The sequence below is a fragment of the Spermophilus citellus genome (genome assembly GCF_964194105.1).
Source record: "Spermophilus citellus genome assembly, chromosome: 2".
NCBI classification, from domain to species: domain Eukaryota; kingdom Metazoa; phylum Chordata; class Mammalia; order Rodentia; family Sciuridae; genus Spermophilus; species Spermophilus citellus.
The window spans coordinates 147,150,546-147,438,903 of record NC_138183.1 but is presented as its reverse complement, the minus strand read 5'-3'; the positions used below and the strand labels follow the sequence as shown (position 1 = coordinate 147,438,903).

The 288,358-nt window shown below is 42.3% G+C and overlaps 1 protein-coding gene and 2 long non-coding RNA genes across 3 annotated transcripts; 1 reads left to right on the top strand and 2 right to left on the bottom strand.

The window, feature by feature from the left end:
- The first annotated feature begins 100,462 nt into the window (after positions 1-100,462).
- Positions 100,463-263,396, top strand: SORL1 (sortilin related receptor 1). Its single transcript, XM_081281228.1, has 48 exons — positions 100,463-101,341; positions 117,687-117,803; positions 125,869-125,994; positions 132,737-132,898; positions 135,154-135,221; positions 141,028-141,208; positions 153,007-153,108; positions 154,162-154,331; positions 159,357-159,549; positions 162,710-162,827; positions 163,045-163,118; positions 170,554-170,642; positions 179,804-179,982; positions 181,504-181,690; positions 185,088-185,216; positions 185,706-185,791; positions 190,086-190,258; positions 190,937-191,068; positions 193,441-193,532; positions 195,089-195,335; positions 196,369-196,507; positions 202,009-202,182; positions 204,459-204,572; positions 208,233-208,355; positions 211,046-211,165; positions 216,394-216,519; positions 218,985-219,092; positions 220,780-220,911; positions 221,919-222,050; positions 222,899-223,033; positions 223,853-224,008; positions 226,543-226,692; positions 234,709-234,840; positions 235,508-235,634; positions 235,768-235,937; positions 239,274-239,386; positions 239,587-239,691; positions 240,446-240,518; positions 243,225-243,307; positions 244,530-244,626; positions 247,010-247,194; positions 249,440-249,559; positions 250,353-250,517; positions 251,885-252,059; positions 252,950-253,056; positions 255,445-255,637; positions 257,747-257,959; positions 259,334-263,396. Exons 1-48 carry the CDS (start codon positions 101,057-101,059, stop codon positions 259,399-259,401), a joined length of 6,645 nt encoding a protein of 2,214 aa, XP_081137354.1. The 5' UTR covers positions 100,463-101,056; the 3' UTR covers positions 259,402-263,396.
- Positions 130,136-132,859, bottom strand: LOC308642354. Its single transcript, XR_014020546.1, has 3 exons — positions 132,721-132,859; positions 130,823-131,035; positions 130,136-130,577 (listed from the first exon to the last, which is right to left on the bottom strand). It is a non-coding gene; the product is annotated as an uncharacterized lncRNA (long non-coding RNA).
- LOC308642355 lies at positions 211,758-220,165 on the bottom strand. The gene is made up of 3 exons (XR_014020547.1): positions 220,037-220,165; positions 215,304-215,404; positions 211,758-212,148 (listed from the first exon to the last, which is right to left on the bottom strand). It is a non-coding gene; the product is annotated as an uncharacterized lncRNA (long non-coding RNA).
- Positions 263,397-288,358: the final 24,962 nt, after the last annotated feature.

Genomic DNA, 288,358 nt, shown 5'->3' with positions numbered 1-288,358 from the left:
GGTTTTAGACCCGATTTACCTAACTACACTGACTACCTAACTTTAAATCTGGCTTCAATACTAAAGATCTAGATATCAGTCCTGCTATGGCTTGAAGGTATACAAAATATTCATGGGTTGGAAATCTAATCTCCAAATTCACATGTTAATGGTATGCCGGGTGGGGCCTGTGGGAGGTAATTAGGGTTAGATGAAGTCCTGAGAATGGAAATGTTATGATGGCATTAACGGCTTTACAAGTAGAAGAGGAGAGACCCAGGTTAGCATGCTGGCACTCTCAGCATGTGATGCCTTCTGCCACCTCATGGAGCAATAAGAAGACCCACACCCCAGGATGCCAGCAACATCACCTTGGACTTTCTGCCTCCAGAATACTGAGCCAAATAAATTTCTATTCTTTATAAATTACCCAGTCTCACATATTTTCTTACAAACACAGAAAATGGAGGAAGACAAATTCCTGGGAAATTTTCAAAGTGTATTATTAAACAAGTGGGTCTGACTCCTTTGAAAAGTAAGTGCAGTAGTGATGAACCATATAAAATCAACATCATTTCCCAGGTTTTTACAATGCTCATTAGGCCTCTCACAATCCAGCACCTGACTGGACTGACTTCATAAGTCCTGTTTGCTTACTTCCCCACCCCAGCCTCAGCCCAACTCCCCTGGACATGCGCATGCACAAACATACATATACACACACTCACTCTGCTAAAACCACACTGACCTTCATTCTGTTCCTGAATTTTCCCAAATTCATTCTTACTACAGGGTTTGTCTCACTTTTCCTGTGGCCTAGAACCTTCTTCCATCCCAGTTTTGCCTTGAAAGCTAAAAACTACTTCTTATCTATTAATTCTCAAATCAATATGACCTTCTCTAGGGATTGGGGTTGCACCGTAGTGGTAGAATGCTTGCCTAGCTCGTGTGAGGCATTAGGTTCAATTCTCAGTACATAAAAAAAAAAAAAAATACATAAAATAAAGATATGGCGTCCATCTACAAATAAAAATATTTTTTTCAAAATATGACCTCTAAGAGGTCATATTTTTAATTTTTAAAAAATAGTCCTCTAAAAGGACTGTTATGATTCAGCCTTGAAAAAATAAGGAAGCCTTGCAATATGTGACACCAAGAACAAAACTTGAGCTCATTATGCTGAGCGAAATCAGTCAGCCACAGAAAGACTAACACTGCACAAATCCACTGGTACGTGGCATCTAAAATAGTCAGCTCCATAGAATAAGAGTGGAATCGGGGTTCCCAGGGCCTGGAAGGAAGGGGAAGCAGGGCATTACTAAACAATGGCACAAACCTTCAGTTAGAAAGACAAGTTCTATGGATCCCTTGTCCAACATTGTACCTACAATAATGTGTTGTAACCTTGAAACTTTGTTAAGAGGGTAAATTTCATGTTAAGGGTATTCACTACAATGAAGTAAAATTTATTTAAATGAAATAAAGACTTCTTATTAAAATAATTTCTGTTCTCTCTATTGCTCCATGATCTTATGGTATTCTTCATAGATCACATTCCTATCTAAAATTATATTATTGGTTTGTTTGTTTCTTTTTGTTTTTAGAATTATTCTATTTCACTTAGCATGATAGTCATCAGTTCCATCCATTTACCAGCAAATGCCATAATTTCCTTCTTCTTTATGGCTGAGTAATAATCCATTTGATATATATGTATGTGTGTGTGTGTGTGTGTGTGTGTGTGTGTGTGTATATATATATATCACATTTTCTTTATCCATTCATAAAGTGATATTATCATTGGGTATAATGGCACATGTCTGTAATCCCTGAAATTTGGGAAGCTGAGGCAGGAGGATTGTAAGCTTGAGGTAAGCCTCAGCAACTTAATGAGCACCCTGAGCAACTTAGTCCCTATCTCAAAACAAAAAATAAAAAAGGCTTGAGATTTAGCTCAGTGGAAAAGCACCCCTGGGCTCAATCACCAGTACCAGAAAAATAAAATGATGTTCTTGCTTACTTCTTGATGACCTTGTTCTACCCTCTGGAACTGTGCTGCCCCATTGAGAAGCCACTAAACACATGTGGCTATTGAGCACTTGATATGTGGCTAGTCCTAACTGAGATGTGTGATTGGTGAAAATGCATATAGGATTTTCAAGACTATATAATGAAAAAAAATGCAAAATGTCTCATTCATAAATATTTTGATGTATTCAGCAAAATGCAATATAATATTAAAATTACCATTGTTCCCCTTTATACTTGGTTTCATTTTCTGGATTTCAGTTACCTGAAGTCAATTACAGTCTAAAAATATTAAATGGAAAAGTCCACAAATAAAAAGTTCAAAAGTTATAAATAACTTTTATTAGAGTAGATTATTATAATTGTCCTATTTTATTGCTAGTTATTGTTGTTAACTTCTTACTTAAGACTATTTCATAAATTAAACTGTATCGTATATATATGTGTGTGTGTGTGTGTGTGTGTGTGTTTATAAAAATATGAAGTTTATATAGGGCTCAATACTATTCACATCCAAGGAATGTCTTAGAATGTATCCCCTGTGGTCAAGGGGGAACACTGTATATATTTACATTTAGAACTATGGTTAGGATTCATACTAGATATTCAATTCCAAAGTTGCTAATTGAGTTAATAAAATGTCTTTAAAAATAGAGTCATTAGCTTGGTTGGTCTTAGAAAAACTAATTCTTATCTTTCCTCAAGGCATACAGGAAAGCTGCCATTTGTTCAGAGCAAATTCAGAGAAAATTGAAAGGTCATGCCCATGGATTTTGATTTGTGATCATTGAGATAAACCACTTTCAGATAGGGGAAAAGCCAGTTCAAATTACTAAGTCTCCATCTTATTGGAAATGCACCACTATTCTATATAGAAGGAAGAAATAACCTGCCAAATAAACTGAGACACACCATTGATGGTCAGCTGTCATCCAGGCTCAGAGATGTTGAAATGTGAAGGAAATATGTGTCGTAGAATGAGAATGGAAGGTAATGACCAGCCCGGACCCGTGTGGGCCATGCATGTGGAGACGAGGTTTTCACCTCTCGCGTCCTCCTCATCACTCCCTTCACTTCATCTTGGTTGGAAGAGGGTCTTTTCTAAGACATGATCCAAAGCCGAGACTGTTATCATAGTAGCTCTGAGAGGCATTAGGATTGTTCCATTCTGAAGAATCTGAAACAGGTCATTGTAGTCCTGTGACAGAAAGTGAGGAATCTCATGCATCCTTCCAGGGAAAATCCAAGACATGTCAGGCATGGAACCAAGAGGTAGGGACATCAGAGAGAGAAGGGACTCCCTGAGGCCCTTCAGGGAATGAAGCAATGGAAGCTTCTGCCAGAGGAAGCAATGTCTAGGGACATGGTTGGGGCTCCTGTGTGCTTGTGGCAAAATGGTAAGAAATTGTTTTCTTGCAATAAGTTACACCTGTATCCTTCCAGAGGTTGAGTATGAACCACTTTATTTCCTACAGATTAAGAGAGATGTTGGCAAACGGGAGAAGATCTAGATCAACAATTTTTAAGCGTCGTTTGCAAACCATGAGCACTACACAGTTCTTCACCACTGGGAGCACAGGGGGCAGGGACATTAGAGCAAGAAGACCTTGGAGCTCCATCGCAGCTCCTCTTCTATCAGTTTTCTCTATTTGGCTTCCACAGAGGTTTTTCTATGAACCAGTGATGCCTGGACCATATTCAAATTGTGATACCCCCTCACTCACTCATAGGCCTATTTTCCTATCATTTGAGTTAGTCATTAGAAGTTGATAGGCTGCAGTTGGACGTAGTGGCAAATGCCCATAATCCCAGCTGCTTTGGAGCTGAGACAGGAGGATCACAAATTTGAGGTTAGCAATTTAGCAAAGCCCTGCACCCCGCCCCCCACAAAAATGGTTGGGAATGTAGCTCAGTGGTAGAGTGCTTGCCTAGCCTGTGCCAGACCCTGGATTCAATCTCTAGCACCATACACACTTGAGTGTGTGTGTGCCCCCCCCACACACACACACACACTGGATAGGCTATAGTAGGAACTGACATTTAAGACTGCGGATGTGGCTCAGGGATAGAGTGCTTGCCTAGCAAATGTGAGACAATGGGTTTGATCCTCAGCACCACATAAAAATAAAGAAATAAAGGAATTGTGTCCATTTATAACTAAAATTTTTTTTAAAAAACACATTTATGACTAGATCGCACCCTCATCACTAGACAATTGTCTACTTTGAGGATTCCGTGAATTCAGAGCGGCCTAATGACTCTCCTACTCTCTGATCTCTCCCGAACATTCTGCTTCTGTGTAAGATTTAGTTTCTATCTATAGTCTACTTGGCTGGAATAATTTTGAAAACCACCAGTCTGAAACAGTGGTTTCAAAACATGGTCAACCATTGTTAGAACTTGATAACACAACATCATCGGCATGACAATACACGTTCTTGGTTCCCAGACCTGTTCTGTCAGACTCTCAATCTGTTGGCCAATGGTAAAGCTGACCCACGGATGAGGCGACCATTACTGAAAGTTCTAGTGGTAGCTACATGGTCAGATCTCTGCAAAGTCAATGGAAGTCCCTTTATTGGGAGTTACTTTGAATTGGAAAAAAAAAAAAAAAAACCTTTAATATTACTTCCAAAGCTATGACTAGAATTGATGTTCGAATTTCTCCACCTAATTTTCTGCCTTTGCACTCGTGGGCTCTGACAGTGGGGGTCTAGGCACTCAGTGGAGTATTAACTATCCCAGGAATATTTCTAGTACTTTAACGGGAATGAGATTTCTTCATGGTAATTATGCATTCGTTCTGATATATTTCCCAGACAGAAGAAATCAATATAACCAATTAAGGGAAGAAAAGAAACAATGACAGCATGATTCAAATTCATCTTTCAGTTGAGAAGATAATAAATTCTTACATTTGAATATGGAATACCTATTGATATATTATCAACCTGATAATGAAACTTAATTAGCAGGAGCTCACCCAGTGGGAGTCTGTGCTGTGCAGCTTCCTCCCTCTCTACTACATTTGCTGCCTCCTCACTCAGCACCAGGGATAGAATGCAGAACTCTAGGATTGAACACCTCAGTCCCTGGCCCCCTGCCTCTCCCAACTGTGGAATCTAATTACACAGCCTTAGTCTCGCCCTATTGCTGAGCCCATCCTGACCAATGTGGGCCGGCATCTCATCATTCCTCCAAAAGATATTCACTCCAGCCCTTGATTTAAAAACCTGCCCTGTGTTATGTGATAGAAACAGAAATGTGAAGGAGACAGCTCTACCCCTTCAGGTAGAGGGGCAAATAGGGCATTCTAGCAATCATGTTTCTATAAATCCAGTATCTAATTATGAGTTATCCTTGGCATCAATCTTTCCATAATTCCAACCACACATGCCCAAGCCATTCAATGGAACTTCTGCCTCCATTCCTCAATGGTCCCCTAGTTTCTATGCTGGTATTATAGACCTGTTTGAGCCCTATCTCCCTTTGTTGAACTCCTACTAAAAGATCCCACTTTATTTTCCTGGTGCCAAACTTTATATGAGGATGGAACTTTCTCATGTAAAGAGAAAGGGCTTCTTGCTTTCTCTTCCTCCATAACCTCCTTGCTGTTTCCTGTCTGGTTTTGATAAAAGCGGGGTTTCCCAAATCTCACCAACATATGGGTATAGATGGAATCATAGTCACCTTGATAACATACTTTTGGCATCACTTACTGCTATCCATGGGGTTCCAACATGTGTTACAGAGTTTGAATCAGTTTCATTTTCTGTTCTATAACAAAATACCTGAGGCTGGGTACTTTATAAGGAAAAAAAGTTTGTTTAGCTCATAGTCCGAAAGTCCAAGATCAGGCACCCTCTTCTAGTTGGCCTCTGATGTGGGTCCCTCTGGCTGTGATAGAGAAATGGAAATGGAAAGGCCATGTGCAGAAAGGGACAGGTGCCTGAGGTAGCTTCACTTTATAACAACCAGCTCAAATGTGAACTAACTCCACTTCACAAGACCTCTCACCATTAACCCTTTCTAAGGGTGAGGCCCCATTGACCTAATAACAGCACCGGGCCCACCTCTTGAAGATTCTACCACCTCAGTATGAGCACACTGGGAACCAAGCCTCGAGTCCATGAACCTATGGGGGACACTCTCAAACCATGTGCAAACCAGAGCAGAGCTTTTAACATTTTCCCATACGTGCTAATAATTGCTACATCTGGAGGCGATAGAGGAAGCGGACTCAATTCCATCCTCACAATTGCCCCTTCTATTTTCAGCAAAAGTTTTCCCCAGAAATTATATCCCATCTCATTCAAATGTATATGTCAAAATCATTGTACTGTCATGTGTAACTAATTAAAACAAATTAAAAAGTTATTTTAAAAAATAAATAAATGATATGGGCAGAGAAAGAGAGATTAAGATTGCATATATATTTAAAAAAAAAAAGTTTTCCCCAGGGTCACATGCCTGCCTATTTCCTCCTCACGGCTTCAGGCTCCTCAGAACATTGACACTGCTTCAAGTCAAGTTCTGAGGGTTTGAACTTTGCCCCCACCCCCTGAAAAAAATGTTGAAGCCCTAACCCTTGGTATCTCAGAATGTGACCTTATCTGGAAATGGAGTTGTCACAAGTGTAAATGGTTAGGATGAAGTCATGCTGTGGTAGGGTGGGTGCCTCATCCAATAGAACTGGGGTCACTATAAGAACAGGGAACCACGGACACAAATGCACAGGTGGAAGAGGACGTGAAGACACACAGGGAGAATGTCACGTGGTGACAAAGTTATAACAGCGGTCCAACTCAAGGAGGCCCTGCAACTACTGGGAGCAAGAAGACCCCAAGGCAGGATTTTCCCCTGTGGGTTTCACTGGGATCGTGGCCCTGAGAACACGTTAATTTTGGACTGCTCACTCCCAGGGCTATAAGAAAAAAACATTTCTGTTGTTTTAAACCACCCAGCTTGTGGCTGCAGCAGCCATATTGCCCTCCTGGCTGTCTCTCAGGGGACACTGAGGAAGGAGTGTGGAGACGGTAGCCCTGCCGTGCTCTGAAACTTTGCAACAGCCTGCAGTCCTTCTGACCCTACATCTATCCCCAGAGCCTCCTGACCCTCACCCCTGCTCATTCCCTTTCCCATTCGATTTGACAACAGCAAAGACTTTCAGTCTTCCTGGCTGGTATCTTTCTGAGGACATAAAGTAAAGCAACTGCTTCTGTGTACAAGATTTGTTCTTAACAACCTCGGGTTGTAGGCTGCTTGGAGAAAAAAAAAAAAAAACAGATAAGGTGCCATCAATCATATTCCAAGATAATAGATGTTCACTCTCTAAAGTACATTTACTTTTCAGCTGTTAATCTACCAGTAGTGCTGATCCATGCCTCCTTCCTCACCTTGTGAAAATAGATAAGGAGATAGACGATTGCTTCAGGACTGAACAAAATTAATTTACCTACAGGGGAAAAGGACCTAACACCACAGCTTCAGTGAACAGATTACAATGGAGTATTAAGTCCAAAAGCTCAAAAAAGTTAAAATTCTCTGTTGCAAGTTTAGAAACTATCTCAAGATGGCTTTAAAAAAAATTATCATGAAAACAAAAATAGGGTGTGTCCAGAGGCAAGGACCAGAGGAAGGGGACCGGATGCAGAGGTGAGAAACACTGGTTTTCTTGGGGAAAATGACTCTCAGGTGCACACATTGCAGGCTCAGCCATTAACCTTCTCTCAGCCAATTCCCAAGTCCTGGGAAGGGATTCCGATTGGCCCAAAGGGTCCAGCTCTGCACCAGAGGCTACAGAGAGTGGGTTGAGGAGAGCAGCGGGCAGCAGCACAAAGCTGAAATGGAACTGTACGTGGCAGCATCAGGGAAAATAGGCCAGCCAGGCCGACAGCACTGAAGGTCGATTCCACCACAAAGCTCTCACAAGCTCCTCTAATGAGCCACGTGGACAGGATAGTAGTGTCAAGAGGACACTGGAAACAGGCCAGGTAATCAGCTCCTCCCCTGCTCTCTGGAGGACTCCGGCATAGAATTAGGGCCCAGATCCCAGAGACCAACACCATGTTTACCTGGAATTGCCCTCTTCTGGCCGCTCTCGCCTTTGGCATCAGTTCTCTGTCAGGGACCCCTCGGTCCTTTAAATTTTAAGCAGGTTCTATTAAAGCCAAAAGGCTCAGAGCAAAAGAAAAAGGAGAGTGGGCCCTGCAACTAGAGCTGACAGAGTTGTGTTAAAGGGAGGAAATGGTTCTTCTAACAAAGAGGACCATTTCTCAAAGGAGTGGATTAATTGCCAAATGCTTCCTCTCCACTTTCTTCTAGAGAACACAGTGTTGGGTTTGAGAATGCAAGTTAGTGTGTGAAATGATCTGGGTTCAAGTCCTGGCCCCGTGTTAACGTGAAGACCTGGGCAGGTCTCCCTGAACCACAGTTTCCCACCTGTGACAGGGCCATACAGTACCCTCCCCACAGAGCTCTTAAGAAAAAAATGAGATCATGTTGACAACTGTCTGGCACGGTGTCTGCTCAGTACTGAGTGTCACAGCCATCTTTGCCGTGGTATCCTGTGTCTTACCAGCTCCTCCTCCATGCTTTTCTTCTATGGTTTCATTTTCTGAGGGTGCAGAAGACATCCCAGAACACAAATCCTCATGGTCAGGTGTCAACATGATAGAAGATGCTCCCCGACTCCATCAGGGTGAGGAGATACTGGGAATGCTGAGTGGTCCTACAGTCTGTGACTCCAGCCTCTTTGCAGCTGAGCTAGGTATGTATACAGGGCTGGGGACAAAGTTTGGGATGCTTTGGAGACAAAACAGAGGAAAGTAAAATATTATTAGCACTCTAGTAAATCAATCACAGATGGCCTACAAAAATTAACCCAAAAGCAGAATGCTCATTTTCAGAAAATGCCTGCCTTCTTAAAATAATCTGGAAGAGTCCCAAGAACATCTCCCATGTAAGTGATCCAATATACACTGCTTCAGCTGGAGATTTGAAGACAAAAATAAAAAGAAGGAGTCTTTGTTCTTTCTGCTTTCGCTGCTCCCATTCTGACAGTCGATAGGAGAACAGCATACAACGACTCCATTGGAGATGGACCAGGGGCTTTGTCTCCCACCCTGGAAAAGGGGCCAGGCCACACAGAGCTGAGCTTCTCTACAAGAAGGTGTAGACAAGAGGACTCGTCTCGTGGGTCCAGGATGCCAGCACCAGCCACAGGCACCTGCTCTGCCTTCCTGATCCTGCCTCCCGTAACCAGCGGCCATTTTCCACTGAAGCGTTGTTTATGGTGTAATTAATGAAAGGTAATGGCCCTTGCAGATACTTTATCAGGGAGCCCCAAATTTAAACTCAAGCTGTTGATTAAGATGGGCTCTTCTCTTCCACTCTTAATCACCCAGCTCTGTAAAACATTTTTAAAGCTCACGGGGCCTCCAAGAATATCCTGGGTTATTAATCCCAGCATCAGCACAGTCTTCTAACCAGGATTCCTACAAACACACACACACACACAGACTCACACACAAATAGACACACAGACACACACACAGAGGTACACATAGACACAGATACACAGATACACACATGGAGACACACAGACACACATACATAGGCACACATACACACATAGACACACATACATACACAGGCACACACACACACACACAGAGACATGCACAGACACCCACACAGACACACACACACTGGTAAGGGAAGCTATGAATTTTCCTCTTTAGACTTATTACTGCTTTCTCTTAAAGGAAAAATCTCATCCAAGAGATCCTGGCTGGGTAATCAGAGCCCCAAGCACTGCTTCTGCTCAGAACCTTCAATACGTGGTTAAAAATCACGGCTAATGCTTCACGGACATAAATATTTCAAAGCCACTTGCTTTCTGGCCTGCCAGATGGTTGCACTTCACACTTCCAACTGTGTCAGACTCCAAAAAACTCAGTGACTCGAATTTTGTGGTGGGGTTTATGATCCTGGAATGGGGGCTAGGGAGGCGGGTGGGTAATATTGCAAGGGTTTTTCCAAATTAAAAAACATATTTTTTAATGGAGTGAGTCCCACCTGCTTTGCTTGAGGAGCACAGCCCAGTTCTATGAATATTGTTCACAGGTAATCCTGCAGCAGAAATTCCTATTTGCCAACATAGCAGCCACTGTTCTTCTACTTCACCCCACCCACGCAGCCTCCACGGCCTCCAGTCCTGTATCAGTTTAGTCAGCCCTGTCTTGCCTTGCCTGTTGCAGGGAGAGACTCAAGACGGGGTCCTCACACTTAGAACCCGTCCCCGCCCACAGGTAGACTCAGATTTACTCGAAGGCCCATCAGAATGGAGAGGCCGAGTCCTCTGCATCCACCTGGATGCATGATCTTCACTTCTCTTAGGTTCTTTCTGTTTTTCAGGCCTTAAGCCAAAAAGGGCATCAGGATAGTAGTAAGTGAAGTCTCTGTTGCCTCATGTTTATCAGCAGTAGTATTGTTAATATTCCATAAGTGATTTCTAGTCTTTAAGGAAGAATTCAAAAACTAATAAAGAAGCCAAAAGTCAACACACATGTGCGTGCACACACCACTTTGAATCATACAATACTGAACAGACCTCTTCTAACCTTTCTGTGCCTATTCTTCTGGGCTTTCTCCCTGTGTAACTACATACATACAGTCAGTTCTGCATCTGTGGATTCAACCAATTATCCAAATATTTGAGGGGAAAAAAGCCCACCTCTGTACTGAGCAAGTACAGACTATTTTCTTGTCATTATTATCTACACAATACAGTATAATAACTATTTACATAGCTATTTTCATTGTTTTAGGTTTTATAAGTAATCTGGGGATGATCTAAAGCATAGGAGAGGTTGTGGGTAGGTGGGTGAGTTCTATATAAATACTTCACCATCCTATGAGGATTTTGGTGTCCTCGGGGTCCTAGAGTCAATCCATATGGAAATCAAGGGTCAGTTCTATATGTATTAATAATGCGTTTCATGACACCTGGTTCATATTATACCTACAGTCTTGATTTAGCAATATATTGTGGGCACATCTTTCCAAGACTTACAGTCCCTTCTGAACTCATGTGCAAACACACAGAGCATTGGGATGATGTGCAAATAGAAGGAACTTCTTCCCCCAAAGATGCCCACAGATGTCATGAAGTTTGGTGTCATGTGTCAGTTTAACTAACAAGAACAAGCAGATGATTTTCTTCCCTGGACTTTGTGGGTGCCTCAGTTATGAGAATCTGCTAGGAAGGGAAGACTGGCAACCCCCACCACAGGCAGCATGAGAAAAGGCTGAGCTCAGGCACTGCACCCTCATGAGAACAGGGAAGATGGATACTAATGCTCCAGGAGGGTCAATTATGGTCATGATTCCAGAGCTCAGATCCTTGTTCTTACCTATCCTTAGATAAAGCCTGATGTTCAGCACAAAAACATAAAAACATCATAAAACTTAAAAACATCAGTGGCATTGAGGACGCTGCCTCTTTCTAATTAGCATGAGAAATGTCATGTCCTTGGCAGCCTCACGGCCCCTCCACGAAACCAGGGAGGGAATTTCAGCAGCTGGGAGCCTCCTGCAACCCCAACAACCAGGCTTTTCCCTAATCCATGGGAGTTGCCACTCTCCTTGTATTCTCTGCCAACAAGCCTGGCAAGCAAGTTGCTCTCAGAAATCACTGCCTCTACACAGACTTCTCCAGGACAACTCCCTGCCTGTCAGGCAACCTGAGCCACAGGGGTTCCCTCAATGCACCAACAAGTCCCCTAAACTCTAGTGACCTGCAGTAGCCTTGTACAGCAACTGCAATGTCCACAAGCTACACAGGCAACCTAACACAGCACACTAGCTGTTCCCCACAAGCAGGGGACACAAACAAGAGGAGCTGGACATCCTCGGCCATGCATTATTCATCCAGTGTTTATTAGTACCCGGGTACTGCAGTGAACAGGGCTCCCTCCAGTCTGCTTGCCACTGAACGGGTGACTGAGACAGCTGTCACTCCTGAGGAGGGGCTCCCGGTTAGTTTACCCTCAGGTCTTAATTTAGCCCCTATCTCCCTCCTCCTAATCATTCCACTTAATCCTTAGCCAACCCCAAAGCAAATCACCTTCTGCGCACACATCACAGCCCAGGGAAGCATCTGTATGAACTCACCATCTGCAACTGCCCTGCCCAGCCGGCTCCCACCTACATACCTTCCTCTAGTTCTTTTTATCTGATTAAATTCTCCGCCCCAACTCACTGGTACAGGGGAGAAACCTAGGATTTCATGATGCCCTCCATTCACTCTTCTCTTTTGTGTTTTTAATCTGCCACCAAATCTGGTTTGTATAACTCTTTAGAAGTTGCTATTTTTAAAAGTTAGATGAGTCTGCCTCTTCTTCCTAAGCCCAGCTCTTCTCTGGTTTTGACCTAAATGCAGTTGATTGTGACAGATGGAGTTTATCTGTCTTGTACAGCCTCTGTTCCTTCTTTTGGTAACTGTACCAGCTTGTGTTGTCCAAAAATGTCTTTTGCCATTACATGTGATCCTAGGGAAACTATTGGTCAAGGTGTGTCCAGTGCCCACTCCACAGGGGCCTGGACAATGCTGATGCCCAACATCCTGGTCCACAGGGAGATACATTCATGCAGAGCCAATCAGAGTGCTGCTATGAAATTTAATATAAGGATTCTGAGACACAGACTCCCTTTTACTTCTGAAGCACAAGCTATAAGGACAGAGGCGTGACATGATCTGTCTACCATGAGAGGGAATGTAAAACATAAAGGAAATAGAAAACCCTCAGTCAGGAGATGGAGAGACACCCGAGGATCTTGTTCAAACTTCTGGATCCAGCTGTGCCTGAAAACTTTGCCCTCTTTTTTTTTCATGACTTTGTCTCTGTTTCTACCTGCATCTTCATCTCTCTATCTATAAATTTAGCTGAAGCTACTTTGAGTTGATTTTTGTGAATTTTAAGTGGTGTGTTTTGAGTGGTATACCTCTAGATGGTTTCTGTGTTTCTGGTCTCACTCTTACTTCTTTCAATCTGTTCTCCTCAACTATACACAGTGAACTTTACAAAACACATTAAGATGAAGGAAATACAAATATGACCATTATTTCCCTGTCTACAAAACATCAGTGACTCAACATGATCTATGAGATGAGGCATGAATTCCTTACTATGATACGTTGAGCTTCCGTTGGTCTGATCGCTATTTCACCATTCTTACTTTTAACTGGTACCTCTCTTGTCCCTTTTATACTCCTAAACACATTATACTCTACATTTCAGCTTTATAAAAATACTTGTCATTTCTTTACCTCATGATTTACACACGATTTTTCCGTGTCCTTGCTTCTCATCTGCCAGGTAAAGTCATACCCATCCTTCACAACACAGTCAAGAGATAAAGTGGTCAAGGTGGAGTTGACTGGCCTCTCTTTTAAGCCCCCCTTCATCTTGCACATACCTGTGTTATAGTCTATACAATTGGTTATTTACATGACAATCTCCACTATAGGACTAAAAGCTTTTTGGGAATGAGGCTCAAAGTCAACTCTGAGTTTATAGTGCTTAGCACAGTGCCAGGCATATAATAAGTATACTGTGAATGTTTGATAAGTGAATAATTTAAAAAAACAAATCAAAGCCAGCTAGTGAGCACACCCTAAAGACAGCATTGTTCAGGGGGTTATATCAACAATCTCATTTAAACACACCGGGCACAAGCAGGCCCTGATATTTTCCTGCTTATCCTTCTTTCTCCATCCCTCTCTCCATCTTGTCCCTGTGCCGTCTTCAACTGGAAGGCATTGGAGAGAAATAACCAATAAAGCAAAATTAAAGTGTATCTTCCAGATACTCAGAACACTTCCTAAAATCACTTTTCTCAGTTAGGGAAGACTGGCACCGAGACAGTGTCCACTGAACCCTGGCTCCATGAAGACCAGGACTGTTTATGTCTTCTTCATGATGGTGTACCCAGGCATTTAGAAGACAAGACACCTATCAAACATTTACTACATGACTGAAAGACTGACTGTCCACCCACAGCTTGACTGTACCAATTTGTCATCACAGAACAGCCAGGTGTGGAAATGATCAACAAAGAACAGCAACAGTTTGACTGTACCAATACATCATCCAAGCCTGCCCAGACACAAAAGACTGTTTCTAAAACCTGTTGACAACAATTGATTAATGACAGGACTTTGCCATTTCTCAGGCACAGCTGAGCTGAGTACCCAGCCATGAACTGCAGCCTTATCTACCACAATCTTATGGGTCAGGTCATCCATGAGACCTAACTTCTTTTATATTTTCAGGTGACAACACTTAAAGATTGATTAAGGAGGTTGTTGGCATTCAGAGTCATCTGAAACTAGGGAGGCTAGGGGCTGGGGTTGTGACTCAGTGGCAGAGCGCTTGCCTCACACATGTGAGGCACTGGGTTCCATCCTCAGCACCACATAAAAAAAAATTAAACAAAATAAATATATTTGTGTCCATGTATAACTAAAAAATATTTTTTTAAAAAAGTGGGGGTGGGGGGAGTCCAGTTGTCCATTCTAACCAGACACCAGTGGAAAAGGTCAATTTTGAGACGAGTATTATATTATTCACTGACCTTGAAGGTCCCGAAGGAACTTATACAAAGTTGGAGCAGGTCAAAAGAGAAAGAGCAAGTAAATGAAATGATTAGAAACTAACTTCACAAAATCACTAAATTGAGGATTAATAATAAAGGTTAAACTTAGTGAGAGGATGGCTCCTTTCTCTTCTCTGTCACCAAGGGATAGTGCCTATGGCATGAGGGAGAACCAAGGCCCTCAGGGGTGCAGGAGAAGAATGAAACAATGAGGCAATTCATGATTGAGTCATTATTAAAGCTCACTCCATCAACACCTCTTCAAGACCACGAAGCAGGGAGGAGGCGGCACACCAGGAACCCAAGGAGGAAGGAGACGCACTAGAAGGTAGAGGGGTGGGGGGACACAGTGCTGAGAGTCCAGGGATATCATGCTGGTGAGGGCACCAAGCTGGACCCACAATGACTGGGAAAGGTACTGGAAAGGATGGCTCCCGTAGACAGTTCTGGAGAAAGTTACAGTGAGTGGGATTATGCAGACCAAAATAGCCTCTCGCAAGGAAGGAGGGAGACGAGAAAGAGCCTTTGCAACCATTTGAACTTGGTGGTTGAGTCTGAGCTCTTCCACTTACAAGCTTTTACATTGTGCAAGACCATTCTTGGACTTCTTCATCCGTGACACTAATAGTGCCTTCCTCCTATTGGGAGGATTAGGTGAGATGATTCATAAGAAGCATTGAGCTCTGAGTCTGACAGATAGCAAAAATTTACTAATTTTTAATATCACTTTTCTCTTTATTTGTACTAGCAACTTGGAATTGACACTGAGTAGGCTCAATATTTTAGCAGAGACCATAGCCCAAAATAAGGAACACCTACCTATTTTTTGTTCAGTGAAACTTGCTGAGTATTTTCCAAGCAAATTGCCAGGAACTTGGACAAACGGTTGGTTACACACCCAGTCACACCCTCCCATGGGAATCAATTCAGAGGGCCTGATGAGGCACCTGATTCAAAGAACAACTCGGGATTATGAGCAGTGACACACAGGTCTCGGGGAGCTGAGCTCAGCTCTGCCATGCACCTGTCACTCAGAGGTGTAACCACAGATCAGCATGCTGGAGGGACTGCTGACTGCATCCTAAAGACACATGCTGGAGTCGGATTCTACTGAGTTCCTGTTGGGGTTTTACATTCTACTGACATAAGGACCATTATGTCATTACTAGGGGGAGCTCATCTAAGAGAAGCTAACAAGATTTTGGAATATATGGAGCTTTATTGAAACTCCTCTGGAAAAAAAAAAAATGCAAGAGACATTTAGATTGCTTCCCTTTGCAGATGCCAAGGTCTGTGCAGAGGGAATGATCTGACTCCATAGCTGGGAAATATGGTCCACACATGAGCCTGGGTTGAAAGAGGAACATGTGGGGGAGGGCATGCATGTACGACCAGTGGTTGCTAAGATATAGGGCAGTTCCCAGGGTAGAGACATGGGATCCACATGTGGCTAGGAAGTTCTTTCCTCTCTGCTGTACAATATTCCTTAACAGAAGTTTTTATGCACCTCATCATCGTTTCCACACCTGGCTGACCAGGACTATCATCTGGGGAGCTTTTTGAAGATGTAAATTTCTGTGTCCACCTCCAGACTTGCTGATTAAACAGGCTTGTGGGTGTGTATTATCAAAAAGCTCCTTGGCTATTCCATTGCACAGCTAGGCTGGGTGACATTGGTAGACAATTATGCAGACAGAAGGTGAGGAGGCGACAGCCAGCCGTACAGAAGAGAGAGGAAGCAGAGGCCCACAGGCAAGGGCAGAACCAAACCTATTTGTGCAGGGTGTCATCTCTTCATCTCCAGCAAGAGTGAAACCCATTGACTATTGCTCTTACCATGGACTCCCCTTGACAGCGATATTACAGAGGAAATTCAACTGTCTGAGATTCTAAAATTCAAAGATGGGATTGATAAAGTTGGGATTGCTCAAACAATCTACCATCTTTTATTTTAAGAAAATTTCTCAGCTACCAGAAAATTAGTGGAATAAGGACATGTATCCTTTTTTCTTTTTGTCACATCCTCACTCAGAAAAAGGATCAATGCTGAACATCACTAACCAGGGCTCTGGCTGCTACATTCTGAAACCCTGTAGTCCTTCCTATGGACTGCTCACAGCTAGTGACTAAGCAGGACAACAAGATAGACCCCTCCTGGGAGACACAGCCCTCTGACAGTGTTGGTTAAGGACTCCTCGGGGCTCCTCCCAGGCCTTCCATAGACTGCACGGACGTCTGAAATGTAGTCTCCAGCTTCCTACCACTGGTCAGATTTACCTCTAGATCTCAGCAGTCCATCCTGCATCCTCCTCCACTTTCTTTCCTACAGTCATTTCTCTTAATAAAGTCCTGGCATGTTTCATCTTGTCCGGGCACCTGCTTCTTGGGAGGCGTGGACCAGCACAGGCACTTTGCAATGGCAGCAGTTCTGAGACCTCAGTGGTCTCCCGGAGGTTCTCGGGAGCTTTCAGACCTGTGGCCTTTGAAGGTTGAGGCCTTGGGTTTTCGGGAAACTTCTGGCAAAAGGGGCCCAGGTGAGGTCCAGAAGAAAGAAGCTGAGATCAGATACTGAGGGCTGAATCTGCACAGCCAACTCAAGAGTTAGGGATACGAAAGTCTTTGCTTTCTTCTTATTTATTCATTATGATGGAGTCGGGATGACACCTCTTTTACAGATAATGAAATGGAGGCTCAGAGAAGTTGAATAACTTGCTCAATTTCATTCAGTTCACATGGGGCAAAGCCAGGATATTTCCAAGCTGATATTTCCTTCACCTATTCCATAATGATTGTTAAGAAAAGCTAACAGCATGATAGCTAAGAGCATGAAATTGGATTCAGACCACCTCAGTTTCCCCATGTTTAAAGTAAGGAGACTGTACCTACCCCAGAAAGTGGTTATGAAGATTAAGTCAGTTAATATTGTTAAGAGCTTGCAGTAGAAGTGGCAGAGGTAGTTTGAACATCTGGATTCCCTTTGTGTGTATCAATTAGGAAGTTGAGAATGCAGGAAGGTGTTAGAAGAGTCATAGATTCCAACTGTAAGCATATACAATATAAGCATCCTATTTGGCTGAAGTGCAGGCTACCTGGTGGAGAAGCAAGGAGAGGAAGATAATATTGGGTACCAGGTTTTGACTTCACCTACCTAAGACCATCTCTCCTGAAGGGCTGGTAAGGCATGGGGTGGGGTGGGGGGCAAAATAGCATGCAAATAACATCCTAATGTTTGCTGAAGCCAGGGGATCTCTTATCCATGGTTCAGGGGGAAAGGGATCACCCAGTGTGGGGAGTCTAGAAGAAGTCAAAGGAGCCAAAGCTTAATTTGGACCATCTAAACCTTCTCCTGATGTAGTAATATGGGGCAACCTAATGGACCAAATATAGCCTTTCTTCAAATTTCCTTAGAACCAAGGTTTTCCTTACAGGGAAAGAGATGTTTAGAAGTTAGTTATTAAGCATGTAGTTTTATTTTTTCCTTTTTTTTTTTTTTTTTTTTTTTTTTTGGTACCTGGGATTGAACTCAGGGGCACTCAACCACTGAGCCATATCCCCAGTCCTATTTTGTATTTTATTTAGAGACAGGGTCTCACTGAATTGCTTAGTGCCTTGCTTTTGCTGAGGCTGGATTTGAACTCACAATCCTCCTGCCTCAGTCTTCCAAGCCACTGGGATTACAGGCATGCACAACTGTACCCAGCCAAGCCATGTGGTTTTCTTAATATGACTTGACTGAAAATAAAGACTAGAAAACAATTAGAATGCAAATTATGCTTGTAGGAAACAGGACCTTGGGAACCAGGGACTTCCACAATCCTTTCTATCAATAAGAAAAGAGGGCAGGTTTTACAGTGAGGACATTCCCACCCTGTCTTAAGAATTTTACAGCAATGAGCTTTTGAGCTACAAACATCTGAATTAGTGGTGTATCAAAATACTCGGAGGTATTCTCATTCTGAGTCTCAGATGCTGCTGCCTTCTGGAGTAGGAAGAATACTGCTACAACTCAAGTAAATTCAGGCACATGAGCTGAGAATGAGTGTGCTGGGAAAGGGAGAGTCACCAGACAAGGTCAAGACTGGGGCCACCAGCTCCACTCAGTTCAGTGCAGAAAGAATTTAATGAACACTCGTTCCTGGACTGACCTCCATATGAGAATATAAAGAAAAAGATAGACATAGCCTTCACCGAGCCCATAGGCTTGCGCAGAGAGGCAGCCAGATATCCACATGTGGGTACGATGCATGCCATAATAAAAGCAATACATCGCTCGAGCTCAACACTCCAGCCCTACCCAAACTCTTCTGATATTTTCAGTAAGTCATCCCACATCTTACTCCCAGTCATCCCACATACTCATCTCTATGCCTGCTGTCCTCTTTGTCTTAGTTTGTCCAGCTAAACCCTCCTTCAGATCCCATGTTAAAAACGCACAGAGACTTCCCTGATCCATGGCACTAGGTGTCTCTGCTGTCATAAAGGAGTTAATACTCAGTAATGGATGTGGGACTGTTTTATTCACCACTGCATTCCCGGATCCCAACCAACTGCTAGATATAAGAAAGAGCTCAGTAAATGTGTAAACAAATGAACGAGGAACTGAACAGAATATAGGTCTCTCTCTCTCTCTCTCTCTCTCTCTCTCTCTCTCTCTCTCTCTCAATGGTCCACAGTCCTGTCTATCTATTACAGAAGTCCAATAAACCCTAGGTTGACTTGGCCAGATTGGTATCTCGAGAGATCAACTCCAGTGGGTAGGGGACAGCAGCAGAAAAGCTCAAGGAACCCTAAGTTTAAAGTTGAAAGAGCAGTGATACTACATCTGCAAGTCTATCACAGCAGCAGCATTACTGGGAACTGAGCCCAGCTTCTAAGAGGGGAGAGCCCACGAGAACAGGGTACAGCATCAAAGTTCAAGATGGGCACCAGTACCATGGGCAACTGGCACAAGGACAGGGATTGGGTAGGGAGAGTTCATGGAATTCACCTCAGTGCTGACTGCATCCAGCTCCTAGGAGTGATGTGCTGAAATGAGTTCTGAAGCAGATGGCGATCCTTCCTGGTCGAGTAGCATGTAGCAACTTGGTGGACTTGTGGACAAGGGACTCTTATGCAAGGGACTCTTATAGCAATGTCTTTCCACCAAAAACCCAATAAAGCTACTCTCCAAATGTGTTTGCTATCTCGGCTGGTTGGGAGCTCAGAGGACAGTATTTTGTTAGCTCCCCGCTCTGGCAATCTCTGAATACAGGCTTAGCATATGGTAACTCAGTTGGGGTTCATTCCCTCCCAACAATCTTAGGAACAGGATGATCTGAACCTGCTTGCTGCCAAATGGGTCTGGGAAAACAAGGGACTGAATGTGACAGGAGGCTCAATCACCAAGGTCTTTTCCAAAGATGCTTGCTCTGTCCTTCTCACCCGAGTTCACCTTAACTCCATAAGACCCAGGGCTACAATGCCACCAGTGTGCCTCATTGGACAAGGAAATTCAACCCCCTCATTTGTAAGATAGTAACAACAATGTGTGTGTTCCTGGATCAGTTGATGGTAAAATACTAGGTACAGTGCCTTTCATCCAGTAGGGACTCTGTTGACGGTAGTTAAGGCTGAACATAGCTGGCTAAAAAGGTACTTTGTCCTTGGGCTCCTGGTTCCTTTCATTGTGGGCCATCTTCCACCCCCTGGTGAACTCCCTTTCCCTGTTTCTCAAACGGCCTCTCCTTTCATGTTGCCAGAAGTTCCTTCTTCTCCAGTCCTGACCAGGTCTGCTGTTCCCACATCACCCTGTCCCCAGATCACCTCTTGCCCTTCTCCCTCTTCAGAATTCTGTACCTCATTGAATGATCTTAAGTGCTAGGACTCTGTGACTTCCCATCAAGGCCCAAGAGCATTTTAAATGAGGATTCTTGTTAATCCAAACAAAAGTCTGTTTCGTGGAATTGCAGGACTGACAACCTCTGGCAATAAATCAGAGCAAGTGAGCAAGCCGAGGCAGAGGCCTCTGCATGACCCCCTTTAATTGTACTGAGAGAGGAAGGCGCCATGGTTCCCAAACCTGCCTAAGCAGCTAATCGTCTGGAGAACTCTTAGAGAAGCAGATCCCTGGCTCCACCCCAGACCTTCTTACCCTGTCCCCAGGGTGGATGAAGAAGACAAGGACCCAGTGACAACTTCCCTTGAGAGCAAGGTTAAGCAGATCTGGGACTGCACCGCCTGGAATTAAGAGGTGCCCTCCCTCCTTCCCAAGTGCTAGGGCTGCCAAGGTCCAGTGAGCACACACCTTGATTTTGAGAGAAGTCTGTGGGCACCAGCTTGTGTCCTGGCCATCATCTCTCCCTCCTGCTTCCTTGGAGATTTCCCACTGCTCTGGGATGGGGAAACATTGCCCCACAGCTCCCCAGCACAGACTCTGTAGGCAGGTCTTACTAAATGCAGTATAGCAAGTGTTACTGCCATAGTTTCACTGAATCATCAGAACTGTAAGAGGGTGTTATGACCATTACCTTCATTTACCCATAAGGATACTGAAACCAAAGGAACTAAGTAACACACCTGAGGGTGTGCAGCTAGGAAGAGGCAGGAAGGGAATGGAGGATAATGGTTGTTAAGCCCAGTGTTTGCAGACCTGCAAAAAAGACTCATGGAGGCCTTTGTATCCTAGACAACCGCCCCATTGTGCTTTGGAAATTCTACTCATCCTGCCTGCTCAGGGCTGGCAATGGATCAATAGCTTATAATCAGCAGCTTGGAGACTCTGATCCTAGAAATAGGATCACAGCTCCATTTGCTGTAGGGACCCTTCAAGACAACCCAGTGAACCCGAGTTCCGGTCCTCCCAGGTTCCTGAACCGTGCCGGCTGAAGGGGCTCCTTTGGGGCTCACAGGCAGCCAGGAGCCACTTGCTCTCACCATACAGTGGCTGGGGCTCTAATCCTCCAACACAGCCAGTGACTGAGAACCAAACAGTCTATATGAGCAGACAGTTATATTCCCTCCCATACCCTAGCCAACTCTGAACTATGAGTATAGGGTATTGATTTAACATCTGAGCAGAGCAGCCGTCTCAAATGTTAACCACCATCTTATAAGTTCCTGTACTTCCTCTTACCCAAACTCCCACTCCCATTAGTGATCTACCCCATGGTACCATAACCCTAAGCCAATCCCAGAAGGACACAACCCCTTTGCTCTGGAAAGCCCCATGGTACCACCAACCTCAGCCAGTCCTATGCTGTTCCCACCCGCTTGGCTCTGATGCAAGTACCTGAGCCTATCCCACAAGGCCACAGCTACACCTCCCCACAAGAGGTTAACACCTGAACATCTTGGGGCCTCTCTCTCCTCTCTATAGAGCTCTTCTTTGTCAGCTCTGACAAATAAACTCTCGTGTGTATCTCTTCCTGGTCTCTGTTTTTCATTTCCTGCTTACCCATCTCTCATTCCTCGCTTTCCCTTCAATGAGAAAGATGGCAAGAAGGATGGAACATACCAGCTATACTACTTAGATGGTGCTTCTTGGCCTTGGATGCACTTTTGAATGTCAAAAGACAAAATGACAACAAATTTAGTTATAGATCTAATTGGCTTTTATTTGTGCTTCAGGAGTTGAGGCAGCCTCTATGCTAAGAAATAGAAGAGTGCTCCATCTGGGCAATAGAATAACAGTGAATTTTGTTTATTTATTTATTTTTGGTACTGGGAGTTGAATCCAAGGGTGGTTTACCACTGAAATACATCCCAGTATTTTTATTTTATTTTAGTTTTTATTTTGAGACAGCGTCTCTCTAAGTTGCTAAGGCTGGCCTCAAACTTACAATCCTCCTGTCTCAATCTTTCAAGTCACTGGGATTACAGGCATGAGCCACTGAACCAAGTTATAATTGTAGATTTTGTAAGGTGGCACTATGAAGACAGCAATAGGGGGAAAAGCCAATTGGTTAACATCAGGTTAGTTTATCCATAAGGGTTAAACAGAGGGGACTTGCTTATCTCATTGGCTAAAGCAGGCTTGTTTGAGGATTTGGCGATTAGTTTTTTGCTCCATTTCTCAGAAGGTAAAATAAACAACTTGGTTTTAGCTTGGTGTCATGGAATTTCAGTATTCACAGCTCCATTTGGTTTGGTCTGTTGGACCTAATTTAGGAGCTCAGTACAAACCAAGTTTCCATACCAGAGATAATCAACTTTCAAAGAGAAAAGGTTAATTTTAGCTCACATTTTTAGAGGTTTTGGTCCATGATCAGTTAGCCCATTGTTTAGGGGCCTGTGGTGAGATAGCATATCATGATAAAGAGCATCTGGCAGAGCAAAATCACTCACCTGATCATGAGCCAGGTAATAGAGGAGAGCTAGCAGGGAACAGGGTCCATAATCCTCCTCAAGGCCACACCCCCCAAAGACCTACAGACCTCCCAATAGGCCCCACCTTTTAAAGGTTCCCCCCCCAATAGTACCACCCTCAGGATGATGCCTCTAACATATGAGGCTTTGGGGACATTCAAGGCCCAAACTATGGTTCCTATTATACATTTATTTAGCATGAATCACCTGCGAAGCAGTTTCAAAATATCAATGCCTGGGTCTTACCGCCCACACTTTCTGATTTAACTGGATTGGACTAGGCCCAAAGACCCCAGGGATTCTATGGTGCAGCCAGGTCTGAACACCCAGGTTTAGAACACTGCTGCTGGTCTGATACTAAGAATATCTTCTAAACTTTTGAAGGAGGTTTTCTGGCCCCCTGAGAAACCTAAGTAGCTTTTTCCAAATGAGGGAGTGAGAACCACTTATTGTGAAAGAAGGCCGTTTGTCTTTCCCTTCCCCAGGGGGATCACAGAATCCCTGTGGGTTGGAGTCTCATGAGAGCAGACACACTCCAGTGGAGACAAAAACTGTCTCTGCCTCAGCAGACATGGCTGAAAAGCCTGCATCAGAGGCCATTTCGATTAGACAGAAGAGTGAGTACAGAAAGGGTTGACACCAAGGACTGGATCATATCATTTCTCCACCTGGAAGAATTAGCTTCGGACATCCCTGGAAGGGTGCTATCTCTAAAATCCTTAGGTTGAAGACTCTGTCACTCTCCCTGTCACTCACTCCTCGGTCTCACAATATTGGAGTCCAACAAATCTTTCTCACATCACACCAAATCCCCCCTACTGCAATTAAACTTCACTTTTCTAGTCCTTGTCGGAAACAAAAGACAGCTGTTCTTACTTATGCAAAGCTCCTAGGGCCAATGGAGAAGCTGGTAGTAGGGGGTAAATAGAATTGTCTGACCTTGGTTTTCAGTAAACCCTCAGGTAAAATTCTCTTCCTGCAGGATCCTGATGAGCTAAACAGACGGGCATTTGAGGTGAAGGTCTTAGATTTAATTCCTGGAATGAATAATAGTGACCTGAGGTTGTTATTGCTGTTCATCCCTAGTGTTTTCATTTATAAAGTCAGACAAAATTGTGTTGAGGAAAGCCCACTTTTAATGAGCAAACCCTCCTGATTTGCGTTCATTTCCACTGTTCCCCCTCCCACCCCCACCACTAACATCTGCACCTGAACTTCATGAGCCAAAAGGAAGGAAAAATAAAACCAGTGTCTGGCCTGGCTGTTTGCTGGAACCTACAGAATCCTGGACAATGTGAGCCACACAAGGCTGTTGTTTAATATCTGTGAACCTGTTCTAAAGGACAAGTTTGGATTGTGTATGAGTTGTCGGCTGAGTACCTTTGGGGACCTACTTCCAGGGTCATGTTTCTGTTTGTGACTGTGGTCTATGTTCACGATTTGTAATCACTCCAAGGACATGGGGTGAGGGAAACACACACACACACACACACACACACACACACACTCACATCCCCTGCTGCTTTGGTGACTAAACAGTGGAAGGGAAGTCTGAAATCTATTGGGCAGAGTGTCTCACCCCTTTCCCCCTTGTCTGACTGCCGTGCTGTTTGGTTATGAGTGTCTCTTTCCAGTTTTCCCCATCAGGATAGCAATGTTCTCAATGTTGTCTTCGGCAAACTACCAAAATAGAATTTATGATTCATTGACCCAAATTATGTTCCCACTGACAATATCTGCAGAAATTCTGTTCAACTATGGCTTGCTGACTTTACAGAAAACATACATCACTCCCTGGAATTCACCCTCCCCAACAAGGCCAACAGAAGAGCAAATTAAATCTTATCTCCTCGGAAGTCCTTGATGAAGAACATTCTAGTCTTGGCAATTGACTGCATATTTTCAACAAGTTTCAAGAAAGCAAGATTGTGAGGCTTTTTCTGTGAGGCCACTCTGAGCAGCACTCTGTTGACTTACTGTCCTGAGCCACAGTTCTGAGATGCAGGTCCCAGGAGAGCTTACTTTGCACTCTGAGCTCCATAAGTGATCACAAACATCTTCTCAGCAGGTAAGACAAAGTGCACAGTAGCCAGGTTCTGTCTTTGATTTCTCTTGCCCAAATCTTAAGAGGAAGCAAAATCACCTAAAAAGCTAAGAAACTAAGAGAGAAACTTTTCCCTAGTGATTTCTGCTTTCGTAAATTTGTCTCAAAATAAAGGAAAGTAAAAGTTAAAAACCTAGTCCATTGGTTTACAATCTGGCAGAACTAGATGAAATCCTTGTAGAGGAAAATACAGATGCTGCTTGACTTATGATGGGTTTGTGTCCCAATAAACTCATTGCGAATAAAAAATATTGTCAGTCAAAAATGCATTTAAAACACCTAACATACCAAGCATCTTAGCTTAGCAGTTCATTGCTGCTGCCCAGTATCACAAGAAAGTAATGTGTCCCCTAATGCAAGCCTAGAAAAAAGTCAAAATTCAAAGTGCAGTTTCTATCAAATGCATATAGCTTTGGCACCATCATCAAATCTAGAAATTATCAGTTAAACTATCTTAAGTTCAGGATCATACAAGTATAAAAGATGGAATGAGAACATACTCCCTTCTCCCCCAGTGCATTCAGCAGTAAAAAACTGAAAAGAATGCATGCAGCAGCGAGTTGAGGACTCTGAACAGTAAGGATGGCGGGTAGACTGGGAAAGAGAACCAGAATTCAAAGTACCAAACAATCAGCCGTGAGTTCTCCCTGTTTTTCACCCTTGGTATTCCCCCCTGGTGTGAACTCAAGGTGGCCTCCATGCTGGAAGTGACAAGCAGACATAGGAACACTGAGTCCCAGAGTCCTCTCTTCCGGCTCAAGGAACAGAAATGAAGACATCTAACACTAAGGGAAGAGGGGGCAACGGTCCATTTTCCTCTTTTCCTGAATTTTGTTGTAATCTAGATAATCCTAAGTGGTTGGTGGCAGTGGCAGCAGTGGACCCCGCAGATTCCTAATATTCTGGGGAAAGGGATTCTCCCTCTTGGTTCCAAGAGTGAGGAGGGTGTACCTGCCCTGGATGGTTTTCTGCCTATGTGTCCTCTTCCTGCCACTTGGTCCCAGATGCAGGTGCACTCATGGAAATAAGCAGCTGAGGGGACAACTAAAGCCCCCACTTTCTGCTGGGAGGGGCAAATAGCAGAACCCCAGGGAGCCAAAAAGTACTAGAAAGATCACAGAGAAGAAGGCACTCTGGAAAGTTGTTTCTGAATTCCTGAGTTTGCTCAGAAGCTGCACATGCATGGATCTGGTAATAAAAAAAATACCCCAGAGACTCGAAAAAACTAATCTATAAGACCATTTCACTGATCTGTCTCAGACTGGCTCCTGGGTGATATACGCATGGGGTCAGATCTGAATAGCACTGCAAAGGCTTTGAAAATTGGGCTGATGTTAAACTGCATGAACAGAAGTGTGGTTGGAACATACAACTTGACCCAACCAGGTTGACTGCCTATTAAAACAAAAATATTGACATCATACATAAGGTTCAAATGAGATCTGGATTCATAACAATATGAAAATGTCCAAAATGTAATTTGAAATTATTTGTTGTACATAAACCAGGAAAATCTCAACTTGCACAAGAAAATCAGCTGATGTCAACAACTAGCAAGACAGAGATTATCAGGCGGATACTTTATAGCAGCTCTCATAAACATTCTTCAAGAGGTAAGACTGATCACTCTTGGACTGAATAGAAAGATTTTAAATCCTAGAAAAGAAATAGAAAACAAAATGAACAAAATGTAAATTTTATAATTAAATAATATAATAACTAAATTTTAAAAATACATGGGATGGGCTCAATAGCAGATTGGAGATGACAGAAAAGAATCAAAGAATTTGAAAATAGATCAATATAAAATATACAGTCTCAACAACAGATAAGAAAAATATAGGGAAAAAAATAAACAGAACCATAGAGACATATGGAATAATATCAAAAGTCTAATATTCATGTTGTTGGAGTCCCAGAAAAAAACAGAGAATGGAGTACAGAAAAAAAATTGAAAAAATAATGTCCTAAATTTGGTAAAAGACATTAATGTATAGATTCAAGAAGTTCAGCAAATTCCAACAGCATAAAACCAAAGAAATCCAGCTGGTGTGGTAGCACAGGCTGGTAATCCCAGCTACTCAGGAAGCACAGGCAGGAGGATCTCAAGTTCAAGGCCAACTGGATAAATCAGTGAGACCCCCATCTCAAAATAAGATAAAATGTGCTGGGGATGTAGCTCAGGCAAAATACTCCTGGGTTCAATCTCTAGTTTTAAGGAAAAAAAGAAGAAAGAAAAAAGGAGAAGAAAGAAAAAAATTCATACCAAGATACATTATAATTAAATTCCTGAAAACTTAAAAAGAAAAAAAAAAACTTGGAAGAAAAAAAGAGGGGGGGGGAGGAAGAGGGTTAGAGCACAACAGAAAATAATCAAGGCAAGAGCAGAATCAATAAAATTTAAAACAGAAGTCAATAGAGAAAACTACAAATTTTTTTTTTTTTTAAAAGAGCAATAAAAGGGCTGGGGCTGTAGCTCAGTGGCAGAGCGCCTGCTTTGCATGTGTGAGGCACTGGGTTCGATCAGCACCACATAAAAATGGATAAATAAAGATTGTGTCCATCTACAGCTAAATATATATATAAAAAAGAAAAGAGCAATAAAATTGAAAATTTTTAATAAGACTAGTAAAGTAAAAACAGCAAAGACACAAGTTATTAATATCAGGAAAGAGGAGATATCCATACAGACCCAAACATCAAAAGGATAAAAAAGAAATACTATAAAAAAACATTAAGAACATGTAAACTATAAACAAGTCAGCAAAACTTACCCCAAATGTAAAGGACCTTTCTAGAACAACTGGTTTTGTTTCTTCAACACAGCTTCATGACAAAAAACTAAAGACTTCCAGGTTAAAAAAAATTTAAGAGGGCTGGGGATGTGGCTCTATCGGTATCGTGCCCGCCTGGCTTGCGTGCGGCCCGAGTTCAATCCTCAACACCACATACAAACAAAGATGTTGTGTCCGCCGAAAACTAAAAAATAAATATTAAAAAAAAATACTTAAGAAGAATAATTGCTAATGCAATCACTGCAAGTGGATTACAATTAAATAATGAAATAACAACAATTTTAAAGACACATGCTCATTTCTGGGGGAAATCAGTTGTAAAATGTTTTGAAGTAAAAATAGCTTGATTACAGACTAGTTATTATATGACATAAAAGAATTATTATTAATTTTGTTTCATGTGATAGTAGTGTTTTGGGTAATAGAGGAAAATTTCCTTGATTTTTTAAGATGTATACTAACATGCTTAATGGTGAAATGTTGGTATGTTTATCATTTCTTTAAAAATATCAGCAAAAGTGAAAGATTAGAATAGATATTTCTCTGAAAAAGATATGAAATGGCATCAAATGTATGGTTAGATGTTCAACATCACTATTCCTGAGAGAAATACAAATCAAAACCACAAAATATCATCTCACACATAAGAATGACACATACATATGTCATATATATGTCATATGTCTGTGGTATATTTATAAATACACATGTAAATATAAAAGCTAAGTAATAAAAATAATAAGAACATAAAACAAAACAGAAACCTAGAAATTAATAAGTATTGTCAAAGATGTAGAGAAATTGAAACTCTGGGGCTGGGGTCGTGGCTCAGTGGTAGAACACTTGCCCAGCACATGTGAGGCAATGGGTTCGATCTTCGGCACTGCATAAAAATAATAAAATAAAGGCATTGTGTCCATCCACAACTAAAAAATATATTTTAAAAAAAGAGAGAGAAACTGGAACCCTTGTGCACTGGTGATGAAAATGTAAAATGGCACAGCTATTAAAAAGTGGTGCAGCCTGATGGGGTGGTGCATGCCTACAATCCCAGCAGATCAGGAGTCTGAGACAGAAGGATCAAGAGTTCAAAGCGAGCCTCAGCAAAGGCCAGGCACTAAGCAACTCAGTGAGACTCTGTCTCTAAGAAAAAATGTTCAACAGGGTTGGGGTTTGGGCTCTGTGGTCAAGTGCCTCCAAATTCAATCCCCAGCACCAAAAAAAAAAAAAAAAAAAAAAAAAAAAAGTGCATCTATGGAAAACAGTATGGAGGAGAAATTTAAAAATAGAATTACCATATGATTCAGCTCTCCTGCTTCTGGGTGTGTACATATGCACACAAAAACATCACAACCCATGTTCATAGCAGCACTATTTCTAGTAAACAAATAGACATGTGATACATCCATACATTCCTTGTTCAGCCTCAAGAAGGAAGAAAATTATGCTAAGTGAAATAAACCAGACACCACACACACACACACACACACATACACAGAGCAAATACCATGTGACTCCCCTTACCTAGAGAAGTCAGTATCAGAAACAGAAAGTAGAATGGTGATGGCCAGGGCCCAGGGGACAGAGGTTCAAGAAAGGGAGCTGTTCAATGGGTATAGAGTTTTGGTTTTAAAAGATGACAATGTTTTAGAGATCTGTAGTACAACAATGTGGATATACATGACACTACTGAACTATACACTTAAATTAGTTAAGATGATAAATTTTGTTATATGTATTTCACCACAAGTTAAAAAATTAAAAACTCAGCAAAAGGGGAAAGAAAGCAAATCTGGGAAATATTAGCAATTGTTCCACCCAGATGATGATTTTTATAATTGTTTGCTTGAGACAGGGTCTTGCTATGTTGCACAGGCTGGTCTTAAATTCCAGGGCTCCAGAGATTATCCTAGCTTAGCCTCCCAAGTAGCTGGGACTATAGGCATGCACTGATTTTTTTAAATTATAAGTATGAACATATAGTAGGGATGGGGAATGTAGCTTGGTGGCAAAACACTTGCCCAGCATATGTGAAGCCCAGGGTTCTATCTCAGTACAAAAAATAAGGAAAAAATAAGCATACAACCTGGTACAGTGGCACATGCCTGCAATCCCAGTGGCTCAGCAGGCTGGGGTAGGAAGATTGTGAGTTCAAAGCCAGCCTCAACAACTTAATGGGGCTGTAAGCAAGTTAGTGAGACCCTGTCTCTAAATAAAATATAAAAGGGGCTGGGGAGGTGGCTTAATGGTTAAGCACCCTGGATTCAATCCTCAATACAAAAAAAAAAAAAAAAAAAAAAAACCCATACAGTAAGGTCTGATATATTTTGTAAATGAACATCTGTAAGTGGGTGTTCTTGGGCTTGTTATTCTCGTACCCTGTATTTATCTAAAGTCTCACACTATAAACACCTCTCTCATTCTCATGGCAAAGATACAAAGTTCGACTCTGGCAGCACTGAGGAATGATAGGGATCTACTGAAGGTTTTGAATGAAGACTGAGAGGGTAATTTCTTGAAATCTCTCTCCCTTCCTGCCCCTCCCCACCCCCCCACCCCCGTTCTACTGCCAACCCTTCAAAGCTCCCTTCCCAATGGCAGTTACTGCAGACCCCTCCCCTCCCTCTCCCTGTATATAGATAGGGTCTCTCTTCTCTCTGGGCTGCCTTTGGTTTTCCTCTCCACTCCCCCTCTTCCCTATCTCCCCTAATCCTGTTGTGATTCATTCCCAACTCTGTAAGAAAAAAGCCGGTCCTTAGTCTGCTCAGGCTCTGCTCGGGAGCCTCAGTTCATGTAGCTCTAGGTACAAATTCTAAGGAACTACCGGGTAAAGTTGCATTGTGTGCCCTTGGGTGTACTTAGAGAAAGAGGATTTCAAGCAATGTTCTCGTGTCCTCTCTGAAGTTTTTATCTAAAATGCCTTAATCTGTGAAGACATTTTTAGGTATTGGGGCTCAGAAAATAACAACCCAAAGCATGGTGCTTGGGCACGCTGAGTACTTTCAACCGGTGCACATTGGAAGGACCTTAGAACACAGTCTCTTTCTGACCTTCTCCTGCTCACCTCTCTTTTTTCCTTTTTCCTTCCTGGAAGGCAGGTCTTAGAAATTAGAACCCCTCTTCCCAAAGCCAGCCGTAAAACCTAGAGTTGCCCACTCTGACCTTCCCTTGCCTTTCTGTGCAAGATCTGGCCATAAAATAATTCTCTGACCTACCTTTCCTAACAGTAGATCACAATACCCTCAATCTAGAGGGGGTGGTGTCCCATACCTCAAAGGAAAGAATGTCACACAGAGAGGCCAAAAAGAATCAGGATAGGACTTATAGAATCCCCTTCGGTCTATTAGCCTCAAGTCATGCAGTTTGTGGTCAAAGTCTGCATGACTTTCCATCCTTCATCAAGTCTAAGCATATAATGGACAGTTTTCCTGGGTCTTTGGGTCTTTACTTCTGAAGTTTTCCATGTTGCATAAAACTTTGATTAAAGAAATTTACTATACTTCTTTCTGGTTGTCCCGTCTTTTGTTGTAGGGGTGCCAGTCATGACCTTTACGGTGGAGTGAGGAAAGTTACCTCACCTTTCCATCCCTGTGCATATAGGTTTTCTATCCTTTTGTTCCTTCACAGAAGTGGCACGCTTTCAAAGCACCAAGGATTTCAGGTCTGATGGCACACACCTGTAATCTCAGCTATTCCAGAGGCTGAGGCAGGAGATGCAAGATCAAAGCCAACCTGGGCAACATAGGGCGACGCAGTCTCAAAATAAAATAAAAAGGACTGGTGTACACTTGCCTAGCACGCACAACACCCTGGTTCAACCCCCAGTACTGCACAAAAAAAAAAAAAAAAAAAAAAGCAGGATTATTGCAAGTCACGATGGGGTAATATTCTGGTTTAGATTCAGAACACTGAAACATACGAGAACATTACTACATCCCCATGTCTTAAGGCAGACTATCGTTTTATATCTAGTTATCATTTACTTTCAGAATGATAATTGATCTATTGTCATTGACTGGCCACACAGCTACGGAGAACCAGCTCTGTGCAAAAACACTGTTAGGACTTTGAGAAACTGCCTCTGACTTATAAAAGAGGATTTATTTGCACAGCTCCATCCTAAAATAGCAAAGTGTTATTGCCTGCTTCACTGGAATCCTGGTTGGAGTTGGGAAATTAAATCTTTTGTGATGTGCATGGAAGTGGGAAAATGTTTCTCCCCTATGTGGGGGGACAAGCTAAGCCTGAAAGACAATAGAGTTCCCTGATGATCTACTTCCATAGTCAACAGCTCCATTTGGTTGGGACCTGTGTCCTCCTGAGCCCCCTAGGACTTTGGGTGAAGAGACCTAGTTCCCCCAGGGAAAACAGAGCTCCCAAAACTGACTCTGGACTCTAAGACCAGTCAGTTCTCTCTGAGTCCCACCCTCTCCCAGTGGCTAAGTCTGTAGGACTTCCTGGAGAAAGCAGCGCTCTGCCTCAGGCCAGCTCCCTCACAGGACTGACTGATCCTTGCCTGCCTTGGCACCATGGCCCAGCCTTAGACCCAGTGTCCCTCTCAGGCCAGCTTCCTTGCCAGCTGGACGGATCTCAATGTCTAAGCTAAACCCCCACCTACCATGAGTTGCTTACCCTGAAGGACTCGTGTCTAGTAACGTGCAGTAGAGGGGGGAGGTTTAGGCTGGTCCGGTCAGCATTTCCCTACCACATGTTTCTCTGTATAGCAGCATTTCAGAGTCCCATGCAGGGGCCCCGTCAGAAACCTGACTAATGAGAAGCTGAGAGGATCCAGAGCTTCATATTTGAACCCTTTGAAGCCAGAGAGAATAGCAAGTCTTTCTATGTGTTAGCATCAGGCTGGTAGAGATGGGAACATTTGGTGTGTCCCATATATAGAGTTTATAATGTCTGAGCTTCCTGGGATCTAAATGCAGTCATGTTTATCTGCACTGTTGCCTTGGTAGAGTTCCCAGAGCTGAGGACGCTTCCCAGTTACCTAGGGAGCTTATTATAGATTCTAAAAAAGGCTTATTTCATTGGTCTAATGCGGCAGGGCCCAGGAATCTGTTTCTGAACAACGCACGTGGGGCGATTCTGAGGCAGCAGGTGCATGAGCCACCATTAAGAAGCAATTGGTGTACACTGTGTCTCTGGATAAATTAAGAGGCAAGTTGGGGTTGGGGGTGTATCTCAGTGGCATGCTTACCTAGCCTGCCTGAGGCCCTAGGTTTGATCCCCAGCACTGAAGAAAAAAAAAAAAAAAAAGCTAAGTTGATTTGGCCTCCCTGAATCTTAGATGGTGATTTTCATTTAGGCTATTCTGAGTTGACCTAAGAGCCCCAGGAATCCACTTATCACAGCCATAACAGCTTTTCCAGGGCACCAGTTCTGCACCTCTAATTCACCCTCTTGAACAGAAAGTGCCAACAGGAGTAGAGCAGAGGTGGCTAATGTGGAAAAGCTCTTATGCAAGAAGACATGCTTGAACAAATGGGGGCATTTTCCCTAAACAGTGCTCAGTAGTCTTTTAAAAATGCAGCACCGCTGATTGTGGGTTGGTTTTTTGTTTTGTTTTGTTTTGTTTTGTTTTGTTTGATGCTGGAGATTGGACCCAGGGCTTTGCTCATGCCAAGCATGAGTTTTACTACTGAACTTTATTCCCAGTCCTGATTGCATTTTTAATCATATCATTCTGTTCCCTTCCCACCACCCTGCTATCCCATACAGCTACTTCTCAAGGCCACTTAGAGCATAAAATTCCAAAAATGCTGGACATAAGCCGAAACCAGTGTCTTCATGGAATTTTCTGTTTGTTTTAATGTTTTGAGGTTACAAACTAAGACAAAGACTCCAATCAGAAGATAATAGAGCAGTCATTGTCAGCAAAACATTCATAAGGCCAAATTTGGGGATTCATCACTGTGTTCCCACGAACCCTCTCTAGATTTAATTATACAAGAGCAAAAGAACGGAAACAAATTAGATGGCTGCCAATGGGGACGGATTAAATGAGTTGTGATACATCCACACAATGGAAAACCATGCAGCCCTAAAAAAGAATTTAAAATTATTTTATGACCTGATTTGGAAAGATCTTTAGATATATCATGTTAATTGAAAAAATAAATGCAAAATTTATAATTAAGGACAGAACATACGTATTTGTTTATATCACATTATATGTTTATTTCTGAAAGGACATGTTTTAAAGTAACATTATTTGCCTCTGAGAACTAAGTGGCTGAGGGAGAGGGCATAAGGGAGGATTTACATGCCATCATTTAAACTTTAGTTAATGTATTACCCATTCAAACAGTAAACTAAGAACACGTGTATACATGAACAACTCACGAATCTACATTGATTTTGGGGACACAGATAATCTAAATGGAACTTAAAATATTTCTATTTAGTTTTTATTTGGTTTCATTTTTTATTTTTGAAACAGATTTGCCACCCTGATCATGTTTTGTTCTCCCTAATTTTAGAACAAGTCTGAAGTACAGGAACATACACCAGTTGGACAGTGGGAGGGAGCAGCTAAGAAGCCAGACTTGGAAAGAACATTTGCTTGGGGTGATTAATGTGCAAATATTGATGAGTGACCAGGGTTTGCAGCCCAGGTGCCTCCTGAAGGTGACGGCATTCAAGTCAAGACCATTACAAGATTGCTGTAGCATATGAATACTCTCTTAGTCACAGCCAACGAATCACATGCAATGTAAAATTATAGCAGCTGATTACTGAAATGACCCTGATTGTTCCCCTCCTTGCAGTCATGCTTGGTAACCTGGTTACAATTTAATTTGCAGCTCTTCTTACCAAACAGTAGAATCTGTTTCCCTACCTCCTGGCCTCTGGGCTGTCCTTTTGATTTGCTTTGACCAATAAAATGAAGCAAAATTAGTTGTGTGCCATGTCCACTCATAGGTATCAGAGAAGGTTTGCACACTTCACTCTCTTGGACCCCTGCTCTGGACATGAGTACAAACCTGGACTAACCTGCCCTGATGAGAGACTATGAGGTCCTGGAACTATGAGAGGGCATTCACATGCAAAGATGTCAACTGCGTGCAGACTCCTGAGAGAGTCTAGCTGGATCAGAGCTGCCCAGCAGACCCATTCTCTCTCAACTTCAGCAAATGCATAGTGTTTTACAGTGTTCCATGGTTGTATCTTAAATGATATTATTGTGACCCCAGACAACTGACAGAGAGCTCCTTTACTGTCTTTCCTTCCCATCTCTAGTATTAGATGGCTGCCTTCTTACTACCCATCAAAGGGGTTCAGACACACCATTCCAAAACATGCTGCTCTGGCATATTGACTATTTTGAGTTAGAGGGACTTTGAAAAAGCAGAAGGTGCAAGATTGTCCTGACCTCCCTTCTGTTTCTTGAAAGCAGGAGATAAGATTCCCAAATGAAAGATGCCCTGTCTGCACCAGAAGTATCTCTCATCTCAGCAAGAACAGAATGCTGAAGCGGAGGGGAGTCTGCTCAAATGAACCTTGTTAGACTAAGCTTGCCTTGCTAGCCACTTCTCCCCACCATGGGCCACCCCAGCCCAAGCCACTTGGTCATGCCACATTTTCATGATTTACTCCTCTTTGTCCATGCTCAATTGTTTCCTTGGATCTTCAATTCTTTATGAAGACTCCTATGCCATGGAAAGCTTATATTAAAATAAACATGTATGCTTTTATCCTTTGGATCTGTTTTATGTCAATTGAATTCTCAGACCCAGTCAAAACACCATGAGAGTTGTAGAGGTCAGATTTGGCTTCCCTTACGTGACCTCTCAGTCTCAGTTATCAGCTCAGCTTATTAAAGGGCACACACCATGTGTCAGATCATTCGTACATAGTCCCTGACCTCAAGGAACACACATTTGGGGAAACAGAGACAGAACTGCAGTGTGCACTGGTTGTCATGCTTAGGTAGGAGAGAAGCACTTAAACAACCTGGAGGTTCAGCACAGCTTACTGGCCATGATCTCAGAGCTGCCTTAAAGACTGAATAATAGCTTATTGGGCAAAAGAATGGGCAAGGGATTTCCAAGCAAAGAATACAAGAGGGGAAAGACATAGTGGCCTAAGTGTGAGAGACCAGCAAGGAATGAAATGGGCTCCCTAACTTTCTCCCATAACTGATCCCCCTGGCTTCTAACCTCCATGGTCCCCCTTCTGATTCCTTACATTCCAGGTTGCCCCACATATGCAGTTTGTAGTGCAGTCCCTTATGGCCTTGCTACTCAGAGTGGCCAGCAGTTATAACATTACCTGGAGCTTATTAGAAATACAGATTAAACTCACCCCAGACCTATAGCAGACTCTCCATTCTAACAAGGTCCCAGGATGGATCAATGCACAGTCGAGTCTGAGAAGTGCTTCATTATAGCACTGGTATTAGTGAGAGGGCTAGCGACTTACCCTATAACCTAGTCAGGCTTTATGAACCTTTTAGTAGCAACTTTTGCAGAAGGTTGAGTTTACCAGAAAGTATGGTCTTTGTACCAACTTTTAAACTTCCTTTTAATATAGCTGTTTTTCTTGACAACATGACTTATATACCTAATTAGATTGTGATCAAGGGCTACATTTCTTGGATTCATTCCTTTTAAGCATCAAAGGCAGAAAGACAGGCAGAATCTTTCCTTTAAAAAACTACAATATAACAAAAGAATGAGGCCTACTATGAACCTTAACTCAGGACTTCAAGCCTTTTTCTGCTTCTTGCCAAAGGGTTTCCTCAAATGAGTTTCAGCCTCAGTTTTCTCACCTACAAAATGGAGAGAACTGCTAAGGTGTAGCTTATAGATGATGAATATAAAATGCACTGCATGGGTACTAAGTGAACACTCCCCAGTGGTAGCCATAATGGCAAATACCAATAATAGGTAGTATGACATTGCAGAAAAGGGAGTATCTACATTGAATTGAGGAATCAGAGCGGCCTTATGAAAAAGCAGGTACTGGAAATGGCAGCTGAGAATAAAAAGACAGAAATTTGGAAGAAAATTAAGGAAGTAAACGTATTTTCAGAAAAGATTGCATAAGGCAAACTTGGGAGACCGAGACTTCATCTGATTTCCCCTCCTTGTTTATGAATTTATTGCTAGGAATATTGTTTCAAAAGGAAAAAAACAATTAGATCACTTCTAAAGAAATATTTACGCATTTTATGCATTTAACAAGTTGCCTTTACTGTAAAGATGAAAATGACGGGAAATAAGATCTCCCAGAAAATCTGGGCCATATGTTACTTTGCCTTGTGGTTGTACATGCAAATTCAGCCGTTGTGTTGGCTGTGTTGGCTGCCTGCTGCCCAGACATAGCGGGGTGAGCTCAGGACAGAGCCCTGCTTCAGCATGAATGCCTCTGCCTTCTCTTGCTAACACATTCCCTCCGCCACTCAAGAATGCACAGAGCATTTGCCAGGTCGGGAATGCCTGGCTATGACAGCACCATTTGCAAAGTAAAGAGTCTATTTATGAAGATAATGGCAATACCCAGGCCAAGCCCACCGTGGGAGAGCCTTGGCTTCTAATTAGCAAGAGCAGTGCATTTTAATGAGGCAGCCTCGGTAGGCAGTTGGCTCCTGCTTTGACTGCCAACGAATCTGGGGCAGAGGGAGTGTTGGCAGGGAGAACGCAGAGCAGGTGAGGAGAACAAAACAGAGAAAATGTGCTCATCCCTTGGAAACTTCAAGTCTTAGAATTATTTCATTCCCCCATTATCCTGGCTGTCATCCCATAGGCTGTTTCTCTGAGAGCCAATGGTCCTTAGAAGAACCAGTAAATCTCTGGTAAACCAGCAACCCTGAAACTATTGCTGATATGAGAAGCAGAGGTTGGGGGTTGGGGAGGAGTGGTGCCTCAGAAATGTGACCATTGGATCCCTTTTGAAAGGCAATTAGACCATTGCTAAGAAGCCTATAGAGGAATCTGAATTCTTTGGATTTTTCTGGAAGGACAAGAAAGAACAGTCATAGTCCCTGCCTCTGTGAATCCTCTGGAGGTGATCTGTACCATCAAAGCCAGAACTTCAAATTCCGTTGCTGGATGGTGATGGATTACTGCTGCTGGATGTCATAAAGAAAGTAGAACTCCTTGGCATCTATGCTGAGTCTGGATTCTGGTTCAAGGAGAATGATCTTTCTACCGAAAACGGTGAATGACCATTCATAGGTGGGGATAGCTACTCCAAGACGCATGAGGAACAGGGAGCACACCTTAATGCTTTAATGACCTCAGTTTTTGAGTCATGCAACTTGCATCCCTTAATACCAAGAGGATGCTGTGAAAGGACAGAATCCTAATTAAGCATTTCTCTTTTATTGCCCCTATAATCTAACTCTTCCATACAATGTGGGTGCAAAAGGGGAGGATCTGATTTCACATAACCCAGATGGTTGAAACCTTTGAAGAATTTAGTGACACCCCAAGACGTGCTAGAGGACTGTGTTATTTTGTAAGTAGAAGGACTCTTAGAACTATAGACATTGAGTCTGGCCATACCCTCAAGCAAGATAAACCTTGGAATTTTTTTTAATATTTACTTTTTAGTTGTAGGTGGACACACAATATCTTCATTTCAATTTGATGTGGTGCTGAGGATCAAACCCAGTGCCTCGCGCGTGCTAGGCGAGTGCTCTACCACTGAGCCACAACCCCAGCCCCAAACCTTGGAATTTTTAAAAGCATGTTTATGGGCAAATTGACAAGAAAGAAAGAGGTGGCCTTTAGGAGTAGGCATATGAATCATCACCAAAAAAACAAAAACAAAACAAAACAAAAAACAGGACAAGGGAGAAACTTCTAATTATCTCCCAGTGTCTAGTCTCTTATTTCCCCATAGTAACAGAAATTTCAGCAGAACAAAGAGATGCTCTATTAGTTTCCAATTGCTGCTGTAACAAATCACCACAAACTTAGTGGCTTAAATCAACACAGATTTACCATTTTATAGCTCTAGAGGCCAGAAATCTAAAATAGATGAGCAGGGCTATATTTCTTCAAGAAACAGGAGCTGGGACCATCTGTTTTCTCATTTCTTCTAGCTTCTAAAGGCCACCTGCCTTATGACCTCTTCCTGTGTCTTCACAGGCAGCAGCGTGGCATCTCCAGCTCACACTCCTCCCCCCACCTGCTTTCATCCTCTGTCCTCACTCATGCTGAGTCTCTAGTATCCCTCTTAGAATGACCCTGTGATTGCTTTGGGCCCACCCAGATAACCCATGGTAATCTCTCTGCCTCAAGATCCTAATTTAACCACATCTGCAAAGTTCCTTTATGGAAATATATAACGCAACTTATTTACAGGGACATTGGGTATCTTTAGGGAACCAGGAATCAGCGTCTACCTCTGTTACCCAAAATAAAATCTGAATTTCCCAACCCCACCTGCAGCTAGGTTTAGAACATGTGACCAAGTTCTGGTCATGGATACAAACTGTGAAGACTATCAGAATCAAAATGGAGTTGCTGTGTCGAGCCCTAAAAAAAATAAATGAATAAAACCAGGAGATTAGGAGATCTGGTGCACACACCTGTTAAGATAAAGGATTCTACAAGAACCACAATGTTGCGCGCGTGCGCGCGCACACACACACACACACACACACATACCCCCCCAAAAAATACTTCTGCACAGACATCTACCTAAGAACTATTTAAGCCCAGCATGGTGGCACACTCCTGTAATCCCAGTGGCTTGGGAGGCTGAGGCAGGCAGATAGCAAGTTCAATGCCAGCCTCAGTAATAGTGAGGTGCAAAGCAACTCAGTAAGACCCTTTCTCTAAATAAAATACAAAAAAAGAGCTGGGGATGTGGCTCAGTGGTTGAGTGCAATCCCCAGTACCCCTCTGTGAAATAAAACTGCCTATTTAATCTTGGACTGACAGCACTCTCATTATTGATACTTGTAACCAAGGATTATCATTTCAGAATATGTGATGTAATCCTCTTCATTTTGCCTTTAAAAATCACCCTTACCTCAACCTCTTTGAGAATGCTCCATTTACTAAGACAGGTGTATTCCCATTGCAATGCTACTCCCAAATAAACTTATTTGTCTTCGGAGAATCTCTCTCAGTCTGTTATTCAGGTTGACAGAGCAAAGTGAAGTATTCTCCTCCTGAGTCATGCCCTTCAAGGAAAGTGCATGTTATTTGCTAAAAATTGGCAGATTGAGCCTTCAGGAACTGGTGGATGAGACCAGTATCTGAGTGTTTTTCAACTGCAAGCACCTATGCCCCTGAACCTCTCTTCAAGCCACCATACCAGCTTGCAATTTTACATGAGAGAATAATACACTTCTAAGCTATGCAGACAGAATCATATTCTGCTTAGTACATATTCAGGTAGGCTAAGGACCTATAATTGGCAAGGCATTTGGGGACTTGAGCAGCATTTATCAAGATCTCTTATTACATCTGTGTGCTCAAGATGGAGAAATACCAGTTAAAGCCAAGAAAACTCATGTGGGTTTATTAGTGTTTGAGTGACCTTAAGGGTACAGATTAATGAGTTAGACTTAATCTCTATGGAGAAATTTTAATGTTATGGCTCTGTTACAGTCCATGCTCCTGACTGGTGAGACCACAGCTGAAATATTTAATTTCCTTCCCTGGGCTCCACTAGAAGAGGCTTACAGACATGGGAGAAAATGATGATGAAGGGACTTAAAACCACTTCGCCTAAGGAAGGGTTGAAGAAGCACAGTGGGCAGAGGGGTCAGAGGCTTATGGAGCACTTATCAGGTGTGAGGCACAATATTAAGTGACATGGGATAGAAAAGAAGAGGACACACTTCCTAGACCTCATAGGAGATAGGAGGCAGGAGGCATTCATATAAATGTAAATTTATAAATTTATGTAAATGTACTTAAGGTCACCTTCCTGGGCTTAGCTTGTAGGGTAGCACAGTAAGAGACGACTGATGCTGGTGCCAACTCTCACGAATACAAACAACAGTTAACGCTGGAGAGGATGTGGAGAAAAAGGAACGCTTTTACACTGTTGGTGAAATTGTAAATTAGTGCGACCACTATGGAAATCAGTATGGAGCTCCCTCAAAAGTCTAGGAAAGAATGGGAAAGACAGTAGAGTGGATTGGACATAACGTTCCTATGTTCATATATGAAGACATGACCAGTGAAATGCCACATCATGTTCAACCACAAAAATGAGAAGTTATACTCTTGTTGAATAAAATAACAAGTTTGAGGCAAGTCTGGGCAATGTAGGGTGATACAGACAGGGGATATAGCTCAGTGGTAAAGCACTTTGAAATGTATAACATGTCAAAATATATTGTACTGTTGTGTATAACTAAAAATAATAACAACAAAGACTAGGTATGGAACCACCCTATAACCCAGCTATCCCACTCCTTAGTATTTACCCCCCAAAATTAAAATCATCATGTTACAGCGATACCTGCATACCCATGTTTATAGCAGCATAGTTCACAATAGCCAAACTATGGAATCAGCCTAGGCGTCCATCAGTGGATGAATGAATAAAGAAAATATGGTATGTATACACCATGGAGTTTTATTCAACCATGAAGAGGAAGAACTTATGTTATTTGCAGGAAAATGGATGGAATTTGAGACCATTATGTTATGTGAAATAAGCCAAACTCAGACACTAAAGTGTCATATGTTTTCTCTTATATGTGGAAGCTAGAGAAGAAAAAGGAAAATAAAGGTAGTGGGGGGAAATCTCCTGAAAACGGAAGAGAGGTCTGTAGGAGTAAAAGACAGGGGAAGGGAGGAGGAAAGGGAAAGTGGAAATATTGGGGAATGATATTGGCCAAATTATATCATTGTATCACGTTCATGTATGGATATGTAACAATAAGTCCAATCACCATGTATAATTATAATACATCAATAAAAAATATGGGGGAATAAAAAGTATCTATTCGTCCCAGTTATAGTGGCACACACCTGTATTCCCAGGTACTCAGGAGGCTGAGGCAGGAGGATCACAAATTTGAGGCCAGTCTGGGCAACTTAGGGAGATCCAGACAGGGGATATAGTTCAGTGGTAGAGCACTTGCTAGATTCAGGGTTCAACCTCCAGTACCCAAAAAGAATTTGTGGAGGTTTTCTCATTTCGTTTATATTTCCTTGCCCTAGGGGAAAAAAAATCTTTCTGTCCATCTACAAGTCAACTTTCTATTGCTATAACAAATAGCTGAAATAATAAAATTATAAAGATAAAAAGTTTATTTGGCTCACAGTTGTAGAGGTTTTTGTTCATAATCTATATCAGCCTCATTGCTTTGGGCCTCTAGTCACCATCATGGTGGATGGGAGCATGTGGTAGAGCACAACTGCTCAGATCCTGGTCAAGAACCAGGGCAGTGGGAGAATGATAACAGATCCCAATATCAACAATATACCACCTAGGAACAATTTGTTGCTATTAAGACATTTACAGTTTTGTCACAGTGTACAGACTGTTGGATTCAATTATTATCTATAATATAGTAAGTAGGTTTGTAAAAGGTTTACTGTTTCTGACGGTGGACAATGAACTGGGGTGAGGTGAAGGATGATATGCTGAGGAGGTAGGATGTGAGGGTACAAAGATAATATATTTTAGGAAGTATGAAAGGGAAATCTTATGAAGAGGGTTAGTAGCAAGAGAATAGACAAGAGGTAGTTTGGGGTAGACAAATACATGAGAAGACAGTAGAGTACATAAAACAAACATAAATATGTATTTAAAAAAATAAAGGATGTTAAAATAGTAAAGATTGGAGGAGAAAAATAAAAGAAGCAAAAAGGGGGGGGCATATACAACATCTCTATATTATATTATTCAGATGTCCCAGTTCTCAAAATCCTAATTCATGCAAAGTCCTTGGTTTCACATATGTTGGGGATGTGAGGGTGGTAAGATAGAGGGAGAGAAGAAAAAAGAGAAAAAACATTCTTGAAGGAAGAAACCAGGATTGTTGCTAGTTTTAGAGATCTTATCTTTCCTGCTTCCCTTCTCATCCAATAGGTGGAGTTGTCTGTTGTTAGCTAGTGTCTCTGTCCTCAGGATTGTAGAGGTAACCAGGGTGGGAATGCTGGTCCTGGTGCAGGGTGTCTGGAAGCAAGAAGCGGCACTCACCAGTCTCTGCAGGGAGACTGCACTTCAAGGGTCTCTTTTTGGGTCCACTTGTAGGACTTGAGCACCTGGTCCTATCTCCCTATCTTGCCCACAAAGGAGAGGTCTGGGAACCCTACAAAAGCACTACAAACCTATAGGGTAAAAACAATAACACCCCAGACCCACAGAGCTGGAAGGGAAGACACACAAGCAACATGAAAAGCCAAGGGAAGAAAGTGCCCCAAACAAATCAAGATACTGCATTATTAGAATCCATGGCAACCACAGCAGAATAAAAGACAGAAAAGAAGATCAGGATGTACATGATTAAAATGTTCTGTGAACTGAAGGAAGATATAAGAGAGCAAATACAGGCAGCAAGAGATCATTTCGACAAAGAGGTACATAAGCAAATACAGGAAACAAAAGATCACCTCAACAGGGAGATAGAGGTTCTAAAAAAAACCCCACAGAAATCCTTGAAATGAAAGAAACAATAGACCAAATTAAAAGCTCAATTGAAAGCATCACCAAGAGAGTAGACCACTTGGAAGACAGAACATCAGAAAATGAAAATATATAATTTTGAAAAGAATATATATAACATAGTGAAAATGGTAAGAAACCATGAACAGAACATTCAAGAAATGTGGGATAGCATAAAAAGACCAAATTTAAGAGTTATTGGGATAGAGGAAGGCATAGAGTTTCAAACCAAAAGAGTGAACAATGTATTTAATGAAATAATATCAGAAAATTTTCCAAACATGAAAATAAATTGGAAAATCAAATTCAAGAAGCCTACAGGACCCCAAATGTACAAAATCACAACAGATCCACACCAAGGCAAATTATAATGAAAATGCCCAACATACAGGATAAGGAGAGAATATTAAAAGCCACGAGAGAAAGGAATCAGTTTACATATAGGGGAAAACCAATTAGGATAACGGCAGATTTTTCAACACAGGCCCTAAAAGCTAGAAGATCCTTGAACAACATATATCAAGCTCTGAAAGATAATGGGTGCCAACCAAGAATCTTGTATCCAACAAATTTAAGCTTTAGATTTAATGATATAATAAAAACCTTCCATGATAAACAAAAGTTAAAAGAATTTACAGCTAGAAAACCGGCACTACAAAACATGCTTGGGAAAATAGTCCATGAAGAGAAAAAGGAAAACAGTAATGAAAATCAGCAGAGGGAGGTAGTACCCTAAAGGGAAAACTAATCAAAGAAGAAAATCAAGTCAAGTTAAGAAACAAAAATAAACAAATATGGCTGGGAATACAAACCATGTCTCAATACTAACTCTGAATGTTAATGGCCTAAGTTACCAATCAAAAGACATAGGCCAGCAGATTGGATTTAAAAAAAGAGCCAACAATATGCTGCGTCTAGGAGACTCATCTGATAGGAAAGATATTCACAGACTAAAGGTAAAAGGTTCAGAAAAATCATACCAGTCACAGGGACTGCGGAAGCAAGCAGGGGTTTCCATCCTCATATCAAAGAAAGTAGACATCAAGCCAAAGTTAATCAAAAGTGATAAAGAAGGACATTTCATACTGCTCATACACCATATGCCAACCATACACCAATAAAAAAAGGAAACTATACACCAACAAAAACAGTTATAAATATGTATGCCCCAAACAATGGAGCATCTAAGTTCATCAAACAAATTCTTCTCAAGTTCAAGAGCCAAATTGACCACAACATAATAATCTTGGGTGACTTTAACACACCGCTCACAACACTGGATAGAACTTCTAAACAAAAGTTGAATAAATAAACTATAGATTTAAAAAAATACAATCAACAACTTTGACTTAACTGATAAATATAGAATATTTCATTCTTCATCAAGCAAATACACTTTCTTCTCAGCAGCACGTGGATCCTTCTCTAAAATAAACCATATAATATGCCACAAAGCAACTCTTAGCAAATACAAAAAAGTAAAGCTGCTACCCTTCATTTTATCAGATCATAATGGAAAGAAATTAGAAATCAATGACAAAATAAAAAATAAAAATTACTCCAACACCTGGAGACTAAACAATATGCTACTGAATAAACAATGGGTTGCAAAAGACATCAAAGAGATTAAAAAATTCTTAGAGGTAAATGAGAACATAGACACAACATATTGAAATCTTTGGGACACTATGAAAGCAGTACTAAGATGAAAGTTTATTGCATGGAGTTCATTTCTTAAAAGAAGAGAAAGTCAACAAATAAATGACCCTAACACTACATCTCAAAGCCCTAGAAAAAGAATAAACACCGAAAGCAGTAGAAGGCAGGAAATAACTAAAATTAGTGCTGAAATCAATGAATTGAAACAAAAGAAACAATTGATAAAATTGACAAAACAAAAAGTTGTTTCTTTGAAAAAAAATAAACAAAATTGACAGATCCTTAGCTATGCTAATGAAGAGAAGGAGAGAGAAATCTCAAATTACTAACATACAAGATGAAAAAGCTAATATCACAACAGACACTACAGAAATACAGAGGATTATAAATTGTTTTGAAAACTTGTACTCCAATAAAATAGGAGACATTGAAGTTTCTTAAGTTATATGATGTGCCCAAATTGAATCAGAATGATATACACAATTTAAACAGACCAATATCAAGCAATGAAACAGAAGACACCATCAGAAGTCTTCCAACCAAGAAAAGCCCAGGACCAGAAGAATACACAGCTGAGTTCTACAAGACCTTTAAAGAAGAACTAATATCAATACTCTTCAAATTATTTCAGGAAATAGAAAAAGAGTGAGCACTTCCAAACTCATTCTATGAGGCCAATATCACCCTAATACCAAAACCAGGCAAAGACACACCAAAGAAAGAAAACTTCAGACCAACATCTCTAATGAATATAAATGCAAAAATTCTCAATAAAATTCTGGCAAATTGAATACAAAAAACATAACAAAAAGTTAGTATACCACGATAAAGTAGGATTCATCCCAGGGATGCAAGGTTGGTTCAACATTTGGAAATCAATAAATGTAATTCATCACATCAATAGACTCGAAGATAAGAATCATATGATCATTTCAATAGATGCAGAAAAAGCATTTGACAAAAGACAGCACCCCTTCTTGTTCAAAACACTAGAAAAACTAGGGATAACAGAAACATATCTCCACATTGTAAAGACTATCTACACTAAGCCCCAGGCCAACATCATTTTAAATGGAGAAAAATTGAAGGCATTCCCTCTAAAAACTGGAACAAGTCAGGGATGCCCTCTTTCCCCACTTCTATTTAACATATTTCTTGAAACACTGGCCAGAGCAATTAGACAAAAAAAATAAAAATAAAGGGATACAGATAGGAAAAGAACTTAAATTAGCACTACTTGCTGATAATATGATTCTATGCCTAGAAGACCCTAAAAGTTCCACCAGAAAACTTCTAGAATTAGTAAAAGAATTCAGCAAAGTAGCAGGATATAAAATCAACAGCCATAAATCAAAGGCATTTCTATATATCAGTGACAAATCCTCTGAAAGAGAAATGAGGAAAACTACCCCATTTACAAGAGCCCCCCCCCAAAAAAAATAAAATACTTGGGAATCAACTTAATGAAAGAGGTGAAAGATCTATACAATGAAAACTACAAAACCCTAAATAAAGAAATCAAAGAAAAGCTTAGAAGATGGAAAGATCTATCTTGCTCTTAGATAGGCAGAATTAATATTATCAAAATAACCATACTTCCAAAAGCACTATACAGATTTATAAATTATATAATTCTGATCATAATCCCAATGGCATTCCTCATAGAAATATAAAAAGCAATCATGAAATTCATCTGGAAAAATAAGAGTCCCAAAAGAACTAAAGCAATCCTTAGCAGGAAGAGTGAAGCAGGGTGACATTACTGTACCAGACCTTAAACTGTACTACAGAGCAATAGTAACAAAAACAGCATGGTATTAGCACCAAAACAGAGTGGTAGACCAATCGTACAGAATAGAGGACACAGAGACTAACCCACTAAATTACAATTATCTTATATTAGACAAAGGTGCCAAAACATGCATTGGAGAAAAAAAAATCTCCTCTTCAACAAATGGTGCTGGAAAAACTGGAAATCCATATGCAACAAAATGAAATTAAACCCCTATTCCTCACCATGCACAAAAGTCAACTCAAAGTGGATCAAGCACCTAGAAATTAAACCAGAGACACTGTGTCTAATAGAAGAAAAAGTAGGACCAAATCTCCATCATGTCGGATTAGGCCCCAACTTTCTTAATAAGACTCTTGTGGTGCAAGAATTAAAATCAAGAATCAATAAATGGGATAGATTCAAACTAAAAAGTTTCTTCTCAGCAAAGAAACAATCTGTTAGGTGTATAGAGAGCCTACATCTTGGGAGCAAATTTTTACCCCTCACATACAAGATAGAGCACTAATCTCTAGGCTATGTAACGAACTCAAAAAGCTAAACACCAAATAATAATAATAATAATAACCCAATCAATAAATGGGCCAAGGAACTGAACAGACAATTCTCAGAAGAGGATATACAATCAACCAACAAATATATGAAAAAATGTTCAACATCTGTAGCAATTAGAGAAATGCAAATCAAAACTAGCCTAAGATTTCATCTCACTCCAGTCAGAATGACAGCTATTATGAAGACTAACAACAATAAGTGCTGATGAGGATGTGGGGAAAAAGGTACACTCATACATTGCTGGTGGGACTGCAAATTGGTGCAGCCAATTTGGAAAGCAGTATGAGATTCCTTGGAAAACTGGGAATGGAACCACCATTTGACTCAGCTATCCCACTCCCCGGTCTATACCCAAAGGACTTAAAAACAGCATACTACAGGGACACAGCCACATCAATGTTTATAGCAACACAATTCACACTAGCTAAACTGTGGAGCCAAACTAGATGCCCTTCAGTGGATGAATGGATAAAGAAAATATGTCATATATACACAATGTAATATACTCAGCAATAAAAGAGAATAAAATCATGGCATTTGCAGGTAAATGGATGGAGTTGTTGAATATAATGCTGAGTGAAATTAGCCAATCCCAAAAAACAAATGCCAAATGTTTTCTTTGATATAAGGAGGCTGATTCATAGTGGGGTAGGGAGTGGGAGCATGGGAGGAATAGATGAATTCTAGATAGGGAAGAGGGGTGGGAGGGTAAGGGATGGGTATGGGGTTAGAAATGATGGTGGAATGTGATGATCATTATTATTCAAAGTACATGTATGAAGACACAAATTGGTGTGAATATACTTTATATCAACCAGAGATATGAAAAACTGTGCTCTATATGTGTAATATGAATTACAATGCATTCCGCTGTCATATATTTTAAAAAATCGATTAAAAAAAAAGAACCAGGGTAGTGGGGAGGGAGAAGAAGGAAGGAAGAAAGGAATGAATGAATTAATGAACAAACTGGAGTCTCACAGTTCCTTTAAGGGCAATGACCTAAAGACCTCTTACTAGGCCTCACCTTCAAAAAGTTCCACCAACTTCTAATAACACCACCCTGGAGAGCACCCATGGACCTTTGGGGGATAATTAAGATCTAACCACAGCACCATCCTTGGAGGATGACAACTCATCAGAAAGGGCTGGAAACATGGTTCTTCTCTGGTAAGACATCAGCTTGTGCTGAGCATGGTGGAACTTGCCTGTAATCCCAGCGGCTTGGGAGACTGAGGCAGGAGGATCATAAGTTCAAAGCCAACCTCAGCAACTTAGTGAAGCTCTAAGCATCTTAACAAGGCCCTGTCTCAAAATTAAAATAAAATAAAAAGGGCCGAGATGTGGCTCAGTGGTTAAGTGCCTCTGGGTTCAATCTCAGCTTGTGCTTTTAATAATTGTGGGAAAGACCCAATTTGTTATACACAGGTATGAGGACAAACAAGTTTGAGGGAGTTTCTAATGTTGTACAAATTTCCCAAGCCACCATTAACCATTAAGGTCTTTAGAGGGACCATCCATGGTTAAAAACACATGAAATAAACTGTCAGTCAGAAGAATAAAGACTTTTGAGAGAGGCCACAAAAGGACCTGGGTAGGAAGCTGAGGAGGAGAAAGGAAAAGGTGTCCTAAGCCTGGGGATGTCCATTCCTGAGCACTGAACCCATGTCAGGTGCCTGTTTGAGAGGGAGGTTCTGAGCTATCCACCAATCTGGTTTAGAATAAATACCAATTAAAGACAATCCAAAGTCCTTCACAGGCAGGAAGAATATTGACCCCTCTTGGTTTCCAGCTCATGCAAGTATTTACTTGTGTAGAGGATGGAATTCTGGGGACTGATGACAAAATGAGACATGATGGCTGATTGATAATGGTGGATTAGAGGCCTCTTCCCAGGAACCTGGACTAAGTCTGCAAATTGCTCAGGAGTCTGCAGTTTTCCGACAGAGTTTGAAAAATGTTCATTCCTTCATTAAAAAAAAAATTCCTAGTCTACCTGTCTTAGCAAACACAGCTTAATAATCTTAATGACTGGATGCTCTTTGTGTTTTACCAGCTTCACATGCACCATGTTAGGTAGACAGCATCTCTGCTTCATCGAAGGGGAAACAACTGTTCAGAGCTCTTGAGTAATTTGTGTAGTGTCATTTGGGTTAAGATGAGAAGCTGGGGTTGGAACCCAGTTTTGTCTGGTTCCAAAGCAATACATTCATTCCATGATGCTTCCCTAGTATCGTGGTAATCAAAGCATAAAGGTAGAAGTCTGAAAAGGAGTCCTTTCAATTTTCCACATTACCCAACACATTATTGTCCATGTAATCACTTTGACCTCCTTTTGCCACTCCACACTATAAAGCCCAGGAGGTTTTACATCAAGCAGTTGACCCCAATCCTTTTGCAGTCACACACAGAGAGCTACAAAGATTCCAAGGGCACAGACACACATTTGCCTTCCTATGTCTGATACATTGTGAAATATCTTAACTGTTCCCACACAAGCTCCAGTAACCTTGCTTTGAATGAAGAGGAGTCCATCTGGGGACAAATGATCATTCTTCCTTGGAGGGCCTGGAGGGCAGGTTCTGATGGCCATGAAAACCTCAGACTTTTCCTGAGCACACTGAGTATTTGTAGACACTGCAAAGGGCAGCAAAGGAGTAAATAGTGTCAGTTCTTATACCCTACATTCTCTTTCTCCAAATGGGAAATTGGGCTCTCTATTCAATCCAGTGTCTTACACTAGAGAAGCCAAGTAAATATTTGTTGAATAAACAAATGCTAATTACCCACGCACCCATAGCATGTGAAACAAAGCAAAGAACAGGTTCTAGATTTTCTTACAATCAGAACCAAAATCCAAAGCACCAACATAGGATAAGGTCACGGAAGGAACTGGTTACTTCGCTATAGCATCATTGTTCTACTGGTCGAATTCTAACCTTTCTCACTGCCTCAGTTTACTTGGGTGCCAAATGGAGAGTCTTGATTGGGTGATTTACTAACATTTCCACCACCTGGGTTTTAGAAAGTTATAATATCACGTTTTAGGAGAAATAAATGATCATTCATTCTCTCACTGAGAAAAGCCTTTTTCTCCCCTGAACTAAAACAATTTAGGGAATTACATCTGAACTTCTCGTTCGAATTGCTGATTTTTTTTTTAAAGCAAACTGGCAGAAATGATGATTTTAAAACCAAGAACAAAAATTAAGTCATTTCACAAAATTAGAGCCTTATTCTGAGTGACACATTAATAATGGAATGAGAGTACTGAATAAATTGCATTAACTTTGTCACTCCATAACAATAGGACACCAAAAGGGTGATTAAATTTATCTCCCTGACACAAGTGATAATGCCATCGCAAATGCAGTGCTACACTGTGTGGAAAACAACATCCTTCCCCTTCCTGTTTTAAAATGTTAGGTAATGACACATAGGAAGTAATTAATTGACTTCCAAACCGGGGCTTATGGATCAGCTCAAAATAATGGAGTTTTAGAGAGAGGATGGGAGGGGAGGGGAGGGGGGATAGTTGAGGATAGGAAAGGTAGCAGAATACAACAGTCACTAATATGGCATTATGTAAAAATGTGGATGTGTAACCGATGTGATTCTGCAATTTGTATTTGGGGTAAAATTGGGAGTTCATAACCCACTTGAATCTAATGTATGAAATATGATATGTCAAGAGCTTTGTAATGTTTTGAACAACCAATAAAAAAAATAACGGAGTTTTTAAAAAGTCATGTTTATTTTTAAAAAGTAATAAATGTACATAGTGAAAAGGGACAAAAAGTCAACCCGTACTGAAAAGACAAACAAAAAGCTACTGTGGACTCCTATTCCTAACACAACTCCTCAGACACATTTACTTTCAATTTTTTAAGCCGTGTCTTCCATTATTTCCTTCTGTACTTATAAATAATTTGTTTAGACTATTATATATTTGTTCATCAATTTTAAACACCTATTCATTTTTCAATTTTGGAGGATGAGGAATTTGTGCTCCTGTGCCCTTCTTTTAATCTCTTTCATTATTGCTTATCTTGATCTCTGTTAATTCGTACTCAGTGCTTTCCTATATTATAGCAATACAAGTAGCATTCAGTACTATTCATTACGTGAATTAAGAGTAATATATCTTAGGTAGGATTAAGAAGTATACTCATTTACAAGTAAATTAAGAATAACAGTATGCCATTATTTCCTTTGTTTAACAACATTTTGTTTTTCCTAGAGTTAACAATTATTTGGGCTTTAATTTGTCGTTTTTTAATGTTTTCTAGAAGTTTTAATAGACTAGGTATTGACATTCTGGAAACTTAGGCTAAGAGTAGTAAGATGAAATGTGGTAAAGATAAATGTACATGTGCTGCATTTAACCTGATGAGACGGGTTGCGTAAATATCAGATGGAAAGCTAACCTGACCTAGGTCTGGGAGACTGAGAGCTGCTCTTTCACTAACCTCAAACTCCACATGGATCAATGGTGTAAATCGGGCATTAACATACAATCTTGGGCTATATTAATTGAAGTATACTCTCCAGAACAGAAAAGATGGATCCTGTTCTAGTCATGTTGCCTCATGTATCCTATTGTGATTCCACATTCTTAGAAAGAAAAACAGACTGGACAGAATACTGAATATGTTGGCCACAGCCATGAGAGTTTGAAAAACATGTCATATGAGAATTAGTTGAAGCAAATTGAATTGTTTTGCCTGGAAAAGTCTTAGGGGGAAGTCACAGCTGCCTTCAAATACTTTAAGGGTCACTGTTTATGAAAAGACGGATTTGTGCTATCTGGTTCCAAGGGGTGAGCATTAGAGGCAGGCTCCATTCAGTCAGTGCAGACCTTTCACAACTGGATCCACAGCAGTTGTGGGAGACATGGCTCTTCCCCCTCCGGCATCCATTCTCCTATTGCTTTTGATAACACAAGTCTAATCTGGGCCTCTGGCTGTCCATCTGAAGATGACATGGGTCATGTATGGAAACGATGTTCAAGCCCTTAGAAGGAAAGGAGTGGGCCGTCTTTCTCTGTCTCTGCCCTCTCTCCAACCTGGAATGTGGTCATGATGAGTTTTCTTGATCTTTTAAAGGCAACCTAAAAACCACTGAGCAATATGAAGGAAGGAGCTTGACTTTCCAACAGCAAGGATTCACCTTCTCAGTCAGAGAAAATTTCTAACTGATCAAACTCTGCTCTGGTTAAAATTTCCCTCAGGTTAAGTAAGTCACATATTTGGGTCTTCCTTACCCAAATCAAACCAATGCATGAAATGAGAGTGATATCTCCAAATAGTGGTCTTCAGGACCTCACTAAGGCCTCCTTTACCCTGATGCTTAATCAGCTGCTGCCCTAGTCCACCATCCTCTCTTGCCTGGATTTCTGGAGAAACTTCCTAAGCTGTACTTAGTCTCCAGTCCTGTCCCACACCCTCTCTATCTCATTTACCATATCTGAAATAGTGAAATATCTTTCCATAGACCCAGTCTTGAATTCTTCCCATAGCTTCTTATTATATTTAAGACAATGAATAAATTCCTAGAAATGGTGTTGAAAACATGATTCTCCCTACCTATTACCAAAGATGTCCACCTCCTAATTCCCGGAACCTATGAATATGTCACCTTACTTGGCAGAAGAGTCCTTTTAGATGTTGACTAAATTAAGGATCTTGAACTGATAAGATTACCCTGGATTATCTAGATGGATTCATCACTAGGTTCCTCTGAAAAGGGAGGCAGGAAAGTAAGAATCTGTAAAAGAGACAGAAGCAGAGGGTATTATGTGCTTTGAAGATGGAAGAGGGTGCCATAAGCCAAGAAATGTGAATAGCCCCTCAAACTTGGAGGAAGCAAGAAAAGAGATTCTCTCCTGGAGCCCCCCAGAAAAGAACACAGCCTTGCCAACACCTTCATTTTAATTTCCTAAAGTTTTTATTTTAGTCTCATTTTGGACTTTTGACCTCCAGAACTATAGTGTAATAAATCTGTGTTATTTTAAGTGACGTCCTTTGTGGTAAGTTGTTATAGCAGCCATAGAAAACTAATACAGCTGGCTTTGCTCATCTAACCTTTGCTCATTTCTCTCTACCTGTATTTCATGAATCTCCTGCTTCCACCCTCTGTGTTCTAGCCTCTTCGAATGATTTGTAGCACCCAGGAAGCAGGGCTTTTGTTTATGCCTTTTAGCTATGATAATTTCTCCTGTTCCCTTGCCTCTTTATTACTGTTTGGCTAATGTTTAAGTGTAGGCTTTGGTAATGAGTTCCTCTAGGAAGGCTTCGCTGCTAACCCAGTGGCTTCGGTGCCCTTCCTCTGTCTCCTTGGCCCTTCCTGTGTCTCACATGTAACACTATCACAGCACTTAGCTCATTGCATTTCTGAATTTCTTTGTTTATAGTTACTCCAGAGACTAGCATATATAACAGTATGTATTTGTAGAATGATTCATTGGAAGCAGTCAAGTGGAAGTGAGCTGACTAGTAAAAATACTCAAAAATGGACCTCTGCAGCAGTTGGGGAAGGGACTCTTTCATTCAAAATGTCTTAAATGGAATACTACCCATCCTTTCCTCACAGTCTGATCAGCTCCTTCCCATCTTCCAAGTCTTTTTTTTAAAAAACAAGTAACAGCTTTATTGAAATAGAATTATCATATCATATAACTCACTCATTTAAAATGTGAAATTCAAAGATTTACAGTATATTTACAGAGCTGTGCAAACATCATCACAAGAAATTTTAGAGCATTTTCATCATCCCTAAAAGAACTTCATATCTAACAGTAGTCATGTTCCATTTCCTCCCAAGCCCTTCCCCAGCCCTACTTAACATTAATCTACCTTCTGTCCCTATAGATTTTTCTATTCTGGAATTTTATATAAACTGAATCATATAATCTTTATCTTTTGCAACTGGTTTTTTTCATTTAGCATAATGTTTTCTGCATTTACCTGTGATATAGCATGCGTCAGTACTCCATTCCTCTTTATTGCCAAAAAATGTTCCGTTGTATGGATAAACCACACTTTCAAATGCATTCATCAGCTGATAGTCATTCCGATTTTTGAACTCTTGAGCTATTTTAAATAATGCTATTATGAGCATTTGTGTAGACAATTTTGCATGGATATATGTTTTGATTTCCCCTGAGTATATACCTAGGAGTAGAATTGCTGGGTCATAGGATAACTCAAGGTTTAACTTTTTATGGCGCTTCTAGACTGTTTACCAAAGTGGCTGCACCATTTTACCATCCCATCAATAGCGCATGAGAGTTCCCATTTCTTCACATCTTCATCAAAACTTGTAATCATCTGTCTTTTTTATCATAAATATCCAGGGCATATGGAGTGGTATCTCATTGTGTTTTGTTTTTTTTTTTTGCAATGTCCTGATGGGTAATGACGTGAACATCTTTTTGTGTGTTTATAGGGTACTTGTATATCTTTATAGAGACATAACTATTCAAATCCTTTGTTCACATAATAATTATATTATTTGTCTTTTGTTATACATTTGTGAGATTTTTCAAATATATTCTAGGACTGGGAATGTGAGTCAGTAGTAGTGATCCTTATTAACATGCATGAGACCCTGGGTTTGATCTCCAGTGCTACAAATAAAAAGAGAGAGAGAGAGAGAGAGAGAGAGAGAGAGAGAGAGAGAGAGAGGGAAGGGAGAGAGATTGTACAATATCTTTAGCAGATGTATGACATACAAGTTTTTCTCCCATTCTGTGGAGTTCTTTTTACTTCTTTGCAACAGTTATAGAGGCAGGAGAGTTTTTTTCTTTTGAAGATGTCCTATTTTTCTGTTTCTTCTTTTGTTGCTTGTTCATTTGCTATCATATTTTCAAAGGTTTTGCATGATCCAAAGTGAAGAAGATTTATGCCTATATTTTCTTCTAGGAGATTTATAGTTTTAGCTCTTATAATTAAGTACATGATACAGTTTGAGTTCATATTTGTTTCCAATGTGAGGAAGGAGAATGACTTCATTATTTTGCATATGGATATCTAGTTTTCCCAGTAATATTTGTTGAAAAGATTGTTCTTCCTTAACTGAATTATGTGATGATTTATTTCTGGACCCTCAATTCTGTTCTACTGATCTCTACAACTATCCTTATTTCAATACCACATAGTCTTGGTTAACTTTTAAAATGAAAAGTGAAAGTCCTCTTATTTTTATTTTTTGATGGTGCTGAAGACTAAACCCAGGGCCTTGCATAGGCTAACAAGTGTTCTACCACTGCGCTAGAACCCAGCCCTATGTTTCTATTTTTGAAGTTCATATTAGTTGTCTGGGGTTCTTTGCATTTCCATATGTATTTTAGGTTGTCAATTTCTTTTTTTTTTTTAAAGAGAGAGTGAGAGAGGAGAGAGAGAGAGAGAGAGAGAGAGAGAGAGAGAGAGAGAGAGAGAAAGAATTTTTAATATTTAATTTTTAGTTCTCGGCGGACACAACATCTTTGTTTGTATGTAGTGCTGAGGATCGAACCCGGGCCGCACGCATGCCAGGCGAGCGCGCTACCGCTTGAGCCACATCCCCAGCCCCGGTTGTCAATTTCTTAAAAAAAAAATCCAGCTAGGATTATGATGTGGATTGTGTTGAATCTGTAGATCAATCAGGGAAATAGTACCATCTCAATAACATTAAATTTTCCAGCTCATAAAATGAAATATCTTTTCATTCATGTCGGTCTTTAATTTTTTTCAATGATATTTTGCAGCTTTTAATATAGCTTTCAATATATAAAAAAGTGTTGCATTTCTTTTGTTAAATTTATTCCCCAATGGGCTTGTTATTTTTGATGCTATTGTAAATGGAATAATTTTCTTAATTTCATTTTTTATTGCTCTTTGCTTTTGTATAGAAACACAATTAATTTTTCATATGTTGATTCTGTATCCTGCAACATTGCTGAAATGCTTTTTTAGTAGTTTTTTTTCTTTGTGTGTGTGTGTGTGTGTGTGAGTGTGTTGTGATCAGATTTTCTACATAAAAGATCACATCACCTGTTCAGTGAGAGAGTTTAGCATCTCCCTTTCCAATGTGAATGCTTTCAAATTTTCTTTCTTTTTATTTTTTCCCAACTGCCTTGTCTGGAACCTCAAATGAAAAGCTGAAAAGAAGACTAGAGAGCAGTCCACCTTGTTTTGCACCTGATCTGAGAGGGTAATCTTTTAATCTTCCATCATTAAATCTTGTGCTAGGGCTGGGGATGTGGCTCAAGCAGTAGCGCGCTTGCCTGTCATGCGTGCAGCTGGGGTTCGACTCTCAGCACCACATACAAACAAAGATGTTGTGTCTGCTGAAAACTAAAAAATAAAACATTAAAAAAAAATTCTCTCTCTCTCTCTCTCACTCTCTCTTAAAAAAAATAAATCTTATGCTAATTTAGATTTTTCATAGAAGCTTTTATTTGGTCAAGAATGCACCCTTTGGTTCTCGTTTATTGATTGTTTTTATCATGAAATGATGCCACATTTTATGAAAGTTTTTAAGTGTCAACTAGATAAATGTGGGCTTTTCTTCTTTAGTCCACTGACACAATGTAGCACATTAATAAATCTGAAAATGCTAAACCAACCTTAAACCAAGCTTCCTTCCAAAACCAAGTTTAGAGATGTTATGTTTTTGTTTTCATTCACTTTAAAGCATTTTCTAATTTCCTTTGAGATTTCTTCTTTGATCCATTGGTTATCGAGAATCTATAGTTCAATTTCTACATATTTGTGATTTCCCCAAATATCTCTCTGTAATTGACTTCTGATTTCAATCCATTATGGTCAAAGAATATATTTCATATGATTATGATTTCAATTCCTTAAAATTTATTGATGTTTATCTTTGGCCTTACATATGATCTATCCTGGATTGTGTTTTAGGTGCTTTAAGAAGAGTGTGGATTTGTTGTTGCTGGAGGGTTTATAGATACCTCCTAAGTCTCTTTGACTGATAGTATTGCTCACATCTTCTATTTTCTTGTTGCTGTTCTGCTTTGCCATTCTATCCATTTTTGAAAGTGAGATATTGACGTCTCAAGCTAGTATTACTGAATTGCCTTTTTCTCCTTCATGTACTTTGGGGCTCTGTTGTCAGGTACATATGTGACTATTTATTATTTAACAAGTTATTAGCCCATTGAATTCAGCAATATATAGGATAATGCACCATAATTGAGTAGGTTGCATATAGAAATGCCAAGTTGGTTCAACAATAAAAATCAGTCAATGCAGTTTACCACATTAATGGAATAAAGGAAAAATTCCTAAAATATAACTTAATAGATGCAAAAAAAGTAATCATACTTTGATAAAATTTAAGACTTTGATAAAACTTAAGACTCTCAGCAAACCAGCAAAGGAAGAGAACATCCTCAGTCTGATCAAGGGCATTTCCAAGACCCACAGCTAGCATCATACTTATTGGTAAAGGACTGCATACTCTCCACTGGGATTGGAAATAAAGCAAGAAGGTGTGCTTTTCCATTTCTATTAGCCCTAGCCCATGAAATAAGGCCATGCAAAGCAAAGGAACCTTACTGAATAGAAAGAAAAATGTATAAGTACTTCATTCACAGGCAACAAGATACTGTATGTGGAAAATAAATCATAAAAATCTGTACCTCAAACATCTGTCTACTAGAAATAAACGAATAAAGCAAAGTCATGGGCTAAAATTTTACATTAAAAATCAATTTAATTTCTATATGCTACCAGGAATCACTCTGGCATGATGTTTTAAAGTAATTTTTATAATAGTAAAAATAAAAATCCTTGGGAATGAAATTAATGAATGATGTGCAAGATCTCCATACTGAGAAATTAAGGAAGACCCAAAGAAATGGAGAAATAAACCATGAGAATTGATAATTCACATTGGAGGTGCAATTGAAAATAGCACTGTTGTGTGATGTTTTTTACTTTTTATAAATAAACAATGTTTAAACTATTACATAATAATAACAGTTATCAATTATTAGTGCAAAGTGTGACTGACAAATTCCTAAAAGGGCAGCTCTGATCTTGACACTTTTCTGCTCAAGAATACCTTCTTGTTCGTAGGATCAAGGACAAACTCTGGCATTAACAGGGTTTTTATCACTGGCTCCAAGCTCCCTTTCCATATTCCCTTCCCACTATTCCCCCATTTGTTCTACACTCCAACCATCTCCTTGCCATGTCCTAGCCAGATTTGGATCTGCATTGTGCCTTGGCTGGGATACTCCCTTCCTTTAGCTGACTCTTCCCCTGCCCCCACCTTCACCATCTTCAGCTGAGGTCAGGCTCCCAGGGCCTTGCAGTACTTAGCACAGTGAGTGACATTTAACAAGCATGAAGAAGGTGTGGTCAATAGTTGCTGAAGAGAATGGTTCACTGATATCAATCCCCGAGGAGAGGGTAAATGGATACACTTGGTTCTAAATAAAGACAAATACGGGTAAAATGTAAGTCTAAACAGTCCAGGCAATCTCCTTCACCGGCAGGTCACAGATTGTCGTCATGAGCCAAACCCACAATCACTACAATTTTGCAGGATTTTAAAAAATTTATTCATTATTGGTCATTTGTTTCTTCTATTGTTTACTTATAGAATTACAAAGTTTTAGTATCTAGAGGATCAGTGAATGTTTAAATTTTATTTATTTATTTGTTTGTTTATTTATTTTTGTGGCACTGGGAATCAAACCCAGGGCCTCATGCATACTAGGCAAGCACTCTGCCACTGAGCTACATCACCAGCCCTTTTATTTCATCTTATTCTATTTTATTTTGAGACAGTTAAATTGCTCAAGTTGGTCTCCAACTTGTGATCCTCCTGCCTCGACCTCCCAGGTAGCTGAGATTACAGGCATGTGCCACTGTGCCCAGTGTTAATTTATTTTTTTAATTTATTTTAAGAAAGAGAGACGAGAGAGAGAGAGAGAGAGAGAGAGAGAGAGAGAGAATTTTTTAATATTTATTTTTCAGTTTTCAGTGAACACAACATCTTTATTTTATTTTTATGTGGTGCTGAAGATTGAATCCAGCGTCCTATGCATGCCAGGCGAGCGTGTTACCGCTTGAGCCACATCCCCAGCCCAGTGTTAATTTATTTTTGTGGTGCTGGGGATGAAATCCTGGACTTGGTACATGCCAGACAGGTACTCCATCACTGAGTTATACCTGGACCCCTTAAAGTATCTTCTACTGTAACCAAAAGAGAGTTTTGAAATAATCTAGATAACAACGTCCAATCCACTGGTGTTGTTTTGGCTTTTGTTTGTTTGGCTCCAAGCTCCCTTTCCATATTCCCTTCCCACATATTCCCCCATGCGGTTTCCCAGAGCCCCACACTTAGGACTCAAGCTTGGCCCAGGATTCCACTGCTGTTGTCTTGACATCTTATTAATTTTGAGCATGAAATCCTGCATTTTCACTATGCACTGGGCCTCATAAGTATGCGAGCCATCCAACATATATTCTCTCAGGCTCCATCATGTCCTACCTCTGTGCACCTCTTCTGCCATAAGACAATTCCACTGGCTGGAGACGCTAGAAGGCATAGTATATGGAACACTAGAAATCACAGTTTCTCACTTCTCCATCTTTAGAATTCCTCCTCAGTCTTCCCAATATGATCTCTGCAAGGAAAGTCTGGAGATCTGAGATTGTTTAAGATTCCCATTTTACATGTAAAAAATAAGTAAATAAATAACAACCCCGCCCCCCACCAAGATCCAGAGAGGTAAATTCCTCCAGCTACCACTTAAATAATTTAAGCATCTGTTTCTAGGTATCTTATCTTTCTATTAGACCAAATAAAAATTATTACAGGCAGCAGTGAATGAGCATAAACTCAAGGCAGCTAATGACCAGTCTCTTGGCATGGCAGGATGCAGGATGTGGACCTGTTTCTATTCAGATGGAGCCTGGTTCCCAGCCTGGGCAGAGCTCCTTGTTCCTGAGCAATAATACCCATTTTCATCTCCATTTCGGCATCATAGATGCCAAGGAATGCAAAGGGCCTTAGGTTGTATCCCTCAGAGTCGTGAAAAGATAATCTCCAAGTCCCTTGAAATCCTACTTTTCAGGGGAGGCCTTTTTCATTTTTGGTCCACCTTGGCTATTAGAAAATATTTTCTTTTAATGAAGAACAGAAATAAGCCTCTCTACAAATTCCGACCAGGGGAATTGCTTCCCTGATAAGATGACAAATAACAACTCTATTTTGCTACCTAATCGCTTTTCAAATAATTTCAAATAATTCCACATCCACCTCCATTTTCCCAGGGATGTTCCCCTTTAGTTGAATACTCCATTGTCTGTAATGTTCCATAGGGATGCAGTTTCTAAACATCTTCCTATCCTCATCTCTTCTCTCTGGTGACCCTCAAAGTCAGTAAGAGATCAAATCATTTAAAAGGAAAGAAATAAGGCAAAGCAAAAGATCATGGTATTTTTATAATTTGCTAATTAAAAAATCAGTAATAAAACTAGGACCAGAAAAACTGTGGGCAAGATAATAGGGCCAAAGTAGATATATGTCAAAACTTTTTGTTGAAAGTGGCAAAACCTATCTAGGACTTGCTTTAGCAAGTAAAAGAACATAGTAATCAGAGAGCAGTGGGAAAATTTACCTGAAAGGGCTCTGATTGGCCAAATTGGGTCATTGCCTATCCCTGGACCAAGAAGTCATAATTGGGTAAGAAGAGGAAAGTGCCATTTAGATTACAAAAATTCAAAGAAAGACACTGAGGATTATTATTCAAAGGGAAAGGAAAGTACAGAGCACTATAGTTCTGTAAGAATAGAGTTGATGGGACAGCCACAATGCCAGATACAGACATTTACTGGACTAATGAGTAGCATATATACTGTTGCCCCCATAACCCATGAGGGATGTGGTCCAAGCCCCTAGTGGATACTTGAAACTGTGGCTAGTACCCAACCCGACCTACTGTTCTTTCCTCTACACACACATTTTCCATAAAGATGAATTCATAAATTAGGCACAGCAAGAGATTAACCACGATGACTAATAACAAAATAGTATACTGTAATAAAAGTTATATGAATGTGATTTCTTTTTCTTTCAGAAAATCTTTTTGACAATGGGATGATTTACACCCCGGTGGGATATAGAAAGACGGTTGGGAGAGCTCATCCTGCTACTCAGAACAACACGCAATTTAAAACTTACAAATTATTTTATTTCTGAAATTTTCCATGTAGTTTTTTTCAAACTACAATTGATCATAGGTAATCAACACGGTGGAAAGGGAAAGTAAGAATAGAGGGGACAGTGTTGAGTGTATTGACTTTTTAATTGACATCTACTAAGAATGAAATTGAATGTTTTGTGGAAAAGAATTACATTTTACAATAGATTCTGAAACCTGCATTAATAGCATGAGTTAATATATGCATGAATATGTGCTTTGAAAACTAAAACAGAATCTACTTGTGGCTACTTGGTTGTTGAGGTGGTAGGCCTGGCTGCAAGGCCCTGTGGTTCCCGCCCTGGGTCGCAGTCCCAGGGAAGAGGTCAGGAGAGACACTGAGCATGCGCTGTGGGCGGACACCAGGGCTGCGTTTCTGCTGCGTTGTTTCCTTAAGCACTGGGGAAAACTGAAAGAGGACCCTTTATTTGCCCAATTAAAGATGGGCTCTCATTGAGGGCTGCCCCAGAGCCCGCAGACCACAGCATGGAGGCATTAGTGGCTGCCCAGAGCCCATATGTTGGCGAAGATGTCAGCAAGCCGGGCCACAGAACGGGTCTGGTTTCCTTGTGGCTGCAGTCCTTTAAGTTAAGGCAGGGCTTGCCAGGAGAAGCTGGGGGGGGGGGCATAACTGCTTCTCAGGAAGGCATAATGCAGGGCCACCAAGTGCCGCAACTGGTCCACCACAATGCTTCCTGCACCCCAAGCCTCCAGGCAATTGCTTTGACTTGTGCCTCCTGAGCTAAAGGGAGATAGAAAGGCACCCAATAGGTAATTTTGACCTGGGGCCTTTTGGATGGCTCCTCATGTTCTCTCAGAGGACTTCAGCTATTTACACAAAATGAAAAAAAAAAAAATCTGTTGAACATTGAACCTTTTGGTATTTTATTTTCCAAAAGGAACCTCAGTGGACATTTTAAAAATCAATCAGCAAGTGTTTATCAAGCAGTTAACTACCTGCAAGGCATTGGCTATTGTGGATTCCAGGAGTGGTGTAATTTAAGATGAACTGCACATATAAGATGAACTATTTTACATCCAGCATACCTGGGTGTATGTGTGGGTGGGTATTTCTTTGTGCCTAAGGAATATTGTCTTCTTCAGAGCACTTACATTGGGAGACAGTATTCTTAATTCAATGGTGTAATCTGTGTAGAAAGTATTTATAAAAAAGCTTTTTTGGGGGGGCTTAACCTTCAGAGCCTAAGCTACATTCTTTTGAATATGCTTGATGTGTAAAGCTATTACAAGATAGAATTGAGGAATACATTTTCTGAAAGAAATGCAGTCCACACAAAATCTTCTATGTGACTGGTAGAAACAACTTTATCATCATAATCCCAAACTGGAAACAACCCCAGTGTTCTTCATCTGATGAATGGATATACAAAATGTGGTCTAGACATATAAAGGAATATTATTCAGCCATAATAAGTAATGAAGTATTGATACATATCATCATGTACATGAACTTTAAAAACATGCTAGCAGAGGATGTAGCTCAGTGGTAGAGTTCTTGCCTACCTTGCCAAGGCCCTGGGTTCAATCTCCAGCACTGCAAAAGCAAACAAACAAAATTATGCTAAGTGGAAGAAGCCAGACACAAAAGATCGTATATTACAGGATTCCATTTATGTGAAACATCCAGAAAAAGCAAATCTTTAGAGACAAAGTAGATTGGTCATTTCCTGGGGTGAAAAGTGGGAAAAAGTCCTGGAGATGTTCTAAAATTGGACAGTGGTGATGGCTGCATAATTCTGTATCTTTCCTCAAAATTGTTAATAAATTGGGTATGTACACTTAATATGCATGAATTTTATTATATGTAAATTATGCCTCATTACTGAGGCCTTTTTTAAAAAAAAGAAAGAAGAAAGTATCCAAACTGACTTTGGAGTGATTCATGAAACATTTCTATAGTAAATATAGTTAATGGAAAGAGCTAGAAAATTCTCCCTACCAAAGTCCCAAAATCAGCCAAGAAATGGCAGCACCTTGGGAAAGAGTGCATATCAGCCCCAGGTGACTGACAGCCACTTCTCATTTGCATACTGTCTGATGGGCATTACTCCAGGAGAGCTGTCACTATCATAAGCTACTGCCTTTTCTCACACTTACAACCCACTGGGGAGATAAGACATATATGAAGGTACTGACATCTATGAATAAGTAAAGTAAAATAAATTAGTTAATGTCAAACTAGTTAAAGCACTGTTTCTTTTCTCAGAGTGTGAGTTGACGGCAGAGTAAAACAAAATGAGGCTTTCTTCCTCAGCCAGTTTGCAAAATCCCTACAAACAGGATTTTGAAAGATCGGTTATGGGGAAGAGAAAACGCCTCCATATGGGGAACATATTGTTGTGCCTCCTCCCTCCCTCAAATATTGCTGTAATAATGGACAATCTTTCATTTGAATCCCTTTGCCCCAAGTCCAAGTCTGACTGATATTGCATTTTCAAAGTCTCAGGTACATAAAAATAATTTTCACACTAGTGTCCAAATGGATGCTTGCATTTGAGATTTTAGCTGACACGGGATTGAAATCCCCCTCTCTCTGCTTTCAGCCCATTTTCCTTTAGAGCTGACATTGGCAGCCTCCGGTCTTTCTTTAGTGGATGTGCCAAAGGCAGTTGTCTCTCCCCCACCTGTTTCTTTTTCCTCCCTGAAATCCAGAATGACCACCATACCAAACTCCATGCCAGGGGGTGGAAGTAGGATTAGCAATTTCTAGGTCCCAGCTTTGTGTGATTTTGAAAGGCTTAGCACAGCAGGGAGGTAGGTTTGTTAATTGCGAACATAAATGCTAGTTGACCTGTAAAATGCAGGATTAAGTTGTTTAAATCCATTCCCACTGGCAATATGGAAAGATGGAGGGACTCAGGTTGTGGTTACAGTTCTCCTGAGAGATGGACAGATGTGTGCAGGTACCAACTGCAAACTAGATTGCCTTTTGGCATCATGGGGGAGCTTCCTCAGGGATATCTGAAGAGTAAGCCTGGGCTCTATGAATGCATGCTGTGAAAAAGCTGAAGTTGCATAACACATTGTAGCCAGTTGAAACCTAATATTGAATGAAAGCATCAAGCTATCCTTAACTAAGGAGGGGAGTCCAAAGTAAAATGTGTTGGAGAACTAAGAAGCAGCCACTGAATGTTCTCACTTTTACTGGGACCAGTGACTGAGCACCTGGACATTTCAACGTATTTCTTTGGTCTGGGAGAAGGGGAGGCTGAACACTTAGTTTCTAAAACTTTAGTTAGGAAGCAATTGTGCATTAGTCATTATAACTCATGCACATATTTCATGTTTTATGTTAAACGTGTTTTGTGATTGTCAGCTTTGGAATATAAATATTCAGAAGACACAGATTGTATCCACGTGGACTTGATTGGTAGTGTTTAACATAGATTCTATGAGGATGCTTAAACAATGCTATCAAATTTTTCTGACTTTATACAGGTCAGTAAGCTCAATGGAAAATTTTTTAAAAATAACCTCTCACCTCCATAAAATAAATTATTCTAGTCAACAGTGCCTCCCAGATTTGCCATATAAATTAGCAGGGAAAAAAAATCTCTCCAACAACTAAGCCAGGGAATAAAATCCCCATGTCGGTCACCTCTTTTCTAATTATCACTAAAGCCTGACTTAGCTGGATGAAACATAGCTCAGGAGGGAACATTAAAGCTCAGACATTAACCATGATAACTAGAGTGGAAATGTATCTCTAAGAGATTGGGCAATGGTCTGAAGATAGTCTAGGTTTTACTTGAGGATTACCCGGAGTACGGAGAATTGAATCCGTGCCCAATGGCAGCTGAAGTGGGGGTGGGGCCTTCTGCCTAGTAAGGATGGTGCCAAGGAGCAATGAACTTCAAGTCAAACAAACAGCTCTACCAAGAATCAACCAGTCTCCATTCTTAAGGTCTCAGAGGCCAGAGAAACATGGATCAGAACTGCTTGAGCATAGCAACCCTATTTTAAGCACAGCACAGAGAAAATTATGTTAAGAACAAAGGGAAGGAAGAGGTGGTTTATTTCAGCACTGGGGATTCAACCCACTTGCTAGGCAAGTTTTTCTTCCACTGAACTACATCTCCAGGCCATCTATTTTTGATTTTGAAACAGGGTCTCTCCAAGCTTCCCAGGCTGGCCTCGAATTTGAAATCCTCCTGCCTTAGTCTCCTGAGTAACTGGAATTACAAGCATGCGCCACATATCCAGTTAGGAAGAGATGGGTTTTTTTCTTTTTCTTTTTTAACCCAGAGAGGGAGGAGAGGAAGAAGTATCTTGGGGGTGTCTTGGTTGGATGGATAGATAAGATTTTTCATAGTTGAGAAATCTTGAGAGATATATTCTGCACCCCCTTGCAATAGCAGAATTTGCCAAATGTAGACACTAAATTCCCTGTGCTAGGTTGTGAAATGTCTTGGTAAGAGGTTTTTCTCCTCTTCCTCCTCCTCCTCCCCCTCCCCTTTCACTCCCCCTCCCCCTTTCCCTACCCTCCCCCTTCCCCTCCCCTCTCCTTTCCCTACTCTCCCTCTTCCCCTCCCCTCTCCTTTCCCTCCCCCTCCCTCTCCCTTTCCCCCTCTCCTTTCCCTCTCCCTCCCTCTTTTCCCTCCCCCTTCCCCTCCCCATCCCCTCCCCCTCCCCTCCCTCTCCCCCCTTTCCCTTCCTCTCCCCCTCCCCTCCCCCTCCTCTCCCTCTTCCCCCTTTCCCTCCCTCTCCCCCTTCCCTTCCCTCTCCCCCTTTTCTTCCCCCACTCCCTCCTCCCCTTCCTCCTCCTCCCCCTCCTCCTCCTCCTCCTCCTCTGCACTGAGGATTGAACCAGGAATTCACACATGCTAGGCAAGCACTTTATCACTGAGCTGCATCCTAGCCAGAGATATCTATATATTTTTTGGTTCGGGCAGTTTTTGTATGTTTGACAAGTACATACACTAATGTCATCATCTTAACCTTGATCTGTTTCCTTTTTTCTCCCACTAACTAGCATTTGAAATACATGCTGTTGAGAGGATCTTGATTTAAGCACATCAAGAGTTGCAAGTAGGATTGGGGTTGTGGCTCAGTGGTAGAGCACTTGCCTAGCATGTGTGAGGCACTGGGTTCAAGTCTCAGCACCACCTATAAGTAAATGAATAAATAGAGGCCCATTAACATCTAAAAGATATTAAAACAAACAGAAAAAGAGTTGTAAACAACAAGATTTATTTTATTGTGATAAAATACACACAACATAAATCCTACCACCTAAGCACGTTCAGTTCAGCAATGTTAAGTGTAATGTACACTGCTATGCCATCAGTCTCCAGAACTTTTTCATCTCACAAAACAGAAACCATCTACCCACTGAACAATTCCCCATTCCTTCCTCCCCAAAGCCTCTGGAAACCACTATTCATTCTATTTCTCTTTCCATGAACTTGAATACTTTTAAATATCCAACTTAAGTGGAATCATAGAGTATTTTTGTTTTTGTGTGACTTATTTCAGATAGCATGACCTAAAGGTTTATCAAGTTGGTAGCTTGTGAAGGAATTTCCTTTCTTTTTAAGGCTAAGTAATAGTCCATTGTTTGTAGGAGTCACACTTTGCTTATCCATGCATCCATCAGTCATGATTTGGGTTGCTTCCACCCCTTGACTATTATGAATAATGCTACCATGAACATGGAAATGCACTTATCTCTTTAAGACTTTACTTTCAATATTTTTTGGAACATATACCCAGATGTGGAATTCCTGGATTATGTAAGATTTTATTTTCAATTTTTTGAGGCACCTCCATCTTGTTTTCTACAGCAGTTGCACTATTTTACATTCCCACACACAGTGCACAAAGTTTCCAGTTTCTTCTCATCCTCTGCAACACGTATCTGCTCATTTTATGGATTTTTTTTTAAATGGCAGTCATCCTCATAGGTGTGAGGTGCTGATCTGTTTATTATATTTGCAGCAAACTGGCTAAGGATGAAACCTGTCCTCATTTAACAGGAATAGAGAATCCAAATGGAACTCTCTGGTAGGGAGACACAATCCAGTGGCTTCCATCGCTGTCTTGGTCAGATTCAAATTTCCTACAAGGACCATATAAGGGTCTATGATACTTGATCCTCTCTGCCCTAGCACAGTGATAATTTTATGTAATAGCCTTAATTATTTTATACATAAAGCAGAGTTTTATGATGTGGCATTTTTTACTCATGGTGTCACTGTAGTACTCAAAAAGTTTCAGATTTTGGGCTGGGGATGTGGCTCAAGCAGTGGCGCGCTCGCCTGGCATGCGTGCGGCCCGGGTTCGATCCTCAGCACCACATACCAACAAAGATGTTGTGTCCGCCGAGAAATTAAAAAAAAAAAAATATTAAAAATTCTCTCTCTCTCTCTCACTCTCTCCCCTCTCTCACTCTCTCTTTTTAAAAAAAAAAAGTTTCAGATTTTGGAGCATATCAGATTTCAGATTTTCTGAGTAAAAGTGTTAATTATGGTGAGAAGAGCACCTCTTGAATCTGGCAAGAACCAGGCAAAACTGTTCTAGCTCCCAAACTCTGCTTCTCCTAGCTCCAAAGCCCTACACTGCTCTCTACTAATAGTCTCTCCGATGTTTCCAAAGAAGCATGGAATGTAAGAACCAGCAGAGGCCCTGGAGTTTACCCATAATACTTCAGTCCTCCTTTTTGGTTAGAGTAGAAAACCAAAGTTCATAAAAGAGAATTGATAAGCTTAGAAATCCAGTTTGGCTTTAGTGTGTTATAATTATAATAAAAGATTATACTAACTTTAGGCACTAATAAGTGACTTTTAGTTGACCTCAATGTATTTGACTATCACTTTGTGAATGGCCTTGTGCAGGCTTATAAGTGTCAAGATAAAACAGCGAACCTTACAATTCCAGCTTATGTTTAATCCCATCATTGACTTGACTGTATCTAGTGACAGGAGTCTATGCAATCAGGTAAGATGACAATTCAAGACTTGCCAATAATTGTGTCATTATTAGGGAACCTGACTGTGGATGTGTCAACCCAGAAGTTGAGGGTTGAATGAAGAAGAAAAACTTAGTCAGGAACATGGAATCAAGGGTCTGGAGTCATAGTTGACCTTAAACATAACCTAATCCCTATTTCCTGTCAAAAATAGGGGAATTAGACACATGGATTTTGGAACAAAGAAATGGATCAAAGTCGACAAAGAAAGGAAGACAATGAAGATAAGAAAATGGAACTAGGTCAACAAGAAACATGTCCATGAGGCAATCCTTTCAGTTCAGTCCTGGAGGAATACATTTGTGCATAATGGTTGCAGCTTAGAAAATGTATCAGCCTAGAGAAGTTGCATCTTTTCTCTCCTGGTGCCCTTTCTCATCTCCTCACCCAGAAATAATTGCTCTCTTATTGTTTTCCTCTAATGTACCTCTTACCCTTAAATCAAATCCTGCTCTTTGAAAAGTAACCAGTGTCCATGTTGAATGTCTTAACATAGGTGGAACAATAAGGGCTTAATATCACCTCTCACACTACGATTGGTAATGTCTGTCAAGCATCCTGTGCAGAGAGCTCTGAGGCACATCACAGGCTGAGGGGGGGGATAACAAATAAAGCTGTCAGTCGCAGGTAAGGGATGGCCAATTACCATTCTCAATCACAGGCAAAGGAAGGAAACTTGATGGGGTGCTGGGCCAGGTATTTAATGTATGTGGCAGAGTGAACATATTTAAGTTCATTATTACTTGCCTCAAGATTATTGGCAACTTTAATCTTACTTCTAATTTGCATAACAAGTTTTGTCTTCTGGAAAAGAATTTTAGATATCAACAACAAGTGAGAAAGATATTCCATGGACTCAGTATCTTCTATGATCATATCACTAAGCAAAAAAGGGCTTTCCAAAAGATCTATAAACATCTTTACATGCTTTTGAACACATCTTATTTAACTCTCAGACAAAGCCTCAAGAATCTTCTTTATGTCAGAAATCAAGCTTTTAACTAACTCCCATGCAGTCAGTAAATAAAGCTGGACTTTCACCTAGGCTCTGGCAATTTCTGGAGCTCAGGATATCCTCACTACACCAATAAATAAGTTTCTCTTTTGTCTTTTCTTAAAGCAAAGAAATGAGGGGCAAGGAAAGGGAAGATTCTATAGAAAAAGAAGATGCCTGCCTAAGAAATTGGGGGTGCAAAGGATACATTCAAATCCCAAGACTCATGAAATTTCAAATCCACTTAGGAACTCAGAAAAGGTGAACATAATACACTGCTGTTATTTATATGATGAGAAAAATAAGTCATCAGACCTGGGAGTAATTAATCAATGAAGACTTCCTGGAAGGAATAATTTTAGATTAGGGTTTTGAAAGATGCATAAGGTGGAGGAGAAGACTCTGAAAATAAGAAAATGAGAATGTCATTTCATTAGTTCTAGCTTTTCAGATGGACCACATAGGCAAATGTGTTTAAATGTGAGAAGCTATATTAAAAAATCATCTTTTATTTCTTGAGAAAATTCTATTATGTTCTATTTCAATGACCAAAACTCCAGGGGGCCTGCAAAGGTTATTAAAAAGAAATTGGTCATTAAATTGAAACTATCTAGTAGACGACTTTTAAAAGCCAGCTGTCAAAAAAAAAAAAAAAAGCTTCACTGAAATATAAGAGGTCATCATCAAGTTTTCACAGAGGAATTATATGACTAATATGGCATGATCTCTTTTCTGTCTGTCTTCTTGGTTTGACCCCAGTGGAGTCAAAAACAGATTGGTGAAGTGAGAGTATGAAAGAATACATGTGGTTAGTGTACTGATATAATCTGTGCCAGATGCTTTCTTTTCCTGTGTCACAGGTGTGGCCTTAGTGACCAGCTAGGGAGGTAGGAAGGAAAGTTGGGGCAGTGGTGCAGCCCAGTAACCTTCCAAGGTTTTAAATCTCGATTTCAATATCTAGGCAAAGCATCACCCGCTGATCCACCATGGGGGAAAGAGTTCTGAGAGGATGATCCCTGGCCTGTCCTTGATGCCTGAGGTGGCATCAAATACACCATGGGAGTAAAAATAAGTTCATTTCATAGTTTAGAGAAGTATTCTAATCAGAATTACAGAATTGAGATTGCCTTGGATAACTGGGAAAGGCCTCTCCCCATACCATGTGGTTATTGTAGGCATAAATCTCAAGTTGACTAGTCAAAATATCTCACCCTCTTGGATCCAGAGAGATGGACACAGTCTCATCAGGGTCCTCTGCAGAGACTGATATCAACTGAATGACATGCTGGGGAGAAAAGGTTCTCTGTTTTCTCTTTATCTTGAAGGATGGCACAAGCTAGGGATATCTAGTGATTATCTTTGATATCACATGGAGGAATTCTGGCGGAAATCAACATAATTAGCTGTCTGTAGAACTAAGAGATGTCAGAGAAAACAAAGTCCTAATGTTGTAATTCAAACCCCTGGATCCAGCTCACCTGAAATCAGTTCACCTCTTAGTCTTCCTGTTTATTGAAACCTACAATTTCCCTTTAACACTTTGGCTAGTTTTCATCTCTATCATTTACATCCAAAAGACTCCTTGCTAATGTAGAGGGAAGAGCCTGGGAGAAATCAAGCAAGGTGCCTGTTCTAGAATTTGTTTATATGTACCATAGATAAGGAGCTGGATCTTTTCACCGAGGCTTTTAGAGAGCATCCCTCATGGACATTCCCTTGGTACCAGCTTCTTCTCTCTCATTTTTATTAGCTTTCTCCTCTAACCCCCATCCCCACCAAACACCTTTTCTCTTAGAATCTACCCTTTTCTCGAAAGAAATAGTCAAATTTCAGACCCCTTGAGTTTTTTTTCTTGTATAAGTAACATTTACATCCTCAGACTTCACAGGGTATCAGCAGATTTACTCACATATTCAGAATTTCTGCTCTCAGCTATGACTAAAAGGCTCTGGTGTTGGGGTCTGTTGGCTCCTGTATGAAAAGAGGCACTTTAAGCTTCTATCCAGAGGACAGGGGAAGGGAGCGGTAAGACAGCAATATCTACTCTGGGCCTCAGGCACCTTCGTCTGTGTACCGGAACACAAGCCACAAAATCAAAGATGAGTTTAGTCATGAAAACACTTGCCTTGTCTAAATAAGGAATTTCATATTCCCCATTATCATAAATTTGACACCTGGAGAGCAGGAACTCTGGATCATTGTTTTAAAGAAAGCATTTATCCCTTCACTATTCTGAGTTATCTCCAAATTTAATGCACATAAATCCCTAAATTAATGGAGAATCAACTGCTCCAGTTCCAGTCATTTCTTTCCAATCACTTGTTTTCCAGATTTATGTCACTGGGGTGGGGGTCAAGGTGAGAAGTTGGCTTGGAAAGCAGGTCCAATTGTTCTACCATAGTGGTAGAAAGATATATGGGGGGATAGGGCTTGAAATCAAATTCCTTGCATGTATGATTTTGTCAAAATTAACCCAACGGCTATGTATAATTAACATGCTCTAAAAAAGATATATATGATCTCATTTAGGAGTGTGGGTATTGTGGTTTGGATTTGGAATGTCCCCCAAAGGCTAATGTGTTAAGGCTTAATCTTCAGTGCAGTAATTATCAGAGCAGGCTTTAGGGAACTGATGAGGGACATTGATGAGGGACCTGACCTCATCAATGGATGTATCCTGTGATGTGTTCAAAATTGAATGAATTATTGGGAGGTGGTGGAAATTGTAGGAGGTAGGGCCTATTGGAAAAAGTCAGTCACTGGGGGTGTGCCTGGAAGGGTATATCTGGTCCCCAGCCCCTTCCTCCCTCTGTCTCTCTTGCTTTGCTTCCTGACCACCACAGCGAGCACCTTCGCTCTACCACATTCTGCCTCACTAAAGGCCCAAGGCAGCAGGGCCAAGTGACCATGGACTGAAATCTCTGAAAGTTTAAGTGAAAATAAGTCTTTCCTCCTTTACGTTGATTTTCTTGGATATTTTGTTATAGTGAAGAAATGTTGGCTAACATAGTGAGGAATAAAATATTCAAGAAAACTTGAAATAACTTTTGACCGTAAACTGACCTGATGCAAAAAGTCAGAACTTAATTATGTATGTGCTTAGGAAGGTCTATAAACCTAGGAAAAAAATTTCAGGATGAAATCATATAATAAACAGATATGGAGAAAGAAAGTGAATTGTTCCTAGGTATTTGTACTTAAATAATACTTGTGTATTAATTAACACTCACATAATTTTTGACTATAGTAGTTTCCTAAGTATTTTGGAAATATTAACTCATGTAATCCCCACAACAACTGTATGAGATAATTCACTAGAATGTGTCATGATTTTAATTTTTTTAGAGTTTATTTTATTGGTTCTTCTTAGTATATATCCCTCATTTTAATAATACTTTAGTATCGAAATAGCAATAATATTAAAAAAATGAGAAAATAAGGCACAGACTATTAGCAAATATCTGTAAATGACATATCTGATAAAGGACCATTATCCACAAGCTACCAAGAATTCTTAAAACTCAGGGATAAGAAAATTAACAACCCAACTGAAAAATGGGCAAAAGATCTGAATGGATACCTCACCGAAGTAGACAGATAGCTAATAAGCACATGAAAAGATGTTCATCGTCATGTCATTGGAGGATTTCAAATTAAAACTAATAGCAATGATGACAGTTAACATTTTTCAAGTCCTTACTGTATTCCTATTTTATAAATAAACCTCATTTAGCTTTCACAACACACTAAAGTAGTTATGGTTATCAGGTTAAGTTGTCTGTTAGATGTACTCAATTGAAGTATTTGCCCCTGAAAGGTTATACTAAAATCCAAAGTCAAAATATCATATTAGTTACCAGAAATGTGTTTTGAGATATGCATTAAAAAAGAATTGAAGCATTATTTCCATATTAATTGCACCATATAAACTCAGTCAAAAATGAGTTTAATATATCTGGATAAACTCTTCCCATGGTCTTGGACCTTGCTTTACATTTGCTCTAATATGACTCAATGTAAGAAGTGACATGAATTGCTAAACTGAGTATGTTGAAAATTAAAAAGAGGCTGAGAATTATTATACATAGATCATAAATTGGAAAGAATGTACAGCAAGTCTGAATTACGCATTGCAAAATAGGCAGTAAATTTTGGGCAGAACGGTTGCTAACAATTTCCAAATAACTAATAGCTAGCTGATGAGTGGTATCTATGATACCAAAACCCCATATTTCCCTCTTGGGAGAACAGCTGCAACGATACTTGATTTTGTGGCTAAAACAGGACTTGTGGATTTGCAAGTAATAACCTGGACCACCAAGCTGTATCCGATGCAGTTTGTAGTAATGCTTGCATACCTTTTGACATGAATTGTACATATTAACTATAATAGAGTAGAAATTCTAGTAATAGCTGTATATAGCTGCTTTCTCTCTGACTTCTGTAGACCATAAGACAAGAATATAGACTAGTAGAATAATCAATTGAAAAAATTTGACCTCCAGGGACAAATTTTTCGATTGATCCCAATTATACAACTATTCATGGAAGAGAAAAACCAAGGCTTGGAGAGATTAAGTAACTTTTCAAAGCCCACAGTTAAGATTTCAGTGCCTATCTGTCTGACAGCAAGCTTGTACTCTGAATTACTGCACTATAATCTATTAATATTTAGTTACTCTTAATAATTTACGGCTTCAATACAGTTTTAGTTTTACATCTTTGCGCAATTGAGTGAAAAAGCAAGCATATATCTAACACCTATACATATTTAACAAGGGTATTACCCAGGTATTACTATTCATCTGAAGGGAACTTATTCAAACTGGAAGTATAGGACACAGAAAAAATTAAGGGTTGATGATGTGGCTCGGTGGTAGAATACTTGCTTAGCACATGAGAAGTCTTGGGTTCAATCTCCAGTACCACCAAAGGGGGAGAGGGGACTTTTGAAAGTCCCCTTTGTAAAAATTCAAACTAATAAAATTATAGGACAAAGTCTGGGTCAGTACTTAAACTTGTCTTGGGGGCAGTTTTTATGATCTTAATTATCATGCTGTCAGTTTGATGGATGTTGATTGACTATCAGAAGTGGTCTTAGATGGCACATGCAACTGGATATTTCAAGAAGAGCTTAATAAAATTGGGATTTTCAAGTGGGGGACATTTACAGAGGTAATACAGAATTCTGAGCTAGTTACTGGAACCCAGAGAGGGTAGCTGTATTGAGGAGTGAGGACGGCCCATAAGAAGCTGGGACCTTCAGTAGAGGGACATGGCTGACCAGTAGCTACTTGTAAGGCAGAGAACTAGAGGAAGAATTACCCTGACTTCCTTTCTGTGTCACACTATGATCTCCTGCCAGCACTTCCAATTGGCCACAGGCAATAGGAAGCCGGAGTATTAGGGATCCTGGTGATGCAGTTGGCATTGCAGCCTCCTAAAACACATACAATAAGGAGAAAGAATAAAGACATCTTACGGGAAAACAGACAATATGCATGAAATTAGCAATGACCCACATCAGTGCAGGTGCTTTGACACAGCTCCTGAATCTAGCACTGATTGGGAATACCAGCACCATCCTGAGCAGCCCGCCGGCCTGACTACTGTAATCCTCTCAATCTCAATTCCCATCCTTTATATTCCCATCAACCTCCCACAGCTTTGGTCCTTTTCTGCTCTTCCTCCATCAGCTAGCACAACTGCGGAAGTACACAGAGCTGAAAGCTCCTCCCAGCTCAAAGTTTAGCTCTACATTTACACCTGGCCCTGATTTCTTGGGTGGCCCTGTTTAAACCAACAACTTCCTCTTCTCCGGAAATTTCACAATCCTATCTGCTCAGTAGACATCTGCTACAAGGTAGGTTCACAGTGGTTACAGACATAAACAAAGGCCAGAACCCCAGAATCTTCCCCTCTTCTGCAAAAAAAAGGTCAGAACTACTTTGTTCCTATTTCTTCGCTTGTGCAAAGAGCATGTGATTATTGCATAAGCAACATGAAGAAATGCTGGAGCCTTAGTGTTTGTTCAGGGCACTGGGTGGGGCATGAAAGTATCAATATGTGGGCCCAGTTCACAATTTTCTTACTTCATCCTTCCTTCTAAACCACTTGAGGCACTGATGGCCTAGTTTTCCTTTACTTGTACATGATTTTATGGCTTACCTTAGCCAGGATGCTCCACGGTAATAATGTTGTGCTCAGTTCTGCTCTTCTAGGTAATGCTCTGTGTTCAGGTTCTTTGCTCTGGTATACTTGTTCTGGGTCTCATTTTGCACCTTTAGTTGAAAACAAGAGGAAGAAACTAAAAGATAAAACAGATCAATTTTATTACTGTTTACTTGGTCACTGTGTGCTCTGAAGAACCCTAGGAAACTGCAAAGTTATTCCAGAATCTACCTTGATGAGAGGAGAGAGCCAAGAGAAAAGGACAAGTAAGAGAGCTTGGGATCTCCTACTTACACTTGAACACCACACATCTTCTTTCATTGTTTTATATACTGAGACTCCACGTAAGATTTTAATTATAAAAGATGTAGCTCTGCTATTTAAAAGAGAGAAAAAAATGGTTGCATACCACTGGTAAAAGCATTGGTCTTCACAGGATTCCTCTGTTTTGAAAGGGGATTAGGAATGTGGGTGGGGATTACAAATCAACTGGGGAACAACAAAGCTTTCCAGGTAAGAGTGTGCACACTGGGTCTCAACTGCTGGGATCATATTCAAGTTCTGCCCTTTACCAAGCTTCCTACCAGAGCTTTAAAACCTCACCCTCCCCAAGTTTATGGTTCTTGGGTTGCAACTCTGAGGATCAGGGTCAGGCTTTTGAGCCAAAGGACCCCTATGCTGGGTTCCCACAATACTGCTTTTGAACACAAGTGTTGTCTAGTAAGACTGTCACATGCACAGAAGAGGAAGAAGACAGGAAAGAGAAAACAGGGCCCAGTAGGTGCTAAATATACTAGACATGGTTTTAGTTTAGTTAGACAAAGTGATGGGGGTGGGGTGGGGGAAGACCACTGCAAAACTTCAGCATCTCATTACTACAGTTTTCAGCTCCTATTTCCCATGTCTATCAGACATGTGCCTTGCATTTGCCTTAGATGGACCATAGCTCCATGCTATCCTACACTCTTAGTTTGCTATAATGGAAGCTTAAAGAGAATGAGCCAATTTTCCACTCTTTTAATGAGCATTTGCTTCTTGTGCTATCATATTCCCTCATTGATCTCCCTTCATATGGTTCCAGATTACAGAAACCCGACAGACCTCAGAAAAACAGAAGGTGCACCCAAATATCTCAAGTTTTCACTGCAGCAGTTTCTGTATCCTCCTACCTCCCCTAAAAGTATAAGTATAAATGGAGTCTTAAGTTAATGCAAAATGAAGTGAGGAGAACACAGATTAAACACAAAAAAGAACATACTTGCTGAAGATGTGAGAGACAGCGCAATAGAATGTCATCAACCCCACTTCCCAGAAAACCTAAAAATAATAGCAAAGGGGACTGCCAGTTTGGGCTGGTTGAAGTACCAGGAGCCAAGAGACAGGGTTAAATGACTTTGGCAATTCCTTTCTAGGACACAGGAGAGACTGGTGATTAAACAAACAGACTTCTGAGTTAAACAGACCTGGAAACGAGACCCAGTTCTATCATTCACTAGCTGTGAAATCTTGGGCACCCTACTTAACCTCTCTCCTGAGAGTCATATGCAGACTAAATAAGATTAATGGGCACTGAGTGTTTAGCACAGAATCTGACACCATAGAATGTTCTTAGTAAATATTAGCTTCAGCATTTGGCCTTGAGTTTTATTCGTCCTTTTCTTTCAAACCCCATGTCCCTGGCATCCATAGAGATCTGTTCTCATGTAACTGCTGAACTTAAGTTTCTTTGCAACCCACCCCAAAATTGCAAGACTCCAACTCTACCCAAGTTCCACAGTCTCAACTGGTTCTTTTAGCTGGAAGTACTACTTCCAACCAAACTCTAAGTGATGTGGTTTCCAATGAAACAAAGGTCATGTTTTATCATTTGATGTGACACCTGTAGGACATGATGAAGATCTTACTGCTGACAGCTTGTCTACATCTCTTCATTCTTCAAGCCTGGAATCACACGTTCAAAGAGCTATGGTCCTTGAGCTGGAGGGAATCTTGGCATCCTTTAGCCTGGGATAAATGCTCTGCCACAGGTAAACCTAGTATGAGCACAGAGCACCAACGTGGGCAATGGTGTCTATACAGAAGTCTTACTCATGCTGTTGACTTCCTCATAGAGTCTTCAAGAAAGGGAAGAAATTGATGAATTGGTGTGTTAGGAGGGAAGTAGTTAGAGAAAATATTCTCTAACTGAAGTTCTCTAATTAGGAGAACTTCAGGAAAGAAAAAGAAACAAATTTTAGATGGTTTTCAGTTTGGGGTAGCATCCATTTCTCAATCCATATAGAATTTCCAAAATAGAAAATGAAAGTAGATTTTGCTTTTTATCAAATATATGATTAGTTCAGGATCATGTATATTAAAGTCCTAAAAATATGAGTTGGTTTGGTTTGGTTTGGTTTGGTTTGGTGGGTGGGCGGGGATGGGGGGTGGGGACAGTACCAGGGATTGAACCCAGAGGTACTTAACCAGTGAGCTGCATCCCTAGCCATTCTTTATATTATTTAGAGACAGGGTTTTGCTGAGCTCCTTAGGGCCTCACTAAGTTGCTGAGGCTGGTTTTGAACTCAGAATCTCCTTGCCTCAGACGCCCAAGCTGCTGGGATTACAGGCAGGCGCCACCAAGCCCCGCCAATTTTTGAGTTTTTAAAATTACTTAATCTAAACTTTCAACCTGAACCCTCTACAGTATCTCTGATAAGCGTTCGTCTAACTTGAATACTTACAATGCCAAGGAGCATAATACTGGGAGATGCAACTCATAAGCAAATTTTACTTATTTTTGAAACATAATTAAATAAAGGAAAATGAACAAATGTGAAATATATAGTTTGATGAGGTTTTTTTTTTTAATTGGTTGTTCAAAACATTACAAAGCTCTTGACATAGCATATTTCTTACATAAGCTTTGAGTGAGTTATGAGCTCCCATTTTTACCCCCAACGCAGATTTCAAATTCATATCAGTTACATATCCCCATTTTTACAAAATGCCATATTAGTAACTGTTGTATTCTGCTACCTTTCCTATCCTATACTATCCCCCCTCCCCTCCCCTCCCCTCCCATCCTCTCTATCTACCCCATCCACTGTAATTTATTTCTCTCCTTATTTATTTTCCCATTCCCCTCACAGCCTCTTATATGTATTTTTGTATAACAATGCGGCTCTCCCTCCATTTCCATGTAATTCCCATTTTCTTTCCCTTTCCCTCCCCCTTCATGACTCTGTTTATTGCTAGTCTTTTCTTCCTGCTCTTCCTCCCTTCTCTAATCTTAATTGCTCTCATTATATCAAAGGAGTCATTTTGTATTTGTTTTTTAGGGATTGGCTAGCTTCACTAAGCATAATCTGCTCTAGTGCCATCCATTTCCCTGCGAATTCCATGATTTTGTCATTTTTTAGTGCTGCGTAAAACTCCATGGTGTATAGATGCCACATTTTTTTAATCCATTCATCCATTGAAGGGCATCTGGGTTGTTTCCACAGTCTAGCTATTGTGAATTGTGCTGCTATGAACATTGATGTGGCAGTATCCCTGTAGTACGCTCCTTTTAGGTCTTCAGGGAATAGTCCGAGAAGGGCAATAGCAGGGTCAAATGGTGGTTTACCTGTGTATCCAATGGCTGAATCAAAATGCAGAAAATTTCATCACCCAGAAAGTTTCTCCATGCTGTTTCCCAGTTATCCATCCCTTCTCTTCTGTTTTTATTCCCGGAGATTAGACTGGCATGATCCTGGACTTCATGAAAGTGGACCACATTCCTGTGTGCGTGGATTTTTTTTTCACTTTACATAATAATTTTGAGGTTCATCTATGTTGTATGTTTAAATAGTCTGTTCCTTTTTGTGGCTGGACAATGTCTTACTGTATGAAAATACCTCAATTTGTTTACCCATTCTCCTTTAGTGGACATTTGCATTGTTTCCATAGTCAGAATTTTAGAAATAAAGTCACAGTGAGCATTCTTATACAGATTTGTTTTTGTTTCCTATAGAGAGATAATTTCATTTCTTTTGAAATTCCTGGATCATGAAGTAGAGAAACATTTATATGAAAAACGTCAGTTTTCCAAACGGCTAAAGCATTTTATATTTTTCCCCAGCATTACATAAAAGATCCAGTTGCTCTGCGGCTTCTCCAACATTTGGTATTGTGAGAATTTTTAAATTTTTCCCCTCCCAGGGGGTAAACTTTGTGGTTTTAATTTGGTTCCCCTGATGATCAAAAATGCTGAGCCTTTTTTATGTGCTTGTTGGTTCTGAATGTATTATCTCTTGTAAAGTGTTTGCCTTTTAAAAAATTGTCTTTTATTATTGTTTGCAAGAGCTCTTCATATGTTCTGTTTATGAGTATCATTGCCCTATGGAAAAAATTTCTAGTTTGAAGTTAGATACCCAGGGTTTAAATCTTGACTCTCTCTCTCTCTCTCTCTCTCTCTCTCTCTCTCTCTATATATATATATATATATATATAATGCCAAGGAGCATAATACTGATGCTCACAGTATGGACACAATACATTTATTTTATTTATTTATTTTTATGTGGTGCTGAGTATCGAAGCCAGTGCCTTACATGTGTTAGGCAAATGTTCCACCACTGATCTATAACCCCAGCCCTTCTGTATGTCTTTTACAAGGAACTCAATGTCTGTGAACTTCAGCTACTTTTTGGGTAATATGAAAATCATTTCCAGCACACAGGGTTCCTTTGAGAGCTTGGAGAGCACATATAAAGCACTGAACCCTGTTCAGGTCTTGGCACATTATAGGCACTTAAAATAAAACTTAAAGGTAGTATTGCAAATGTTTAAAAGTGTTAGCCAAGCTGCCCATCCCCAAAACTTTTCTATATTAGGTTAAGTATCATCAACTTTTTCATAAAATATGATTTGCAGATATTGTTGCCATAAGTTGTATTTGACACATTTTACAAGTTCAGTAAGACAGTCATGTGTGGTAGCACACACCTGTAATCCCAGCTACTCAGGAGGCTGAGACAGAAGTATCACAAGTTCAAAGCCAATCTCAGCAAGTCTTAGTAAGTCTCTGTCTCAGAATCAAAATAGAAAGGACTGGAGGTGTGGCTCAGTGATAGAGCACCCCTGGGTTTAATCTCCAGTACCAAATAAGTAAATAAATAAATATTCAGTAAGACTTGAGTACCAACCAAACAGAGAAGAGAGGCCACTAGGCTGGATCAGTCTGGGAGGCCCTGGTGGGGCAGTAATTCGTGTTTCCTGATCCTAGGGGAAGCCCACAGCATCCTGAGGAATGGCATATTGGCTGAGATGGTAAGGGGGTGGTGTTGCAGAAATAACTATTTAACAAAGAGTATAATAAGCATTTCAATGTTTTTAGAACCATAACACAACTATTAAAAACTTGCCTACTGATTCTCACTACTGTTTTCTTTATGATCTTGGAAGGAACCATTGACTGTTTTTCCAATATTACTTTTCACTTCTAATGGGAAGAGAACTCTTCCATATGAGTGCTCAACATTAATTCTCTATCTTTCAGCATCCTTTGCAAGTAGGTGGCCCTGTGACTAAGTTTTGACCAATGGTCTGTGGGCAAAAGTGATGTATACATATGAATTTGTGCATTTCCCCTCTCACTGGATGAATTCAGAATGTGCTGGTAGAACCATTGTGGATTATACAGACAAAGGAGGCACGCTGGGATAGCAGAGCAGGGAGACAGAAGAAGCCTGAACTTCTGACAGCTGCCTGGAGCATGGCATAGATCTAGCTGATGTGTGAGAGAAAATGGACTTCCGTCTCATATAAGCCACCATCTTTTTGAGTTTCTGTGATAAGCAGCTGAAGTTTTATTGCAGCTAATACACTGATCCTAAAACTTGTCTCCTGCTACCCCAGCCTCACTCTGGTTTTCTAACATGATCACATGTTGAAATTGACCTAATTGAGTTTGGTCATGCCTATCATTAGTTATTTGAAAGATAAAGATAGCTGCCGAGTTACAGCCTGTGAGGGTTTGTTACTCTCATAACCTCACTGCCAGATTTTAATGATAGCAAAGATCACATCAAATTCTACCACACATACAGATGCTTATTAAATAAACAATTGTTACCAACAGAGCATATGACGGCCCTCCCTCTCTGTTAGGTGCCTTTGTCCTTACTTGGTGGGTCCTTTAGCTTATGCATGATAGAAATCAAACATGGCTCACAAAAAGACTGTTGGTAAGAATTACTTTATTGCATTGATTCACATATTCTACTCTATAGACAGAATAGGAAGGAAATCCAAGGGTGAACAACATATTACCTGGTCTTTTCTCCTTCTGCATAATGGGAAACTGTCACCTGATGTGATCAGGAATTTATTGTATCCTTGTCTCTGAACACTGCTACATCTGCCTGGGAACCAGACTTTCCAGGGTAGAAATCAACATGTTTCTAAGCTCTATTGCAATGCTATTACTGTGCCTGCACCATGTTTGCACATAGTTCAAAATGTGCCCAGCATTGTGTTTTTCTCTCTCCCAAGTGTATCTTTTAGCATGTACATGGATTTAACCTAGGGTCTTACTTTCTGGCAAGCAGTTTTGGTCAGATCTGCTTGTACTGTTTGTACCAGTTGGATGCTTACTTCTTGTCTGTCTTAAACAATGAATGTTTCTGCCTTACCTTGGCCTCACTTTCATCACACCTTACCTGAATGTGCTTTATTAGATGCAAGTATAATATTCCAGAGCTGGTCTTCAGTTAGGGTTGTAACTGACAACAAGAATCTTCAGACCCAAGGACACAGGAGGAGTTAGTGATCAAGATTCCATTGCTGCCTCTGAGGCTAGAGGAACTTAATATATTCCTAAGGGGTCCATGCGATGGAAGGGTATGTCTATTAAACACCTTTGACAAGTCATATGTCTTGAATACTTCTGAATTTACTAATGAAAACCCATTGCTAGTGCTCACTTAGCTAATTAACTAGCCACTAATGAAAATCCATTCTCTATAGCTGTTATGCTAATTAGTAAATAAAATCACTTGTATCGATTGAGATTAGGATATTCAAATACTTGTAATAGCTACTTTGGAGTGTGGGCTTTCTAATATGAGGCATGAATTCCTGACTGGGACAAATGACTGCCCTAGGGTAGTGCCCAAATCAGTGCAATAATACCTGGCTGTAGCTTACATAAATCCTAGGCATCACAAGGCCACATCAAACATGTAAGAACCCAAGGCACAAATATTCCCACAAAAAAGAATTTATCTTTATACCTCCTTCTTTTACCATGGATGCTAGCAGCTTTTCCTTATTTATAATTGCTTCATTGCCTATAATTGGCTGTGTGTGTGTGTGTGTGGTGCTGGGGATTAGAACCCAGGGCCTTGTGCATGCAAGACAAGCACTCTACCAACTGAGCTATATCTCCAGCCCTATAATTTACTTTTAAATATTTTAACATAAACAGTGTCAGGTACATGTGCATAAATGAACTTTATGCTGGGGGTGAACAACTAGTATTTGAAGGGTCCTTATCAAGAATCTGTGCTCTTAAGTGTGATCAGCATTTAAGCATCCTGAATTCAAGTTAGATAGGTGGCTCCACCAAGAATGTCAGATACAGTGATCAAAATCTGAATCTAATGATAATTTAATTAATATGGCCAGGCACGGTATGCATGTCTGCAGGAGGATCAAAGCCAGCCTCAGCAATTTAGTGAGGCCCTAAGCAACATAGCGAGACTTTGTCTCAAATTATAATATAAAAAAGGACTGGGGATGTGGTTCAGTGGTAAAGCACCCTTGAGTTTAATTCCTAGTACAAAAAAAAAAAAGTAAACGATAGTAGAAATATCCCTTTTTTATTGGCAAAATTAGTGCTGCTCTAGAAACATGGCTAGCAGGAGTAGGTTTGCAAGGAGGAGACATAAAAATCTAGCAAACCAGACAGGCTAACTCCTCCTCCAGAGCTGTGCTCAAGGTGGTCTGGTTTTTGGTCCCACTCCTTAATGGGAAACTGTTGGCCAGGAATCTGATGTATCCTGGCCTTAGAACACTGATACATTTATTTGGGATCCAGGGTTTCCTAAAGGTACTCAGGAAAGATAGCAAAACCTGAGAGCTGAGCTTGCCCTGCGCCCCCTAACAGGCTGGGTGACTTCCTCATGCCTATTTATTAAGAAATGTCTTTTTTTTTTTTCTAAGACTAGTGTTTTGTTTTGTTTTTCTTTCGGGGGGGGGGGGGCTGAAAGGGAGTGAGGGTGTCCTGGGGATTAGACCCTGAGCTTTGTACATGCTAGGCATACCACTGGGCTATATACCAACCCTGAGACTAGTTTGTACAGCAACATACTACCTGGTTGTGAGTTTGAAGGGACACGTACAAATCCAAATAGAAACCTGACAATTGCCAAATAGCTAAACAGCAGCAATATCTAACCTGCACTTTCCAAAATAACAACGGGTATTGTTTGTTGAGCAAGTTTTCTGTGCCGGGATTTGCTTTAAAGATTGACATGTATAATCTCATGAAATCTTTTAAATGTGCAAAGGTGAGTAATTCATTTGAAAGATGAAGAAAACTAGGCTCTGGGAAGGTACCTGAGATGCTGAAGCTCATCCACAACAGAACTGAGATACAAACCCGGGTGAGCTGGCTCCTGGATATCAAGCCTACCGCGTTTCTCCACACCATTCCTTGGTACAGGTTAAGTCCTTTTCAACCACTTGTTCTCTCTTAAGTGATCTTGGCAAGATTAAATGATGAGGAGGAAGAGGGAATGAGGAGTGGGTTGGATCTGACTTTAGTGGGCAGAAAAAAAAATCCTAGGATAAGGACACAGTGGGTGTCCCCCTGCTGAGAGGCTTATAAAGCAGATGGGGGGAGCAGCAACCACACAAGGAGCTTGGCAGACTATGAAGTATTCTGTGGCGTCATTATCACAGAATAGCAGCCTTTTAGAATTAAGAATAGTCTTAATTTGCACTTCGTTGGGTTTTTCATTTACATAATGTTAGAATGCAAAGAAAATTCATACACAAAACCCACTGCTAATTTAGCACTGAAATTCTTGTTTAAGTAACCACTGAAAGGAAAATGGATATTTCACTTCACCCTCAACTTAGGTGGTTTTTTAACCCTGGTATAGAGTCAAACCCCAAATGAGACTGCATGTGCCTCTGAGTAAGTCTGTTGGTATGATCCAAACCCTAATTGCTGTTTCAATAATTTATTTGGTGTGGAGGATTTAATAAAATTTGTTTAAGGGCTTGGAGAAAATGTATTTTTATGCAGGGCCTCATTAAAATCGCTTGCAGGCTTGAGTCTAGTGGGAATGATGATTTTTAACAGGTGTTAATTCTGCTGATGACACCCTGTAACATTTCCGGTGTGATGGATTTAGAGACAGCAGACAGTGAGAGGGACGATCAATCTGTGGTGCCCTGCGGAAGACTATCTGCATGATGAACAGGTGCCACCCAGTGCTGTAGCAGGAGATGGACTAAAGTGGCATTGTGCAGCATGATTGTCATTCTGATGAATGGATCCTTGAAGAAGTGCTTCTCAAGACAAACTGGCTTCAGAGTGTCCACGATGCCCCTGGGTCACAGCTCTGAAATGAATTAAATGAGGTGCTCCATTCCAGGTTCTGCTATTCCCATACCTCTCCTCTGGTTTTTCTTATCCTTGACCTTCCCAGCCTCCTGCAACTTGAAACATCCTCCTTATTTGCTCCTATACCTTCCCTTGCTGCCATCCCTTCCCTTGAAGTCTTTTCTCATTCTCCTCAGACATCTAAAATAACCTCCTGCCTCTTCCTGGCTGGAGCATCATGGATTTCCCCACTCTCCCTTCCCCTCTGACCGTGCACATACCCGAAAGCAGAATTCCAGTCGTCTTGTTCTCTACAAAGTTTGCCCAGGCACCTTTCCCAAAGCCATTTATCATCCTCTTTTCAAAGCAGAACTCTTTCTGAATTGACATATTTCTGCTAGTTTTATATTTATCTGACTTCTCTTTCTTCAAGTCCCTTGCAGGTACTGTATCCTTTATGGACACTTATGTCCCATTTTTAGACAGGGGATAATGAGTAGGACATTCAGGAAAGTATCTTGCAACAAAAGGTCACATTTTTTGGCCTGGCTGACTTACCTGGTACTGACAGCCCCCTCAGCTGTCTTTCTAACATCCTTTGGAATGGAAATAAGGATGGGAGAATCAATCTACCAAGAGCATTGAATTCAATTTTTTTTCTTCTTTACAGAACTAAAGGGTAGGAGGTGCCAAGGTAAAGGTGTCCCCGCCTCCCGGCACATGCCCCTCACTGTTACAGGCCAGACAGGGGAATAGGTCCAAAGCCATTTAGAAAAGGTGGTGAATACCAAAATAGATGCTACAATGGAAGGCAGACCATGTCAATATCTCAATGGGGACACAAAGCAGGATTTAGGGCTTCTAGAGGTCAAGAAGTGGTCTTTTAGTTGATGAGTCGACAAAAATCAGAGACAGGAGCATGTTGGTCTGTTTAGACAGGTACAGAATGGAAAGAGGGGCTTGGAGAATCCTAGGTGTATAGAATGCAGGCAGGAGAGGAAAGGCTAGGAACTGGTCTAAGGATTTACTTTCCCTGTCTTGCTAACCCTGAAAGAGCATCCAGGCATCGGTTGAAATAAACACCCTAAATTTAAATAGAGTTGCATCCAAGTTGATTGGTGGCCTCCTATGGCACTTTTGTGCCTAACGCAACGTTCCTCCAGGTAAGGTATTGCAAAGGTCCCTGAGGGAAGAACATCTAAATTTTTGAATTATAGTTATTCAGGAGTTTTCAAAGAGTCTTCAGCTTAAGATCTTCCCATTTATTGTAGACCCAGGAGGGAGAGCTCTAGTCTTCCTCCTTCAGAGAAGGAGGAACTTCCCAGCGACCCTCAGCAGATCATCATCTTATATCAGGAGGTTTTTGTCCTTATTTGTACCTAACAATAATAGACATTTCTGTCTTCACTTCACACACTCTGTGAGGAAGTTCCAAAGGCTTCCTTGTTCAAGAAGTTGAGTTTCCACGGGATCAGGGTAAACAGTGAAACCATAGCTTGAGACAGCCTTTAAGGCCTGTGCTCCTTTGCAGAGTTTGAATCACATTGGAAACCAAATCCCTCATCAAATTTATCTCCGAGAGCAGTACAGAAAACAAGATTGGACGTGTGAGCTCTAACAGTAACACTACTGTCCAGTGGCCCAATCTGGGCGTGAGGAGACAGTCAGGAGATGGAGCATCACACCGAGGGAGGTGCCTGTAGGAAGGACAGCAGTGATTTGCAGAGGGTAAAGCAGAGCTGAACAATGAAAATAGGTGACCACTCTCTTTTCTCCTTCCTGCTTTGGTCTCACTGTTCTAAGGACTTGAAACTCCAGCTCTTCTATTTGGAAGGGGGATCACAGATGTGGTAAAAAAAATCACAAAACCTGGGTTTAAATATCCTTTGTATGTGTAGGTTAATTAGCCTGTGTAGTTTTGGGGAAATCAAGTAATATTTCCTCCTGAGCCTCAATTCTCTCTCTTTTCCAGTACTAGGGGTTGAATCCAGGGGTGCTCTACCACAGAACTATACCCCCAGTACTTTCTATTTTATTTTGAGACAGTGTCTCCCTAAATTGCCAAAGCTGGCCTTGAACTTGAGATCCTCCTGCCTCAGCCTCCTGAGTAGCTGGGATTATAAGTATGAGGGACTGTGCCTGGCTCAGACTCAGTTCTGAGTAGCACTAGCTGCTCTTTTGAGAGTTGTTCTTCTCAGTTAAACTTCCCCTCCCTTTGCGGGTCTAGAAGTTTGCTTCCCCTCATTATGCGTTTTGCAATGATATGTACCCTCCCTTTTGCTTTGCATTCTAAATTCTAAAGGAAGCTGCATCTAAATGATTAAGATGTTGGTTGCTAAATAACCTTTTTTTAGATTTACAGAATCTAATGACCTCAGGAAGGATAACACCCTTCTTTAGCCTTTAGTTCTGTGTATCAACTAATGCAAAGCATGTGAATTGCTGTGAGGTTTAACTTACAGAAGTGTACCATGTCTGTTTTAAGAAAATATAGGGTGTAGTTCCAGGAGGTTGAGGTAGACTTTGATATTCTGGCCAGGGAGGGGAAGGGGAAGGAGACACATGCCCAAGATGACAAAGACCCCACTCAGTATGTAGCCTTCCTGGTCACTGTCTCACTGCACCTCCTTTCCCTCCCTATAAAAGCCCTTTGTACCCCTGCATTCTCCAAAAAAGGAGCTTTGAGGACTACAGTCTCTCTATCTGCTTAAGGCCAGCCCTTGAGTAAACCTGATTCTTTCCCACCAACTCTTGTCTCCTGAGTATTGGCTTCAGAGTGGCGAGTAGCCCAGAACTGGGTCTGGTAAGTGTAGCCGCAATAATTCCTGCTTGGGCTCACTTCAAAGGGTTGCTATGAGATGATATAAGATAGATAATGCTGTTATAATGATATGCAAATGTAAATCCTGATATGCAAAAGTTATGTTATTTCTATTTCTAAAACCTCCTTTTAGAATTTATTTAAAAGTGAGAATAAAAATTATTTGTTCTGCGCTCTGAGTCCATCTGTAGTTTTCAACTTAAAAATTCTTATGAACTGTGCCTTAACTAAAGTAGTTTTTGGCATCTGCAAGAGGAAGAGTTATTTCTTTGGGAGCAGAAGGGTATTTTTATTTTGCCCTGGCTGTTGAGATAAATGGTAATTATTTGGCTAAGGTTATATAGAAGAGGGAGTAACGTTTACTACCCCAAGTTCAGGAGGATCTCTTTTCTTCTTTAATAACTGTGGACTGGCTGGGACTCAGAAGCCAGATTTGGGAGAAAGAAATGGTGGGGAGCAGGTAGTGGTAAGAAAAGATTTTTAACAAGGGAGTGTACACTGACCATTTAGCCAACTCTCACCCTGAGGGAAAAGAAGGTGTCACCTCTCCCTTCATTCATATATGTGCATTATCATTTGGGTGATCAGAAAATGATGCCCCTAAATGTGGTGACTTGACATGCTAAGTACTTCCAGCTAAAGAGACTAAAGGGCCACAGAAAACAGCCTGGAAACCAAGGTCTCTTTGACTTTCTCTGCCCTGTCTTCCACACCTTCTTTCCAAAAGCACAGGGTTGGGTTTTCTCTAAAATGTCCTCTTCTGACTAAGGAGAGTTCCTCCCATAGAAAGGCAAGTTATCTTAAACCCCCTCCCTATCATCTCACCAAACAGAGCTTAGGAAAGGCAAAGGTCAACATCATCCCTTCTTTGGAGGAATGTTTTATCTAAGAGACTATATCTGCATAACATAACAACAATTATTTGCCATTCATTTCCTCCCCCCATTCTCCCATAACCTGTGATTACTTCCTCTCAGAAACCCCAAGTCCCTATTCTTCTCTGAAGTTTTGGCTGCTGTGTAAACTTCAACCGTTTGTTCTTTGTTGGAGTCATCTATTATATATGGCTCTTTTGCACAAGTGCACATAATAAATTTGTATATTTCTTTTCCTGTTAATCTGACTATTGTCAGTATATTTCATAGGCTCCAATATCAAACCTTCAAAGAGAAGGACAGTTCTTCGCTCCTACATATTCTATAAATATCACTGAGCACCAACAGTGTGCTAGGAATGTGTTGGACCCTAGGAACAAATAGGATTAAGACAGACGGGTTTCACCCTTCTGCTGCTTGCAGTTTGAGAGGAAGACGGAGTTAAGTAATGTGACCAGAGAGGAAGTATCAAAGGCTGTGTACAGAGGACTAGAGTCTTAGAGCAAGGGATGTAACCTAGCCTAGGTACCGAGGGAGATCTGAAGGATGATGTTGGGGTAAACACTGGTCAGTGCCTAGGAAAGCTTGTTGTTCCTGGCAGTGAGATAAGAAGGACTCTAAAGAATGTGATAACGAAGGAAAGGAAGAGAGAGGAAACTGGTCACTTCCCTTGTCTCCAATCTTCAGGTCAGGATCAAATAGAGTGACCGTGGTTGTGAAGTAAGAGAATATACTCATAAAACGTCTGAAGAAATTGGTGCATGCAGTGGTTGGTCATGCACTTTCTCCCGCCTGAAGGTGCAAGGTGGCCCTTCATTTTATCCTAGCTTGTCACTGCCAAGAAGTACATGGTCAACAAAATGTCCACGATCTCTCCGTTGCATCCTCCAAGTTCTTTCTTTGGGATTGAAAACCAGTATGCTGGGGACTTTGCAGCTCTAGGGTGGAACAGATGAATAGAGGTTGGCCAATAGGGGACTGGGGGAGGGGGTGAGCATGTGGGAAGATGACTGGATGAGAAGGAAGTAGCATTAGGCTTTTGGCATTTTATTTTCCCTTTTTCTTTGTGGCTATCCTTAATGTTCTTTTAAATGTGACTCCATCTGGATAAAAAGTGGCACACTATGACCTGTTGTCTAGCCCCATTTCTTGCCCTAGTTTAGAATGGCCTGAGATGGGCAGGGCAGAGGCAATTTGAAGTCTGACCGTAGGCTCAGGAGTTTTTTTAATACAGAGATATGAGTCTGTCATTGAATCACTGCACAAATTGGACTAGAGATGTGGTTCACTGGAGGAGGGCTTGCCTGGAGCATTCACAGGGTCCTAGGTTTAATTCCCAGAACCCCCCACCCCCTGCCCACATAAACACAAACAGGCTCACATACAATACTGTGCATGTTGACTTTTGTCATGATGTTGGGCAGCATCAGAGCAAGGCCGTGCAAGTTGGGGTAGAGGGGATTTGAGTGCTGCCTTGCCCTCTGTTTATATCCCCACCCCAACTTCGGTGTTATTTCAGAGGGATGGAGGAAGTGCTGGCTTGTTTACAAACCAGAGCTGGTTTTAAAAATTGCACAATTCAGTTCTAATTCCCATCCAGGGTGACTTTGCCTACAGCTGTTCCTGTCTTGTGGTCCTCTGGGGTCCAGAAGGAGTGGGGGATGGTCAGGACTGCCAGGTCTTTTTGATCAAAACAAAAATCACACAGTAACCTGGTTACACACCCAGGATTAGAATTGATGTCTCTAATATGACCTGCAAGCAATGCTTTTATGTGGGGGGTTGGGGGACTTTATAATTTGTACAGCTATTTTATATCCATGTTTTCATCCTAGCTGCCCAACCTATGAGACAGGTAGGGATTAAGATCCTTATTTTACAGATGGAAAACTGAAGGTCCTGGGAGGTTACTTATCCCAGTCCCCACAGTTGAACCTTCAGACTTAACATTCAATGTACTTTCCTCTGTGCCCTGTGGTTGTACAGCACATAGTCTGGTGGGTTGTTGATTATCCACCTGAGAATGGCTTGGAAAGTAGATAATGATTAGAGAGGAGGGCTGGCAAGGAGTAAATTAACCATGTTTGAGCATTTTTGCCAGTTTTCCTTTGAAATTGCCAATCAAAATCAAAATGAGCAAGTAGCTGGCCCTACTCTACTAATCGTTCCATGCAAATTGTCACCTCAAGTCAGCAGTTTGTGTGGGCAAACCAGTGCACTATCTTTAAATCCACACTTCACCATGTATCTCTGTTTTCTGTGGGGTCTTCAACACTTGCAGTCTTCATTTCTGCTCTTGTAGAAAAGTTTTATGTTGGGGGAAAAAAAAAACCCAGAAAAATTAAATCATCTGCAGGGTATGCTGAATCTAGGCATTTCCCTTCATTTCCCCTTGGGGGCTATACAGTGCTAGAGATATTTTTGCATTGGTCTCAAGAGACTTCTGGGTGATCCACTTCTGGTAAGGTGATACTGACCACAGAGGGCTGGTCTAGATGGGCAGTTGGAGGTAGCAATGGTTCAGTGGCCGGGTGAGGAGAATTAGATGGTTCTATAATTACATCAAAAGGACATAAAGACATCATTTGCTTTGGGGGAAAGAAGCAGATGTAGGAGGAGGTGGGAAACTGCATAATCTGTGGCTGAGGTTTCTTCAAAGTCTGGCATGGGTGTAGCAGGGTGGTAGAATGCTGGATTTAGGAAGATGAGGAAAGGTTGACCCTCTGTCTTAGACCATTTTCTTTTGCCATAATAGAATACCTGAAACTGGGGGTTTATAAAGAGGAGGTTTTGGTCCACAGTTCTAGAAGCTGGGAAATCCAACAGTATGGCCCTGGCATTTGTTCAGCTTCCAGTGAGGGCCTCATGCTTCTTCAACTCATGGCAGAAAGTAGAAGGAAAAGCAGGTGCTTTGGAAGAGACAAAACATGAGATGTGGCCTTGCTTTATAATGACCTACTCTTGGGAGAACAGACCTTTTTCAGTGAAAAAGGTATTAACCTCCCTTTGTCAGGAACTGGTCTGGAAATACACACCCTAAAGTCCTGAGCAAGAGATACTGAACAATTACACTGCAGGCCCCCCGCCCCCCCCCATGACTTGGGCTTTACCTCCACTGGGATAATGAGGTGTGGTTCCAGGAGTAGGTGTTACCCAGTGGGATTGAGTTACACTCACCTGTTCCTTTGTAATCCTACCCCTTACCTCACTTGAATGGCTTCTCCCCAATAAACCTGGGTTCGAGGTGTGCTCAGAGGAGCCATCACAGAACCCAAAGAAAAAGGTATCTGTCTGTCTCTTTGTGATTATTTCATGCCAACCTAGTTCACCTGGAGTGACCCTGACTGGTTTAGTCATGTCTCATGCAAATGGTGGCCCATACAGGGACTCCAGCGTGAATTTTAGAAATTTAGTGGGTTTAAGTGTGCTTAGGATTTCAGGGTATTATGGGTTAAGTTGTAGAAAGTAAGTGAATTAGACACAAGAAATATTTGTGACGTTAAACTTATAGCACCTGGGAATCTGTCATCTTTAGAAAGACCAAAAAATTTCTCTTTTTTTTTGCCATTCTAGAGACTGTAATTAAGTATAGAGAATCCTCTCCCATGGGAAAAGTGCTTTGATGGATCTTTTTTTTGGATTCTTTTTTGTGAATTTTTGTATTTTTAAAAATTAGGTAAAGATTTTTGGGCTATATGCCAAAAATCTGCGCTTGGAGAGTAAAAGAAAGGAAAGAAAGAAATATTTGTGGTTAAGACTTGATACAGGAATCCTTTACCTGTAGGGAAGTGAATTTTATTTTTTTATTGTTTTTTGTAAGTACTCAGTCTGTACTGAACCCCTTTACTACATTCTTGTACAGCCGAGATCAGGAGTAGCTGTAACTCAGCTGCTGTTTGGGAGGGGTGCAAGCCTTTAGCAGTGGTTACTGTTCCCTATGCAACCACTCATAATCCTATGCCTCCCACCATTTGGAGAGCACTAACGTTGGCGTGGGAATGGAATGAAAGTACACAGGTCCAGGGCCCAGGATTCCTGCCTGTGGACCAGGCACAGTGCACCCGGGGCTCATGGATGGAAAAACCAAGGCATGTTGGCCTGGCCACCCAGGGGTAAGCCCACTGGCACCTGCGTAAACCTTTGAAATTGCCCAGGGGAGAGCACACATTGTTAAGGGAAGGTGCACGGAAATGGTCCATTGACTGAGAAAGTGCTACCTGCTTACCCTGACCCTGGAACTCCCCCAGACCCCAGGGGACTGGCAAAATGCCCACAAGATGCAGACACCCAGTGGGACTCCAGGCAGGAGAAGGTGGACAAATCTAACCAAGTGCCACAGACTCACTGGCGCTTGCCCAAAAGGGACCCTGCTTTGGGCAACAAGCCCCACCCTGGTGGGTCCAAGGCAGCTGCAAAGCCTGCCTGCTGTGGATGCTGGCAGTGGCCATGCCCACAGGCTCAACACTGTTTCATCACCATGATAACTGCCCGCAAAAGCACAGACTGAATGGCGCCAAGCCGTGGACTCATATTGACAAGCCACAGGAAGGTATTACCAAAACTGCTAGTAATCAGACATGTGAAATGCCCAGGACCCCAGGCAAAACTTTGGGCTGCACTTTGGGTCCACGTTTGTGCATGGCGAAATCCTTCAGCCATGTGGCTGCTGGACAAAATGATGGGAAATTTCCCGCCTTTTGTGTTTTCATTGGCTTTCCTTCGGTCCTTCCCTCTGTCAGTGAAGCAGGGCTTCAATTACTAACCCCGTACTTTGCCTTACGCAGGCAGACACACAGAGCTACAAAACCTGCCTATTCGCAGCTCCCTTAAGGATGCCCACCTGTCAGAATCCTACCCGCCCCCCTTGGTTTTTCATTACTAACAAAATAATTCCTTTTTCAGGCAATATCTAATTTGACAAAACTCTTTATTATACCCCTCCACCTGATTTGTTCGTAAAGCTAAACAACCTAATTTGTTCTCTCTATGGTAATATTACTGAATGATACTGCATTAATGAAGGATTTCATGCATATGCTTCCTTACATGATTTTTAAAAGCTATGGGAAACAAAAATAAAAAATAAAAAAAAAAAATAAAAGCTATGGGGACACGTTTGATCACCATGAGATTGAAAAAAAGCCGGCAATCTGAGATAATTTTCTCATAACCTCTCATGGCAATCAAATATCCTTATTCTTCTTGGTTTCTAATTATGTAAATACAGAATATAGACAGATATGTTCACAGGAATTTTGTGACATCACATAGAGATAAGAGTGTACTCCTAGTTAACAATAAGTTAAAATGGATCCAAATATTTTTAAGACCCACATGGTTTCCATAAGATAATTATAACTGTACCTTTTATTCTTAATGCATATTTTTCCAGTTATTTAAATAATCTATATTCTTTAATCCATAGGATAATTAAAATATGTCTATTTGTTTAGTTAATATGTCTATTTGTTTCCAATCATTTTTCTTCATTAGAAAACACATAATTTATACCTTTTATACATGCATTTATCTGATGCTCTGCTTTTTATAGTTATAAATATTTAAGATAAATGTATTTTACTATAAATTTTTTTCTTTCAAAAGATAATATAACAATCAAGTAATCTCTATTCTCAAATTATAGTACAAACTTTTATAAGATGATAAACATGATTCTGTCAACAAAAATGTCTAAGGGCTTTAACTATATTTTCATTGAGATATTTCTTCTTATCAAGGTATAAGAATTTGTTTAGATTCTAAGATTTACAGAATTGTTCCAAAGTATAATCAAGAAAAATTCTAAACGAAGAAGAAGATACTTCTACAGAGAGGAGGTGCATATTGGAGGTCCTAAGAAGGAAATCGTCTTTGAGTAAAACAAAGGTCTTTATATTCTAGATTTTAATGTTAAAAGGATTTTTCTAAATAGGGAAATCTTTATATCACTATCTAGATAGATAATATAGAAAGTTAAAACAATTGAAAAACAGATTTATGTATAACTGGACTGACTATAAGAATTTGAACTGATTAATTCTAGGGTATTTCAGGCGTTTTCCCATGATTTTATTATGCTGATGTAAGCTAAGATTTTTGTCCACATTCTGACATGACAGAGCTTATTAAAATATTAAGTTTACATCTAATAATTCTTGCTGTTTGAACAAAGACAAATTTTTAATGAATCAAATTCATACATCCTTGATCAAACAATAAATGTTTTAAAATACTGAATTGAATTCCAATTTTGACACTTCTCCTCAATTTAACTTAATTTGGAGACTTAATTTGATTGATTCAAAGACATCAGTAATGATTACTGCTGATTCTTGCATATTACTTCTGTTTGTTGGATATTTGTGGGATTTGGGAAAACATTTTATTGGGACTGATGTTCTCCAAATTAAAGTAATATGTTAGTTTTAAGCAATAAAAGTTACACACTTTGTTGGAAATTCATTAGTATTATAAAAGTTCTCTGACAGGACCTATTATCCATAAAACATATGGTGAGACTTATATATTAATCCCTACAATGGGATGTAACCCTAATCATATTTTCTAAAATACAATTAAGAGACACCTATCTAAAGAATAATATTCTGAGATATAGGGATATTTTGAGAACTTCTCTCAGGAAGAGAGTGACGGTTCTTTTTAAATTGTCCATTTACATGTAACATCGAAATGGATCACCTAGTCAATATACTGGGAAATTACAATGATCAGCAAAAGGTATTTATCTTATTTTCATATCTAGTCTCAATTACTATTAACAGGGAAGGCCTTAAAAATTACCTACTAGAAAGAAAGATCAAAGGGGATCTCTCAAACTTAACATAGACCAGAACAAATATTACAATACATGAATTTGGAGTTTCAAGAGATCCAAATTCATGTATTGTAATATTTCAAAATTTATGCCAAAATGTCTAACCTTATCTAGAGAGAGATTATGCTATTACTTAGCTAAACTTTAAAATAGAGGCCATCTTAAAAACAGTTTTCAAGGAAATTTATCTTAACCATGCCCCAATAACACAGAATAGGAACAAACCTAATAATCTGTTTGGAGCACAGACAACTCCCCAAAACAGATATCTAACAAGTAAACAGAATGCCTAAAAAATAATTTTAGTAAGCCTTTACAAAAATCCTACTGTTTTCATAGACTCAAAAGACAGTATAGCACCTTGGATTAATAGGGGGCCACCCATTTTCCAAAGATGAGTTTATCATCCAGTTAGCCTCAGACATTCCAAGGGATTTACAAAGGTTTACATAGTCCTAACCAAGTTTGGATGTTACCCCATAGTTGAACAGAGACCAAAAATGAAGAAAAGGAAAGGCAAACATACAGACAGAAAGAGATTAAAACGCTAATCTTACCCCAAGAAAAATAAACTTCCTGGTTGAAAGTTTTACTCCTCTTCTAAGTTATAAACACAGTTTGGAAGCCTCTAAACATTGAAACGGTGTTACTTTGAGCCCCTGTCAACAGTTTGTCACTGAGGAAAATAACCCTGAAAATATTACCCCTAAAATATTAGACAGCCATAAATAAATCAGTTCAACAGCCGATAACTTATTTCAATAAGAAATTTAACATAATAGACCTTTTCTCAACTTTAATAATGTGAGATGATGCCCTACATACATTGATATTTTTGAAATTAGTAAAGCCATAAATTATACATAATTATTAAAGCTAGTTTTACTACATTAAGTTATTAAGGATACTCACACAACTGTTTCTTTATACATAAAGATTGTCTTGACATGGATCCCTCAAAATGTCCTAACTCAATGTCATATAAAATTCTAAATTAGATCACTATCTTAAAAAATACTGTTGACTTATTCTTACCACTAATATTTGAGATACTAATTCCCCAAAGTCAACATTGAGCTTGATAACAATAATAACAACTTTTCATAGATTGGTAAATAAAGGCTATTCATTTTTCTATTTCATTTTTTGTTAATGATAGAAAACAAAATGTCTTTCCTACGCTTATTAAACATGTATACTTTCTATTCTGGAAAGATGTCTCTACATACATATTTCTTATGCCCTTAGTAAAGGCCAGAGCTCCTAAATTAAGAACTCTGTCTCTTGCTTCTTTCCAAATTAAGATAATTACTTAAAATTCATCTAGAGCTAATTTAAAAGTAAAAATTTTTATATATAACTTATTATATTCTTCATTATTGGTAATTCTGTTAAAGTAAAAAATCAAGTCATACATTTAGTGAAGGCTAAGATTCTATTTAACATGGTCCCTTTCCAATTCATTAATGTTGAACTCAACTAACAAATGACTTGTCAAATTTCATGAACAACTAAAGATGGTAAATCTTTTTTTATTTTTTAAATACTTGTACTATTGTCTATAACTCAAACTTGATCTCATGATCCTTGAAGTAACTACTTCAAATATTATTCATTGCTACTATGACTTATAGGCCTCTACTCAATTTTACTGAATAAATAAAGGAGGAAAACAGGACCCTATATGCACATACTAGATCTTACAAATATTTCAAAAATTTTTTTCTTAAATTGTAATATTGAGAGTCTTACTGTCACTGAATATGATTCAGTAAACTAAGTCAGATTTCATAGGAGCGTTTAAACCTGTCATTGTGAAAGTGACTGAAAAACCTTGCACAGGAAGGTAAATCTCCCAGCTATAGAGTTTACAGCCACGTAAACACCACGAGCTTGTCAGGTAAGTCAAAATTATGAAGAAACTCCTGTGGACTCATTTCTCAAGTCCAATTTTAATGTACATTACAATGTGGACTGGAAAATCCATCCATGTGACTAGATTAATTATACTGACTATAATGGTCACTTACCTATATGTTGATCCTATGGTAAACAGGCTGTTTGGGAATATCTTTTGAGAAAAAGACAGCATATGAGAAACCTAAACCAGCCAATTATGCTGGTCCTTATAAATTAAAACTGTTTTTATATATCTGGACAATTGTCAAAATAGAAAGATTGTTAAAATAGAATTTTCCTATATAGGCCAGTTATTTACAGACTGGTCTCCTAGAATTGACAAGGACAATTGCAGAAGCCTTAACCTTTAGTGAGATGGCATCCAAAAGGATGTCTGGTGCTTAACTTCTGTCTCCAGAACTTCTGCATTACTGACAGACCTAAGAGACTCCTTAAATGTGAAAATTAAGAGAAAGGATAATAAATATCCTGAAGCCTATAAAAATGCAACTTGTCTAATTTTTATCACTAGTTATTGTAGAGAAAAAGGACATTGATCCTTCATCAACATTCCTTTGTCCTATGGCCAAAGTTAAGATTCAGGCTTGGAAACAGGTGCATACCATTAACCAGATCTAGGCAAGCTCTTGATCTCATGATCCTTGAAGTAACTACTTCAAATATTATTCATTGCTTCTACAATTACAGCCTTTATGGCTATGTTTTAAAACTTACAACATGTGAATTTTCTTAATAATTTGACTTAAATTACTTCCAAGATCCTTCATAGTCAGATAAGTGCTGACGGAAGGATTAGAACTAAGTTAAATGCTCTAAAAGCCACTATAATGAATAATACAAATGAGCCCTCTGTTCTATGGTTTGAGGAAAGGCTTAAATGCCATCCCAATTAAATATGTCTGTGTTACTGTGGCCAAACACAATGCTTCCCAATAAAATTGGGAAAAGATTAAGAATATTCTGATGAGTGTTTGGCAGAGTAATAATAACAACCTGGATCTTTCAAAGTTAATTAAATGACTTTAATTTTAAAAAATGTTAAAACATTCTATATGATATGTTATTAGAATAATATGTGTTCTACTAATTCCTTTTGTGTCTCAATAGTAGGTCATGATGACCTCGGACCAAGAATCCAGTGACTGGAAGATATAATTCCCTAATTGCCTTTTTATATTAAGAAAGGGGGAATATGTCAGGAGCCACTCTGGAAATACAAGCCCTTAAGTCCTGAGCAAGAGATACTGAATTATTGCGCCTGGCAGTAACTTGGGCTTTACCTCCACTGGGTAATGAATGAGGTGTGGCTCCAGGAGTAGGCATTACCTGGTGGGGTTGAGTTACACTCACCTGTTCCTTTGTAATCCTACCGCTTGCCTCATTTGAATGGCTCCTCCCCAATAAACCTGGGTTCCAGGTGTGCTCTTTGTCTTTCTTGCTTGCCTTGCCTCCTTTGTGGGAGCTGGGTCAGAGGAGCTATCACAGAACCCAAAGTAAAAGGTATCTCTCTGTCTCTGTGTGATTATTTCATGCCAGCCCAGTTCACCCAGAGTGACCCTGAATGGTTTAGTTGTGTCTCATGACACCCCTTAATCACCAAATCACCTCCCAATATCACCACAATGGCAATCAAATCCAACATGGTTTCTGGTGTGCACAGGCAAACCATATTCAAACCATAACACTGTCTTTTCACAAGTTGTTAGTGGGTACTGTTGGGTATGGGAAGGGGGCTCTCTGCTAAGATAACTGGAAAAAACTCATGGACAAGGGACAAAATCTTGCTACTGTGGCTTGTTGAGAAGAAGGAATATTTTTTGGAGAATTGTACTGGCCATTCCTTCCTCTAAACCAATGTTTTTAAGCAACTATAGAAACAGTCTTGCCTTCAGCAGTGCTTTCTTTGGGCTCGGACCAATAACCAGGATATAAGCCCACAGCAGGGAGAAACAGAGGAGGCTGTATGTAGTACATAAACCATAGCTGTTCCCACCAACCTGCAAAACAAAACAACTAAACAAGCAAATAGAAAAAAAAAATTGTACCTCAGCAGCTCCAAGCACAGGACTTTTATCTCCTCTGGTTCAGAGAGTCTGGCTCTTCTAGCAGAATTTAGGTTTTATTTAAATTGTATTTCTCCTTCTCTTTAGGCGTCTGTTTCCTCCTGCTACTGGCCACAGTCAGAGAGTTGGGACTGGCAGCAGTGTTGGCTTTGGGCTTGGGACTGGTAAATATGCATTTTACTGCTGGGGTGGAGTGGCTCAGTGCTTGGTCACCTTGGAAGGATCACAGTAAGCCACTGTGCTGGGGTCCTGAGCCATGCATAGGTATTCATGCGTGCAAGGACATATTGTATAACCGTGCAATTGTCCAGGTGTGGTGGAGTTACTTGTTAGAAGTGCTCTTGTTTTTACTGCCTCTGCCAGGGGTGTACGTTTACTATGCTAGAAGCAGGGGCAGTTTGGCTTTTTGGCTACGGCCACATTTGATACGTTTTAGTGCCATGAGTAGTTCAAACTATGTGAATTTCACAATGGGGCGGGTTCATCCAGATTCTTAATTGTCGGTGGTGTTCCCAGAGGTAATTCTTTGGCTTTCAGCTCTCCCTTGGAGGTAGGCGTGAGGCCAGGGGCGGGGAAGGTGGTCGTGCAGAGGAAAGGGGGACTACGCAATCTGGAGAGGAAACTGGCCAGTTTAAGACGTCCTGGATGCGACCCAGTAGCGGAGGCAACTAACTCCAGCAGAGCAAATGTGGGAGCCGCGCACAAACTCTTAATTCACGCAAGGAGAACGACGAGGTGTGCGCGCCGACAACCAGACGCACGCTCGAGGCGCTTGCTGCCTTGACTTCCCCATCCTTGCGGGGGAGGGGCCGGAGTCGCAGCAGAGGCCGCAGAGCCGAGAAAGTGCGCGAAGGGGACGCGCTGCGAGCGCACACGTGACGGCGCGGCGCCGAGCCGAGCGGGACCCGGCGGCGACGGCGGCGGCGGCGGCGGGCGCAGCGGGGTGGCCCGGAGCGGCGCGGGCGGCCTGGAGCCCCGGGAGCGGCGCGCGCGGCCCCGGCCCCGGCCCAGCCGCTGTCCCGGCCTCGCGCTGCACATTCTCTCCTGGCGGCGGCGCCACCTGCAGTAGCGTTCGCCCGAACATGGCGACACGGAGCAGCAGGAGGGAGTCGCGACTCCCCTTCCTATTCACCCTGGTCGCGTTGCTGCCGCCCGGGGCTCTCTGCGAGGTCTGGACGCAGAGACTGCAAGGTGGCCGCGCGCCCTTGCCCCAGGACCGGGGTTTCCGCGTGGTGCAGGGCGACCCGCGCGAGCTGCGGCTGTGGGCGCGCGGGGATGCCAGGGGGGCGAGCCCCGCGGGCGAGAAGCCGCTCCGGACGCGACGGAGCGCTGCCCTGCAGCCTGAGCCCATCAAGGTGTACGGACAGGTGAGCAGTTTTGCAGCCCTCTTCCTTCCAGCTCTTTCCTCTCTCTGCACTTCCTCACCCCCGCATCCATCCTTTGCAGTCGCCTCCCAGGTGCAGGCACTATTGGGGACTTCCCGGCTTGCATTTGTTTTTTTCCTCCTCATATGAGTATAACCGTCAGCCCTTGAATCGCATTGATCTTTCTTCTTCTCGTCGATTTTAGCAAACGTATTCCAGGTAACTCTCTCGGGGTGCAGTGCACATTTCCCCTGGGTATGTGTAGACCGGTTTAGTTTCCGGCAGGTACAGGAGGGGTGCAGCTTCATTTTCACATCTGGATAAAAAACGGGCTTTCTTTAGTGTATTCTCAGTTGAAGGCGAGTACCCTGCAGTTGCAGTGCACTTAACACAGGGGCGGGCGGAGGGGGTTTCCACACTTAACCATCCTGAACCCCAGTGAAGGTGGGGAAAACTGAAATCTCAGCCCCTGTCCTTGTACAGTCAAAAAAGAGGGTGTGTGTGCGTGTGTATGCACACATGTGTGCACGCACGCAATGGCTGAATTTTTTGTTTATTTTTGTGGGGGTGTGAGGTTCGATCCATCCCCTGTTTCAAGATAAAGACTTTATTTTGGTCAGGAATATTCCTCATGGCACTTGGGAATTTGAAAAGACTGCAAGACATTTGGTGGACATTATTATTCAGTAAGTGATATATTTCTATCCAGGCATTGGGTTTATTAGATCATAAGTAACATGAATTTCACTTTTGTGGCCAGACTTATGGCTAGGAAATGCAAACCAAGTTTGTAGGTTAGTATCAGCACTGGCAATATTGATTTGCCCATGTTATTGCCTCGTGAGACTCCCAGTTCTGCAGTGAAGGTCGGTGGGGGAGAAAAGGTGGGACCCATGGAGGTGGTAAACGTTCAGAGTCAAACTGTTCCCTTTTAAAGTGGAAATTAAAAGATTAGCCTGAGTTCTGTCTTTCTTCACTTATTTTGCCAAAGCCAGTTCCTCCTTCAGGAAATATGTAGAGTTAAATGTTCAACCCTTGGAGCCAGGAAGAACCTTATAAACCATGTCATCCTATTGTGTCTATTTCTTGGTGAAGAAACCCAAGTGCCAGAAGATGAAGTGACTAGTCCAAGGTCATTCCAGGAAGGGTTGCTTGCTCTTTTTTGTTTTTGTCTGCAGTTTCACTGATCTTTGGGTGCTGGGAGTCAACCTGTCTTTATACAGGGCTTCTTAAATAATTCCTTTCTAAAATCAGATGTATGTGGTTCTAAAGGGAGAGAGTGGTGGTGAGTGGGCAGAAGCATTTAATTTTCGCCATCAGCCCCGGGACAGGAGGAGTGTGTGTCAGGGGTCTGTTGGAGCCCATCTGCTCCATTCCTCTTGGGCGCAGATCCTTGTCCCTCTTCTCACCCCCATCTGAAACTTGTATTTTGTATTGTTGGAAAGATGTCAGCAAGGTCCTTGCTTTCCACAGGGAGCTTGGGGCTGGTGAGTGAGTGTGAGTGTGTTGTGTGTGTGTGTGTGTGTGGGGGGGTAGTGGGTAGGGATAGACACTCCCTTTTTCACTGAGTCTTCCCAACTGGCCCAGTTCTAGGGGCTTAGAGTGGGAGGGATGGTGGACAGTCCCTTCCAGAGCTCCATTCTCCTTAAGACGTAGTTTTGGTTGAAGGAGGAGCTTTCTGGTTTCAAAAATACGTAGGCAGGTACCATTTCTTCTTTGGGTTTGGTTTGTGAGTCTCCTGGGGATTTGAGACAGGTTAGAGATGAACTCTGTTTTCACTGGGAGTAACTCCAAAACTCTTGGCTTTTGTGTTTCTGGGCCGGCCTGACTGGGTTTAGTTCAGCTGAAGGACGCAGAGGTATCAGTGGAGCTTAATGAGGAATTCGCACCGAAGAGTGAAAACCCAAGACAGTGTTTTTCCTGTTCTGTTGCTGCCTTCCTGGGCCCTTATTCTCTGTCACCTTGAGGTTCATGAAAAATGGCATTGACTTTACTCTTTAGTGATGTGAGTCAGATAGAAGGAAGAACTTCCTGGTATGGGCTTTCTGCCACAGGTCATATATGTGTGGACCTTTTAGACTGCAAGATTGGAATCAGTGACTAAAGGGGTTTAGGGCTCTTTTGGGAGCTCCAGATTCACATCTATTATGGCCTTTCTAGCAAGGGGAAACATTTGTCTCTTTTTCCTGGGACAGACACAGTTATGAATAATATCCCTTTCACTCAAAAGTGTCAGGATGCAACTATAAATCATATGGTCATCTTCCTCTGGCCTCATGCCAAGTTCCACTTTATAATCCCCTTTCAAGTTTTAAACCTAAGCAACTGAAGTATTTTCTGTTAGTGTTGCTTGGAGTTTGGTTCTGTCAGGGTACAGATGAGATGAGTACAATTTTATCCCTGTTTTCTGGAAACTTACAGTGGTTTTTTTTTTGTTTGTTTGTTTACCGGGGATTGAACTCAGGGGCGCTTGACCCCTGAGCCACATCCCCAGCCCTATTTTGTATTTTATTTAGAGACAAGGGTCTTACTGAGCTGCCTAGCACCTTGCTTTTGCTGAGGCTGGCTTTGAACTCACAATCTTCCTGCCTCAGCCTCCCGAACTGCTAGGATTATAGGCATGCACCACTGCAACCTGCAGGAAACTTTACAAAGTTAAACTTAGTTTAAGGAGGAGATAAAGCAGATGCAGATAGGGCAGGTAAATGTCCTGGAAGTGAACAAGTACACATGGACACACTAAATCAGCCCCACCTCCACTGTGATACATTAGTAGTCAGGGCTCAGAATGTTAAGGGGTGGATGGGATCAGATGTGCAGCTCCTTGTCTTCTGATCTTGGTGAGGCTAAGGGAACACCAAGAGCTGCAGGCAGAAGCTACTCAAAAGAAGAGGGCTGAGAGGTAATGGGAAGGCCACCCACCAGCTTCAGGGAGAAGAGAATGGAAGGCTTTTTCAGGAGAACATACGTGTCTGAGGAAGAGCCTGTGTTGGCATTGATGTTGTTTTTTTTCCCCCCACCCTGCTCATCAATGGAGTAAATTTAGCTTTGTTATTTTGTGCATATTTCTCCTTGGATTCTCTCATGTGGGAGACTGGTTTTTGATGCCATTACTTAGAGGCATGTTTGTAATAATCAAAACCAATGTGCTATCAAGTATTAGGACTTCTCTGCCCAAGTTCAAAAGTTTAGAAGATAAGCCTTTTGTTAGAAGGCCAAGTTCAAGAAGGGATACCATCCTTCTTGCCACATTGATTTCCTCCCATCCCATGCTTCTGTGCCATTATGCCTGCTTTGTCCTCTGCCTGAAAGGTCTTCCCCACTCTTGTCCTTGCCTGGAAAACACCTGTTTCATTCTAAAATATCCAAGGAATTCCTCTGGTTACTCCCAGGCTCCAATGGGAGTCTTGTGTTATAATTACCTAAGTGTCCCATCCCTCTGTGTGCTCCATAGGGCATAGAGTTAGCTTTTCCATGTTTCCCCAGCTGTGGGAATATCTGTGGACCAACTGCATACCTGGAAGAAGAGAGGCCTGGAGGGTGGGGCACACATTCAAGTCATATAAAAGGTATTTGTAAGGAGGACCCTTGTGAACCCACCAATGAATAGTCAAAGTGCATTGGCTCAGCCCCTGGTGAGGAAGTAAATGGCATGGCCCTGGGGTCGTGGAGCCCTGATTTTCCTGTGCTGTCTGGGAGGACTGTCATTGGTTTGTGCTAATGGCATTGTTTTGGGGGAAAAATCCTTCGGAACAATGCGCAAAACCTAACAGGATTTACAGGTTTATTTTGCTTCCAACGAGCTCTTACTTCATAATTTCTATATCTTACAGGACAGGGCATATTCAGTGTCCTGATTTGAGACTGAAAATAAAGTGTCTGTTACAGCACAAGGCCCTGGGACAAAGGATGTCCTTTGGGAGTGGCGTACTGCTTGGCTTTAGATCTCTTTTTGAGTAGATTGCATGACACACTGGCTCTGGAAAGAATTGGCTAGTTGATTCTGAAGTCAGGATGTTTGACCTGTGTGCTTCCAAATGAAGATGAGAAGGCAAAGCGTTTGCTGTTTTGAGTTGGCTTCTACCTCGGAGAAGACTTGCTTGGCTTCTTGGGTTGGCTCAGTAAGGGATGTGACCTTGAAAAACTTCCTGGTGGCACTTGGCATCTCTTATTGAATTCTATGCAGTCTCTGGCCACTGTTTTAGTTCATTTGGAGTTTGCCTGTCATGGGGTTGGAGAGTGGATGAGGCTTTGAAGGGTGAAAGTGGGCCAGGACAGGAGTGAGATTGAAAAAAAAGGGATAAAATAAAAAAATTATCTAACTTGTTTATTTAACCTTCAACAGGTAATGTGTGTTTATAAAAGCAATTTGTGCTAAGGAGTATGTAGTGACAAGTAAATTTCCTCCCATTTCCTGCCCTCATTTATCTCAGGCCCCTTCTCAGTTGGCAACCAATGTCATCAGGTTTTTGTATAACCTTCTAGAGTTATTCTATGGATATATAATACAGATGCATGTAAAATTACAAACTTGAATTACCAGTGGCTTTCTGTGACCTGTAATCCTGGCATCATGTGTAATGAGATTAACTTTAGTTGTAAAATATGTTTTGACACTATGACTGTGAATAGTCTGGGTGTTACCTGAAGACTCATAGCATAAAACAGACGGTTGGTTCTTCTCCAGGCCAGGTGAAAGAAAGTGTCTTTCCATTTCCCTTAGAGGGTTCCTGTGGGCCAGGAGAGCATCATTCTGGAGTCTTCTCCTAACTTGGAGAAATGTTGGCAAGCAGCTCTGTAGAATGTAGGGCCCAGGTTTGTGAGAATATCAGAATGTGGAGATCATAGATCTTGCTCTTAACTTGCGTTCTTTTCTAGAATGTTTTCATTATATTCTGTAAAATGAAGTTAATAGTATGCTTAATAAATTGCTTTGAGACCTGGGATCCATGAGGCAGATCCTAGCAGCAATGAACATCCCAAAGCAAAGGATAGATGTTGTAGGAATATTTTACCATCAGAGTTTAGTCTGTTAGAGATCTCAGCCATCTTTGTAGTGTCATTGTTTAATCCCAGGGCAGAGATAGATGGAGCCAGCCTTGTCCTGTCCACTGTAACAGAGGGACACAGGGGAATTCTAATAATCTCCAGAGCAGGTAATCCCCAAAATAATTTATTCGCTTTTGCTATGTACTTTTTTTTTTTAAAAGCATCAGTTTATACTCTTAATTAAATTTTGCATAGGTGAATATTAAATGAGTTTTCATCCTTCAAGTGCCAATATAGGAAATGGTGGCATAGTGTGTTTAGGGAAAGCCAATTTAGAGTTTAAAATATTCAACAATAATTCAGTTGTAGATAACACATAGAAATGTATTAAAACTGGGGTATTGTGATGACCTTTTCTTCATTTATTTAGATTTAAATAAATGTTATGGAAAGTCAAGGAGAGCTCACTATCTTTTGGACTGAATATTTGGGGATTAGCATCCTCCCCTCCAGTGATCTGGTCTAGAGGGAGGAGATAGTCTCTTTGTTAATGAGAATGGGCTCTTCCTGTTCATTCTCTGGGTATGCCAGAATCTACTGAATGGCATATTCAGTCCAGCCACGTACATGCAAAAATCAATTTCCCTCCGTTTAAAATGAGCCACAGTTAATTTCGACCTAATTTATTGGCTTATCGACCTGTGAACCTTGGGCCTTCGAAGAAGTAGCCTGGCCGGTCTGCTCCCATCAAAGTGGCTGATGATGCTAAAAACTGGAAAAGGCAGGGTGGGCTGCTGGTCATGATTAAGATTTGGGTTTCATCCTATGTTACTATGTGATGCTTAGTTTTTAAATTAAAAATGAGGAATGCTTTATGCATATTGAGGTGGGTTTCATGAAAAAAGGACTTCATAGCAATCACAACCAGAATAGTGAATTAAAAAGCAAATACAAAATCATGTTATCTACTGGGTGTTTGTATATATATGTGTATATATGTATATTATTATATGCTTATAATTATATACATATAAAATCTATTATATACATATAAAATAATTATGTAATTACATGCATATAAAATCTGTATCTGTATCTTTGTGCTAGGGATTGAACCCATGGCCTGTGCATGCTGAGCACTTGCTGTATCACTGAGCTGCACCTCCAGCCCCGGGTGATGGCTAATTATAATGGTGACAGCAGTGCCCATGTTACTGATACTAGTTAGGAGCCAGATGATCCTACTTTTCTGGCCTTATGACAGATCCTCAATAGAACGCCGTTTGATAGATGTTTCTGCAGTGATGATGTTCAGTAGCTGTGTGTTCAGTATGTCTAGTGGACAGCCATAGGTGGCCATTGAGCACTTGAAATGTGGTTTAGTGTGACTGAAGAATTTTCTTTAATTTTAATGAATTTAAAGTTGTGCCATAGCTGCATGTGGCTCTCAGCTGGCTGCTGGATAGACACTGTGGTTCTGATGGGTTGCAAGGGGGGCTCCTTTCCCCTACTGTAGGCGACCTTTGCTTCACCCAAGAGAGGTTAGAGCCCAGGCCTGCGTTTCTGAGCATCACAAACAGGGGGAGTGGGAGCAAGTGCTGAAGGCTTCATCGAAACCCAGGGATTTGGAGGCTGCTGACTAGCCCATTGAGTGTTAGGAGATGGTGTTAGGATGTAGGGATGTGTCAGGGGACCTTGGAGAGCAGGTAGGCACAGTGGTCATCTTTGGGGGATGCTGCACAGTTGTTTCCTTGAATCAGTCACTTAGGCCTCAAGGGGTGACTTTTCACAAGGGCCACCCAAACCTCTGTGCCTTCGCTTGTGATTTGGCCTTGTGCAGACAGCCCACTCGTGTCGGGGCTGAGCTGAGGTGCCGTGCAGATCCCGTGCATTCTGTGTAGCAGTGAAAGATGTAAACAGTGCCTTAACAGCAGGGCCATCTCCCCGCCCCTGGCCTCCACTTCCTGCGCTCTTGTTGACTTACCTCACTGTAGCTGGGTCTGTCTTTCATCCCTTCAACCTTTCAGGCTGGCACAAAGACAAACAATGGAGGCGTGTGGTCTTCATCATTGCATGTAAACCTCCCCCCTCCTCGCTGGCTGGCCCTTTAACTTAGCATGCCATTGCTGTTGCTGCTGCTGCAGGCTCTTGGCTTGGAAAATCGGGACCCTTCATGATGATTTATCTCCAGTCCCCTGAATTAGATTAAAAACACAGCTAAGAATGCTCAGAGAGGCAGGCTGATGTGATCATATCCCAAGTCTGAGTGGCAGACAAGGGCAATAAAAAGATGTACGTATATCAAATGTGTTTTGTGTCGTGTAGGGGCCAAGGTACTGCTTATTACCCCCCCCCCCCCTTTGTTTTTCCCCTGATGAAGGTAATTGAAAGAGCTTCAATTATGTAGAAAGGAAGGCTAGCCTGGTGAGTGAAGATGTTTTCCCCAATAATTGTGGATTGGAGAGAGGCCTGGGGAAGATGGCCAGGGTGATACTGAGGTGGAATAAATGTGTGTGTGAACAATGACTGGGTCCTCAGTAGGGATTTTAATATGATGGGGGACTGAGATGAAGAGCATCCTACTTTGATGGGCAAGTGAGCTGAGAGGTAGGGTCCAGATCTTTAACTCTTGGGAACCTTTGTTTTCGGAAGTGCATGTGCTGATTTCATAGGTCCTGGGGGGAGGTAGTAAAAGCCACCTGGGGAGAGAGGCTAGTTCAAGGAGTCACTGGGGAGACTCAAGTGGGTGCCTGTGAGGTGTCAAGCTGCGGAGTGAGGGGCACAGATAGCCAAGGACCTCATTTCTCTCATCCTCAGAGGATGCTTAAGAGGCAGTAAGTACCGTGTAGGCCTGCCCTGGGAACTGAGAAGAAAGGCTGTAGCTCATCAGTTGTGCTGCCCCAGGGGCTCTGCAGAGGAACCACTGAAGGCAGGGACAATAGAGTTGGGTGAAGGCCTGGGGAAGCTGGGAGTTTTCACAAGCACTTGAATATTTTAACCCTGTGTTCAGCCAGTGCAGCGGTGCACACCTGTAATCCCAAAGACTCAGTAGGCTAAGCAACTTAGCGGAGACCCTGTCTCAAAATAAAAAATAAAAAGGGCTGGGGATGTGGCTCAGTGGTTAGGTGCCCCTGGGTTCAATCCTTGGTACAAAAAACCTGTGCTCAATTAATTGCATAACATGAGACTCTGTACCTGTGACTTACCTTCCCCAAAATTCTCTTGAGTAGTTAAAAACAGCCTTTCAGTTCACTGTGCACAGGGATTTGCTGCATTTGGCAGGGTGTGCTGGGTGAGCAGGGGTGGTAGTAGTGGCGATGGCAATACGTAGTTGATTGCAGAAACCAGCCTGGAGTAACTGGAGGAGAAGCATTAGGAGTGGATGTGGGAAGCTGGGGAGAGGTAAAAGAGCTATCAGAACCAAGCTAGAGAGTTCAGCAAGCTGAGGAGTGCTCTGCCAGTGCTTCCTGTTGCTGAGCCCTCTTGCTAGCTCAGAGGCCACCTCTGGTACTGAGAAATTGGCCATGTTTTGGGGGTTAACATGCTGGTCTTTCTCCCTTAGTCTTGTTTAGAGCTTCTCTCCCAGTGTGGGAAAGGAGCCTTGGGTAGGTCTCATGTCTTTGGCTCTGGGATGTCATGTTTAATTGCTTTCCCTTTGGTGAGGGAAATCTGGAAAACGGAGTCATCTGGGTGCTGTACCCTCAGGACTTGGATGGAGATAGGGCTCCCCCCAGGTTTCTGAGCCCTGTTGTGGAAGATTTCCCGAAAGTGTTAGTTGGCCACAAGGTCTGAGCTTGACTCAAGCATGTGGTGTTTTGTCATTTTCCTTGGGTTACTGCTTGCTCTTAGGTCCCCATGTTCTGACCCCGGTGCTGTGAATGTTGATTTTTTTTTCTTTTTCTTAAATGTGGAGCCATTTTATGAAGAACCACTTATTTCAGTGGAGAGCCATTTGGACTTGAAATGATATTTATGGACTTTGAAGTTTATGAAAATACATTCATGGTTTACATCTCATTTGCTTCTTTTACAACAGTCTTGCAAACTTGGGAAGAATTATTAGTCATCTCATTTTACAGACGAGTTTCTTATAGTTCAGAAAGAGAAGTGATTTGCCCCAAGTTAGACAGCTGGTAAATTGTAAAAACCAAGACTTAGACCAAGACTCAAACCGAGCCACTGATGCATTTGCCCCTCACACATGATCTAGTGAAATTTTTGCTCTCAGGCAGGATCCATGGCTTTTTCACTGTGCACTCCCTTTTTTCCCTTTTAAAACCCAGAGGACCCAGCGGCTCTGGAGGCTGAGGCAGGAGGATGGAGAGTTCAAAGCCAGCCTCAGCAATGGTGAGGTGCTAAGCAACTCAATGAGACCCTGTCTCTAAATAAACTACACATAGGGCTGGGGATGTGGCTCAGTGGTGGAGTGCCCCATTTCAATCCCTGGTACCAAAACAACAACAACAACAACAACAACAACAACAACAACAACAACGAGCCCAGAGGACTCCCGTAACCCTCCCTCTTCCTGGGCTCTCCTTGCTGCACTGGTCTTGTAACTCTTAAAATGCAGCAAGTTCCAGGTCCTTCCCAGCCCAGCCCTGGCTCTCCTCTAGGTCTGGGTCACTCTTCTCTGCCCCACCTTCTCTACCCCTACCTCCTCCCTGCTCCCTGTCACCCTTAAGTGATAACATCACCCAGAGGTCCTCTCCCCCTTGCATTGTCACTCCTCTGCAACAATCAGGTCTCTTGCTTAACAACTGGAGTTTAATCTTATTCATTGAATTTCTTGTTTAATGCTTGTTTCTTCGACTAATTTAAGGGCCATGAGGCAGGATTTAGAAGTCGGCTGTTTTCCAGGCACCTAGCATAGCATCTGGTTTATAGTAAGTGCTCAATAAATATTTATTGAATGAATGAAATAAGAAGCTATTTATAGTGAAGCTGCAGAGCCAAACAGGAGAGAAAGTGGGTGGTCTGGAACCCTCTTAAGGGCCCCTAGAAATGGCTTTGGACTCCTGGGGAAGCCTTGACTTATCTGTGTATCTGTGTGCCCTGCATGGGGCCCACATTTTAAGGCATCTGGAATACCACCTCCAAATCTCTGTCTGAGCTGAACCTTGTCAGTGGCAGTTTAGATGATCTCTAAGGTTCTCTCTGGTGCTGGGGTTTCCTTCCTATTCTTACCCATTGGTAAATGGAGGGGTGATCCTGCTCATGACAGATTTTTTTTTTTGGCTTCTTTTATTAGGGACCACTCCTAGAAGAACACATGTCATCATGTCATCACTGACTGACAAAGTGGTTCACCTGGAGGGAGAGGCACATGGCAGATAGGGTGCCCCTGCCAAGGATCAGTCAGGAGTGACTAAGTCAGTGAGAACATGGTAAAGAGGAAGGAAAAGGTGTGTGTGTGTGTGTGTGTGTGTTCAGTATTTTTTTTTTTTCATCTAGTGGAATGCTAAGAATGACTCCAAGGTCACTGTCCCTTTGTTTCCTGGTCTGTAAAGTGGACAGTGTGAATTTGTCAGGCTTGTTGAGTTCCTCTGGTGAAGACAGCATCTTGAGGTACACCAAAGTCGAGGGAGTGCACTGAGATTCCAGGCACAGAGCTGTCTTTAGGGAGTGTCCCGGAAACTAGATTCCAGCTCTCCTTCGGTGGAGAGTCCAGGGATGGTAATGAGCTTTCTAAATATAGTGAGAACAGGGTCTTGAAAGGGGACACTGGGAGGCGATTTGCATGCCTCGCATTTGGGTCTCATGGTTTGAGAAAACCTTGTTGTTCTTGGACCTCCGGAGTCTGTCTTTGGTTTCTGCAGGCCCTGTCGTATCCTCCAGTTCAGGGGACTGAGCGGCTGCCTCTGTCCTCAGACTTGAAGGACAGGATATTTGTTTTAGACTTCATTGTAGAATTGTAAAAATACTTCTTTGTATTTTGCTGCTAGTGAAGCTGAGAAATGAGCCAGACTGCCTTGTTTGTAGGGCTTCATACTGTGTTCTAGAAGAAAGCTGCGTAGGAGTGAGGACAAGCTGTGGGTGTCTAGGACATCCTGAGCTTTGGGTTTGACCAATGTGAAGGAGGTAATGACAGAAGAAGTGAATGGGCAGAACATATGTGACCCATTCCAGGAAGGGCCCCATCTTCCTGAGTAGCTTAGACCACCATACAGACTCTGGTAGTTTTATTGGCAGCTTCTCAGGGCCGGTTCAGACTTGGCAACCCTAATTTTCCCTGGAAGTACTCTGTGCATTCTTGCAGGTAAGAAATGATTAAAGAGCCTACAGGGTGCCTGTCACCCTTAGACCTCCGTGCATACATCATTGGTAGGTGAATGCATGACTAATCAGTACCTTCATACAACAAGCAATTTATTTCTTCCCTGCTATTTATAACCACCCAGAGCAGGAGGATTGGGTGGCAGCAGATTGTTCCTCCTACTCTGAATAATATGAGGCACATCGTTTCACCTCTTTGGATCATCAGGGCATGCTGGGGACCAAGAGATAGCCCTGGGGGTGGAGGTGATGTTTGATGAAGACACTGAGATGTGTCAGGGTGTGGGTGCTGACGATTGTTGTGAGCTGGCAGTGGACACTAGCCCCAAGTCTGCAGCCATCGCTCCAGCCGGGGACAGGAAGACTTGTGTGGCTGCTCTGGCTCTGCAGATGATGCTGACAGCACTTTGAAGGATTGCCTTGGCCAGGGACCCAGTCCCCAGCCTGCCTTCTCTATGACTCATTCTAGCTGCATATTTTGGTAGCATGAGGGCTCGAGATGAGATGAAATGAAAGAAGTACGTATTGAGAGTGGGAGCTCCTAGGTATTGGATCCACACTGGAGAAGTATAATGTTGTATAGGTCAGAGAGGTTTTTTTTGTGTGTTTTTTTTCAATTTAGCTTATATTTACATAATATTAACAATTTTGAAGAGAACAATTCCATAGCATTTAGTACATTCACTGTTGTGCAACCACTAGCTCTCTCTAGTTCCAAAATGTTTTCATCATTTTGCAAGAAAGGTCTCCTCTCTTCCCCTAACCCCTGCTTTCTCTCTCTGTGGATTTACTGCCCTGGATATTTCATATAAAGAGAATCATGCCATATGTGTGTATTTTTGACTTGGCATATTGTTTTCAAGGTTCATAAAGTCTTAACTGTAAAATCCCCAAAGACAACCACTCCCCTGAAAAAGAGTGACTCTCTAGCCCCTCTCATTTAGTCTCAGGTCCTGACTGAAGGCAAGGGACTGGATTAGATTCATTATTTCCCAAATAGGCTGCTTTGGAGACACTGGGCATCTGTCAAAAATACCAATTCCTGGGCTCCGTTTAGGGGGCTTCCCAATCAGTAATAGGTCTGGGTTGGGGCCTGTCCTGGTGATTCAGATCCTGGGCCAGGTCACCTCTGGGGGTTATCCTAACCACCTGCCTGTGAACCTGGCAGAGTCCTGCCCTCCTTCCAGACGTTTGTGGTTCCTGGCTGCGGGTTCTGTTCAGAGAGTCCCCTGGCATGCGGTTTTTCTGTTTGCCTTCTGAGGGGAGGCACTGGGTTCCTTCCCTGCTGGCTTTACAGCTCCAATTAACTGTGTCTCATTTATCAGGCTCCAGCTATGCCTTGTGAGCCTGAGACGGAGAGGGAAGGTTGTTCACGCCCTGGGGTTGTCCTTATGACTGACTGCTCCTCAAGGTTATGTTCCTGCAAAAGCCACACTCCCACCTCCTCCCAGGCCCAGTCTTCTGGGTCAGTGTGTGGGACCTGAGTGGGAGAGGCTGGTTGGAGCATTTTGGAAGCCTGCAGCTGCCCCCAGGAGGCTGGTGACTCTGGGGGAGGACAGGGAGAGATCCCCCAGGAAGGAAAATCATCCAAACAAACTGGGAAGCATCGCTGACCTAACTAAAGGGCTCTTGCTATGGGGACCTGGTTTGTTCTTGTTTGGTTTGTTCAGGCTGCTGGGGGTGGGCCGGGCTGCTGGCTCCCTGGTCACATTGCGTGGACAGGTCACTGCTGCCCGGAGAAGCCTGCTTTGACTTCTGCCTGCTTATCCCTGTGGGGGTGAGGGATAAAGAGGAGGAAGGTGAGGCCAGAGTAGAATGTATCTTTTGGCCTTAATCACATTGATAGCCTGCCCACCTCCCTGCTGGCTCCCCTGTCCTCTGGGTGCATCCATTCCAGCCTCTGAGTTTGGTCCTGAGCTTTTGGGGGATGGGCACCTGGGCTGCCTCAGGGATCAACCCTGACTCACCAGGGAGTTATTCTCATAACCAGGATGTGCCTGACATCTTGGCAAGGGGGGAGCAGAACTGTTTGTGTGCGTGCCTGGTGGCCATTTCTTGCCAGGGATTTGTTTTCTTTTCCTCCACTGGGCTGCCTTATACAGCCTGCTCTTAGGGACATCTGATAGAAGAGGATTTTTTTTTTTTTTTTTTAAATAGGTGTCTCACCAAGCTTGCCTGCTTAAGGCTTTCTTCATAAAACAGCCCTTGGGTATTTTGATGCTTGTTTCTTGTGTTCAGTCTCACCCTTCACCCTTAGGACCAGTTGGGGGGATCCCATAAATCTCATGTCCTCTGCATCGAAAGCCCACAGTAAGTTGTTTTAGCCCTCTTGCCCACTCTGATCCCTGAGAGCTTTGTAGCCTGTTCAAAGAGTTGTCTGATGGTTACCTGCTAGAAGGGGCACTTTGGCCATCTTCTTTGAGGATGCCTGGACCAAACATTGGAGAGCTTTTCATCCCAGACCCAGGGTGAACTTGGGTGGTTCAAGTAGGTCTCCGATCCTTTATCATATTGACATTTGCATAGTTCTCTATTCCCCTCTGGTTCCATGGGTGAGGGTGGATTTGTATGGGAGAGGACTGGTGAGCCTGAATTCCCGGGGTCACAGATGCTTCCAGATTCTTTCCAGAAATGTGGACTGGAAGTAGAGCAAGAGGAAGAGGGGAGGTTGGAGGGAGACTTTAGTGGTTTGGGGAGATTCCCTTAGCTGCTTTTGCCTGTAGCATCCTAGGTTAAATAATTTATTTCTGTTTCTTATTTGCACTCTTCTGTTGATGCTTGCCTGGACTTATCTATAGGGAATGGGAAGTGACAGTTTGGACTAACCTATTTTCCTAAAAATATATCAAGGGTCTTTTTCTTTAAAGAGGTCTCATTTCAAATGTTTTTCAAAAGAATTTGGATCCTAGATCAAATTAAATGCAGGTGCTTAAAACCCAAAGCAGAGCTGTTAGGGATTAGCTCCTTGGTGTATGGGGCTGCCAAGTTTGTGGCCCAGGTGTTTCTCTTTTCCCTGGTGACATCTGAGAGCACCCCATGGAGTGGGTGTGGCAAGTTAGGGTGTGGTGGGGAGGAGGGGAAGGAAGGAGAAAGGAGGTGTGGGGAGGGGAGGGTTTTCCACTGCAGAGTCCTGATAAAGTGGCTTCAAGAGCAGGTCGAGCCAGACTTGAACTTTCATTAGTCCAAGAGTTGGTGGTGGGGGTGGTGCTGCGTGCCACCCAGGCTAGACCCTGCAAGGCACCATGAGTCCCCAAGCAGCCAGGATGGCTGATGGAACAGTCATATCTCAGATGTCCTGATTCGGACGACCTTGTTCTGCTTCTAGATATTGCACCAGCTGCCAGAAGATCTGTTTGTGTCTTCATCAGTTTACTCCCCACACAGGTTTTGTGAAACAAAATGCCAGCCCTCAAATTGGTGTCCATCAGTGAACAGTGACACAAGATAAGATCCTGTGTGCTCAGGGTAGTATGGCCTCTGGGTGGTAAAATAAGAAGAAGAAAAGTAAGGCAGTTAGTGTTAGGTAAAGTAAACATGACCAAAGAGAAGTAGCCTTTTTTCTGAGGCTATCTTTCCTCAGTTTTAACAGATGGGTCCCAAAAGTCCGGTGGTGTAAACATATCTTCCAGTTACGAGAAGTTCAAGGTGAGTGTCTCTCCTCCATGGAGGGCCTTCTCCCAGAGACCCAGGCTCCTCTGTCCTGTGGCTCCGCCCTCCTCCAGGACTCTAGTCCTTTGAATGCAGCCTGCAGATTGGGAAAGAAAACAGGACTGTGTGTGGGCCTGTAGTGGCTCTGAGAACCCCCTCTCACAGACCATTGCCTGGAACATGGTCCTAGGGCCACACTTGATGCCAGGCAGCCCGGGCAAGGGTCTGCAGTGTCATCAGGAAGCAAAGGAAGCAGATTGAGAGGGTGGCTCAGCTCTGACACCATGGCTGTTTTTGTCATTATCCTTACCTAGCAAAATAGAAGGTGCCACCCAGTCCTCTGTTGGCCTTTCTACCTATTTTTATTTTATTGGTTTACAGAATCAAAAGCTTGGGAACGTCTGTTAGCAATAATCCAAAGGTCATTTCTGTTGGGTTCTGGTAAACATTTCCTTACTTGCGACACTTTAAAAATAAATTTAAAGATACCTCACAATGATGACTTCCTCTTGTTTCCCATCATGAATCGAAAGTGAATAATGGTGACCCCCAGGCCAGGGGAAAACATTTCCAGAATTGGAAAAGCATGCGGTCTTTCTGGCCTGTGGATTTTTAAAACGTATATTTTAATTTTTATTGACACAGTTACATATTTCTCAGGTACACACTGTAATATTTCAATACATGTACACAATGGAATGATCAGGTAATTGGCATATCCAGGTAATGGTTCTGATCACTGGTGGATCTATGACCTCAAACATTGAACATTTCTTTGTCTTGAGAACATTCAAAATCTTCTCTATTAGCTCTTTTGAAATATAGAATTAATTGTGGTTAGCCTTCGTTATCTCACAGTGCTGTATAACATTGGAAGTTATTCCTTCCAGCTGCTCTCCTGTGCCATTAGCCATTCTTTCTCCGTCCCAGCTTCTTTTCCATTTTTTTTTGAATGGGAGAGATATTTCTTTTTTTTTTTATTATTTATTTTTTAGTTCGAACCCAGGGCCTCATGCATGCTAGGCGAGCACTCTACCACTCAGCCACAATCTCAGCCCTGGGAGAGAGTTTTCAATATTTTGGTTTATGTGCCACCCATATGGACTAAGGATCAGAGGAACAGGGGATTGATGTGACAAAGGACAAAAGTGAAGCAAAAAAATTGGTTAGGTCAATGAGACCCTGAGAAGATTTCTGCAATCTAATGATACTCACAATTTCATGGAATGTAATCAGGGCACTAGTATTTCTTCTGAGGGAAGTTAAGTCTGGAAGAGCGTGTGTAGCAGGGAGAATAGACCCTGCTGGCTCAGTGACTCACATCTCATCTCAGAATTCTGTCCTTTCTGAGTGACCAAGGAGGAAAAAGTCTAGGTTTTCCATGGGTGTGGCCGTTTCTCATGGGGGTCCTGATTCCTGTATTGGTCTCTTTCAGGTCAGTCTGAATGATTCCCACAATCAGATGGTGGTGCACTGGGCTGGAGAGAAAAGCAACGTGATCGTGGCCTTAGCTCGGGACAGCCTGGCCTTGGCGAGGCCCAAGAGCAGTGATGTGAGTATTTGTGTTACTCTGGGCACTTCTCAGTGCTGTCAACGTGCCCTTTCTGATCCCCTGGGATTAATGTGCCAGAAAACATACTGGGTAATTGGACTTATATGAGAGGGAGGAGAATCTGGAGTTAATACATATATCCCTTGTTTACTAAATATGGAGAGGTGCAGTCAGTGTCACAGGCAGCGGGGAAGGTGTGATTACCTTCCTGAAGTGATGAGTGGTCTGAATCTTTCCATCTGCTCAACAAAGTGCCAGAAGAGTGTTCCTGAGCAGAGCTGCCTGCCTGGAGCTGTGCCAAATGGAATCAAATTGGTCTTTTCCATGTGCTGATGTCTTCTAACCTATCACTGATGGGGGAGCTGTTGAAAATGGATTTTCTCACATTCTTAAGGGCATGTAATAGATTGGGTGCTTTGAAGACAGGAGATCAAACTCAAAGGCCTTCCAGAGGCCAGGCAGATAAAGGGCAGGAGGGAAGAAGCCACCTGGCATTTACAACACTCTTTACATCTCTAAAGGAAAAAGGTCTCTCCCATTTTTTTGAAGTCTGTGGCCCACTTGGCCAATAGGCCATTTCTTCATATCTTAGTTCAGATGTGGTGACTGGGACTTGGTTGCTGTTGGAGAGGTACTAGTGTTACTGCTGTTGACCAGTGACGAGTCCTTGCTTCCCCAGTGTTGAAGAATAACACCAGAGAAGCCCGCTGAGGCAAGGTCAGAGTAGAAATTAGAAGTTTATTAAAGGACACCAGAAAAGACTTCTCCTGGAGGAAGAAGGGGACCCAAGAGGTGGAATCCGTGGAAGTGCGGTTGTTTCCCCTTTTTATAGTTTTGGTGATGGAATGTAGGTGGGAAGGCCCAGGGGTGGGACACTGGTGGGCCAAAGAAGTAATCTGGGCAGGAAGGACTCCAGAGGCAGCATCTTCAAGTTTGCTGTTCATTAACATTTCTTTGGGATGAGCTATCTTCAAATCTGCTGGGGCTGTTCATTAACATTTCTTTGGGATGGGCTATCTTCAAATCTGTTGGGGGCTGTTTCCTGGACTTCATTAACATTTCAAGAGTTGCTCAACGGGAATTCATTCTCCTGGCCTCCATTTTAGATTTCACTCAATATTAGACCCGATTTACCTAACTAAACTGACTACCTAACTTTAAATCTGGCTTCACTAGTAAAAAGAGAAGTACTTCTGAGGGGCATTGCTGATTGGCTCTGTGCTCTGGGTGCCACACCGGAGGCAGAGTCCAAAATGTCCAGATCTGACTGTTCAGGAGAAGCCCAGAGGTCTGAATTTTTATGTGAAACTGCTGAGTCTTACCAGTTGGCAGCTGATGTATAGTTTTACAAACACCATGCGGGCCAAGTAAAATTTATGAAAGGGTCAGGACTGGCCCGTGCATCCCCAGTCTGTAGCCTGTGTTCCAGACTTCTTGAGGGCAGGAGGAACAGCCCTGCCCCAGATCAGGGTCTGCCATGGTAAAGAAGAGTGAGTCTGTGGACACATCAAACACCACAGAGCTTCCGTCACCCGTTGTCCTGGCCAGAGGAAACCTGATGAATTTACTAGCACTCACACCAGGCTTTACGTAGTTTTGTAATTTTTGAGTACAGATTTGGTCTTTGTGAGGTACCTTCTTGAATATCTGCTGTTTGGGTTGGATGTGTTCAGAGGTAGGTGACTGGAGGGAGCCCCGGGAGCTATTTTCTAGTGAGTTGAATTAGGGCAACCACAGGCAGGGAGGGCCAGAGAAGGACTGGCCATCATGATGCATTGTGTTTGGAGCCATGGTGCGTGGGAAAGCTCTGTAGCTCGCGGCCAGTCTGGGTATAGAGCTTTGGAGCAGACCTAGACTTGTTTGGGGCCCTGACTCTGACCCATTTATAAATGAGGTCAGAGTTTGTGAGCAGCAGCTCTGGCCACAGATGGCTGTGAATGGCTGCCTGCTGGCTCCCGAGTACTCTGTAGGTACTACCTGTGTGTGTCAACTCCATCATTGCTCCGTGGTGTCCCTTTTGGGCACAGGAGCCAATTCTGGATTCTACTGTGTTGAGAAATCTTCCTTAGGGTTTTTATACACTTTTTTTGGTCTAAAAAATATTTTTTTGCAAGGTAGGGAAAAGAACAACATTGTTTTATATTTTTCCTGCACAGATGGGAGCTTAGAGGCATAAAGGGATTTGCATGAGGTCACTCAGCATATCAGTGGGGGACTTTGGGGCTGATGAGAATTAAACCCAATTGTGTATGCCATGTGTGAGCCTGTGGTTTCACTGCAATGACCAACCTCCGCACTGACAGCTGCACATGCTGGGACTCCCCTTAGTCCTGGGTGAACCAGGAGGGTTGGTCTCCCTCAGCAATGCCAGTCTATCTAGCCCGGCTCTTACTCTGTGTAAATATTTGGGTGTGTCTTACTAAGGGCTCATTGAACATTTGAAGTGATTAACTATTCTAGAATGAAATATGAGATAAAATGAAATGGAAAGGAGACTTAATGCCCAGAGTTAATAAACAGGGATGGCAGAAATTTCCTGCATCGTATACAAACTGCATTAAAGAATTGATAGATGAAACTAAGATGTTCTGATGTGAAAAGTTAATGCAAAAATAAACTATGACTCAGAGGCAGAGTTGTTGGTGTTGAGGGAGTGGTAGCGATCCAAGTTGTCTTTAAAGAAGACTGAAAGCATGGTTCATAAGACTGGGTCAGAAGCCTGAGGAAAAAGAACTTACACTGATAAGAACCTGCAGGAGAGGTGGGACTTGGCCAACATCATCATGCATATTCAGTATGTAAAGTGGGGTGGATCTGGATGCTGGAATCCCAGAGGATTTGCTCTTAAGCAGGAAAAAAGAGAAGTCATCACCTGTTGAACTTGTAGCCTGGTGATTCTGTGAAGAATGGAGCCCATGGGACTGATTTTTTTTCTGTGATGAGGTGATGAAGTGAAACAACAGATGTGGCTTATCTTGACCCTTCCTTAATCTTGATTCCTTCTCTCTCATGATATGTATTACAAAGTACTCAGGTGTGACATAATTGGCCAAAGAGCATCCAAGAGCATCCCGAGATAGTGTCTACCAGAAGATCAGAATCGACCAGGAAAGATGCCATGAATGATTGGTTTTACCACCCTTATTAGCCCCGGAGTCTGTGTAGCCTGCGGGAGGCTGGTGTCTGGCTTAGCACAGACTCTGAAATCAGAACTTCTGGGTTGGAATCTTGGCTCTGCCATTCATTAGCAGTCTGCCCTTAGGCCAGGTTGTTTACCATCTCTTGGTCTTTGTTCTACTAAACTTTCTGTTACCATAATAAAATACTTGATATTATCAACTTATAAAGAGAAAAGATTTATTTTGGCTCAGTTTTGGAGGTTCCAGTCCATAACTGTTGGACCCATTGGTTTTAGACCTCTGGTGGGGGTATTGGATGGCAATAGTGGGGAAGCCTATGGCAGAGCCATATCAATGACATCATGTGCCAGGGGACAGAGGGAACAAGGAGGGGACCCAGCCCCTATAGTTCCCTTCAGGGCCACATTCTCAAGAACCTAAAGACATCCCATTAGGCTCCACTTCTTAAAGGTTCCACCATCTTCCAATGTACCCCTGCCTGGGGACCAAGCCTTTCATTCATGGGCCTTTGAGGGAGATTTAAGATCTAAACCATAGCAATGTTTTCATTTGTCACTGAGATGGTGCTTGTAAAACCTTGCTACCCAAAATGCAGTATCTGGGTTGGCCACATGGGTGTTTTCTGGGAGCTGGTTAGAAATGTAGAATTTGGGTACTGGCGATGTAGCTCAGTGGAAGACTAGCAGGCACAATGTCCTGGGTTTGATTCCCCAATACCACACACATAACAAAAGTGCAGAGTTAAATGTCGAATTTCAGGTTCCACCCCAGACTTGAATTAGGTCCTGCTGAATTAGTGTCCTGCTGGGTGATTTGTAAGCATATTAAAATTTGAGAAGCACTGCTATAAAGGACTTGAGCAGTGCCAAATGTGAGGTTTTTTTTTTTTTTTTTTTTTGGTACATTACAGTTGTCTTCTTCCTCCTCATTATTATTGTAGTTTTAAAATACAGGGAAAAGAATTTTGAGCTGTTCACTTTGAAGGACCATATTTATAGGAAAGAAAATGGTCTAACTGGCAGCTTGGTAGTTTAGTAACTCTTCTGGTGCTGAATTTTGTTCTTTAGGGAATAGTGTCGTGTTGAGGTCAGAGAGGACTAATTAGTGCAAAGCCCTATCTGGATGAAAACAGCGATTGCAGCATAAGACAGGGAGAGCAGGGCGTCTGCCCCAGTTTGCTTGGAGGTCACGGTGGACAGTGTGTGAGCCACGTCATATTGCCGGGAATAGAAGACAGCAAATTCTGGTTGCTCCTGGGGGTGCTGTATGAGGACCAGGAAGCCATCAGTCTGTCAGAGGCCTTTAGTATGCTGTTCAGTGTGTGCAAGTGGGTAACTTGCCTTATGGTCTTTTGTCAATTAAACACAAATAAGAATTGTGAGAATTATGGTTTGTGTCTGGAATGTACCCCAGAAGCTCATGTGTTGAAGGCTTGGTCCTCAGTGCAGCCATGCCCAGAGGTCAGAAGTGATCTGATAATGAGGGCTGTGACCTCATCAGTGGATCCATAGCTGAGAGGATCCCAAGGAGGAGGTGGCAACTGTAGGCAGGTGGGGCATGGTTGGAGGAAGCAGGTCACTGGAGGTGTGCCCTGGGGCTCTGTTTTGTTCCTAGTCCCTTCTTTGATTTCTGCTTCCTGGCTGCTGAGAGCTGAGCAGCTTTCTCCTGCCACCACACCCTTTCGCCTTGACTTTCTGCCTCACCTAGGGCCCAAGGCCATGGAGCCTGCTGACTAAGGTCTGAAACCCCTGAAACTGTCAGCCAAAATAAACTTCTCTTTCTTCAAATTGTTTTTGTCAGGTTTTTGGTCACAGTGACAAAAAAAGCTGACGGACACAAAAGGATAAAAAAGATTATGTTGGAATTGTTCAACCTATAGAGGGCCAGGAATGTCAATGAACAATCTTCCATAATGTTCAGGCATAGGGTGAACACTTACATATCTACTCTTTACTTCTATTAAGTATAAGACCCGAGAGATTTTTATTTTTAACTTCTTTTGTGGTGCTGGGGATTGAACCCAGGGCTTAATGCATGGTAGGCAGCGCTCTGCACTGAGCTGCTCCCTCAGCCCTAAGAGATGGGGGTCATTTGCTGGTGGGAAATGAGGAGGGGCTTTTTGGTAGTGAGGATGTTTTTTCCTGGAAGTGTGAGAATCTCAGAAAGGCTTTTCCTGCTGGCCAGCACACCTTCTTGTGCGTGGCCTATGGATTTGGTGTGTGGCCTTTCTTTTTAACAGAGAAACATAAAGTATGGAGAAGAGAACGTTCTCCAAAATGGTAACTTGTGGAGTGGAAAGACAAACGGATTTAGAAGAAACTAACCTAATTGTGTCATTTACTAGTGGTAGTCATTCACTTCTCTGAGTCTTACTTTTTGTTCTCTCTTAATGGACATAATTATAGTCAACCCTCCTTGATCCACAGGTTTTGCATCCATGATTCAGCCAGCTGCAAATTGGAAATGTTGGGAGAAACAAGTGCATCTGTACTGAACATGTGCAGACTTTTTTTGTTTTTTCTTGTCTTGTTCCTTAAAACAATGCAGTATAACCAGTCTGCAGAGCATATATGTTGTCTTAGGTATTGTAAGTGATCTAGAGATGATTAGAGTAAAGGAGGATGTGAGTAGGCTGAGCATCCACAGGTTGAGTATCTCTGGGGGTCCTGAAACCACTTCCCCACAGATATTGAGGGAGCATGATGTTCTCTCAGCCACTCACTAATTCATTCCATTCACTCTCTTTTTTTGTTCATTTATTCAGCATATTCAGCGATTCTTTGGTTTATAATCATATCTATTTGTTGTAGAAGTCTTTGTTGACTACCTAATGTGTTCTTGGTGCTCTGAAGACTAACTTATAGGGTTTTCAAAGATGAAGAGAGATAATACACACAAAGGAGTATTGTGTCCTGAAAAACGCTCCCCTGATATAAACACGATCACATTTGTGCATCTCAAGAAATTCATCCTAGTGGATCATCAAGTCATGGGATATTGGAGCTGAAGGGGGCCTCCCTGATTGTGAAGCCATGCATTTGCTCTGAGCAACTTAGGAACCTACCTGGACTCCCAGTGTCCATTCTTGGCCAGCGGAATGGAAGTGAGAATAGTTCCACTTTGACTTTTTCGCCACTCAGATTATCTGTGAGCTCTCAACCTGCTGGTTTTCTAGAGCTGCTTTCGTGGCAGCACCTTCCTGTGCGCTTGATAGTTGGGAACACGTGCTGTGTGTTTCTACTAGTTCCTTTCATGGTGACCCAGATAAAGGCAGAGGCTCTGTCTTTGCTTCTTTTAACCTTGATGTCTCTGAAATGTTAATGGCCCATCCTTGTGTGTTCAGTCCCTGATGGACAGCCTCCCGTCCTCATTGTTTGCACTGGGCCTTGTTAGCAAACATTTCCATGTTTATATGCCCATCCTCTCTAGTGGCCATGTCTGATTTGTCTTTGTATGTCTGGTGCCTGGCCTAGCACTTGGCTTTGGTAAAACCCTCCAGACATGTTGCTGTTGAATTTAAGGGGCAGGTATGGCAGTAAATTTGCTGGGATTAGTTCAGTTGTCCGTGTTTTTTTTGGAATTTACCTTCCATTTTTCTTTAATGCTTCCCTTGATTCTCTTTCTCATAAATCATTTGAAAACCAACTAACTTATTATCTTCATTGTTATAGTCATCTATCAGATGTGTTTCCTTGATCTTATCTCTTATCTGACAACTTCCATTCCACCTCTATAGTCTTGAGTTGTCAGTAGCTTTGAGATCCCTGGCTTGGAAGGCAGGCAGCCTCCTCTAGGTTCTACTCTGCTACTTGTTTGCTGTGTTAGTACAGTGGCAAGTAACTAATCTCATAAGCACCTGTTATCTTCTCTGTAAAAGGATTTTAACAATTGTGTTTGCCACGTGGGATTGTTGTGAGAGTTACCTAAGCTCATTCATTTGAAGAGGTTAGTACCATCTCTGCATATAGTGAGCACTTGATGAATGACAGCTCTTACCTTTTATCACCGTGGTTACTGCATCATCAGAAACCAGGAAGCAGTTGGCACAGACCTGGATCTTGTTGCTGTTCTCATCTCCCATGCAATGCGACGGAATCACAAAACGTGCAGGAGCGGGATTCTTCTGCTCCTAATTGATTCCTTCCTTCCTTCCTTCCTTCCTTTCTCTTTTCTTTGGATTGAGTCCAGGGCCTTGTGCATACTAGGCAAGCACTCTACCACTGTGCTATGCCCCCAGCCTACTGATATCTTCACCTGTGGAAATTTAATCATTTGCACTTTTTCATCTCTTGGCCTGTAGGGTGCAGACGCATGAAGGTTTTCTTTCTTTGAGTATGAAATTCTCTAAGCAGCAAACTTCTCTGAAGAGGGATGAAGGATTGGATTACCTTTTGGGGACATTTCAATAGATGGCAAAACATATTTTCAGCCCTTACCTCCTCAGACAGGCACATTTCTCTGTTTCTGGATGATATCTGTTAGACACTTAACCCTTGATGAGGATGTTACCAGTATTTCAGTATTTTTCTCCTACTGCAAGGACTTGACTTTGCCTTAGAAAAGAGGGAGAGTGGGGCTAGGAATATAGCTCAGGATGGTAGAGTCCTTGCCTCACATGCATGAGTCCCTGGGTTCGATCCCCAGCAACACACACACACACACACACACAGGCAGAGTACTCCAAGCAGGGGTGGCTGCAGTACTCCCTAGCCTGTCCGTGACAAGCCTGGGGCCAGACATAGAAGTGCCTTGCTTTCCTTGCTTTGTGAGTTATCTGGGAGCATCAGTACTTTCATGATGTCAAGGACCCAGTGGGAGCGATGTTCAGGGTCCAGGGTGGATGCTGGAAGGTGGAGGCAGGTGAGAGATCGCTGCCTGAATCCTCACCAACTCTTTTCTTCTTCTTCCCCTTCTCTGTCTTCCAGGTGTATGTGTCTTATGACTACGGAAAATCATTCAACAAGATTTCAGAGAAACTCAACTTTGGTGTGGGAAATAGCAGTGAAGCTGTGATCGCCCAGTTCTACCACAGTCCTGCAGACAACAAGCGGGTAAGGAAGCCGTCCACCCCAGGCTCCTGATTTCAGGGACTGTGTTTTGGAAAGATTGCTGCTCTGAGTGGGGCTGGGCAGCGGAGCCCTTTGTGATCCTTTCAGCATGACTTGTAGCTAGCCACTGTGTTTCTGCTAACCTGGGAATTTGTGACAGAGTACAGGTGGGTCTGTGTATAATCAGGCAGGCCAAGTACTGGTCAGGCAGGATTTCCAGACAAACAAGGCCAACTTAAACCACAGAAAATCTGCCAACCAATGAACTGCTTGATTCCCCCGTGGCAAAAATGTTTCCCAGGTACATTTGCCATCTACTCCCAGGCTTCCGAGAGCAGCTGCTGAACTTTTGCTTTTGTTGGCACCATTAGTATGCATGCAGGTATGTGTGTGTGTGTGTGTGTGTGTGTGTGTGTGTGTGTGTGCCCGTGCATGCGCATGGGGCATGGGCTTGCACGTGCCTGGGTGCCTGTATGTGTGTGTGCACTTCCCCCACCCCAACCTACAGGAATATAGAGAAGGAAAGCACTGGGCAGCCCTCCTGTGCCGCCCTTTGTTTTCCCAGCTGGAATGCCTGGGGCTGTGTGTCTTGGGTCAGAACCCGAAGGCGACTGGATTTGGAGGAGGCTTGACCCTGGGCCCCAGGCAGGTGGAGGGGAAGCCCAGCAGCCTGCCTGGCATTCCTGCTGGTTTGGTGACTCTTAGCTCAGGAGAGTTGTATTTGTTTGCTCTCTTTCCCGCTCTCCCCAGGGCCAGTGGCTTCTCCTGGGGAAAGACCCTTTGTAGAGAAACTCCTTAGGAGGAAAAGCATTCTGTGGGAGGGGAAGCTGCAGTTTTCTGCTCATCCAGAAAGGAATGAGCAAGCAAGATCTACAGGGTCCTCACTCCTTGGCCCTTGTGCCTGCTTCTCAGGTTGCCCTTGGTCTCCTAGCAGGGCTGCATTCAGACTATTTAGCAACTGTGTGTGTTCTTCTGATTCCCTACCCTGGTGTGGCAACTGGTGTGGCTTGGCCCCTGACCTGGCCAGAGGGAGCTGGGTCCAGGAGGCTCCCCACTAGGCCAGACATTAACCTTTTAATTGCTGGTCTCTGTGGAAGTCCTGGGGGCAGGGCCCCCACCTTTGGGGCTTTAGGTAGAGCCAGTTCGGGGTTTCCTGGCAGTGACTATTTACCAGCTGATTACAGAACATTTAAAAAAAAAAAAGCTTGAATTGTCATTACTGGTGATAAGGGTTAAATATCAGCCCTGCCTGATGATCTCAGAGGGAAGCACTGTTAGGTGCAGACTTCCTCCTCTTATCCAACTCTAGGGTGACAGAGCAGTTTTCCCCTGAGATGAAAAGCAAGGACACGGTATTGGGGGGACCTGGCTATGTCAACCAGATGACTGGCCTTTTTGTGCCTTCCCCCATGGCCTGTGGCCAGTGAAGCCTTGTCTTGGTGGTGGGGGAGCCACCCACCTGGGCTTATGAGAGGTGAGGAGCTTATCTAGGGCCTGGTTACTGGCTGTGCTGCCTGTCTCTGGATGGAGCTGTGTTCCTTCTGCCTCTCAAAAAGCAGATGATACTTGGATTGGTCACTTTATCAGGCTGTCTTATGTGATTATTGTTATTACCGTTATATTTCCACATCATCTCAGAGCTACCTCTGGCTGGAGTCATGGCCTTGAAATCGCCCTGTTGTTCCTTTGGACGCCCTTTTCAGATTCGCCGGGTGCCCCTCCCACAGGGCACAGATGTCTACAGGCAGGGCTGTCTTCCTTCCTGCCTCTTGTAGGTTGTGGTGAGCGGCTGCTAAGACCACAAGTCAGAGGAGTTGGGAAACCGGAAAGATGATGTTTTCGGCCTGCACGAAGAGCTTTAGTACAGGCAGAGGAGAGGATCAGGGCCTTTGGGAGCATCAGGTCTGCAGAAGGGGTAGAGCAGGGCCCCGGAGTTGGAACAGGAGGGGGAGAAACCTAGGGATGATTGCAATAAAAGAGGTTCAGGTGGTGCATGGTGAGATGTGGTGGGGGGGGCATGTGTGTAGGCCATGTTCTGTCAGCCATGCAAGGTGAAGCATCTTAGATTTCTTCTGGGGGAGCTGGAAACTACTTTCTTGGAGAATTTAATGGTAGTTGGTTGGACCTGAGGCCTGGAGCCTGTAGAGGAGGGAGGCAGCCCCCCCTGCAGTTTCTAATTCCCCAGAGAAGGCTGTTACCCTCACCAGACATCTCAGGAAGGAAGTGATGACTCTTATTGTGCTGATTGCTTTTGTTACTTTTACCTTTGTCCCCTGGAAGGCAAATCACCCCACTAGACCTACCATTTCCTGAGAAAAATCACACAGACAGGGTGCCTCCCCATTGACAGCAGGGTGCTAGGCCCAGGCAAATCACCTGTGTAAAAAACGTTCCTTGGGTTGTCAGTGCTTGAAGCTGTCAGAGCTGCTCTGGGAGGTTTAGATGTCAAGAGAGGACCTCCTGGAAGTCTGAGGGGATGTGTGCCTGTGGAGGGGACAGAAGGGGTGAGGAGGCCACAGGCTGTGGTCTGTGGCTCCGCCTGGTAATGGAGATGGGATGGTTGTGGGGACCTATGAGTGTTGTGGTCTATTTTTGCTCTAGCCTGCCATCCGATTTCCCTCTGTTGGTCCCCTGTGTGCTGTTCCCTGAACCAGTGTGCAGCTCCAGCCACCTGGCAGTTCCACCAGCCTCCCAGGCTCCACTGATCTGCCAGGCAATATCTAGCTGTATCTAGCGCCTTTTGAAGCCCCACTGAATGCAGTGGGCTTCAGAGCCTCAGTCTCCACACAGGCGAGATGTGATCATGCTTTTCTCCAGGCAGAGGTTGGTCCTGGGCAAGTTTAACCAATACTGTTTCGCTTTCTTCCTAGTCGCTTCTCTGCCCTTCCCCCTCTCATTGGACTCTCCAGCTTTCTTCACTCAAAGCTGGAGAAAGTCACTTGTGCTGATATCACGTAGATACACTTTGTAGCTAATTTATTATTTTTTCCAAAAGTATTTGTATTTTTCAGTGGAAACGTAGCTGTAGCCAAAGGATGGCGCTTCTGTGGAATATTATGCAATTGCAAACAGGGCCAGAGGAGTCAGAGTAGGAGAAGATGCTCCTGAGATTACCTAGTTCTGAAAGCAACACTCAGGGCACCTTTGAGGGGTTGGCCACCAAGGAGCTTGACAGCCAGGCAGTAGGAGACGTGAGAGCAGGGTAGGGCATTTTGAGTTTTCCTACCATGTGCATATGTGACAGTACATAGTTACAGGGTGCACCAGTGGGCGTGGTGAATGGACTTTGCTGTTGAGTGGAGGTAGGGGGTTCTGTGAGGTTGGGTCAGAGGAGTAAGTCTTCTTGGCATACATAGGATTAGGAATGGAACTTCAAGGATAGGCACACAGATATCTTTAGGTATAGCAGAACAGGTAGGAGCCTTCTGGCAGGTGGAAGGTGTGTGCAGAGGCTTCAAGGTGCCTGCATGTGGTTTCTGTGCAGGATACTCAGGAGATTTGCTTCTTAGGAGTTGAGTGTTTGCATTGAAATGCTTTGTAATGTCATCTAAAGATGGAGGGGATTTTTCTTTGCCTTGAGAACAGTGGGGAGCCATGGAAGAGTCTGAGTAGAGGAGCAACTGAGTAGTATCTGAGGGACATACACCTGCCAGCAGTATGCATGTAGGATCGGAAGCCAAAGATTCAAGAGTCTAGAAGGAGAACCATTGTGGCCACGAGGTTACTCAATCACTCAACCAAACTCATACCTTCCTCCAAGTGTTTCACACCCTGCTAGTCCTGGGAGACACAGGATGAATAGAACCCGGTGTCTGCCTCCAGTTTGCTCACAGTCTTAAATAGGGCCACAGGCCATGCTAGTAGAACTAGGTATAAAAAGGAAGGCATGCACACATTTTGAAAAAGACTTTAGAGGAAAATAATGGACTTCCAATGGCTGTTTGAAAATGAGGACTGAAGGGAGGGAATAGAGTAAAAACTTAATGCCTGGGGTTGGGATGTAGCACAGAAGGATCTTGGGGCATAGGGAGTGAGAATTAGGTTTTGTTGGGAAGGTGTTGAAGAATTCAGTTCTGGACACAGTGAAATATCTTGGTCCATCCAAGAGTAGAAGCTAAGAAGATCAAGAAAGTAATGAAAGTAGAACCTCAGTGAGAAGTCAGACTGTATATGTGAAAGTCACTTTATTAATCTGTTTTTCTTTTCTAAAACAAAATGCTTGAGGCTGGGTACTTTATAAAGAAATGAAGTTTTACTTAGCTCACAGTTTTAGAGCTGAAAATCGAAGAGGAGCCCCATCAGTTTGGCCTCTTGACTACTTCACATCATGATAGATAGCCTTATTGTAGGAGCAAGTGTGAGAGGGATATAGAGCATGTGGTGTGACAGGAAACCAGACTGTGAGGTGAAAACTACCTCAGTGCCCCTAGGGGCAGCATCCAAGTACCCTTCATGAGGTTCTGCCTCTTGAAGGCCCCACTGCCTCTTAACATCAGCACACTTCCAATTCATGGATCCTTGGGGGTCGCACTGCAAACAACCACAGCAGTCACATGATGTGTGTTTTCCAGGCAGCAGTCAAAGCCCTGTGGAAGGATGAGCCAGGTTAGCAAAGGATGGAAGAGTCATGAGGTGGCAAGAGTGCAGAGGGCTGGAGGTGAAGGGACCTGCAAAGGAGAACCAGGTCTGAGATGGTCAGGGGTGGGGCAGAGAGAGTTGAGTTGGAAGAGGGTGGTGGAAGGTGAGGGAAGAGAATTTGCAGTAAAAACAGGAGGACTGAGTTAGGAGAGGAGGCAGGCAAATGCGTCAGATAGTATAATGGGAGACTGACCATTGAATTCAGGAGATGATGACACCTTTTGGTTGGAAGAAGACAGAAGGATTGATGAACTGTTGAGATGGGCTCTGCACTGGTCAGGTGTGGGTGTAAGGGCTGTCCGCCCCTGTGTCATCTTGGGCAGCTAGCCACTGTCACGCGAAGCTTCTGAGTCCTCGTTATTAAAAGGGATGTAACAGCACTACCCCAGGCCCTGAGCTATGGGTGCTAAGGGGAGTAAATGAGGTGAAACATGCAAAACCTTTAGCTCATTTCTTGGCACATACAAAATGCTCTCGAAAAATTTTAGCTATTATCATGAGCAGCAATAAGTTCTGTGACTGGGAACATGATGTTTTTCTTTTTTTTTTTTTTTCCTCAAGATTCACAAATGTGATACTGCTGGAAACCACGGCATAGATTTCTGGAGAACTCTTTTCAAACCGAGAACACTCCCTTCCCCGGGAACCCAGATGGTTTGGGAACTGGAAGATAGGCTATTTCTAGGGAATGCTTTTCATGGCGAAAATTATGATGATCCTCCTAGATCATAATTGTTTTTATTACATTGCATTTGCTTAGAGTAGTTTTTTTGCTTTGAAAACATTTACTACCTTTCCGTTAGATTTAATTAGGCTTCTGTAGAATGTGGGGATTTACATTAGATGCTGGGGAGGAAACCAGAGGAGGACACACAGTGAGCTCTTGGGAGGCATCTGGTCAGGATTTGGGGAGAGTGTGGGAATGAGGAAGGAATGAGAGCATGTGAAAGCCACGTGGGAAGGAGCGCCAAGTGGTTAGTGCAGCCCAGCTGATGGCATGCAGAGGCGGACCTTGACCTGGATCAGGTATTCTCAGAGACTGTGTGTCCACTGGTGGAGTCCTTCAGATTGGTTGACTTCTAGAATGACAGGTTTTGGGTGGAGCTGGGCCCTGTGGCTCTGGTTTCTGGTTCATAGCCTGTCTCCTGGACCACCGTCCTCCTGGGGGGCTGGCCCCCAGGTCTTTCATGTGCCCTTCAGGCTTATTTCCAGTTATTTCCTCAGGTCCTCAAGGCTGTCATCAAACCCATGTGATAAATTTTTTTCCCCTCCTTTGTGCCCAAACGCAAACTGCGTCAGACATGGAAGTTCCTTCCCTGTGGAAGTCTTGCCTTGTCACCTCTTCTGTGGAGTCATTTCCAACGTGAATAGGTTCTTCTAGGACCCTGCCTTTGGTTTCTCTCTTAATCTTGAATTATGAACTATGTGAACTGGCTTGTGTCTGCTAGGTTGCAGTGAGGAAGGAAAGGATCCGGGCTTTTCATGTGGTACCCCATCATCTAGTCCATGGTGGGTCCCCAGTACACCTGTGAATTGACTCTCTCTCATTCTGCCCCCCCCCCCCCCCCCCACAGCTCTGAGGCTGTATCCGCTCTCTGCACAAACTTGTTCAAAGTCACAGAAGCAAAATAAGGCAAGGTCCTGCTCATCAGAGCCACTTCCTGCCCTGATCCTCAGAGCTGCCCGGTAACCTGGTATAGTAACAAGAAGGGGCACTTTCTCTTCTTAGAAGGATGTGATCTTAGTGATTTTCTTGGAAAGACATCCCATAGGTGCTCAGAGCATGCAGGGAGAGACAGCAGTCTCATTTGTGTTCAGCCAACAGATAGTTACCCTCTGATTGTGACCGAGTGACCTGCCAGGAAAGGCTTGCTCAGCTTCATTACCTGGTTAAATAAGCTCCCTGGGGCTTCCCCCGGCCCACCACCACCCTTCTCCACTGAGTCTGCCCTGGTGTGGACAGCATTCTTTCATTGCCAGGAGAGGCTGGGAGATGGGGAGATGTGAAAGCCAGTCCCCCGTGACCTGCATGTGTCAGCACATGGGTTGGGGAGGTGCTGGGCGGCTCTGGCCGGGTGCTGCTCTGAGTACCTGTTTTCTCTTGCAGTACATCTTTGCAGATGCTTATGCCCAGTACCTCTGGATCACTTTTGACTTCTGCAACACTATCCATGGCTTTTCTATCCCATTCCGGGCAGCTGATCTCCTCCTCCACAGTAAGGCCTCCAACCTCCTCCTGGGCTTCGACAGGTCTCACCCCAACAAGCAGGTAAGACAGCTTCCGGAGCTCAGTCGTCTGGGGTTCCTGGGATTTTCTCCTGGGCCTGGGTGGATGGTGTGTCCTTTGAGTGACCTCGCCTCCTGCCCCTCCCTCCTCCTCTCTGAGGCTTAGCCTTTGGAGCTACTGTTTCACTTCCCACAGCTCAGGAAAGGGATACCCCCGGGCACTCTCCTCCAGCACTTGGCACCCAGCACTTGGCACCCAGCCCTTGGCAGGCCCTGGGACTTAAACACCATGCCCCTTTGTTAGCCCTCGGGGTAAATCGAGGCCCTGGAATTTAATCAGAGAGGGCTACCTGGGGAGGTCTGGAGTCTAAGCCCTCTGGGACCTCTTGTCACATTTCTTCCGTTCTCTACCTCATTTGTTTGTTCAGGTTTTCCAGAGGTGGGGATCAGACCCAGGGCCTGGCACATGCTAGGCTAGTGCTCCGACCCTACGCCCCACCCCGAGCCCCACCTTAAACACACTGCTTTTGCCTGCCACCTGTTTGAAGTCACCTTTAACTTTGATATTCTTCCTTTGTGTTGTGGGCAGGCACATGGGTAGAACATAAATGTGTATATTTTCCTCTTGGCATCTAGGTTTTTGAAGGAAAGCTAGCAGGTAAGGAGAGAGGCTGAGTAGATTTATACCTCTAGGCAAAGCTTGCCAAGTCAAGACTGTTGGTCAGGCATGAAACTCTGAAACCTGTAGAGCTTGTATGAGGGGACTGATGAGGAGCCTCAAATGTTTTTGTTCAGAAGAAACTTGGAACATTTCTTTTGCTTTGTGGGATGTTTAACCAAAACACAGATCTGTTTGCCTTTGCTTGCCTTCAGGAGTAACCCAAACTGGGCTGGGTCAGTTTACCAGGGGAGGTGGATCATTGTTATTTTTGGTCTCATGGTTCCTAATACACATTTGCTGGGGCCAGAGAAACCCTTGGGTCACATTAGTAGAAGTCAAGGGACTTTGGCAAAGACACAGGTCTTGTCTGTGTGTTCAGTTGATTCCTTTTGGTTTTCTGTACTTGGCTGATGTCGTCTGCTGTCAGCTTTGATTTTTGATGACCAAGGCTCATTTAGGGTTTTTATTTCTGGTGCTAGGGCCTTGTGCATACCAGGCAAGACTCTACCCACTAGTTACATCCCTAGCCCAGAGGTTTTCTTTTTTCTTTCTCCCTCCCCCCCCTTAAATTGAGGTAAAATACATGTAACATATATTTTACTATCTTAATCATATTTTCTGTTAATTGATATTAAGTATATTCATATTGTTGGACAGTGTTGCCACCATCCAGGTACAGAATTCTTTTTATCTTGTGAGCTGGAACTCTGTCTCCATTAAACGTTGACTCCCTAGCCCTCTCTCTCCTGAGCCCCTGGCAACCACCATTCTAATTTCTGTCTCTGTTTTTGACAATTCTAAGTACCTCACATAAGTGGAATCATACTCAGTTTGTCTTTTTTTTTTTTTTTTAAAGAGAGAGTGAGAGAGAGAGAGGGGGACAGAGAGAGAGAGAGAGAGAATTTTAACATTTATTTATTCTTTCTTAGTTCTCGGCGGACACTACATCTTTGTATGTGGTGCTGAGGATCGAACCCTGGCCACACGCACGCCAGGCGAGCGCGCTACCACTTGAGCCACATCCCCAGCCCATCCCAGTTTGTCTTTTTGTGACTGACTTATCTCACTAAGCATATGGTTCTCAAGGTTTATCCATATTTCTTTTCAAGGCTGAGTGATAGCCCATTGTATGGATATACCACAGTTTGCTCCTCTGTTTGTCCCTTGATGAACACTTGCATTGCTTCTATATTTTGGATATTGTAAATAATGCTGCTATCCATTACAAGTTTCTTTCTTTCTTTCTTTTTCCCTGTCACAGTGTTGGGGGAAATGTTTGCACTTGCTAGACGAGTGCTCTACCTCTGAGCCATATCCCTAGTTTGGCATTACACACTGTTTAAGGATACTATTTCCTGGTCAAGAAATACCATTAACTATGGGCTGGTCTTGAGTAGAATAAGTTTCTGGTAATCCATAAATGGAAGGCAAGTCACATTCATTTTTTTTCTTCCAGTGCCTACCAATGAAGAGTGCAAAGCTGCACATCTGTCCTTCCCTCTCTGTCTGTTGGCTCTGGAGTGCCCTTGCAGAGTGTGTGCTGTTGAGGTGGGGTTTTAGGGGGCTTTGCCCAGTGGTTCTGTTCAGATTGTATGCAGTTCTCATCTCATGGCCTCTTGTCATTTTGGTCTTTGCAGCTATGGAAGTCTGATGATTTTGGCCAGACCTGGATCATGATTCAGGAACACGTGAAGTCCTTCTCTTGGTAAGTTGTGTCCTCTCAGAAGTCCTGACTTCTATACATCCTTTCTGCACTTCCGGCTACCTCGTGATAGACAGACCTTTTATCCTCACCTGTAGTGTGAGGCATTTAGCTCAAGGAATAAAATTTCCAGGCCCAAGAATTAGCACTGCAAGTGTAATGAACTCATTAGTGGGGATGAGGAAGGAAAGTCGCTCGTGAGAGGAAGGGGAGAGCTCTTGCATTTTTCATCTTCTCCGGGGACTCAGGGGAAGCTTGAGGCTCTTGCGTGTCATGTCATAGAGCTCTTAAAAACTTTCATTTTTAGAGCATCATCTCAGGAGTGGGGATTTTCCTCTCTATAAAATTCAGGCATTTGTTCACTTATAACATTTAAAAAAAAACTCTGCTAAATATAAAACCTAGATACTTTAGGGTATAGGAAGTTGAATAATGTATGGATATGGTTATTAAGGAGAATATAGTTTAGGAGGTAAGAAAAGACATATTTCAGATATATAACTTGAATTATGAAAGAAGCACAGAAGTACCAGATAGAAAGAGAAGCCATAGAGGGATCGTGCCTTCCAGAAGGGATGGCTTCATAAAGGTAGTTGCCCTCCATCCAGGATGCACAACAGGTAGGGGGTAGCATGGCAGGAGTGGAGGAAGGAATTTCAGACAGGAGCAGGGTGGCATGGGCAGATGTGAGGCCATGGTACTTGGGTGCAGAACACTGGCTCTTCTATTGGGACTGGGTATTGGGGAAGTTTGAAAAGGGGAATTGGTATCCGAATCTACAGTGCTTGAGAAAGGGATTTGACTGAGTTCTGGGTACAGCGGGGTGCTTTGGAGGTTATTGAGGCTGATCATGCAATATGTTTCTGTCTGGTTATTTCCACTTGGCATAAAATAGGCTGTGCTTCAGGAAGGACAGTCATTTCTGGTCATGCTTGCCTCTGCCCTTGTGCCATGACAGTTATTCAGTGTATGACCTTGAACACGAGTTTGTGTGTGTGCAGTGCACGTGTGAGACAGCTTTCCAGAGGCAGGATTGTGGGGTTGGGGGGTGTATCTGAACTGCTCTTCCGCCTTGTTCACATGGGTGACTAGAAAACTTAAGGCCTCCCAGACTGACCCTTGGCTCTACCACCCTGAGCCAGCCCGTCGCCTCCCTCCCTGTGTCAGTTTCCAGCTGGTCAGGGCAAGGAGTGTGGAGTCCTCACTGGCTCCACCTGTCACGAGTGCTGTGGGCCCCACCCTCAGCATAAGTCCCAGGTTGACTGCGCAGCTGCTCCTGTGCTCTGCCGCCACTGTCACCCAGTCAGTCCTGCAGTCAGTTCTCAGTCCACAGCAGATCTGTCCTCCTCAGAACAGGTCACACCAACTTGTTGCTCCTCTGTGAACCCTTTTGATGCACTGAACTGTCATTTCTCCTGTGCATTTCTACCGCAGGATGTGTTTTTTCTGCCTACAGTGCTCCTCTGTAGGATGTACTTGCTGCTTATTCCCTGCTTCATTAGGTACCTGCTCAAACAACTCCTTTTAAAATGAGGCCTCCCCACAGGATCTTATGTGTTGATTTGTTTACTTAAAATAAATTTTACTGTGTGTATTTAAAGTATGCAGTAGGATGCTATGAGACAGGCATAGTGAGATGGTTACTATAGTGAAGCGAATTAACATAGTTATCCTGGTGTGTATGTATGTGTGTGTGTGTGTGTGTGTGTGTGTGTGTATGTGAGAGAGAGAGAGAGAGAGAGAGAGAGAGAGAGAGAGAGAGAGAGAGAAAGAGAGAGAAGAGCTGCTAAAATCTATTAGTGAAAATCCCAAATGTAATAGAGTATTTTCAAGTATAGCCCTCGTGCTGTACGTTAGGTCTCTGAATTTGTTCATTCTGCACACCTGGCTCTTTGTATCCTTTGACCTAGGTTCTCTCCACCCCCCATTTTATTCTGTCTCACTCTATATTTGACTTCTCTTCATTTTATCTATAAGTGAGATCATGCAATATTTTTCTGTCTGGTTATTTCCGCTTGGTGTAATGTCTTCTGGGTCTATCCACATAATACACGTCTCCTCCTTTACAAAGGTTGAATACTATTCCATTGGGTCTGTCAGTTTCTTCTTTCTCTTTTCTGTCAGAACACACGGGTTGTTTTCATATCTTGGCTGTTGTGAATAATACTGCAATAAACATAGGTCTCCACATAGCTTTATGAGGTGGTGCTTTTATTTCCTTTGGGGTACATACTCAGAAGAGAGAGTGCTGACTCATATTGTAGTTCTATTTTTTAATTTCTTAGGATCCTTCTTACGGTTTCCACAATGACGGCACCAGTGGGTGTCCCATAGACAGAGTTCCAGGTTTCCTTTTCTCCACACTATCCTCAACACTTTTCTATCCTTTGTCTTTTCGATAATAGCCATTCTGATGTGTGTGACGTGACATATAAGAGTAGTTTTGCATTTCTGGGGATCCTATTTAAAATTGCAACTATTACCCTATTTCCAACCTACTATATTATATTCATTTTTATATAGCACTCTTTAGTATTCTGACTACAATTATTATGCATATTAATTATCTTTCATAGAACAAAAGCCGCCCAAGGGCAAGGATTTTTGTTAGTTTTATGCACTGATAAATTCCCCCCAAATTGTGACTTTGGGAGACATTGCCGGTTTTTTAATGGAAAGTATCAAATTTATGCTTAGCAACTTAGAACAGTGTCTTTCTTCACAGCTAATGCTTTAGGTAAGAATGAGTTTTCTCATTGTAGCTTTAATTTGCATTTCTCATTATGAATGAGTTTGAACATCTTTTACTTGGCCTTAAGGATCATTTTTTTTGTGTGTGTATGTGTGTGTGTGTGTGACATGCCTGTTCATGCCCTTTGCTCTTATTTCTATCTGATTGTTAGTCTTTTCATTATTGATTTCCAGAAGCTTTTTATATCTTTGAGGTTAGCCCTTTGGTTGTGATATGGGAGGTTGTATGTGTGCATATTTATATTTGGCGGTTTGTCATTTGTCTTTCAACATTTATGTGTAGTTTTAGTTCTCATTAAATGGCCCAACATGATATAGATACATGTCTGTTCTTCATTTAAACCTGGGTTTAAAGCTAAGTGTCTTGATGTTACTTCCTTAGTACTTGAGAATGGTGAAGATGAAGCTGGTACAGGGAGGAGCCACCTTCTGACTCCTGTGCACTTCCTTCATAGAGGGAAGCTGTTTCTGATCCCTTTGTCATTTTCCTGAGCAGAGGTTGGGGATCTTAATGAAATGATAACTGAAGTATCATTCAAGAGCAGTCTTTACCTAAGGAATACCATTATAACTTTCATTTGCTTTTAATTTTAAGGGAACAAATTGATCTTTTATTGGTTTATGGAACTAATGGAATTAATTAATTAGCAGGACCACTAAATAAATTCAAGTTTAGGAATTTGTTGTATTTCACCTTCTGCAAACATGCAGGTGTCTTAGAAGGACCTGGTCTATCTACATGTCTGGCATTGGGATTTCAGGTTATGTTTGAGGGACATCCTCGTTGGAATCATAATAAGTGAGTGTCATCTGACCTCTCAGTATTATTACATTTATTCAACCATGCTTGGCAGCCTGGGAGCAGAAGGAGTGAGAAATGCCAATGGTTATGTTGTGCAGAGCTGGAGATGGGCAGCATAAGACAGCAAGATACCCATAAGGGAGGGACTCCAGGATGCCCTTCTCTTCTCCCAACATTGTGTTTGAAACTCTGTATGAAGTAATGAGATCCATTCCAAAATTCACCCAACCTGAGTGGTTTTACACCTTTGTCAGAGTTAAAATGGACACAAGGAGCTTGAAATTGAATGTGATGCACAGGGGCGAGGCACCCCTGAGGGATTGGAGGTGAGACTTAGGATAGTGCTCACAGATGGCGCTGGGATTGGAATTTCTGAATTGGAGGCAAGGAGAACAGGAAGCAACTATGAATGAGCCTAAGAAATTGGAAGACAAGGTAATGGCAAAGAACAGGAACTTGTATGTAGGTGGAGCAACTTCCAGAAATGGGAGGTCCAAATATGGGAGTGTCCCAGTTCTTTCTATTTCTACATGTGGGCCTTCTCTTTCAGCTAGGCAGGGAATAATACAGAAGAACTCATCTCAAAATACCTCAAGAAAGGTTCCTTCCTCTCTGCCTTTTAAAAACCCCAGCAGCCTCGTTTTAATTTGCATATCCTCTAGGCTAGAGGAAGTACTTTAATCAGTACTTCTAATTGTGGAAGAGAAGAGAACATGCCACCAGCCACCCACACTGAGCATCTGATAATGAAGAATAGATTTCTCCCACGTTAGGACCCAGGCTGCTGGTTTCTCCACTACTCTGCTCAGAGTCCAGATTGTAGGGTAAAAGTCAAGTCTTCCCCCCAATGTAGAAAGAGGCTCTTTTTCTATTTCTTATCTTTCTCCCCCTGCTTTTTTTTTTTTTTTTTTGATGTGGTTGATGTTCTCAACAGCCCATCTGTGAAGGAACTCGAAATGATTGCCTCCATTATTCTGAGCACCATTGCCCATATGGAGCCAGATAAAGACTGTTACCTCTGCCTCTCCTCAAGTCATCACTCTGAAAGCTCCTCGTGAAGCTCTCTTCCTGACTTTTCAACCCTTTTTCTCATTTGCTAAGTGGTCCGCCTGGTGTTGGTGTCTTTGTGAATGTTAGGAAAACGTGGGCAGGTCAATTCCCTTCCCAGCTGCCACATGGGGCCTCTTTCTGGGGATACTTGTTCAGAGCTGCTTTCCAGTGTAGTCTGACCTTATCATTCTGCAGTAAGAATCTGTCATTATGGACAATGGATCCAGTGCAGCAAGTGTGAGTTCAGCTGGGAGCCTAGTAGGCTGAAAGGCAATCTGAGAAAGGACCTTTGAGGGCATCTGTGCTTCCTCTGGGAAGCTTGGACAACACATGTACTCCATTGTGTTTGAAGCTCTGTATGAAGTAATGAGATCCATTCCCAAATTCACCCAACCTGAGTGGTTTTACACCTTTGTTAGAGTTAAAATTGAATGTGTTGCTCGTGTTGGGAGAAGAGAAGGGAGCAGTAGGAGAAAGATTCTGGGAAGAAGGAGCTTTGAACTTGATCTTGGAGGAGAGTAGGATTTAGTGGGGGTGATTAGAGTGTATGCTGAGGGTACTTCTGCACAGGGTGTTGTGTCTGCAGAAGCACAGAGGCCTCCCCTTTGAAGGACATCAAGGATATCAGTGTGTATGAGAGAAGGCTTGCAAAGGCACCTTGCTGGAGTTGAAATGCACTGGTAGGATGACTCCAGATGGTGTGAATCAGTGATGTCACTGGGGAGCAGAAAGGACAGGGACCCTGGGACAGAGCAGGTTCAGAGATTGCTAATGTGGTTTCCTCTAATGCTGCATCTTCTGAGGATGTAGCATCTTGGGAAAACTCTCCTTCATTCCTCAGAGGTTCTTAACTTGAGGCTAGAAACTTGCTGACAACCTCAAGCAATCCATAGTTTGTTTATTCTGAAATACTCCACCTTATGCTTTTCCTTCTTTTTGCTTTTCATGAGCAGGGTGAGAGCTTGCCTTGAGCTAACTAAACCCACGATGCTTTGGAAACAATGGTAGCGACACAGAACACTTTGCAGATGGCAAGTCCTCTCCCTCTATGCTGAGCCAAGGAACAAAGGGATATGTTAGAGGCACAGAGAGTATCATTTGTTGCTTGTAACAAATGGTAGCCCTAGATTCTAGTTGATTGCATGGCAAAACCTCTATGCCTTCAATGATTAAATATGAAAATGATAACACCTTTTTCCCCCTCAGGGGAATCGACCCCTATGACAAGCCAAACACCATCTACGTGGAACGACATGAACCCTCTGGTTACTCCACAGTTTTTCGAAGTACAGACTTCTTTCAGTCCCGGGAAAACCAGGAAGTGATCCTTGAGGAAGTGAGAGACTTTCAGCTTCGGGACAAGTACATGTTTGCTACAAAGGTGGCGGTAAGTTGAATGCCTTCAGAATAAACTCCTTTTAAATTTCCTTAGCAAGGTTTGGAATTCTGTGCAAATAGGTGAGTTTGCATGAGCAGAGATTGGCTCACATGCTTAGGGTAGCTTGGCTGAAGGACTGTGGACATTGATGAACGTCTCCAAAGGGCTTGGAGGTGCTGGGAGGTCTGAGGAGTGGAGTCATCAAGGACAAGCACTCCGAGTGTCTCCAGGCTTTAGAAATTTGGTCCTCTCCTGGTAGCCAAGCCTCCTTGACAAAGACATGTTTTGAAATCCCAGTGAAAAGAACATAGAAAGGAGGGGTGGAGCTCAGTGGCTTTTTTTCCTCTTAATCCCACTGCCTTATTTCCTTCAAATTTAGACCAATTTCTTTGAGATTTTTTTCGACACGTTCATTTACATGGCTAATAGGATGTGTAGTCATTGGCTAGTGGGAGTTAATGCTCAAAGAAAAGCAGTAATTAAGCTTCCAGCTGTCAGTAAGTAGCTTAACTCTCAGCCTTTGGGAAAATCTTCCTCTTGATTTGATGTGTTGGAGCCAGATGCTGAAATGGAGGGCTTGCTCATTTAAAACCAGAGTTGATTATTTAACAGGACTTGCTGTGCAACTATATCAAGTTCACTCTTTTATTGCCCTGGTGTAAAGGAAAAAACCAGACTCTGCCAAGAGTAAGTTGGGCCACCAGCCTGGGCACTGTAGGCTTGCTTTCTTAATAGCAACCATTTTTTTTCTCTGAGTCAGGCTCTGTTGAAGCCCTCTGATACCTGGGACGTTGCCCTGCTTTCTGTCACTGTTGACCTTAGGGACTGAAATCAGCTGTAATGCTTTCTTCCAGGTTCTCATTTATTTCTGTAATTATTAGCAGGCCACGCAGAAGTGGTATGGTTTCATAGATCCTACCAAGGTCAACCCTCTTGGTAGGATCGATGGTAGAGAGGGGGCCTCCCCAGCAAGAAAGCAGGGAGGAAGGCAAGGATAGTGAGAGAAGGTATGGATGCTAAAGGCAGGAGGCATTCCCCACTACGTCCCCTGTAAAACATTTTTTTAAAACCACTGAATTAGGGCTAGGGTTGTAGTTCAGTGCTTGCCTAGTGTGCGTGAGGCCCTGGGTTCACTCCCTGGTGCTGCAAAACAAAAACAAAAACAAAAAAAACCCCAAACCATTAGGTGCCATATGCATGCTTGTAATCCTAGCTACTTGGGAGGCTGATGTAGGAGGATCTCAAGATCGAGGCCAAACCTGGCAACTTAGGGAGACTGTCTCGAAAAGTTAAAAGGTTTGGGGATATAGCTCAATGGTAAAGCACCCCTGGGTTCAGTACCTAGTACCAAGTTAAAAAAAAGAATAAACTGACAATTTTTCTTCTTTTAGACTGTTTGCATTGAGTAATAGACATTGCATCACTCCCTTCCTGCCCTGTCTGCTTCTGTCCATTTCTCTTGTCTCTCTCTCATGGGTGGGTGTGTCCGCGCATACACACACACACACACACACACACACACACACACACAGCAGCCCAAGAACATAAGATGCTTGAATTGCCTTGTGCAGGGATAGCTGATGGGCATTATCAGGTGGAAAACAGGTCCAACCATTGGGCCTTGAGACCTCCTTGGGCAGTCCTGAGTTCCAGTACCATCTAAAATGTTGTCTCCAGTGGTCATGGGCCTTTCTGTGTGAGTTCTTTGAACCTGGAGTTATTATATGGTTTAATTTCTTAATCCTAAGACATAGCGCCCTGTGATCCCCTGGTTTGTCTTCCTTTTCGCCTGGGTTAGGCCTGAGCAGAAGAGCTGTTGTGCATTTCTGTCACCCTTTTATTTCCTGATCTCACACCTAAGGGTTTAAGTTAAATCTCTTTTGGAGCCTTTTGTGTCTTCCATTCCAATCTAACATCTATGTCTGCGGATCTAGCTGACTTATAGAGTACCTGTGGCGAGGTTTTATTGCTCCTGGTCACAGGTAAAATCAGGGGTCTTGTCTATTTTGCTGTTCTGATCATCTCTGATACAGTGCCCAATGTCTTGCACAACACTTGGTACACAGCAGATTTGCAGTAGAATGGAATGAAGGCCACCTTGTCTACCTAACTTAAAAAGCATAGACTGGTAGATTTTTGTTTTTACTTTGGTGGGTGGTATTATGTTACTGGTACTTGAAAGTCTGTTGTCAATTCTATATGGTTTATTTATCTGCTGCTGATAGCAAAGTGGTTGTAATGTGTTGGCCTCTCTCTCCTGGATGTGGACAGGCCTCCAGGTTCCGAGGGCAGTAGTGTAGCTTGAGTATGATATGCTAGGCCACTAAGGGCAAGTGTTTCTTAGAGCACCTGCAGCAGCATCACACAGGGACAGTTGTTACAAATGCAGATTGCAGGGCCCACATGCACTCTCCCCCCCAAGTATCCCAAAGTTTGAGTCACCAAAGTTTGAGACACTCTGTCCTGAGGCCTTCTGTAAATAGAAAGTTCACACAATAGTCAATTATAATGCCAACAGAACATTTCTCAAAGGATGAATTGATGGGAGAAGTAACAACTGGCAGTGGGCAATGAAATGGAGTTTTCTAGTGGACTGCTGAAGCACAAGGATAAACAGAGTTGGCCTCCGTGGGTTAACTCTCCCAAGGGAGTGCTGAAGCTTTCAAGTGGAACTTTATCTAGGGTCTGCTCACCTCCAAGGCTCTGTGGGTTTAGGGAATTTCTACTGGGGGATGTTCAACAGATTCAAAACAAATTTGGAAAATCAAGGAACTAATTTTACAATCTCAGATGGTTGGTTTGGGGTTGGTCACAATAGATAGCTGCTTCCCTCCAGTGCCATGAATTATAGTCCTTTTCAAGTTACTTTTTAAGTCCACCTGGAGATAGCCACCTGGGCTCTGGAAACTGGGTCTGGTGCCCAGGTCTTTAGAATCTCCTGGTGTTCTGTTTCCTTGCTCTGTCTTTACATGTGCTTTTTATCTGATGCCCTCTAATTTTCTTATCCCAAGTTTAATTTTTATTCCATCAAAATGGTAGGGCCATTAAAGAAACAATGAGGTAACTTTGTGATCTGTTAATTTGATAATAAACAACTGTTAGGTTCTTTCTGGTAGGTAATGGTAGTTGCCCAAGAGGTTGAGGTGGGTGAGGATTAGCTGCTACTTTGCAGTCTTATGATTGGTTGATGGAGCAAGCCAGACTTGGGCATTTCTTGCACAGATGTGTATCAGTTAACAAGGACATGACCTGTGGGTTTGTTGACGCCTTCTGTCCTTTTAGGTGATGTAGCCTCATACCTTACATGATGCAGACTCTGTGTTCTAGAGCAGTCACTGACCAGTGATGGCCTACCACCTGCTTTTGTTAATAAAGTTTTATTGGAATCTAGCCATATTTATTTGCTTATGTGTGGTCCCTGGCTGCTTTCACGCCCCAGTGACAGAACTGAACAGGCAATATGACCCACAAAGCCTAAATTGTCTACTACTGGACCTTTAGAGATACAGTCTGCTAACACCTGTTGTCGGTTACCCTTTCAGCAGGCATCAGGCAACCAGAATCCAAGGTCTTGACAAACATCATACAGATACAGTTCATGTTGCACGCCTTAAATTGTCATGCCTGATAATGTCAGGGTGGTGTCTTTAGAATATTAAGGCGATTCAAATATCTTAGATGCCACTGATCTCCCAAGTGAGAATCCATTTTTATTTTCATGATTCTGGCTAGCCAACCACTATTGTTACTGTTGAAACTCATTCCTAACCCTTATTCTAATTTAAAGTCTCTAATGTTGATCAGAGATAACAGAAAAGTTTAGTAACTGCCTTAGGGTTCTGATCTTCCCGATTAGTTTGCTGATCAAAACGGGGTATGAGTTTTAGGATAATGGACCAAAATTAAGTATTGACATATTATTTGAATTGTGATATTATTTAAATATATGCACCTATAAAGCCAGGTATAAGCACCTAATGCATATAGCTCTTTTAATTGTCTTATATGACAATTAAATTCAAAGAGATTAAAAATAAAACTATAATAGCAATACATTTGAAATTAATATCAATTTGTTATATCACCTGTATTGAGATATAATTTATATATCATAAAGTTCTGCCTTTTAAAGTTTAAAGTTGAATGATTTTTATTTTATTTATAAGATTGGACAATGATTATTACTACTAATTCTAAGTATTTTTATCACCCTCAAAAGAAACTCCATACCCTTGATATCTCCCAGCCATTGACAACCACTAACTTATTTTCTATCTGTAGATTTGCCATTTGTGAAGTTTTGGTGACTAGTTTCTTTCATCCATGTTGTAGCATAGATCACTTTAATCTTTGTTGTTGTTGTTCTAGGGATTGAACCCTAGCGTCCACTGAGATACATCCCCACCTCTTTTAATTTTTTATTTTGGGGTAGGTTTCACTAAGTTGCTGAGGCTGACCTTGAACTTGAGATTCTTCTGCCTCAGCCTTCTGAAATGCTGGAATTATAAGCATGTGCCACCATACCCAGTTACTTCAATCATTATAAGTAACTGAATGGTATAACACATTTTATTTATCCATACATGAATTGGTAACCATTTGGGTTGTTTCTAATTTGGGGCTATTGTGAGTGGTATTGCTGGGAACATTTATGTGCAATTTGTGTGGGGGTACATTTTTGTTCTACTGGACATGTACCTAGCAAGTGGAATCCTTGGGTTATATGGTAATTCTCTTTAACTTCATGAGAAACGAAACTGTACTCCAAAGTGATCACACCATTTTACATTCCCACCAGCAATGGAGAGGGTTCCAGTTTCTCTACATCCTTGCCAACACTTGTTATTGTCTGCCTTTTTGATCACAGCCATCCTAGTAAGGGTGAAGCAATATCTCATTATGGTTTTCATTTACAATTCCAGACGGCTAATCACATTAAGCATATTTTTCATTTACCTTTCGGCCATATATGTATGTTCCTTGGACAAATGTCTGTTCAAAACCCTTGTCTATTTTTAAATTGAGTTTCTTGTCTTTATTGTTGAGTTATTTCTTTATTTAACATATAAGTACACAGTTTGCTAATATTTTCTGTTACTCTGTGAGTTGTCTTTTCACTTTTTTGTGATAGTTTCCTTTCCAGCACAGAAATTCTTAATTTTGTTAAAGCCCAATTTTTTAACATTTGTTGTGCTATTGATGTTTTATCTGATAAACTATTACCTAATCCAAAGTCATGGAGAGTTCCTTTTAGATGTTTATATTTTAGCCCCTGTAGATGTCTATAATTTATTTTTAATTAATTTTCTATAGAGTGTAAAGTAGGTGCTCATCATTTTTAAAAAATATGTGAATAACTAATTGTCCTAGCACCAATTGTTTAAAAGACTATACTGTTCCCTTTAAACTATCTTGGCCTCTTTCTTGAAAATTAATTGATCATGAACATAAGGATTTATTTCTGAACTGCTAATGCTGTTCCTTTGATCTAAATGACTGTCCTTATGCCAGCATTACACTGCCTTGATTTCTGTAGGTCTGTAAGTTTTAAATGTGGAGGCTGTGAGCCTTCGACTTTGTTCTTTTTTGAGTTTGCACTGGCTATTCTGGGTTTCTTGTGTTTCCATAGTATTTTAAGATCAGCTTGTCAATTTTTGCAAAGAAAAGCAGATGGGATTTTGACAGGCAGTGCGCTGATTCTGTAGATCAATTTGGAGAGTATTGCTATTCTTAATAATACTGTTTTCTAATGCAAGAACAAAGGGTATCTTTCCATTTGTTTGATCTTTAATTTCTTTCAACTGTATCTTCTAAGTTTTCAGTATAGGAGCCTTGGACTTCTGTTATAATTTTTTCCCAAGGATTTCATTATTTTGACTCCATTATAAATGATTATTTTCTTAAGGAGGTCTCCCAGGCTCTGTTCATTTTTAAAATTATTTTTTTTCTCTCCTCTCCTCTGATGAATGCATCATCACAATTGACAGCTCTTAAAGTCAGTGCTGTTTGCTTTCCTGCCAGTTCAGATATGTTGTTGAACCCCATTAGTGAAAATTTTTTTTGAGTTATCCTTTTCAACTCCAGAGTTTGTTTCCTTTTTAAATAACTGTATTTACTTATTAATATTCTCTATTTGATGAGTCATTGTTTCCATACTTTCCTTGAATTCTTTGTACATAATGTCCTTTAGTTCTTTGAACATACTTATGGTAGCTGATTAAAATGTTTTGTTTGCTTAGTCTGATATTTAGGCTTTCTCAAGGATAGTTTCTATTGACTACTCTTTTCTCTTGTGAATGGGCTACTCTTGGCTGTTTCTTTGGTTGCCTTGTAATTTTTTTGGTCAAAAATTGACCATTTTAAATGCTTCTCATATCAAAATACCCACTGTTCAGGGTTTTTTTTTTTTTTTTTTTTTTTTTGTTGTTGTTGTTGCAGCAGCTTGTTGTTATAGTTTTTTTTTGTTCAGTGAGTTTTCTGCTCTGCTTCTGTAAAGTCTATATTTTTGATCACATATAGCCACTGAAGTGTCTGATAATGTAGTTTAGCAGTCAGCTAATGATATGTCAGATTTCCTTAAATATTTTGAATGAATAAGTCCTTCAGCCTTTCTTTAAGGCCTCTGGGTTTGTGTTGGGGGAAGTCTTCAATGCCTTGGCACACAGTTCCCAGAGCTGCCTGTGCAGAGTTTCAATGCTAGCTGGAAGTAAGAGGTTAGACCCTTTCCAGTTCTTTCCTAAGTGGTACTTGTGGCTCTGATGTGCTTGACCTTTTAGATTCTCAGGAATCTTGGGGAGCTTATCAAACACAGTTTTTCTTATCTTCCCTAGTTTTTCCTTGTAAGCTTAGCTCAGTTTAGCCCCAGCGGCTAATGCTGCCCCTGGAAGTTGTGAGCCACTGTTTTCCATAGAAACCTGGCTATCGGGCTGTTTGTACCTTGAGCTGAGTCAGGTTATTAAAGATGAGGCCTGAGAAGTGGCTTTCCTGTGAGTCATCAGGCACAGCAGGGACAGCTTAGTTAGGAACTATGGGGTTTTGGGGAACTGCAGACCTGTTCTGTTGGCTCCAGTAGTGAGGCTGCTGGTTTCCACGGCCATTGTGGTTGTGAGGCTGTGTGTTTCCAAGGCAACCGAGGTGCTAGAAGGAGGGGAAGGGATCAGAGCAAGTGAAAACATGGCAAAGTTGGCCATTGCCAAGATTCAGGCATTGTGGAACAACTGCTCCTTGGATTTTTGCAAACCTTTATTTGATTTTCAGAAATCTTGAAAAAGTTGATTCTGAGAATTTTTGGCAGTGTTTTTCTTGCATTTACAGGTGAGCCGATTTTAGAGTTCTTTAGTTTCTTTAGCCTGCCGTTTCAGAAATGCTTCCATTTATCACCTGGGAATCAACCCCTGGGGTGCTGTACCACTGAGCTATATTCCCAGACCTTAAAAAAAAAAATGCTAAATGGCCGAAGCTGGCCTTGAACTTGTGATCCTCCTGCCTCAGCCTCCTATGTTGCTGAAATTACAGGTATGAGCCATTGTGCCCAACTAACTTTATTATGGACCCTTTCCAAGCCTGACAGAAGAACAGTTAATAATGTTATGATCAACCCATGTGCCCTTATCCAGTTCCAATATGACCTATATTAGCCAATCTCTTTAGCTGTCTACTTGCTTCTTACTGTTTTCTTTAGGATATTTTAAAGAAAATCACAAATGTTATATTTTATCCATGTTTTTATTATTTTTATTATGTTTTGAGATGGAGTTGCCCAGGCTGGTCTTAAACTCCTGGGCTCAAGTGATCACCTGTGTCAGCTTGTAGCTGAAGACCTACAGGTCCCACCACCATGCCTGGTTTCCATGTTTTATTCATGATGTTCAGTATAAACAACATTCATGTGAATGATGAGGTTTCACTGAAACTTTAAAGGAGAATGTGGAACTAAATGCTAAGCCAGGGCTCAGGTGCTTGGGAACTGTTGTCCCTGTGCCACCACATGCCTTGGGACACCTCATTTCTTTCACCAGTTTTCCCAGCTTACTCTTTAGGTTGAATAGCTCACTGCAATATTCTTAGGCCTTCATATTGATAAGAATGTGTTATTTATTTACTTTCTCTTTTCTTCTTCTTGATCCTTAGTTCTTTTTGCTAATGATATAATCTTAAATATAAATTTAGGTTATTCAGATACTTGTATTAATTTATTTTTAATCATCAGGACCTAAACTAAAATTTATTAATTAAAACATTTTTAAAATTAATTAAGTTAAAAAGTCTTATAAGTTCTCAGACCCTGTAAGATTGGCCTAGATAAACACATTCAAATAATTCCTAGTTGTTTATGGAAGTGTGTGCTGGTGGATATTAACTAGCACAACCTTTTACGAGGGCCATTTTGTGATATCTGTCAAAAATAAAAAGTTTTGACCTAGGTATTCTTCAAGGAATGTATCCTGCATATAGCATTGTGCAGTTCTAAAACTGGTAAAATATGCGAGTGTGTTCTTTGAAGAGCACTTCTGCAAATAACCTAATATGCCCTGAGTATCTCTTAAATGGAAAGATGTCTAAGATATACACCTTAATGAAAAAAGTGTGGTCATGGAGCAGTAAGGTACACTATTCATGGGAAAAGTTGTACCACGGTTTTTATATCAAGACCCAGTTTGTGTGTGAAAGTTAGATTGCATGCATCACTTTGGAATTGTGTTTGGTGACTGATAACAGACTAGAAATAAAGTAACTTATATTCAGTTTTTAATGCTGTTTGGGGAGGCAGGCTAGGGCTGGTGTCCCAGGAATCCAGGCTTCTGTCTTTCCTTTCTACCATCCTGAGTAATGATTTCCATCTTCAAGATATCCCCTGGGCTTTTATCAGTTATGAAGAATAAGGAGGGATAAAAGGCCAAGTAGTACCTCTTCCTGATGATAAGTCCTCTCCAACAGCCTTCCTAGAGATGCAGTATGGCCCTGCAAGTTGCATCTTAGTGACCAGTACTTAGTCATATGACCATGCCCAGCTGCACACAAAGTAGAGAACTGTGGTATTTTATTCTGGGTAGCAATCAGGGGAACTTTTTGTCCATGAGGAAAGGGACACTGGGTGTCGAGAATAAGCACAGCAGAGTCGCTATGTAACCATGCCTGTGGGGGATGGCACAGATGGCTGGAAGGATGCATAAGAGCTGTAGGCTGGTGCCCCCTTGTATTCTGGCTCATGGTTTTAGAGTTTTCAGACCATAGTCATCTGCCTCCATTGCTTATAGGCCTGTGGCAGGGCGGAAACATGGCAGGAGGGAGTGGAGGAGAAAAGCTGCTCACTTCATGACAGCCAGGAAGCAAATAGAGAGAGAGGGGCTGGAGGCAAGATATAGTCTCCCTTCAGCTAGGTCCACTTCCTTGGTTTCCACCACCTCCCAGGAGTCCATCACTAGATTAATCCCCTGCTGAGGTGAGAGCTCTCATGCCCACTCACTCCCCTAAACATGGCTGCTTTAGGGGCCAGTCCTTCAACACAAGAGCATTTGGGGGAACATTCCAAATCTAACCATGATGTTTATTAAGAAAAGCATCAAGGCTTACAACTTATAGTCAGTAGTTTGTCATAGTGTAGTTACTAATGTTTTTCTTGGTAACTGTGAAATAATACAATAACTTTTTAAGAATGCTTTCGGGAGTGAGTCTGAATTGTCCTGGTTTAGGAATAATTCTCCCAGAAGGTAAGGGGCTGGATGCATTTTGAGGTTTTTTTCTTTGTTGATTGTATTATGTTTGTGATTTTTGCATTTAAGAAGTAAAACTGGCTTTGAGATATACATTCTCAATTCTCAGACTTCCCAGAAGTCATTATTAAGAACTTTTAACTCATGTTGAGCCTGATTGTCACTGAGAAATTTTTTAAGCAGTAAAAATGGAAGTAGTGAAAATAAATACTAAGTATAATATGTATATTTCATTAGTATTTGCATGTTCATATATTATTAAGGATTTATATATGTGTAGGATGATGTACAATAATCATCTGATATGACTAAATTTTATTAATTTAATGAGGGCTTTTAGAATTTATATATAACAATATTGTTATGAAGTCTTTTCTCACTCAGGTAATATGTTTTTACATTTTTTTTCCCTGGTGGGGGCCATGGACCTTAAACCCAGGAGCACTTTACCACTAAGCTACATCTCTAGTCATTTCATTTATTTTTTTAAGTTTTGAGGCAGGGTCTTCCTGAGTTGCTCAGACTGGCCTTGAACTTGAAATCCTCCTTCGTCAGCCTCTGGAGTCACTAGGATTACAGGCATGTGCCAACTGGCTATTGTTTTTATATTATTAATGGATTTATCATTTCATGTCACCTCATACACAATATAAGCTATGAACATGTTTTTCAGGGTGCTGTTTTTGAAATGCAGTTTCATGCTTCTCTACATCGTTTCTCTAAAACAATCTAGTGATTGTTTGAAATATTTATACTGTCCCAGTGAATTATAAATAACTGTGTTTTTCAGCTTGATCCTCATGTAGTGTTTATGGGACATACACTAATGTAGGGTACTCAGTTGTTATATTACAGATAAGATGGTGTGTTCCTGACTCTGTAGGAACTTAAAATTGTTAGTAAACAGCAGACTTGTCTAGAATAAATAAAGCCAAAGTCACCTCTCTGCCTGGGGAACCCAAATTCCAGTAAGTTTAATGGTCATTTTTGTGTGATTATGTCCATATAAGGGTGTGCCACCCTGTGTCTCTCCTGATAGATATACAGTATGTCCTTTAATTTTTGGTCATACACTTTTTTTTTGAGCTGGGAAAACAACAACAACAACACATAGAGATTTTTATGGCTGTAATTATCCTTTTTTGAGGCATAGGCCCTTTTGAGAATCTGATGAAAGATGTGGACTCTACGTTGCAAAATAAAGGAGTGTATATGCAAAAAATCATATGTATGTGTGTATGTATATATGTGTGTGTGTATGTATATGTGTGTGTGTATGTATATGTGTGTGTGTATGTATATGTGTGTGTATATGTATATATATATGTGTGTGTGTGTGTGTGTGTGTGTATAATATATATAATTTATGGCGTTCCTGGACCATTTAAAGCCATCCACAGGGAAGTTATGATCCAAGTAAACTACTCATTTTATGGATGGTAAACAGAGGGCTGGAGAGATTTCCTGTTTTCCTCAGGTGGTAGAGCAGCCTCTTAATCTATTGCTTATTTACCAAGATTCTAGAAGTGAGTTGAAATCTCCGAAATACAGAGATTCATCATTCTCCTCTACCACAAAATATGTATATTCTCCCCAAAGGCCATACCTAATGAGAAGTATTGAGAGATTGGAAAATAGAGTCAATGAAGATTCCCTCAAGTCTTGGTGTAAATTAATCTCATGACTCAAGCATCCTCGTATGCCAAAAATATGAGTAGGCAACTGTGCATGGTGGGATGGATCTCACCCAGGCTGGTTTGGAGGCTGCAGGCTGCTGGCACTGTGGCCTTATTTTACAACCGTCTCCATCTCCCTTGCTTGCTCCTCCTGAGTGTCGCAGCCCCATGGCCCACCCTAAGCCCACGCCATCTAATATCTGTGGAATATTTATTTCTAGTAGCTATTACAGTCCAGGTGTACAGGATAAAGTAACCCATCCAGTGAGAGCATGCATTGCAAAAATAGGAATTTTCAGGTACGGTCTGTATTTTGTGTTTTTAGTAGAATTGGAGGGGTCTGACATGTTTCCCTTGTCACTTGTTTTGAGCAGCTATCATCTGGCACAATTAACTTTTTCCTCCTCTTCCTTGGCAGCGTCTCCTGGGCAGTCAACAGCAGTCTTCTGTCCAGCTCTGGGTCTCCTTTGGTCGGAAGCCCATGCGAGCAGCCCAGTTTGTCACAAGACACCCTATTAATGTGAGTGAGGTCTGCTGGAGGGTGGGAAGAAGGCTTACTGCCTCCCTATAGACGCCCTGGGTAGGATGTCCTGTGGATGTCCTGCTGGGTGGGTTTTTTATGGAGGCTCCCTGAAGTCACTTTCCAGAGTGGTCTCTAGAGAGAGCCATTGTGCTTTGGGCATATTGGTCTCTTGTTTCCCACTTCACTGTTTGAAGTGGAACTGAACAGGAGCCTTAATTTGCTTGAAGTGGAGTAGGATTGGCAGAGGGGTTGGAATCAGAGTCAATGGCCTTGTGTGCTAGTACTGAAGCAGGGGGGAGTTTGGGCACAGCCTTTATTTATTAAGTACCTGCTGTATTGCCTACAGATGGCTCCGTTCCCAAAGGGATAGATTTGGGTCCTATTTGGTAGAAATGTAGAGGTTGGAGAGACCAAGAATAGAGCAGATGAGTAAACCATATATTATAGTCGTAGTGCTCGACCATGCAGTATTATAACAGGGATTGATAGGAAAGCCCAGCACAGCGTGTCGGGGGCTGTTGGGCTAGTGACTGCAGGGAGGAGGTGGTGACTTTGGGAGGCCTTGCATTAGCATTTCATTTTGAGAAAGGTTAGTGGTTCGGGGGTTACGTAATGGAGAACAGTCTCATCAGCACCTTGCTAGTTTCTGTGGGCTCTGCCTTCCTTTGTCCCCTCAGGGAATATAAAAGGAAATGAAATGCACATTAATCTACAATGTACCTTATACTGATGAAAGGTCTCTTGGGATAAAGAGGGAGACCTTATTACCTGAAAAGAGGTTTCTAGGTCACTTATGGAGTTCAGAGGCCCGCTCTTTCTCTGTGCTCCATTTATTTGCCAACAAGGGGCCTGCTCCAGCTGCAGACCAGCCTCAGGTTCTCCAGAGGAAAGTTGTTGGAGCTTGTTTGCCAAGATCGGGGAGCTTTCTCTGGGCTCTAGGCCCACATTCGTCACTGGGACTTTTGGAAGTATTGCTTTCATGTGTACAGAAGGCCCACAGGGCGTAATCATTTTTCTGACTTGTGTATTTCTTGACTTTTGATTCCTAAGGAATATTACATCGCAGATGCCTCGGAGGACCAGGTGTTCGTGTGTGTCAGTCACAGTAACAACCGCACTAATTTATACATCTCGGAGGCAGAGGGGCTGAAATTCTCCCTGTCCTTGGAGAATGTGCTGTATTACAGCCCAGGAGGGGCCGGCAGTGACACCTTGGTGAGGTAAGGAGACCACAGCTGCTCCCCTGCCTTCTTAGACAAGTGCAGCTGCCAACTTCTCTCTAGTTGAGTAGTTTTCAGTGTTAGCTGCTCGCACAGACTCACCTGGAGCATTTCCAGAGACCCCGATGCCTGGCTCACATGCCCAGAGATTACCATTGATGGGGTCTGGGTGTGGTTTGGTTTAAAGATTTTTAAAAAGCGCCTCCAGTGATTCTTATGTGTAGCCATGGCTGAAAGTTGCTGTTCTGTGTGACACTGAGGGGCACAACTACTTTGTTAATTAACCATTCCCTTGGGCTCCCTTCATTCAGTTATCTGGTTTTGTGGTCTCTGAGCCAATGGGAAAGAGCACTTAGAAAATAGCATCAAGTCAGAGAGAGCTGGCATATGTGGCTGTGTGGCCTTGCCTCTAGGTGACTCAGGTTCATTGACATCATTACTCCCTTTCTTAAAGGTAATTGCAAAGTGGTATTTTGTAGGAAAGGCACCAACGTCATTGATCCTCTGTCCATAAATCACATGTGTGGAAATGATTTGCAGTCCTATCTGGGTCTTCTCTGTCAACTACACTCACCAAGGAATCAGGGGACGGAGTAGACTTGGCAGGGATGTGTAGATTTTATTCTTCTTCTTTTTTTTTTTTTTTTTTTTTGCCGTGCTGGGGATGGAACCCAGGGCTTTCTCCACTAGGCAAATACTCTACCCCTGAATTATACCCCACCTTCAGTAGATTGTTAAGTTCCTTTCTGTGCCATAAGTCCATTTGTCATGTGAAAACCTTTATAGTTGTGATAGGCTTGTTCTCTGTTCTTGGAAAAAGCCATCTGTGAAGCTTACTGACTGGTCTGGGGTGACATCCACCAGGCCAGAGGACATGACTGTGCTGCCCACTCCCTCTCCTTGTGCTGGCCAGTCTTTTTTGTTACCAGTTTGTGCCATAGCACGCTGCGGCTGTGTACCAGATGGTGTTCTAGGTATGGCAGTGAAGTGTTGTGGATGATAGTAAAAAAATCAACCAGGTCCTTGTTCCACGGAGCTTATATTCTGTTTGCAGGGGACACAGGGTATGAACAAATGTGTCATCTGTTTGGTAATGTGCTGGGAAGAAAAATAAAGCAAGATAAGGGGCAGGGAATGAGGAGGGCATTATTTTATACAGCCTGCTCTGGGATGATGAATTTGAGCAGGTGCCTGAGTTATGGAGGGAGGAAGTCAGCTAGGCAGACCCTAGGGGCGGGGGTGGGTGGGGGGAAGAGTCCTACAGGCAGGGGTCAGCAAGTGCAGTGACCCAGAGGTGAGGCTGCAGTGCTGTTCCTTAAGAGATGGGGAAGGTCAGGATGCTTCCAACAGCTAAAGAAGGGGACAGAGAAATAAGGCACAGGATTCAGGGAGCAGGGGCTCAGATGGTGCAGGACTTCAAGGGCATAGAAAATACTATTTTTCTGATAGGTGGGATGGATAGCATCAGATTTATCTTATTAATTTTTTTTCTATTTTAAATATTTGAGAACTGTGTTCTATAAAGAAAAATGCAAAAGACAAATGAATGCATTATAAATAATTTTGAGCAAATACCTACATGCTTTGTTTTACAGAAATTATGCTTAGTGCTGTGTGGAAATTTGACTACTATGGGGACCAGGACAGGAATAGGAAGACTGATTGTGAAAAGTTGTCCCAGTTCAGGCCAATGGGGATTGATGTTGGCTGGTCCCAGGGCGGTCTCAGTGGAGAGTACAGAAATGGTTTGATTCTAAATATATTTTGAAAATAGACCCACAGATCTGCTGATGGATTGGAAGAGGTCTGGGAGAAGGAGTAGTAGCCAGGGGACCTCTGCTCCTTGGCCTGAGCAGGGATAGGGCAGTGATGACAAGGTGAGGCATGGAGGCCGGTGAGGAGCAGCTGTGGAAGAGATGTCCTGAGTTCCGCTTTGTACCTTGGTTGGAGGTGCTTATTAGATACCCAGCGATGGTCTTTCTACCCAGTCTCCAGCAGTGCTTTTCCACTTCCTGTTTCTCTTTTGGAGCTACTGTTATCTTTCATTCATTCCATTTCTCCCCCTGATATAGACTCCTAGGTTATTATTTGTTATTTAATGTGTTATTTAATATGAATCATCCTGACATTCAGATTGTCTTGGTTTGGTTGGTGGCGGTTTCCAGTTTCTTCTACCTGGCTTCTGTGTTTTTATTTTTTAAAATAAAATGAAATTCACGTAACATAAACTGAACCATTTTAAAGTGTGAACAATTCAGTGGCATTTAGTACATTTACAGTGTTGTACAACTGCCATCTCTAATTCTAAAACCTTTTCATTTCTTTAAAAGAAAACCCTCATTAAGTACTTTCTCCCCTTCTTCCAGCCCCTAGCAACCATCATTTAAATTTCTGTCTCTGTAGATTTACCTTTTCTGAATATTTCATAACAGTGGAATCATACAACAACCCGAGACCCTCTGTGGCTGGCTTCTTTCACTTAGCATAATGTTTCCAAGGTTTATTCACATGTAGCATATATTAGTACCCCGTTCATTTTCATGGGTGATTAATATTCTCTTTACATTTTTGTATAATTAAAAATCATAAAGCACTATCCCTTGGGCTTTTTTACCGACTCTTTAGTTTCTTCCCTACCTTCAGGAGCCTCAGACTGTGCGTGAGGTACATCACAGCTTGCCAATGGTTTCTTCATCCTCCTCATTGGTCAGATATTCAGGTGATATTTCATGGTAGGGCAGAGTTGAAGCCAGAAGCTGAAGAGATAGGCTCCCCAGGAAACAGTGACCTCATTTCTGTGGCCGTAGGACTTCTTTACACATGCAGATGGCCCTTTGCTTGTGGCAAAGTTTCTTCTTACCCTGCCTGAGCCGGCGGTTAAGAAATTGATGATAGATTCATGTCAGGAGTCATGGACCAATATCCTGCTCTGCTTGCTTACTCTTCTCTTACTTTATCTCAGGACCACAGGGGTTCAGATTTGCTTAGTCGAATGACTTTTTGTCAGCTGTACCTCAGTCTCTGCCAGATGAAATGGAAAGGATGAATTGGCAGATGGCATGGGCAGGCTGGTTTAGAATAAACTTCCGCGGTATTCAAAATGAACAAGAGGAACTGGTTCTAATTTCCTTCGAGAACTAAGGAAATAACTCTTAATAGGGGATTACCCTGGCATTTGTAGGATGTGCTGTGTAGGAATTTCGTAGAAAGCCACAGCTAGATACAGGACTCTTTGGAGGAACTTATGTGCTGATCACATGAGGCCTGTTGGGGCGCCTTAAGGAGGCGCACTGGCTCTCTTGGGTGGGAATGGCTACCAGTGTGTGCATTTGGCACTGATCATGGTGGAAGGGACCTGGTGAGCTGCTTGACAAGTCTTGGCCTAGGTCACTCTGGAAAGAAGAGCAGAAGTGCTCTGGTGAGGACAGTGAGGATAAGATGGAAGAAAATGGACTGTCCGAGAGAGTACTGGGCGTGAGGCAGCTTGTACCAGGGAAGGTCAAGGGAGCCAATGCCAGGATGGGCTGCACTGACGCAGAGAGGTTGTGAGGCTCAGGACTTCCGCTTGGAAAAAAAAAAAAAAGACTCCAGGATTATGTTGGGGGAAGAAGCAGGCTTATCTGATGAAAAAATCTCAGACCTCCCAGATGTGGGAATGAAGCCAGTAAATCTCAGAATGGTGGGTTCCATGATGATAGACTTAGAAGCAGGAGAGCTGAGGTAAATAGAGAGCAGGGGGACATAGGCCTTCAGCCACTTCCAAGGAAGTAGCCAGAAGAGGCTTAAGGAGTCCCGTGTCAGAGAATTTGGTCTCAACTCTGGCATTTTACTTAGGGCTGTGCTCCGTCTGCTGTTTCAAAGTGACTTTGTTGCACTGCTTATTTCTGGTTTCCTTCCTCAGAGGTTGGAGGGCACATCTCCCTGTCTGAGGTGACAGCGCAGTCTTCCAGTTGAGGAGATTTCCGTGGCAGATGACGGGGAGAAAACACTTCTCTGTGTTATCATGTCGCCCAGTGGCTCAAGACCCCTGAAATAAAGTGCATAGTTCCAATTTTAAAAGCCAGTGTGAGTCGTGGTTACCACTTCTCAGAGACCTCTTATATTTGCAGTGTGTACCATTGCAAAACCCCTTTCTAGGAAAATCACAGTGTCCTAGCATAGCAATTGAAGGCCTGAGGGTCTTATTGTATGCTTCCCTGTTAACCAGTACAACCTCAGACTTTCTAGAACCTTCCTTGCTAATATGCTATGATGTTTTGGGAAGTAGTTGTCATGCTGCTGGGCTTTCTGACAGAAAAGCATTGTGGTCATCTATCATCAGGGTACTGGACACCCTAATAAGTACCTGGACAATGGCTATGTAACCCTTAGCTGTATTTCTACAGATTGGCTTAAATGGTAAGCTGAGCATTGTAACTGGTGTCTTTTTTCAAGTCTGACTTAATGTTTCCTATTTGTCAAGCCTCACTGGTGGATTTGGGTCAGTTTCAATAGTGAAGAAATAGATGTGCTTTTTACACCAACTTTAATGGTATCTTCATCATTGTAAAGCCTTGGTTAGGAATTGTTGATCAGATAAGCATCTTGGCTCTTAAAGTTAAAAAAAAATCACTGTTTAAAAAAGAGTAGACTATATAGCCATTAAAAAAAAAATAGAGTATGGTACATGTTACATGAGTGAACCTCGAAACATTATGCTAGGTGAAAGTAACCAGATATAAAATATCATATATAACGTAATTCCATTGATATGAAATACCCAGACTTGGCAAATCCATGGAGACAGAAAGCAGATCAGTGGTTGCCAAGGCCTCGGAAGGAAAGGGGAAATGGACAGTGGCTGCCAATAATGAAAATGTCCTAGAACTAGGTGGCGATGGTGGGTATACAATGTGGTGAAGGTGTTTAATGCTGCTGATTTGTATATATTGAAATGTTTGGTTAAATCGTATGCTGTGTACAATAAACAAAATACCAAGCAAATATCTGTTCAGATTCACCGTTATTTATTTTCTCTTACTGCAGGTATTTTGCAAACGAGCCATTTGCTGACTTTCATCGCGTGGAAGGGTTACAAGGAGTGTACATTGCTACTCTGATTAATGGTTCTATGAACGAGGAGAACATGAGATCAGTCATCACCTTTGACAAAGGAGGAACCTGGGAATTTCTTCAGGCTCCAGCCTTCACAGAATATGGAGAGAAAATCAATTGTGAGGTATAGATGTTTTAATCTTGTTTGACTTTTTAATACAAGGATAGAGCTCTGATCTGTAGTTGTTTCCTACATCTAATATTTATTGGAAACATGCAAGATCACATAGTCTTCCACTGATACCATGTGAAGCAAACTTTTATCTGTATTTCCATCTTTGCTGGTCCCAGATTCTGCACCATATGGTATGCCATAGTGAACTCACAAGGTGGGGGGTGGTGGATATTTAAAAATAAGTGATTTTTTATTTTATAATAATAATAATTTTTTTTTTTTTTTGGTGCTGAGGGTTCAACCTAGGGCCTTGCACCTGCTAAACTATACTCCCAGTCTAGTATTTTAAAGTTTTGAGGGAAAACATTGTGATTCTCAACATCTGTTAGACATATGAATTACTTGAGCAACTAGCTTGAGTTAGTTCACAGTTTCAGCATTAGGTTATGTTTTATTTCTTTTGGTGACATCATATCTTTGGGAATAAAAAAAAAATCAGGTGAGAAAGTCAGGGTAGAACAGGACACAAGGGTAGTTAATGCCCCAAATGATTCTAACATTTGAGCAGTTGTGCCATGTCCAATAGGTACACTCATTCCGTTAATAGGTAATCGTGGTTATTTAAAAATGAAATAGAAACATGCTGTGTTCTTCCAGTTTACATGTGCTATTGTTTCAAATTGCTGTTTAGTTATTAAGACATGTATACTTAATAAGTTTTTTGGACTTAACTATGTAAAAAACAAGTTGGCATTTCTTTTGCTATTAAAAAATTCCTGATCCGGGTGAGGTGGCACACACCTGTAATCCCAGCTGCTCTGGAGGCTGAGGCAGGAAGATCATGAGGTCAAAGCCAGCCTCAGCAACTTAGCAAGGTGCTAAGCAACTCAGTGAGACCCTGTCTCTAAGTAAAATACAAAATAGGGCTGGGGATGCGGCTCAGTGGTTGAGTGCCCCTGAATTCAATCCCTGATTCCCTGCCCTGCCTCCCCCCACCAAATTCCTGAAACACCAGTTGTCCTTCAAGATTCTCTGGGGACCTCTTATGTAAAGTTATTATTTCTATGAAAGGAGTTTTAAAATTTCTCTCTGAGTATAATACAGAGATTATTCAGTATTTCCTGCCTGTAGGCCTGTCTGAAAACTTAAGAATGCCAAAATATATCATTTGGTTCCATTAAGTGCTCCATAAGTCTAAGTATTCTGTAGACTGTGCCCCTGGCTTTAAGTGACCCCCTAATACCTCTGTTCCCATTTCACCTAGATCCCTTAGAAAATGGAAATGGATCTTGGGTGTGGGAAGAAAGAACTCAGAAAAAATAAAAGTGCTCATTTTTGGAGAAACTATAACATTTTAATTCAATTCAGTTGGATTTTCTGATTTTGTTGGTCCTTGGTGAACTATGTTGAGTCTTCTCTAGTCTGTGACCCTTGGGAAAATGCTTTTGGAGACTCTGGCCTTAGAATGTACTTCCTGATTTTTCTTCCCTTTTTGGCAACATGTTTCCATTTATTACATCAAATCTAATTTTAGCAAGAGGCAAGCTATAAACGGATATACACACATTACTAGGAACTGAACCTACCTCAGTAGTGTCTTACAACCTCAGTAGCTCGGCACAATGCTGCTGTGGATGGGGCTGGGATAATTTTGAGCATGCCATGCATGCCAGGGTGTCAGAACTTGGTGTTTTAAAAATTCATTTTTTTAATTCCTTGACTGATCAATTTATGAACTATAGGACAATTAATCATCTTTTAGTTTCTACTTCTGAGTTTAAGTGAGGTATTAGATTTTTGTCACCGTGACAGAATGCCTGAGAAAATCAGTGTATAAAGCAGAAAGATTTATTTTGGCTCATGGTTTCAGCTCATGATCACTTGGTACCTACTCTTTGCCTTGTGCTGAGGCTGAACATCATGGTGGGAGCATGTGGTGGAATAAGCTGCTGATATTATGGGGACCAGGAAACAGGGAACAAAAATGAGAGAGAGCAAGAGGCTAGAGTCCCCAAATGCCTTTCAATGGCACACCTCCAGTGTGTAACTTTCTTCTACTAGGTTCTACCTCCCAAAGGTTGTACCTCCCTTCTAGTAGCAGCACAGGCTTGTGCCCAAGCTTCTAGCACATGGCCTTTGGGGGACATTTTAGATCCAAAGCATAACAGGTGGTGAAAAGAACATATAGGAATGTTTAAAGTCTGATTGTCCAAAGATACAGAAACACGTTCAAGAGTAGACTTCATCGTAGGCAAAACAATGTAAGCCAAAAAAGGTGGGGAGAGTAAATATATCTTTGAGACCCAACCTAATTTGGTCCAGTTTCCATTGGCCAAACTGGGAAGCTAGTAAGATGGATATTTGTTCTATCTTTTTGTGACAAAAATAAATGGATCCAGCAAACCTTGCCACACTTATTATTTGTGCCGTAAACATCTGCAGAGTTCTCCTGTTCAGAACACTGGACACATCTCAGTAACCCTGAGTATCTACTTTCTGGCCAGGAGAATGAGGCACGGCCATATAGCAGAAGCCTTATCCTGGTGGTTTACAAAAGAACTATGAAAATGTGGGCACAAGCGATGGAGGCCAGCTTAAATCACTTGAAGCCTTGCCCTGTACAGCCACATCTTTGTAAAATGTAGAACACCCTTTAACAATGTAATGTGGATCTTTGACGTTCAGATATCGTATTTTGTACTTCTGGGAGCTTATCTGTGGGACTTGATGACTTGTGATTCTTGTTTTTTCTTCTAACAGAATTACTGGAATCATATTTGAAACTCCTCTCCCCTGACTTAGAAAATAAATACCACAACATCATTTCACTTCTCTTTAACTCTGAGTCACTTGAGAGGATCTCTGGGTGATACAGGGAGATGGGTATCTTTCCGGTTGACCTCAGTTAACGTTGGTTTATAAATGTTATTCCCTGAGAGTCTTAGGGAGTTCTTAAATTATTTTTTTCAACCAGGAACATTTATGTGGATGCAGATGACCCGCTATGTCTGGGTGGCGGTGTGTGTGAGAACATAGCTGGGCTGTGAGTTTGGTTTCCTCAGGGCCAGGCCTCTGTGTTCTGTGTCAAGCCCTGAGGTCCCCACCCAGGCCTCTGGGTTTGCAGGAGATCTAGGCAACATGTTACACCACCTGAAACTTTATTTTGCAGCTTTCTCAGGGCTGTTCCCTCCACCTGGCCCAACGCCTCAGTCAGCTGCTCAGCCTCCAGCTCCGGAGAATGCCCATCTTGTCCAAGGAATCAGCCCCTGGCCTCATCATTGCCACGGGTAATGTTTTGTCTGTCTTGCCTGTTCTCACAGGGCTTCTTTCGGCTGGTTATGTGCAGCCCCATACAGAGTGGTCACCCACATCTCCAGAAGTACCCACTCTGGGTAGTTTTAAGACATTCTTAGTTGCTAGATAGTTCTTTGAAATTCCCATTGGGCAAGGTGATTCTGTGATATATCCTTGAAATGAAAAATAATTCTTCCTCTTACTTTTTAGGCTCAGTGGGAAAGAATTTGGCCAGCAAGACCAACGTGTACATCTCTAGCAGTGCCGGGGCCCGGTGGCGAGAGGTCAGTGCCCACCCTGCCTGGTTGGTGTGTGTGTGTGAGGATGTGGACTGCACCTTGGTGTTTCAGGGACAAGCATGGTTCCCAGTGGTCACCTGAGATGCCCAATACAACTGTAAAGTAAAGAGGGACCCAAAGCCACACATGAGAACCGGCTGCCCTGATTTTTATTCACCCCCTTGTTATGTGGACTCACAATTTCCCCAGATGTTACTTTAAGTGAAAAAGGAAGCTTTCACTTTTTGTTAAAAACAACTGTGAATTTGACCAAAATTTCCAAGATTATACAATCCATGAGGGCAAAGACAGTGTCTGCTGTGCTCACTTCTTGACCACCAGGCCGTAACCACGCCTGGCATGAGCGAGTACTCAGTCAATATTTGCCGAGGGTATCAGCAGTGACAGTGTAGCTGTGATGGTGGTATTTTTCTGTGTAATATTGGAGCAGAAGTCTTGCCTGTGGGCATTTCCATCTCATTCTGTGCTGTGGAAGGAGACCATTTCTGTGTTAAGGTGCCGTAACTTGCTTGTATCTTCAGCACTTATTATTGCCAGCTCTGAAGGTGCAGCTGGTTCTCCAGCCCCAAGATGCCAATTCAGCTTCAGCCTTGGGTGTTAGGGAATTCTCAAACCTGGAAAAAAGTATTTCTCATCTGCCTCCCGAGACTTTAAGGCCAAAGGAAATGCTTCTGGTCTTATTCTGAAGGGGTTGCTTTCAATGGTGACCCTGAGGATGCCAGGAACCATCAGGGTAAAACTCAGCCCCTCAATAGGCAGGAGTTGCTTGAGCATCATGTCAGGACACTTTTATATTTAAATCTGTAATGTGTTAAACAATAATTATGCCCTACATTTTTTTTTGGCTCTGTAGTTTATAGAGACTGTTACATACCTTATCTTATGTGTGTCCAGTCTTGCCACCCTTCCAAATGAGAGATATAGGGCCCAGACACTGTGTGTGTGTGTGTGTGTGTGTGTATGTGTGTACGTGCGTGCGTGTGTGTGCGTGCACGCACTTGCTTGCACGCACATGCTTGCACATGCATATATTAAGGCCTGTACACAGCATGGTAGGGAACATAGTACACATGGTGAAGTGAGGGAGGTTGATAAGAACTGAGTAGTTAAAAGTGAATGGATTGGAATTTTCTGGTCATTCTTTTCCTGCTTCCCCAGGAAAGAGTAAGCAGTTGCTTTCTCCTTCCTTGGAGCTGGACATTCCTTTTGGAATTGGGTGTCCTCTCCTCTGTGAATAGGCCTGTGATTTGTTTGTACCTTCTGCTGTTGGTGTAAGCGGGCGTCGGAACATGTGCAAGTGATTTCCTCCTGGGTAGAAAGCTGAGTCTTGTTCCTCCTCCACTGCTGTCGTCTGGCTGTTGCGGACGGCTGTCAGGGCCTCCCTGCAGCATGCTTGATGCCTGAAGCAGCCAGCACTCAGGAACCTTATTTTGGGGACTAGCAGAGAACTAGCAAGGGGATGAAAATGTTGAGATTTTGTCCCTGAGGGAGCGTCTATGCCTCTGTGGATGGCCTTTGCTTCAGGGGCACAGTCTGGGGCATGTGGCAGGCAGAGGCAAGGGAGGAGGTGGTAGGACGGAGGGGGACACTGCCTGGGACACTGGTGACAACAATTCTGGTTCTCCTCTTCCTACTAATGAATTGTGCAGTTCTCTGATCCTCAGAATTCTTTTCTTAAACTTTCTTCTTTAGCGATTTTATTGAGGCACACAGAAGTGCAGTAAACTGCTCATATTTAAAGAGTTTAATTTCATAAGAATTGATCACCACCATCACAGTTTAGACCACAGACATTTCCGTCACTCTCTCCCCTAAGTGTCTTTGTGTCCTTTTTCAATATATTCCTCTTTCCAGTTGGTATTTTCTAGAATTTTATATAAATTGACACACCGTATTTGTTCCTTTTTGCCTGGCTCCTGCCATTCATCCTGATGATTTTAATTCCTTCCATATTATTTCATGTGTCAGTGATTCCTTCTTTTTTTTTAAATTGCTGATTTGCATCCCCCTGTAGGGATTTATCACAATTTGTTTATCCATTCAACTGTTGATGGACTTCCAGTTTTCACTTCTTACAGATGTAGCTATAATGAACGTTCATGTACATCTTTTTTATGTGGATCCTTTTCATTTCTCTTGAGTAAATACCAGGGAATGGAATGGTGGGGCAGTGTGGTAGATGCATGCTGAACTTTTTAAAGGACTGTCAGATTGTATTTCAGAGTGAAGACACTTTACCTTTCCATCAGCACTGTGTGAGAATTCTGCCGTTCCACTTGCTTGCTAGAACTTCAGATCATCACTCTGTTTAATTTCAGTTTATTCCCCATCCCCCTGCCCCCGCCCTGTGTATTATTTTATGTATTTAATTGTCTTAGGCATTATGTTTAGGTTTATGATTCATTTGTTAATTTTCACATATGGTATAAGGGAAGAGTTAGTAACCTTTTTTTTTTTTTCCTAATTGACCCATTTATTGGAAAGCCTTCTTTTATCAATTTTTTCTGCTTATTGAAAATACTTTTTCCTGTTGAATTGCTTTGGAACTTATGTGAAAATCAATTGGCAACATGGTCTGTTTCAGGGCTTTTTGCTGTTGCATTGATCTATTTGTCTGTCTATTCACCAGTATCAAATTGTCTTAATTACCAAAGTCTTATTAATAAGTATTCAGTCAAGGAGGGCTAAGTTCTCCATCTGTTTATTTTTAAAATTGCTCTTTTCCTGTGAAGATCCTTTGTATTTTCATTCACATTTCAGAATCAGCTTGTTAGTTTCTAAAATCCCATTAGGATAATGATTAGAGTTACATTGAAGACAATCTATAAGCAATCATACCATCTGCAAAGAGGGGCAGTTTCATTTTTTTTCTGACCTTTTTTTTTTTTTTTGCTCTTTTTTTTCCCACCCACATTTTCCCTCTTCTGTCCTTTCTTTCCTCTTACCATAACTCGTATCTCCATACATTGTTGAACAGAAGTGGTGAAATGGCATTCTTGCTTTGTTCCCTGTCTCAGGGGGAGCGATTCAGCTTTTGTAAAGGGGAAACCATTATATATATTGTTGGCAATAGATTTTTATACATATACTCTATCAAGGTGTGGGGGATTCCCTGTAATTCCTAGATTGTTGAATATTTTAAAATCATGATTGGGTACTGAATTTTGTTAATTGCTATTTTTATGTCGATTAAAATAATATAAATTTTCTCTATTGTTTTGTTGATGTGACATGTTACATTAATTGATCCTTGAATATTAAAGCAACCTTTATTTGCTGGAATAAACCTTACATGGTCATTATGCATTTTCACTTTTATATATGGATAGGTTTAATTTTCTAAATTTGTTAAGAATTTTTGTATTCTTGAATTTTTATATTTTTGTAAGATAATTAATATATAATTTAATTGTTTGGTAATATCTTTATCAAGTTTTTATATTACTATTTGCTATCATGAAACAAGCTGATTAGTGATCCTTCTTCCTCTGTTTTCTGACAAAGTTTGTGTGAAGATTGGTGATATATTTTCTTTACTAATTTAAAGAAAGAGGGAAATTTTCTAGGCATGATAGGACTATTCAGACTTTTTCTTTTCTTTTTTGGTCAGTTTTAGAGTTGAAGAAATCTGTCTCTTCATTCAAGTTGTTGCATTTGTTGGCCTAATCCCATTAGTTGTGTTTCATTATTACCTTTTTAATGTCTGTAGTATCTTTGGTGGTAATTTCATTCCTGATGTTGGTGTTTTGTGTATTTTCTCGATTAGTTCTAAGTTGTCAGCATTGTTGATCTCATCATATAACCTACTTTTAATTCTGTTAATTTTATCTTTTTTCTGTTTTGTTGATTTCTTATTTTTATTGTTTTTTTTTTAAATTTATTTGCTTGTTTTGTAGCTTAAGATACAACCTTTAGGTCATTGATTTTAGATATTTTCTAATATAAACATTTAAGGCTACAAGTTTTTCTCTAGATACTCCTTTAGCTAAGTGCCACCTGTTTAGGTATGAAGCATTTTTATTATCTTTAAGGTCAGGGTTTTTAATGTCCTTTTAAAAATTTGAGATATAATTCACATACATAAAAATCACCATTTAAAAATATTCAGTTCAGGAATTTTTAGTGGCGTCACAGTGTTATTCATGTCTAATTCCAGAACGTTTTCACCATTCATTACATCTCTTGATTTTTGTCTTTGACTGGTAGGTTATTTAGGAAAGTGTTACTCAATTTCCAGGTGTTGGGAGTTTCATACTTACGTCTTTGATTTCTGAGGTAGTTTCCTGTAGCCTGGGAGTACTCTATGTAGGTTTCAGTTTCTTTCCGTGGGACCTGCCCTATGGTCCAGCACGTCTGCAGTGGTGAACGTTCTGTGAGCACTGGAAAGGCATGTGTGCTCTGTGGGTGTTGAGTCCTGGTTGTAGCTGTCATTTACATGAAAGCAGTTAATAGTGTTCAGATGACCTATGTTCATTTTGATTTGGGTGGTGATGGCAGGGAGATCCACTTAAATTGTTGATAAAGATATAGGAGGATCTCTTACTGTGATTGCAGAATTGTCTGCTTTTCCTTAAATTCTGTCAGTTTTATTTTTCCACGTATCTTGAGCTTCTGTTACTAAGTGTATTCACATTTACTATTATCTTTTCTGATGAATTGTCTCCTCTGTCATTGTGAAATCCCCCACTTCACCTGTGGTTATACCCTCTGTCTTGCAATGTATTTTTCCTGATATTCAAATAGTGTCTCTAAACTTATGCTTAGTGTTTGGATAGTGCATCTTTTACTGTCTATTTGTGCACTTTGTACCTATTCATGTCTTTAGATTTAAGGTGATTTCTGTAGGCAACGTGTTGTAGGGTCTTGCATTTTTATTCATTCTGCTGTGCTTTCCCCCCACCCCTGACCAGGGCCTCCTGCCTCCTGGGCAAGTGCTTTACCATGGAGCTACATCCCAGCCCACACTCTGCTTTTTAGCTGAATTACTTCCACCTTTAACATTTAATATAGTTATTGATGTGGTTGGATTTCAATCTATTATTTCATTATGTATTTTCTTTTTATTGCTTTTGTTTTTAATTTCTCTGTTTCTCATTTCCTGGATCCTTTTTTATTATTTAGATAGTAATATATTTTTATTTAGGTATTGTCTTTTAGTTTTTATGTTTTAGTGGTTGTTCTGGGGATTAAAGCATATACAACTTATCTTCCAATTTTCTTTGAGTTAATGTTACATTTAATATAAAATTTAGAAATCTTGCAACCATATCAGTCTGTTTTTCCTCCTGGATCTTTATGTTGTGGCCATTTGTATCACATCAGCTCACACTGCAAAGGTAAAGTGTTTTGATTTAAATCATCTTAAGAAATTTAAAGAATTTAAGGGCTAAAGAAGCAATCTTGAATTTTTCCCCAAATTGTTACCATTTCTGTCTTCCTTTATTCCTGAAGATCCTTCTTTACCTCTGGAAAATTTCCTTACTGCCTAACATTTCTTGTAGAGCAGGTCCACTGGCTGTGAGTTCTCTTGCTTTTCCTTCATGGCAATCTCTCTTTACCTTCATTGTCACAGGACATGTTTGCTTTATTATTGAATTCTGGGTTGATTGTACTTTAAAGGTTTGTCCCATTGTCTTCTTGCTTCCCTGGGTTCTGATGAGACACCTGCAGTCATTTCAGTTATGTAGTATGTATATAATGTCATTTTCACAGAATATGTTAGTGTTCATATATGCATATACCATGTCATTTTCATATATACATGTATTTTCATGTATGTATATAGTATGTAATTTTTCTCTAGATGCTTTCAAGGTTTTTTCCCCACCTCTTTGTCAGCAGTTTTGTCATGATATATTTAGGAGGGGTTTTCTTTGAGATTATCCCGTTTTGGGATACTGATCTTGAATCTATAAATTTATATCTTTCACCAAATTTGGGAAAATTTCAGCCATTATTTCTTCAAATAGTTTTTCTGCCTTGTACTTTTTTCCTTTTATTCTGAAACTCCAAATATGTCTCTTGAACCTTTTGTTTTGTTTCATAGGTCTTTGGTGCTCTCTCCGCCCCCCCCCCCATGTTTTCTTTCAAATGGATAATTTCTACTGATCAGTTTTATCTTCAGATTCACTAATTCTTCTGTTTCTCTTCTCATGTTGAGACTATCTGTGAATTTATTTCAGATATTATGTTTTTCTATTATAAAATCTCTATATAGTTCTTTTATTTTTAATAGTTCCTACTTCCATGTGGAGAATCCTTATCTTTCATTTATTTCACATGTGTTTTCTTTTGCCTTATGGAACATGGTTATAAAGGCTATTTTAAAACCCTTACATGGATCATCTTGGATTTGCACTTGTTGATTATCTTTACCCTTGAGAATTAGACTCCTTTTATGGATATGTTTGAATAGTGTATGTGAGTAATTTTGATTTGTATTCTGGACATGCAAATGAAATGCATGAAATTAAATTTTCTGGAGGATGTTGATATTTTGGTTTTAGTGTACAGTCAGGTAGTTTAGATTCTATCTTCTTTCTGTAGGTGGTAGCTCTTACGTCAGTTCAGTCTGCCAAGCCTTTGCTATGCTAGTTTGGTCTGTTTTAGGCATGTGTAGTTTGGGGGTTAGGCTGAGACTTATGTAAGTTCATACACAGAAGTAAGGGATTTACTCTTTTGACACTCTGCCCTCTGGGATTCCATACACACTCTCTCCAGCTTGTAGGGGCTCTTTTCCTAGTTCCTTTGACATAAAAAGTTTCTTATCAGCTTTTGAGCTCTGACTAGAAATGAGGTGCTCCACAACTGGGGCTTTCCCTTGGGTCAAAGCTGTATCAGGATACCCCTAAGTATGTGGGTAGCTTCTCCAGGTTTTAAATCTGTTCACAAGATGCCTGCTTTTGTTGACTTTTCAGTATCCTCTGGTGGCAGTTTTTTGTTTTTTCAAGTTTAACCCAGAATTTTTAGTTGTAATTGCTAGGAAGGATGAGCTATACACCATCAGAGTAGAACTGGAAATCTAGTTGGTTGATTTTATTCTTTCAGTGCTAGGAATGGAACTAAGGGCCTTAGGCGTGCTAGGCAAGCATCCTATCAATGAGCTATGCCCTGTAGCCCCAGCTGGTTAATTTTTAATCACTGATTAGTGAGAGTCAGAGATTTGGGTTTGAGTTTTACCTCTGCTATTTGTGGTCAACTTTGTTTCTTTGTTTGGGAAAAAATTGGAATCTGAGAACATGGCTCTGCCTGTGCCAGGATTGAATGGAGTAAATAAGATGATGGATGTGGATGTATTCTGTAAACTGAAAAGTTGTATTCAGATGGTTGACATTGCTGTGCGTGTACAGGCTCACATGTGCATGGTCTCTGCATGGTTACCTGCACACAGGTGGCCTCACCCTTGGTTTCTCTTCTCTAGGCGCTTCCTGGACCTCACTACTACACCTGGGGAGATCATGGCGGCATCATCATGGCCATCGCCCAGGGCATGGAAACCAATGAGCTGAAGTAAGTGTCTCTGACTAAGCCTTTTCTTGTAGCAATACATTGTTCAAGAAATTCATATCTGTAATCGTAGGTGGATTATTTCTCTATAGCACTAGGTTGTTGGCAGCACAGTTTGAGGCCTCTGGAAATTAAACTTTCCATATCTATAAAGTTGGCATAGTAACCTACTCTTTCTTCTCATAGGATTGTTGTGAGAAACAAGGGAAATAATTTATTGGTTTAAAAAATATAACTACATAAATATAAAGAATGTATAATGACTAAAATGGGACTCTTTAACTTGTCTTTGCTTTGCGTAAGTGTGACACACAAAGATTTGCTCATATGATGACTAATAATATATAATAACAATAAATAGTAATACATGAATAATAACTGCAGAATGCATCCACCATTGTAGCCAGTTAACTTTGATGGTGGTACATTTGGTCTCGGGGGTTTTCATACATAGAAGTTGAAGGGATGTTAGAGCCTAACTGCTTTATTTACAGATGAGGAAAATGAGGCTCGTCAAGATGAAGTCACTTGCCCAAGGTGTTCCCATTTGTTAAACACTAAGGTCTTCAGATTATGTCCTGTACTGTCTGTAATATATTGTTCTGAAAAGAGTGATGTCAAGGGTTTATAATTTCTGTTCCCTTAAGCCCTGATTTTATGAGCACCAGCTCTTTGATTAATTTCATGGAGTTATTGAACAATTGATGTTTGGTCAGGGCAGGCTGGCCTTCACTTCTCCTTGTTTTTGAGCTGAAGCTGTTGGCTAAATTACTAAGGGAAGTGGAGAGGCTTCAGTAATCATCTTGTTTAGAACAAGGAAGAAAGCTTTCTTTTCCTCAGCTCGTTTTAGAATCAGAGCCAGCAGCAAAAGAGAGGTGGGTGGTTTGAAATGAGAGATCTTAGCAGCTGGTTGTTCGCCTGTGGTTAATTGGACATGTGCTGAGCAGCCTGGCCTCCAGGAAGCAGATAGAAGCAAAGTGCTGCTGTTGGCTTTCCACCTGGCTGTCCTTGTTCTGTGTGGCACTGGTCAGCTCTCTCTTTGCAGCCAAGAGTCACAGGAGGCCCTGTTTGCACACAACAGTGCATTCATGTTCAGATTGGTGTTTGCTCAGACGATGATAGTCACAAAGCTCAGTGCTTCCCATGTTTGCGCTGACATTTGTGTATCTATTAATTCATACCTCACACGTTTAGCAAGCACTTCTTGTGCCAGGTGCTGTGTATCTGCAGAGGAAAGGGATGTTGTCCCCCCACCTTTACGCATTCCACCCTAGCTGTGAGAGAGACTCAGAAACAATTGTAGTGTTTAGTACACCACTGTTGTGTGGAAGTCACGCAGGGACAGAGCATGGCTTCCTCGGAGTACATTTTATTCTTTGTATGGCTTTCAGATTTTAGAGTCCATTCTTGATTTCCTTGTTGAACTTCTCCACAGATTACATTTGCATTCCAAGCTGGCTCCTCTGAAGGAGCGAGTGTGATTCTAGTTCTCTTACACCATCTGTCGGCGCATATGTGCTCCGGGATTGCAGCGTCATTCCACACTAGCTGGAGCAAAACACACCAGGAAAACAAACCTGCTGCCAGAACATCCTAACACCCTCCCCAGGCATTTCTTAATGACTTCAGGGTTGTAGACTTTGGGGGTTATGGACAGAATAGTCTTCCTCTATTTGTAGGTCATTTAGAGGTGTCTGTAATGCATAGTTCAAATAAGGCATTTGCAAATATGGAAAAAATGGACAGGCCTCCTCTTGACAGGTACATGTGTCCTAACTATCAGCCAGAACTTGGCCCAAATCCTTGTAGCCACCTGGTCTTTTACTCACTGTGTTGCTTCCAGAGGTGTTTGGCCTGTCCTCCTGCTGCTCTGGAGAGAATTAATATTGAAGTTAGTTCATGTCCTTAAACCACAGTGGTGATTCAGTGCAATACCCAGGCATGAGTGAGGCCATTTCTGACAAAACTGGATATCTGTTGCTGGTCTAGGGCTTCATCTCCCTCTAAGTCCGTTCTCCTCACCATGGCAATCTCTCTGTCCTTTGAACCTCATAGCCTTTATTGGCCATCCCATTAATTTAGCATTGATCACATTCTGGCTCCTTTTTAAAATTACCTTTTCATTAAATGCCTGAATTCTTCAGCTCATTACTAAGGCCTTTATATAGACAAGTATTTTTATTCTATACAAGTGCCTGCTAAGGCACTTAGCAAATATTTGATTGATCAATAAGTAGGTCAAGCATACTCTGTTTTCCAAGCTCGGTTATTTTTTGTTTTGCTGATTTATGACACTGAAAGGAATTGGGTAGGGTGCCATTTGCACAGCTCCAAGGGAGACCACTGCTGTTGTGTTCTCTGCAAATGTCAGCCTCTGAGCACAATGGGGACTCCCCAGAAGTGAGCAATATGGCGGTACTCAACAGACTTCAGAGATGATCCAGTCTACCTTCCTCAGTGTCCACATGAAGAAATAATGTGATTTGCCAGGAGTCAATACCCACACTGGAGCATAAGAATATTTCTGTGGGAAATTAATTCAGTTACACAAATAATTTTGGAAGATCTATGATGAACCAGATGTTGTGCTAGACATTAAGGACACAGAGGTGAGTGTGGTATGGCTTGGGTGAGGGTGGTAGCACAGTGAGGTTCCATGAGAAAGAGGGGCCAGGAAGAGGACCTTGTTTTGAAGGGATGCTTTCTGACCTGATACCCCTTTTAGGAAGGAAAGCCAAGCAGAGTAGCAGCTGGCATTCTAATTAGAGGTAGTGGGGACAGGTAGGAATGGTACTTAAGAGTTGGATCCCCCACCCCCTTGGTGATTGTTCATTTAAATTATTCATGTCTTTCTCTACCTGATTAGCACAGATAACTAAGAGTTGACTGTTATTTGTTTCAGCATCTGCCTTGATTCTCTGCTGAGACTGTTACCTTTGTTATTGTTAATTGAAATTGAGAGTAAGAAGTGGAACACTTTGTTTTGTTGTTGTGTCTACATGTCTGAAATGATCGAATGAGAGCCTGTGCTGGGGATTCACTTATGCATTCATTCAGCATGCTGCTAGCAGGAACCTGCTTGGGGGATGCATGGGAGCAGTTTCATGTATAATCAGTTTTCTTCAGGCTGTTGTGTTTTGCATCTTGACCAAAAAAAAAAAAAAAAAAAATCCAAACACATTTGTTGGCTTGATCAGGAAAGATGAGATCAGTTTCTGCTTCTTCTTGGCAGTTTGCCTGTCAGCATGGTGATATTATTGATAGTTAATAATATTTTGGATTAACCCCAAAGCATCTTTTATCTGAGGAGGTTTCCAACGTAGGGCTTCCCTCTGGGAATCCTGAACAGCCCTGCAAAGAGAACACACAGCAGAGCAGCTGTCTTTTCTGGACCTGAGTTCTGAACACAGCCCCACAGGATGTGGGAGGCAGTAGTTTACCTCTTATCTTGGTTCAGCCCTAACACTAGAAGTGACACTATGGGGCAGTTGCAGAGCCAGCCTCCCATTCAATCCCCATGTGGCTTCCTCTGCCCCTTGAGGTGGAGAGGAGCAGGTGTCTTTATCACCTTTTAACTGTTAAGAAACTAAGAGATGGGGTTAAAAAAAATTGAAGATTCAGTGCAGTTTATTTTATTTGCTTTAACAAGCCTGAATTATTGCCCCTTCCATCTGATAGAAAAGGTGCCAGGTGCAGGATAGGAAAGTGAGGGGAGAGGTCTTATTCCTGATGAATCGTAGTCTAGTAGAAAACCCTCACAGATCCAGGTCATTTAAATATAGTGGGGTATGAGATGGAGGTGAACACAGGGCGCAGTGGGAGCCACAATGAGGGCCTTATCCTGTATTTCTCAGAAGAGATGGAACTTGAGCTAAAGCTAGAGGATAAAAAGCAAGGTCGGATTGCCATCCAGGGTTAGAAAGAGCTTGAGCTTGAATTGGTGTGGGATGGCAGCTCTCCTGTGGTAAGAGTGCAGATTGGGAGCTGGCAAGGGGTGAGGAACAGGGCTTGAAGTAGGGGCTAGGGCCTGGGGATCTTACCTGTGCCTTACTGAAGAGATCAAGCTTCCCCTTTGAGGGGAACACATGGCTAGATCTACATTGTAGATATGTGGCTCTGGCAGAATGAGGAGGATAAACTCAAAAAGGAGCACGGCTGGGAGGTGAGAGCCGATGCTGGGGTAGGTGTGAGGATAAAGTCTGCGGGATAGGCTTTCTGACTAGCAGGGGTGACAGTCTAGGGAGCTCCCACTGAAATAAAGCAGAGGTGAAGGAGTGGGCTTCAGGGTGCGTAAAGAAGGCAGATTTAGGCAAGTTGGATCTCATGGGCTGCAGCAGGTCACAGGGGAGATCAGTTTCCACTTCTTCTTGGCAGTTTGCCTGTCAGCATGGTGATATTAATGATAGTTAATAATATTTTGGATTAACCAGGTCCAGGGACCTGGACCTATTATGTCATCTGGTTCTACTACCTTCCACTACCCATGACAGGATCATCCAGTCTTTGCTTGAACAATCCTATCAATGGGGATATTTGCCAGATCAAAAGCTTCCACTTCACTTAGTAACACTTTGTTGTTCATTCATTTGTTCATTTATTTATTCATTCACCCATTTATTTCATTCATTCATTTATGAGTGAAAGTTCTCTGGTAATAGCCCAAATTCTCTGCATTCCAGGTTTTAACCACTGTGCTTATTGTTCTGCTCCCTCAAGACACACAACGGATATTTCCTCTCATCCAAAAGCCTTTCAGACATTTGAGGACCCTGTGCATGTCCTCCCAAGCACCTGCCTTCTATGGAAACCATCCCAGTTCCTTTCCCTGTATGCTGCAGGTTCCTGAGTCCCACCTTCTGGGTTCTGCTATAGATCTGTCTCACAATGTCAATGCCTTAAAATATGGGTAGTCTGACCCCCATAGCCTGAAACAAGTGGAAAACATTGGTCTTAATATCTGTATGGTTGGGACACTATTTCTGTTAGTAAAAACCCAACACTGAATTTTCACTTTTGACAGCCACTCAAATTGGTGACTCTTATTAATTTTTTTTTTAAAACTGAGATACCATTTATGTACAACAAGGTGCTCAGATCTTAACTACACTGTTTAATCAGTTCTGAAGGATGTATGTCCAGATGTAGAGGCTCTCCATCTCTCCAGCAAATACCCTCATGCACCTTCCCAGGAAGTGCTACCCCCCATTTTTCCGCCCATTAGAGGCAAATGCTGCTGTGATTTTATTATCCCTGTAGGATAGTTTTGCTCATTTCAGATATTCATGTTCATATTTTTTTTTGTATATTTGGCTGTTTTTGCTCAGCAAACCATTTTTGAGATTTATCCTTGAAATTTGTGTCACTAGGCTGAGTTCAGTGGAACTTAAAAACTCAAGGTTCCTTTTTTTTAATGGATTTTATTAAAGGTCAGGTGTTCCCAATCCTATATTTGATCAGGTAAAATTTTAAAACTGTGAGGCATTTTGTTTTTCTTCTTATCTGTGCATGTCCTTTTGATGTAAGAAAGCATTTTGAGTCTCATTTTTGGCATTTATTGTATTTTCTGTGCAGTAGCCTTGTACCCTTGGCCAGTTCAGTACACTCACCTTGCTGATTAGTGTCCAGATCATTGACAGATGTGTTGAGCTCTGTGAGAAATAGAGTCTTATTTTGAGTTAAGATCAGTATATCAACCCTCTGGGATTTGTTTGTTTCCCCAGCAGCAAATGTATTTTATCTAGCTGTGTGGTCCAGAAAGATCTTCCTAAAAAAATAATAATGCTATCATTATTCTGTTCTTCAAATTAAGAATTACCAGCAGGAAAAGAAAAGGGATTAGTTTGTTGTGACATGGTCCCCAGCCCTGACTTTCTTTTTCCCTCAGTGCTCTCAAATCATTGCTGCACAAGCCATTCTCAAGATTACCATTTCTTCTTTAGGTATATTAAACCATTTTTCTTCCTCTAGTCTTTGAGATCTTTGTTCTCCGTGACTCATCTAGAGATTGAGACTCTCTAATCATCCTGTCTTTTCATTCCCTAGAATTTATTTTGTATTCATTTTTCTTAAACTTTCCTGACTTTTTCACCCCTTATTTAATTTGAAGATCATTCTCCTTGATAAAGATAACAAAAATAGAAATTTTTCTTTTCTATCATTATTATTTATACCATAGAAGAATGATCTTATTACTTTCTAATCCTTGATAGAATTTAGTAGTTAACCAACCCGCTATCCCACTGACTCACGAATATACCAGTTATTTTGGTAATTTGAAATATAATACTTGACTCATTTGAACTCGAGTTACTTGGCTGCTATTCCAGCAAGCTACTAGAATTACAGCTGGAAAGAACTGGCAGACTACTGGGCTCTTTATAACTTTTTTGCTCTTAGGTATATGACTCTTTTTCCATCTTGAACACATTGTTTAAAAACATCTGAGGTATCATGGATCTTTCTGTGCAGCTACACGATGGTGTCTTGAGGTTGGCTGGCTGCCACTGCTTCCCCCTTGTAAAGTATCTATGCTTACATTTTATTATTTTATATTATTGTAGTATATTATGGATTTTCCAGCCCTCTTGAGAGTTTTCAGCCCTGGGATTATCTATATTTTTATCTGAACATTTGGAATTCTCTATTTCTAGGGCATGGGCTCTGCATCCTCTCTCTCTCGACTTCAGAACACAAAGATGACTTGCCTTGTTTTCTCCCAAGGTTCTTGTTTCTGGCATTTCACCAGCACAATTTCTCCTTTAGCGGTCAGAATTCAGTCCAAAATAGATGTCCGCTTAAACACTACATATGTCATGTGACTGTCCTTTTTCCCCAAATTCTGAAGAAGTACCATTTTCTAAATGAGCAGTTATTCTCAGATACCAAGCTGTGCCTGGCGATGCACCTGCTGGCTAGTCTATTAATGATGTCATCAAAGTCCTCTGGGAATCTTGCAAGAAAAGGGATGATTCATTTCCCGAGGTTATCTTTGGTTCAAGGAGCTCCTAAATGGAAAATTAACTTGGCAGTATACAAATAGAACGACTTGCAACTTTTTCACAGACTGGGGATTACTCCCATCTAGTCTGATTGATAGGCCACCTCTGTTGTTTGGTTTAAAAGTGATACTAAAACTTTTAACTTGTCACATTAGTTCCAGAAAGAGATTGAATGAGTTGACTTATCCACAACGGCTTCAAAACTCACTTAAATGAAAAGCATATCTGCCAGATGAGAATTTCCACTCTTACAAGATCTGTGGACATTCATTGTGTTGCTGTGTAAGCCCACCACCTGGTTGAACCTCTAGCCTTATTGTAGAAGTATCAGTTTTAGAAATCTCAGCAGGAGAGGAAGTGCTTGGATTAAGTGATGTCATACAAAGATTTATGTCAAGTATTGGAACCCCAAGGAAAGAAAACTAAAATCTCAAAAATATGAGAAAGGCGAAAGAAAAAGGTTTGTGTGTTAGGAGTTAAGAGAGACCTAGTCTCATGGTTCCAAAGAAGGCTCCCATTGAGCGGTTTCTCATGTGGAGCTTCTCGTAGCTCACTGCGTACTGAGGCAAGTAGCAGGCAGGTTTTCTTCTCTGCTTCTCCTCTCTACCCACTCCCCTCTATACAGAAGATAATTTAAAGTTAGTACAGTCTCACTAGTGCTACTTTCCTCCAAGGGCTCGCTTGCTTTTTCTGATATATTGTGTCCCTCTCAGGACATGCCTTTTCTCCAACTTAAAATTTTTTTTTTTTGGTACCAGAGGTTGAACCCAGGGGTGCTTAGCCAATGAGCCACATCCCTATCCCTTTTTATGTTTTATTTTGCTACAGGGTTTCAGGGAGTTGCTGAGGCTGACTTTGAACTCACAATCCTTCTGCTTCAGCCTCCTGAGTGCCTAGGATTACAATGTACCCAGCCAACTTTCAAAATTTTCAGACCACATGAAAGTTGGAAGACCTGTGTAAAGAATACCCATATATCTTTCCCCAGAGTCACTAATTGTAAATATTTTGCTAGTTTGGTTTACTTCTATCATCTATGTATTTAGCTATTCATCTTTTTTGAGACTGAATCATTTGAAAGTTGTAGACTCATGCCACTTCACTGCTAAATATGTACTTAAAACCCATTTCTCTAATAAATATGAGCATTTTCCTATCTACTGACACTGTTCATGTTGCACCTAAGAATACTAAGACAAAGCCTATTAGTATTATTACAAGCTATATCAATATTTTCTCAGTTGACCCATGTTGTTGTTGATGTGTGGTTTTTGAAGATTTTCCCTCAATCCAGGATTCAGTCAATCCAGAACTGGATTTGCACATTGCAAATGTGTCTACACATTGCATTTGGTTGTTATATCTCATTAGTCTCTTTTAATCTATAACAGGTTTTTTGCCTCCTTTGGTTTGTTTAGTTTTCTTGACCTTGATTTTTTTTTCCTTTGAGGAATCTGGAGCAGTCATCTCATAGAATGCCTCACATTCTAGATTTGTCCAATTGTATAGAAGAGTGCTGAGATGATGTACCATTCTCAGTATTTTACTTAGGGGACACATAATGTCAGGTTGTCCTAATATTGGTGATGCTGAGATTTGTTAAGCTTTGACTCCTCATCCATTGCAAAAATTACAGGTTCCCCTGTGTGGTGAATGATTGGTCGGTGGGTTGATATCTTTATACCATGCAAACATCTTGGTCCCCAAAACTTTCATCCAGTGGTTTTAGCATCCAGTGATTGTTCTTGTCTGATTCAATTATTAACGGTGGTGTTATAAAATTATAATTTTTAAAATTCTAGTTGTTAATCCTTATTAGGTAGTGTTCTAATATAAATTTTTTCCTTGCTTCTCTTTCTTTTAGAATCAGTAGAGGTCCATATCCTATTTTCATATCCTATTTTAGTACATAATCTGTTACTATTCTTTGTTTTTTTATGTTCAGTTTACTCTAAATTTGGCCATTTGGGGCTCCATCAGCTGGTTTCTGTGTCCTCTTGAGGTGATTGCATTAGCTCAGGCTTCCTTGCTTTCTGACACAAACATGACTGCTCCACAGTAACCAGGAGCAGACATTTCCCAAGAGCTCCTGGCTATGTGATGTGGAAACCAAGCTCTGATGGTTGAGACTGTAACTGTATCATTCCTTTTATTTGCATTGGGCAGATATAGTACAAATGAAGGAGAGACCTGGAAGACGTTCATCTTCTCTGAGAAGCCCGTGTTTGTGTATGGGCTCCTCACGGAACCTGGGGAGAAGAGCACTGTCTTCACCATCTTTGGCTCCAACAAGGAGAATGTCCACAGCTGGCTTATCCTCCAGGTCAATGCCACCGATGCCTTGGGTAAGCTGTAGCCTCCTGGGCTCTTTGTCCAACATGTTGATTGACTTCCTGATGTGTGCAAAGCATCAGCTTGGGAACTACGTCCTCAGAAGAGTTTGTGATTCAATGGGGGAAGTGGGCATCTTTAAAAAGTCAGAGAAAAACACATGGAGGTAATATGAAGGCTTACTCAATCCTTAATAGGATTGTGTATTCTTTATATTGTGGTTACATTGTACAGTCCTGGCACACAATAGGTCTGAATATTTGGCTCTTGAATATGTGGATGGATGGATGAATGAATGAATGAATGAACAAAAAAAAAATTTCCAATTCAGCAGTTCCAAGGTGATATACCCAGTGAGTGTGCTTCACCGTGGAAGGCAAAGTGCTCAGTGACGCAGGGTCCTCTCAAAGCTGTCCAGAGCCCAGTCATGATCTGCTAGTGTAGATACAGGACAGGTAAGTAAGCAAGGAGGAGGGAAGCTTGTCAGCATCCCCTCACACTCCCCATGTTCTGCTTTTTTCTTCTTCTCTGCTGTGGCCAACATTATTCCAGCTGCACAGAGTTCCTGGTGTCTTCTCACCTCCACCCATTTAACCTCTGCTAGTAGAAACCCCTTTCATGTCTCAGAATCCAACACACTTGCCACTGTATTTCAACCAGAAGACACCTCCCCTCTTTTCTATGCCCAGAAATAAGTGTTGGGCGTGCCTGGAATTGTGAATTTGTGTTTGTTATTCCCCATGTGCCATCTTCCATCAATTAGCTCATAAGACCCTTAAAAGCAAGCACATGTTCTGTGTATGTTTTATTCCTATTGGGTGGCCTCATTGCCTCATAGGCAGTGGGGTTTTACTCAGTCTTTACTGTTTGAATGGCATTGAGTTGACAATTGTGAATCTACTTCAGGTAGAATTTAATCTGAACAAAGACACTTGGAAAAAAGATGCAAGTTACCAGTATAGACATAGGCATGCTCTGGAATTCCTGCAGGAATCACCCTGCTGACATTCTCAGTGGATATGGGCAGGTGGGGTGACTCTACATGTTGTTTCACCACTCCTCAGCATTTTCCACAGAGATACTGCACTTCCAAGTAGGGCAAGCATTGTCTGCAGTGCTCTGGTGTGCCTGCGCCACAAGAGGAAGCAGGCAGGGAACAGTAACCCCGAATGACATCATCACTGCGCTCTCAGCCTGCCTGTAGTTTCCTAGGAGAGAAATGCCCTTGTGTACCTATTTTTAAAGGAAACTGATGACTATCTTCAAATAATTCAGAAGTTTGGTGCTAAAAAGGGGCTTCTTCTCCCCAGTTTCCTCAGATGAGTGTTTGTGTTTCCAGCTGCATCGTTTTCATTTGTGTGGGTGCTGCCCAGCTTCAGCACAAGCCCATTAGAGGCTCATGATGGCGCCCAAGCTCTGCACCTGTTGGATGGCAACGGGATGCACAGGAAGTAGGGGGCAGTGCTGAGGTGGGTGGCGAGACAGGAAATCCTACATGGGCCTGGCTCTGATGCTCAGTGCTTTCTTTTCTTTAGGGGTTCCCTGCACAGAGAATGACTACAAACTGTGGTCACCGTCGGATGAGCGGGGGAATGAGTGTTTGCTAGGGCACAAGACTGTTTTCAAACGGAGGACCCCCCATGCGACATGCTTTAATGGAGAAGACTTTGACAGACCCGTGGTTGTGTCCAACTGCTCCTGCACCCGGCAGGACTATGAATGGTTCGTTATTCAATTCGGGGCATCAAGTTGTATTTTTTTCACTCAACAGACATGGTCCCATCCCCCGAGGACAGGAATAGAAGGAAATAAATATTTAGTAAGCATCTTTTATGTGCCCAGAACTATGCTAGGCACTTTATACATAAGTTGTTCTCCTTAATTCTGCAGGCCTTGTAAGGCAGCAGAGGTATTTTAACCCAGAGAAATTCAGATCCCTGGGATTTGTTTCTAGGAGGGTGTCCCAAAATGGGAAATGCTGCAGGTTTCATTATAGGTAACTTGTTTTTCTTAGGACCCCTATCCCACAGGGATTTATTTCCTCATCTAAAATGTTAAAATAAATATATATATATATATATATATATATATGATTCATTTATTGCTAGAGAAAAATATCCAAGGCACTCCTAGAAACATTAAAAGTAGAAGGAGGAAGAAGTGACTCTTTTCATTCTATTGTGATCTTTGAAAGGAAGGGGAGAGCTGTGATTTGCAGTTGGGGAATTGGGAAATCTTTAGAGGAAGCCCTGGTGTAGATGGTCTTTAAGGAGACATCTTAGGGAACTCTAAGACCATGCAACAGTGGACAGTATGGGGCAGGAGTGGTGGTGGTGGTTTAGTTTGAGCAACTCGTTGGGTGACTGCAGCAGAGTCAGGAGGCAGAGACGAAGTAGAAAATGACAGAAGCAGTAGGACTGGCAGCCCTGAAGGGGATGGACCTCATTCCATAAGCAGGAAGGGCCTTGATGACTTCTGAGGTGAGTTGGTTAAAACAATGCTTAACTATAGGAAGATGATTCTAGCAATTGAGTGGACAGGATTTCTGATCTCCCCAGCAGTCTGTCTTCAGCAGGAAAGTGTTGTAGGGGTATCAATAGAACTTTGTCTTAAACATATTCAGAGCTTACATTTCAGTGGTTGCTGGGGCACCAAGGAGCTAAGTTTTGTTTGGGGCAGTGCCACACTTGTCTAAAGCCAAAACCCTGTAATAGGTTCTAGATCAGAGGTTAGAAGAGGGATCTATATAAATGTTTTAGGCTTTCTAGGTCACATGAAGTCTATGGTCTCAGTTGTAGCTACTCAGCTATGCACAGCATGGATAAAAGAAAGCAGTGGGTATAGCTATGATTCAATAAAACTTTATTAAAAAAACAGCCCACTCTGTCTGACCACTTCTAGACCATACTCTGAAACTTGTAGGTGTGAATCACCTGAGGTCTTATTAAAATGCAAATTCTGCCTCAGGAGTTCTGGGGATCTGTAGCTCTGTCAGGCTCTCAGGTAAAATGATGCTACTTATCTGCATATCTGGCCTTAGAGCAGCAAGACTTAGAACATGCAGGACATTGCCTTCAGTGCCTACTGCCAAGGTCACAGCACAGGTGCTTGAGTATTCTCAGAACTTGGTATCTCCTGAGGATCTTGGAACCAGTCTCCCTGTAGTACTGCGGGGGGTACTTTACTTCAAAATAAAATTAAGACTAAATAAAAATGCATAAGAAAATCCAACAACTCTTTAGGGTTCTTCCTTGACTGCTATTATACTTAAAAACAAAAACCAAATGTTAAGATCATCTTTCTCTGCCTACCCCCTGCCAAACAAAAATGTAAACAAGTAGAACTTGGTGTGCCTCCCTGGGAGACTGGCTGGGCCCCTGCTGGTCTATCGTGCCTTCCCTATCTGGCTTTCTGGAACCTGCTGAGTGCTTATCCCTGTTTTGTGTTTTTATTATAGACCAGAATAACTACCTGCCCTTCCCCTCATGGAGTTGACTAGTAAAATAGTGACTGGCTTTTATGTCAGGTTGTGCTCTGTCTCTATTTGCTGCTAGGAAGGGGCCAGCTTGGCTGCATAGCTCTTGATGTGTTTGATGGGATAAGGACTGTGGCACTGAAAAGGGTAACAGTCTCAAGATGGATAGTAGGAGATGAGATGAGAACAAGCAAGCTGAGATATCTACTTGTGAGCTCAGCCACTGATTGACAACTGAATTTAAAAGGCTATTTCTGATAGTCCTTTCAGATCCCACTAAGAAGCCCAGTTTTCAGCCCATACATTTACTTTCGGGGATAGTTTATTTTATGTCTTTATGTTTCTTCACATGGCCAAGACGTGTGACTTTGAAATTCTTGATGTGCCTCCTAGTAAGCAATACATTTTGTATTATGACCCTGTACCTCATGTGTGTGTGTGTGTGCATGTGCTTGGCATGCGCACACACACACACACACACACGCACATCATTAAAACAGAAGCTTTATGGGACAACATTTAAATGTGCCATGTCTTTTGCTTTCTTCCATTCTTTTGGGGGAGGGAGGAAGCTGGGCGTGGCCCTCTAAAGTACTTTCACAGCACCAAGTTGAGACTGCAGCCACACAAAGCTGCCTAAGAATTGGGCACCTTGATTTGGAGGCAAATAAGTAATTAGTTAATGCTTCATCCAGTCCCTAAAAAGATGTAAAATAGCCTTTTGGTAGGAACTGATTGAACGAATTAGACCTGTTTGATAGCATAATAGAACTTGTCGCCTTTGGAACAATTTTCTACAAATTGCTAAATGTAGATTATGTAATACAAATGACTTTGCCCTGTGTTTGGTTGTACTTTTCATATTATAAGCATTTAATACATATTTATTGAATTAAATATAGCAAGTGAAGCTTTTCAAGCAGAGCATATAAATGTGGATGATCCCTTTGAGTTACAGAATTGACACCTTGGGTGAGGCTTAGAAAATTGCTGCCTGGCTCTAGAGTTGTCAGATGTAGCTCAGAGCAGCAGTGAGGGCAGAGCTGACTCATGGGTGCTGCCCATGGAGCAGGGAAGCTTGGTCCATGTGACCCCCAGATTGTGAGAGATCTTCTGAAGCCAGCTATTGTATCCCAAAGTGTAGCAGCCCAGGTGGTTTAGACAGTATGTGGGCAGGGTCTTCAGTGGCATTGAGGCTTTAGTCAAAATAATTTTGTTTTATAAAATTCTTTTTAAACTTTTCTTTTAATTCTTCTGGTTAGGTCAAGAGAAAGTTTCACTGAATGCTAGTAATTCTTTAACTTTTGTTAATCCCTTTTAGCCAAGAAGAGAAGGCACCACTAGAATCTTTGGACTCCAGTTAGGGAACTGGATCTACATAAAATTTAATATTATTTGGTTCGGAGTATCAGGATTTGTATTGTTTTGTTCTGTTTATGGCATGTAATAGTGGTTTTCCAATTCTGGTTTGGATAAAAATTGTCTTTTGCAGATGTACTTCAGTGTAAAAAATGAGTATTCTTTAAAGTGGCATGTCAAATAACCCATAATACAAGTGATGGTGTGGTAAAAGGAACAGGGTTGAAACTGAAGTGCCTCAAGTTTGTAAAGCAGTGGCCTGAACTAAACCCAATTGCCTTTCAGTGACTTTGGCTTCAAGATGAGTGAAGATTTGTCCCTAGAAGTGTGTGTTCCAGACCCAGAATTCTCCGGGAAGTCCTACTCCCCGCCTGTGCCTTGTCTTGTGGGCTCTACCTATCGGAGAACAAGAGGGTATGTATCACACAGGTTGCCAAGTGAGGTGCACACAGGATCTGCACAGAGGGTGAGAATCCAGGACCACCTAGGCTTCTTTCACTTTCTACATTGTAGAACTCTTAATTTATCAGATTGTAAATAGCTGGGCAGGTTTAAAATGGTGGTGCCTGCAGACTCACCTGTTCCCAGAGAGAAAACACTTGCAAGTCCGTAAGCTTTTCTGCAACATGAAAGTCATAAATGTCAGCAAGGACACATCTTGAGAGGAGATATGTCTAAATGTTTTGCCCAGAGCAGTACACTAAATGGCCTGGGCCTATTAAGTCAATTATGAGCAGAACTGACCTAGAATCTCCAAACACCTTCCTCCTCGTGCTGTAGGGAAATGTATGGGTGGAATCTGTTGTCCATGGTGGGAATTGTGTTCCCAGTTGGGGGTCCCTCCATGACTAATCTTTGGTGTTTCTGACCTCTTACTTTGTGTGTGCATGGGGGGGTTGACAGCTACCGGAAGATTTCTGGGGACACCTGCAGTGGAGGAGACGTGGAAGCACGACTGGAAGGAGAGCTGGTTCCTTGTCCCCTGGCAGGTGAGAGGCGATTTCTTCTCTATGGCTTCTTGAAATATCATTGAAGTCTTATCTGGATCTTACCTCAGTCAGGCTTGTGGCTCTTCTAACTTAGTGGAGGAAAAATAAGCGAAATTATAAGCATCAGAGTTCCCTTTTCCTCTTAAGATTAGCATCTAAACTAATTTATATATAGTCTTGCATCTTTAAAGGAATGGAAAATATTTACTATGGGCTCAGTTTTTTGAAGGATATCCCTCTGTTCATTGAAAAGGATATTTGGTGACTGTTGTGTGCTAGGCCCAGGGTGGGGGCCAAGGGTGCCCACAGGCTTTTGTGTTCTTCATCTGTTGTTGCCATTGAATTTAAAGATACCTATGGCTTCGTGGGAGGTAACTTAGTGGTTTGTCTTAATTTTGTAATAATTATAGCTAATATAGTAATGGAATTTTGCAGATTTTAATGTACTTTTCCATGCATAGGCAGTTTAATCCTTTTAACACCCAAATGAAGCACATATTATCAGCTTCACTTAATATGTACATATCTATGAAAAAGCAAGCATGTCCAGAAGAGAGGATAAGAAAACTTACCCAAGGTCACATATCCAGTAAGTGACAGAGTTAAAATTCAAACTCTTGGGTCTATTCCTTTCATTGGACATCACCCAAATGGCATTCCTATTATTCAGAAGATCATTATTCCTACTAATTTTGGAAGACTTCTTTGGGATGATTACACATGCCATAAAGGTGTACTATATTCCAAAATGTGTTTCAGATTGATTTTCTGGGAATGTAACATGAATATTTGTTACACAGACATGAAATTATAATACCTTAAAAAAGAGTTAACCTCATGGCCTCTCTTCTTTCTTCACTCTGTTTATTTATTCAGATCTTCCTTCTTCCCTGTGAGCCCTTCTCTTGCTCACTCTGCTCGGTGAGGGCAGAGGATGAGCTGACTTCCATAGCGTGGTGGTGTCCAGTGGAACAGCCACAGGTGCCAAACAAGTCATGAAAGCCGCGTGTAGGGCAGAGCAGCCTCTCCTGCTCCCTGTTCCCTGCTTGCCCTGGTGTTTTTCATGCTAAGCTCATTAGTCCTTTAATTTAATCTTCCATCACTACCAGAGTAATTAAAAAAGAACCACTGCTTCAGCAGATTCCTACAAATGAGCAGATAATATTCAGATATTCCCCTCACAAGTGCTGTTATTGATGAGGACTTGGTGAGGAGGCTTTGAGTGATGGCTCTAAAGGGCTTAGAGTACATACTTTTGTAATAAATATTTCCAAAGATAATTCAGCAAGGGACAAAACAGCTTGTATAAAGCCATCAAAACTGGCAGGAAAGCTATTTTCTCTTTTGATAGGAGAGGGTAGAATAAGGAATGAAGTAGAAAAGTCTCATTTCAGTATAAACCACCTCCTAAATGTCAAAGAAGCAGCAGAAGGCTAAAAAAGAAAGGAAATAGAAGGCAGGGAAGTACCCAGAAAGAAAAAGATGTTTTCATAAGGCTAATGGGAACCAGAACATTTTGCAAAGATGAGGTAGTCTGGGCATCTGGAAGGATTTTTATAATGCAGTAATTTTTCTTTTTTTTTGATAACTCTTAACAACACACATTTCCATGCTGTGCTTACATATGGTCGGCACTGGCCAAGCATTCTGTTCCTTTTCTAGATTAGGCATTATACACTGAGGCACTGCATGCTGCTCTCTGTCTAATCTTGAAGCAGGTTTTTCTAGACTTGGGCTCTTCTTTGTTTCTTGGAAGAAACAAAGCACCATGGGAACTACAGGGACAACTGAAAGGAGGCATTTGATTATCATTTGATAGCTTTTGAAGTAAAGTGAGCTCCAAAGAAAAGAAGGCATACTTACCTATTAGAAACTGTAGGTGGATTCACTTTTTGAGGTATTGTTTCTCCTGATGGAGTCCAGAGGGGGCTAATCCAGGCATGCAGCACTGGGAGTCACATCTTGGTCCCACGTGCACCACACTGTCAAATGGATGCTTACTTTTTTTTTTTTTCCTTCATTTTTTAAGAACTTTTTACTGTTAGACTCTCTGGGGAGATGACTCAAGTTAACAAATATCCAAATATAGGGACAGACTCAAAAAATAGCAGTTCAACTTCATCCTTAAGCCTGGCTTCTCCTAATCCTCCTTTGTCTAATCCCTCTCTGGTGCCATTGTGGCACACCTCTGGGTTTTGCCTGTGAGGTTTGTTTTCTCCAACTTCTCTGGGTTGGGTGCTCACATTTATTCATTTATTACAAAGGATTTTACAAAGAATGCAGGTAAACAGCAATAAGGAAGATCGTGCTGGGTGAGGTGACGGACTGTGAAGCTTCTGTTCCCTTGCTGGGTGCACTGCCCTCCACGCACCTCCATGGGTTGGGCTGACTGAAGCTCCCACATAGAGACTGTCGACAGGGATGCTGAGGTTTTGCTCCTCTCCACTCCTGTGGAAGAGCCTGGATGTCTTCCACGCTGTTTCCTAGGTGGAAAAGAAAGAGTGCTAGGTTTTCCTGTTACTGATTATCTGACTTAGGTACATCTCTTCGGCCGCATGGGCCTCTATTTCTGTATCTTAAGAAGTGGCAACCTGAGGATGTAGCTCAGTGGTAGAACTTGGTCTTAGCACCTGCAAGGTCCTGGCTTTGATCCTTAGTGTGTGAGTGTGCACACACACACACACACACACACACACACACACACAAAATAAGAGCAGCAGCAGGAGGAGCTGGGGTCCCCCTGTTCTCTTTATGTAGATCATTAGTATCTACATAAAAAGAGGCATCATAGTTGTCATGTTTTAAAATATAGACTATGAATACCTGGGTTCAGATCTTGGTTCTGCCACTTACTAGTTGTATGGTGTTAGACAAGTAACTTAGCCTCTCTGGTCGCAGTTTTCTCATTTGTAAAACTGGCTTCATGATAGCTCTTCTATCACGCAGTTGTTGGGAGGATTAAGCAGTGCCTAGCATGTGGCAAGTACATTGTATGTTTCTTGAGCAGAAAGAAAGTCTTTGTGATGATTATATTGCAAAATATCTTATAAATAGTCCAGAACAATTATTATTTTGAAAATCTGACAAATTGGTATGATTGCCACATGTCATTGTGAACAATATGAATGAACAAACTGGTTAGAAAACTTAGTGGATGTGAGGTAGCCTCTAAAATCTCATGTGAGACAATGCAAGGTGTTCAGAGGTGAAACGGTTAGATTTGAGAGCTGGAACCTACTCAGTGGATTAATCTGTTTGATGGATTCATAATCTGAAAATCATAATGGGTGGTAACTATAAGCAGGTAGTGTGTGGCTGGAGGAGAGGCTCCCTGGGAGGGTGCCTTTGGGGTTTTATATTTTGCCCCTGGCACTTGCTTTTGTGTTTCCCACTGCCGTGTGCTGACAGCTTTTCTCCACCATGCCCTTCTGCCATGATGTTCTGCCGCAGCTTGGGCCCAGAACAATGGAACCACTCAACCATGGACTGAACCTCTGAAACCATGAACTCAAAATAAACTTTCCCTTCCCTAAGTTGTTCTTGCAGGTATTTTGGTCATAGAGATGAAAAGCTGACACAGTTAGTTCCAAGTCTTCAATGACTAATGGTGTCTGGTTAATGAGATGATGATGTTGTTATTCAGGTTTCCTTCACGATAACCAGCTGGGAAAGGTTTATTTTAGCTCACAGTTTTAGAGGTGTCAGTCCATGAGTGGTGGCCAGGAACTAAAAGAGCAGCAGCAGGAGGAGCTGGGGTCCCACTGTTCTCTTATAAAGGTCACACTCCCAGTGACCTAAAACCTGTGAGGCCCCACTTCTTAAAGGTTCCATAACTTTCCAATAGCATCAAGCTGAAGACCAAGTCCTTAACTCATGGGTCTTTAGGTACACTTTGGTGCTATGGGACAGTCAGAAGGAGAGAGAGAACATGGTGATTGGTCTCATTGATATTGGCAAGTGTGACTCTGAAGACTTAGAGGTGGAATGCAAAGTGTGGATATTGAAGCAAGTATACTGGGGTATCTAGATTTAAAAAAACATCTAACGGGTAAAACATTTGCAGATGAAGAAACAGATTCACTGGCATTCAAATAACCTGCTCAAGGCAGAAATATCATCCATGATATATGCCTTCCAGGTTTGGATTCCTAGTTTTTTTCAGTTGATATAGACCATGTAACAGTGGTGTTGAAGTTTGTGTATTTTAAAAAAAAAAAAAAAAAAAAAGGTCAGATCAGCTAGGAGCTCTTCAGCATCCCCCAGGTCCACTCTCCGTTGCTTGTGTATCTGGCAGAGGAGAACGAATTCATCCTGTACGCCATGCGGAAGTCCATCCACCGCTATGACCTCGCCTCTGGAGCCACAGAGCAGTTGCCTCTTAGTGGGCTTCGGGCAGCTGTGGCCCTGGATTTTGACTATGAACGAAACTGCTTATATTGGTCTGATCTAGCGTTGGATATCATCCAGGTGAGTCAGCCATTGGTCTGCTTCTGGGGGTTGCAAAGCTGGGGATCAGATTTCATCCTCATACATGCTAGGCAAGCTGTCTATTACTGCATTTTAAGGGAGAGAGAGTTTATCTTTATTCATTGTCTATGTAATCATTTTAGAAACACAGTTCCAACAACTTTTACCTATATTCTTAACCCAACAGAAATTATACAGTGTCTGGGTATCTTGGGGGTGAGGAAGGGGGTGACCGTGAGTATAGCTGTCCCAAGGATAGCACCTGATGGCTAAGAGCCTTACAAGGGAAGAGCAGCTGTGAAGGCAGATACAGGAACTCAGAAATAGCAGCAGTTTGGTTTCATTATTTTTAAAAGCAGACACATGCATCTGAGTAATCTCTGACCTCATTAATGTGATATAGCACATAGTTTAGTAACCAGTGTTCATGACGCTAATGTAGAGTAATATAAAGGATTAAATTCTGTTCGTTGTTTTGTTTAAAACAGGAAACCATAATACATTTTGGAAATGCCCCTTATTAAAACTCAGCTTCATGTGCCTGGAAAATTTAACAGTGTAAAACATCTCATCCCTTGGCAATCCTGCCAGCTGAATAAAGGGTCACTGTCCACGAGACTGATTTGGCAGAAGATCATCTGAGCATTTCATAGCATTTACTGCTGTTTTTCTCTCTAGCGCCTCTGTTTGAATGGGAGTACAGGGCAAGAAGTGATCATCGATTCTGGCCTGGAGACTGTGGAAGCTTTGGCCTTTGAACCTCTCAGCCAGTTACTTTACTGGGTGGATGCTGGCTTCAAGAAGATTGAGGTATGTGTATCCCCATGTTTTTCTTGATTAAATGATCAGGGGAGCACCTGGGCTTTGATCCAGATTTGACACGGGGGTGGGAGCCAGTGTGTTAAGTTACTCTGGCAATTTTCTAAGAATTTCCAAAGAATGGAAAGGCTAAGCCCTTAGGAGAAGAGGAAAGGAGGGGGAGGGTTGGTCCCAGAATGATTACTCACTGCCATAAAAGTCCCAGGTGAGAACATGGTGTCTGATGTCATCAGAGATAACGTCATTAAGATAACTGAAAGTTTATACTTTGGCTAACAGAAGCATAATGCAATAACAATAATGATAATGTTGCCATATTGGTAACAGTCCAGTAATAATGCTAGAGTAATAATGACAGTGTCATCATCATCATTATTATCTGTAATAATAATACAGATATTATTGCCTATAATTTAGCTACCCCCAAAACGTATTCAACCTTACATGTGCAAGGCAACATGAGGGTAATAAATGACTTATACACCACCAAAAACATTGGGTTGAGGAATATAGGTCTGCCCAATTCCTGAAGGTAGTGCTGAGGCCAGGGACACTGCCTCAGCAGCTCTTTGTACTGGTGCTACATGGAAGTATAGCATGCGGGTCTTCAAAGTGGGAAGTATAGTAAAAGCAGGGAGGTGCAGAGGCAAGTGAGGTTGCAAGACCAAAGAAACACTTGAGAGGAGCTTCGAGTTCAAGCTTTACTCTACCAGCTAAGTGATATGGTGCAAGGAACTCGGCTTCTTTAGCTTCCGTCTCTTCATGTGTCAAATGAAGATTGATTTATTCACTCAGCCATTTGACAAGTGCTTTGGTGCATGATATGTGATAGCTCTGAACTTAGGCTCTAATGATGTCACACTGAGCAAGAAGACCTTGTGCAAGTTCCTGTTCCGATAGACCTTAAGTTTCAATAAGGACAAAATGATAAAGAAATAAAGAAACCCGTTCTGTTGTGATGAGTCCTGCAAAGAACTTAAGTGCAGGTGGTGTGATTACATGGCTGGGGAGTGGAGCATTAGGAAAGGCAGACAGGGGAGGCCTCCTGAGGCTGTGGCATCTGAGCTCAGCCTGCTGGTTGCAGTGTGCCCCTCATTGGGATGCTGACAGAAGTGAACAAGATGCAGAGTGCCTGGTATCTACCAAGTGCTGCCTTAGTGGTTTTGTTATTGCTATTTCTGTCCTTTATTTACTTATGTGTTGCCAGAACTTTGTGAGGTGCTAGAAAAATGCATCTGCCCTTTCATAGGCTTGTTGAGTGACTCCTGCTTAACTCAAATACTGTTTGTGCAAAGTGGTATAGGATGAGTCCACGAGCTCTTGGATGAAGTGGGTTAGAAGAGTTAGGAAGGGAGGTCAACCCAGAGCTGTTTTGAAGGAAAGTTACTGTGTGTTTAGAGCAAGTAGTCGGGAGGGCAGGCCTGTGATGAGTATGGCGGGAGCAGAGTAGTGAGTATATATCAGGCTCGAGGATCGTGGGGACTGCGCAGCTAGAGTGGAAGAGGGAGAATGTGGGGCTTGTTCTTGGACTTTTTGTTGCAAGGCTGCTACGTAGAGAATGGGCTGTATCGGGCCATTGGTGGAGGGTGGAGTAACATGAGTGTGTTAAATAAATAACACAAGATTAAGACAAGTCCTCCATATCTGTGGGTTTCACATCAGTGGATTAAAAATATTCAAAAACCAAAACGAAACTGTACTGAGCATGTACAGACCTTTTTTCTTGTCACGATTCTCTAAACAACACTGTAACAACTATTTACACAGGATTTACATTGTATTAGGTATTATAAGTAGTCTGGAGAGGATTTATAGTATATAGGAGAATGTGTGTAGGTTACAGGCAAATGCTTTACAATATTATATAAGAGACTTGTGCATCCTTGGATTTTGAACCAGCTCTGTGGATACCAAAGGGTAAAGCAAGGGTGACCACTTAACTCTGCAGATCATTGTGTGGTAGGAAGTGCACACATAGTTCCGACTACTCTCAGACTATGTGAAAATTGGCACATGAGCCTGAGGAGGGATCAGCTCATTCTGACTGGAAATGAAGGCAGGTTTCCAGATGGTCTGGAACTGGAATCATGCAGATGTGTGGGGGATGGGCTGGGGGAGGTACCTCTGTAGGCAGGGGCTGATAGAGGACTTTGGCAATGTGGGTCTTTTTTTTTTTTTTTAGTTGTAGTTGGACACAATACCTTTATTTTATTTTTATGTGGTGCTGAGGTTCGCACTCAGCGCCCTGCACACACTAGACCAGCACTCTACCGCTGAGCCACAATCCCCCCACCCCCACAATGTGGGTCTCTTAAGGAGCTCAGATCCATTCTGGCCTTTTCTTTTCCTCCTCTTTTCGTCAGGTAGCTAATTCAGATGGTGACTTCCGACTTACAATCGTCAATTCCTCTGTGTTGGATCGGCCTAGGGCTCTGGTCCTAGTGCCTCAAGAGGGGTAAGTGTGTCCCCAAAAGAAAGTCAGCATTGTGTCCAATGCTGCAACAGTAGGTTCTCATAGAAATGTAAACTTCTGGGCAAAACTCTGCTTCTCATGAATATGATAGAAATAACCTATTAACTGAGAATTTTGAAACCACACCTTAGCCATCAAGGCCAGGTAACTCCATTCACTTTTCATTAGCAAGTACCAGACTCTGGAGGCATCCAAATGTCTCACATCTGTGAGGTGTTTTTTCAGTAAAGGTAATGGTGAAAGGGACTCTCCAGACACGGCAGGCCCTCTCATGTATTATAAGGATTGTTTTATCTTTAGTTTCATGCATGGCACAAATATTTAATTCAATTCATCTTTTCTCTGCCTTCCCTCATATCCAGCACTTATAGGTTTTCTTACTCAAAATTAGTATGTACTCGGGCTGGGACTGTAGCTTAGTAGCAGAGCACTTGCCTAGCATGAATGAGGCACTGGGTGCAATCCTCAGCACCACAGAAAGATAAATAAATAAATGCATACAATAAAATAATTATTTAAAAAAAGTAGTATTGTGTTTAGGGAATGCAAAGTGGATTTTTTTTGTTTTGTTTTTGTTTTTTTGTTTTTTAATTAACTGAAGGGAGCACAACTAACAGGAAAATTCTGGATTAATTTTCCCTGCCTTTCATGTCTGCTAGTTTTTATGATCAAAATTAGTCCTTTTTTTTTAAAAAAAGAAAGGATCTTAAAATAATCTATGTACTTGGTTAAAATATTAAAAGAGAACAAAAGTGTATGAAACAAAAGTATTTGGTATTTGTTTTCCTCCTCCTCCTCTTTTTTTTTTTTCTTTTCTTGCATTTTGGGGATTGACCCCACTCGCTCCCTACCACTGAGCTACAGATACATCTCCAATCATTTTTTAAAAAATTGTGTTTTTAGACAAAGTCTCACTAAATTTTCCAGAGTTGGCCTTGAACTTACAGTTCTTTTGCCTCAGCCTTCTATGCCTCAGCTGGGATTATAGATGTGCAACACCATGCCCAGTTTCTCTGTTCTTCTTAACCCTTTACCCTCATACATCCTAGGGGTGGTGATTTTTAGTAGTTTCTTATGTATTGTTTAGAATCATTTTTACCCATGTACAAACTTTATCCTTAAGTCACAGGTCCCCCCCTACATTCATGCACCAGATTGAATCAGTGTATTTACAACTTTGTAACTTTTAAAAAGTATCTGTTTTGAAGATAGTTTCATTTGAACACATATAGATTTCCAGGTTTCATGGTGTTTTGTGGTATGTACTATTATATATCAGTTCCTATACCAATTAACATTTAGATTAATATACATATCTGTACATTTCTTTGTACATTATCTTTGCCTAATTTGACTATAGGTGAATTTTAGTAGAGGAATTTCTGAGTCAAGGAATTAAGTGGTTTCAAATATTAGGATTACTGATAACTAAAATAATGATTGTTCTAGAGGGATCACTTTCCTATATGGAGAGGAGTATTTGAGCTCCTCTTTCTCCCATTTTGACGAGGTATGTGATTTATCCCCATTTTGACCAGGGTCATGTTCTGGACCGACTGGGGGGACCTGAAGCCTGGGATTTATCGGAGCAACATGGATGGCTCTGCTGCTCATCGTCTTGTTTCAGAGGACGTCAAGTGGCCCAACGGCATCTCTGTGGATGACCAGTGGATCTACTGGACAGATGCCTACCTGGACTGCATTGAACGGATCACTTTTAGTGGCCAGCAACGCTCGGTCATTCTGGACAACCTCCCGCACCCCTATGCCATTGCTGTCTTCAAGGTGAGTCCTTATTTGTCCCACCATCAGGCAGTCTGGCAGAGTAGGTAAAGAGCATACTAAGGTCCAAAGCTGGGGACTTTTGGGGTCTCACAGAGATGCTGTCTGACTTAGGAAATCTGTTCTTTTCTAAATTTGAGATAATTCACTTCAGCCCATACCAGATATAGGTGCCGGAGTCCTGGCCACTACCACTACTCACAATTCAAAGGTTAAGAGTTAAGGTTATTTCTTAAGACTGTTCTGAGCTTGCCTCTAGTGCCAAGAGCCTCTGTTTCTTTGTATCTTGTGAGGTTTGCTCACTTTATTCCCTACTGAGAGAGATAAGCTACATACCACATGTATGTTTTAATTCAGAGAACAGAACAGTTCTCTCGATCCTTGGGAAGCAGGTTTTGAACTGAGCAGCTTGGTCAAACTTGAATGCTTCTCTAATAGTTTCTTTTGTGTAGTAGCTCCTTCATGTGGATTTGGTGATGTTTGGATCAAACCACTGATGCTTACATTCAAGTGGAATTTTGATCAGATCAGTCATTCAGACAATAACTGTTAGTTGTCTCTTGGGTAGGGGGCTCCTATCCTTTTAGAGTCTTCAGAATAAAGACCAAAGAGCTAGTGTGGTGGCACTTGCCTATAATCCCAGTGGCTCGGGAGGCTGAGGCAGGAGGATCGCCAGTTCAAAGCCACTCTCAGCAAAAATCAAGGTGCTGGGGCTGGGGATGTGGCTCAAGCGGTAGCGCGCTCGCCTGGCATGCGTGCGGCCCGGGTTCGATCCTCAGCACCACATACCAACAAAGATGTTGTGTCCGCCGAGAACTAAAAAAATAAATAAATAAATATTAAAAATTCTCTCTCTCTCCTCTCTCACTCTCTCTTAAAAAAAAAAAAAATCAAGGTGCTAAGCAACTCAGTGAGACCCTGTCTTCTCTAAATAAAATACAAAATACGGCTGGGGATGTGGCTCAGTGGTCGAGTGCCCCTGAGTTCAATTCCCACTATTAAAAGCTGGACTAACAGACAAAGGTTTTTATTCTAGAATGAAATCTACTGGGATGACTGGTCACAGCTCAGCATATTCCGAGCTTCCAAATACAGCGGGTCCCAAATGGAGATCCTGGCAAGCCAGCTCACAGGGCTAATGGACATGAAGATTTTCTACAAGGGGAAGAACACTGGTAAGACAGTGTCTCTTCTTAAGTCTCCCCAGAGCTGATCTCAGGAAAGGGGCTGCATGTGGGCAATCTCCACTCAGAGCAGGATCTGGCAGCCTGCGTCTTTGCTGTCACGACAACATGTGCATTATTTAATTTCTTCCTAATGACATCTTAATTTCTTTTCTAATGACACACAAACAGCTGGAAGACAGCATGTTTTTGCCTGCCTAGAGTGTTGTTGCGTGGTGGGTAATTACACCCTCCTCCTGCCCTTGGCCCCTCACTGATTGGTGGTGTGGCTTCTGTTGCAGCTGGGAGAGCCCAGCGTGTGCTTAATCCCCGTTTGGCACACTTACAGGGACCAGCGCCGGCTGGGTGCTCACACAGTTGCGTGCCCATTGAGCATTCCCACCTCTGTTGTGATGCTGTGTTTAGTTGTTTGTGGCTTCTATTTGTGCACCCACCCTGAACTTTTAAACCCCATGAAGGAAAAGATTGTGTCTGCTTTCTTTTTCTCCTATGGCAGCAGTGACTAGCACTTAGTAGGTGCTCAATTCATATTTGTTGAAAGAAGGGATGAACAGGACGGGGAGAGATGCCATGGGTATAGATAGTTGCTGTCTTCATGGCCTGTTGGTTGAGGTTTTAAGAGCTGCTATATAAAGCTTTGACATGCAGCTACTGGAGGCCGAGACTCCTAGTAGAAAGGATCTTCTTCCCCTTCTACCCTTTGCCCTTGCTTACCCTCAGCTGTACTGATGATGCTAGGGGAGAAGAATTCGAGCATTCCTGAGAAGAATAGTCCCTTTAAGCATTCCTTCTTATCTCCATTGGATTAAGTAACATCTTGACTTTCCTTTGTTGACAAACTTCTAGGTTTTCTGTTTTGAACTAGAATGTTGGTAGTGTTTTGTGGGTCTTGGCTTATCTTGTGCTAATGGAAAATTGACAAGAAAAAATAATACAGTTATAGATATCATTGTCATTCCTCTGGGACCAAGGAAGCTGGCATGGGAACACCCTTTGGAAACTATAAAGTGTCCTCCTGATGTAAGTCTGTCTCAGAGTTGCCTGCTTAGAGTATTGGTGCTTGGTGGGTAATTACGCAGTATCTTCACAGCTGACCTGTGAGGTGTGGAGGGCTGGTATTATGATCCGTGGTCTGTAGGTGAAGGAGTGAAATCTTAGCTATTAATTAGCTTTCTCAAAGCATTCTCACCAGTGTAGGAGCTACGAAATGGAGAAGTCACATTGTTTCTTAAGAGGAGACACCTGTTTTAAAGTAGGAGGAGGTGAAGGAATCTTGCTTCTCAGCTGCCATGACTGAAATCTCTAGGCCCCTGTCTGAGGGAGAATGAGAGCCTCACAGGCTCAGAGTGGGTTGTTCTCATTTCTCTAAGTTGTCACCTAGTCCAGAAGAGTGGGGCTCCATTTCAACCAGTGCTTGTAAGTGTGTTTGATGCGACGCAGCAGTTTCTGCAGCACCATGTTCAGGTGAAGCTGGTGGTCCCTGGGGTGCTTTTCCTACTGATCTCTTGCAGGAAGGGACCTGATTGGCTAGGTTTGGAGTTTGTCCCTGCCATTCCTCTCTTGACTGCCACTTCATCCCAGCAACTCAATCCCAGCTGACATGTGTCACCCAACCCCCTGGAGTGGCAGGAGAGGGAGTATATGCTCTGAGCAGGTGCAGATGTGCCTGGTGCTGGACAGACAGGTCTGTGATTCTCAGCTTAGGTGTGATTGATCCCCAAGAGTCACTTTCATTTACACTCCCCACAGTAATTCTGGGGGTTGGGATAGCATCATGGAGGAAAGACTGGTTCAAAAGGGAGATGTGTGCTAGTGGGTGGAACACTGTTCCTTAGGCCTAGTGCCACTGACTGCATCTCTACTCCAGTCTCCACTTGTCTTGCAGTTCTCTCTTATCTTCCTTTTGTTGTGAGCTGGATGTTTTCAGGAGACCTCCTACCTACAGGCAGGGCCAGAGAAGCAAGTGTCTAACTGCCGCAGTCTGGCTGGTCACAAAATCACAAGCCACTCAAGCAGGAACAAACTTTATTTCCAAAACTCCCGTGAACGCCACGCACGCGGCCTTCTCCTGGGACACACCACACCAACCCCAAATCCCTCCTACCGCACTTCCCCAACCAATGGGAATTCTCCGGGAGTCCCCGTGAGAGCTCCGAAGTAGCAGGGGGAGGCGGGCAGCAGGGGTCTAATATCCAATTGAATGCACATCTTAACATAATCATTATCATCTCAATGGCTTGCTGGTGTCACCTTCAACAAAAAATGCCATGTGTCATTCCTACTCAACTATGGCTCTCAGCATCTAACCTCTGAAATGGGCCAGTCTGAGTGAAATTGGAGCTTCTGCAGCCACACCTGGCTCAGTGCTGCCAGTGTGCACCGCATGCCTCTCAGCTTTGTGCTTGTTTGCTCTAACCTGCCTCCTTGTTCGAACACCCAGAGGGTTCCACATGTTCATGATGCATACTGGCCACCCAGGTGCCAGTCCTTCTGTATTCTTTTTGTTATTTGCTCCTAATATACACAGAATTTTCTATTAGCTAAATATAAAATAATGGTAAATACCTTTATTTAAGTATTTATTAAGGGTTATATCATGTATACCTGCTAGTATTTTTTGTGAACTTCCTTTGTTCTTCTCCAAATCCATTTGTGCTGTGAATATTCCCATTTTATAGATGAGACATAAAAGTCAGGTTTAGTAACTTGTCCAGGTCACACACATAGTAAGTGGTAAGAGTTGAGTTGTGACCTAGTTGACTTCAAAATTTGAACTTCAGTAAAACCATCAGGCTTTGCCCCCTCTGCCATCTGTTGCTGAAATAGCAGTGCACTGTTAATGTGACAGTAAGTTAGAATACTACATTTTGCTTGATTCTGGTTTGTGATAAAATATCTGTTTACATAGAACACTTATTAATTTGAGGTATTTGATGATAAGTAAATAATACATTTCTTGTCTTGATTCATGGCTGATTTTTAAGTAATGTCAGTGGAATTTATTCTTTATAAAGTATTTTTTCCCTTTAAAGAGGTTACTTTGTAAGATTTTTGATGTATTCAATTGATGCTACAATGTCTTAAAAAGTATTTTGGAGATCTTGAAATTCTTCTGATCCTGCAAGCTTTTAAACATCTGTAAATGAGGGTGAATATTCATTATTTGGTGTAGATTTGTTTTGGTAACTGCCAAGAGTTTCAATACTTAAGTGAGATAATAGCGTTTTTGGCTCCAAAATTGATTCTGGAGGAATTTTCCACAGAGGAAATTTGAAAATGTTCTGAATACGCCCATGAAGACATCTGGAGCTAAGTGTAGTATCCTAAGGGGACATCTTTGAAGATGGTCACCTGTCCTTTCTTCCCATCAGGACAGGGGTTTTCATAATGTATACCTTGCTTACATGGGGCAGTTGGCATCCTATAGAAGGGTCTCTGGCCGCAGTGGGACTCTGCTGAATTCTTCCATTTTTTTCCGTGTTCTCTGTAATGTTGTACCATTTCCTGTTCTGTGGTTCATAACAGCTGGGGTGCTCCTTCCCTGCTGATCTCTTGCAGGCAGGGACCTGATGAGCTTGGTTTGGGGTTTGCCCCTGGATACTGCCTCTCAGCCTGCGGTGTCCTACATCTTGGCCTGGATTAGCCTCCTGAAATAGGACACCCCATTTTGGGTTCTGTTCGTTTAGCTCTTCCTTGTTTGGGTAGGAACATTTGCTCTGCATGTGAAAATGTTAGTCACATTATTTTAGACACAGTCCACATGAAAATATCATCCTGTAATTGAGTATGTTTAAATAACATATTTTGTTATTGTTCATTTTCTTGGAACATTGAGTGGTATGTTGTCCTCAGAATACAAAGAACATGTCCTACATCCTTTTCCAGTTGTTTTTCATTAGTGGTGGCTCAATTCAATTTTGTATCCCCTTTTTCTAGCCAGTAGTTTGTGTATTTGAGCTAAAGAGCAATCTGTGCTCACCAACTATCAGGATGAGCTGATGTCTGGTCACCTGGATGTTCTACTATGGTTACTGTGCTGCTGTGGTTGATGGTTGAATGAGTTATTTGCTGAAGCTTTTTTGAAAGTTTCATCACATGAATTTCTCTACCTGGGTGTGCTTACTTTATCTATTTGGCAATGTCTTTATTCTCTCTTTCTTAGAATCAAAGTGACATTGCTGCTAAATCTGTGATTTTTATTTCTATTTGTAATATCACTTAAAACCGATGAGGTGCCAACACATCCAAAGCTATCGAGTATACTGTCACCCATATCATTACTCATTGTCATTAACCAGCACTCTTTGGGCAGGGCTTAGTTGTAGTCTTGGATGGAAGCAGATTACTTGGCTGCCTGTCTGATGGTGGAGGTGGGGTTGGAGTGTCTGACTAGACCTCACAACTGAACAGTCAGCAGTTGAATTTTTTCAAAGTTTCTATGTTGATTTTCTTGTTTTCATGATTAATATGCAAAGCCAAAAGAAAACAACATATATTTCAAAAGTCTTTGGCTTTTGTGTTATCCCATAGTTGTATCATGTTTCCAGTTGTTACAAAATAGGTTATACATTCTCCCTCTTTACCCTCTGAAAAGGTGTTGGGGATAGAAAACACCTTTGCCAGTTTTGTTCATTCACATAGGCTCTCTTAAGTGCAGTGATGGATTTTTTGAACTGTTACTTTATTTGCTGAGTTGAACCAGAGAAAAAATTGAACATATTAGCATAGATCAACTTTAGTCCTTTTATGGATTCATTTTTTGCTTGATGGTAGCTTAATGAGTACTTTGGTTGGTTCCTCATTTAGTTCTTTAGCTGTGCTTTGACACAAAGCAGTTGAGAAGGGTGATCTGGAATTTTGTCCAGGCCCCAGCTTTACCCACATGCCTGTTCTGAATGAAGGGCCTTTGGGTCCAAAGGAACCCACTCAAGATAACTCAAATGGAAAATGTTATTGGCAGAATCAAGGGAGGCAATAAGGAACCCAGAGATGGGAGATCTAGATAAGCCTTAAAGGTACTGCAGCTAGGAATGGCAAAGTCATTCTCTTTTTCTGAGGCCCTGGTGGTGTCCCCTTTTCTCCCCATAAGTGTCCTATCTGTAGACCCAGAGTACCTCTCCATGGCCGTGACTTGAGAAAGTTTTGACACTTACTCTGGCATCCCTTCTCCCAGTTCTAGCTCCCTGGTGGCTTAGCTTTCAGAAACCCAATTCCATTTTCCCAGGAGGAACATCTGCTCCATGGTTTGGGCAGTCCAATGGAGCTGAGGTGGAGAGGCAAGTCTGGAGAAACTGGCTGTATGGTTCAGGTCCTTGCCCAGGTTCTGGCAGAGCTTGTCATTTCAGGAGGTGCCTCCACATGTGCTGCAGAGCCTCTGTGAGCTTCTCTGGTCCTGTCTATAGGGTGAGGAGGCAGCAGGTCTCTTCCTGTTCAGTGGCTCCCTTCTGCTGCATATTATTAACCCAGTATGCTGCCGTGTGTCTTCTCTCCAGGAAGCAATGCCTGTATGTCCAGGCCCTGCAGCCTGCTGTGCCTGCCCAAGGCTAACAACAGCAGAAGCTGCAGGTGTCCAGAGGGAGTGTCCAGCAGTGTCCTCCCTTCTGGGGACCTGATGTGTGACTGCCCTCGGGGCTATCAGCTAAGGAACAACACCTGTGTCAAAGAAGGTGAGTCCCTTCTGCCCTCAGTCTCCTTCACTTCTCATCTCCTGGCCAAGGCTCCATATTCCCTATCCATTTGGGGACACTGGAAGAGTCCTAGGCAAAAACAAAATCCACTAGATTCTTAGAGGCATCCTGGTTTGGGTGCTAAGGCCTGTGGCAGGTCATTGCTCATTCAGAACAAATCCAAGCTATTTATGTGAAAATAATGGTTCTGCATTTTGGTTTCATGCCTAATGACACTGGCTTTCTGCAAGGGCTGACCTTCTTTTCTACTAAGTCTTCCTGTCCTTACCCACCCTCATATCTAGATTCTCTAACTTCTCCTGCTGTAGCTTTACTTTTTTTTTTTTTTTTTTTTTTGCAGATTGGACCAAGGGCCTTGTGTGTGTTAGATAAGCACTTATTATACTGAGTTAAATACCCAAACCTTTTTATTTTTTATTTGGAGATAGGATTTTACTAAGTCCCTCAACTGGCTTCGAACTTGTGATCTTCCTGCCTCAGCCTCCTGAGTAGCTAGAAGTAGCTGAGATTACAGATAGGTGCCACCACACCTGGATTCCCACTTTTTATACGTTGGGCCAACCTGCCTTGGAAACATGACTAGCTTGATCCCTTTAGAACTGACCACTCTAGCCTAGCAGTCACTTGTCCACCACCCCAGCCCGAAATGGTCTGAACTGTCAAACCAATCTGCAACGATCTGGAAGTTTTGACTTCCAAGCTGTGACTAAATGGCTGTGACAATCCCAACCTGATTTGAATATGGACACATGCATTAAAATATTTTCCTTTTAAGAACCTGTTTAAATTTTTCCCAGTTTTCTCCCTTATCACTTCCCCAGTCCCCAATCTCATATTTCTGTCAGTGAGAACCCCTAGAAGGGGGCCTTGCCATGACATGCTTGGACTGATGGCCTGAATTCCTGCACTTCCTCTTGCCCCAGGTTATATTTGCTTTGTAACCCTAACCTCACTTCTCATAGCAGCCTTTGAGACCAGGGCAGTGAAGTACACAATGGAGACCTTATAGTCTTCCTTCCTTAAGAAATAACAAGTGGAAGAAGATGAACCTCCCTGCCTTAGAATAGGAGACTTTCAGGCTCTGGGGATGTCATCTTAAAGCTTTTTGGAAAGAAATAAAGTCAACAACTAAATTGTAAGAGAAGGGCAGAAAGGCTTCTCCATGTTCCTGATTAGAATACTTGTAATTATCCAAACAAAGAGGACAGTCATCATGGGTCCTTGACCTAGTTGACTAAACAGTATATATATATATATATATATATATATATATATATATATATATATATATATATATATATATATATAATTTTTTTCCCTGTGTAAGTACTTGCTTTAAAGAAGTCATGAAGCAGAAAATACTTTTTAAATAAAATTTTAGTAGCCCATCGATTATTATGTGTGGTCATCCATTAGTACACCAGGGAATCTGTTCCTGGATTTCAGTGGATGCCGATTTCATGGATTCTCAAGTTCCTTCTATAAATTGGTGCAATATTTGCACAGGACTTACACATATCCTCCTGTATACTTTAAATCATTGCCAGATTACTTACAGTATCTAATACAATACAAATGCTATTCAAATATGTGTAATATTGTATTATTTGGGGAGTATTGATAAGAAAAGAAGTTTGTACATGTTCAATACAGACAGTCTTTTTCCCTGAAAATATTTTCAATCCATGGTTTGTTGAATTTGAGGATATTAACTTCATGGATACAGAGAACTGACTGTATAGATAATATGTCTATCAATGCATTGAATATGTGTGTTTTAATGCTTCATAGACACAGTCCAGGGTCACTTGTATAATGAGTAGTATTTAATGCTGATGTACTGTATTTGCTACCTAGTAGGCCCAACTGATGTCATCATTAACCTTTTTTATCATTGTAGCTACCTGTAAATATTAATCTGAACCTGCCTTTTCTTCAATTTTAATTTAAAGAGGAAAGAAGGAGGCTATTTGGGAATGCTTCTTCCCTTGTATGCATATGAACTTGGCAATTCTTCTCTCTTTTGCCATCTAAGGCATAATGTAATTTGAGGAAAAGAAATGGAAATTCAATATAGAAAGTCCCATGGTCCCGCAGTAAGAATAACATATGAAAAGTCCTGTGGTCCCACAGTAAGAATGACATATAGAAAGTCCTGTGGTCCCACAGTAAGAATGACATATAGAAAGTCCTGTGGTCCAGCAGTAAGAATAATATTGGTTTCATTTCCTCCCCCACCCATCTCTGATCTTTAGAGAACACATGTCTTCGCAACCAGTATCGCTGCAGCAACGGGAACTGTATCAACAGCATCTGGTGGTGTGACTTTGACAATGACTGTGGAGACATGAGCGATGAGAGAAACTGCCGTGAGTCTTCTGGCATGGTGGAGTTGCCAGGATGTTTAAGCATTGCCTTTACTCAGAAGGCTGGTCAGCTCCTGTGGGCAGGGCCCTGGAGTCTAGTTGAGAGGGCTGACCACCTGCTATTTCTCATGCCCATGTATGCTGACAGGGCTTGGATAACAAGAAGCACATTTCCATATGTATATGTATGTTAGGTATATAGCATTATCAGACATGCATACTTGTTTATATATACATATATATATCACATAAGTTGGCTACTCATTACAAAAGACTTTTATAAAAGCATCCCATGGCTGAATTACACTGATTTGGCAGACTGGGTTTTAATCTTGGCTTTTACACTGTAATAAAGCTGGTAGGTTGGGTAGAGGATCAGGTCTTTGATTTATAAATTCAATATTCTGCCTTTTCAAAGATGGGCAACAGGTGTCACCTTGTATGCTGCTCCAATTAGTTGATGCTGGCTCGATGCAGTCTCAAGAGAGCTTGTTGTAATTGATTAGTCATGTACAGTTTGATCTGTAATGTGGGGACATAGATGGTAGGTGTGCTGTGTAAATATCACCTTGTACTGAATAGTTCCTAGGTCTAAGTCATGTTTACGACTCTGTTTTGGAGGATTTAAAGAAAATCACAAAACTATTTATTAAGGATAATAAATTAACCACAAATCTTAACTAGTATTTCTTTACTTAATTTTTAATAGCTTTGACATCACCTGATAAAGTAGCCTCCTTTTTTTCCTCTTTATATTAAAATTGAAGAAGAGGCAAATTGGAAGGAGTTACAAAGATGAAAACGGTTAATGATGACACCAGTTGGGTCTGTTAGGTAGTGTCATCTGTTGGTCATATATTCAGTCAACAGCTATCGATTGAGTACCCTCTGTGCTGGGCTTGGGTTTATATGAGTGATCAAGGTGGAATCTGTTTACAGTTTGAAGAGCATGTCAGAAAAGTTAACAGCCTTGGACAGTAGGGTGATGAGTGCCACAATGGGAAAGCTCCATATGTGGGAAGGGCATCCAAATCCAACTTGAGTAGATGGTAATGAAGAGCTCTAGGAGGAAAGGATTGTGGGCAAGGGAGCAGACGGGGTGTCAGTACTTGTGTGGGTTTTTGAGAACATAGGTGCATTGGGGAGAAGGAAAGTTGAATGGGCAGGCAGAACCCAGCAGGAACTTGTGAACTTTATTAGAAGAGCAATTGGAAAACACTGAAGTGATATGAGAAGCTTTTGCCTTTGGAAAGATAGGCAGCAGGCAGAATGAATTAGATGGGAGAAAGACCAGAAGCAGGGAGGCCAGAAACCAAGTCAGAAGGCCTGTTTCAAATGTATTGCCTTTATCAACCCAGAGGCTCATTTACCAATTTGTACTCTTAAGAATGAGTTAATGGATACTGCTAGATGCCATCTGGCCCCTGCACATGCATTTAGGCAGTCATCCAGGAGCAGGTGCCAGGTTCCCATGTCACTTCACCCAGAAGCACCTTTAGAAGCATTCAGCTCATTAAGCTCCTCAACGCCCTGCAGCACTATGTCCTGGCCCTTTTAGCTTCTAGGAGGTTGTATATGAAGCTCTAGTTTCATCATTTTCCCTTGGCTTCAGGGGATGCCCTTCAAACCTCCGGAAAAGAGTGTCCCGAATGGCAGCTTCAGAAAGGCATAAGCCTCAATCTCTCTGACTTTTGCAAAAGACCACTGATAAAGCCTTCTTTGCCTACCAGAGTGTCAGGCAGGTGTGATATTTTTGGGGGAATAGCTCTTTAAAAAAATGAATACAGATCATTAACGGTATTGAAGCAGATGAAGGAACAGAGTTTATTACCTTCAGGGTGGGGGAAGAATTGTCCAGACATGACTAGGTAGAACAGAAGCAAGGAGATAGAAACCAGATGACCAAATGTCCCAGCTAGGGACACAAGACAGTATGCCATTCCTACTGTGTCCCTGGGCTGGGTGTCTACTAGATGAACAAGCTGGATCTCGGATTGGTTCATGTTTGGAGAGAAATAATGACCTCCGTCTTCACGGAGAAGCTTGCCGTGCTCAGTGACCCTCCTCTCTGACCCAGTTCTGTTGCTGGCCTTATAGCTTCTTGCCACACAGTTTTAAGTTTCTGCTCTGGGTGAAGTGCAGAGCTGGCTCTGCTTTCCTCCAGATTTGGCATGAATATCAGCTGGGATTGACATTCCTGAGGCCTGAGACTTGCTTTCTGTTCTGTTCTCTCCCACTTCCACTTGGTGCAGGTCCTTATCCATTGGATGAGACAGAGAAGAGAAGGAAAATACAGGGATTTAACACCACTCTTAGCAACCAGGTGGAGGGGCAGAGCTGTGCTCTTATCAAGGAGAGACATGCTTACTGAGATAGCAGGAGGTGCCCTGTGCACAGGCCAGGCTGCAGGAGAGGTCCAGGCGTGATGGGGAACTACAGCATGGGGAGTTGAGTGAGGCATCCCGCCAGCTGCCAGGAAGAGCAGAGGAGGGGTGGTGAGGCGATGCGGGAGGGATGTTGTCAGTCGATTTCCCTCCCTCTTTAAACAGACTCCTCCAGCTGGGTGGATGTCAGGCACGAGGGTTTTGATATGAATCCCCTGCAGTCTTGTCATTTTGCATTCATCCCCTGCCTCCCACCATGAGCTCAATTACTGAGAAGAAATGGAACCTCCAATAAAAGCTGCCGGGATGTCTAGCAGCACTGTTGCCTCTTGGCGTTTCATTTCACAGAACACCCCACCCTCCATCCCAAGATGCCATTCTGCCACATGGGTCCCTCAGCTGCTCAGGAGGGGTTTTTGGTGGGTTTTTCCTTGCATCCTAGGGTTTATGTATAAGCCTAGGAAATTTCTTTTTAGGAGAAAATCTAATTCCATGCTCATTCTGGTGCCAGAAGGGTGTGAAATATAACGAGGAAAAGATGTGACATGTGTTTAGAGCCCATTATCTTTACATCCTATTTAACAGGCTTTGGTTTCAAGCTTGTTTTCTTGTTTATATTCATAATAATGCTGCCAGGTAGTTACTATCTCCACTTTACAGAGGAGTGAATGGAGGCACAGGGGTTGGATTAAGGAAGTTATAAATGGAAGAATTCAGATCCACATCTCATCTTTCTGACTGTGATTCTGCATTACTTCATTTACTGTGGAGGAAACTGAAGTTCAGGGAGGTTAAAATTAATTGCCCAAGGAAGCTGTCGAGCCAGGATTTGAAGCAGAATCTTGACTGACTACAGACCAGCCTGTGTCTCTACTACAGATGTTCATGATCATCTGTGTGATGAAGTGCCTGCTTCACGCATGGAATTGGGCCTCTCTAATGGTAGTTTTGTAGATAAAGGTATTTCACAGCTGCAGACTTTATGTCTGGAGGGACCTTAGGTGGTAATCCCTGCCTCTGGCCCCAGCTAGATAGTAGTTTCTCACTTTGTCAGGACCTGTTCCTCTCTGAAGCTGTTCCTTGAAAGGATATGCCCTCACCTCCCTTGGTTATAAATTTCAGTTCTTATGTATTTGATTTCTTCTATTAAGTCTGGGTGTAGTTTCTGTTGCTATAGTTAAAGTCTGCTTCCTTTTATTTTTTTAATTGGTTTTCTAGTGGGAAGTTGGTATCTGAGGGGCTGTACTAATGAGTATGTCATCTCTCTTTCCCATTTCAGCTACCACCATCTGTGATCTGGACACCCAGTTCCGCTGCCAGGAGTCTGGGACATGCATCCCACTCTCCTATAAATGTGACCTTGAGGATGACTGTGGAGACAACAGTGATGAAAGTCACTGTGGTAAGGGAGCATGGCATTCAGAAACCCCTTCTGAAGAGGGAGCTACCATGTTTGCCCACTGGGCTGTACTAGTGTATGATGGGGGTTGGAAATGGAGGGTTTCTGATGGCGTTTCAGGACTTCTGCTCTTCTAGCTACATGACCGCCTCCACCCACATGGTAGGCTTGAGTCACTTCCTTTCTCCATTCAGAGCTTGCTTGCTGTTTTTTCATGAGAATTCAGTTCCTCTGGTGGAGTTCATGGATTCACGGGAAGAAAAGATGGAGCCTAGACTAGCTCCCATTATTTACTTGCTCTGTAGTTAGACTTTGTTTTCTAATCTGAAAAATGGGGAAATAGGACCTAGCTTACCTCGTAGAGGTGCTATAAGGGTGACATGTGATAGTAAATAGATAAGATTTCTGAATGAATTCAGTGGGTTGTTATCAGCTTTAGACATGTGGCCTGTACCTCTGAGTAGGTGTAGGATGAGTGTCTTTGGATCTCTATCTTTGTGAAGAAATGTGTTAAAACCAGTCTAATTCACTAAACTCTTAGAAATCAGCAGATGATATAAGCATTACCTGAGCATTTGTTTTCTGAATGGAAATTTTGTATACTAATTTCAAGAAATTATTGGAGATTCTCTGGTTCAGTCCTTTTAATTTCCACATTAAGCAACTAAGATCCATAGAAGTCAGGATCCTTGGTCAAAGATGATACAGTTAATTTGTGTCAGAATGGAGAAGTGGGACCCCATCTTCTGTTTTGTAATTCCTTGTCCTTTCTGTTACACAACACTGCCCTGTCTTTCTCATGAGCCCCAGCTTAGTTAATAGGCTCTGGTCCCAAAGTAGTAGTTGCTGACCATTGAGGGAGACATTATGCAATAAGGCAGATTGCAGGAACCATTGGCATGAAAGGGAAGCGAGAGAGGGGAAGCCAGACGCTGACCCACACATGGTGATGGTGTGCCCTGCTGGGCCTTCTTTCCTGTCCTCAGTGTCATGTCCAGCTGACCTCTGCATGTGCCCACAGACAGGGCTTGCTTTGTTATGTGCAAGTGGTTGGACTCAGAGACTGAAGTAAGGGCCGCAGGGGCTGCTTCTAAATCATTTTAGCACAAGTAAATTTATGGAGTATATCAGGGGTGACTTTTACACAGAAGATACCCCTGGCCTGGCTCCGGGAGGAATTTTTTTGTTTGTTTTCATAATTTTCCTTCATTAAGTGCCATAAAACATATTCTTGGGATTCACATCTGCTTTCCTTCATTCCTACGGTTTCCTCCCCAGCATTTTCAAGAGTGAAATGTGCAGCTAGTCTAGCTCTAGGAGGGAAGGAGCCCACAGGGCTCATGTGTCTGGTGCTGTAACTCCCTCCCTGCGCACATGTTGTTCATTCAATAGTTTTAGTCCCCCAGATCTTCCATCCATGCCCTGTTCTTGCTCCTTGGTTCCGAACTCATCCCAGGGTCCCAGTTGGACCCTTCCCTGATGCAGTTCCTCTTCATTCATCTCCAGACTGTCCTCCTAAATATCTCATTTACCACCTTTGTCTTTAACCTCCCTTCAAGGAGAAAAACTGGGACAATTTCCCTTTGCCCCAATTTTGGCTGCTTCTATTTTCTGAAGCTCTAGAACTAAATTCCACTTGGAAGTACTATGTCTCAGTCGTTTTGGGCTGCTGTAATAAAATACCTTAAAGTGGGTAATTTATAAACAATATACATTTATTTTACTGAGTTCTAGAGGCTGCGAAATCCAAGATCACAGCTCAAACAGATTCAGAGCCTGGTGAGAGCTATTCCGAGAGATGGCTCCTTTTCCGTGTCCTCAGGTGGTGGAAGGGGCTAACAGCTCTCTTGCGCCTAATTTTGTAATGTAAGATCACTAAAGTCCATTTTTAATTACTTTCTGAAGGCCTTGCCTCTTGATATTATTGCATTGTGATGAGGTTTTTACATGTGAATTTTGGAGGACACATTCAGCCCATAGCTTCTGTTCTTATGATCACCAAGGCTGGTGAAAGATGGTGCGGGACAGCCTCCCTTTGTATCCTGGTCAGGATACACTGGCTTGTTTGCCTAGGACCCACTCTTCTTGAAGCAGTACATGCACTAGTATCCCAGAGCTTTGCCCACAGAAACCCCTGAGCTGTTTACTCCCTTTTGGAAGCTTAAAACTAACCTCACTTTCTGGGAACTGAGCATCTCCAAGTGGTCAGCACACCCAGGCTCTCATTACTTCTTTTCTCAAACCAAAGCTGTGTCTCTAATGAGTCTTCTCTTTCTTGGAAATTCTGCTTCCTGATATCTCTTACTGCATTCTTACTTTTTTCCCCTCACAACAAGCACAGAAAATGATACTACTTGTGGAGTACATCAGGATAGACGGACAAGGCTATCTTGCCAAGAGGCAACCAACTGTATTAGTCTAGGATGTCAGTTATCTGAGCACATCTATAACCCATCTGCAGCATGTTTGGTGGGAATTATTCTAGATGACCTTATATTGCTGGTTAAAGATCTGTCTGTCCACACTCTACAGTTAATCAAGTGATAATCAAGTGATAAACATCAAAATTTCTTTTGTCCATGATATCTATGTAGTGATATGGTCCCTCTTATAAGGCCTAGTCAGATCTCTGATCCCAGAGGCAGAACTCTGAGTAAGTTTTTGCCTTAACATTTCTGTTGTCTCACCTGCAGAAATGCACCAGTGCCGGAGCGACGAGTACAACTGCAGCTCTGGTATGTGTATCCGCTCCTCCTGGGTGTGTGACGGGGACAACGACTGCAGGGACTGGTCTGATGAAGCCAACTGCACAGGTCAGTGCTTCCTGATTAACAGCACTCATCTATTAGGTGAACTAATTAATATCTGCTGCATGTACTAGTACTAGTTAACATCATATACTAGTTAACGTCATAGCCTTAAATGACCATGGTATCTAGACTGAGAATCAGCTTGGACCATAGAAGTCAGCTGGTTCAGGGCTTCCCAGAGAGCTGGTTTGTGATGAGATAAGGATCTCGTGCCAGAATACAAATGAATATTCTACTTCCTTCAAGAAAAAGGTCAGTGGAGCTAAACAGTGTTCTGAGTGATATAGTTGATTTATATTTGGGTCAATCTTTTCAACTTTTAGGGCCAGTAAAGAGCAGTTCACACACTGGCCCCTGGTGGGAACCATATTTTGAATAGGACCCAACTAGTTCATATTTTTTAAATGGAACATTGAATGGTTCCCCTATTTAAAATTTAATTACAATTAAAATTTAAGCTGTGCTTGTACTTATTTGAGATAAGATTTCATTAAAAGTAAAGTTAGAAACACCAGGAATGTGAGGGTAATGCTAGGTGGTATTAGTTAGAGGTAATATTCGAATTCTTCTGTTTTTTTCATCACATTACTTTAATGATTTAATGGGGGCCATACACATTTGCTTCGGAGTGGGGGCAGCAGATAAAACATGGAGTTGAGAAGGTTGTAGAGGAATAAAAACAAATCTCTTTTAATACTTATCACTTTATATCCCGTGACTTTATACAATTAATTTGCCAAAATGTAAAATAAAAAGTTTAAAATTCCTCAATTCCATGACCCAATATGTGGTTTGCTCTGCAGCCTCCTCTAGAAGTTGCCATTCGGTTCTATTGTAAACCCTTCCGAAATGGTGGCCATGTACAGCACACAGGATGTTCTGTGGTAGACCAAGTTCCCTTCCCATTTCTCCTTTCTGGTGTGGCCTCAGTGCTAGGCTTCTGTTAGAAAGACTGCAGGAAGTGCTTCTGTGTACACAAGTGTGGCCTGCAGAAGGAAGAAAACCAAGGTCGGTGAAGGAGCTGCCACCTGCCCAGGAAACACTCAACGCTGCCTGGAAGCTTCGGGTTTGGATGGATAATTAGTTAATGAATTAGAGGGGCTCGCTTGGGCATTTCAGTTTGTACACTACAGTATGATTGAACATCTTGTGAGCACTAATCAAACATTAATTAATCAAACGTGTATTTCAGCATCAGGTGCCGGTCTTCCAGAATGAGTTCACAACTTCATTTCTGTGGGCAGGCTTGTCTAAACTCCCGGTTTTATCTCTGGTTTTCTTCTGGCAGTGCTCACTAGGGATAATTTAGTGCTCTTGCCATTCAGCTGCAGCCTTATTCCAATGACTGTTCTTCCAAACCTTTTAAGGATGATTCTTTTTCTCATCATCTTAAAATAGTTGGAGGTTGAATGTGAGCTCATTATGATGTGTAGCACGACACTTCGTTTCCCGCTCTATTAAATTAAGCTGCATATGACACCAGAGAAAATGGGTCAGGGCTGCTGACCTGTTGGCCTCAGCCCCCATGCATTGTCTGTGCTGAGCGCTCCTCCTCCTCTCAGCCTTTGTTCTCCATGGGCTTTTCAAGCTTTCTTTATTCCCTTTAACCTGCCCTCCCTGCTATTGAAGGATACATTCAGTTTCTTTTCTCTTAGTTGTTACCTTTAGACACGTTATGTGCATTCTCAATATTTCCTATACATACAAGCACTTTAAATCTTTGACCACCAAACTGATTAGTAGAAGACTTAGTATCTTAAAATGCCATTTAGTTTTTTGACTTTACATTTCAGAAATTCAAAAATTAGTATTTGTTATTAGTTTTAGTAACCAACCTTCTTTATAGGCACATGTCTCTTTACCACCTATCTTTGCTTCTTCTATCCAGTACCTCCTTCCCTGGTTTTTGGAGCAGAGGTCTGAGGGTGGTTAACTTTTTCAAGGTTCTGTTAGTATCAACATGTCTTTAATGTTTAGCATGGAATCTAAATTGGTCTGGATTCTAGGTGTATAGTGATTTTTTTTTTTTTTGTAAGTTTATTATTAGAATTACTCCAGTTTCTTTCTGGCCTCTTTTACTGTTTGCAGTTCTGTCAGATTTTCTGTTCAAATAACAACAGTGTTTTCTTTGCAGTTGCCTTTAGTTTTTGTTGTTACACAGTCTCGCTTGTTTCATTTGTTGTTTGAGACTCATTTTCTTTTTAAGATCTTAGGGTTTATGTTTCTTGTAATTCTGGGATTTTACAGCTGTGGAATTCAGCCTCTTCTGCTTTCTTCTGTTTCTGATATTGTTGTTAGCACTTGCTGCAGCCATTTGTTGCACGGCTCCATGCTATTGTTCATGCCTCCTGTTTTTATATCTGCTGTCTTTCAGACTCTGTGCTATACTCTGATTTCTTTAGACTTACCTTCCAGTTCAATAGTTCTTCTTTCAACCAAATCTAATCTGCTGTTTCACACATCTGTGGAACCCTTTTTATTTTCATGACTATATTTTTGTATCTAGAATATTTGTCTCTCTCTTTTTCAACCGTGCCTTTCAAATTTTAATGCTCTTTATGCTTGCTTCATGGTTTTTCTTTTGTATCCTTAATCATTCAAATTGTGTTTATAGTCACTTTCCTTTTCCCTCACACACTTCCTAATAGTCCGTGCTTTGTAAGAAATGAGGCAGTACTTTTCCTTGTTCTAGTACGTCATTCATCTTTGTTCCCCATTTATGTTCAGTTAATGCCTTTATCAGATGTTTCAGCAGGTCTTGATGAGTCAGGGAAGCTCTAAGAACATAGGTTGTAGGGTAATGATCTTTATTAGAAACTGAAATTCCATGTCACCCTGTTGACCCTTCCAGTCTTAACACTTGTTTTTCTCTCAAAATTTTTAGTCTGGATTTAGAGTGTCAGTTTCTTCCATCTTTGTACTAAAATATTTTTATTTATAAAGCCTGCATTGTTTATCAGGCACTCAATGTCAAAGACTAATAAATTACTTAGGAGATAGAAAAATCCAGAAAAAGCATTTTGTTATACATTCCAGTCATGCCTGGCCACTTGAGTGAAATTGGGCAAACTGATTAATCTTTCTGATCTCAGCTTCTGGGATAGAATCTGAAGATCTCTGATATGCCTCCCAGAGTTGTCAATTAGAAACCCCGCTAGCACTTTGAAATAGTTTTCAATTAAGAATGAAATACAAATGCTGAATAATAACAAGTAGATTAGCATGGTAATCATTTTATGCAACTTTACATTTCATGAAAGTGAGCAAGGTGGTAAGGAATGTTTCAAAGACTATCAGATTTCTGACACCAAAAAAAAAAAAAAAAATCAAAAGCATCTCAGGTGATGGTTATTACTGGTGCAGAAACTCATGTAACTTGCATGCTTTATTTATTCCTTTTATAAGATATAAGTGTATTTTTAAAAGATGTTTAATGGATTCTAAGTACCAAAGGTTATAAATGTTGAAACTTCCCGTAGACTTATTTAAATGCTACCAAATTCAGCCTTGGTCTTTGGAGAGTTGAAAAGACAAAGATAATGGTTCACAACTTGTTTTAAAGTGCTTTGAAAAATCAGGTTCTTAGCATTTCTTATCATCACAAAAAATAGCTTCAATTTTAGTAGAAATCGTAGAGGACATTGTGAGGCAGTTTTCTTCACCCTCGAGCAGCTTATTGCCAGTCATCTTAATTGAATAAACAACTCTAGTTTTTTTTTTTTTTTTCCCCACAACAACCTGATTTTGTTTGTTTTACCTCTTTCTGCTGTGAAGATGTCCTGTTCACGGTTAAGCTAACAAGGAGCCTCTCTAGGTTATCCCCACCCCTCACCCCCATCCCTAGCTTTCCTTTCCACCATTTCAGTTACCTGGGATGAACCATAGTCTGAAAATATCAAATGGAAAATTCCAGAAATAAATACTTGATAAGTTTCAAATGACTTTTATTATGATATATCATTCATGTTCCATTTCAGTCTTAGCTTTATCTCTTCCTATGTCTATGACCAAATTTCTGGAGATGTATACATTGGAATGTATATCATTCATTGTAGGTATGTATACATTGGAAAAACATAGTGTATATGGGGTTCAGTACCATCCAGAGTTTCAGGCATTTATGCAACGTCTTAGAACATACCTGTGGATGGGGGCAGGTGGTTACTGTAGATTCTTTTATGCTGGTTGTAAATGAGGCCAATTCTTGTTTTTCTTCAGCAGTGAACAGACACAAGCAGCTTTCTATTTAAGAAGAGGAAGTGGAAATCTAATGAAGAAGGCAGTTATATTGTTGATTGGGTCTGAGGCAGATATTATGTACTTGAACTCATCTTTGAGATTTTGAGCTATTTCTAATGATTTGGTGGCCACAGCCCAAGTGTGCAAATGAAGCTGTTCATTTCTAGCAGTGACTCTGTTTCACTAACTGCTGCTGCTGCTTTTTAAAAGTGCTTGTAGTGGGTGTTATGTATTATTGGCTGGTAAGATGTTAGATGTTGTTCTTGCCTTCCTTGGTCAGACAGTTTTAGGTTCTGAGGCCTGTGTTCTTTGAGACTTGGGAAAGAATTTTTTTTTTTTTTTTTTTTTTAGTGTTCTTTGGGCCTGAAGTTTTCCACATTTAAAGTTGGGTAGTGTTTTGTGTTTTGATTTTGGTTTTGATATATAAAGTCCTGGTTTGTCAGAGCCGCTTGTAAGAGCCCTTAGATAACAATGTCAAATGGGAAATTGAGGCCTCCAGACTGATTGGACCAGGTCTAGAACTCTCTCTCTAGAGCACACACTGCCTCTCCTTGTTTGACAGCATCTAAAGGAGTCAGATTTATGGAGAGGATCAAGTAGCAAGGTCTAGGAGGAAAAGTAGAGGCTTTACCCTGGACAGCCTGATGCAATTACTTTATTACCAGAAGGTTTCTCAGTTTCTCCAAGCCTGTTTCTCCTGTGTAAAAGAGGAATAATACTTACCTCACAGGTCATTGTACAGAGGAGGGATTTTTTTGACAGGGGCACCTGGGCCTTTAGTGGCTGGCGTAACATTTTGTCAGCACAGACTCAAATCACTGCCTCCCTCTTGGGGTCTGCCCAACTGCTGCATTCCCCGCCCTCGGAATAACTCATGCTCCAGCCCTTTAAATCTTACTGCCTAGTGCAAAGCTTCCTTTCAGGTGACTTGTGACAGTTGATAGGGGTGGAGAGGAGGGAGGTGTGACTATGTCCCTTTTCTCTGTTGGCAGCCATCTATCACACCTGTGAGGCCTCCAACTTCCAGTGCCACAACGGGCACTGCATCCCCCAGCGGTGGGCGTGTGACGGTGACGCAGATTGCCAAGATGGTTCTGACGAGGATCCGGTGAACTGTGGTAAATGCAAATGCCTTGGCTCCCACCTGAGCTTCCCCAGTGTCTGCTGTTCAGGAAGAGGCAGCAGATGGGCCAGGAAATGAAATCACGCCCTGCCGCACCCGGGCTTCCACCGTGACACTGAGCAAGCCCACCCACTCTGTCGTGCTGCCATATAATGTAGTCTTAATTCTCAGGCAGCAGTTTCCCTCTCACAAACAAAAAGTGTAAAATGTTGCCATAATACAAAATTAGTATGTAAAGTGCTTTTATACACCAAATATTTTTAAGCTTCTCTGTCCTTATCCTTTTGCCAAACATTCAAAATTTTCACAGTATAGTTGTTGTCTACATGTCATTTTATATATTCTACTCCTTCCATGTTACAGGATTTTTTCTTAAAAAAGATGTTTCCATATATCAGTATTTTCTGTAATTAGCATTTTTATGCAAGATGCATATTCATTTCATGTTACCATTAACCCAGTTATGGGTTACTTAGTCCATTCCTGGTTGGGCATTTGAGTTTTACACAATTATGTTTTCAGTTTTACACAATTATGACAGCTGTTTATGTCCTTGGAAGCGAAGGCTCATTTTTCCTTGGAGATAGTTCCTGGAATTGTGGGTCAGAAGTGCTGATGGGTTCTCATGATTCTCTCCCAGTGTTTCTAGGTTATTTCCGAGGGACATCTCCACCAGCCACAGACTGCTTGCTTTCCCTAGTCTCCCTTGATTTTAGGTTTTATCTCTTTAGTAGTTCTCACTAATACTGAGTATACTTGTTTCTTATAATTTTAATTTATACTTTTTTAAAGAAACTTTGTTTTTCTTAGTGACATTAACCATTTCTCCAAGTTGTACTACTCATTTACTATTTGTTTCTGTGTGATGTCCTTTGACAAATTTCCTAGGTATATTGACTTTTTGCAGGGTTAAAACTCCTTGTGTTGTCTTATACCTACCTAATTCTCATGGAACTATTCACCAAGCATTGGGTTTGCAAAGGCCATGCCTGTCTTGGTAGAACTGATAAGTCCAGTGCCTGGCAGGGACTCTGCTTAGGAGAGAGGGACCTGGCACTAAGGCTTCTGGGCTAAGTATTATGGTACCTTTGTTCTAGTTTATTTCCCTTAGAACTCATTGTGAAATTTTGGGCTCTTAACATTTCAAGCAAACGTTCTCCAGAAGGGCTTCATGTTAGAATTCAAATTAGAATTCATGAAAGAAAGAAGGTGGCCAGTGAGCTCTAGATTTTTTTGAAAATCCAGGATTTTGTAATCAGGATTCATGTTTGTCTCTCTTTTTTCCTATTTGTAGAAGCTTTTTTCTTCTGCAAAAAATTACTCAGTTTTTGGATGGATCGGCCTTTCATCTTGTTCAAAATGGAAAAAACATAAGATGGCTTATAGTAAAAGTTGTTCTCCCCATCTGCCTAGTTCCTATCCTATCCCCACAAGAAGCCATGGTTTAATATCTTTTCAGAGATGTGGATATGCAGTCATCACTGTGTGACATTATTTTTGTCGATGATGGAGCACATTTACAATGGTGGTCTCAAAAGGTTAAATGGAGTTGAGAATGTTCTGTCATTAGTAACACTGTCATGTTCCCAACGTCATAGTGTAGCACAGTACTGCTGGTGGTGATGCTGGTGTAAACTGACCCGGTGTGCTACCAGTCAAGTGCCAGGGTAACACACACAAGTATGTAAGGTATCAGTGCTTGATAGTGATAGCAAATAACTAGTGATTGGTTTGTGTGTTTATCATGCTATACTTTTTTGTCATTATTGGAGAGTAAACCCCTTCTACTTAAAGAAAAGTTAACTGTTCAGTAGTCTCCCACATTACACTGGTAACAGCCTCTACATCTTTGTTTACCTCGCCTTTTGATTGCTTCAAGAGATCACATTGACTGAGTGACCTATTCTGTACTATCCAAGTTGTGCAGCATACTCTGTGACTTTCACATGGTGAAGAAATTGATGAGTGACATATTTCTTAGAATGCACTCATCATTAGATGACACATGATTGTAGACATTTAAAAATAGTCTGTATTTGTGTCCTATTTTACACAAATAATAATACACTATGCATGTTGTTTTGAGGTTTGATTTTTACATAGCTCTGGGACAGAATTTTTTACAGAGTTCTTCAGTCTCCCTCAGCTGTCTAGTGTTCCCATGCACAGCCATTTATTAAACAGTCCTCTGCTGATGGACATGGAGGTGGTTTTCCATCTGTTACACTTCTGCTTACATTAAGTACAGGTTCTGACCTTTTCCTTACACTATTTTTCATTTGTGTAAACAGAACACATTATTTCTACATTGGGAGTTACTGGTCAAAGTATATATACGTTGGTAATTTTACAGCTATTGCCCAGTTGCCCCCAGGGTGGTACAAATCGGAGTCCTGTGAACAATGTAGGTGAGTGCCTGCTCATTTCTTCTTTACCATTCTACTCTGAATTGGATTTCAGAGAAGAAGTGCAATGGATTCCGCTGCCCCAATGGCACTTGCATCCCATCCAGCAAACATTGTGACGGACTGCACGACTGCTCCGATGGCTCGGATGAGCAGCACTGTGGTGAGTCTGCTTCCTGCCCGGGAGGAACGCCAGGCCCTAGTGGTTGTGAGTGAGGAGTGCCTGTTGGACCAGATCCTTTTGTTTCTTCAGTACCTGTGTTCAAAGCTGTGTTTAGCTTTGAACCAATTCACACTGAGTCCTGGACTCAGTGGCTGATCAGAAAGGGAAACATGGTTTGGGTAGAGGAGAATAGAAAGAGGATTGAAGTATGTGGTTATGGGATTAGTTTATACTTTGGTGAAAGGTACTGTTTTGTTGCTATATGCATTATAAATTGACCGTTGTTTTCGATTGGGCACTTACTTTTACTTGATTGATTTTTTATTAGTGTTGCTGATTATCACTCCAGAAATATTTTTAGGCCAAATGATCCTTTCTAGTCCATTTTCTTTAGACCCTGAAAGATGGTCTTGGGTCAGTTGTACACCTCTTTGGTGGACATTGTAATCACCAGGGAGCTCTAAAAGCTGCTGGTACCTGGGCCTCACCCCTAGATATTTCAAATTAGTCTAGGGTATGACTTGGGTGTTGGGATTTTTTTTTTTTTCTTACAGTATTCCAGGAGATTCTAATGTGCAGTTCAGGTTGAGAGCTAATGTGTTAATACAAACTGGCCTGTAGGTGAGATTTGGCCCAAAACCTGTTCTTTTAAATGAAGTTATATTTCAATCCAACACTTCCCTTTGCTTACATATGCATACTGCCCTCATGCTGTAGTGGCAAAATCAAGTAGTTGTAACAGAGGCTGTTTGTTAAGTGTCTACAGAGCCTAACATTTTTGCTCTCTGGTTGTGTTAGTTTGGGGTTTTCCAGAGAAAGAAAATTAATAGCGCGCGAACATACACACACACACACACACACTCTCTCTCTCTCTCTCATCATACACAGCAGCCCTCCTACCCGCTATGTATCTGTGGAGAGAGACTTATAAGGAATTGACTTACGTGGTAATGAAGGCTGGCAAGTTCAAAATCTGTAGAGTGAGCCAGCAGGCTGCAGACCCAGGGATAAACTGAGGTCACAGTTTAAATTTGAAGGCTGTCAAGCTCCAGACCCAGAAGAGAGCAGCTGTAATTCAAATCCAAAGGCCTTCTTCTTGCTATGCTCTCATGTGGCCTTTTTTCTGCCTATATCTCTAGATAAGGACACCAGTCATGTGGGATTAGGGCCCCAGCCTATGACTTCATTTAACCTTAAGGACCTTTTTAAAGAACCCCTCTCCAAATATAGTCGCACTGGGGCTCAGGCTTCAACATAGGAATTTAAGCTGGAGAGAGGAGCACAATTCACTCCAGAACTCTAGTCTATTTTGGAGAAAGCTTCTCGACTCCTTGTTAGAGTCAATATCATATCAGTAATGATTCAGATCATGGGTTTTGGTGCCAGACAGCTCTGGATTTCAGTTTTGGCTTCACCCTCATCAGCTGTGTGCTCTTGGCAAAATACTTAATACTGCTACCCTTGTTTTCTCGTTCTGTAAACAGAGACAGTAAAATCTTTTTTAATGTTGTTTTGAGGGTTTAATGATGCACTTTATGTCAAGTGCTTTAGCTGTGGGCTTGGCACAAGCAAGTGCTCGACCAACAGTGGCTGTTACTGTTGTTTCCTGAATGCACGTCTGAGCCAGTGTGCGATGATGCCCATGCCCAGTGCTCATGGCCCTTTCTCCTTGCTGGCTCCCTTTTAGAGCCCCTCTGCACGCGCTTCATGGACTTCGTGTGTAAGAACCGCCAGCAGTGCCTGTTCCACTCCATGGTTTGTGATGGGATCATCCAGTGCCGTGATGGATCAGATGAGGATGCCACCTTTGCAGGATGCTGTGAGTGGGGCAGCTGGGGGAGGTCACTCACAGCCATGGGGTTTGGCTGCCCGGGGACACGCCTCTCTCTGGGTATCAGGTCTGACTGAGTGTCCGAGCTCACCTTTTCTGAGAGTTACCTCGTTGCTTCAGAAGTGCTGCTTTTAGCTTTGGTGTAGGTATGAACAGGAGGCTGGTGAATGCCCACAGTCTTGGCTCCGTTTCACCTTATACCAGAGGCCTTTCTGGCCAGTCTGTATTGAATGCCAATCTCTGTAGTGCTCCCTGCCCGCTGTGTGCTCCAGAGGTCCTCACAGCATGCATCCCCACATTGCACACTGTATTTTACTGTCTGCCTCTGCTGCTGCCATGCAAGGGTCAAAGGAGCAGGGACTTTCCTTTATTCATTGCTATAGCCCTATTTCTCAGAGTGCCCTGCATTTGTGGTTGTTTGCTTAGGTTGCCATGGCAAAATGCCACATGCAGGGTGAATTGGACAACAGAAATGCATTTTCTCTTGGAAGAAGGAGGCTGGGAGTTCACAGTCAAGGTGTTGGCGGGTTGGTTTTCCCAGAGGCCTTTCTTGACCTCACAGGTGGCCATCTTCTCCTTGTGTCCTTGCATGGTCTTTCTTCTCTACATTTCTGTGTTCAGATTTCTTCTTCCTCTTCCATGGACAGCAGTCGTATTGGATTATGACTCACCCTGATGACCTCATTTTAACTTACCTTTTTAAAGACATTACCTCCAAAAAAATCACCTGTCTAAAGTATTAGGGGTTAGGATTTCAATCTATGAATTTTGGGGGGATAAACTCAGCCCATAATAGTACTCAATAAAGGATTGATAAATAGAATGTGTGCTCTGTTAAGATCAGGTTTGGCTTTTGCTTTCACGGAAACCTTCAGCACAATAATGGCTCTTGGCAGAGGATGTTTTTCCTCTCTCCCGTTCTGAGCATCACTCCTACTCTGACCTCTCCAACATGGAAGTAATCTGGACTTTATGGGTGTTTGTTCCTTATATAGCCCAAGACCCCGAGTTCCACAAGGTCTGTGATGAGTTCGGTTTCCAGTGTCAGAATGGAGTGTGCATCAGTTTGATTTGGAAATGTGATGGGATGGACGACTGTGGGGACTACTCTGATGAAGCCAACTGTGGTGAGCATCAGCCTCCTCGCACCCCAGCCCTGCAGTTATGGTGACTCCTGTGGCTAAGGAGGGGATGCTTGCCAGCATTCTCACCTGCACACTTTGCCCTCTCCTTCCTCAGTAGCAACTACCTCCAGCTCTTGAATCCCCACACGAAGAATTGAGTGAAGTGGGAACTTACACCTAGTAGATGTGGGAAATTTTTATTATGTTTCCTTTTCTTTGCTCAGTTGCAAGGACCACATTATATATATAAAGAATGCAGTGGGTAAAGGATTGTGGAAAATATTGTAGAATGCGTCATCGCCACCACTACCCTAAAAATTATAGACCACAGCATCTCAATTGGGCTATCATCAATAGTTAGACTGTTGCTTTGGTAAAGGGTCCGAATTACATGTCAGGTGATCATTCTCAGTATAACAATATGTAGTCATCGCTGGGTGCAGTGGTGCACACCTGTAATCCCAGCAGCTCAGGAAGCTGAGGCAGGAGGAACGCAAGTTCAAAACTATCCTCAGCAACTTAGGTCCTAAGCAACTTAGACCCTCTCTCAAAAAAATAAAAAAATAAATAAATAAAAAGGGCTGCAGATGTGGCAGAGTGTTCCTGGGTTCAGTCTCCAGCACCCCCCAAAAAGAAAAAATGTAGGTCATGAGTTTGGAGCTGGGAAGATGGAGTACTGTGAGTTTATGGGTATATTCTGTTGCCCCTGGGGTTCATAAAGTTGCCTTATCTTTTTTGAGAGGGAAATGCCACTGGCACTGGACATGGGTATCCAGGACAGTGCCTCTAGGTGGAGCTTGTGCTCACTGTGGTACAGGAGAAATGACTGATACCATTGTTGATCTCTGCAGAAAACCCCACAGAAGCCCCAAACTGCTCCCGCTACTTCCAGTTCCGCTGTGAGAATGGCCACTGCATCCCAAACAGATGGAAATGTGACAGGGAGAACGACTGTGGAGACTGGTCTGATGAGAAGGACTGTGGAGGTGAGAGGCTCTAGGGTGCTGGGTCAACCCCACAGCCGAGACACAGCAGGATAGGTTGACCTGTTTGCACAGATTATAACTTTGTCTCTTTAGTGCCTGGCTTATTCTGTACTTTTCTGGTTTTTTTTGGGAGAATCAACCCTGAGGAGTTTTCAATCTTTCCTCCCATTTGCAATCAGGGTGCTTGGTTTTTATTGCCAGGGTTATTCATTCCTGATTTTGCAGGGCACAATGAGATGCCCAGAGCCTTGCTGCTGACCAGCAGCATTCACATCTCCTTGGAGCTTGTTAGAACCTCAGTCTCTGCCCTTCCCCCACACCTACTGAATGGGAATCTGAATTTTAACAAGGTCCCCAGGTCCTGCCTGGGCTGTGATTCCTCTGAGGAACACTGATGTGGGGTGCATGCTTTCCCTTTCATTTTTGGCATTGTCTCCAAACCAAGTCTTGGGGTAGTTGTGATGAATTAACTAGAGCAGTTTGGCCTTGGTAGGAATTCTCTATCCGTCCTGTATCTTCCAAGTCAGCTGTTCACCTTTTGTTTGCTTTCAGAAACACCTACAAAAGCAAGGCCATCTGAACATTAGCTCCTATCCACTACAGCAGTATGTAAATCTACTAACCAGAGGGGAAACAAATATCGTCTGTTCTGACACTGCATCATGAATGATTTTTAGATGGGCTGCAGTACAGAGCTGTGACTGTCACTAGCCTCTCTTGGTTGGTGCAGCTAAAAGGGGGATTTGGTTTGGAACACATTTTAGTCTGAGGTCAAACTTCTGGTAACACTTTGGGTTTTCTTTTTGGTGTTTTTCTCAGATTCACATATTCTGCCCTCCCCAACTCCTGGGCCCTCCACGTGTCTGCCCAATTACTTCCGCTGCAGCAATGGGGCCTGCGTGATGGACACCTGGGTATGTGATGGGTACCGGGATTGTGCAGATGGCTCCGACGAGGAAGCCTGCCCCTCGCTTGGTGAGTCCTGGTCTCAGCTCTCCGTGGTACCTGTTCCTGTGTCGAGGATGTTCTGGAGCACGGTGTAGGCATAGCCTGACTGCCCTGTGCTGCTCACCAATAGGGTGCTTCCAGGGCCGGGAGACTTCAGTGCTTTTCCCTGGATCAGACCCATGGGAACTCAGAAAGGGAGCATCCCATCTTCTGTAACTGCCCTCTGAACTTCCTACTGGAAAAGGCCAGCCACCCTTATTTCCCCGCGACCGCAGCAGGCAACCTTTGCTTCCTTCTCTGTGGGAAATTATAGTTGGGATTACAGGGAGGTTTTTGTGTGTATATTACTCTCTCAGGGGAGAGGGCCCAATTTTCCTGCTTGATAGTTGTCGAGCTGGTCCTTCTAAAAGAAGGGTGAGCACTGCCATCTAGTGGCTGCACAGAGGCAGCTGAAGAGCTATGCGTAAACCATTGCTGTAGGTAGGGCCCACCTTGAGACCCCATCTAGTGCCGGCCCCCCACCACAGGCAGAGCCTGGGTGAGGATGCCGAGTTTCCCTAAGCAGGAGTCTATTTCAGATTCACTTATAAACTGCACTTTGTATCATCCTTGCCGTGGCTGATCTCCTGGTTGCCCCTTGATGACATTGTTCATCCCATTGCTTCCCTGTTTTTGATATGTCGTTAGCGATTCTCAAGGTATGGCACAAGGACTCCTCTATAATGGAATCACCTACAGTGTATAAAATGCATAGCATCAGAACTTCTGGTACGGAGCCCAGGAGATAATCACATGATTCTAAAGTTCATTAAAGCTTGAAATTCTTGCTTCAAACAAGTACAATGTGATTCTCCCTGTCAAACCTCACCCCTGCAGAGCTTCCAAGACTCCTTTAGCTGATGCCCGATCTCACTGAACTTAGCTGTTGTCCTTTGGGTTCTTGACTGTGATCTGCTGTGCATCGATTCCTAATGGCAGGTCTCCTGTTTGGGGATGATACTGTAAATTACTTGGGATTTTCTCCTGTGTCTACCACAACAACAGGCAAATAGCAGCCCATAAGTGCTTCTCAAATTAAAACAAATTGTAAAAAAGGATTTAAAAAGCCATAAAAACCCTTTTGTCTCTAACTGTTCCCACCTATGTATTGAATTATCCTTCTCTCACAGTTGATTTTGGTTCTTAAAACTCTGGCCAGAACTAGCCAGTTCTGACTCATCAGAAGAGCAAGTTCCTTGCTTTATGTCTCATTCAGCTTTTGTGTTCTTGGTTGTCTGTAGCTCCCTGATGCTCTTCCATGTAGAAGACTCCTAGCTGATTTTTCTTCCTGGCATCAGCCTTCTATTAAGATGCATGCAGGTGGATAGTCAGCTCTCCCCCACTTGGGAGCCTTCCCATGACTCCTATCTTCTTCAGGAACAAGGGGCCTGGTTTACTTGGCTTAGCTTTCTAGGACCTTGGTAATTTTAGGGTTTATCTCTGAGGCTGGTCAGCGTTCCCAGAGAAGATTTCTTCGATCTTCTGCCTGCACAATAGGATCAAGATCTCACTGATAGAGGTCTCAGGAAGAGAGTGAGGTCTTCGTATTTTGCTGTCTGTAGGTTTAATCCTCAGTTTACCAGTAAGATGTTCTTGTTCTCAACTATGCCTGTCTAAAACAGCTCTTGGTTTTCATTCTGTCCAAATAACAACCCACCAGTCTGTTATTGGGATGATGTATGGGTGATAGTCTCATGGGGCTGTTGGGGTGGAAGGATGTAGGGAGTGTAGCTATCCTTTTTTTCTTCACCAGAGATGGAACCTGGGGCCTTGTGCATGCTAGGCAAGTGCTGTCCCACTCAGCTACATCCCCAAGACCCTGTAGTTGCTTCTTAAACAGTTCCTCTTAGTTAGTTTCTTTACTTTGCCTTTCTCCCTCCTCATTAGACCAGTTTGTGAGCTTTTTGAGGGTTGGTGATGTTGACCTAGTTGCTTCCTAGCTCTCTCCTCTGACAGCTTGGGATAGGCTATGGCCTTCTCTGGTCTCTTTAATCACTTATCACTGTCTGCTTTCCAGCTTCCCCAATTTTTTCCCTTTCTTTCTTTCTTTTTTTTTTTTTTTTTTTTGTTTGGAGCTAGGATTGAACCCAGGGATGCTTAATCACTGGACCACATCCCAGCCATGTTTTTCATTTTAACACAGGGCCTCACTAAGTTGCTTAGCATCTTGCTACATTGCCGAGGCTAGCCTTGACCCTGGGATCCTCTTGCCTCAGCCTTCCAAGCCCCTGGGATTATAGGCATGTGCCACCGTACCCAGCTTCCAAATTTGTTGCTTTTGTCTTTTTTCCCATTATTTGTACCCTTTTGGGGTTAGATCTTAAAATTATCTCTCAGCTAGGTCTTTAGTCAGGGTCTGAGAGGGAGCAAATTAAGTGGCGGTGTCCAGAGCACACACGGGTCTCTCCGGGTTCCCTTTGCAATTCCTAAGGCACTGTGCTCTCCTAACACATTGAATTGTCTCTGTTACTGGCCAGCTTGCATAATACTGAGAACTGAATTTTAAAAATCTCTTTTTCTAGCAAATGTCACTGCTGTCTCCACCCCCACTCAGCTTGGGCGATGTGACCGATTTGAGTTTGAGTGCCACCAACCAAAGAAGTGCATCCCCAACTGGAAGCGCTGTGATGGCCACTGGGATTGCCAGGATGGCCAGGATGAGGACAACTGCCGTGAGTAGTTTGGGAGTGCTTTGGCCCCAGGCAGATTTCCAGAGTGTGAAATATCCCTTTGCCCTGCTTCGTTTCTGGGTCAGCACACACCCATGTGTGTGAGTTAGTGCAGTTTTGTGTACCCATGTTGCGACTATGTCGTCCCCAAGGGCTTGCTACATGGACCCACATCATATCATCTGGTAGCCACATTCTTTCTAATAAGTTGCCTGAGATGTTTTAAACAATAGGAACAGATCTAACAAAAATATTTTCTAAGTAAGTGAGAAAAATTAATAGTTTTTTTTTCTTTTTCTGCTTGATATGTTTAACTCTTTAAAAACACCAAGGGATCCAGCCTATGTCCTCTATATTTGCATTCATTCTTCTGAAAGTGTTAAGTGAGGCACAGAGACTACATTGTTGGGGGGATTACCTCTGCACCTTATTAAGAGGTTCAGTCATCGCCCCTAGGGTAATTCTAGTTGGAGACAGAGAATACTGGCCACATGTGGAATGATGACCAGGCAGTCTGAGCCTGCTCTGAGATGACATAGACACTGTATCAGTGTGTTGAGTTCAGAATGGGCTGTGGTGCCTGTTCCTTGCGGGGAGGTTCCTTGGAGTAGGTGATGAAGGGAGAGACACTGGCTTTTGCACAGACTGAGGTTCAAAGTGTCACGTTGGCAGGGATGGCCTACAGGAAGCAGGGGGTGAAGTCAGAAGTCAGACACAGAGATGAGCTCATGTTCAATACCTTTTGGTCTCTGGTTGCACTGAGGCCACCTTTGGCCTGATGGGTACAACTGTAATGGCCCTGGAGGGGTGTGACTGAAGAGGAGTGCCTCTGATGATGGGCTACCCTAGCTCAGGCCTCCTGCTTTGCAGGCTCTCCTCCATCTATCCACCCATGACTGCAGACAGTCAGTGTCCCAGCCAGTCACGTAGTTTTACTTCCAGAAAGAACATTTCTTCATGCTCATCTGACTTCTGCCCTGGTGAACCTAGAAGAGAATGGCAAAGTCCCTCCTATCTATCTACAGAGCCTTCCTGCCCTGACCCCAGCAGCGAGCTCTCCATTCTTTTTTTATTTTTTAACTTGGTGGCAGAGTGGAAGTTACTGAGGGTTGAACTCAGGGGCACTCGACCACTGAGCCACATCCCCAGCCCTATTTTGTATTTTATTTAGAGACAAGGTCTCACTGAGTTGCTTAGTGCCTCGCTTTTGCTGAGGCTGGCTTTGGACTTGTGATCTTCCTTCCTTAGCCTCCGTTAGGATTACAGGTGTGCACCACTGAGCCCAGCCTCTCCATTCTTTTTTGATCCCTGTTCTAATCTCACTTTTTCCTCTTAAAATGAAGATTCCTTAATGAAAAACTGAGCCCCCAAATGGAACCCTATCAAATCTTACCATTTCAAAATGGATTAGGGTCTAGGCAGAGAAGGATAGTTATCCCTTAGTTTCTCTAATTCAGTAGTGAAGAAATTTATGTAACTTAGAGGGATCACATGGAGAGATTAAAAAATGAACATTTAGTGATCCCACCTCAGTCTGCTGAATCAAGAGCAGTGGGAAGGGGAGCTTGAGAACTCATCCTTTTAAAAGAGAACTTTCTCATGCTTAGCATTACAAAAGTTTGCCAAATACCTGCCCTTTGTAGATATTTTTCCCAGTGAGGCTGGGAAGAAAGGGAAGTGGGAATTGGCCATCCCTCCTGTCTCTGTAGCACATTTCCCCACAGGGTGCCTGACTAGGCTTTCCCTGCAGAGTCTGGTTAGGAGGAGGGACTGTATGTCTTCAGAATCTTCAGTCTGGCGGGATGAAAATTGGTTGATCATGCACGATGTGGCCGGCACTGATCAACTGTGGGATACAGTCTGGTGGGAGGACCACAAATCAGCAGCTGTGTTTCAGTGCAAGGTGGGCAGTAGCAAAAGCATCTCCAAGGAACCAGCATAGTTCAGAGTGGACCTGATCATCCTCCAGAGAGGTGGCAGCTGGTCAGGAAAGGGATGATAATGTCTAAGGAGCAGGTTTTGTTTTTGTTTTAAACCTTTTTTTTTTTTTTCAGTTGTAAATGGACACAATACCTTTATTTTGTTTGTTTATTTTTATGTGGTGCTGAGGATTGAACCCAGAGCCTCACACATGCAAGGCAAGCGCATTAGTGCTGAGCCACAACCTCAGCGCCAGTTTTGTTGTTTTTAGGAGATGGGGTCTTACTACATTGCCCAGATTGGTCCCAAACTCTTGGGCTCAGGCAGTCCTCTTACCTCAGTATCCGGAGTGGCTAGGACTACAGTGTGCCAATGCAGAGTTTTAATGGAGAAAAGTGGGGAAAGGTGGCAGATGGTGGGCATCCCAGCCACTGGAGACAGCATGAATACCCAGAGGCTCAGAGACACTGGGAGCACCTCTGTAGAGGGCCATGGGCAGGGAAAATGGTGAGTACATAGAGACAAGCCGGGCACTTGGGTACAACGGCCATGCTTAGGGCCCCTTATCCCCTGTCACAGGGAACCATTAATTATTTTAGGGAGTGGTGTTTGTATTTTAAATCACTTGGACTTCATCATGAGAGAAATGGTTTAGAAGGGGAGGTGAGATTGGAGGCCAGGGACTACTGAGGCAGCCAATGTGATGGGGCTGTGAGGTGAGAAAGGAAGAAGGCACGTTGGTATATTGGAGGTGATGTTCATAGCAGCCATGAGTCCTTGGCTGTGGAGATCAACAGGAAGGAAGAGAGGCGAAACTAGAAGGAGGAGAGGAGAAACTGTCCAGAGAAGAAACTATAGGCTGATGCTAGCTTGGGTGGGGCATGGGCAGGTTTCCCTGTGGGGCCGGGGACCACGAGGGGTGGAGGATGGGCACTGGAGTCAGGGCTGGTGTTCGGCATCTTGGTTGGAAGCGAGGCATGTGGGCCAGCAGCCGGGAGGAGTTGCCCTTCCCATGTTGTATCAGCAGTCAGTCTTGCTGGAGACCCTCTGCACCTAGCCCCTCATGAGCCTTCGCCAGTTTTCACACTCTGTGGTCTCCTTTAACAGGCTCTGTAGCTATGGGCATGTGGAGACAGATTCCACCATGTCCTTTTAGGTCTTGACAGGCTCCTGACCTGAGAGAAAAATCGTCTCGAGATTTAGCCTGACGTGTCAAACGTATTTATTCTCACAGCAAATAGATTTTTCTCCTAAATGTACTTTTTCTACAGGGGTCATGAGGCCCTCTTTGTTCACGCCTCCTTCTTTTTCATGAATGTCACTCTGCTTTCATCTTGGCTGTCTGAAGGAGCCTTTCTTTGTCCAAAAGTCAGGGAGTTTGATAAGTTGCTTCCTAGGGGTCTTTGTTTCAAAAAATACCCTTTGACTTTTCCACTTTTTCAATTTGCAAGCTAGGGTGATTTTTGTTTGTTTGGTTTGCTTTTTTTCTTGGAAGCTGTGAAGGATCCCATTATTAACCTTCTGCTCTTGGTCAGTGATCAGGACCTGAATAAATTCAGATGCTTTTGGGGGAAGAACCCCTGTATATCATTGCACCTGCTCTTGTCACGTGGAACTTGGGAACCAGGAAGATTTGATTCTATTGCCTTATTTATTTGTATTTGTTTCATTATTATGCCTTTCTGCTTTCTTACCTTTTTGGGGATCTTTTTTTATTTTTCTCTTTGCTTTATCCTAAGCAGTCTTCTTCAGGCTGCTGCTACTTTGCTCTGTTTGCTGTTAGAATCATTTCTGATTCTTTGTAAATGGCCCTACTCTATTTAAAAGGTCATTACTAGATTGGATGAAAATTTGGAAAGCATGCTTGTTACATCTGCAGGTAATGCAGAGTCAACAAAAGCATTTATTTTCTGGTAAAATAATCAGGACTCAAAAAGAAAAATGAACACTTGGTAAGGGAAATGTACCTTCCATTATTCTCATGTAAATTATATATTTATTTCACTTAATTGTTAATTACCTTGTGATTTTGGTATTGTCTCCATTGTAGGGATAGGAAAATTGAGGCTCTAAGAGAGTCTTCCAGTCAGTACCAGACTGGGATATTTATTTAGATAGAAGGTCATGATCTTTCTGCCATGATGTCTGTATAGAGAGGTTTTTTTTTTAAATGCCAAGATAAGAAACAATTTATTATAGAGAGAAGAAAAATTTCTCATCCAAAATATAGAAATCTGTACAACTTTGCCACAATCAATATACATGAACATTACAAACTTATACCAGTTCATAATTTACCAAATAAAAGATGACTACCAAAGTTCACAAAAATAGATGGTGGTCTGTGGAAAAGACTTTTACCCAATTAAGTGTGTAGAGATTTTATCAGAGAAGAATACACCAAACCTAACAGAGAAATCAAACAGGACTTAGTACAAAAGTCTACACTTATGTTAAAATAATGAATGCAGTGGGCCTCTGGGATATTCAAAGAGCAGAGCAGGTTGATCCCACACTCACCAAAGTGATAGAACATCTGAGCCAAGTAAGAGATCATATGACAAAGTGAATGTTCAAAATAACCAACAAAGAGGCAAAGACCTACAATGTTCCTCCTGGTGATAGTAACCTATTAATTGGCATTCTTTAAATCTGTGTTTTCAGGCTGTTTCAAATTTGTCTTATTCACAAGGATGTTGCTTAATTCAGGGTCTTAAAATCAAGATGTGCTGTCTCCATAATTTTCCTAAATCCATTAATCCGATCACCTTATCAAAAACAAAATGGCTTGAGTGTGGCATGATTCCTCTCAGAGAAGCTGGCCCCTGCTGGCCACTACTTCTGTTCTAAGTGCCCATCCACCATCTCTTTAATAATCATTTAAGAATTTGCAGAGATTAATGGCAACCTTATTTCCAGAATCTCAAATCTGGGTTTTCTTGCTTTTGGAGTTTTGAGATATATTTTATAAGGAAGCCTCAAACATCTTTAACAATCCTACTCAGCTGTTGTTGGCAATAGTTTTCGCATATTCTTATCAAGTGGTAGACGTCTGTGATGGGAATCTTGTGTTTTCCAAGTGGTCCCCTTCTGAGCAGTATCCCTCTCTGACTGTCCTGTATGAAGTGGCGCGTCACTGCCTGCCCCTTTAACTCAGACACCATTACTCTATGTTCTTTTGTGGCTCTTACATTATCTGAAATGACTTATTTGTTGGTTGGCTTGTTTGTAGCTTCTCTCAAGAGAAGATAATCTCTTCGACAGTAGGTGCCTTGTCTTTCCTATACATGTTCTTAGTGCCTGGAGCAGTTCCTGATGCCTGCAGGACCTCCTTTAATGCTCAGTGCATGGGAGGGTGAAGTCTGTCTTGGGATCCTGAGACTGTTACAGCAGTGGTTCTTCAACTTTTTTGTAGAACTCCAGTATGCTTGTATATGGAATGCAGTTGTCCACCCGCCCCCACCCCCCAAGACAAACCATTTTCAGCTCAGTGTGTAATAGATTTCTGTAATACAATGATTTTCTTAAAGTGTGGGATTATAGTTTGTGAAAAGCCTCATAAGTGGTTTTTGTAGTTCCCTTCTCCCTTTGTATCTGCAGATTCTGTATCTGTGTATTTAAATAATTGTGGAGTGAAAAAAAATATGTATTTACATACATATATAAAATGTATTTATACTGAACATGTATAGACTTTGGTTCTTGTCATTATTCTATAAACAAAACAGTATAATACTGATTTGCAAAGCATTTACATTGCAATAAGTATTATAAGCAATCTAGGGAAGATTTAACGTATACAAGAGGATGTGTGTGAGTTATATGCACAAACTGTGCCATTTTATATAGGGGACTTGAGCATCTTTGGAGTTTGGTGTCTGCAGGGATCCTCCAGCCAATCTCCTGCAAATGGTGTGGGACCACTGCACTGTATTAGCTTTTTTTTTTTTTTTTTTAAAGCAAGTACTAAGCTGAAACCATCCTAGAGACTCATGCAGTGTTATTAATTCTTTTGTATGAAAATTCATCAATTGAGAACAATTGTTAAGTGTTCCATTCCTGCTCTCACTACCTTTCTCCCTGGCAATCCTCATATCTTTTTGCCTCTAAGAAAATATTCCTGGATCCTTTATCCATTTCTGTTGACCATACTGGTGGTTCTCCTATGAACACTATGCAATTTCTCTACCTCTTTCTCAAAGAGTGGTTCTGGCCAGCAGAGGTTCTGGCCAGCAGTGGTTCTGGCCAATTTTCCTGATTCACACGGGAGCTTTTAAATACTTCATCTGCTGAGCTCCTACTATGCTCTGCTACAGGAGGTTTGGGGCAAGTCCAGGAGTCTGTACACTTTAGAAGTTCCCTAGGAGACTGTTAAAGAATTACTGCTGTTGATTCTTTGCTCTTAGATGACTACAGTGACTGAGAAGTCCTTTTGGTAATTTCTTTTTCTATTAATACCCTGGAATAGAATTTAGAGAGTGTGATTAAAGAAATTTATTTAAACTATTTTAGATGAAGCTTTTTTTTTTTAACCTGGAGTGTAGGCATGGTCATCATGTTGATATAAATGGTATAGTCATGTATGGTAGAGTGCATGTATTTATTTGCACATGGGATGGAGGGTAAGAGCTACCACGAGTTTTGTTCCTGAATCCCAATGGAGAAGTTATAGTCCGGGCTCAGGAAACCAAGATAGAATCCCAACATAAGATCTGGACAAACACAGGGGCTGGAGTGCATATCGGTTTTCCGGCCACTGTAATGAATTACCTCAGACAGAGTATCATGGAACAACACTTTTATTTTCTGATAGTTATCTGAGTCTGAAATCTGACACGGTGTCACTGGGCTAAAACCAAGGTGATGGCAGGGCAGTTCCTCTGGAGGCTCTAGGGGAGAATCTGTTTCATTGCTTTTGTCAGTTTCTGGGGCTGCCCTCTAGAGGCTCATGGCTTCTGCCTCCACCTGGGAGTCAGCAGCGCTGGATCTCTGGGACCCTCCTACTGTCTTTACAAATCTGCCTCTGGACACATCCAGGAAAGGGTCTCACCTTGAAGAACCCATGTGGCTACATGGGACCATCTAAAAATCCAGGTCGGACTTCCTTCATCAAAGTCCTTTATTTAATCGCATCTGTGAAGTCCCTTTTGCTAAGCAAAGTAACTTACCGGCAGGTTCCAGGAATGAGAATGTGAAAGTCTTTGACTTGGAAGTGCAAGGTTAATTTTAGGTGCTGACTTTGGGTCTCTGGCATAGCCCTTCCTTGTCTGGGCTGGGGTAGGCAGCTTGGGTCTGGATAATGAAGGCCTGAAGTACCTGCATCTGGGCCTGGCCCTGATCATCCTTGGGCAGCAGATTTGCTCCCCATAGCCATTCCCTCCTTTACTCTTCCTTTAGTGTCATTTGCAATTGCATTGTTATCACTGCCTTTCTAGAGCCTTCCATGCTGGAGAGAAGATGAAGTTTTGGTTAGTAGCCTGCTATAGTTACATAACTCTTAACTGACTTTACCTTTATTTTGCATTATTTCTTTTTCTATGAAAATATTTTGAAACTTATACAATTAAAAATACTTCATCAAGTGGGCACACCTCTCAACATTATTGTGATACATCTCATTATTTTTATTACTCAAGCCAGAAGTCAGAGTGTCATTCTAGGATCTAAGAATAGAACAGAGTAATTAGTATTGTGGAGTTCTAGCTATAGCTTGTTGGTACCTGCCAGGAACCACTTAGGTGCTTGATCTCACTAGCTCCCTGCAGACACAATAGCTGTAGAATTGTCACCCACTTTTCATAGGAGAACTGCACTTTGGTGATATTAAGCAGCTTGCTCAAGCTTACACAGAATGAAGACTTAAACCCTAGTTTGCCTCCAAGTCTCACATCCTTCCTGAAGGGAGATCCAGTTGTTAACAATGAATCAGATGGTGCAATGGCACCGGTGCACATTCTCCTCCACATTACAGAAAGGTATTTTGAAGCAGAAGTTGATTAGCTGAAAGAATTCAAACTACTTTTTCTAACCATGGGTGAACCTGGACCTTTGGTGCAAATTGGTCCTTCCCCAGGTTCAGGAAGGCTCTTTGTGTTTCAGCCACACACAGCACCTTGACCTGTATGAGCAGAGAGTTCAAGTGTGAGGATGGTGAGGCCTGCATTGTACTCTCGGAGCGCTGTGACGGCTTCCTGGACTGCTCGGATGAGAGTGACGAGGCGGCCTGCAGTGGTGAGTAACTTGCACACTGTGGGTGCTTCTAGCTTGGAGCTTCTAGAACTTTCCCTAAGTCTGAAAATGAGGGTTGGGGCACAGCTCAGTGGTGGAGCACTTGCCTAGCATATGCAAGGCCTGGAATTCCATCCCCAGCACAGCAAAACACAAAACAGAATTTGGAACTGAAATGGATTTGTGCCCCGCTTCGTGGCACCAAGTGAGCTGGCCCATCTCTGATATAACTTCCCTCTACCTCCTACCTTTTGGTGAAGGGGCTGGTCTTGGATTTATCTTCAACAGACTTCTTGCCTTTTGCTGATATTCCACTGCTTTCTCAGAGCCTCAAACCGCTGATGGGGTTAACTCAGTCCTCCCTGGAGAGTATTTAGTGGTACATTCTGCTATGGCATTGTCCATGAACTTGCAATGTTCTCTTTTAGAATCAAGTTTAAATTGCCTTGGGCAGGAAGGAGGTGAAATTCCAGGAACAATACCATGATTGGAAATATGGGAACCCTAGGGAAGATTGTAGAGGGAGGTGTGAGCTATATTTTCTGGAATTTCTTTTCAGTTAGTGATTGTGATCTCCTGACAATTTAGAATGCAGCAGCCCTGCTTTAAAGCCGGGGTTCTTTGAAATTTGAGAATTTATAAGATATAACTTTACTCCTTATCTCTTCAGATGAGTTAACTGTATACAAAGTACAGAATCTTCAGTGGACAGCTGACTTCTCTGGGGATGTAACTTTGACCTGGATGCGGCCCAAAAAAATGCCATCTGCTTCTTGTGTATATACTGTCTACTACAGGTGGGTCCCATCTCTGCCATGGTCCTTGTTGCCACTGGATGATCCGTAAATTCTCTTGTGATAATCATTCTGGGGCTCTTGATTAGCCATCCATGCCACTTGGCTGAGACACTATCTTTGTTCTTTTGGCCAGGGTGGTTGGAGAGAGCATATGGAAGACTCTGGAGACTCACAGCAACAAAACGAACACTGTTTTGAAAGTCTTGAAACCTGACACCACATATCAAGTTAAAGTACAGGTTCAATGTCTGAGCAAGGCGCACAACACCAATGACTTTGTGACCCTGCGGACTCCAGAAGGGTGTAAGTTATAATCTTATTTTTGTGGCAATTACAAGACCTCATGTGGGATGTTGAACAGGTTTTCCCATGGATGCTCAGGAATGTGGAGACATACTTACCTGTGCCTTATCTGTGCAGAAGTCTTGTGGCTAAGTTCTGTGGTCTTGCCTGAGCTGTTTAACATTTATTCTTAGCATGGCAGAGGGTGCTCTTGCACCCTAAGATAGGATTCTCTCCACCATTGCCCTCTTGTGTCTCTTGTCATGTCATTTCCCTTGCTTAGGACCTCATCGTCATTGAAATACGAGGCATGTCAGTAGTTTTGTGACTAAGCTTTAAAGAAATTTGCCAAAATCATGTTTCTGAGAGAGCTCCCTGCTTTCTCCTTTCAGAGTAGCGCACTTGGTGATGATCTGCTTGTTCTCTTCATTTTCCCTGTTGCCTGAAGTATCTTGAATACATATCACTCATTAAGGAGTCTGTTGTGGTGGTGACCATATTCATTTGGATGTAGAATTTCTGTGATGTTAGAATTAGTCTTATTCCTTGACAGTCATGCCCATGGGTCTGTTCTGTGGTATGGGAGGCTGAGGCAGCAGGGGCTGTCATTGACAATTAAGATCACAGCATTGAAGTCCAGGGCAGTGGTGACTTGGCCTGCCAGGTGATCCCATCCTGCAGCCCTGTGGATGTGTGACCATCGGGCTCGACTGAGCCCTGATCTGATGTGTGGACAGCATACCTTGCAATCTGGAAGAATAGGAAATGTATCTTGTCAAAGTACAGAAAATAAGCTAACAGACTTCGTAGTGGGTAGGTCTCAGTACCTAGATTCCTTCTTTTTCTAGAAGGAAAAAGATTCCTTCTTTTTCCTTTTTTTGTATTTCTGGGACATAATGTGTTTTTTTTTTTTTAATTAGAGTATATAATATTATATATAATATTGAGGTTCATTTTGACATATAAGCATAGAATACAATTTTCTCCCATTCAGTATTAAGTGCTTCCTCTTTCCCTCCCTTCTCCCACTCACTTTCCTTTCCTCTATTCTACTGGTCTTTTTTCTATTTATAGTGTCTTTCTTTCTTTTTTTTTTTTTTTTAACTACCAATCTGTATTCCCTCTTATTTTTGTTTTAAGCTCAGAAAAATTCTTCTAGCTGACCACTATGTGATTCGGAAGTTAACTCTCTTTTAAAATATAATTTGTACAAGATTAATTGTCCATAGTTGTGGGGTATACATTTCAATACATGTATATAATATGTAATGATATTATATGATAGGTGATGGTAGCTTATCCGTCACCTCAGACATTTGTCATTTTTTTGTGTTGGGAACATTTAGTCTCCTTCTACTACCTGTTTTGAAATACTCAGTTAGTCGTCGTTATCCACAGTTACCCTGCTGTGCTGTCCTTCTGTCCAGCTGCACTGTGTATCTGCTCACCACTTTTCATCTTTCCCTCACCCTCCATCCTCCTCAGCCTCTGGTTGCCACTAGGAGATGAGGTTTTTAGTTTTTCAGTTTCTGTATGTAAGCGAGAACATGCAGTATTTGTCTTGCTGTGCCTGGCTTATTTCACTTAACATAATGTCCTCCAGGCTCATTCATGTTGTTATTTCAGAATTTCATTCTTGTGGTTTAATGATATTCCATTGTGTATGCGTGTGTGCGTGTGTGTGTACAAACCATGTTTTCTTTATCCAGTCATTCCTCACCTGGCTTCTGGGTTGGTTTCATATCTTGTATGTTGTGAATAGTGTGCAGTGAACCCGGGAGTGTGGGAACCTCTTTGACATATTGATTCGCTCCTGTTCTTTGGCTTATCCTCAGGAGTGGGCTTGTTGGATCTTGGGGTAGTTCTGTTGGTAATTTTTTTGAGAAACTTCTATGCTGTTTGCCATAATGACTGCACTGATTTGTGGTATTCCCCCCAGCAGCTTAGAATTACCCTTTCTCTGTATCTTTGCCAGCATTTTAAATTTTTTGTCTTTTTGATAATGGCCGTTCTAACTGGGGTAACATGATATGTCATTGTGATTTTGATTATCATTTCCTTGATGATTAGAGATTAGCTTTTTTTTTTTAAATTTACTTGTTGGCCACTTGAATATGTTCTTTTGAGAAATGTCTAATTGACCATTTTTTATCAGATTTTTTTTTTTTGCATTTGAATTGTTGAAGTCCTTGTGTATTCTGACTATTAATTCCCTTGTTGGATGAATAGGGTGTCCCATCACTCTAATAATTATTTATTTATTCCGTAGAAGATTTTTATCGTTACTTTTTTTGACAAATGAGACATGTAACCTACTAAATTTTTACTTTTGTGGCAGTGTTTTTTTGGGTCATATTATTAAAACGGAGTCTTTGCCCAGACCATTGTGCTAAAGTATTCCCCTGTGTTTTCTTTTAGTTTCATAGTTTGGGGAATCTTACATTTAAGTCTTGGATCTGTTTCAGACATTAAAAAATATATATATATATATCTTTCAAAAAAAAATATATATATATTTTGAAAGAAATCCAGTTTCATTTTTCTGCACATGAATATTTAGTTTTCCCAGCACCATTTACTGAAGAAACTATCCTTTCTTCATTGTATGTTCTTGGGGCCTTTGTCAAACATCAGTTGGTGTAAATATGTGGACTCACTCCTAGATTCTGTGTTCTGTTGGTCTGTGTGTCTCTCTTTATGCTTTATGCTGGTGCCTTACTCTTTTGATTTCTAAAGCTTTGCGATGCATTCAGCTTTGTGGGTTTTTTGTTTGTTTGTTTGTTTGTTTTTGGTGTATGTGTGTGTGTACATTTGGCCACTTAGGATCTTCTATGACTTCATACAAATTTTAGAAGGATTTTTTTTCTTTTAATATGAAGAACATTGTTGGTATTCTGATAGGGATTGCACTGAATCTGTAGATTGCTTTAGGGTAGTATGTTCATTTTAGCAATATTAATTCTACCAGTTCATGAATGTCTCTGTGTGTGTGTGTGTGTGTGTGCACGCGTGCATGTGTGTCCTCTTCAGTTTCTTTCATCAGTATTTTATAGCTTTCATTGTAGAGCTCTTTCACCTCACCTTCTTAGTTAAATTTATTTCTTATATTTATCTATTAATTTTTGGTTGCTATTGTAAATGAGATTGATTTCTTAATTTCTTTTCAAGCAAGTTTGTTGGTGGTTTGAAGAAATGCTACCAGTTTTGTATGTTGATCTTGTATTCTGCAACTTTACTGAATTCATTTAGCACTTGCAGTAGTTTTTTGCACCCTCCAGAGACTCTTGTGATCTGTGTATGAGATTATGTCTTCTGCACACAGGGATAGCTTGACTTGCAAGTTGCCTCTTTTTATAGTGCCAGATGCCCCTCGAAATCTCCAGCTATCACTCCACAGGGAAGCAGAAGGTGTGATTGTTGGCCACTGGACTCCTCCCATCCACACCCACGGTCTCATTCGTGAGTACATTGTAAGTACCTTCCAGGAGAGGATATGGGTGTCAGGGTGATAGAGATTTCTGCGTTGATTTATCATAATTTTGTGGATAATGACCCACGTGTCAGAACATCTGGTACCCCACTTTCCCCTTTCCTGACCTGCCACTTTATAAGATAACAGGGTGTTCTAGACCTCTGGTTATTTTTAATCATTTTTTCCTTCTCATTTTAGGTAGAATACAGCAGAAGTGGTTCTAAGATGTGGGCCTCCCAGAGAGCTGCTAGTAACTCTACAGAAATAAAGAACTTACTGGTCAACGTTCTGTACACCGTCAGAGTGAGTATTCACAGCTGTCCTGGCCCTCTGGTCAGTCTTGGAAACTAGAGACATGTCTCCATTTCATGAGCACTCCGTGCTTACTTTTAAGAGTGCGTATTGTTAGTCCATAAAATACCCAGCTCCTTGTCCTGAGGAGGGAAGCAGACTTCCCACAGATAATCAAGCACTTAGGCAATGCGGCTTTCCCAGCTTGTAACCAGATTTTCTGCTAGCTTTCCAGCACCTATAACTTTTGCACATACCCTTTTCTGCTTATCTTTAGCCCCAGGGTGAGGCAGAGCTATTGATAAATGGCATTTATAAACTGATTTTGTGAGGTTCTTATGACATGTAATGTTCCCTTTAACAGAAAAGAGAGAGATTTTTGTGTAAAGCATGTTTGAGACCATTACATGCACAACCTCCAGAAACCCCCTTGTACTAATTTCCCCAATACCCCTTTTATATATCTGTGCATTTAGAACTTGGATACCCATACATACACACTGGCCATTAGAAAAACCTTGACATGTGTCTATCAAGAGCAATTTTATAATCTTGGGACTATCATGATTTACTTTGCCCAGGCTCCTTCCCTTTGTTTCTTCCCCCTCTCATTTCAATTGCTGGGACCCCTGAACTTCACAGGTCACTCTCTATATAATTTTTCCACCCTCATTGCCAAAATTTCACCCCTTTAGCTCATTTAGAATTCTTGCCATATGGTGTTATTGCCTTTATTTCATACTAATTCACACTCTAATTTGAAAAGGTGGCTGCGGTGACTAGTCGTGGAATAGGAAACTGGAGCGATTCTAAATCCATTACCACCATAAAAGGAAAAGGTAAATGATTCTACCAGCATTTGCAGATTTAGAGAAGATAGGAGCCCTTTGGAAATGACCTTCAGTATGACTGGAAAGGAGCAGCATAGATTAGAAAACTTCACACAGCTTCTTTCTCCCCAGCACATGCACACATCTGGGTATCTCCAGGTGCTTTAGATAGCAGAAGTCTTTTTACATAACTATTGAGTGTATTTCTCCTCCTAGAATTGAAGGGATTTCCAAAGCCAGCAGGCCCATCCTTTTATGAACATGTACAATAGCTAAATAGAAGGAGTCCTCCTTCTCACTAAAGATGGAGATGGTTCTGTACATGTTCGTTTGTGGTGTCTTAAAGAAGGGTCCACGCTGGGGTTTGCGACTTCTCCCACTCACACCAACAAACTGTCAATGGTGGTTTCTAGCATTAGGGCTGACCTTGGGCATTCTGAGTGTGCACTCTTTTGTGTACATCAGCTCACCTAGTTGATCCTTTAGAACAGCTACCAGATTAGGCAAGAAGTGGAAAGAGGATGTCACTTCCCGCAGGCCACACAATCAGTGAGTGATATGCTTGGGACTGGAACCTGACATGCCTGTCTCTGAAGCCTGTGCTCTTTCTTAACCATCATGCTACACGCTACCCTCTGGGCTGAGCCACGTGTGACCCACTGGGTTTCTCTGCTTGCTGGGGTGGCTGGCTTGTCATTTTGCATGTGTGCCTCATGAGGACGGAGTTCTGGTCTGTTTTCTCCACTCTGTCACTAGTATCAAAGAAAACAGTGTTGGTGTGTAAGTGAACTGAAGCATCTGAGGGTTCTGGTACATGTTGGGAGATGGACAGTAGCTCAGCTTTCTGAATGGTTTTTCTCAGCCATGGCACCAAGGACTTTCATTCTTGGACTTGGAAATATAAAAATCACATGAACTCTGTGGTGTGGAACATGATTGGGGGACTTTGCTTTACCCAGAGCCTGTGAGACAAAAGCTCTGAGACATCAAGAGTCACTCTGATCCCCTCTAAAATCTGCAACGTGGAGGTCAGGGCACAAGGCAGCCAGACTTAGCACTGCCAGTTGATAGGCAGAATGCTTGTAGGTGTTGGAGAAAGCATGCTGCTGGATTCACCATCCATTAGTTTTTAGGCTTATTCTTTCTCTCCAAAAAATCTGGTTCAAAACATTCTGGTCATCTGTCCCTAATAGAAGGGATTTTTGTAAAGCAAGAGACTTCCTTGAGCTTTGCAGGCACAAGTCTTACCTACACTTGAAAATCTCAGGGGGTGGTTGCTTTTCTTAAGCTTTTTCTCTCTGATTTTGATGAGTTTCAGCTCCTCATGTGGGTTTTGGTTAGAGTATGTACAGAGACAACTGTGCTGTGTCAACAAGTATTGTGAGATATCTGTGACCTGGGATCATAACATAAGAAGATGAAGGTCAAAGGCAGCAGTGGTATCAGCCAGAATGCAGGTTCATTAGCGAATGTGGTGGATTGGTAATAATAGCCATGGAGGACCAACCTGTTAATGAGCTCTTTTGGTACAGTAAGCACCATGCTTCTTGTTTACTTGAGTTCATAGAGATAAGTATTTTTATCCTCATTTAGTAGCTGAAGAAACTGGGCTTTGAAGAAAATTGTGACATGTCCCTGATCACCATGATTTTAATTTGGGTTGGCTTTAACACAACATCCTTGCTGTTGGACTCTGATTTGGATTTCTGAAACTTCTCACACTCTTTCTTCTGGTTATTGTGTTTTCCTCAAGCCCAGTTTCATGATCTGTTTATCATTTGGAGGGACTCCTCCAGATTTTGACACATCTCTTTTGCCACCAGATATTACCCACTACTTTGAATCTCTCTTGCCTTTCCTATATAAGGGGCATATGTGCTGAGAATCTCATAAACACATTCATTTAAATGGTGTCTTCTGGTCACATGTATCCAGTGGGACCATCTTGAATTACGCTGGTCTCAGCAGTGACAGATTTCTTGTGGGCAGACCGTCCAATGATTGCACCATGCTGATCTGTTGACCTAAGGGTGGTCTTTTCTCTGGACTGCTCTCTCCTTGCCTACCTCAGCTCTCAGATTGAGCTCTGATCTTTTAGATAGTGCCAGTTGCTTACAAGCTCTTTAATCTTCCATAAATGAAACTATTAGAAAGGGATCATGAGTTAAGTGGTAGGCACCATACATTCATAGAAATGTGTATCTTTAGGCTCAAAGGAGATAAGTCACTTGCCCCAGATTACCCAGCTGTTAAATATCAGCAAACAGAACTTTGAACTCAAGTTTGCTGACTCCAGAGGCCACATTCTTATTTTGCAGCACATCTGTTTATCATTTCTGATTCATCTCATTGTCATCCTTCCAAAAGGGGTTGAGGCTGCTGGGACTTTGTCAGTGCCAGTAAAGGTGGTGCTCACAGTGATCTCTTCACCTTAAGAACCAGGTCGAAGCCAGGCTGCTTGGGACGGTTACATAATGGAACTTTTCTGCTTGACCTGATTTCCCGACTGAGCCAAGATTGCTGTGTATACACCAGGCAATGGTGGGCCCAACCTCAGCTTCAGGGTAACAGTGGTATAGAGATGGTAAAGACAGCTGAAGAAGTGCCCTTTCTTCCTCAACTGAAAGATCACTTTGTCTGTTGAGTTGAAAACTGAATTCTGCCTTCCTCCCTTTTCATTGCGTGGTTTCTCTTTGAATTCCCTTTTGTTTTCAGTGATTCCACCACCAGATATCCACATTGACAGCTATGGTGAGAATTCTCTAAGCTTTACCCTGACCATGGATGGTGACGTCAAGGTAATGTGGAAAGTTCAAACCATTAGTTGGGTGGGGCTTTCCTTTGTATGGGAACCAAGGTGATGTAGCACATTAAGATTAAGAAAAATGAATGACTTGATCTGGTGAAGCTAGAGTACCTGAATAGGTTGGTTCTTTCCCCCATGAAGAACAACTTGAGTCTCCACATGTAATTATTCTGCCTCAGCCTGGTGCCTTTTTTTTTTTCTTTAACCATATAATTAAATGGTTCACAGCTACAGTGCAAATAAAGAGTTGGTGTTAATAGAATATGTATGCCCTGTAATTTCCAGCTTTATTAGATTTCCTGGTACTAAGTGCCAATACAGAGGTTCCCACAGTGGAAGAGCAGCTTTCTTGTGAGCGTCAGATACCTTGGAAACACATCCGCCTTAGGTCCCCACCTAGCCACTTGGTTCCCTCCTCCTGCACCAGCAGACCATCTGCTTGGCCCCTCTGCACAGCCAGCTCCACTCTGGTTGTGTGTCCTCCTGCTCTCTCAAGTTGAACCCACTTTCTAGATGCTCTTTTTTGCCTGCTCCTCTTTGCATCCCTCCCCATCCATGAAGTTGTGATGGGACAAACAGCCTTCTGAGTCGTTGTGCCATCTACCTAACTGCAATTTAGTGTCACACCTTTGACTTCCAGAGAGGGTTGGTACAAGAGATGGGTGGCCTTAATGTCTTGCTCCTTATTTATAGTCTTTGGTCTTGAAAATGCTTTTATTTTGTTGATTGTCCCATATTTAAAGATCTATAGATCACAACCTTCTCTGAGCTCTGGACTTAGAAGAAGTATTTTTTCTTCGTGTGTGGATGTGTTTACTCCTGTGGGGAAGTAAGAGCTCACCAGCCAGCTTTGTATTGAACTGTTGGCCTTGACTGCAGGGATAGCCCCAGCTGAGTTTTACCCTTAATTATCTTGGCCTAATTATCTTTGCATTTTTTTCCCTTTTCCACCTTTATTAATTGGTTCTTGTCTTTCTATTCTGTATTCATTTTCTGTTTGTTAAATACATTTTTTATTATAAATGATCTCACATTTGTTTTTAGAAGTAGATGGAGGATGGCTAAATACTAATGGTAGCACAAATAGAACTTGTTTAAAAAGAAACCGCCCATCCATTGAAAAAAATGAGACATCTAAAGAAGCCTGCTTTTTGTAGTTGGTGAATCCCATGGCTGTTCGCTGATTATGATATGTGTCTCCCATATCTTGGCAGGTGAATGGCTATGTGGTGAACCTTTTCTGGACATTTGACGCCCACAAACAAGAGAAGAAAACCTTGAACTTCCGAGGGAGCATACTGTCTCATAAAGGTAACACTTTGCATCTCGTGGTACTTGAGCAGGAAGAAGCGAAGGTTGCACCAACACTTTCCTGGCAGCAGAGCATGTGTGGGGTGCTGGGCAGAGTTCTCTGGAGGTGGTTTTGCATGGCCAGGTCCTTGTCCACTGAGGGCACTGTAAAAGGACTCCTGACTCTAGTTAGAAGGCTTCACTCACTGGTAGCTCAATCCTCCTCCTAACCCATTGGCCTTAAGTGGAAGTGGCAGACTCCAGAGAAGAACTGGAAAGAGACCAGATTAACTGTCGGCACATGATTTTTGTGCTTCATCAGAACAGATTCCTAGATTTAGTTGTCTGTCTCTTTCTAGCCTAGTTCAGTCCCCTTCTAATAAGAGGTAGCATGAGACTTGGGACATGATTGGCATTCAGAAAATATTTGTTGACTGAATGAGTGGACAGACAAACCAAGGAAGGAAGGGGTCCAGTTCTTGCATCTGCAAAGAGCATGCCTCGACTAAAATTTGTGTGTCTGAAAATGGGCTAAAGGGTGAATTTTATTTCTAAGACAAAAAGTTGAGTACTAAGAGCTGTCTGTGAATGTTGAGAATGACACAGGAGCGTCCCCCGTCGCTCTGCTTCTAGCCTGTTTGAAAAGTACTTTCAGTCAGTTTTATTCATTTCTTGTTTTTGTCTTATAAGACGGAAACTATAGGTTTTCTGTAATTGTCCCTTTTTTTTCTTATTTGAAACTGAATATTTACTAGATTAAATAAATTGTATAAGGAGTCCATGCAAGGGGGAAAAATTACATTCAGCACCTACTGTGTGAAAGCTTTTACTAAGCTGTTACTGGGGCTGTTGTCTCACACAACCCAAATAATAATTCTGTGAGGGGTGCTCATCTTTTGGAGGCATAACACAGGTTCAGAGAATGAGCAGTGCTCTCACAAGGCAGCAGAGTCAGGATTGGAACCCATATCTTTCCAGTTCCAAAGCCTGTGACCCGTCGCCTCAGTGTTACACCAATATAATCAGCAAAGTTAGGCATAATCTTGGTAGCTGTTGCCTGAGATCTATGAAGAGGCAGCTCAATGCAGGGCCTCACGCCAGGTACTTTACACGTCTTTTCTTTTAATCCCCGCAACAGCCAGCTGCTATTCAAGTACTATTATTTTTCCTCCATCTTACAAACAGGGAAGCAGGCCAGAGGGGTTTAAATACTTTACCAAGGATGTTTTAGTCACTGCTGTGACTAAAATATCTGACCAGACCATTTTAAAGGAGGAAAAGTTTATTGAGGGCTCACATTTTCAGAGGTCTCAGTCCATAGAAGGCTGGCTCCATTCCTCGGGGCTCCAGGCAGGAACAACATGGAAGAAGCAGCTCACACGGTGATCAAGAAGCAGAGAGAGAGAGACTCCACTTGTCCGAAACGAGTATATACCCCACAGTCACACCCCAGTTCCCAGCTCCTCCAGCCACACCCTACCCCTTCAGTTACCATTCAGTTAATCCCTGTCAGGGGATTAATTTATTCATTGGGTTAATGCTGTCAACAACCCAATCATTTTTCCTCTGAACCTTCTTGCATTGTCTCACACGTGAGCTTTTGGGGACACCTCACATCCAAACCATAACAGAGGTACAGCCACAAGGGGTAAAGTCAAGCCTTGAACCCTCGTCCTTCTGATTCCAAAGGTTATCCTGTTAACATGTTCTCCCTTTGTTCACTCTTAATTTAGTTTAGGGAATACATGTTTATTTCAGAAAATGTTAGAAGGCATAAAATGTGTAATGGAATTTTCTTTAATTTCACTTTATATTTCAGATATTTCCACTTTTTTTTTTTTTACACGTTGATCTCTCTATCTTTACAAAATCAGAATGATACTATATATAGTTTATCCTTCTCTTTTCATGTAACATAAGGATTTTCCAGTGTCAATAAATATTCTTTGGAACAAATTTTAGAGGTTGCATAGTAGTTTGTGGGACACACATGATTTAGCTCTTGCCCTGTGGCCAGTCAGGTCAAGCAATTTATTCTACTGCAACAGACACTGAGATGATCTCCTCATTTGCAGATTTTTGAGTCCCTCTCTGATTTTGTGGCATAATTGATTGGAAGGGCATGATTTTTCAAGACTCCTCTAATACAGGGCCAATGGCTATCCAGGAGTGTTTTACCTATTTTATCCTGAGATGGTCAGCTGTAAGAGAAATTTCCCAGTGCCCCTGAGGTTGTATTACATGACTGCTTATCTATAAATAAGTGTTAAATAAACTTTTAAATTAACAAAGTCCTACATGACTGACTAAATTGAGAGATTATTTTTTTAAATAGCACGTGTATATTGACACAAATTCTGAATTAACACCCCGCCTCTCTTCGGGCATCTCCTTGTTTTCACAGTTGGTAATCTGACAGCTCATACATCCTACGAGATTTCTGCTTGGGCCAAGACTGACTTGGGAGACAGTCCTCTGGCATTTGAGCATGTGGTAACCAGAGGGGTTCGCCCACCTGCTCCAAGCCTCAAAGCCAAGGCCATCAACCAGACTGCAGTGGAATGCTCTTGGACTGGCCCCAGGAATGTGGTAAGTGGGCCACTTGTGTGGACCATCACAGCTTGAATGTGGACCCTCCCTTGATACAAGGCCACAGGACAGACCCAGGGCTCCTCTCTGCTGCTGGTTCTTCCTTTCCTACCCTACACAAGCCATCCTCTTGGTTAGCTCTGGAGGCACCTGCCATCCCAGCCCCAGTATCCCTTACCATGCTCTATCCTGGCTTCTAAGAAATAGTACCACATGTTGTTGTTACTGTGTAGACCTCATGCAGGTAGAGGGTGGCATATTTCTGTGCTTGGGGACTCAACTTGGATCACGGACTTCATGAGAAGTTTTATTTAACAGCCTCTGCTCTTTTATATGACCCAGAAGGTGATGCCGAGGCAGCCCTGAGCCCTCTTGGGGATTCCCTTTTACCTCAAAGTAGATTCTACTTGCAAAGGGACCTTTTTCTCTATTGAGAAACCCAGCTCGGGAGGGTCGTCTGTCACACCCAGCTATCTTCCCAGAGTAGGGCATAACGTAGGAATGCTGGAACATCACTTAATCTTAGGGTCACTGATTACGTGTGACCTTGGAGAAGCAGCCATACTGTGCTGGTCCTGACTTGTGCTCTGGTCACATGCATCGTAGCTTTCATAGGTGAGAGATCAAAGGAGCTGCCTGTGGGAACTTTCACTTCCGGCTCTTTCTTCAGTTCACTGAGCACTCTGCTCTGGCAGCCCTTGGTTTTCCTCTTCACCTCAAGAACTGCCATCGCCACTGTCCATGTGGGGAACCTTCTTATTCCTCGGTTCTTGTATTCCATGAACCCGTTCCTGCCCATCGCCACCCTACCCCATGGAGCCATAGGCCCCGTCACAGTGAGGCATTATCCTGAGCTCTGAGCCTCCACACTGACTGCAGCATCCCATCTGAGCTTTGTGGCTCCCTCGTTTCTCCATTCCTGTTCCATTTGCATTTGCTTTCTGACTCCTTTTCCCCACTTCCCCACCTATGCTCAGTTAATCACTCCTGGGGCCTCCTTTCCTCTTTCACTACCCTTGTTCTCCCCTCTCCAGTTCTTCTGATGCTGAGCAGAGTTAGGGAAAATTGCACTGTTATCTGGCCTTGGAAATACTTTGCACATCCTGATCAGTCCCCTGTCCCTTTCTGTCACTCCTCCAAACTTGTATAATTTTCAGCCCCATCTTTTTGCTCACGTGCTCTTGGAGAAAATGCTCTGATTCTCCTTACAAAGAAACTTCCTCAACTCCTACCCTCTCATCACAAGCTCACTCAGCTTTCACGCCCTGCTGCAAGCCTCATCAGATCCCCTTTCCCCACTGGAAACTCTGGGCGTTTCCTACATGTACCAGCAGGAGTAAGAATGGCTGCTTTAACAGCGGAACTGAAAGAAACCATTCTTTAAACAGTTTGTTTCCCTCTCAATTAAAACAAGTTTGGAGGTAAGCAGTCCAGGGCTCCTGTTACAGCAGCACAGTTGGGTCCAGGACAGGTTCCAGCCGTCTCCAGCCTGTGGCATCCATCTTCAATGTCACTGCATGGTCCAGGAGCCCTCCTAGAGCCACAGCTATTACCCGTACTTGAGGCAGCAAGAAGGGCCCTCCCTCCATTATAATGAGCCCTCCCAGACCTTCCCACAGGACACTTCTAGTTACATCTCCTTGGCTGGAACCATCATGTGGCCTCCCTTAGCTCCCAGGGAGTGGGAAGTGCAGACTTTCTTTCCAAGTAGTTCTCACTAAGAAACACGGTTCTACTAAGAAAGGAAGAACTGGCATCTTCCGGGAGCTGACAGTGCCTTTTCTCCTGTGTTTCCTCCACACACTTGTGAGATTCTCATGCTCACTCTACAAACTCCGTGGATTTCCTGTCCACTCTGCACATCCAAAATAAAATTTGGCTCTCCATGTCCCTGCTGCACTGTGCTAGCATGTACCCCCTCTTTGGTAAGCCCCCTCTTGGCTCTGGCTCATTATGCCCTCTTTTAGTGTTTTATCTGACGCTCTGAATGCACCTTGTTATATGCCTGTTTTTCTTCCATGCCTGATTCTCCTCAAGAATGAGCTCTCTGGGGACAGAGAGCGCATGGTGTTGACCTGTGCTGATGCACGTGCAGCTCTGTAAGTGCTGTCAGCGTAATGAATGTGGAAGGAAAACTCTCTTTGAGCTCTTTGGAAGCATTTGCAGGATCTTAAATGAGGGATTTTGAGATCATGAGGTCGCTGGCCCATGTGCTGATGTTGTTTCCATTCTCTGCTTTTATCAGGTTTATGGTATCTTCTATGCTACATCCTTTCTTGACCTCTATCGAAACCCGAAGAGCTTGACTACTTCACTCCATAACATGACAGTCATCGTCAGTCAGGATGAGCAGTATTTGTTTCTGGTAAGTTTCCCGAATGAGAGGCAAAAGGAGTTCCCATTTTTTAAGGGATGTCTTAAGTCCTGGGTTCCTGAGTTCAACCTGGATCTGGGGAGCTGGACATCTGGATTCCAGCATTGGTGTGCATGATAGCGGGAAAGTTCTCTTCATAAGCATCACAAACACCCAGCTGCAGCTCCCTAAGGGAGGACTGATAACAGAGACAGATAAATCAAAACCTTTTGTCAGATTCCATTTCTTGGAATTTACCCTACATACTTTTATACATGTGCCAAGACAGATGGAAAAAGATGTTTGGTCCATTAGCACTTGTGACAGTAAAAAGACTTGAAACAACTTAAATGTACATCAAGAGAGGAATGGCTAAAAATATTATGGCTTGTCCAGGAAATGGAACACAGAGCAACAAAAGAAAGACAGCTCCAAAGGTATTGATATGGAAAAACTGCTAACCTGTGTCAAGGGTCAGAAGTGAGGGGCAAAATATGTGTACTGTTTTCTCAGTTGTGTAAGATTATTTAAGAAAGACTACATAGACACACGCATACGGACGGGCATATATTATGAATTTATACACTCACATCTATGTCTGTGTGTGCATAGGATATTTCTGGAAGGAAGCATAAAAAACTGTGAGCAGTGGCAAATGGTCTGGGCTAGGTTGGGAATTACTTTATATTTTACTTCTTTTTTATGAGTTGAATTTTAGTTGGTGTACGTCACTTTTATTGAGAGCATAGTGAAGATTGTGTGAGCTCACATGGTATCATTTTTCTGTGTGTGTACTTGGCCGTAGGTCCGGGTGGTGGTACCTTACCAAGGGCCATCCTCTGACTATGTTGTGGTGAAGATGATCCCAGACAGCAGGCTTCCACCCCGTCACCTGCATGTGGTTCATACAGGCAAAACCTCGGCTGTCATCAAGTGGGAATCACCATACGACTCTCCCGACCAGGACTTGGTGAGCAGGCTAGGCATCTGGGCAGCCTGGCTTATTCTTAGCATGCCTTGGGAAGGGCTAAAGGGAGTCCAGCAATGGATAGGAAACACAGGCCTGGAGGTTGAGTCAACAGGACTCACCCCATTTCTGACTTGATCATATTCTTAGAGTTGCCTCTTCTTAGTTGGTGCTCCTCTGTTTTTCCTGGCTGCCATATTAATTTATCCCCTTCCTTGACCCTCTGAGACACAGGTCATCAAACAAAGGCCCACAGACCAAATTCAGCTTATTTTCTTTAAATAAAGCTTTATTGGAACCAAGCCACACCCATCTGTTTACATATTGTCTGTGTTTGCTCTCATGCTTCAAACAGCAGAGTTAATTAGTGACCACACTGGTCCTCATCTGGCCCCCAACACCTAAAATATGTACCTTTTCTGAAAGTTTGCTGACCCCTGTTTAGAGAAGGGGCCTTGATCCTAGGAAACACCTCCCAGTTCTCCTTGCTTCAGATTGCTTTTATCTTTGCCCCTCTTCATATTGGGGGTGGTCAGTTTTAACAATGCTTGATTTCTAAGACTCCTTGACTTTCCGCTTCTTCCTGATGACTGGGTTTCCTGTGCTTATTGCGTGTCCCTTTATTCCCTGCCCTCATATATAAAGAAGCAGCCTGGGAGAGTTACCTAGAGCTTTTTGTCCAGTAGAGCCAGCATTGAACACTTGTTCATTGTCTTTCCACTGACAATACCATAACTGTTGCAGTGTTGGAGATGCAGAAGTCAAGTACTGAATTTCAGTGTTCTTACTTGTCCTAACCTAGCTCCTGATGCCACAGTAAATGTGGCTTTTCCTGGTGACTTTTTCTTTTTTCCCTCAAATCTGTGTAAGTTCTGAGTACATATTTGTTAAAAAGGCTGGCCCTGGCTACCCCAAAGACATATCAAAGAACAGAGTCAGACTTTGGGACTCAGAATATTATGGAGGGTCACAGTCACTCTGTAGTCAGCCCTCTGTACCCGTAGGTTCCATATCATGGATTCAACCAAAGGCAGATTGAAAATATTCGAAAAACAAATTGTCTACACTGAACATGTACAGGTGTTTTCTTTTGTCATTTTTTCCTAAACAATACTGTATATCAACATTTACATTGTAATAGCTATTACAAGTAATCTAGTGATGACGTTGAGTATATAGGAAGATGTATGTAGACTGTAGGCAAACATTACACCATTTTGTATAAGGGATGTGGTATCCACAAGGGCCCTAGAACCAGGCCCCTAGAGATGAGGGATACCTGTACTTGGGTTACATTGTCTGCCATTGAACTATGAAGAATGAAGAATACCAAGTTTCTGATTACCACTCTGATTTTTTTTTTGTCCTAGTTCTATGCAATTGCAGTTAAAGATCTGATAAGAAAGACTGACAGGAGCTACAAAGTAAAATCCCGCAACAGTACCATGGAGTACACCCTTAACAAGTTGGAACCTGGAGGGAAATACCATGTCATTGTCCAGCTGGGGAACATGAGCAAAGATTCCAGCATAAAAATCACCACAGGTAAGTAAAAGAGAGATAAGAAGCCTTCCTGCCCAGCAGAATGCCCATGGTGCTGGACCACCTGTCAGGAGCTGTCCATCAGGAATTGCCCACAGCCTGCAAACACTGCTCTTCGGTGTCCACACTGCAGCAGAACAGCAGATCTGGGCTGCAGTGAGATAGCCAGGGCCCAGGGGACTGGGGAGTGGCTCTTGTTTTCCATATTCTCCACATTCTAAAAATCTCCTCTCTCCTAGCTCGTTTTGACATTAGTAGGGGAGAAGAGGAGGAAAGCACAAGAGAGTTAGGAAATATAACTGAATATTTACCACTCAGGCTGAGCATTGCATCTGAGGACCTACCCTGATGTCACAGGGGTTCATTGGTGCAGTCTGACATGGAAACAGGGAGACCAACACCCCGGGAAGTAAATTAGAGGGTAGTCAGTCTCAAGTTCAGAAAGCAGATGATAAGCGCAGTTACTTAGACAACATCAGACAGTATCAGGAGTACTAGTAGTGGAGGCTCAGCCCCATTTGGGCTGTGGTATGAACAGGGGCCCTGGGTCTGCTCAGCTGCCATTCAAAGGAGCTGCAGAATCCCTTTCCTGTTCCATCCCTCCCCTTCCCTCCACCCCCTGCCCCATCTTGGTTTTGTCCATCCTTATGTCTGAGAACTATTACTGTCCAAGCTTCTTGGCTAAGATTGTTCTATCCACAGCAAACAAGATGCCAATTGAAGGTATCTACCATGTGCTAGCTAGGCTCTATGCTAGGCAGGTATGTGTTTTTTTTTCCTTCCTTAACCCAGGCCTCTGAGGCTAGTATTATTTAATCTCTCTTTAACAACAGGAAAATGGAGGTTTAAGTATATATCTACTAACTGCATCCTATCTCATCTTTAATTTTCAGTTTCATTATCAGCACCTGATGCCTTAAAAATCATAACAGAAAATGATCACGTTCTTCTGTTTTGGAAAAGTCTAGCTTTAAAGGAAAAGCATTTTAATGAAAGCAGGGTAAGTTCCTCCCTTATTCACAATGACTTTGGAAATGTAATTGAAATGGTATTTTAGAGAAGAGCTCGTTAACAGCATGCTGGTGTAGAAAGTGTAAAAAAAGGGGGGTAGGGAAGAAAGAATAGGGCATCAACGTGAACTTGAGAATTAAAGGACCATTTCTATGGGATTGCTAATTAGCAAGATGTTTATATTGCACATTAAAGATGAGAATCTCTACACTAAGCACTTTTCAGTCTTGTACTTGTCTTCCCCAGAAGAAAGGGAAATGGGCTGGAGCCCTTGTTGTGCTTCCTGAAGCTGGGCCAGGGCTCAGCATTGGAACCAAGAGCCCACCTGCCCCAGTCACTCCGAGGCCTGGGGCTGTGGCCATGCTGCCATCATGGCACATCATCACTTCCTTCCAAAGGAAATAGAGGGAGTTGGAAATACTTGAATCTACTCTGTTGACTTATGAAAAACACCTTTTGCTTTGTTTTGTTTTGTCATTGGCAACCAATGCTGCATCCACATCAGAGGTTAGGGAAAGGAGAGCAGGACCTAGGTGATTTCCACCTGGTAGTGGGCAGTCTTGAGTGGATCTGGATTGGCTTCCCTGACCACAAGGCATGAGCTCAACAGGGACTCAACACAGCTGTGGCTCCCTGGAGGAACAGTGTAGACCAAGGGCCCAAGGGGCCTCAGCAGTCACAGTGCACTGTCACAAGCAAAGCTCAAGTCAAACTTGAAAATCCTCATCACTCTGTGAGAGTTTCCCAGCTACGACATGTAAATGGTAATATCTTTAGATACTAAGAATGTTGTTGGATCAATTCAAAATAAATGTTCCCATTTGAAAAAGGTATAGTTAAGGAAGTAAAAAATTCCAGCAGCAGTAAGCCAGTGGAGAAAGGTTTAACCTCACTGAGAGTCCAAACAAAAAGGATGAGGCACTTGTATGTTAAATCAGCAAAGACCCCGGGGGAAGAGTGTGTGTCATCAACGTGGGTGATCAGGGGAACAAAGCACTCAGAGAATACGTGTTGGTTCACCCTCCTGGAAGGTCCTTTGGTAATATGTATCAAAAACATTGAAAGTGTTCATGCTTCTTGATCCAGCAATTCTTCCAAAAGTTTTCTCTTAGGAAGCAATGTGCATAAAAATTTATATGCATTATTAATAATAGAAGAAACAACTCCCAACAGAAGAGAACTATTGAAATAAAGTTTAGGTTGTTGATGTTTGTGTAATTTAAATTATTTTCTTTATGTTATTGTGTGTTTTTCAGATGTCCTAGACTGAATATATGTTAGATAGTCAGTATAAATTGCTAGTTTATAGAAATAACTACAGGGATGGGATGCCAGGCAGGTGCCAAGAAGCCCAGTTTGGCCTCCATTAGCCATTAGGTGATGCTGCCTGGGGACGGCAGAAGCCCAGCTTTTAGGTTGGAGTTGCATGTAGGTCAGTGTTCCATTCCTAGGGGGGGGTCCTGGCATCAGCATAGCTTGCCCTTTCCCCTTCTCTCTGGCTTGGAGTTGGGAGACTAGACAGGTCAATGTAATGTGAACAAGAAATCACTGATTACGCAGTGCTCCCCTGTGAGGATAGAGATAATGGATGGAATCATTTTTGAGGCACTGGAAATGGATGTTTGTAGCTTTGGCACTGAAATCACTAGTGAAGTCCAGTAGTCAGCCTGATGCCATCCAGCATCCTGGGTCAGCACTGTCAGAGGGTGACTTCCCTCACAGGAATTCAGGCAGGAGTCTTCCGACACAGTCCAGAATATTATCCCATCCCCTTCTCCCATGCACAGGTGCCTGTGCCTTCTGAAATGTTGTTATCACAGCCAAGACGGTCAGAGCTGGGATCAGCTTAGGAAGAGCTAGAAAGAAAGGAAGCAAGCTGGCAGTGGTCTTCCTAAGTACTGCACTAAGGAGAAACGTGCTGTCCTTTCTGATTGTAAATTCCCTTATCTTACCTATTGCTGGAGGCCACGCCAAGGGTGATCTAGTATGAGTCAAATCCCATACTACCAGCTGTGGCTGAAGAGTCCAGGTTCTTTGTGGTATTGAATATTGCTTGAGACAAGTGACTGCTGATCAGAATTTTGAGTGTATATATGCTGAAATAGCTTTCCTTGGGCCACACTTTTCACTTTTAGTCTTCAGTTCCCAAGTGGGTGCCGTTGCTAGTTGAAATGCTGGGATGGGAAAAATTCCTGTTTTTTGAATGCAGTGTCTCCATGGTAATGTTTTTTTTTTTTAAAAGCTAGTGAGAAACTCAGAGTGCTTTAGCATCTATAAAAGCTGCAGTAAGGGGCTCAGACATGGCTGGAACCAGTAGTAGAAGCTGTTGGGTTCCTTATTTGACCTCCTGAGAAGTCTTGTATGTGTTTGTTTTCAGGGCTACGAGATACATATGTTTGATAGTGCCATGAATCTCACAGCTTACCTTGGGAATACTACTGACAATTTCTTTAAAATTTCCAACCTGAAGATGGGTCATAATTATACTTTCACTGTCCAAGCACGATGTCTTTTTGGCAGCCAGATCTGTGGGGAGCCTGCTGTCCTACTATATGACGAGCTGGGGTCTGGTAAGTTGCCCTGCACCCAGTTTCTGCTGTCCCTTCTGGGGAAAGAGGAAGGATGTAGAGTAGTCCCATGAACATGTGTCTATTTCTAAAGACACTTGAAATGTTCTCTTAGCTCAGAGGAAAGTCATTTAGGTCTCGATATCATGAGGTACAAATTTAGTTAACAAATTCTGAGCCAGGTATAGCATGAAGCTGAGTTTACAAGGTGACCATATTCTGATTGCAAAGTACGAGAAAGGGAACATTTTATTTAAAATGGAGGTGCAATGTGAGAAACATCAGCTTAGCAAGAGTTTTGTTGTTCATTTTTGCTGGACTTCTCAAAGCCTCTAACATGCTAACACACCCTCTGATCCTGCAAGTCAGTAGTTCTTCTCCTCCGTGTGAAGAAACTGACCATCTAGCCCTCCGGTCATCTGAGTTGTCAGCCTCAGATCTGGATCCCAATTTGGGCCTGGGCTATGTCTTAGGAAACTCATAGATACCAGTGCTGGGCCATGCTCAGGGTTTACCCAAAGTCTGTTTGCACCGGCATAGCTTGGCCAGGATTTCAACAAACATTTTGCCACTGGTCTTTTTAGTTACATTCACTCCCAGCCAAGAACTAACCAGGGCTCAAGCCAAAATCTTGTGTTAATTTGTTAAGTGTTCCAGCACATAATATTTCCTGGGTATGATCATGCAGAATACTCATCCTCCTAAAAGAGGGAGCCCTGCTTTCCACCTTCCTCTGGTGAATCATGGTGAATCAGAGGCTCTGAGAAGGTCCCACAAAAAACAGACAGCAGAACTCTTGTTAACCTCCTGTTTCCTTACTAGCTCCCAGTTTTCAAGTGAAACTAGCTAGCAACCTGTGCAGTATACTCCAGGAAAACCTGTTGTGAGGACCGGACCAGCTGCCTCTGAAACGAGGACCATCTGGAGCTCTCATTCCTGATGCTTCCACTGAGCTCCAGCCTTTTCTTATTTACCACTGCACAGTTGGGATGGCCTAGGACACATTAAATAAGAGTTTGACAGTATTTTTTCTAAAGTTTTTTTTTTTAAGAAAATAAATGAGAATTTTAAATAAAGGCATGAATATTAAATTGCTGGATTAGGTTTAGCAGAGATGACTGATCTCTGGGCCATCTTTGTGAGTATCCTGCCAGGCTGAATCCCTGGGTAGCAGATCCCTTGCTGGGCCACCTCCCACTACACTGGAGAATAACCCCCAAGCCTATGGAAACCTAGACCAGGAAAGTCCACAGTGCCTCCTTGGCTAAAAATGGACTCTTAAGCTCCATTTTCTTGGCTCAGGTTCAGACTGGCCCTGCTCCCTTAGGGGCTTTTGACATGAACAGTTTACCCCCTTTCAAGATGGCGGCCCCTTCCCTAACAAGGGTGTTGGAGAGGGATGGCTTGCCCCTGAGCCCCAGTGGTATGATTGTATCTGTAAATCATAATAAGACTTCATTTCTATAAGACCAGGGAAGTGGCCTCTTTGTTAGGTTATAAACATCTAAGTGGCTTTGCAGAGAACTTTAAAAAATGTTAAAGGTATATTGAAAGGTGATCTCCCTCATTTTTTTGTTTTACTTAAGTTTAAAAAAAAACCTTATAAAACTTCACGAGCTGTTAAGTCAGTATTGTAGTAAAGGAATCTCGTTTGTATCACTTAATGGAGCTTCAGGTAATTGCAGTTCAGAGTGACTTTGGTGCCAAGTAGGGGGAAATAATTGCAATCTCGTTAATTAGTGGTCTGATTTCACATCCTCTCATGTAAGGCGAGCAAGTGGTCTTAAGTAATAATGCTAATGAAATCAATGTTGATACCCCAACAAAGGTCTCCCTTCCAAGAGATTATCTAAATAACCAACTAGGCAGTGATTAGGAGGCTAATGTAATTACCGCATTAGCATGCGCAAGGCCCATGGTCTGTCACTCAGGGCGAGTGGTTGGGAAACATTCAGGCCTCATGCACGTGCAGGAACGCATCACAGCAGACAGGTGATTGGGTAGCTGTGCTGAACTTCTAGCTTTTTTGGTAGGTGGGGCCTTGCGGAGCCACCTGGTGCATTCTCCTACCCTCAGGAAGGAGGCTCATGGTTGGGAATTTTGCCTCTGCAGGGGGAGATACAGCAGCCATTCAGGCTACCAGATCTACTGATGTTGCTGCCGTAGTGGTTCCCATCCTGTTCCTGATACTGCTGAGCCTGGGGGTCGGCTTTGCCATCCTGTACACAAAGCATCGGAGGTTACAGAGCAGCTTCACTGCTTTTGCTAACAGCCACTACAGCTCGAGGCTGGGTTCAGCAATCTTCTCCTCGGGGGATGATCTGGGTAAGTGGCAGGGCCACTGATCTGATTGGGAAGTACCTACCTCCAGCTTACCTTTTGACATGAGAGGAGTTGTTCATTAGCTAGTGATTCCCTGCTTAGGGTTAAACCATTTGGAACTCATGGCTTGTACCTTGCTCCGAAATTAAAGTATTATGTTCTGTTTACTAGTGTAGTTTGACCTGAAATAGGGAAGAACTGGTAGGAGCGTGCCTTGTGTAGGAAGGCCATGGGCTTTAGACGCCCTGCTTATGGGAAAATTCTCAAGAACGTCCATCTGACTCGTCTTGTCGTGTTCTTCCCAGACCTGAGGTCAGACTGGTATATGCAGTGATTTTGAATTGTGTGGGTGCCTGGGCTGGAGAGCCTGGTAAAGACAAAAGTAGTGCTTCCCCAGTCGGCTTCTATCAGAAGATGCCCTTTAGTGCGACTCTTTCCCCTTCCAGTTGCTAGTGCAGCCTCATCAGCCATTCTTACTTTATGTTGTGATAACATGTATTGTGGGGGAAGGAAGGAGATCGTTTCGTCCCTTCTTAAAACCTTTGCACGCTGCTCTTCTTGAACACTAGGAGAACTTGTAAACCACTTTATATAAGAAAGTGGGTATTTTATTTAGCACCTCAACTCAGGCTGCTAAATGTGAGTTTGCATACTTACTTTTCCTATAAACCAGTTATGATTATTTTTCTTTGCTATAAAGACATTTATGTATTTCCTCTCACTGATCATATGAGATGAGCCCTGCTCACTTCTCAGCTGCCTTCCTTGCTTAATCAGTAAGGAATGGGTGGCTTCTTTGCTTGCCGCTGTTGGGGACAAAAAGTCTTACCCTGTTACCGAGCCATGCAGTCCCCACTAACTGTGGATCAGCACTTAGTTGCACAGGCTCATACCAGGAATGTCAAAGGGACAGCCATTAGTCTGGGAAGTGGGGCTCATAGTTCTTAATCCTCCTCCTTTTTCTCAAAACAGGGTGGGTTCAAAAGAGAAAGCAGACTGAAGTATGGTGTGCCAATGTTGGGTGTGAATAACTCAAATTGGGGAAGCGAAACTACCCATTTGTTTTAGAGTAGGCAATGAGATTCTTCTTCCTTCAAGTTTGACTTGCTTTGTTTGTCTAATAAGTTAAAGCTACCGCTAAAATAAGCTTGGTCACCTATTGATAGGGATGATGACCTAAGAGCAGCAGAGAGGAGCCGAGTTTAGGACTGATGGTTGTGAGTGGCCAGCGATGCTGTGGGTTTAGCTGGGGGTGGATAAGGTGGCGATGCTGTGGGTTTAGCTGGGGGTGGATAAGGTGGGGGTGGGCAGAGCAGTGGCTCATGGGCTCAGGTCCTGTGTGCTGGAACTCACAAAGCCTGACTGTTTTGTCTTTAGGGGAGGACGATGAAGATGCTCCCATGATTACTGGATTTTCAGACGACGTCCCCATGGTGATAGCCTGAAACAGCTTTCCTCACTAGAAACCAAATGGTGTAAATATTTTATTTGATAAAGATAGCTGATGGTTTATTTTAAAAGATGCACTTTGAGTTGCAATATGTTATTTTTATATGGGCCCAAAACAACAACAAAAAATAAAAAAAAAAAAAAGGAAAGAAAGGAATGAATAAACTTTGTAGGGATCAACTGTGAACTTCAAGCCAGGTTGATTTTAGTAACCAAATTGCTTTGATTTGACATTAATGTAGTCTTACACGGCTGTGCTTGCTGGGCATGCTTCTAAGTCTGTGAGATTATTTTTGGTTCAATAAATTGGCCGTTCTTATTATTTTTCTAAGACACAGAAATGTATTTAATAAAAAGTTCAAGAGAGAGTGATGGGTGGAATCCCTCCTCCTTGAGAGTGTGTTCAAATTTTACATTTTGTTTGGATTTAGTTTATGTGTAAGTGTTTGGGTGTCTTATGGGGGAAGGTTCTTTTATGTTATTTGTTAATTTATTGGGACTCTATATAAGGCCAGGCTTTAGTGGTCATCTGATACCACGTACTATAAGCCCCTCGTCCAGAGTGTTGGGCGGTAGAGAACAGAAGATTTTGTTGCCATTCCAAAAGAATCCATTTTTATTCACTTGTGTGTCATGTAATGGTCTTTGGCAGAAGAGAGCTCTGAGTTATTCTAGATTTAAGTTAGGCAGAGCTGCAGCTGGGGAAGCCCTGCAAGCCACAGGTGTTGATGTTAACCCTGGCATTTTACTGTATATGCCTCTGAACAAGGTGTAGCTCCAAAAGTTACCAGGTAATAGCACTGCTTTCTAATACACTGGGATCGTTGTCATTGTGAAAAATAAACTCTGGTTGTGGGAGAGAGTTCTAGATCTGTGCCATGATAGATAACACTGGCAAAAAATAGTATGTGATTTCTGCATTTTCAGTTTTTGTTTTTACTCGCCACTAAAGAAGCTCAAATATAAAATTTTATATTTGGTTTGAGGTGGCCACTGAATTGTCCTCAACAAAACATACTGAAGTGTGCAGTTATTTTGAATTGGGTCAGTGCCTCCTTTCTCTTTTTTCTTTTCATCCACCTCGCTTGTCTGTGCCCTCACCCGTTCTACAGAGAAAGAGCTCAACATGCTCACAGCGATGGAGGCGATCTAACCACTCCCTCCAGTCCACAGTAGCAACAGTACTGGGCTTTGTTCATTTATTCTCTCTAAAAGATAAGCTATGCTTTCATCCTTCTGCCATTAAAATGCCACCCCTGTATTCAAATCATGGTCGTTTGAAAGTTACATGGATCCGTTGTGGACTGCTGCCTGTCTTTAGACTTGGTGTTGTGGGCACCAATGTCTAGCATTACTGTGACTTTTACTGTATGAGCAACCTCACTGCAGAATTTCCTCCCAGCTGAGAAGCAGCAAGCTCTGGGAATATTCCAAAGTCACGCCGATGAATATGTGTCCTTTATATGCAAGCTTTGTGAAGCCCCATCTCCCCTTCAATGCAATGTGTCACCTTCTCACAGGTGTTTTGTTTGTTTTTTCTTTTTAACCAAAAGTATCATTCTTGGGTAGTAATAGAGTTTCATTCTGTCTAGGGATTGTTTGGAAAACAGAGAGCCAATTAAGTTTTTTCGTTGTAAACATTTCTATCTTAGGTGGGGAGTATTTTGACCCGTAGACGTCAGGGTAGGCCTGTTGTTCCTGTTATGGAATGGTGGTGATGATGGGCCTTCCTCTGACTTATTTTCCTTCACTCCCCCTTTTTGATTTTTTTTTCCTCTTCCAGACTGATTTTTTTTTTTTTTTGGCTTTGTCTTGTCTTGCTTTGGAGCTTTTAAGCTCCAAGCCCTACCACCTCTGCTTTAATAAACTCATTAAGATGAACAGTATGGTGGGAGGCAAGTCATTAATTGAACCACTAGAAAGTCTATTTTGTTCTGCCAACTTTTGGTGGCATTTATAAAAAGCCGATGTAAAAGGCTCTGACATATTGTTTTCAGTGATTCCACAGGCAAGCCTTTTTACAGAGCATACGTCTCCAGTTGGCAACTCCAGACATTTCAAGCATCCAGTTCTGGTCACCAGTGCCTCCCCATGCCTAGTGCACAGTCCTGTACAGGCGGCCATCACCCCTCTCCTTGGAAGATGCCACTGTGCTGTTTGAAAACAAGCAGCCTTTTAGGGTTAGAGTATTTTATATAAACAGAAGAGCTAAGGTCCTGAAGACTAAGCTAGATAGATGCAGCTAAGTGTAAATCATATATTTTTATGAACTTTTGAAGCACACATTCCTGTTTCCCTCCACATAGCTTTGTGGGGATTTTGATGTATCTATATGCCATCTGCAAGATTCCAGAGGTTGGAGTAACAGTAGGAAATGAAACAGCCTTTGAAAGTGAAGCTGGATAACTTCACCTTTTAGAGATAACTCTTCATGGTGACCACTGGACCTTCTGGTTACTTGCAAAAAGGGGGTTTTGTACTTTGTGGGAGATGCCCATTTAGAATTCCCAGTGCACAGGGAAAGAATTTTATTCTATCCCAGAATACCAGGAAAGTCAGGTGCTTGCATCCCTGAAGGGGAATTGTACATGAGTTCTCTCTGGAAATTGATTTTGCTCTTTTCTGCATTTAACACACCTGGAGCTTTGTGAGACATGGATCCATGTGGATGAAATGACATAGTTCCAGAGAGAGGCCATGTCCGAGCAGATGGGTTTCCAGAAAGAGAGTAACTACTGGGAACCCTGGTGACCTAGGTAGATAGTTGTGCTGCTGGGGAGCTGGCTGGAACCTCTAGAACCTTTTAGAAGAGTGGCTCCTAGGATTTCATCTCTGGTAGTATCACTAGGGATATTTGTGGAATGGACTGGGGCAGGAGACACATAGCTGCATGATCTCTCCTGACCATCATGTGTGGCCACATACTCACCAGTTTAGGGACTGTAACCCTTCCCAAAACACTGGGCATTTGGAAGGAGCTGGGGAGAGCAATGGAATGGTGAGCCCTTTATAGATGAACTCCCATTTCTCCCTAGAGAATCCTGCTTTCAGACTCCCACCCAGAGGTCACTGCATCTAATAATTGTGTCTCCTGCACTTTCCTAAGAGCCAAAACCCCATTCTTTTAGGTTTGGTTGTTTCCTCCCCCATTAAGGGGGTCAGGGTGAATTCCCTAGAATTCTCTCCCTTAAACAGAGACTGGGGATAGGGGTGGTTCCCATAGAGAAGAGAGCCAGAGATATAACCAAACTGAATGCCACCCCCCAGAGTGATTTTAGGAATTGACTCTAAAACTCTGCAGAATCTTCACTTGTGTTGAGATTGTATCTTGACATTCCTATCATGTTATTTTTCTTAACTGGAGTGTGTGCTGCCTTTCAGGTAAAATTTTTGTGTAATAAAAGCCAGTACATTAAGTTTATATAGACTACTTTCTATGCAAGACTGAGATATGGAATAGATAGCAAGATGTGCAAACTCTTGGGTCCATGGTCAGGATGTCAGCTTTTGGAAGAAGTCACCACCACCGAGCATGGGTTGAGGGAGGACAGATTGTGCATATGTTTCTTCCCACTAATTTTGAGCAGCCATATTATGAATTTAATCATCAGAGCCAAGTAATAACCCAAGAATGGTATTAGTTTCATGTGTAATAGCTCAAATGGAATAAGCATGAATGCTGAAGCGGAACATGATCCTCAGATATTCCATGTCACTTCTCATTTAAGGACTCTTGTAAAGAATTATTAGAAACTTTAGGCAAAGTCAAAAAGTATTTGCAGCAAAATAAAGGCCTATTCTTCTCTTATTTAAAGTGAAGCACTGTATACTCTTTCCTCTCCAAAGCAAAATTAGGTATTTATAATTTCAATTGCCTTGGTAAGTTTCCAAGTCACTGATTTCTGCTGAAGATTTTACTATATTGTTGCACAATTTTAAGATAATTTTTGTCTCAATGTCAACTTTTTTCACTGAATAAAATTTAACTGGGTCAAAAAACGCCTACTTGAAAATCCACTCTATGTGCGTCTGGAGTTGCTCTTTTGAGTGCAGTAAAGATGACTAACATGGTCTCCGAACACCATCGATTTGTTTGTCTCTTTTAAGAGGTGTGTATGTCATAGATGAGAGAACACTAAGACCTGGAATCGTTTTGGTATTAACCACCTGGTCTCAGATGTTGGATCCTTGAAGAACACGGTGTCTTCATATTAGCTGGAGTAGGAAGATGTCATGTGGTTGCTCTGTAGTAAGTGGAGTTCTTCCCTAGGGGTGGTGGCTCTCTTAGAGCTATAACTACATCTAAGAGACAATTTGCTAAGAGGGCAATTTTCAAATCTAAGAAAGCACAGCAGTGCGGAAGAGCTGGGTACCTAGGAACACTCTCAGGGGGGTTTCCATAAACAACGAGGCCATGTGCAAAAGAATGGTGAGCCAACCTCTAAGTCAAGATGGGAGCTGACTGGGTTGGGAGGGAAGGTTCTTCTGTTTTTGTTTTTAATTTTGAAAACTCTGGCATGTTGCTTTTGTTCAGATATTGAGCCAAAACAAAATTCTGGTGTATTATTTAGTTTCATGGATGAGGGAAAAGAGGCTGAGAGAGGTTGAAGTCATTTACTGAGGGGAATCCAGAGTGAATGGCCAAGCCAGCCTTCAGTCCCAGGTATTTCTGACCCTGCATCCTGTTCTGTGTTGCTTTGTCACACTAACCTCATGCCATCATTCAATGTCGGAACAAACACATTCAGTCCAACATGTTGCAGCCAAGGGAGACCTTCCGCCTGGGTGAATTGACCTGGTCACAGCCTTGCCTTAGATTTTCAGGCTTTGATAACTTGTCATCTAATGCATGATAGTGCATTCATCTCATGACTGAATGCAGCTTAACCAGTCTCCTGAGTGACCTGCAGCATCATGTTGTACATGACTATTTCCTTAAGAATTCACCACAGGAAATAGTTCTGGCACTTATAATGTCACATGACCAGTGCATCTTCCCCCTTTAGAAGGATTTACCTAAGAGGCCAGTCACAACTAGAAGGTGACCTAGTGACATGGATGAAGAATAAAGGAAGTGGGGGGGGGGGTCTGAGCCAAAACAATTAGTGCCCAGTAAATAATGAGTGACTGACTGACTAGTACACCACAACAGGAACCATCTACTCTACTTGGACTCTGTGTCTAAAACCCCTGGGTCACAGCTGTCTGTGTCCGTTGTTATTAAGGCCTTTCCAATTGGGGTCTTAATACTTGGAATCCATTTGACATGGTTTCTCTGGACAGGGCTTAGATACCATCTAGATCTGCCACTCTAACTCATTTCTGTTGAGTTACTGAGCAAACTCCTCCCTCCCAATGAAAAACCTATAGCTAATATTCACGTGTTCACATTGGGTTACAATAGAAACTTCCTGGCTTGAGAGCCACTGGATATGTCAGATTGTTCTTCCTATTTTGTGTTGATTTTGAAGTTTAATTCTGGGAGGACATTTCCGAGTCTTAGGAGACACCTTAGCGTAGTTGCCACATTCTGATTACATCAGTCAGCCATAATTATGTGGTTCCCCAGCCTACGGCAAATGAAGACCAGGAAGAGGTGGTCAAAGGCAAATGCCCTGAGGACAGCAGCAGAGAAGCTGAGAACCTTCAAGTTGGAGCTGAAGCAACTCCAACAAACACAACCAGCTGGGGCCATTTAACATAGGGATATTCCTGCACATTAAACAACCCATCCGATGAGCATTACAGTTGTTTCTCCTCTGTTGAGCACCCATTTGCTAGACCATTAAAAAAAAAAAAAAACTTGAATTCTGAAAGTGATCATTTGATTTAGGTATTGATTTTGTTTTAAAAGAGGAAAGTCAGTTTTAAGAGAGATTGATATAGAAGAATAAATATGGCCAACAATACTTGAAGAAATAGTGAACATATCTAGAAATTTAGAGAAATGCAAATTAAAACTATACTGAGGTTCCATCTCTAGTCAAAATGGCAATTTTCAAAAATACAAATAACAATAAGTGTTGACGAGGGTGTGCCCCCACAATGTACACTCATACATTGCTGATGGGACTGCAAATTGGTGCATCCATTATGTAAAGTAAAGCAGTATGGAGATTCCTTAGAAAACTTGGAATGAAACCACCATTTGAACCAGCTATCCCACTTCTTGGTTTATACCTAAAGGACTTAAAATCAGCATACTACAGTGGCACAGCCACACCAATGTTTATAGCAGCTCAATTCACAATAGCTAAACTATGGAACCAACCTAAGTGCCCTTCAACAGATGCATGAATAAAGAAAATGTGGTACATATACACAATGGAATATTAGCTCTAAAATTGATTATTATTTTTGCCAGTAGATTAATGGATCTGGAGACTATCATGCTAGGTGAAATAAGCCAATCCCAGAAAAACAAAGTCCAAATTTTCTCTCTGATATGTGAATGCTAACACACAAGATGGGGGAGGGGGTTGAAGTTCATTGGGTTAGACAAAGGGGAATGAAGGGAAGGGAGGGAGGATGGGAAAAGGAAAGACACTAGAATGCACTGGACATAACTTTGCTATATTCATATATGGACATACCACAAGTGAAACTCCGTATCATGTACGGGATCCTAATTAGAAGAAGTTGTACTCCATGTATGTATAATATGTTGAAATACACTCTACTGTCATGTATATCTTAAAAGAACAAATAAAAAAAATTTAGAAGGAGGTTGTGTAACTTCTACAAGCCTTCACCTGTAGTACAGTGGCAGAGTCAGAGAAGTCAGGTGCTATGCTGTTTCGTCCTGTGAGTACAATACTAGAGGTCTGTTACAATGACACTGTTCAGGGAATCCAAGGGCACAGGCAATACATCTTAAAAACATTCCCACTAGAAGGATTACAATGATGTTTGGAGACTATATAATAGATTTCCTCATGAAGTCATTTACGTAGAACACAATATTCCCTGCTGATGGGAGAGCAACGAAGCCTTTTTCATTTTTATTGGTAAATGCTTTTGTAAAGAGTTCCATAATTAGGAACTCGGAGGAGTCTTTGACTTTGCAATAAAAGATAAATTTTATCAAAATCCTTTGCATCTTGGGGAAGGATTTCCAGAGCATATTTTCCTCACCTGTGCACAGCGAGGCTCAGTATCAGAACACATTCTGTGGACAATAAGAGGGCTAGCAGCAGGCCACTAGGATCCCAGCAGGAGAATGGTTGCCCCTCTTTTCATACCGCCCCAACTGGCTTTGATGCTAGAGCCCCATTAATTTTAAGAAAAGATTACATGTAGGGTAATGTGAGCTTGCAACCATTTACAGAAGAACAATGGTGTTATGCTTTTTAAAATGCTAATGTTATAATTGTAATGTCGCAACCCTATTTAATGCCTTAATGACAACCGATAATGTTTGGGAATCCTTGTATGAAAACAATGACATTTCATACTTAAAACTTGGCATCAGCAAACTTTGAGGAAGAAAAAAGACTCGGATTTAAATGTAAATCAGCCTTTTATGAAATGTGCCCTTTGATTGTACACCAATCCGTAAAACCTTCAGGATCGATCAGATGACAAGGTTTCATAATTAAGACTTATTTTTCAATCTCTTCTTAGCAGAGGCAGAACCTATTAGTTACCCAGGGATTGATTCAGCCCTTGATGGTGCCGAACTGTATGGGCGTGCGTGTGCATGCGTGTTTAATGGAATTTTTCACAAGCAGTAGATAACAATACAAAAGCATTAGTCTCTTGGTTTCATAACTACACTTTATTTGAGACCCCGAACTGCTTGACTGCTCCCGAGAATTAGCATACCTCCAAAGGAGGAAATTTTATTCACATGAAGGTGGTTTATTCTCTGAAAAGAATGCTCCCCCAAGGTGGTTCAAAAGCACTTTGAACAAGGTCAACACTGCGACAATAAATAATAATAATAACGAATAGGTACTTATAACATGCTGGACACTCTTCTGAGGTCTTCTTGTATATGAACTCACTTAATCCTCACTACCAGCCTTTAAGAGGATGCTGTTATTCTCATGTTATGGGTAAGGAAGCTGAAACAAGAAAAAGTGGAGACATTTGCCCACGGTCACATCAGCTAGTTAGAAGCAGAACCGAGATTTGAACTCAGGTAGCCTGGCTCAGAGTGTGACTCCACTGAGAGCACAGATTTGGGTGCATACCCTAGGAGATTATTTTAACCAGCCAGTTTACCTTTTTAAATAATGTTCTTTGCAGAGGGTGGATTATAAAGGGAATTTGTACTCATTGTAGAAATTTGGGGGAAAATAAAAACACCGAGAAGAAAATGAGATTTCCTGGTAATCCCAGAGATAACCCCTGTCAACATCTGGTGCGTGTCTGTTTAGTGCTTTGTTCTGTGGGAGCAACTGTATCTGCTTCTGCTTCTGCTGTCAATCAGACCAAGTCTGCGTGGTGAAGTGCGCCAAATCTACCACTTCAGTGCTGGTTCCAACTAAAATGGCATGTCTGAATTCAAATGTCAGATGCAGAGTGACATCTTCTCCTTTGTCCCTGTAAAGAGTTTTGATAGAGACTTAACTCTGAAGGCCAATGGAAGCCCCGGGCATTGCCACCGTGCTGCCAGCTGCCTCCCTTCTATCCTTACAGTCAGGTACTTTGAGCCACCATGGTTCACACCATTGGAATTCCTAGGAGGGGTCATTCCAATCACCTCCATATCTCTGGATCACCAGATCTACACTTTGGAAGATGGGAGGAACAGGCTTTCCATACATCCCACCAAAGGAAGTAGTAGACAGAAAAGGGCATACGTAACATGGGCACATGAGCAAAAGATGGATCACAAACATGGTTGTCACATTAGATATGTTTAATACAAACGGGACCTAACTGCCCAACAGGGATGTATCTGAAGGGAGATCCCCAGAGGTCCCTAAAGGCTGAGTGGTGGGACCAGTCTCCACAGGTCTGTGTGATGGAGTGGGAGGAAGAGGAACTCGAAGGAGCTTAGGTACTTAGTTTTGGAAGGTGCACACTTTCTCCATTTGGACTGAGCAGGGAATTTATTAAATGGCAAAATGGGTTTCCTAAGTATTAAATTGCATCACAAGGTTATCAGAGGGCATGAAATGTGAATTCCATAGGAGGAGATTCTGAGAGAGCACCCTGTTGGTATCCCTTGTAGTAAATGTCTGCAGTCTAGGATAGGAAGGTAGCAAGCAGAGGGAAGAGAATCCTGAGGATTGGGGCAGTTCCTAGAGAAATTAAAGATGAATGTCAAGTCTCAAGCTCCAGTTGGCAAGAGTTCAAACTACCACAGGGTTGTTGGAATGTCTGAAAGTAACAGATGTGCAGCTGCTTTAAACTGGAAGGTGCTTTGCCAACATAGCTTCCATGGGTGTTCAGGGACAGATCCCACTTCTTTCTCTTGTGACTGACTTTACTGCACGACACTTACCACTTCTTCAGTCACTCACTTCATTATCCAGTCTTACATCAGCCCTCAATTGTTTCATCCAGAAAACTTCTCCCCAGGTTGTAGGGAATCTCTTTGAGCAGAGGTCAGAGTTTTATAAAACACCAGGGGTGACATCATCCCAGAGAGCTCCACACAGCTAGCATTGCTCCTAAAAGAGAGGGTGTCATGGTTCTGGGGTTTGGAATGTCCCACAAAAGCTCATGTGTATGAAGCATGGTCCCCAATGAGGCAGCGTTCAAAGATGGGGCTTTTAGACAATGACTGGATCGTGAGGGCTCTGACCTCATCAGTGGGTTAATGGACTCCTGGATGGGAAGTGGGAAGGAGTTGGAGGTCACTGGGGATAAGCCCTTGAAGGGTCTACGTTCTCTCCAGCCTCCTCCTCCCTCTCTGCTTCCCAGCTGCCCTGAGCTGAGCAGCTTTCCTCTGCCACACCCTTCTACCATGGTGTTCTGCCTCACCTCAGGTGCAGAGCAACGAAGCTGGCTCACCACGGATTGAAACCATGAGCCCAAATAAACTTTTCCTCCTCTAAATTGTTCTTGTCAAGAATTTTGGTCCCAGCGAGGAAAAGCTGACAGAGGGGCACAGGGATACAGCAAGGATCAAGACAGTTTTAACATTCCCAATCTATAAGACTAAGGGCCCTGATGATGCTATTAAGTAAGAAGGGTCAAGTCGGGGCAGGGGTGGGAAGGATGGTGAACTCTATTTTGAACATAATAAGAGGGTAGAGGTCCATCCCAGCAGAGGCAACCAGTTGGCAGCTGGCTCCCTTCATGTAGCAAATCTTGAGCGAGTATCTCTGTACCAGGCACACTCCAGGTGCTGGAGATTCTTCATGGACAAAACAAAACCCCCTGTCTTCAGGGGCTTAGCCACAGGTTCAGGGAGACACACAGTAAGAACAAGAGCCTGCAAAATGACATTGTATGTGGAGTTCAGACGCAGGTAGGCTGGAGAGTTATATCTAGAAAGAGGGTAGTTAGAGGGACAGGTGGAAGAAAAGTCAGGAGAAAGATGTCAGGAGTAAAAAGAGATTTCAAAGTAGCATCTGTATTTCAGGAATCCTCCAAAGTTGAGCCTGGGACAAGCTGGGTTGGACAAAGAGGTAGGCAGAGATCTGGAGTGCTCAGGTGCCAGGAGCACAGGGACCTGCGGAGGCAGCATCTATTTCTGCAAAATGCTGTGGGAAACCAAGGGTGAGGACCAGAAGTGCTCCTCTATGCTAGGCACACTTTGCATGTTAGTTTGTTTGTTTGCAGTGTGGGGATGGAACGCAGGTGTGTGTGTTCTACTGAGCTACATCCCCAGCCCCTTTCATACATTTTTTTTCCCCATGTGGAATTGCATGTGTTTAAGGGTCTTGGCTCTGGGGAAGAAAGCAAAGGTTTAAATCCTCACTCAAAAGCCATGTGACTTGTGAATTTGAACATGTTTCTGCACTATAGTTTCCCCACCTATAAAGACTCATACAGTTATGAGATTGCAATTAGATAATTAAACACATCAGATAATGTGCATCAAATGCCAGGACTAGACAGGTCACCCCGGTTTCCCTTTTTTTCTTCCTGCAGCCCTGTGTGAGGCAGGAAGTCACTGGTGTCCTTGATGAGAAGGTTTATGGGCCACAGTATGCATGGACATTGGATTAATACAGGATGAACAGAGAATGACAGGTGAGGAGGAGACATGACTTTGGACTCCTCACAAATGTTTCAAAGAAGCAGAAGTTCACTGTGAAAAAAACATCAAAGGAAGGGTGTGTTATCTGGGATAGATGGAGGCATGCTTGGTGGCAGTGGGCAAAGAGGAGAAGCAGGGTGTGCTTGGAGAGTGGGGGCTGGCCTTGCTGCCTCTGCTCCATTGTCTTTGTCACCTTGGAATTCATGACTGCAGCTCACCTCCACCTGCTACGGGATGCCAGCATCCCCTTCAGACATATCCTATCCCTTGAACTAGAAGGACCTGGCCCAGCCCTTGCAAGTATCCAGACAGATCCTTGCTACTCCGGAAGGTTTGCTGCTGCAGCTGCTGACAGTGCAAAAAGAGAGCCCAGTTGTCTTGGTCCATTGGGCTGCTGTAAGGGAATACTACAGACTAGGGGGCTTATAAACAACAGAAACTGATTGGTCATTGCCCTGAAGGTTGGAAATCCAAGATGAAGGCATTGGCAGGTTTGGTGTCTGAGCAGGACCCACTTCTTAGTTCATGGACTTCTTGCTGGACCCTTACAGAGAAAAAGGGTAAGACAGTTCTCTGGAGCCTCTTTTATTAATAACACTAATCCTATTCATGGGGCCTGCCTCATGACCCACTCACCACCCAAGACCCCTCCTCCTAATGCTATCACCTTGGGGTTTAGGTTTTAACCTACGTATTTGCTGGGGACACAGCATTCAATCTCTAGCACAAGTCATTATAGCACAAAGGGGGATCTGATTGATAATGGGGACTGATTAAGAGAGAATGGGGGACACAGGACATTCCCTCCATCACCATCATAACCTTGTGTGTGGGGGGGGTGTGGGGGTGCTGGTCTCCCAGCATCCATCAGTGACAGAGCAGGCTTTGGGGAGAGGCCTCTGGACCCAAAACCAGGGGAATGGAAGGGGCCCTGCTCTCAAGAGTCACTCCCTTTTATTCAACAGTCACTCAAAGACTAAGTCCCCAGTAGCAGGGTGAGCACTGGGGATGGAGGACAAAGGGGGCACTGGCTCCTGACAATCCTCAGGCTGGAGGGAACCAGCTTTCCAGGTGCTGGGACAGAGGCCGGCGTTCAACATGTAGGTAACACCAAGTGGAGAGGAAAACCTCCCAGCTTCTTCAGGGCAGTTGTGTAAGGCTTTGGGGCAGAATTGGCACTTGATCTGGGCCATGGAGGATGGGCAGGGGTTGGCCTCATGGGGAATGGGGTGAAGGCAGATGTGTGAACACAGTGGTGTGTGGCAGGATGTCACAGTTTGGTGTGACTGCTGCAGGCCACAGATCAGCAAGGGGTGTGGAAACAAAGTCAGAAGGACTGAAGGGACATGGTGGGAAAGATCTCCCTCCCCTGGACTTCCCCGGGGCTTCCAGGGAACAAAGATAATTCCATTACTTTGTATCTGGCCCCTGTTATCCATTCCTTCGTTTTACGCCACAAGAAGCGGAGGCATGCCCATATGGCATGACACACTAATATGTGGCAGAGCTAGGACACTTTCTGGAAGCCAGCAACATCCTTGAAGTCCAGAGTGAACCAGCTGCTTTCTCACTGTCCTCTAGGAAGGCAGCTTTGGGCTCAAGGACCTTGAACTTGTGCCTACTCTTCCCATCTCACAGGTTCTGAGACCTCCACTTTCTCCTACCTTATAGTCATGCTACTTAGGAGGCTTTCCGAGGAGGAAATATGGGTGGTGGATTGACTAGAGTAAGTACAAATGTACCATGTCATATGCCACAAATGTGTCCTGGAAATTTGCATGTCAGTCTTTTTTTTTTTTTTTTTTTTTGGTAAATTCAATAGAATCTTAACGAAATTAGGAGTTGTTGTCGTTTAATGGAGTTCAAATCTGCCCCTTTTTATTAAGTGAAGGGTCCTTTTGTAATGCAAATAATGTCACAGTTCTGTGAGCTGAGATTCTGTCTTGGCTTTCTTTAAATGAGACACACCTCTACTGAGCAAAATGTGGGCTCCAATGTGGCATTTTCAATTCAGGCTAGCGTCCACCCCTCAGCCTTTGTTGTAATCCTTGCTTTGGTGGTCTTTGTTTATATCAGGTATTATTTTGGCCACTGGAGGGCTCTCCAGCTAGAGAATGACTAGAGAATCCCAAATATGTTCCTGAGCCCAGACTTCAGCTCACACCTAGATTTTTGAGCATGCAAGCACTTCTTGCAAATCGGATTTAACTGGGGGAGACTAGCAGTAGCATTGATGTTTCTTTTATTTAGGAATTTAAGCATAAAAGAAACCTCTATTTAAAAGAGCAGCTTTTGGATTATAGTCTATTTGGAGCTGGAAAGGAGGTACTAATCTTGTCTGTGGAGAGTGATCTTGCAGAATTCAGCACAGCTTAGGAAATCGGAGCTTTGAACAAAGGTTATTTCTCTGTGTGAAGAGAATCACACCAAGATGGATGGAATGAAGTGGGGCAATAGAAATTATTTTTAAAGTGAGGAAAAGAGAGTACGGTTAGGACTGAAAAAACAGGTTGGGGGCTTGGCATCCCACATCTACTAAAATGCCAAATCACCAATGTTTATTTTTGTGCCCCCCTTTTTTTCCTGCCCTATTGTTGGAGGCTGGTTCGGAGATTTTACTTTGTTGAATGTCTGCAAAACATTCTAAATTCTGAGCTCAGAGATGTCAATGCAGGACATGAAATGTTTACTATCCAGTCCCTAATGGATCCAAACACAGACCTGTTACAAAACCAGGCAGAAATGAGAGAAAAGAAAAGGAAAAAAAAAAGAATCAAGATAAGAAATATGAGTTAATGACTAAGTTTCCTTACTTTATAAAATAAAGAAAATTCATCAAAACTCCAGGAACAGTCTAATACCAAGCCAGACAAAAATGAAGTCTCATGTTCTACTCTTTCAAGGTCTGAAACAAAAAGTGAAGTTCACTGTATTGATTTGCATGGGTCCCCTGCGTTAGTAATCTGCCATTACAGAGTGGATCACTGCCAGTGACAGATGGACCTGCAGGTGACTTTGAGGATTAGTTTGGGTCCTAATTTAAGAATGTGGCTCCTATAGAAACAGATTTTGGCCACTGGGGATATAGCTAGTGGCAAGATCTGCAAGGATCTATGAAATATTTGTCCAGCTGTAAAATGCCAAAGAGTCTTTTTCCAATTTATCCCTTAGGTGGCAGACAGGTTCCTAGACCCAAGATAAGGATAGTTTTTTCCTGTACTTATTCAGGGGCGAAATGAAAGAATGGCAAGAATTGGGTTCCAACAGAGGGCCTCAGTTTCCTTCTCAATTTGGGAGTTTATAGGAAAGGGAACAAAAAAGAGTAGACAGACTGACTTCAGTCTCATTTGCCCTTTTTGGAACCTCAAAGATGAGAAGCAGGTTGCTGCAGGTATGCTCAGCAACTGAGTATAAAGGGTGGCAGAGGTCAGCAAGCCTACATCTTTTCACTTGGAAGTTTCTTCCCTTTTTGATTTGCCCCTCTCCACCTGTGGGAAGCACTGTTCAGGTGGCTGTATCTCAGAATTTTGCAACTAGCACAGAGGAGATGCCTGGGATTTGAATCTAGGTCCCCATCCAATTCTGACTGTGGCTAGTAAGATGTAGTTTGGTGGTTCTGCGTCTCAAGGAAGGACTTGTCTTTAAGGCTGGGGGACTAGCAGCGAGTGCTATAGCAGGCTGAGGGCAATCAGTCACTCTGGGGACTGACTATCCAACTGATGATGGGGAGCATTAAGCTTCTTCTGAGAATTGTCCCCATGCACCAAGATAAGGTAGATTCAGGATCTGCAATCCTCTCCCTGCCTCTGAACTCAAAGCTGTCATCGTCTTTAACACTGATTTGACACTAAACATACATTTTCCTCTGACATATTTGTATTGTTTTTTAAACTATATGACAAATAGTTGCGCTGAGTGAGGGCTGGGCACCTTGCAGGCAGGCAGCAAATATTTGCCGAACATTGAAAGAATGCTGCATCTTGGCTATCAGAGTGGCTCCTATTCAGAACCCTTCCCCAGGGCTGGGTGGATTTCACGTTAAAGGGCTGGTCAAGCCCTGCCTCACCAGAATGCCCTCTGTGAATACCGGAACCTTCTCAGACCTGCTGAGTAAAAGCCATCATAGCTGGCTGGGGGAAGTGCAGCTGGAGCTCTCCTGGAGATGCAGTTCCTTTGTTCTGGTAGATTTCAGCCAGAAGGAACAGCAAATTTTACTGTCTGCAAACCACCAACGAGCTCCTCCCCTCCCCCTTTACCTCCTTCCTTTCCAACCTGGGAATTCATTTGCTGCTTCTCTCTTCCTCCTCCTCCTCTGCCCCAGAGCAGTCCCCAGGGACAAAGCTCTTTGTTGTGAACACTCCGAGACAATACGGAATCGCACAGTCCCCAGGGCACAATCAGGGTTGTCCTCCAAGGAAAGTGATCGCCAGGGCAGAGACCCCCACCTGTTGATCTCCCCCTTCCCGGGGTGAGCCGCAACCTGCATTGTGCTGCGGACGCACGCGTTTCTACGGCAGGCTCAGCAGATGGCGCTTGTGAGCAAAGTCGTTCTCGTCCCTTCCCCACCCCTCCCCACCGCGAGGGCCTCTCTGGTCTAAAGCAAAAACAGATGTTTTCATCATTTCTGGATCTGGCGTGTGACTTGCAGTTCACCAATGTGCCGACATAACCCAGAGTTGTGCGTTTCCTTCATCCCCCGCAAAATAAAAATTCTTTCTTAAACGAGCCTTCCTCCTAAGTGAGCCAGCGACACACGATCTGTTTCGTCCAAGGGGGTGCATGTTTAATGGAGCTCCAACTGCAACGGCCCTGGTAGCCAGCCCTGGTTCTATAATTGGGAGGTTGTCTTTTCTCAGGGAAGACACAGAGCAGCCAGACTAGCTATCTTTATACCAAGGGCTGCGGAGAGGCGCTAGCCTTTTAAAATAGCCCTGGTCTGGCTGACTGGCGAAGCTGTCTGCGTGGGAGCGGGTGGGTCGTGAACAAAACAGGAAGACCGGGTGGCGCGCCCTGTTCCCTGCGCCCACGGCAGGTGGCAGCATTGGCCCGAGCTGGCCTCTGCCTCTGGCCAGCCTCAAAGCAGGGCCCTTTTACTTTCGGTGGCCTCAAAATTATTAGTTCCAGATGAGTTCTTGCAATTGTAATATTTGGTTTAACCCAATCTGCCCGATTGCGTCAGCGCACGCTCAAATACAGCCGTCTGAAGTCTAACCAGACATCAGAGGCATGTTTCAGGGGGTGTCAACATTCCTTACCCTTTGAAAGAATTAAAACAAAACCAAAACGGAGGCTGATTTATCCCCAAACCAAAGAAGGGTGAACAGGCATGGGGCTAAAGTGCGAGAGAGGGAGCGAACAGTGGAAATTCAGGGAAGGCTTAACAATAGAACTTTGTGGGCTGCAGCCTGCTAGAGTGGAACTGGATTTATTTGTTGAACTAGGAAGGGACCTCTGGGCTCTTTGAAGGTTAGAGCAAATAAGCAAAACTGGTGGGCATTTGGTTTACTATGAGAAGAGCGGTCAAGTCACGGAGGCTGTTATTGTCAGGCACAGAGCATGCTGTGTCGGGATGGGCCTCTGCTTAACACTTGGCCTGGCTGCTCCAGGAGGGGCCCAGGAGGAGGGGACACCTTCTCCCAATGCACAGCTTTGGGGGCCCTCTGAATCTCCATGTTAAGGATGCAGACTGGGTTTCCTAAGGACACCAGCCCAAGCCCCAGAGGAGTCCTTTAGAAGACAAGGACTTCTCTAGGCCCTCGGGTGAGTGGACCCACCGGAGTCATCATGAGTCTTATAAACAGCCCTGCTACTGTGTCACTGCCACATCCCCGTGCTTGACACAGGAAACACCAGGGGGACCCACTCTAATGGACTTGGTTTTACAGGTCTGCTGGCTGAGACTAAAAGGCTCACTTGGAGCCCTGGGGCAGAGCGGCAAAATTTGCAAATGTAGCCTAAAAATCCTCCTCCAACCACCAGAAAAGAAAGGGGTGTGTTGCTTCCTTCAGCTGAAACCTGGCCTTGGAAGAGATGGTTGCCACCCCCATGCAGTTGCCCCTGTCCCTGCCTGCACCCCACTTTTCATTCTATACTCACATTCCTCAAGTGCCTCTCCCCAGGCTGCAAGAGGGATTCCTACTAGTGAACTCCAGGGAGCTTGGCCATTTCCCTGCAGGTCTCTGGCTTGACATGGTACTGACTGATCAAAAGCTGACGCCCATCTGGCAGTTGCTTTAAGTCCTATGTGTGGGGAGCCGGTCGCTGGTGCTGGCATGTGCCAGGCAGTCCAACTGAGTAGCCATCTTGTCCTTCCCACTTCCCTGCTCCAGGGGCCACCCCACTGTGTGGATGAAGCATAGGAAAGGCATGGGGAGCCCTGAACTGTGGCCAGATACCTTAGGAGATTTCAGAATCCAGGCTTCCTGAATCTTCCCTTCAATCTGAAAAATACACGTGTCCCCTCAAATTGCTAGCAGAGTGCAGATCCTTGAAGATGCTCGACCTCGGATGGAGATGAAGAAAATAACCAAGGTAAGCAGATACGTAAGCACATTACTGGCGGCTTGCCTCCCCTGGGAATAACTGAGAAATTCCGGGGTTCCTTTCCACTTTACACTTTATTCCCTCTTGGACATTCTTTATCACTAGGTTCTCAATCTTGGCTACTTGAGCATCACCTGACCCTGATGGTAATATATAGCCAAGAGTTAAAAAAAAAGATTATACTGTGTGTGTGTGTGTGTGTGTGTGTGTGTGTGTGTGTGTGTGAGACAGAGAGAGAGAGAGAGAGAGAGAGAGAGAGAGAGAGAGAGAATGTAATTTTAACCAAACTTCCCTTGTTTTACAGATGAGGTTCCTAAGAGTTAAGCAGCTCAGCCAAGGTCACACAAGTTCAAGTCCAAGGCTGGAATTTCTATATAAGACCTCTGGCTCCTCAGTGATGATTGAGGCTTTTCCTCAATCTTCCAACTGCTAATAACTGAGCCAGTTATTTCCTTTCACTGTTCAATGAAGCCTTCTACCAACTATTAGCCTGTATTGCAGCTGCCTGTATGAAATTTTGAAAGAACAACTGATCTATGGTTACTGAGAAATTTCCAGTTTTGCTGCTTTAAATAAGTGCTTATACTCAGAAATAAGAATCACCCCTCACCCTGATTTCTTCATTTGTCACTTCTGTTTACAAAAGGGATTCACACCTGCAAATGGCTGTCATGGTGGCAACTCTGGGTGATATGTTCTTTTGGGTGGGGCTCCTGGGCCCTAGAAAAGTTCAAGGATACCTTTTGGCTAAAGCCGACAGTGGAAACAATGTGAAGGAGGCACCCTACCTCCCAGCATGATGAGATGGGTGGCTTTATTCTCATCACCTTCCGCTGGGGAAGGGGCTGCTCAAGGGGCTATTTGCTTCTTAGTTGTTCCCCACTGGAGGCAACAGACACCTCAGAAATAACTCTGACCTGCATGGGACAGGTAGCAGTCACTGGCTTATCCCTCTGTTTCTGAGACTAGGTTTGCCTTGGATACTTTGAAGTTCATCTTTGATGCTTGAAGATTGAGGAAATTACCATTGCTCATTGGTAAAAAGAGAAAAAAGATCCTGGACATGGTGTGGTAACTAGAGAAAGTGGAAAGGAAGCTGAACAGGGAGTTGTCCTGTGTGACCTTGAACAAGCCACTGTAGCTCTCTGGGCCTGAGTCCTCTCCTCTGGAAAGCCTAGGAGTTGGACATGATTTCTGAGGTCGATTCCAGATCGGATATCCCACAAGGCAATGAGTTTTTGCTTTCTGGACCTCTCCCATCTTCAGTCAGGTGTGAGATCCTTGATCCAAGGGAGAAATGTTAAGAAAGATATTTTTGAGATAATTGTGGAAATCTATAGATCTCATAATGGCATTATTGATAATTTTTCAGATTTGATAGTAGCATTGTGGTTTTATAAAAGAAAGTCCTTACTGCTAGGACAAACATGCTGAGGTATTAGTGTGAGTGACATGATGTTTGCAACTCACCTTCAAGTGACTTAGGGGAAAAAAAGTGAATGTACCAGAATGTTAGTGGTTCATTAATAAAGGTGGGGTGTATCAATTTTTGTTAGCTAATAACTCAACTTTTCTGTAGATGAAAACTTTTTAAATAAAAAGACAGGTCAAAAAGAGTATGTCCCTGTCTACAAGGAGCTTGCAATTTACTATTTTCTTACCATTTACTGCTCATCAAAAGCAAACAGATGTGTGAATCACTGTTTAATCTGAGGCAGAAGAGAAGCATGGCCAGTAAAGAGAGCAGTGGTAGATCTTGGAGGTCCAGAGTAGGAAATGGCTAATTTTTTCTAGGGCATTAGTGGTAGTGAGAGAAGGCTTTCAAGATGGGGCAGTATTTTTAAAAAGTTGGGTATTTAAAAAAATGGTATGTACAGTTTTAATCAAAAGAGGGCAAGGCAGGGTATTTCATTCTTAGGGGACAACAGAAACAAAGTTACAGAACTTGAAGCTGCATAGGGAACAAAGATCAGTCCATGTGGGCTGGGGTTGTGGCTCAGTGGTAGAGTTACTTGCCTAGCATGTGTGAGGCCCTGGGTTTGATCCTCAGCACCACATAAAAACAAACAAAATAAAGGTATTGTGTCCAACTACAACTGAAAAAAAAATATTTAAAGAAAAGTCAGTCCATGTAACTGGAACATAGTGGATGTGGGAAGGGATGTACTGAGATACAAATGACGATGGGTGGCCTTGAATGCCATATAAATAAAATTCTGAAGAAAGATAAATAAATACATATTTCATTCCATATCAACATCTGGCTGTTAGGTAATCGTCAATGCTCAGTCATCAAATTAATGAATTTTCTGTGGAACACTCTTTCTCAAAACCAGTGCACAATTCCTCTCTAAAGTTTATCCCAAGCTCTGCAGACAGCATTCGTCACTGGGGACCTGTTTCCTGTTCCTGCAGTCACTCACACTCAGTGCTGATGTCAGGGGAGTATACAAGGCCAATCTTGTCAACCGCTGCTTCTGACTACTTTCCCTAGAGTGAACCAACTTTCCCTTCGCTTCCAACTTTTTGATTTTCCAGTCCTTCAGCTCCATAGCTCAGATCCCCACAGCTGCCCCAGGCTCGGCTTGCTAGGATAACCAACCAGTGATCACAGCATTCTTTGGTTTCTTCACCTGGATTGCCAGCTTCATGGCTCCACAGTTGCAGGAAAGAGGGCTGACTGCTGTACAGGGACCCATATCAGAGTGATGGTTGTCTGTGGGACTTCACCAGGGTGGAAATGGGAGCATCTCCTCCCCATGCTCACAGAGAAATTTTCTGTACATTTATTGCTATAGTGTTTACCATATTGAGCTGGGATAGTTTCTTTGTCCATTTCCTACTAGACAATGAGTGACTACAGAGAAGTCCCCAAATCTTACCTTTGAATCTCCAGGATATAGAACAGAGTGTGATATGTAAGGGCCCAATAACCGCGTATTGAAAGAATGAATGGACAAATGAATGGACAGAAAGAAGTAGTTGCCATCCATATAGATATTTGCAGTATCAGTTCCTTATCTGAGTGCATAATTAAGAATTGACTGTTGGAGTAGAAACCAACAGTTATCATCAGGTTGCGGAGAGTCTCCCTAATGGAAACTCTAACTCTGCATTTGTTTATATTGGCGTGAGTTCTGAGGGTGGCTCCTGAAGACAGGCAGCGAGAGCTCCTAGTGGTTTCCAGATGCATATTAGAGATCAATGCTGCTTTTGACATCACAGTGGGATTCCAAAATGTACCAACACAGAGCCTGAGAGTTTAGTCATAAACCATAATAACAAGATTTTGCTTATAGATGTGGCCCCTTTTCACTAGCAGATCCATTAAATATGTAGCAAACACTTATTAACTCAAAAGACTGCTAGAGTCATCTTCTTGTCCAATCTGTATAGAAAGAGCATCACCATCATATTCACACATCCACAGAATCATGGCCCTTTCACCTCTGTTTGACACACCCATGAACCAAAAGTGTCAACTTCAGAGCACAGAGCAGTTGCCATGAAGAGCCCCGGCCAGGAACCATGGGGTCTGTTCTGATCACTAAATAACCACTCCTAGTCCACACAACAGATGGTGGGTAATTGGGTTGGCTGTGTGTTTTGTTCTGGCCATGTTTCCTTGATTACTATTTTCAAAATATTCTCTCCATCCCTGTGCCCCTATTTCTAAAGGACAAACAAAGTATCCAGTTGCTTTCATAATCCAGGACCAAGCTGACCATATTTGTGGGATTCTTGTAGAAATTAAGATTTTCATACTAAATCAAGTAACACCTTAAATCTTATGCAGGACAGCTTGAAGTGGCATTGGTGTACCTTTGATTCTCCTGCCCAGGAATGTACACCTGGAAAGCTGATGGGGTGTGAGAACTTTGTCAAATGAAGGAGAAGCCTTGTCATCCCTATTCTACCTCCTCAGACCAGGAGCACTGGGATCCTCTCCCCATAAATGACAAAGCCTGTGAACCACATACCACACCTTCCTCTGAGCATTTCTTGAAGAGTCGTTTGGGCTCAGCCCCATCAAGAAATGCTCTGTGTGATTCTTTGTCTGACGTGGCTTTGACTGACATGCAGCGCTCTATGCCATGTGCTATGAGGCTGTGATGCTCTGAGTTTGACACTGATGTCATGCTCAAGGTTAATTAAGTAGACAGCCATCTCAACTCCAACTTCTAGAGCTCCTAGTGGTGTAAGACCACAGAACTTCTTTTAGCCTCAGATTCTATTTGATAAATTGGGTATAAAGGAAGAAATCTCCAGGAAAGAGAAACATGAGTGAGGTGGGAGAGATTGTATTCACTTGAGGGTCTTAAAAGAAAGAAAGTTGGCATGCAAAGGAATAGTTCAGTTCTGAATTAAGTTTTCCAAGACCCATTCCCTTAGAGATATTATCTCGAAATTCTCTGGCTTCAGAAATAGTGCTTTCCACCTATTATTCAGGTAAGTGTTAAAAAGAAAGCTGTGTCCAGCTGACTTTCACTATTTGGGGACATTCCTCTAGTTTGATTCCAGGGTCCACAGCAATCAAACAGAGAATTGGAACTATAGGCACTTGGTAAAGACCCTTTAAAAGAGAGGCAGGACTGGGCACATATCTGCAATTCCAGCAACTTGGGAGGCTGAGTCAGGAGGATTTTAAGTTTCAGGCCAGCCTTGGAAACTTAGTGAGACCTTGTCTCAAAACAAAAAGTAAGAAGGAATAGGGTTGTGGCTTAGTGATAGAGCACCCGTGGGTTCAATCCCCAGGCTCAAAAAAAAAAAAACTATATCTATATCTATCTATATATCTATATAGAGAGAGGGGGAGGGGGAAGGGGGGAAGCAGGAGCTGGGGATGTGGCTCAGTGGTAGAGGGCTTGCCTGGCATGTGTGAGACCCTGGGTTCTATCCCCAGCACCCCCCCCCCCCCACAAACACACATTAATAAAAGAGAAGCTGACATTGACAAGCAAATCTTCAGTGGTTGAAAGAAAATTGTTAGTATGCTTTACCTCAGGGAGTGTGTCAGATTTGTATTGCTCTGACCAAAATACCTGATAAGAACAATTTAGAGGAGGAAGTGTATTTTGGCTCACAGTTCTTTTGCTCTGGGCCCAAGGTGTGGCAGAGCGTTATGGTAGAAGGGCATGGTGGGGAAGCACTCCTCCATTGATCCTCCATTGATGGCAGCCAGGAAATAGAAAGAGAAGGGGGAAGGGGCCACAGGGCAGAGGCACCCTTCCAGGGCCTGCCCCCAGTGACCCATTTCCTCCAGCCACACTCCACCTGCCTTAATTATCACCCAGTTAGTTCATTCAAACTTGGAGGCACTGATTAGGTTGCAGGTCTTATGATCTAATTATGTTACTTCTGACCATTCCTGCACTAAAACAGGAGCTTTAGGGGAACACCCTATATCCAAACCATAACGGGGAGCTTAGGCACCCCTAGTTAAAAGGGGTTGATAAATTTGAAATTAATTTTGCTCAAGTTTCTTGAGATTTTTTTCGTATGGGGGTCTTTTCTTGAGTCCTTTTGACTCTGGATGTTTTTGTGTTCTGTGTTACAATGAAGGGGCTCACAAGCCAATTCTGCCACTGCAATCCTGCCATGTCTTAAAACACAGATTCAAACTGAATTTATTAAATGTCTGCTGGGTATTGCTAGTGGTAAGGAGGCCAGCCCCATCCTGTTATCCCGCCGTACTTGTTTATCAGCAAATTATTTAAGTCTTCTGAACTTCAGTTTCTATACTGCAAATCAGGAACATTCCTATTATCCATTTGTCCATTGTGATTGTGCTGCTATAAACATGGGTATGCCTGTATCACTGTAGTATGATGACTTTAATTCTTCAGGATAAATACTGAGGAGTAATATAGCTGGGTCATATGGTGGTTTCATGCCTATTTTGTGGCTCTTCAGTGGAGAACAAGTATACATTTGGCACTGGCACTTAGTTGATACTCAGTAGTCGGAGTTCCCTCTCCCTTTCTCTCTCTAAATCTGGGTTTCCTCATTGTGAAATATAGCTGGCTAAAAACAGCACCTTCACTGGGAGTTCCTAAGAATGGAGTCAGATAATGCATGTTTTACTTCAGGGCTGGGGATGTAGATCACTGGTAGCACATTTGCCTAACATGCACATGGCCCTCTGTTTGACCCCCAGCACTGCAGAAGAAAAAATAAAAGTTTTATTGCAATAATGAGATCCATAATAATTATAGTCATTCTTAAAGAGCTTACAATCACGCTAAGAAGCCACAAGAATGCCTACAAAACACTTAAAAACACAAAGTACATGACTAAGCACCCCAATGCCCTCGTGCCCTCAGTAAACACCCGATGCCCCAGTGCCCTGGAAAGGGTTTGGTTTTCCATCTTTCAGCATGAAAATGGAGGAATAAAGGAGGCTACCCAGCACCTTTCAATAAATAATGGATTTTGAATGATGCCAAATTTTCCTCTCTGCCAACTTCAAAGGTATTACTTGAGTGGATTCCACTACTCCTTACCTCCCAGCCTTGGCCCTACTGAGCCCTTCCTCAATCCCGCTGTTCTGGCCAGGCTGGGTGGCCTCAGTCCAGCACACCTGTCTTGCCCTCTTCCATTGCTTCATCTTTGCTAAGGCTGACACGAAGCTGGAACCCCAAGACCCCTTCCCACCCGTGCTACTCATTGTGTGTTGACTAACTTTCTCTTTATGTTTTATTTAAACCTTTGTATTCCTCATGACAACCAGCACAGGGCACTGCACATGGTATGTATTCAATAAATCAGTATTGGATGAATGGTTAATTTTCTTCTCCATATGATATTCAAAAAGATTTAATTAAGGGATTAGTTGTATGAGGCACTATGCCAGGTGCCCTACAGAGATAATTACATGAAGGATCCCTGTCCCTAAGTAGCTTAACATCTAAAACTATTAAACAGATATAAACACTCATTTATAGCATCCAATCACCTGGGTTCTTAATCTAGAATCCATTGACAAACCCCTCCTCCAATAATCGGTGAAAGGCTCTATGAAACCTCTGAAATGATATGGAGAATGTTGCATGTGTGAATATCCTGGGGGATAGGGTCCATGACCACTGTGTCTTGGAGTAGAAGAAGTGGTGAGAAGCATTAGATGCTGGATTTTATTTTAAAAGATAAATTTATATGTGTGTGTGTGTGTGTGTGTGTGTGTGCATGCATCTGTGTGCGTGTGTGTGTATGTTTTACAGGAATTGAACCCAAGAACCCACACATGAGCACCTGCAAGTTCTCAGGACAAGAAAGTAAGGACAGAAGCAAAGATAATTTTTGGATTTTTCTATTTGAGCACATAGGTGGATGTCCTGCCTCCTACTGAGAGGGTGATGGTGTGGTGGTGGAGATGGGAGCCGACCCAGGGGAGAGGAAAATCAACAGGCAATTGATAAGTAAGCTTTGAAATGTCTATTAGGCATCCAGACACAGATGCCAGAGAGCAGCTGGGTGCATGAAATAGAGCTAAGGGGAGAAGTGGGCTGGGGATATAAATTTAAGAATTTCATAATTAGCACTTAAAGCCACTGTTACATCAGTTAGGGGAGGAGAGAGCTAAGGAAGAACCCAGAAGACTTTCTGATGTGGAGATATGGAGGAGGAGGAGCCAGGAAAAGAGGCTGAGATGGAGGAGCCACTGAGGAGGAAAACCAGGCAAGTGAGGTACCCTGAGGCCTAGAGATGACACTGTTAAGGAGAAAGCAGTGGTCAGCTGTGTAAGGTTTCACTGCTAGAAATCGCATCACTTTAGTGGACTTGCCTATGTCATTGACTAAACTGAACTTGATTATAGGAATTTTGTCTTACTTATCTCAGAATCACCCAGGGGTTAGCACAAAGCTGGGCACTAACAGGTGCTGGCCTATTGTCTGATGAATGCAAGAAGAGAAGAATTTCAAAAGCCAAGCAGGAGAATAAAATACCCCTAAACCAGAGGCCTCTGTGACTGGGATCAGCACTGTCTCTAACATGCTTTGTGTGTGTGGTATCACGGGTCTCCATCCAGCAGGAGGCAGGACAGTTGCACTGCTGTGTCAAAGATCTGGAGCCCTTGGTAGGACACATACCCAACAATGTCATTTGTGCACAAGGGCACTTGGCTGGGGAGCAACTGCACTTCAACCTCTTCCATCTGCTTAGTGAATTCCCAGCCCACTGGCTCCAGTGTCACTTACCTCTTAATTACCAGCCTTGGCTCCCACCTGGCTTGAGAGGCCAGCTTTGCTTCCCTGCTGCATTTTAAGCAGTGACCTGACAAAGCCCATCTTTCTTGGCTGAGATTTCCTTTGGTCAACTTCAGCCAGCCCTGTCCCCTGGGATATCCTGACCTTGCCCAGTTAGTAGTTTCTAGCAGACTGACATCCTGGTGGCCCTGGCAGCTCTGAACTGATTCTGCCTACTCGGGGCAGTGCCCCACAGGGCAAACTGGCATTCAGAGCCTCCAAGAGTAGCTGGCATAGGGATAAAACCAATTAAGAAGGCAGTTGAGAGACAACTGGGACCTATGGTACAATCTACCATTGGGGTACTTTCCAAGTTGGGGTGATGGTAATTACCTGAGTCCCGAGATGTTCTGTATAAAGCTCTGACATCCTGGAAATGAGCCCAGGATTTAACATCGGTTCATCTTACCTCAGATGATATCCATTCTTGAAATGTTTCTCTTCTAAAAATGTTCAGCTTTTTTGCTTTCTCGAGGGTAAATGGGCTTGGGTTTAAGCATCTTGGTTCAGAGCATGAACCCAGAATGGAGAACTTTCCACATCTAAATTGACCTAATCTGCCTCCTCTGAACACTCATGGTTTTTTTTTTTTTTTAAAACCCCAGTCAATAGAGGAATCCTAAAGTTTACCCTATTCCTTCTGAATCGAATTGCTTTTATGCTATAGGTATGTTACCTTTTCCTGGGTCAACTTCCTGTGACCCTGATAGTGAAGGAAGCACAATTCTTAGATTTCTGAGTACTGTGTTCTCATCAGAAATTAGAACATATGCTTCTCCAGGTGCATTTGAGAACAACCAGAGGCAGATCTGTGTGGGTGTTCTATGGGATAGGGGCTTTTTAATTTTTTTTTAAGTTGTAGATGGACACAATACCTTTACTTTATTTGTTTATTTTTATGTGGTGCTGGGGATCGAACCCAGTCCCTCAAGCATGCTAGGCAAGCGTTCTACCACTGAGCCACATCCTCAGCCCTAGGATAGAGGCTTTTTATTGAAAAAACAGAAGTAAAATATTCATGTCGTTTTATTTAAAAGTTTTTCCCCCATTGCATCCTATTTGATCTTTACTGAAACAATTCTATAGGGGGAAAAAGGGAGATGGATAGCTGCCCCCGCCTTTACGCATGGTCACCAAGACACAGAAGGGATGAGGTACCCACTAGGAGGATCCTGGGACTTGGGTTCTCAGATTCTTTGATGATGAAGGAGTCACATATGCTAGCTGGTGTGTCCATCTGGAATGACGACAGAGACCTCCATCCATCTGGTGGTTGTCAGAATCTTTAGAGTAAAAAAAATAATAATAAAATAAAAATAAAAAAGCCTTTTTAGAATTATGTTCCTTCTACTTCATCTTTAGAAGTAGAAGTAATATAAACTGCCTAGCAAATGTCCTAGCAAAATATTGACTGATGGGTTAACAATATTTCAAAAACAAATATCTATTTGTCTTCTATCTCAACCAACGAGGAGTGTGGTCTCTGAGCTGGGATAACAAGTGCATTGCTTGACCATCACCTCACTGTATTCTGATATCACGTGGCATCAGAAGTAGTTCCAGTGGAATCCGCCATCACAGGAGCACTTGCCACTGAGCTGTGGTCTCAGACGGAATAGACTTCTGGTGAACTGTTGAACTGAGGCTGGCCCTCTGGTAACCAGCAGGTGCTAGTAAGCACACGCCCAGTCCTGTATATGGTTCTTTGGGCAACAGAGAAAACCCATGCGGACTGTGCACTCTAGGTAAGGAATCAAAATAAAAGGTTTGAATTTGGACTGATCAACATAAACAAGTAGACCAGCTCATAAAAAAGAGCAATTTTGTATATCATCCATTAGGCATCTGAATATTAAATGACTTCCTATGTGCTAAATGTCCTATATCAGGTGTTGAAAAGATGGGTGTTAAATAAGATTAAGCAAGACTGTATCAGTGGAGTAACAGATTTCAAAACTTTAACACAACAAAAGTTTATTTGAACACATGCAGCAAGGTTGTTAGGAGTTGTCTGCTCTACACTGCTGCTCAGGAACACATACTGATGGAAGCTCACCATCTTGTAGCAGAACTTTCTAGGAGTATGATATTCAAGGTTTTGGGGAAGGGAAGAGAAAGATGACATAGCCTTTCAGTCCTCAGCCCAGAATTAACATGTCACTTCTGCTCACAGCCCATTGGTCTAAACCAGTCACATGACCCCAAGGTCATGCAAGAGAGGTTGGGAAATATACAACTGAAATATTTGATAAGTATTAACTGTGTCTGCTACAAGTGGGAAGTGGATATAAAGACAACTATCTTCAATAGCTGTTCAAAACTGTGTTGCAAAGCAGATGGTGCCGAGCATCATGAGAGAGATACAAAGTACTGGGGATACTAAGGGGCTGGAAAGATGGGCAGGCTTAAATCCTGGACAGAATTTTGGAAAACGTAGTATTACAGTGGTGACTGAAGCATTGGTAGGTTATGATAAACTTTTGGAGCAAGATATATTGTCAGAAAATCAGTGAAAAACAGTAAGTAGTTTGCTTGAGACAGAATGTGTGATAAGGAAAAATAATACTAATGACAGCTATAATAAATAGCATTGAACCAAGCACCCAGTATGTACCAGGCCCAGATCTAAGTATTTTATGTGTATTTAACTCATTTAATTATCTCAATGGCCTTTCATCAAAACTGAGGTTCAAAGAAGTTCACTAACTTACTGAAGGCCATAGTGGAGTTTGGCTAAGGTTCTGTCAGTGGGTGTGATAACCAGCCATTGGAGGAGGAAGTGAAGGCCAGATTCCAGAAGGATATGAACATCAGGCTAATGTGCCTGAGTATTTATTTTAAGGCAGAGTGTGCAATTAAAGGTTTCGAAGCAGGAGGAATAATCTGATCTGATTCATAATTAAATCATGGATGGCACAAGTCCACCTTGGAGAACTGAGAGAAATGAGGAAGGGGACTCAGAGCTGGCATCTCAGTGATACAGAAACTATGGTCAAAGAGAAA

Bases quoted from the DNA above. Each gene is read 5' to 3' on its own strand.
- SORL1 (XM_081281228.1), top strand. From the start codon at position 101,057: ATGGCGACACGGAGCAGCAGGAGGGAGTCGCGACTCCCCTTCCTATTC. The intron at 216,520-218,984 runs GTAAATGCAAAT...ATTGGATTTCAG, and splicing joins CGAGGATCCGGTGAACTGTG to AGAAGAAGTGCAATGGATTC. The intron at 257,960-259,333 runs GTAAGTGGCAGG...TTTTGTCTTTAG, and splicing joins CTCCTCGGGGGATGATCTGG to GGGAGGACGATGAAGATGCT.